Genomic DNA, 220,618 nt, shown 5'->3' with positions numbered 1-220,618 from the left:
CCAGAAATTAACATTTTTGTGTCTCATGAGGACTGAAGATACATTTCCATAATGTTCTGTAAATTCAGAAGCTCTGCATCCGTATAGAATGGTAAAATTATTCATTGCAAATGATTCATCTGAGCAATGTAGCTCTTCTTGTGCACAAATTATCTGTGAACAGGTTATGATTTTTATGAATTTGTTCCTTATTTGCAATTGTTTAACAAATAATGGGACAAACCAGTTTTAGCCTCGGAGTTATTCTTGAACTGGTCACTATAAACATTGCTATTCATATTGCCATATGACCAATCACTTAGACCACATGACATTGTTCCCATTCCCTAATTGGATCATGTGACTTTTATTAAAACAATGTGTCCAGCTCCCTGTTAGCAAGTTACTTATGAACATTTGCTTTCATGTTTGAGTAATCTGTTGTATAAATAATGAAAGGAAATTTGCAAAATGGCCACAGGAGCACTTCTAGCATGAATACTCTAGGCATGATGAGATGTAGAAGCACTATGCAGCTGGAGAGCAGGGAAATAGTTAATGCTGACCAAGAGAAGACAGGAAATAGATCAGCTGGGGACAGTTATTAAGATCAGCCCCACAAGTGGGAAGATGAAAACCCAAGGGATCATTGCTGCAGGAGGCAGAAAGAAAGGAGTGCTATATCTGTGGCATCATTCCTTCTTTCTCCCATTCCTATGGCAGACCCTCCATTGGAGCGCCACTATCTCCAACACTGGGGAGGGGGAGGATGCTATCTGATTACTGGACTCCTTCTCCCCTCCCACCACCAAGCTCATGTTAAATCATAGCAACCAACTCTCTCAATATGCTGGAATAGTCAAATTTTACAAACCTGGTTAGAGTCCTGGCCCGTGGGGTAGAGTTTGCTGCACTGCCGGCCTCTGACCACTAGATGCTACTGTGCACAGCAAGGAGCTCCAGCCTGTTGTTTGGCTTGTTGCTGATGCCAGGATTTAAACTAAATAAGTAAACCTGTGCTTCCTAAGCCTGGGGGGAGGCCTCCCAATGGTTAATGTCACTCAGTGGAAAGACAAATGAGTTGGCAGAGTCCTGAGACATTGATTTCTGTTCCCTCTCCGTATAGGCCCGTCCTGGCCAGCATGGGGATATTAGAGAAGGTGATGTGTGCTTTCTGTGCAGCAGCAGTATTATCTCTTTAGGGAAGCCAGAGGATGCCTGTAACACAGGGAAACAGTAGAGTTAGCGGAGGCTTGCAGGAACTAGGAGGGAGGGTTGGGCAGACAAAGTGAGAATACAGATTTTGTTTTGGAGGAATGGCAGTAATGGGGTTGATGTTTTGGAAAGTGAAGAGTTATTCTGGGGGAAGAATTGATTTTTCTTGGATGTGGAACACATGGGCGAAGGGCTGGGAAGCACAAAGGGGGTGCCATAAGGAATGGAGGAAACTTGAAAATCTCCCCAACTCCTACCAGAGAGACAAATAGGAGATACCTGGAAACCTCCCTTTAAGAGAGGAGAAGACACACCACACAATCGCAGTCAAGAATGAATGTAGGAAAATTCCCCTGAAGACCCCACAGGGTGGAATGGGCCTGCTACTTCTCCCTGAAGGTACTGGCAAAGGAGTGAGGCTCCAGAGCCTCTCATCAGGAAGACAACTGCACACTGGGGCCTGCTTGTTACGGATGGAGGGAGAGAAGTTGTTTTTTGATATATAATAGAGCCTCTGTGGCTTAGCTGAACCCCCTCAAGCGTCATAAGGCCCTAAGACCTCAGATTTTCAATTAGAAATCACCTAAACTCCCTAGGATGCTCACACAGGGGTCTAGCTTCTTTGCACACTTATTCCAAGTACTTTTATTTTTAATGTTGGCAACTACGGTATAAATTTCTGACTCTGTTCATACTGCATGAGGTAACATTCACTTAGAGATTTCCTTGCTCTTTAAGAGTTTCTGAGACATTATCTAGCAGGGGACAGGATTCCATGCTGTCCTGGGGCTAGAAGAAGGTCACAGTGAGGAGAGAAACAGTCAAATTACATTAATTACATCATATGAAGGCAGACATATAAATATTGACAAATTTTATAAATGCTTGTGTAACCCTTCTGCCCGTCAGAGTTGGCAGCAACAAGGGCCGGGTTCAATATCTAGGGGTTCCATTCCAATAACACAATGCAAACCGGCTCGAGCCCCCACCCAGTGACCTGGGACAAATATATACCACCCCCGCTGGGCGCCTCCAAGAGGCAATACTTCCCCTCTCGCAAGCACATAGTCTGAGTGTAGCAAAAGTCTTTTAATAACAGAGAGAAACAATGTGGCATTATGTTGGGGAAACACCACCAACCGGATTCATAACACAACCCATGAGCAAAAACAACCCCACCCCAGGCAAATTGGGGCATGCCCTTTTCCCTTTGGTTCTTGAGTCCAGCAACCCCAAAAGTCCAATGCCCCAAAAGTCTCTGTCCCTGGTCAGGGCAGCCCCAGAGTTAGAAAGTTTATCGGCGGAGCTTTACCTCCCAACCTGGGTGGAAATGGGACGGGGGTAAGAGGCACCTTACGTGATCTGAAGCTGACCGCCCCATAGCTCCATAGCGGCGCTCCGCTCCGCTCCGCCAGCCGCCCCACAAAACTCCTTCGCGCAGCTGCACTCCGCTCCACCAGCCGCCCCACGAACTCCTTCGTTCAGCTGCGCTCCGCTCCGCCAGCCGCCCCACGAACTCCTTCGCTCAGCTGCGCTCCGCTCCGCCAGCCGCCCCACGAACTCCTTCGCTCAGCTGCGCTCCGCTCCGCCAGCCGCCCCACAAACTCCTTCACTCAGCTCCACGGCCCACAAGCAGCTCCTGCCATCCACACACTGCTCCGTGTCGAACTGCTTCACCAGCCGTCCCGCAAACTGCTCCACAATATATCTTCAGGCTCCCCCACTACTTAACACAACACGCAGTGATTTCAGCTCTTAGGTGAATTCAGCTTATAGTAGGGGAGCCCCAGTGCTGGGGCACTGTCAGCCCAAAGTGAGCTCAGCAGCCTATAACTAGACTTCTAATGAAATCAAAATTAGCTCTGATATTCCACAGTGGAGAGAGGAGGAAGTGCAATCAGCATGTAAGGCCCTCACCAAGGGGCCCATGCCACCAAGTATTAATACTTGTCCCCAGCCTCTCTCCATTCACACAGTTTTGGAACCCATGACCCTTGCCTAGCGAGTGCTACTTAGATGATGGTGAATCCCTCCATCGTAACAAAAGGCCACGTACAGTTCCAAGTACAGTTCCCATAATCAGGGTAATAACAATTTATTCTTCCTGCCCCAATAACAGAGACACTGGGGATCCCACAGCAGCCAAAGTGACCATTTGGGCAGCTATGGTCTCATTCTAGGCGTGGTGGGTGTGTCTATGCAAATCAGATCTGCCCCTGAAGTTCTTTTCCACAACTTGCCACACCTCACCACCAGATGTCAGGGTGGAGCTCATCCTGACACTGCTTACACTTGCATACAAATGAAAGAAGTCTAAACACTAAAATGGGTGAACATGAGAGCCTGCTATTTAATGAGGATACTGACATACTAGCATCACAACAACTTGGAATGATGGTAATACGAGGGCACAAAATATATAGGAATGACAGTGCACTGCTGGAGAAGTGGCAGTATATGTGAAAGAAAGTCTTAAATGAATAAAACAGTACCGCAGAATGCTTGAATAGTAAAGAGTTCAGCAGTAGGAATATACTACCAAACATCTGACCAGGCTCAATGAGGCTAGAGAGGCTACAAAAACAGAAAATGCAGTAATGATGGGGGATTTTAACTATCCCCATATTGACTTGGTACATGTCACCTCCGGACAGGATGCAGAGATAATATTTCTAGACACCATTAATGACTGCTTCTTGCAACAGCTAGTCCTGGAACCCACAAGGGGAGAGGCAATTCTTGATTTAGTCCTCAGTGGCACACTTGATCTGGTCCTATAGGGGAATATAGTTAAAACACTTTTGGTAATAGCAACCGTAATGTAATTAAATATAATATAAATATAAATAATTAAATTTCTCCCCTTGTAGGGGAGAAAATACCAAAGAAACCCACCACAGTAGCATTTAACTTCCAAAAAGGGAACTACACAAAAATGAGGAGGCTACTTAGAAATTAAAAGGAGCAGTCACAAGAGTGAAATACCTGCAAGCTGCATGGAAACTTTTTAAAAACACTGTAATAAAGGCTTGAAATTTATGCATACTCCAAATTAAAAAAAAACAGCAAAATAGTAAAAAGACCTTTCACCCCCAAAATGATTAGTTGCATCACTCTTCACTGCAGAGTGTGTGAAGGAGATTCCCACACCTGTGCCATTCTTTTCAGGTGACAAATCTGAGGAACTGTCCAGACTGAGGTGTCACTAGAGGAGGTTTAGGAATAGACTGATACATTAAACTGTAATAAGTCACCAGGACCAAATGGTATTCACCCAAAGTTCTGAAGGAATTCAAATATGAAATTGCAGAACTACTAACTGTGTGGTATGTAACCAATCCTTTAAATTGGCCTCTGTACCAGATGACTGGTGGATAGCTAATGTAATGCCAATTTTTCAAAAAAGATCCTGGCAATTACAGTACCTGGCAAATTAGTTGAAACTATAGTAAAGAACAGAATTACCAGACACATAGATGAACACAATATGTTGGGGAAGAGTCAACATGGCTTTTGTAATAGGAAATCATGCCTTACCAATCTGTCAGAATTCTTTGAAGGTATTCACAAACATGTGGACAAGGCTAACCCAGGGGATATAGTGTGCTTGGACTTTCAGAAAGCCTCTGACAAGGTCCCCCATGAAAGGCTCTTGAGGATAGTAGGCAGTCATGGGACACCAGGGAAGGTCTTCTCATGGATCAGTAACTGGTTAAAAGATAGGAAATAAAGGGTAGGAATAAATGGACAATTTTCACAGTGTAGAGATGTAAATAGCGGGGTCCCCCAAGGATCTATCCTGGGACCTGTGCAGTTCAATGTATTCATAAATGATCTGGAAAAAGGGGTAAATAGTGAGGTGACAAAGTTTGCAGACAATACAAAATTACTCAAAATAGTTAGGTCCAAAGCTGACTGTGAAGATTTACAAAGGGATCACACAAAACTGGGTGACTGGGCAACCAAATGGCAGATGAAATTCAATTTTGCCCCAATCCCAACATAGATATATTAGCACTAGAAAAAGTACAGAGGAGGGCAACAAAAATAATTAGGGATTTGGAACAGCTTCCATATGAGGAGAGATTAAAAAGACGGGGACTGTTCAGCTTAGAAAAGAGGGGATGTGATGGAGGTCTATAAAATCATGAAAGGTGTAGAGGATAAGTGTTATTTACCCCTTCACACAACACAAGAACCAGGAGTCACCCAATGAAATTAATAGGCAGCAGGTTTAAAACAAACAGAAGGAAGTACTTTACACAATGCAGTCAACCTGTGGAACTCATTTCCAGAGGATATTGTGAAGGCCAAAATTATAACTGAGTTCAGAAAAGAATTTGATAAGTTCATGGAGAATAGGTCCATCAATGGCTGTTAGCCACCACAGACACAGCCCCATGGCCTGGATATCGCTAAGCTTCCAACTGCCAGAAGCTGGCCTTGACAGGGGTATATCACTTGATAACTGCCTTGGTCTGTTCATTGCTTCTGAAGCACCTGGAATTGGCCACTGTTGGAAGACAGGATACTGGGCTAGATGGGCCATTGGTCTGACTCACTATGGCCATTCTTATGTATGTTCTGAGAAAAAGACTGAGGGAACTGCTTCTTTTAGGGACCAAATCCCTCACTTATTTTTTGGGGAACCTCTTGTAGTGTCTTATATGAGGAACTCTATGACCCATAAAGATCAGGCTTCATTTACTTATAGATTTAGGTTTAGCCTGGGGGCGGGGGTGGGTGGGAATTAGAGGTGGATTTAAATGTGCTCTGTTTAGTACTTATACAGCTAAATGGCTTGCAATGAAATAGATTCTAAATAAAGGACCAAGGTAATCAGTTTAGTAACATGTGCCACATGCAGCTAATTCAGGCAATGAGAGCTCAGAGAGGTAGGGGGAAGGATCCTTAGCCACAAATACCAGCACCATCTGTGACAACATTTTAAAGGAAATCATTACATATTAAGTGGTCCATTTAGCTTGATAAACACAGCTCTGCTATGAGGGGGAGGCAAAGTACAACATTGCCTCTGAGGAAGCTGTAGGAGGGGTTTCACTTCACAGTGCTTTCCAGTATGTGTGTGAGCACCTCAGGCACCATCCTAAATGATGGAGGAGCTAATTCACCTTTCTGCAGACATCCAGCTCTGCAATATGGTAGAGAGAATGGGCTTTGCTTTCACCTCCTCCCCTCCACACTTTGGCCTGTGTTAAGGTAGGAAGGTGCAGTTTCTGTGCATACATGAAGAACTGTGTTTATCCCAGAAAAAGGCTTCTTGCTCTCTTCTCCCATTTGGTGCCCATATCGTGCTCAAGCAGCATCTGCCCTAGTCATATTTCTGAAGAGCGTATACTGGGCGTGTAGAGCAGTCACATTCTAAAACTGAATGGCAAGGGACCACAATTAATCCTCCTCCCACAGAAAATACAATGTAGGATTTTTAAGTGCACTTTTTATTTTAAATTAACAGGTCATTGGTAAACTAGTCCCATTTCAGATCCCCTTTTGTCCCCCACAGAAGCTTGACAGAAAGCCGCTTACATTTTTTTTTTAAATGTATAGAGCTAGCTCACAGTCAGTTCTATGCCCTGCCGGGCAGGGAAGGTGGGTTTGACCTGCTGTTGCACGAGGCCCATAAGGGAAGAACTTACTGCCTGTGGAGTAGTACTCTGTGAGGGTGGTAGGATGAAAGCATCACTCGGCCGGTGCACTTGGCCAGCCCCGGAAGCGATGGATTCATCGCTTCTGCCCCGGGTCCCGCACCTCCCTAGGGATGGCCCTGACTAACTGGAACCTCTAAAGCTGCATGCCAGAGGAAATGCCTCCAAGGCAAAAGACTATCACTTCTATTGCTGGGGGGTGTGGGATGGAGATAGAAGAAATGTGGGAATGGATGCAGAAAATGAAACCCTAATGCCTAAAATCTGAAAGGAATTTAGTTTTTCTGAACACTCAAAACCATGCCAATGCTGGTCATGAATGTCATTGCTTTTAAAAGGAATGTGTCATTGCTGCCATCATTTTAGTGTTCTGAAAACTTTTCTTTCTGCATTTTTCCTTCCACCTGAGCCTGCAGAAATGCAACGCTGCATAAAAGGTTAATAAGATGCTGAATAAATCAGGGGCTTGACATATACTTCAGATGTTAGCATGGAGAGATCCTGTTCCCCCTTGAAATCAAAGGCAGAACTCCCACTAATTTAAGTAGGCTCAGGAAGGGATTCCTATATACAGAAATATTTATCATTCTAAGTTTACATCATGATTTCCAAGAAAATAATTTAAAAAAAAACTGTAATCAGTTTGTATATTCAAAGAAGAGCTGGAAGGTTAGATGGCTCTGGGGGATTGGGAAATCAATGCCACATATTTCCGCCTTAGATCAATTGCCCCAATCCAGTCTAGATAGACTGGTGGCCAATGTAAAATGCATTTAGTGGTGTCTGTTCAGTTCCCAAGTGGAGAGTTCTCCTCATCACTAAAATCCCTGCCACAATTAGAACTAGCACGCTCTTAGCAGCCTAAGAGGCAGAGTCTTCACTGTGTGCTGAGACTGAGCTACGTGGGACATTGGAGGGGAAGTTTGTTTTGCTGCTGTTGTACCCTGATCTGTCAATCGATAGAGGACTTTAATCTCCAGCACTGCCAGTTTAGCAATGCTCATGAGAAATCAGTTCTTTGTCTGGCTATGCCGGAAGAAGGTCAGGAGATACAGGACGTGGTTTAATTAGTTGGCAACTTTATTTCTAAATGTGTGGGAGTACTTGGCAGATAAAATTGAACAGTGCAGGTAATTCCATAATCATTTATTTATACCCAGGGGGTTGCTGGCAGCCCTCCTTCTTACTCATCCTGGTCCACAACCAACCCACTGCTATGACCTCACCTTTCCCCCAGACCCTGCTGTTCAAATGGGGGGGGGAGCTAAAAAGGAGGGGGAGTTGACTCCCTACCATACCAGTAATAGGAGCCCCAAACCTTCCCTATTTCAGTTCTGTGACAGGGCTCTGCTCACCACACTGGCACCTCCTGCTGGCTGTTTTGGGGATTAGCTCCTCAGGTTGGTATGCCCTCTCCCGATGGTGCCTTACCCACCATCATGTCTGCTCTCTGACCTGCATCATTCCAGGGACCGCAGTGCCCTCTTCATGACACGGCCCTCCGGCTGTCCCCGCAAGTGTGCTTCCCCCTTCTAGGGTTTAGTACTTTCATCCAGCTGTCCAGCCACTTCCCCAGTGGCGAGTTGGGGGTCTGGGTCCCAACCCAGTGAACTTCTGAACCACAGTCACTTACTGTGTTCCTTTACCTCGACTACCGCTGCATTTCTTTAGGCCACTTCCCTGCAGCCACAGCACCCTACTCAGTTCCAGCAGCTCCTTCTCTATTCCTGGGCTCCCCACCTGCACTGATCTCTCCAAGGTGCTATAGGGTTGCAGCCTACTAGGAATACAGTGTTCTCTCCTCAACCTCCAGGCAGCTACTGACTCTGCTCTGCCCTGCGGCCCTTCTTAAATGTGTCTGCTGGGCCCCAACTGGCTGCTGCTTACAGCCTCTCTCCTATTGGCCACTTCCCCACACAGCCACCTCAGGGCTCTGTTAACCCCATACATGCCAGTGTGGGGTGAAGCCCCATCACAAGCTCCTTTAAAGAACACCTCGTTTAAATCCTTTCCCAATCCATTTTTTTCTGATCGCCTTCATTCCCTATGAAGCACCTGCACTGGACATCTGCCGCAAGGAGGCAACAGCAATTAGCTTGGCTGGCTCCCCCTCATACCCAGTCAGGTTCCCAGATGTCTTCTGATGCTTTTTTAAATATAGGCTAAAAACGTATCAGCTCCCAAGTCTGACAGGTGGACCCCATCCTCCCTAAATAATTCTGGTGCCCCATATGCTATGCCAAGATGAGAAATTACCACCCCCCATGCCTCCTCTGATTTGGCCACCTCAGTGTTCATGTACCTCCTAGCCTTGTCAATGCATGGGAGGTTAACAGCTCCCCGTCACACTCTGCATTGCAACATGTCCGATCAAATAATTTTTATTCCTGGGAAAAGTTCCAGGATCTGCCCCAAGTCCCTCTTAGTTTTGATCATTAAATCCACACTGTTACACAGTCCCAAGCCATTTTCCTCAAGGTGAACCACAATCATATCTGGTGCCTGATTACAGGCCACCACAGTGTACAGAAGGGGTATCAGCTAGTCCCATAACATGCCCCTCCTCCATGCCAGCTCAGGACTGCTTCACCACCAAGGCCCAGCTGTGAACCTCCAAACAACTTGGAAGCCTGCCTATACGCCCAGTGAACAACACTGAGCCAGCAGATCCACACCTCCCGTATGCAAGCATCCGGATGCAAGCACAAAGAAAAATTAACACCGATTCCCTTCCTGGGGTGTCACATATGTTTTGTATGCTTCAGAATGCCAGCGCCTGAATTTTCCTGGCCCTTAGACCCAGCTGGGCCAGTGCTGTTTCCTCCCTGATCCTGAATGAGTGGAAACTAAATTCACGTGCTGGAAGCTCCAAACTAATTAGTCCCCATCTTAAAATTGTAACAAACTGGTATGTTGTGAGGGGATTCCTGTCACTGTGAATAAAGAGGGGCTCATACCTCCGTGGTCTTATTGCCATGTTTGCCCTCACAGCCTCCACAGGGCAGATCTGGGCTTTCCACCCTCCTGTAAAATAATGGATTTACCTCAGACTGCTTGATCCATCTTTGACGTCCTCAAGGTTAGTATCATCGATCACCCCTCCCAACGTACATCCCTCAATTCCGAAGCCCTTCTGGAAGAATCCCGATAGGACCCAGGTACTAGCTCACTGATCCTAAAAGGTCCAAAAATCATGACCAGAAAAGCTACCCTGAATAAGGCCCCTTTGTTTTCCACAAGAACATATGGACTCTAGGCTTCACACCAGATCCCTAAGCATATTGACAGCAACGGGATGCCATGTATCCTGCCTAGGGTTGGTGCTTCAAGACCACTTTGCTAGAAACCTATGAACTGAAAACCTGCTACAAGGATCTGGGTCACCATTCAGCCTACTGACAAACATAAGGTCCAATAGGTGAGTGGAGACGATTGATGACACCCGTTGCCAGGTTGCTAATGATACCATGTACTGCAGCACCCAGTCCTCTGTAACCGCAATATCCGTGACAGGCCCTCCAGCTTCTAAAATTGAACAAAATCACTAAAACTTCTCTCATAGAGCCACCAATCTCTGTGCCAAACTGACAGCCATCTTACGCCAAGTTCCACACTGCTAGCGGCATCTATTCGGCTTCCTTGTTGGCTCTTGTCACCAGTGCCCAAAATCTGTCCATCTGAAAATAAGACAATGCATCTGCTATGCCATTATCAACCCCAGGCACATATTTGGAAGAGAAACAGATGTTAAAGCGTAAATGTTTTTGTACAAATACCCGTATCACCCTCCTAGCTCTGTGTGATCTGGAGGACTAGGACTGATAAGAGGTACCAACTGCCATGATGTCACACCAGAAACACACCCTTTCATTTGCACAAGGAGTGGCTGTCAGCCTAAGCATGCCTTAGTCCTAAAGCATATGGCCCCACTCTTCCAGGGGCCTTGCACAACCAAACACACCCTTCATTCATAAGCCAGAGTTTTGATTCCCCACTCAGTGGTCCCAACAACAGAAAGAATTCCCTAACTGTCCATTTCCCCAGACACCATTTGTGGCACCTTTCTTGGCTTCCTAGGTCACCAGAAGCTGCCAGACCTTGAAAGTCTGGCAAAGATGACATGGCTTGGCTAGGCCATGGAGAGAAGTGCCTAGTCCCAAGGGGAGATAGGCCCTCCCATTTGTTAGTTTGCATAGGGCCAGCTCAGAATCTCACCTCTACTAGGCTTATCAATGTAGACTTTTAAAGCCATATTCATGCTAGGACTGTTTTCCAATGAGAGATGATCAGTGGCCTTTTCTGAAAATGATTTTGTTTGTTTTTCATGGAAAAACGTACTGTTTTTATTTTTGGAAAGCTTTTTTCATCAAAAATATTGCTGCAATGGTTTTAGAAAATTTTAGGTGACCAAAACCTGGATTTCATTAACCATTCTGGTAAAAATTTAAGACATTTTACATTTTAAAATAGTTCCATTTCAAACACTTTAAAATGAATAACTTCAAAATTATTGCAAATATATTTATTTTTAAATTTTGTGACCAGCTTTATTTCTAATACAGTTTTACCAGACATAGTGAGCTAGGACAAGCATTATTAGAACAGTGTCCAATCTATGTTGTAGCCTTGAGTCTTCCTAGCTGGTGCTCTCCTGCTAAAACAGTTTTTGAACACTATCTTGACATGATTAGTGTCATGCTATATGGAGTGGCTCAGGTCCATGAGTGCCTACCTCAGAGCAGACTGTCCAAACTGGACACATACCCCAAATTGGTAGTGTGTTCTATGCTTACAGGTCACCAAGCCAGTAACAAATGTGAACTCCTGAATCACTATGACAGTTTTACCATAGAGTCACAGACAGTCACCGTTAGAGCCTCCAGACTATCTTGCCACCCAGACAAACTGGACTGAGTGATAAATGGTCACTTGTACCAAAAATTACACAATATTCAGGTTTCTTCAAGTCTCAAGAGACCAGTCACTTCCCCCAGATCAATTGGTACCCTAGATCAGTGGTTTTCAACCTGGGTTCACGAGCTCAGAACAAACATTTTCAAAGTTATAAAGCAAAACTTACATATTTCCTTATAGCACGGAATACAGACATTACAAGTGAAATTAATGCATGCTGCAACTTACAAACATTTAATAGATCTAAACACTAACTATATTCTTATAAGACTAATACCTATTTTGAACTATGAGTTTGTCAGCTCTTAGCTAATGCCTACAGCCTTGGCCAGAGCTGGCATTTGGTTTACCAGCATCACAGTTAGGTCCCATCTACATTAGGTAGCCACGCTCAGCACGAGATACGTTTGAGTGATGTTTGATTTTCAAATGCTTCTGTAGATGGTGTTAGAGAGCATGATTCTGGTTTGTTTCTCTGAATGAGGGCATGCAAGAACAAACTTTTTATTTTTAATTAAGATGGATCTGCAAGTTGATGAAGTGGATCAGCTGGCTTAGTTTAAAAAAAAGTCATTCAGCAAATTTCTTCCTTCAGGTTATGTTTTTGAGGTTTGTGGAGTGCATTGATTATAGCTTGAAAAACAAAATCAATGTTTTACACAGCTGAACGGCATACTGAGAAATCCTGTCTTGGGTTTTAATTCAGCCCTGTTACACAGTCAGTTCTGCAGGCTCAGGGCTGGTCTCACACCCCTGAGAACATAGCTATGCTGACCTACCTCCCAGAGTAGATGGTGCTAAGTCGACAGAAGAATTCTTCAGTCCACCTAGCTACCACCTCTCGGGGAGGTGGATTAACTACAGTGATAGGAAAACACCCTGTTGATATAGTGTCTATGCTGAAGCACAACACTGGTACAGCTGGAGCATTTTAAGTGTAAACATATCCTCAGAGACCCTTCCTCTTTCTGGCAAGTAGCAGTTATTGTAGAGGTTCCTTTAGTTCCTCAGAACCAGATTAGGCTTTCAATGCCACAAACTGGTACACGTATGCAAAGTTTAAGCATGACATTAATTCCCAGCTTTCTGGAAAGCAAGCAGAGCTTCTGTTCCCCGTCATGGGATATTTCTAGATAATCCAGTTAGTTTAAAAATTTACCGTGTATTCCTTAGCTCATGTTCCTTAAATTGCAAGCACTCAAAAATATAGATCGAAAAGAAGCAAATATTTACCTGACACCACCATCCCCTATCACTCTTGACCTTTGATAGCCTGGATAGAATAGAATTCAAATCTGAATCATCCCTGTGTGTGTTTGTTTTTTGTATAAGAGAAAGTCAATAGAGCATTTGTAAAAACAAGATCTGGCATGCTTGGTTCAACTCTTCTGAAATATACTTCAAAGCTGACAATTTATACTGTGCAAACTACTCACATCCTATAGTGCATAACAAGTTACTTTCTGGCTCTCTTTTTCTGATAATTCAATTGTCTTTTAAACCTTTCCACTTGGTCAGTCCAGGGCCAATTCTATGAGCTTCTGCTTCCTTAAGCGTATCAACAAATTTCCACTGGTTTTGTGTGGGTGCATGCAGTCACCCACACAAAAAGTTTTTAACATTTAGCTACTGGTTGACCTGTATGATAGAACCCATCATGCATCAGGTCAAAAATGAAATGGAGCAGTTACATCTCTTGCACATAACATCAAACTTCCTTCCTACCTCTTTGGGGATGTGTGGATTTACCATCAGGTGTAGGAATGCCACTTTAATGAACATGCAAATGCTTAACTCTAGAAAAAGGCAATTTCATTGTAGCCTTGCTTCCTAGACTCGCAGAGGCAAAATTAGCTGTTAGGTTCTCACTAAATTTAGTTATTGTGAGAAGAACATTTTAAAAGATAGTAATTGACAGGATTTATAAATTAGTTAAGAAAGGGGGATTGTAACACTGATTACTTTGGTTGTTCCCCAAATGGAATAAGAAGAGCATATACACATGAAAGCATTTTAACACTAAAAAAGCTCATTTGCAGAGAGCAAAGCTACCCAAAAAGCCACAGTTATACTGTCTGCTCAGTGAAGGCTTAGAAGCATAGGTGGAGTTTGCCAATCCCTAGAAAATATATTTAGGGCTTAGTCATGCAATTGCTTCATGCACATGGAACCCTCACCTCTGAGTTGGGCATACAAGCTGGTGACACATGGTTACACGGCTGGTTGTACCTCTGTTCCCTCTCAGGTCTCATATCTACCTATTTCAGAGAGAAACTGTGCAATTGTCCCACTCTAAGTGCTACACAGTTTTATCGACAAAAATCAGCTTTTGTTGACAAAACAGTGGAACTGCACACACTGAAATGCTCCTCCTGCTGATGTAACTCTCCTGCTATGCCGACATAATAAAACTACCTCAAGGAGAGGCGCAGCTCTTATGTCGATGTAGTTAGGGCAACGCAGTGTCTGTGTAGACACTGTGTTCCTTACATCCGCTGTTGACTGTCATGTTTGTCAATTTCATGGCTCTGGCGCTTGGCTGCCACCCAGGCTCCCAGTGTGGGCTGCTGTCTGGGCTCCCCACTCCCCGTCGGGAGCCCCGCTGCCCCATGCGATCCCGGTTTACCATTGGCAGCACAGTAGGTGACCAGACTCCAGGTATGGATCTCCATGCTGGCTGTGAGAAGCCCTAGGTGGCTGCCCCAGGCTGGAGCAGGAAGGTGAAAAGCCCCAGGGGGCAGCTGGGCTCCCGGCGTGGAGCTGCATGGAGCTTAGAGTCCTGGTTCTCAGCCCCCCACAATGCCTCTTTTCAGTCAGTGGAAGCACACCACCGACAGAAAGAGGGGAGCGTGGACATCAGCTACCACAGTAATTAATGCAGTGGCTGTAAGTTGACCTAACATAGGTAGTGTAGACATAGTCTCAGACAGCGTCCTGGGCTTCATCACCTTGTGTAGCAACTGTGTTTACCAACAGGTACGACTGGGTTTGGCACATGCAATTCTTCCCTGCAGGAGTATATGGCCAGTGATGAATAGTTACCAGACAGCTGTCTTAAACCAAAGTATTGTTTATTTTAACAATAGGAAAACTCAAAAAGAGCAAAAGGATTTAAAAACTACAAATAGTCTATACACACATCTATCTTACCCAAGTCCCTACCATACTCTGATGGTTACATAGATAGGCCTCATTTTTTCAGATGTCCCCTGCAGGTGTCAGTCTTTGCCTGGTTCCCCCTCAAAATTTCCCCCTCTCTTGAAGAGGGTATTCCTTTATAAACTGCTATAATCCTTTTGTGCTTCTGTGTAGTGAGGAGTTGGGACAAAATCAGTCTGGTAGGCTCAGCAGGAGATCGAGCCAAATGCCTCTGACATGGTCCTGTAACAACTCTCAAGCGTTTGCTGAGAGGTGGCTTACCTTGAGCTATACATTGGCTTCCTGCTAGTTTTTCCTTGCATTGCTCCTTTGATGAAACCATTATATCCATACTGTAAACATTCCAATAACCAGGTCAACATACGCGATTCATAGATTATTACAGTACAGCTCCACATCCATTACAGGTGGGTCCGAGGGTCTTGACCTGTTGTTGTAATTTGGCTCTGAGCAAACCTTTAGGCTGTCAAAATTGACACACTTTCCAGATGTCACCCAATTTCATTGCAAATGCTAGATGAGCAGGTGACTAATTCAAAGGGGTGGAATCAATGGTAAACCTGTAGCCATAATGCATTTGTTTCATAGTGCACCTGTACATCAAATTGTCTCCTCAGATAGCTAAAGGAAATATATCTTAAGCAACTAAGAAAAATTTATATATATGTATATACATAAAAACCCTTGTACATGACCAAACATATGAAGAACTAATGCAGAGACCAATGATGAGCAAAATTTTGAGATGGCAAATGTGCTGCAATATTGAGGCACAGCAGAAAGAGACTAATTGTTTCTTAATGACCTGGGTTTCTGCTAAACAGTCCTTTAGTATTTATACAGCACCTAATACAATGGGGTTCTGGCTCAGGCTCCGAGATGTTACAGTAATACAAATATAAAAATAGTAATAATCTTAATGTATGATATTTTGGCATTTCAGTTCCTCCTTTAAGTATTAGGCCTGGTTTAGACAGGGAAATTAGATTGGTATAACTACTTCACCCAAGCGTGTAAAAAATCCATACCCTTGAGCAATGCAATTAAACCCACCAACCTCCTAGTGTGGACAGTGTTATGGCAAGGGGAGGACTTTTCCTTTCAACACAGATACTGCCTCACGGGGAAGTAGAGTACTGACACCAACAGGAGAAGGCCTCCCATCAATGTAAGTAGCAACTCCACTGAAGTGCTACAGTGGCATAGCTGCAGCGTCTAAGGCCATGTCTACACTAGCACTTATGTCGGCAAAACTTTGTTCACTCAGGGGTGTGAAAAATCAGTACAGCTGTGCCACTGTAAGCTTGAAAGTGTAGACATGGCCTAAGAGTAGATCTGCCCATAGTTTAACAAAGAGTCAACAAAGATTTCTCATGTTCATTATTCCTTTCATAGACCATAACACTCCTTGTGACCTGGTCATTTCTATCATGTCATTACAGTTAGATACAATAGTTAGGCAATTAAAAAAAACATCTCTGCATAGTAAAAACCCCTTATGAAAAAAGTCATAATAGATGTGTAGTAATCAGTTTTAAAAAATAATTAGTTCACTTGTTTAATAGGCTAAAACCTAACAATTTCATTGTACTCAAATTGACTAAATAACACTATTAACACTGAACTTTGTGTGTTAAATCAAAGCCCATTTTGAATTATAAATGCCCACAAAAGAGTCTAAAACAGAAGTATTCCTTATCATTTTTTTCAAGCTCACTCTTAGTCCTTAAGTTGAAAAAAAATGATACTGATGTTGACATAGTAATGTGTCAATAATGAATAAATAGAAGATTTTAAAGTTCTAACCCACCAGCAGTCTCATTTATCATTCCATTTTTTGGAAGGGAAATAAAAGATTTAAATGTCAAAGCTATAATGTCAGGACTGTTTATAATGTCAAGTGTTGCTGGTTGTCTGCTTTATTGATCAAACCAGCAACTGGTATAATAATTACAGATGATGTGGCACATATCATGTGCAATTGGACACAGATTTGAAGTGAATTTGGGAGAAAAACACTTTCATTTTCAAGTCTTAATAATTTTTGTTCATCTATGTGGTGCAATAGCCCATGCAAGCATTAATGTGCATGAAGCTGGTGCTTTCAAAAGCATCTAGCACCAGTGTGATCATACCCTATGGTATGATCAGCCAATGAGAATTTATTCTTATAATATAATGCTTGTAATTTGATAACCTGTTGCAGATTTGAGAGAGACTCAATCCTCAATGGAGCCAGAGAGAACTATAATTCTCCCTCTGCAGTCTGCTCATGAAGTTTCTTTTCAGCTCAGGCAACTAATCTTATTATTTATAAAGTAAAATTGTGGGTTTTTTTAAACTGTCTTCTGAACTTTTTAATAATTACTCCATAAAGAGCCGTGTAACTCAACAGTTCCAAAGGCTAATGAATTGATTAATGGTTGCATTAAGATTAAGGTGAGAAGAAAACTAGGTTTAATAAGCCCCCCATTGAAAATCAAAGCATTAAGTCATTTTAATTTACAGATGTAATAAAACCGAGAACAGCTTTTCCAAATGGATGTTTATCTCTGGCACAGTAAGCTGATTGAGGTGTTTTGCGGATAATCCACTCCTATTTTAAGCACTGATTAGTGCAAATGTTAAGTTAGTACAAACCATGCTTCATTCTTGATTGATCCAGATAAAAGCCAATCCTATCTAATGGTTTATCACCACATTGTAAATTGCAGGTTAAACAACCTGTACTTAAAAGAAGCAATACATTAGCTCAAGGTCTTCTGCAAAGGTTAATTTTTGTACTGTTGTCAGTGCTGATCCATTATTCAGAATGGTGTTGATAGTGATCAGAGAGGCTGGTAGTACTGCAACAAATAGATTTACTATTGTGTGTGGATAAAGTTTCATGTTCAGTGGCTGCTACATCCATTGACAAGAAAGAAAGAAAGAAAGAAAGAAAGAAAGAAAGAAAAGGTATGGAGTCAAGGGTGAAATCTCTGAAGTGACAATTATTTCTGGAGTTTGACGTCGATGACTGTCTATGCAAAGCTTGGAAGATTTAAAGCTCTGTGAAAGTACTAAATATTATCTTCCCTGCAATATCCATGGTATCACATACCCCACTCAGGGTCAGAAAACCTCAGATGCTATGCCGCCTCCCACTTTGTATGACCTTAAGTACATTGGAAAGGTCAAAACTTTTTGAAATCAGTTCCAAGAGGCTCGCGTCGCTTTCCACACCATTGATAAACTCTTCTAACGTCAGTTCCCCTAAAATGAAATAAAATACAGTTTAGAAACTGGAGGCCAGAGGTTATTAGATCCCTCTTAGCCCTGTTGTAATAATTGGGCTTACAAATTTACCCCACTTGTGAGCATCACTGTGGAAAAATGGATTAAAGTTTATAAAATGTCACAATAACCTATAACAATAAATGTTGATGGGAAAAGGTGCAAAAGGGAAACAGAAAGATGGAATTAGTCCAAACAAAAAGGCCTACTGATATAACTCAAGGAATGTGTCAAGATCATGTCTGGTAAACAAGAGAAATGTGGGACTGGAAATCAGTGAATCAAAACCGATGCGTCAGAAATTAGGCCTAATTGGTGGACAAAATAACGAGAGGATGAGCTATTCTGTCCATCAATCCCTTTTGGGAGCCTTAAAAGAAAAGACTTTTGGAGGTAAATTAGGAGAGAAGCAGAAAAGAAGCTGTCTACTGACAACCTCTGCAGTGAGCTTACCCACCATGGCTAACACTCCCACCATCTCCAGGGACCCCGGGATCTACTGTAATACTATTGGGCATTTGTCAACCTGATCCAGAGAAATGTCTCGACCAGACCGGGCCTTCAGAGAAAATAAGATGACATCACCACCTCCACTGACTCTGGTCAAATCCCAAACACCTGGACTGTGAAAGACTGTCACTTTCCCTCCTCCCCAGCCCCCTTGTTTATCCTTTTCCTGCACACCTTATTTCTTCTCTTTCCTATCCTTCTCCTTTTTCCTTCTCTCTAATAAGAGTCTGGCTTAGCTGGCCATTTTGCAATACCGCTGTAAACCTGTGACCAGAAAGGCAGCTAAAAGCAATGCCCTAGCATCCTGATACAGGTACTGGTTTGCCAGGTCTTGGAGTGGCTCAACAGACCATGTGCCATGCCTGTGTTTTTCCAGAAGTGAGGTTGCAAGTGAAAGTCAACACCAGAGATAAAAGCTGCATTTTCTATCTTTGCTGTTCTTTTCTCTCCCCTCTAGCATGTTTGTCTATCAGGAAATGGGATCCAACTTCACAACGGCAACTCCAGTCGATTTCAACTAACTTCTCTTTTCCCCAAAAAGGGCAGTTGTTACCATCTTTAATACTATCTAAAAGACTGTCAAACAAAGGGTTTTCTTTTAAAAGCTTTCTATAGCTAAAGGGAAAGGGAACAAGGGATGTTGTTGAAATGAAAGCCTTACTTAATATCTCACACTTCAAAGGCTTGGACTGTTTTTCCTTTTTTTCCTGTATCTTTAATAAATGTTAAACGATTGTTAATGATGTGTTTACCATGGCACTAGGCAAGCTGAGGTGCCTGTATACCAAACCCCGAATCTTGTTTAACATGGTTTAATGTTGGGCAGTGACTGGGATATGTTAACTCCTTTGACTCTTTGGATCCATAGAGTCCATCTAAATTAACACCCAAGGGATGGCTATTTTCTGTGAGTTGGGTCCCTTGTTATTTTCCGGTTCTGTCTCACTCAAGATCTGAACAAAGATCACTGGGAGTATGGAACTGGCATTGCCTACCCTGCCTGTTTTATTTCAAACTCTGAAAATCAGATCATAGGTAGTTTTTGTCTGTTAACAGAGGAGCTAATCAACCACAACTCTCACTGAAGTCAACGGCAGCTGTGAATGCTCTGCATTTCCTGGGTGGAAAAAGGCCACTAGCGAAAGCTGCATAAAGGCGAAACTTAACCACATAGCCCTATAAAGGAAATAATAACACTTATGCAGGCAAGCTCCTCCAAACTATGGTGTTTACAGTTAGCCGGCTGCACAGCGACGTCTATTTTCAGCTGTAGTAATTAGTCCTGATGTATTTGAAGCCTGTGTTGTAACTGGATACTCAGAGCACAAATGCTGATTAGATAATGACAGACTCATGTGAAGTGCTCCAGATTTCCAGAGTCTGTGCTGAACACCAGAATTACTTAAAGACAGTGTTGAGATGCAACTATCAGAACTCAGAAGAAACAGTTTACTTTTAGTCTGATTGTCTATCAGCAGAAACACTGGAGCACCTCCTCCAAAATACTAGGCTCGAATCCTGGTATGGTTTCAATGTTATTTACAGATTCTTTTTGCTATGGGTTACTGATTACAGTCCAATTGGTACATAAATTAGTTTCATTAACAACAGAAATATAGGAATGAATTTTAAGAATTCAGTGTAGGATTTTCCCAGTGATTTGGGACCACAAGTTTCACTGACTTTCAATGGAACCCGTGCTCCTAACACTTAGGCTTTTTTGAAAATTCCGTGATTACACTTCATTTACTCTCCCTAGCCCTACTGTTGAAAATTGACCAGTTGGCATTAGATTTTAAAGCAACAGAATCCTGAATTATGCTGTCCATTGTGTTATAACTCTTACTGTGTATTCAGATAGCCACACTACAGTGAACCCACTGCATTATCATGTGCAGTAAAAGAACCCAGTGGTGCTTAGTGATCTCATCAGGAAAATCCTTATAAGCAACAGAAGTGGTCACTTGGAGCTCTGCTGTTTGGGGGACCCCATAATCCTATAAAGCCTTGGAAGTTAAAACACATCTTTGAAAACCAATGTACACCTTCTACCAGGAACAGGAGAAACATCAAATTTCCCCTCATAGCCTTCCGCAACAAAGTCAAAGGCCAGTCTCAGGTGTGTTGATGCAGTTTAGTTAGTCAGTGTCTGCTCTAGAACCATATATAAAGGTAAATATTCAGTATACTACAGTCTGCAAAGAGCATTTCCACCCTTGTCTTACATGAATAGTCTACATTGTATTATTGGGTAGCCTCATGAATAAGCTGATGATCAAGTGAAAAGGCCCCCATTGGCAGAACATGGTCTGGCAGGCTGCAGAAACTGCCATTCAGGGGGCCTCACACTAGAAGGGGGCCTTTCAGGGAGGCAGAGGGTTGGAGTCCTGTGCATGGTCTTCACTCCTCCTCCGTACATCACAACATCATTATATATTCAATGTGTGAAATGGGAGCTGAGCCAGTATCCTGGGCTTCTTTCATGCTGCCCCACTTCCTCTGGGTTGATCCCCTTTTCAGTCCCAGACACTTCTGCTACCTCTCATCCCCTTGCCTGTAGCCTGCCCTTGGCTTGGGTATTCTACAAGGTGGGACCCTTTGGCTGTTGCCTTTTCACACTACCTGCTACATCTTTTCCCCTCTTTCTGCACTTCCCATCCTTCATACTGGCCTGCTCAAATCAATCCTCTCTCTGCCCCCAACCAGTTTGCCCTGAACTACCTCCTCCCCACCGCCAGGCAACCTGTCCAAGTTTATAACAGTTGTATGAACACTCAACTATTTGAAGGTGAGAATATTTTAATTATAAGTAGGAGGGAGGGAGGGAATAGGGGGTTACATCAAGAGATCCCCACTGGTTGGGACTCCAGAGGGCCAGTCAGTCCAGGCAATCATACGCTTAACTCTCACTCAACTCAATAGGAGTTTTGCCTGCATAAGAACTGCTTTCATTATCAACCCACAACCATGGATTATTCCTATTTTAATATGAGGAAAGGCATCATTCAACATTTCTCTGTGTCCTACAGGGATTAAATGCAGGGAGAGCACAGCTTCCCTTCTTGGCTAAAATCGGGGGGTGGGAGGGGCGGGAAAGAGATGGCTCCTCTTCTCAAGCTGGGGGAACCCTGTTCCCTTACAGCTTATTCATTGTCACTGTCTGAGAAGGGACTAACCTTGGAGGGAACATGGGGGCATCATGAGGAGCGGTTGCCCGAGAGCACATTCGAATTCACATCATGCCACCTGACTGATAGAAACAGGCTAGTGATATTATATTTTTAGTTGCAGGTCTAGCTCAAATACATATTTTTTGTAATGAATAGACATTCAAAACAGAAACAAAATTAAGCATAACAATATGATTGATTGTAGAGTCCAGAACATTGACATTTGGAGCCTGGAATCTGAGTTCTAACAAAAGATGAGCCAAGTGACAGGAAAAGTGCATCCAAGGGGATACTATTTATGATCGTATATACTGCACACAGGTTATTTTAGAAAGTAAACGTTAGGTACCAATAGCTATACAATAAAAACCTGATAAGGCATGACTTTGCTATACAGTATTTTCCTAATATTGCTGATTTGTAAGCAATTGTGGTAATAGTCACACAGATGTTATGTGATTGCGAATGGGAGGGAGATGTGGTCTTCATGATCACCACTGGCAGGAGATGTGACTACAAGACACTATTAAGATGTGGCCCAGATAACGAAGAGGTTTGACAACTTCATATTATAAACATTTGCCCCAACTCCAAATGGTGGATCAAGATTTTAGTTTCCAAATGCATTTTTAATTCCATGTTGTCCTGTGATGCATAGCATTTTAGAAAAAAATAATATGGGGACCCTACAGCCATTACTTCCATGAAAGTCAATGGGCCTGATGATACTCTAGTTGATACAACAGTTTAAATCATGCATGTAAATGAGAGAAGAATCAGGCCTACTACTACTCATCACTTCAATATTTTTGTACATATTGTGACAAAGTTCCTCCTCTACCTTGGTGGGTCTTGCGCTTATTGGCGGATTTGCTCGCCTTGGAGCTTCACGGCAGCCCTCAGCTTGGCCGTTTTTCTGAACTCATAGTCCAGGTCGACGACTCCTGTGTCTGACCAGGAGTTGGGAGGTTTGGGGGGAACCCAGGCCTGCCCTCTACTCCAGGTTCCAGCCCAGGGCCCTGTGGAATGCAGCTGTCTAGAGTGCCGCCTGGAACAGCTGTGCGACAGCTACAACTCCCTGGGCTACTTCCCCATGGCTTCCTCCCAACACCGTCTTTATTCTCACCATAGGACCTACCTCCTGGTGTCTGATAATGCTTGTACTCCTCAGTCCTCCAACAGTCCGTGTTCTCACTCTCAGCTCCTAGTGCCTCTTACTCCCAGCTCCTCACACGCACCACAAACTGAAGTGAGCTCCTTTTTAAACCCAGGTGCCCTGATTAGCCTGCCTTAATTTATTCTAACAGCTTCTTGATTGGCTGCAGGTGTTCTAATCAGCCTGTCTTAATTGTCTCCAGAAGGTTCCTGATTGTTCTGGAACCTTCCCTGTTACCTTACCCAGGGAAAAGGGACCTACTTAACCTGGGGCTAATATATCTGCCTTCTATTACTCTCCTGTAGCTATCTGGCCCGACTCTGTCACAATATATATTCAATATTCCCCATATTTCTCCCAGAAAAAACAATGACAAAGTCAAGTGAAGAGGTACAGACTCTTACCATCATTGTTTACATCTATCTTCTGAAATACCATGTTTGTGAACTCTTCAGGAGTCATACTCTGGTTGCCATTAATAGCCTGGATAGCCTGAAAACACAAATAAAGGAAGCGTTTTCAGGGTTTGCTCCCTCAAACTAAGAAACTGCGTGGCAGCAACTAAGGCACTTGGCTGTGACATATCAGCACACCAATCCACTTGAGCCACTAAAAGAAACAGCTATGAATTCAAGTAAATCTTCAGTCATGAGGATTGGAAATTTAATGATCATAACAGAGCCTGAAGGATTATAGACTTAATTTACATACCATTAAAAAGGTCTTCTCAAACCATGTGACACCTCAGTTCTGAAACACACTTTAGATTCTACAGCAGCACATGTATCCTGCCCTAGAGAATTCTATGGGTTTGGACGATGCATACTGTTCCGTGCAATTTTAAAAACAACTATTTTTTACACAGTGGAATGAACATGGTGAGAAAATGTATGTAACTTTTCTGTTGAAAAAAATGTATTTTTTTCAGTAATCACAAATAAATGTCAGACTGGATATTGAAGGCCTTTACTTATCCTCTGGCTGAGTTAAACAGACGCGTCTCTACCACTTTCTTGTTGGTGGAGGGACTTACTTCTAGGAGTGAAAATGCAAATTGGTGTCCCATTCGGTCACAGTCTTCTCTGCTAAGATTGTCATTTAGTGCCAGTTGTGACGTGATGTAGAAGTATTGCTGACTAATAATGCCTAAGACTCCAGTTCCACAATGCACTTAGCAAATGCATAAGGGATCTGCTGAATCAGGCCTTAAAGTTACTACTGTTGCTGTTGATCCACTGGTAGAAGAGAACTGAGGCTATGATTTTAGCCGTTTTTTTCTGTTCCTAAATAGGGTAACCAGCTGGCACATATGAAAAATAGGGGTGGGGTGAGGTGAGAGGTAATAGGCGCTGATATAAGACAAAGCCCCAAATATTGGGGCTGTCCCTATACAACTGGGACTTCTGGTCATCCTAAATCATCTCCAAAGAGATTTTGTTGAACATTTTAACCCAACTGACTCCTGCAAATTTATAAATAATAATAAAATCTAAAAATCCCAAGCATTGTATCTGAACATATTTCAGTGTATGGGTTATTTGTAACAATTAGCTATTATCATTTGTTTGTGATTGGTCATGTACATCTCTTCACTGACTGGATGGCACTTATGAAGAGGCAAAGAGGACTCAGGCATTTCAAAATGCCCATAAATTTGCATGCAGTCACAGGAGTATGTGAGAGACTTGTTTTCTATGAATATTTTTGCAAACAAAAAAAAAGTAATTGCACAAATATTTGCTGATCATGAAGTAGAAAGATTAGTGTTCCTCTCTAATCACTGCCACCCAAGATTCAATCCAGCCACAGAGATGACAAGTCAACACCTCAGGCTAAGTAAAATGCTATCAATCAAAAAGGTGGGCCTCTGTATCAAGGGGCTAAAGCCACCAAGTATGGATCAGGAAGCCTATCTTTCATTGTAAAGGATGCCAACAGACTCATTAAATATATATGCTCAACAAATTAGCTGTGTGATATAACCAGCTATGGATATATATATTGCCACACTCCTAATGGTACAGAAAAATCAGGAGTTTATTATTACTTTTATCTTAATATGTAAAATTTAAAGTGTATCGTATCCAGCATCTGCTGTGGGAATCTGACCATGACTGTCCTTGCCCTGAGCTATTTTATGGGCAATACTTTAATTAATAGCCAGTCTTTAAGAATAGCTACATGAGTTAGTCTGCGTTCATCTGATCTTACTCCAAATTACATCCATTTTTAGCATTCTACATGAACCTACTGAAGCTTTGGGTAGAAAGTAGTACACCCTATCACAGTTAAGTGTGGTTTAGTGGTTACAGCAAGGGAGCAGGACTTTATCAGTTTACATTCACATCTTAGGTTTACACTGGTTCGGCTTTCCTGTGTAACGAAGACTTTGGTTATTGTTGCACAAAGTGAGTGGTATAGTTAAGCTGTCCACATACTGGTTTGCATCAATCTTATTTGGCATAAGTGATTTATTTTGGTTTATGTTACATCAATTGGCAACTGGATTGTTAAGCTAAAGTAAGACATTCAAACTGAAATAAGAATGTCCACACCTGGGGCTGCGCTGTCTTTAACTCTCAGTTTAAAAATGAGTTTAATTTAAACCATTGCAATTTCCCTGGTTAGATAAAGGCCAACTCACAGAGTCTGCACCTTAGTTTCCCCAGCACACAAAAGGTGTAACACCTCTATTAGAGAAGCGTAAGGTTCAACATGGAACCAGTGAGTAATCTGGGCCTGCCAGCCTCTCCTCTCCCTCTCTTCAGAGCAGCTCAGAAGTATGAGCTCCAGCAAGTTTCATCTTGCCAACATATGGCTAACCAAGCTACCACATCTCCCCTTTCTGGTAGTAGCCCTTAAAAGAGTCTCAGCTCTTCTGAAAGATACCAGCCACTAAGTGGCAGCACCAATGAATCAGGAGAAGACTCATGTTGAGTCTTCATTTATATTGTATGCTCTTTGGAGAAAGAAACTTGTCCTACCTGTTTGTAAAGAGTGCTCCTATACTTTTGATTTGTTTTTAAGACAGTTCCATAAGTTTTCAAAGCACCTTCAGGCATTTTAATTGAAAGGAACTATTTAAATGCAAATTATTGTGAATCAGAGTTGGTTGAATGGGGAAATGATTTTGCAAATAATTTTGAAATTGTTTGGTTCCATGAAATTTTCTGAATTTTTACAAAAATGATATCACAATAGTTTTGAGATTCTTCCACAAAATGTCATTAAATTTACCAAAACTGCATTTGCTTACCGATAATTGGGTTTTTAAACCAATGTAACGGTTTTGAATATTATTTCAATAAAAGTTGATATTGTGGAAAATTTAACAAAAATTGGGAAATTGCGATAGCATCATTTTTTGTGTGTAAAAAGTTTAGTTTGAGAAGAGGCCATTGTTCTATGAAAATGTTGATGAGCTCTATTCATTATGCTGGTACAGGTCTGTTCTTCTGTATAGTGTAGTTTACCAAAATAATCTCTCCACAGTAAGTAACTGATTTATAGTATTTCTCTTTGACTCAAGCGATACACCTGTACGATGAGGCTTGAAATATAATACTCAGATACATGTACCTCAACAAGTATAAACAATGGCGAGAACATTTCCAACCAGAAACATTTGGTAAACGGTAGTTGAATCATTTATGCTACAGGGCAAATCACTCCACCAAAGGCAATTTGCTATGTTAAATGAACTTGCTACTGTATATAACTTGCTTACCATGAATATGCTTAGGAGTTCTTTTTTGTCAATGGTTCCGTTGCCATCAGCATCATACAGCTTAAAATACCATTTCAGTTTTTGGTCGATTTTCCCTCGTATAACCAAATTTATTGCAGCTATAAACTCCAAAAAGTCTATAAATCCATCCTAAAGAAGATTTAAAAAAAATAGTGTTTAACAAGTAAAGTCTGCTTTCATTCTGGCAGCAATCTGGCATAAGCAGGTCATCTAATACAATATAATATAAGCTCATTTATAAAGCACCTTGCTGTGAAAATCTTCCATGGCATTTAAAAAGGATAATACATGAGCTCTGTCTAAAGCAATATGGAAAAGAGCCTTAGCACATATCATAACCTCTCATGTGAGCCATGGGGAAGCTCTGTGCTAAGCAGCTGATATTGACATTGTCTGGAATGGAATACAGAAAATGGCTTCTCAGTATACTTCCATGCCCCAAAGAGGGATTCCAGCAGCATGTCTGGTACTAATGATCCAAAATGGCACTCATTAAAATGTGTATCTGCTTTGAAAAAGTGACTGAAAAATGACATCTTCATACCCAGCAGACCTGCTCCCTGTGGTGTTCGTGTAGTAAAGTCCACCAGCAAAACAGCGTTGGGGCAGGTATCTTCCCTTCTCCCCCTCAATGAATTCTTAAAAAGAACATAAGTAAATAAAACTTTGTCCCACCATCCTGCTGTTTACCTGCTGTGGCACCACTCAAGTCCCCCAGAGATCCAGAACCCGTTCGTTTTCTGACTGCTGCCTACTTATAAAGGAACAGTAGTCATGACACAACACAGAAGGCTTTGAGCATTGCCCCAGCAGCGAATGACAGGACCAGAGCCTGCCAGAGTGCATAAACACCACCACTGCCAAGTAGGCTAGCAATTGCAAGATTTTGGAGCTCTGGGGACACAAGTGGGAGATTGAGAGGCAATTTCACTTTGGGGGTGGGGAAAAAGGGCAGGGACTTGATCTCTTGGTGGGAGGTCATTGTTACAGGACATTGGGGCCAAGACTTTAGCTTAACTATAATGCTGGATATTGTTTATCCATATAAAAATTTCCAATCTCTCTTTGACTCCAGCTAACAAATTTTGGAACGGCTATAAAAACCTCATGCTTCAGAATTTAAACCAGTCTCTTCTTATTAGGGATTAGGAGGAAACCTTCCTGGGAGACAATAGCCAACATCCGCCTTGTGACGCTGACAGACGATGCCAATGGCCCAGGCCTCACTGAACACTAACAAGTGCATAGCTGGAAACCAGTCTGGCTTACCTGTGGGTTAGTATAGTTCAAATAGATATTAGTGTAAAAAGAATGTGTGAAGTGTTTAGACTTTATGAAATGCTTGTAGGATGCTGCATGTATTAATCCTACTTACTATATCTGTAGCCCATGCTATACAAGGTAATACTTCAGTCTTTGCTCCGTAACTGTAAAATGTTTGTTCTGAAACTATGTTAACTAACCAAATAGAAAAAAAACTTCACCTAATGCAAAACGCTGGTTTTCCAGAGGAGGTACTATCTCCTGGCTATCAGGAAGGACCATTGTTCCACAATGGCCCACTGTGGAACAAAGACTTTGTTGATTCTCCCCCACCACCCACCCATGTGCTGAAGTGCTTGTCCTATCAGCTTGGGCTCTATGGAGGTGGAGATAATAAATCCCTGAGGTGACCAGAAGACATTAGGGTCTCTTTATGCTGTCTGGACTCTGAGGGACAAAGATTTGTAAACATTAGCAAGAGATCCCCAAGCTGCTTGGCTTGGGTTAGCCCCAAACGACATAAAAGCTTGTTTATTATAGAAGCTTCTGTTAACTTTTGAATTTAAGATTGTGTCTCATTTGCGTGCGTATGCTTACCTGCTTTAACCTTGTAAATAACTCTCACTTCTTTTTCCTAGTTAACAAACCTTTAGTTAGCTTGTTACAGGATTGGCTACAAGCCATGTCTTTGGTGTGAGATCTAGGGTGCAAATTGACCTGGGGTAAGTGACTGGTCCTTTGGGACTTGGAGTAACCTGAATATTTTGTGATCTTTTGTGTAAAAGAGACAATCTATCACAGAGTTAAGCTTGCCTGGGTGGCAAGATAGATCAGAATGCCCAAGGGGACTGTCTGTGGCTCTAAGTTAAGACTGTATAGTGCCTGAGGAGTTTACACTTGTTACTTGGTTGTGAAATCAAATGATAGAACTCACAATCGGTGTGGGATTTGTGCCCTGCTTTGTAATGATCTGCCCTGAGGTTGGTATTCTTGCTCACTCCAGACAGTATGGCACACCTACTGCACCAGTTTTTGCTCCTCCTCTGCAGCATGGAATGTTGGCCACTTTCAGAGATGGGACACAAGATTAGATGGTCAACAGATCTGAGCCAGTTTGGTAGTTTCTATAATATGGAGTAGTGCTGAAGATGGAGAAAGTGAAGCAGAATTTGAAGGAGAATTTACTCCAGTCATATCTCAATCACATATCAAAAATTCACAGTTGGGTAATTTTCTTGTGACCTTCCTCTAGGGTCTGAATTATATCCCTTTGAAGGGTCTGGCCGATATTCATGTTAATAATAAAAGAGAGACAGTATTGTAAGGACTGCCTGGGTATTTAAGAGGTTATCATCTGTACCTTATAGTTATTGCCAGAACATTAAGAGGCATTTGGACTGTTGAGGACTTTGCAATTAATAGATGCTAAAACCCTTATTTGGTGCTCACATGAAACAATAATGTTCATGAATAATAACTCTTTAAAAAGACTGTACAAAGGGAGAAAATAGAGGACAATGTTCAAGTGTTTAAAGAGAACAATCCTTGCTTGAAAGTTTTAAATGATAGAAATTGTTCTTGTAGGTGGTGGCTCTCAGTTCTTATGGTCTATTAAAATCCTTTCCTGTTCCTTCTCCAAAAAGAAACAAATATATAAAATGTGAGAGGCAAGCACACCAAGAGTTGTGAAAATGTACCTTCTGTCTCTGGTCTGTAATTCAGCTGCTTGAAGGCAGATAACACATGAGTCAATTAAGACATCTGGGAATCACAGCTAACTATTAATGAGATCAAGGTGCTCAGAAATTTTTTTTAACCTTGCCAAGCTGGCCACAGCCAAGGGTTGCAAGGTTAGATCTGTCCTGACTGGCTAAGCCAGACCCTTACTCCAATATGGTGTGAATTCTTTTCTGGTCCAGGAAGAGGCAAGCCCAAAAGGTGCGACTGAGCTACCTGGATCTGTGTCTTGTAGTGGTAGGGGCTTTTCTATTAACTCAGTGGAATTATTTTTACTGGTGTAATATAGATAAGAATATGGTGCTTAGCACTTACACCCTTCCAATAATCATATAAAGATAGATTCTTCATTCATTGTTAGGGGATAAACAGATTGTCAGTGAAATTTGCCAGCCATTGCATGAAGGTGTTAAGACCAAGCCTGATACCAAACCTAACAATATGACATTGGACACCTCTCCAGAATTTGATATGTCATATAGCAAAACCTCTTGTATAAGATTCTTTGGACAATGACCAGTCTCCATGGCAGTATCCTGTTCACACCAGTTTGAATTTTGATTTTTCAGGTGTGATTTCATGAAACAATTTATAAAATGCTTTACTGAAACCCAGATTTATTATACTGAGTGCATGACCTTTTTCCTCTAATTGTATAATTCTGTTAAGAAAGTGATCCGATGTGTCTGGCACTGTTGTTTTTTGAGAAGTTCATGCTGCTTATTTCTCATAGAACAACAGATAAACTTTAGGCTTACTCAGCAGTTATTACCAGGATCTACTTTCTTCCCTCTCTCCAAAAACCAAAATAAAATAGAGAGAGAGAGAGAGAATGGTATCACATCTGTGTCTTTCCTGTACTCTGGTTCCATGGGTGTTTCTCTGACTTTTTTTTGAAGTGTCATCAGTTGAGAAAGTTTATTAGCTAATCTGTTAGCATGCTGGGCTAGAGGATGCTGATATAGAATGTGCTGATTTGTCATGTGCACATCCACCCACTCCCTAAGTAATGATGGGCTGTCAGGCCAAGATGAAAAGGTTGGCTAACCGTGAGACTGAAACCAACGTAGCTAATCATGCCTCACCAGCAAAAACTAAAAGACCTGCAAAGACCTTCAGCCACATCTTAGCCTGAGCAGCAAGTGTACTAGAGGAAGGGAGGGATAGAGATGCTTTTGTCAGGGATAGCCTTAAGTAAATGAGCATTTCTTGAGTATCTATCCCTTAAGCATCATCCCATGGTAGTATTTATATCAGCGCCTATTACCTCTCACCTCACCCCACCCCTATTTTTAGTATTTAGTATTTATCCGTCTCCTTGGGGAGAGCCCTCAGAACAGTTGCTACGTGCTTTAGACAGTCCTCCCAGTGATGACTTTATACCACAACGTTGTCGAGATAAGCGGTGGCGTACTCAGCGTGGGGCTGGAGTAGGCGACCCATTAGTCGCTGGAAGGTTTCAGGGGTGCCATGAAGGCCAAAGGGCATCAAGATGAATTGATAGAGTCTGCTTGAGGTGACAAAGGCTCTTTTTTCCCTTGATCCTGGATCAAGCAGGATTTGCCAATAACTCTTGATGAGATCGAGGGTGTACTGGGCCTCTCCCAGTCAATTGAGCAGCTTGTCAATCTGGGGCATTGGGTAGGCATCGAATTTGAAGAAGGCATTGACCTTCTGAAAATTGATGCAGAAGCAAAGGGTCCTTTCCAGCTTTGGGATGAGCACTAGGGGGTTGTGCTACTTGCTCTGTGACCATTCAATAACCCTTAGGTCCACAATCACCTGGACCTCCCTCTCTAGCACCTCCCACATTCAACGCGGGAGGGGTCACATCACCTCATGGATTACCTCTCCTGGTTTTGTCAGGATGGTGTGCCCGACGAGGGTGGTTTGGCCTGGTAAAGCCGTGAAGGTCCTGGGAAATGCCTTCAACAGGCATAGGGCCTGCTTTTGCTGCTCCTATGTGAGGGTGTCTCTGAGTAGGGGCTTTTTGGAATCAGCGGTCCCAGGGACCTGGGGACCCAGGTCCAGTTTGGGAGGTATGGAGCAATCAGTAGCCTTTCCCATTCGCGCCACAGCTTCAGGAGATTGACATGTTATAGCTATCACTTCGTCCGTCGATCAGGTTGCCGGATTTCATAGGTGACGGATCCCATCTGGCGAATTACCTCATATGGCCCCTGCTATTGGGCTAGGAGTTTTGACACCTCCAAGGGAAGTAAAAGGAGAACCCAATCACTGGGTTCAAAGGCCTGTGTCCAGGCTCCCTTGTTGTATGTTCTCACCTGTGTCCCCCTGGGCAGCCTGGAAGCTCTCCCTTGCCAGGTCTCTGGCACGAGCCAGGCATCCTGTAACTGTAGCATATATTGTAGAAGGCCCTAGCCCTGCAACAGTGTCTGTTCCGAGGTTTCCCGCATTAGGTTGAGCAGATCCAGGGGCTAGCAACCATACAGCAGTTTGAAGGGTGAGAACTTTGTGGAGGATTATGGCACCTCCCTCATGGTGAGCTGCAAAGGTGGGATTAATTGGTCCCACTGGTGCAGGCCCCTGGGTAGAAACTTGCAGAGCATGTCCTTCAGCATTCTGTTGAACTGCTCGACCAGCCCATCAGTTTGGGGGTGATAGACCGAAGTCTGCAGCTTCTTGATCCCAGGAGCCTGCAGACCTGGTGGAGTTGCTGGGATGAAAAATTTGCTCCCTGGTCAGTAAGCATCTCTCGGGGCAAGCCCACCCAGATGAAGACCTTCAAAACTTCCACCACGATAGTTTGAGTGGTGGCGTTCCTTAGTGGGATGGGCTTGGGGAAGCGGGTGATGTAATCCATAATCACTAGAATATAGCAGAACCTGGACCAGGTCCACTGCAACCCTCTCAAAGGGGATCCTGACCACTGGTAGGGGGACCAGAGAAGCCTTCCACACATCCCAAAAGGTCTCTGTGGTAATGTCCAAGGTATCGAGTATGGCCACCTTTACTCACCCATAGTTTCAGGCCTTGTCATTTGGTAGCCCATGATAGGCTGCCTGGGCTGTCCCTCACTGGTAGGGAGCTAAGAGGGTGGCCCCCTGGTCTGGGTTCCACCTGGGTGCTGAGGCAACCTATTCTAAAGTCACCAAGAAGGCTTCTGGGTAATCCTCGGGCCTCATCTTCGTGAGCAGCACAGGCATCGCTGGGGCATCCGGGGTTGTTACTTCTCCAGGAGGGGAGCCGGTGGGATTGGGCAGCAGGGCTGCAAGGTTCTGGAAGCACTGTAGCTGCTGTTCTTGCTGTTGGGCCCCCCAGCCCCTCGGCCACCAGCTGCTGCTTGCTCCCAATTGCTGCACTAGCTGCTGCTTTGTTGGAATCATAGAAGATTAGGGTTGGAGGAGACCTCAGGAGGACATCTAGTCCAACCCTCTGCTCAAAGCAGGACAAACCCCAACTAAATCATCCCAGCCAGGGCTTTTGTCAAGCCGGGCCTTAAAAACCTCTAAGGATGGAGATTCCATCACCTCCCTAGGTAACCCATTCCAGTGTTTCACCACCCTCCTAGTGAAATAGTTTTTCCTAATATCTAACTTAGACCTCCCCAACTGCAACTTGGGACCATTGCTCCTTGTTCTATCATCTGCCACCACTGAGAACAGCCTAGCTCTTTCCTCTTTGGAATCCCCCTTCAGGTAGTTGAAGGTTGCAATCAAATCCCCCCTCACTCTTCTATTCTGCAGACTAAAGAAGTCCAGTTCCCTCAGCTTGTCCTCCTAAGTCATGTGCCTCCCCCCCCCCGATCATTTTATTTGCCCTCCACTGGACTCTCTCCAATTTTTCCACATCCTTTCTGTCGTGAGGGTCCCAAAACCAGACGCAGTACTCTAGCTGGGCTGCCTGCTGCTGCCTCTCTGTCCACCACTTAATCAGGTTGTCTACCTCCATTCTGTCATTTTGAGCTCATCGTGGGTTGGTAGCACAGCAAAACCCCTTACTTCAGGGGTCGGGGAGCTATTCATGTTCTCGCTCAAGTGTAGAGGTCCGTGGACATTCCTCCCCATCAGTTTCAGAGAGAGGACATGCCACCTCACTACGTTGTGCCTATAAGTGCAATGCTCAACAGGGGAATTAACAGTCTAAAGGCTCTGGCCCCTTGGGCAGGGCAAAGTAATAAGCAGTCTAAGGGCTCTGTGAGTAGGACTGTGGGCCTTGGGTGAGTAGGCTGCCAGCCCCCAAAAGAGGGGGCGTGGAAGAGAGGTAGGAGGATGCAGGCCTGCTTTACTCCATCAGGTGACCCAGACCAGGGCCCTGACAGCGGCGGTGGGTTCTGCCACTGGGTCAGCGAGAATCCCTCCAAAACACGCTGACCTAGACTCTGGCAACACAACTGGACCGTCTGGTGTCCCTGGACTACTTCCTACTATCCCTTCAAAGTGTACATGTGTGTTTTGGGGTTCCTCTGTCTCCCTGGGGTCCATGGCGAGCAGCAGTCCCAGTAGCTCCTCTAGGTACTGGTCAGCCAGTAGTCCCGGCACCTTCTCTGAGTCCTTGATGCTGTAGAGCTCGGCCTCCAGCAGAGAGCTCGACAGCAGGTGAGGGACATCTGCTCCCTCTTCTGGCTCGCTCACAACTGAGCTGTAGGCCCACCATTTAAACTTCCTGTCCTGCCCCTCTGATTCTGGTGCAGGGGCATGGTTTGCCTGGCTCCGCCCACCAGGGGGTGAAGAGTGGTTCCTCCCCGTTAGTCTCTGAGAGAGGGTACACCACCTCACTACAGTTCAGCAGCCACAATCTTCAGCGATCACTTTAAATATACACAGCTTCCCCCATTAAAGGGTACTTTCTATTTTATTCTACTCCTAATAGGTTCGTATACCATGCTCAACACCACAATATCCGACCGCCTGGCAGTTGTACATTAAGGAATGGTAACACCAGATATGCAGTGGTGACATATGCTGAATCAGACAGTTCTGTGGGTATTGCATGCACACTGCGTTATGTGTGTGTGTTTTTTAAATATAGCTGTGATAATCAACTCCTTTGCTGCCCTAGAGCTGTTCAAGTTACTGCCCAAATGCTTGCGTGATGTACCTCTTCAAAGTCTATGCAACTTTCACATGGTACAGTAGGCACTCTGTGAATATCTGTGGCCCAGCACACAGTAGGTGGTAAAGGGTTTATATATTAAGTGAATTAGAGCCAATTGTGATTCACTAATGCTCCTAGTAATGCACTTCTGGTGCATTTAAAAGAAAAAAAACCCTGAAGTTATTCCTAAATTCTGATTCTTAACAGTTTGCTAAGTGAACTCAGTGTTGGTGAAAGTTGCCTGCTTGATAGCCTGGGAGATGGATGGTATATTTAAATAGAGCGAAGGCCCCCTCCCTACTTCAGATACTATGTTACAGTGGACAGACACACACACACACACACACACAGAGGTCTCAGAGCAAGCATCTACTAATGCACAATAAAAGGTCATTTTAACAAAGCATATACAGAATTGCTTTTTTGTATATTGAAAACAGCTGGAGTATTGATCTCTGGAACAGATACAAGGAAGAAAGTAGCAATACAAAATTTCCCCCCAAGTCCTAAACCCTGTCTGTATTTAGTGGGTTCCTTGACAGGACTTTGGCAATGTGGGGATCTGCCCACTAGGACCTGGGCTGAGAATACATTTTACACAGATCACCGAACCTAACAGTCTCTCAAAAGATAGATTTTGTCTCTACCAGTCTGGTCTGGTGACTGAGAGGCAGTGTGAGCGTTTTCTGTATATTTACTATATTGCAGGCTTGGGGTATTTTGTTTTTGTTTGAGGTTTTTTAAAGTATCAGAGCTTGATTAACAAAAAATAGAACTGTTCTGACGAGACTCCAAACAGGAGTGGGGATTCAGTGCTTATATAAAATTAACTTGCTGTGCCAACTCTGAGGCTCCATGGGAGAGTTAAGCTGTTTTTTCTATTTAGGACATGGACAACAGGGAGCCCATTATCACTCACTAACCACTGGGACTTTTTTTTTTTTTTTTTGACTACTCTGGTCACAGCTGTAAGCATGGGTACAACTTTAGGAAAGAGCACTAGAAAATTAGGCAAAAATCCTACAATGACTATAATTTGTTTCCAGTTAACTTCTTGGGAGGCCATGGGCCCAGGCCTGTATAATTGCAGAGAAGTAGTGGAGAGAAGAAAAAAAATTCATAGGAGCTGTGCACCAGCCTCTCTGTAACCCAAGAACCTCTTAATGCCAACTGGCAAGGGAGTTCAGAGGAGTTACAAAGATCTCTTGGGTCTGCATCTACAGTCTAGTTCCCCAATGTGTGCCATGCGAGATCTCAAAAGCTAGTGTCACACTGGTCGTCAATACCATCGCAGAACGCATTTATGAATGTTGTGTAAGGAATTAAATAGATATCCTGAAAATATGATCTTTCTTATAGCTTGTTTCTCAGGACTGGTCACCAGCAAAGACGAAAAACAGGGTTTCTGTCAGACAAGAGGTGTTCAGCCGTCTGTTTACATGTACACTGAGTATTGTCTCTTTCAGAATGGGCAACTATTAGCATTTTCTGTTAAATGCTACTGAAGAGCTGATGGGAACTTCAGAAAGACACTAACATGAAGAGAGAAACAGCAGGAGAGGGGGATCCCTATCTGGGGGTGCAGATCAAAGGTTTACTCTACTATATTTTGGGGCAAAAAAGGTACCAAGGCTCCCTTCACTTAGGAAGTAAAAGGACAGTGAGTTTGCTTGATGGAAATAGGGATCTCAGCTAGGCTTGGTTGAAAAGATGGCAAGAACTTTGGGTGAGATAAGCTTCAAGTGGGAGGTTAACCTGTTAGTTAAGTTTAGTCTCTAGAAAGTGTGTTATGATTTTGTTTTACATGTAACCATTTGTTTCCAAAATTCTTACTCACTAGCACTTGGGTCTTTGTTCTTTGATTATGAACTTATTCTTGTTTTCAAGACAAATATGTCTAGGTGCTGTGGTGTTAAGCACAGTGATGGTCCTGAGTTGAATCTTACAAGCTGGTGCGTACTGTTCCCTTGGGAATTGCAGGTCACTTAATTCTGTAAGTGTTCTGTGGATAAGGGGCTGGACACTGCAGGGTTGGTGTGTGCCTATCATTACCAATACAGAGAGAACTGGCGGTTTCAGGGAGCTGATCCATGACAGGCACAGAGAAGACTTCATCATGCTAAAGGCAGGAGGTGGCAACCCACGGAGAGCATGACACTCCTTTAAGGTGACAAAGATACAGCTCTACTGTGCTAAACCGGAACGTCAGCATAGCTACTTTCATGAACGCTGAACTCTAGAGATAATGAAGACCAAACCCCTTTATTTAAGACAGTTGCACAAAATAAACATGGGAATTCAGATAAAATGGATCCCTGACCTAAAACACCCAGCTTCTCCCTTCCCCACCCACAAAAAAACTAACCAATAAAACAGACAAAACAAAACAAAAACAGCAACATCTAGTTCTAGTACAGATGAGCAACTTCACATACCAAAAACTTATTTCTTGGGTCCAGTTTTTACTGTTCAGTTCCTATGCAATTTTTCTCAATGCACTGTCACAACATAGACCCTACAATAACACCAGAAGCTTGCATTTGAATAAAACTTAAAAAAAATGTGGACTTGCTAGCACTGTAACTAGTCCAGTGAAACTGGTCTAAGCGGTTACCCTTATTAGGCAACTTCCTGATTTTTATTAAATATCCCTATACTGAGCAGAGTTCTGTTCCACTGCTCCACGTACATCACCTCCTTTAAGCAACCTTTGCCTCTTAGAGCAGGTTTCAACATGCGTTGTGCTGCCATGCTAGAGAAGGAGCTTTCATTCCCAGGCCTAGTCCTTTACTCACTATAATAACAGGGTTAAAAGCCCCACAGAGACGGTCAACAGATCATGTGTTGAGGGAGTTCCTCAAGTGAGTCAGTGGAGACTCCTCAATGTGTGTGGCATTAGTGGTGGACATTTTCCCCTGCTCCCCCGAGAACTGTTCAGCTCTAAACAGCATTGAAGAAAGCAGACATTAAAACTGGAGACAGGGGAGTTATGTTTTGAGTTGGCTTTCAAATATCTTTAAAAACTCCCAGCAAAATTAAATTGAAGTGACCAAATTCGGCATGTTTTGGGTTGGAAACCACAAAAAAAAAAATTGGGTGGAGAGAAGGAAATTAAATAATTAGTTACTAAACAAAGGTTAATACTGAAAGGCTAAATAGGAGCACTATTTACTTCCAGTTAATTATCTTAGTTGAATTATATGGTGGTTCTGCTGAAGGGAATGATACACAATCTTTCAGGATTTTGTGTGGCATCTGTATCAAAACCAGATTATGTGAGGCATTTCTATGCACATAATTTGACAGATTAATCACACTAAATGCAAAAGGGAAAGCTCTTGCTCTGGATGTAATGAGAAGACATTAGTGTGCAGCTGGCAAGGCTGATGAGGTATTTAAATGGGGTTTGTTCAGTAGTAGTTGCATCTCATAAGGAACGGGGCAATTTATTTTCATCCTTTTATGACAGGATATTGCTTTAGAATGTCAGCTGTGTGCAGTTGCTGGCGGCTGTTCTCGTTAGTCACTCACCAGAGCTCGGTGGCCTGGACAAAAAAAATGGGGCACTAAAGGAATTATGACATTATGAAACGATAATTAGGTAATATTCTAGCACCAGGAGTTTAACAAGAACATTATCCTTTTGTATCTAGAATAGTGTTGAGAATCCTCAGAATTAGTTTAAAAGCTCTAAACGTTGCCCTCCCAATGGCCATTCAAACAATTCTTCCTAATTTATTTATTTGCAAGTACTTTAAACAGTCATTCCGATGTTGCGAATGCACAACTGATTTTAACAGGGCTGAGACTCAGGTTTGCACTGAATCGGAATGAACATAAAGCAGGTTAGATGTGAGGGCTGATGTTTCTATGCGACCAGTACTATCAAAGCTGTGTACATTAGTAATAATTTGAGAATTAGAATAGTGCCTTCTATCCCAAAGCAGTTTATTAACCACGTAAAAGCAGTGCCACTGAAATGCAGACAACTGAGGGAGGGGGTGGGCCAACCAATTAGCACAAAGCACACTGCTTAATAGCAGTGGCAGAACTAACAGGGACGGCGACTGTCCCACTGCCTTCCAGGCCTGGTGTGGTTAGGTGTAGGTGTGGTGCACGGGTGAAAGTAACCGAGGCCACTTACCGGTACGGGGCGGGGCGGCTCTGGCCCCAGGAAGGGGCGGGGCCCTGGGTGGAAGGGGCGGGGCTGGGGGGGTGTCAGCATCCCCCAGCTACAGTCTGGCTGGCCCGCGCCATTCGGGGCTCTTGTGTTGATTTAAAGGGCCCGGGGCTCCGGATGCTTACAAGAAGCTTACAAGAAGTGGAAGGTTGGACATATGACCAGGGAAGAGTATAAAAATATTGCTCGGGCATGTAGGAATGTTATCAGGAGGGCCAAATCGCACCTGGAGCTGCAGCTAGCCAGAGATGTCAAGAGTAACAAGAAGGGTTTCTTCAGGTATGTTGGCAACAAGAAGAAAGCCAAGGAATGTGTGGGCCCCTTACTGAATGAGGGAGGCAACCTAGTGACAGAGGATGTGGAAAAAGCTAATGTACTCAATGCTTTTGCCTCTGTTTTCACTAACAAGGTCAGCTCCCAGACTGCTGCGCAGGGCATCACAAAATGGGGAAGAGATGGCCAGCCCTCTGTGGAGATAGAGGTGGTTAGGGACTATTTAGAAAAGCTGGACGTGCACAAGTCCATGGGGCCGGACGAGTTGCATCCGAGAGTGCTGAAGGAATTGGCGGCTGTGATTGCAGAGCCATTGGCCATTATCTTTGAAAACTCGTGGCGAACCGGGGAAGTCCCGGATGACTGGAAAAAGGCTAATGTAGTGCCAATCTTTAAAAAAGGGAAGAAGGAGGATCCTGGGAACTACAGGCCAGTCAGCCTCACTTCAGTCCCTGGAAAAATCATGGAGCAGGTCCTCAAAGAATCAATCCTGAAGCACTTGCATGAGAGGAAAGTGATCAGGAATAGCCAGCATGGATTCACCAAGAGAAGGTCATGCCTGACTAATCTAATCGCCTTTTATGATGAGATTACTGGTTCTGTGGATGAAGGGAAAGCAGTGGATGTATTGTTTCTTGACTTTAGCAAAGCTTTTGACACAGTCTCCCACAGTATTCTTGTCAGCAAGTTAAGGAAGTATGGGCTGGATGAATGCACTACAAGGTGGGTAGAAAGCTGGCTAGATTGTCGGGCTCAACGGGTAGTGATCAATGGCTCCATATCTAGTTGGCAGCCGGTATCAAGTGGAGTACCCCAAGGGTCGGTCCTGGGGCCAGTTTTGTTCAAAATCTTCATAAATGATCTGGAGGATGGTGTGGATTGCACTCTCAGCAAATTTGCGGATGATACTAAACTGGGAGGAGTGGTAGATACGCTGGAGGGGAGGGATAGGATACAGAAGGACCTAGACAAATTGGAGGATTGGGCCAAAAGAAATCTGATGAGGTTCAATAAGGATAAGTGCAGGGTCCTGCACTTAGGACGGAAGAACCCAATGCACAGCTACAGACTAGGGACCGAATGGCTAGGCAGCAGTTCTGCGGAAAAGGACCTAGGGGTGACAGTGGACGAGAAGCTGGATACGAGTCAGCAGTGTGCCCTTGTTGCCAAGAAGGCCAATGGCATTTTGGGATGTATAAGTAGGGGCATAGCGAGCAGATTGAGGGACGTGATCGTTCCCCTCTATTCGACATTGGTGAGGCCTCATCTGGAGTACTGTGTCCAGTTTTGGGCCCCACACTTCAAGAAGGATGTGGATAAATTGGAGAGAGTCCAGCGAAGGGCAACAAAAATGATTAGGGGACTGGAACACATGAGTTATGAGGAGAGGCTGAGGGAGCTGGGATTGTTTAGCCTGCAGAAGAGAAGAATGAGGGGGGATTTGATAGCTGCTTTCAACTACCTGAAAGGGGGTTCCAAAGAGGATGGCTCTAGCCTGTTCTCAATGGTAGCAGATGACAGAACGAGGAGTAATGGTCTCAAGTTGCAGTGGGGGAGGTTTAGATTGGATATTAGGAAAAACTTTTTCACTAAGAGGGTGGTGAAACACTGGAATGCGTTACCTAGGGAGGTGGTAGAATCTCCTTCCTTAGAGGTTTTTAAGGTCAGGCTTGACAAAGCCCTGGCTGGGATGATTTAACTGGGAATTGGTCCTGCTTTGAGCAGGGGGTTGGACTAGATGACCTTCTGGGGTCCCTTCCAACCCTGATATTCTATGATTCTATGATGCCATTGCTGCTGTAGCGGCAGCGGCGTCCAGAGCCCCAGGCCCTTTTAAATCGCCGGCCCCAGGGCAGCTGCTCTCTTTTTACCTCCCCTCCCTCCCGCCCGCCGGGGGGGCCTAAAGGGGCAGGAACGTTAAAGGGCTGCAGGGTCCTTTGCCGCGGCAGCGCTTTAACGTCGCTGCTCCCCCTCCCCCGGGCGGTGGCCCGGCCGGTACGGACCCCACCAGCACGGGCACCGACAGGGCAGGCCGCGGCAACGCTTCCATGTGGGCTGGTGCGGGTTCTTACCGGTAGGCAGTACCGGCCCCTACCGGCTCACTTTCACCCCGGTGTGGGGCCTCTTCAAACCTATTACACAATTGACAGGAGGGGCAGCCTAGGGTGACCAGGTGTCCTGTTTTTAAAGGGACAGTCCAGTTTTTGGGGACTTTTTCTTATACAAGCGCCTATTACCCTCCACCCCCTGTCCTGTTTTTTCAGTTTCGATTTGGTAACCCCATGCAGCCAGGATATGAATTTTCAAACAGACTGGTGAGCAAGCCTGCCCCACGGGGCTGGGCCCCACCTCCCACTCTGGGCAGGGCAATGGGGCCCACCGCAGGCACGGTGCTGTGACCTCATGCACAGTGCTGTGACCTCATGCACTATGTCACAACAGCACTCACTTTGGTCTGGCTGCCCCTGTGTCATGATACAGGGGCAGCCGGGCCAAACCTGAAGGGTGCTATAACCCTACGGGTTAGGTCACAACACACAGAATTGGGAGCTGGGGCCAGTGCCATGGGACAGGAGCCACCCCGTGGGGTGAACGTGGGGCACGTTTGCTTCTCCCTTACTCTCCCTTCTCTCCCCTCCCCCTGGGAGGTTATGGCAGTGGAGTACACCCATTGGATAGGCAAGCACTACCAATGACCCCTTACTTCCCCCTTGACCCCAGTTGCACTCTGCCACTGCTTAGCAATGCGGGGAGGGGAAATTTTGTCAAGGAACACTAACGGTGAACCCTCACTCTTAGCAAGAGTACGATGGGCTCGTTCAGGGGCAAATTCAGAACAAACAGGATCTTGGTTTTAAGTTTGAATCTGAAGGATTCCTATACAGTAAACTGCACAGAACTCTATTTAGCTACATCAGAAGGGTTGAGTTGACTCTACTAGGATGATAAACTTGTAAATCTAGAGGGTCTAGGGATTTCATATCCAAGGCTTAGACTACTAACACACCCCACCCCCGTGCCTTTTAACCACTTATTAAGAAACCTCATAAAATAGAAGGAAGAGGTTAAATATTTGCTCTGGCCAAGTATCAGATTCTGATAACTTAGACTAACTGTCTGAGGTTTACAGCTAATCTGGGGGTCAGGAAGCAAGTTGCCTGTAATAGAAAGAACATCTGAATGAATAGAGAAATGCCAAAGTTATTACAATTCATAAATATGGTAAGAGACACCCATCCAACTGGGCCGCCAGCAAGTTTGTAATACTGTTATATAATAAATGATCTATAATCAGTAATTGGAGAATTAAGGACTGTGTAGTAGCAAGCTATATTTAGTGGCATTCCAGCTCTTCTAAAAATCCAACAGAGATGGCAAAAGCTTTTCTGATGTGTTTCAAGCATTCACAGGGGCTACCAGTCTGCCTGTGATACCCTGCAGGGGTACCCAGGGTTGTGAGACACATCACTACTGCCTGCCCCTAGTGCAAGGAAACCTTGTCTGTGCCCACTGTGGGTCAGCTCCTCAACTCCACTGGCTACAGGCAACACAAGCAGTCCCTTCCTAGGCCTTGCAAGCCCTGCTGTTACTCTACAGGTAACAGGCTCCCTTGAGTCCTCCAAGCATCTCCTTGAAGTGTCCAGCCACTGGACACTCACAGTATTCACAGATTTGCTGTTCCCAAAGAAGCAATACACCCCAGCTTACCAGTTACACCTCCGATCACTGCTATGCTCAATACACAGCACTTAGATATATTTGATCTCACTATAAACACAAGTTTATTTAACAAAGCCTAGAGATTTAAGTAATAGCAAGTATTGGAAACTCATGATTATATATAAAATAAAAGCATAACACTCATTCTAGAGCTTCGACTTAATTAACAAGATACTCATCTGTCTTGTATCATAATGCTCACCCAAAATCCTTACACCACTTTATAGCCAGGGTTGCCTGTGATCCCCCTTTCATGAAAAAGCATGCTGTCAGCTTGCCTCCTAGGTGAAGATACTAGTGTGTTCCTTTGCACATCAAGATAAAATAGAACCACCCTTGGTCTTTATTCATAAACAGGGGACTCCGCTCCCTGCTTTTTTTTTTTCCCCATTCTGTAGATTTCCTCTTTTATCAATTTCACAATCTCTTATTTAGTCCTTGGCTAAGTAGGCAAATAGTGTGCGGAATAAAATACCCAATACACAAGAGGCCTGACAGGGAGATAGGTGTCTGTTATCTCTTGCCTGAAAGAAACATGTCTGAGGTATGTCACCTCTCAGTGACTTGCCTTAAATCCTGGACCTTAAAAATATATAGATTTCAGTATAGATACATAGCTTCTTAAATACTACCCATACATACATTTCACAATTATTGTGGCAACCAGGGAGCAACTGGCTCTCTGTAGTGACCCTCACATGCCACCCTTCCATGAACTATTATGCAGATATCCAACCCCAGGTCCCTATAAAACCCTGTGCACCCCATGTCCTCTGCCAGTTGCACCAAGGGAGTCCCTGAGTTACACTGAGCCACCATAGTCAAAAGAAAGCACTGAACCACTCTCACTTAGACTGGAAGGAGTGAAGCATGCTTGACAAAGGCAGGGTGGTTCTCTAGGGATGAGTGGGAATCATACTCTAGAGTTTTGAGTGGGAGTAGATTTAAAGCTTGACAATTCTAACAAATATGATTTTGTTCCCCAGATGGGAGAAAAAAGAGCAACTGTGTTGTGGTGCTCAGAATTTATTTTTAGAATGATGGTGCAGTCAGTCAGGCAAATTTTTAGTACTTACACATTGCCATGAAGTGAACCTTGGGCAAAAATGCCTGCCTTAGGGAGCTCCAACAGTGCCAGTGACAATACACAAAGACTATATTGGAAAAAATTACAAAAAAATGAAAGATTTTTCATTACATTTGACATTGTCCCATTTCATTTTGGTAGTGAAAAGCATGATAAAAAAGGGTTTTCCTGGAATAAGGTAAGGGGTAAAGTAAAAACACACACACTTTCCCCACTTATTTCCTTTCACTTTTTAAAAAACCTGTTTCCCAGTGAAAAAAATTGGGAAAAGTTAAAAAAACTGGGATGTTTGCACATTTTCAAAATGATAATTTTCAACCAACTTTGAATTGGTAAAACTTTTTGTTTTGAAATTAAAAATGGAAACATTAGAAATTTTTCCCCGCAAAATGCTTGTCGTCAAAACCACATCTCTCAATACCAAAAATCTCTCTCTCACACACACACATTATATATATAAATAAAATTGGACCAGCTTTCATTTTTACAGTGCCTAAATAAATGGGGTCCAATCTTGGTTGAGCCTTCTAGGAAATATTGTTATATAAATTTACAAATAATTAATAATAGATTAGAACAGCCCACAATCTGAATCTGATCACTCCCTTTATTGCTACGAAGATGGAAACAAACTTTGTGTTGAGTTTCAGGAGCTGAACACGAAAACAGGGATTAAAAAAGGAAGATTTCCACTTTTTCCACAAAAAACAAACAACTTATGGAGAAGACAGGAGCTGTTTTTTTCTTTCCTTCCAGAAACTGGATGTCTTGACAAAACAACTTTTTCTGGGACACAAAGCAGCAAGATTTGTTTTTTCAATGCATTTTGACAGTTACTGCCTTCTTGACATTGCCTTTTAGAATACATTGAGCACTGGATCTTGGGAGTGAAAGTGTATATTGATAACTGGATGTAGAAGAGCACTGCTCTTGAATATTAACTGCAGAAAGTACTGGAAATTGCAAGAAGCAGCAACCTTAACCTGAATAAATCCAAGAGTCGATTTCTAATAATTGAAAGAAATTGAGAGAAATTGGTCACACAGGGAATACATTTCACTATTTTACGAGTCAGATGTTTTTGAACATACAGACACCTGAAGATAAAGGAAATTTAGGCTCAGATTAACAAACAGAGTAATCCATTTGTAGGTGCCCAATTTGACATTTGAAAAGGGCCTGATTTTCAGTGCTGAACATGCACCCTGGTCCCAGCCAGGACATCACCCATTAACAACAGATGTGCTGTCAAGAGTGCATGCTTTGTTTGATGACACAACCAGGCATTGGCACCAGAAGGATTGCAAGAAGTATGTATGGGGAGGATAATATGGTGGGGGGGGGGGCAGAAGCAACCCCGACAGGCCAAATTTGAGTGGTGTTGCAACCCCGTGCACCAGGAAGGAGCAACCTGGCCAATTCTGAGAGAATGGTGCTACAACCTGGGCACAGGGTCGCAACGCCATTCATATTTGGCCTAGTCACCCCTCATCATGCAAACAGGGAAGGGGTTCCACCATTATGCCACCCCTTCATTGTGCCAAGTTAAGGTGCTCAAAAGTCGGGGGCAAAGTGGGCAATGGTATCTCCAGGGCACATGCTACCAGATTATCTGGCACACACTCTAATAATGTGAGACTATGGAAAAAACATCATGTGTTAGATCATCAGGAATACGGTATGAAATGGAAGGAGAAATAACCAAAGATGACATGTTTCAAGCAATAATACAAGCTACAATTAATGGATGGAGAAGTTAACCCTTCTCACCTGCATTTTAATAGTATAAAAGAGCTGCTTATGACTTTGGGAGCACTAGTATTGAAAAACCACAGGAACAAGAAGTCAGGTGTGGAAAGGATAAATGCAAAGTGCCTTCAAATGATTACAGCAGAAAGTCAGAGAAATCATTCTGGCCACAGATGAAAGAGGAAGCAAGTGAAGAGACTTCCTGAGATAGAGAGAAGCTCAGTGGAAAGAACCCATGCCCTTGGGAGTCCTCACTGATGTTGGGAACACAGCCACATGATCATTCATAATGGACTGTTCCCACAACTTCTCAGAAGTAGTGACGCTGGAAGATTCCACAGTTTCATATGTGACAATGTTAAATCTCAGTTCCTGGACTTTTATGATAATATTCATAACTTTCAGCAGACATGCAGCCCTAGATACACCTAGAAATGAACAGATTAGAAGTACATACACTGAGGGACTTGATCAAAAAGCAGTTTATTTAAGAGAACATCAATACTTCGCTCTTCTCAACAGAGCAACATTGCTGCAATGTGAAAAGTCACCAGCAAAATTTCTAGTAGACTTACAATAATCAAAAGTTTCAGAGTAGCAGCCGTGTTAGTCTGTATTGGCAAAAAGAAAAGGAGTACTTGTGGCACCTTAGAGACTAACCAATTTATTTGAGCATAAGCTTTCGTGAGCTACAGCATCTGATGAAGTGAGCTGCAGCTCATGAAAGCTTATGCTCAAATAAATTGATTAGTCTCTAAGGTGCCACAAGTCCTCCTTTTCTTTTTGCATAATCAAAGGGTAACACAACTTGTTTTTGAGACAGGTAACAGACATCTCCAAACACTGAACAAAGTCACAACAGATGCACAAGATGTTTACCACATTTTAAAAAAAAGATATCTAGAATATGCCAGGAAGGTTGTGTGTGTGTGTGTTATAAGATGAATTCTAGGTTATTTTTCTCACCTTAACAAGAAAATAGCTAAAGTTCACCAGAAAGCATATTTGCCTCTGGAGCCTGGGGACCTAGCTGACAGTACAATGATATAACCAGCCAGAGTGTGCTTAGCCAAACCATTATACAATACGATTACAAAGAAATCTTCTAAAGCTTAGGTCTGTACCTGCTGTTATGGGGAAGTCTGTTACAGATTGAGATAGTTTTTTTTAAACCATCCTGAAGAGTGTAATAGAAAAATCTGATTATACAATTCTTTAGGAAGTTGAAATCTATGGAAATCTTTAATAGAGTTTATAGGTTATTAGAGTAGTTACTATAGAATCCAATTAAATATTTGTAGAACATAGACTTGTTTAATTTCTATTGCATTCCACAGGATTTTCTATAAAGATGAACTAAATGTTAAGGATCCTTTGAATATGGGGCTGAAACAATGTAACCAGTCCCTTCAAAACTGACAATTCATAATTTACTAATAAGCTGCCTTGTAATAAGCAAGTGTTGCAGACCAAAGATGTGAGTTACTTTACATACAAGATAAGTTTATGTAGCATCACTTGGGCACAATAAACTGATTCGAGGGGGGGAGTGGAAGGTGGGGGAGGAATGATTTTTGTTGGTTTGTGTCTCAGCCTAGCAGAGATTGTGTGTATATAGATACACAGACATACACTTTGTCTCTCTCTATTTTAAATATGAGAGTGAATGGTGGTGTTATTGCCAGCTGCAGTAAGAAAGATGATGGTCAGTGTTGCTCCTATATATTTCTCTTCTCCCTCTAGATTTTTTGTATAAAATCTGCTTAATTTATTGATACAAAAGCTTTTATTACTGCTTTACCATGCAAACAACACGGCTATGGGAGAGCAAGATCTGTTTTTTTCATGAATCAAAAAAAAAAGTCAAATTTTTAATATCAGAAACTTCATACACATGTTTCTCAACTTCAGTGGCTTGCACCCAACTAGAATTCAAACACAAGCCTTGCCCCTAAAGAGCTAATGTAAACATCTTATGAAACAGAGATAATACAAGCCAGTTAAAAATATAACTTAAGTGAGATTACCTTCAATACAGAGTTTTAAACCAGAAAGGTTTTGTAACATGTTTAAGTCAAAGCTAATAGGGATACTTAAAAGATTGTTTCTTCAAACTCCCAAGGATGTGATTCTATCCAGTAGGTTTTTTCCACTGATAGCTAAGGCAACTACTCGCAAAAATATGTTAGCATATCCTCAAACTGGTTGTCTTTAAACTGTATGGTAACTATTAATGACACACAAAAGTCTAATCCCTAAATGGTTGTAACTAATGGTTACAGTGCATATTGTAACTAAGAAGGAAAACGTCAGGAATTAATGGGCACGTGTGATGCGAGGAAGAGCTCAGACATCAAAGCTGTGGGTGAGTGGAGCCTTTTCTAAACCAAAGTTCTGTTGGACTCCCTCCTGATGTGCTTCCTGAATAGTGCTCAGAACCCAATTTCTTTGACTTTTAGTCTTCTAACACTGATGGATTTAAATAAATCCAACGCTCTGCCCTGGTTTTATTCCAGGTCTCAGACATACAGCGGTGCTTATATGTTACCTCCATCACAACTTGCATATACAGCTTTGTATAGGACATACACAAAAAGTGCTACATCGTTTAAAGGGATCCCGAAACATATATTAAATTGTACTGGAATGGTATTTCATTTACTTAGCAATAGCTAAAAAGCCTGGAAACAGCAGCTAAAATATTTGGGGAAAATGGATTTTGTAGTTCAATAAAGGACTGTCCCACCCCTATGGAGAGACTGCAACAGTATACAATAGCTGATAGTATAACTGATGGGAAAAGGTCGTGGTTTTATGGAATGCAATGGGGGCTAAAATTTATAATTTTCTGTAGTTTAACAGCTTCTATTAAACCCATAAAGCATTCACTGAGACTGAAGCAATTCTACAAAAATCACTTATCCCCAACGCCACTGGTGATAGCACATTACTGCTTTTATACACAGGAAAAAAATACAAAATAATTAAAAAAATTAACTCCTGACTGTGTGGCTGGATTAAGGAAGTATAAGAGAACACTGCCAGTTTTGAGAAAGTTTAAATAATGATCAGGTTGAAATCAGGTTGTGTACAAGAAGGATGTGGATAAATTGGAAAGAGTCCAGTGAAGGGCAACAAAAATGATTAGGGGAATGGAACACATGAGTTATGAGGAGAGGCTGAGGGAGCTGGGATTGTTTAGTCTGCGGAAGAGAAGAATGAGGAGGGATTCGATAGCTGCTTTCAACTACCTGAGAGGGGGTTCCAAAGAGCATGCCTCTAGACTGTTCTCAATGGTAGCAGATGACAGAACGAGGAGTAATGGTCTCAAGTTGCAGTGGGGGAGGTTTAGGTTGGATATTAGGAAAAACTTTTTCACTAGGAGGGTGGTGAAACACTGGAATGCGTTACCTAGGGAGGTGGTGGAATCTCCTTTCTTAGAGGTTTTTAAGGTCAGGCTTGACAAAGCCCTGGCTGGGATGATTTAATTGGGGATGGGTCCTGCTTTTGAGCAGGGGGTTGGACTAGATGACCTCCTGAGGTCCCTTCCAACCCCAATATTCTATGATTCTATGATAAACAAAATGAAGCAATCCAAAAACTGCCATCACCAGAGGCTGATGTGGCCCTAAAACGAGCATTAGAAATTGCTGGATCAGTGGTGACAGCTAAAGATTAATAGATTCACAGATTCCAAGGCCACAATGGACCATTGTGCTCATCTAGTCTGACCTCCTGTGTAACACAGACCATTAAACTTCCCCAAATTCACAGAACAAAATCTTTAAAAAATAATCCAATCTTGATTTAAAAATGGGAATCGACCCTGACCCTCAGTAAATTGTTCCAATCGCTAATTACTCTCAGTTAAAAAATTACATCTTGTTTCCAGTCTGAATTTGTCTAGCTTCCACTTCCAGCTATTGGATCATGTTGCACCTTTCCCTGCTAGACTGAAGAGCTCATTATCAAATATTTGTTCCTCACAGAGATACTTATAAACTGTAATCAAGTCACCCCGTAACCATTGCTTTGTTAAACTAAACATATTGAGCACCTTAAGTCTATCGCTATGAGGCAGGTTTTCTAATCCTTTAACCATTCTCATGTCTCTTTTCTCTGAACCCTCTGCCATTTATCAACATCCTTCTTAAATTGTGGGCACCAGAACTGGACACATTGTTCCAACAGTGCTAAAACTTCTCTACTCCTACTCAAGATCTGTTAATCAAGTATTTGTATTGCAAAGTTCCTTCTGATTTTGATCATTCTTCTGGATGAGTGGGGGGAAAATTCCCATGCCAGGGTTCACAAGTTTAGAGCAAACATTTTCAAAGTTATAAAGCAAAACTGAGGCATTTTCTTATAGCATGAAATACTGGCATTGCAAGTGAGATTGATGCATGCGGCAACTTAGAAGCATTTCATAGAGTCTAAACACTAAATACATTTTTATAAGGCTAATGCCTATTTGGAGCAAAACTAACATACAGGTGAACTGATCTGGTCTCCAGCTATGATTTTGCCAGCTATACTTCTGATTGGAAGGGGTGGATCTGAGCTGAGGTTGCCTGCTTCTTTCAGTGACTGCTTGGACAAAAAAGTGTTTGGCGAGAAGTGTGAATAAAAATTCTGTTCCCTACACTGGCACAAACTATTTCTTTCCTGTCCTCTTTGGAGTGGGGGGTGCATGAGGCTGGGGTATGCCAGACCACCTTGGCAAGTTTTAAGATGACTTCATTAATGGGGAGTGGCACCTTGCTAGACTCAATGCTCTGCAAAATGTTGGGGAGTTTATAGTGCATAGCAACCCTTCTTACTAGGTCTTGGAATTGCAAAACATACAAAAAAATCCCCAATCCTCCACCCTACCCTCCACGGATTTGACACCTCAGAATGCAACAATTTGGTGACTCCAAATATTTGTGTCAGGGCAGCCATCCGGATCGCCCATCACTAGGGTCAGCCCTTGTGACGGGCCAATTAGCTCTACTCCAGTAGCCTGAAGCTCTTTCTTCAGATAATGTAGACTTATAACTGGACCTGTTCTCTAGATTCTCACCCTAAAATAGGAAACTCTCCAAATTCATAACACAAAGGTCAGATACTTTCCGCAGAGCTGTAATGTTAGTGTGCTTAACAAAACACACTGGGAGGGACAAGCTTGTGAACAATCACATAATTGTTCTCCCAAAGACCCTTTCCTTGGTTTACAAATGTAGCTTTTCCTAGAAAAGAAACCAATTAAAGAAAGACAGGTTTAACAATGGCAGGCTAATGTTCAATACTAGAACCAATGTAATACTTAGAAGGCTGTGGTACTTATCTTCCTGAAAAAATGCCGAAGGAATCTGCACCCCAAATGCAAACTGTACACAGATCACGTCATCCACTACGGAGATGTAGCCACCTCTATTGTAAAATATGGCAGCTTTGTAACAGGGCACAGTAACAGTGTATAACAACTCTTCAGGTAGAAAACTAGGGGAGTTGTTCAGGAGGCAGAATTCATCACCTGACCTTAAAATTGAGCCAGAATACCACTTATAAGTACAGGCCTGGGGATCTTTAATAATCTCAAGTCATTAGGGTATCAGTTTTAGGTCTCCTCTGAAAATACTCTATAGCCCAAGAGTAGAGTTTCTTTCCTGGCTGCAGTAATAGACCGAGAATGAGAGCACAAGAAGATGCACTTTCTGCCGATTGCTTTTTTTTCTTCTCATTCTGCTGAACAGTAAGCGATAAGATGGTAAACACCAATTTCCTGAGCTGCAGACTCTGGGCATCTCCATCACTGCAGGTTTCAGAGTAACAGCCGTGTTAGTCTGTATTCGCAAAAAGAAAAGGAGTACTTGTGGCACCTTAGAGACTAACCAATTTATTAGAGCATAAGCTTTCGTGAGCTACAGCTCACTTCCTCAGATGCATATCGTGGAAACTGCAGCAGGCTTTATATATACACAGGAGACAGGCCAGTCCTTGCCTACAGACAGCCCTGCAACCTGAAGCAAATACTCACCAACAACCACATACCACACAACAGAACCACTAACCCAGGAACTTATCCTTGCAACAAAGCCCGTTGCCAATTGTGCCCACATATCTATTCAGGGGACACCATCACAGGGCCTAATAACATCAGCCACACTATCAGAGGCTCGTTCACCTGCACATCCACCAATGTGATATATGCCATCATGTGCCAGCAATGCCCCTCTGCCATATACATTGGTCAAACTGGACAGTCTCTACGTAAAAGAATAAATGGACACAAATCAGATGTCAAGAATTATAACATTCATAAACCAGTCGGAGAACACTTCAATCTCTCTGGTCACGCAATCACAGACATGAAGGTCGCTATCTTAAAACAAAAAAACTTCAAATCCAGACTCCAGCGAGAAACTGCTGAATTGGAATTCATTTGCAAATTGGATACTATTAATTTAGGCTTAAATAGAGACTGGGAGTGGCTAAGTCATTATGCAAGGTAGCCTGTTTCCTCTTGTTTTTTCCTACCCCCCGCCCCCAGATGTTCTGGTTTAACTTGGATTTAAACTTGAAGAGTGGTCAGTTTGGATGAGCTATTACCAGCAGGAGAGTGAGTTTGTGTGTGTATGGGGGTGGGGGGGATGTGAGAAAACCTGGATTTGTGCAGGAAATAGCCCAACTTGATTGTCATGCACATTGTGTAAAGAGTTGTCACTTTGGATGGGCTATCACCAGCAGGAGAGTGAATTTGTGTGTGGGGGGGTGGAGGGTGAGAAAACCTGGATTTGTGCTGGAAATGGCCCACCTGATGATCACTTTAGATAAGCTATTACCAGCAGGACAGTGGGGTGGGAGGAGGTATTGTTTCATATTCTCTGTGTATATATAAAGCCTGCTGCAGTTTCCACGATATGCATCTGAGGAAGTGAGCTGTAGCTCACGAAAGCTTATGCTCTAATAAATTGGTTAGTCTCTAAGGTGCCACAAGTACTCCTTTTCTTTTTCCATCACTGCAGACCTTTAAGGGCACTGCAATCTTTTGTATATGCTTTAGATTAAGAAGGGGAAAAAAAAAGAAGAGCGTGAGCTGTACAATGCTGAGAGTTAAGGCTCCGATGTTGCAAGGGGCTGACCAACTTCCACGAGGCGCTGAGTGCCCTTAAATCTACAGGGCCGCAAGCTATTTCGTCAGTGAAAGTCAGTCACGCTGTCCAGAAGTGCATTAAATGCCAACATTTTAATAATGCAAGTTAATGAATTATGGGCATTGTCTAGAACTGTGGACCTGCAACTTTTAACCTGTGATTGAATTGGAAATTTAACTGCTGTGCAGCTTGTGAGAAAAGTAACCTGAACAGCAATGAATCTAGATACTCTTGAAGACCTATGAAACTATTCAGAGAGCTACGAAGCCTCAAGATGTTTCTTTAAGAGCGTTCACAAATGACCTATAGACGGCTGGCAGCTTTCTCCTTAGAATATCCCCCTGAGAGCAGGTGTTTATTCTGCTGAGAAAGAATTAAGAGGTTTCTGCCAACCAAGGCAGGTAGGAGGCTTGTTAATCCATCTCGACAGAAGGGAGATATAAAGAGGACCTGGAGCGTGCGCTGAACAGTGATGAAGTAGGATCCTTTGGATCAGCTAATCACCGGGAAAAGACTTGAGTTGAACTTGGTTCATTTTTTGTTAGTCAAACAAAACTCCAGAAAGCAAACACATTGTGATTGTATGGTGTGTGGACTTGGCTTTAGAAAGTATTTGGAAAGGTACATAACTCACATAACCCTTATACATTTAAGAATTTCTTCCCTGTTTGAAGTCACTAGATTCAGACTGTCCCTGGATTTCAGGACTTGGGATAAAAGGGGGCTAGTTGGTGAAAAACTAGGCTTAATTTCTCATCTCTGGATAGCAAGAAGATGCTCTACCATACAGTCAGATGTGAAAGTAAGCCGGTACGCCCCGGTATGGCATACCAGTAAGAGCCGGTGCGCCGTACTGGAGTGGATCGGCTTCCCCAGGCGCAATTTAAAGGGCCTGCGGCTCCCATCAGTGGCTGGAGCCCCCGGCCCTTTAATTTGCTGCCAGAGCCCCACTGCCAGAGCCCTGGGGTAGCGGTGGGGCCGGGACAGCGATTTAAAGGGCCTGGGGCGGTAGCGGCGGCTGAGCCCTGGGCCCTTTAAATCATCCCCGGAGCCCCACTGCCACTTCCCCAGGGCTCCGGCAGGCTCCGGGGACGATTTAAAGGGCCCGGGGCGGTAGTGGCAGCTGGAGCCCCGTCCCCGGAACCCTGCTGCCAGAGTCCTGGGGAAGTGGCTGCGGGGCTCCAGGGACGATTTAAAGGGCCCAGGGCTCCGGCCGCTGTTACCACTCAGGGCCCTTAAACCGCTGCCAGAGGCCCTGGCTGCCGCTGTTACCCTGGGGAGGGGGAAGGAGGCACTTGCCGGTACAGGGTGGGCAGGGTTTCAGAAATACCAAAAAACTTTCACACCAATGTTTTGGTGTTTCCAAAATGAAATATTGCAGATTTCCACTTCCATGAAGTTATTTGAGTTTTTGGATCACAATCACACTATTAAGATATGGACTACACCAATAAAATTGAAGAAACTCTGCTTTATTATACCCTCTCTGAAAAGAAATATATAAAAATCTCAAAATAAAGCCTTATAGATTTTTAAACTTCTTCAATAATCTGAAAAAAAATCGGTCATATACTGGTTTTAGTTAATGTCAAAAATGGCTAAAAAATCCTTACAATGGAATTATATGCATTACTGTAACTTGAGAATATAAATTCAAACAGTCTGCTTAATCATCTCATCATATATCTTCAAAACCTGTGTGACAGTGAAGTTGTGTCTTTAAAATATCCTTACCTTTAGATAAAGCAAACGTAGTTCTTTAATATTCTATATAAACTGCTCAAATATGACCCACAGAAGACTGAAAAGAGTTAGTGCAGTAGACAGATATTACCCTTAAACTATAAAAACTGTAAGTGGAACTTCTTTGACTTTTTCCTCTATGCTTTGAAGAAATTCCAAACACAAAACATTGTGTATGGCAGTATTTTTATACTATACCATTTTGCTACTTAGAACTTTAAGAAAGTTTACAACACATCGCTTCTTGATCAAAGACACTATTCTAGCGCTTATGTATCAGTGACAATAGATACAAGACAACCCCTGCTGTCTACAAACGGAGTTATAAATTCTCCTTTCAACATTTTGGGCCAAATCCTGAGCAGGTATAAATTGGCTTAGCTCTTTTGAAATAAATGGAGTTATATTTATTCACATCGCTGAGGATGTGGCCTTCACTTGCTAAGAGAGAGGCATATTTGTGCCACTGGAGATAAAAAATGGATATTCTCTTCAGCTATGAAGGTTAAATATCAAGGTTGAAGTCTTCTTGCCTTTGCACCACATGAAAAGGTTTTTAGTACAAGGTGAAGTTTAAGCACCTTCACCTGGTTGTAAATATTTCAGGGTAAAAGCACTCCTTTTCTTTGAGGGTGTATTTTCCCGAGACTTATCTGACTGAATTTGCCCTTAGTGAGAGAATTTTTGCTATGAGCTTATTTTCACTTCAAGTATTTTCACTTTCACAGGCTTTACTTTGATATACTCTTCACAGGCAGAAGGCACTTACTGTACTATCTCCCTCTCTCTCTCTTTGGCAGCTGCAGTTGTCTGCTTCTCTCATGAATTACTGCATTGCTAAGTTATTACTTTTGTCACAAGTTGCCAATACATTCTGGATGATCAAGTACACAGTGATTATAGAGCTACTGAGAAAATCTGAACCAGGCCATAAAAACCCAGCACATCTCACTGTAGAATGGCTCAACTGCTAACACATAATTTGTTTTGTCTAAATTAAGTTTATCTCCTGATACCAGACTGCAAGCCTGGCTCAGCAGATAACATATTTTACCACAAGAAAGTTATATAGTTCACATCAGAGCAAAACAGAAATGGGTTGAACCTCAAGTTGAGAACTTCCATGACCCCCAAGCATGGGGCCCTGAGTTGCCACAGACCCTCTCTCCATATTCGAAGCAGTCAACTCTCAATCCCTCCCCTGAACTAAAAGGGAGGGAAACTGAGCTGTAGTTAACTCCTTGTTCAGAGATCAGGTATTATACCTAGATTCTGTAACCCTAAATATATGTATTTATTTAAAGAGATAGACTACATTTTATCTTCTGTAGAATATCTCTATTCCATCCTGCTTTGAGTAAAACACACCAGTTCATTCACTCGATTGTAACAGATGTTCAGTTTTTTTCAGCCAAAAATTCTACAAAAAGAGCAAGCAAAGGGAAAGGATAAAAGTCTTTTATCTTAAGGTAGATGCCACCCTATTTATATGTATTGGCTGTAAAAGGTATAGAATGTAAGTCTTAAGCATACCCCTGATTTTAAGAGAAAAATATTACAGGTGCTAACCAGTTTCTTGCCCTTTCAATAACTTTTCCCACATCTGCTGCTGTGACAACCCTCCTAGGAGAAAGACTCTCGTCTTTTAGGGTATGTCTACACTACGAAATTAGGTCGAATTTATAGAAGTCGTTTTTTTTTAAATCGGTTTTATATATTCGAGTGTGTGTGTCCCCACAGAAAATGCTCTAAGTGCATTAAGTGCATTAACTCGGCGGAGCGCTTCCACAGTACCGAGGCAAGCGTCGACTTCTGGAGCGTTGCACTGTGGGTAGCTATCCCACAGTTCCCGCAGTCTCCGCTGCCCATTGGAATTCTGGGTTGATATCCCAATGCCTGATGGGGCTAAAACATTGTCGCGGGTGGTTCTGGGTACATATCGTCAGGACCCCGTTCCCACCCTCCTTCCCTCTGTGAAAGCAAGGGCAGACAATCATTTCGCGCCTTTTTTGTCTGCTGCCAGCCAAAGATGTAAAGGATAGATGGAGTGGGTCAGAACAAGAAATAGACCAGATTTGTTTTGTACTCATTTTCCTCCTCCCCTGTCTAGATCACACTGCAGTCAGTCACAGAGAAGGCGCAGCGAGGTTAATCTAGCCATGTATCAATCAGAGGCCAGGCTAACCTCCTTGTTCCAATAACAACGATAACTTTGGTGCACCATTTCTTATTGGAACCCTCCATGCAGTCCTGCCTGAAATACTCCTTGATGTACAGGCACACCCTTTGTTGATTTTAGCTCCCTGAAGCCAACCCTGTAAGCCGTGTCGTCAGTCGCCCCTCCCTCCGTCAGAGCAACGGCAGACAATCGTTCCGCGCCTTTTTTCTGTGCGGACGCCATACCAAGGCAAGCATGGAGGCCGCTGAGCTCATTTTGGCAATTAGGAGCACATCAACCACCACACGCATTATCCAGCAGTATATGCAGCACCAGAACATGGCAACGCGATACCGGGCGAGGAGGCGACGTCAGCGCGGTCCCGTGAGTGATCAGGACATGGACACAGATTTCTCTGAAAGCATGGGCCCTGCCAATGCATGCATCATGGTGCAAATGGGGCAGGTTCATGCTGTGGAACGCCGATTCTGGGCTCGGGAAACAAGCACAGACTGGTGGGACCGCATAGTGTTGCAGGTCTGGGACGATTCCCAGTGGCTGCGAAACTTTCGCATGCGTAAGGGCACTTTCATGGAACTTTGTGACTTGCTTTCCCCTGCCCTGAAGCGCATGAATACCAGGATGAGAGCAGCCCTCACAGTTGAGAAGCGAGTGGCGATAGCCCTGTGGAAGCTTGCAACGCCAGGCAGCTACCGGTCAGTTGGGAATCAATTTGGAGTGGGCAAATCTACTGTGGGGGCTGCTGTGATGCAAGTAGCTCACGCAATCAAAGATCTGCTGATATCAAGGGTAGTAACCCTGGGAAATGTGCAGGTCATAGTGGATGGCTTTGCTGCAATGGGATTCCCTAACTGTGGTGGGGCTATAGACGGAACCCATATCCCTATCTTGGCACCAGAGCACCAAGCCAGCGAGTACATAAACCGCAAGGGGTACTTTTCGATAGTGCTGCAAGCTCTGGTGGATCACAAGGGACGTTTCACCAACATCAACGTGGGATGGCCGGGAAAGGTGCATGACGCTCGCATCTTCAGGAACTCTGGTCTGTTTCAAAAGCTGCAGGAAGGGACTTTCTTCCCAGACCAGAAAATAACTGTTGGGGATGTTGAAATGCCTATATGTATCCTTGGGGACCCAGCCTACCCCTTAATGCCATGGCTCATGAAGCCGTACACAGGCAGCCTGGACAGTGGTCAGGAGCTGTTCAACTACAGGCTGAGCAAGTGCAGAATGGTGGTAGAATGTGCATTTGGACGTTTAAAGACGCGCTGGCGCAGTTTACTGACTCGCTTAGACCTCAGCGAAACCAATATTCCCACTGTTATTACTGCTTGCTGTGCGCTCCACAATATCTGTGAGAGTAAGGGGGAGACGTTTATGGCGGGGTGGGAGGTTGAGGCAAATCGCCTAGCTGCTGGTTACGCGCAGCCAGACACCAGGGCAGTTAGAAGAGCTCAGCAGGGCGCGGTACGCATCAGAGAAGCTTTGAAAACCAGTTTCATGACTGGCCAGGCTACGGTGTGAAAGTTCTGTTTGTTTCTCCTTGATGAAACCCCCCGCCCCTTGGTTCACTCTACTTCCCTGTAAGCTAACCACCCTCCCCTCCTCCCTTTAATCACCGCTTGCAGAGGCAATAAAGTCATTGCTGCTTCACAGTCATGCATTCGTTATTCATTCATCACACAAATAGGGAGATGACTACCAAGGTATCCCAGGAGGGGTGGTGGAGGAGGGAAGGAAAATGCCACACAGCACTTTAAGCACAGCACTTCAAAAGTTTACAACTTTAAAATTTATTGAATGACAGCCTTCTTTTTTTGGGGCAATCCTCTGTTGTGGAGTGGCTGGTTGGCCGGAGGCCCCCCCACCGCGTTCTTGGGCGTCTGGGTGTGGAGGCTATGGAACTTGGGGAGGAGGGCGGTTGGTTACAGAGGGGCAGCAGTGGCAGTCTGTGCTCCAGCTGCCTTTGCTGCAGCTCAACCATACACTGGAGCATTCTGGTTTGGTCCTGCAGCAGCCTCAGCATTGAATCCTGCCTCCTCTCATCACGCTGCCGCCACATTTGAGCTTCAGCCCTGTCTTCAGCCCGCCACTTACTCTCTTCAGCCCGCCACTTACTCTCTTCAGCCCGCCACCTCTCCTCCCGGTCATTTTGTGCTTTCCTGCACTCTGACATTATTTGCCTCCACGCATTCGTCTGTGCTCTGTCAGTGTGGGAGGACAGCATGAGCTCGGAGAACATTTCATCGCGAGTGCGTTTTTTTTTCTTTCTAAGCTTCACTAGCCTCTGGGAAGGAGAAGATCCTGTGATCATTGAAACACATGCAGCTGGTGGAGAAAAAAAAAGGGACAGCGGTATTTAAAAAGACACATTTTATAAAACAGTCGCTACACTCTTTCAGGGTAAACCTTGCTGTTAACATTACATACATAGCACATGTGCTTTCGTTACAAGGTCGCATTTTGCCTCCTCCCACCGCGTGACTACCCCCTCAACCTTCCCCCCTCCCTGTGGCTAACAGCGGGGAACATTTCTGTTCAGCCACAGGCAAACAGCCCAGCAGGAATGGGCTATACTGAGTGTCCCTGAAGAAAAGCACCCTATTTCAACCAGGTGACCATGAATTATATCTCACTCTCCTGAGGATAACACAGAGAGAGAAAGAACGGATTTTGGTTGAATGCCAGCAAACATACACTGCAATGCTTTGTTCTACAGTGATTCCCGAGTATGTGTTACTGGCCTGGAGTGATAAAGTGTCCTACCATGAAGGACGAAATAAGGCTGCCCTCCCCAGAAACCTTTTGCAAAGGCTTTAGGACTACATCTAGGAGAACCGCAAATGCCAGGGCAAAGTAATCCTTTCACATGCTTGCTTTTAAACCATGTATAGCATTTTAAAAGGTACACTCACCAGAGGTCCCTTCTCCGCCTGCTGGGTCCAGGAGGCAGCCTTGGGTGGGTTCGGGGGGTACTGGCTCCAGGTCTAGGGTGAGAAACAGTTCCTGGCTGTCGGGAAAACCGGTTTCTCCGCTTGCTTGCTGTGAGCTATCTACAACCTCCTCCTCCTCCTCATCTTCTTCGTCCCCAAAACCTGCTTCCGTATTGCCTCCATCTCCATTGAAGGAGTCAAACAACACGGCTGGGGTAGTGGTGGCTGAACCCCCTAAAATGGCATGCAGCTCATCATAGAAGCGGCATGTTTGGGGCTCTGACCCAGAGCGGCTGTTCGCCTCTCTGGTTTTCTGGTAGGCTTGCCTCAGCTCCTTCAGTTTCACGCAGCACTGCTTCGGGTCCCTGTTATGGCCTCTGTCCTTCATGCCCTGGGAGATTTTGACAAAGGTTTTGGCATTTCGAAAACTGGAACGGAGTTCTGATAGCACGGATTCCTCTCCCCAAACAGCGATCAGATCCCGTACCTCCCGTTCGGTCCATGCTGGAGCTCTTTTGCGATTCTGGGACTCCATCATGGTCACCTGTGCTGATGAGCTCTGCATGGTCACCTGCAGCTTGCCACGCTGGCCAAACAGGAAATGAGATTCAAAAGTTCGCGGTTCTTTTCCTGTCTACCTGGCCAGTGCATCTGAGTTGAGAGTGCTGTCCAGAGCGGTCAGAATGGAGCACTCTGGGATAGCTCCCGGAGGCCAATACCATCGAATTGTGTCCACAGTACCCCAAATTTGAGCTGGGAACGTCGATTTAAGCGCTAATCCACTTGTCAGGGGTGGAGTAAGGAAATCGATTTTAAGAGCCCTTTAAGTCGAAATAAAGGGCTTCACTGTGTGGACGGGTGCAGGTTTAAATCGATTTAACGTTGCTAAATTCGACCTAAAGTCCTAGTGTAGACCAGGGCTTAGATTACAAAAGCCTACAGATGAGCATTATACAACATCCCAATATCTTGCAGAATGGGAAAGCAGCATCAGTTCAAATCCATAATTTAACATTAAGTTAAAAGTCTGGGACAAGTAGCTTTATGGTGGATTTTATGAAATCTTAAAACAGACGAGTTGTCTAACTTCTCTGAAATGGGGAAGGTTCCCTAACCAGATGAAATGAGAAGCATGTTTTTTTTCTCTAATGTAGAATTTAACTCATAAAGATAAGGTTAGATACTATTTTGATAACAGTTTTCCTTTTCTAGATTATTTATTGATCTTAGTAAGTATACAGATCTTTGTAGAAATATTTTTAAAAAACTTCATTAATTTCTGGAGGATGCATATTTCCAAAACTTTGAGCCACCTTTTTTAGTTGGCTGCCAAAACTAGAAATTTCAGTAATGCAGGACCATAGTTTAATAGATAACATTTTAAATGTATGCATGAGGTGGAAGAATTTTATGCTATGTTCAACCTGATAAATATAAGGGATAAATCCCAATAGAAATCAGAGAAGTCAGTGCATTAGACATCAGAAAATAATCTTGCAGATATCATAATGTATAAGTCTGTATCAAAACAGCAGACATTTTCAAATATCTAGGCCAACGTTTTGGCAAGTGACGAGCAATTCTGGGTGCTTCCATTTGTGGGTGCTCAACTTGACACCTTAAAGACTCTGATTCCCAGGAAGTATTAGGTCCCATCCTTGGTTTCTGGAAATCTAACCTCAGATGTTTTATGAGGCCCTGATTTGCTGAGGCACCCATAAAATACTAGACCGTTATCAAAATATTGGTCTAAAATAAAATTTCTGAATTAAAATTAATAGCACTTAGATATCTGGCTCTGTGAACCATAGATTACATATAGGGGAGTTGAGAGAAGTTCTTGGAGAAAACTAACATATGGCCAAGAAATTCTGTAGCAGCTAAAAAGAGTTTCTAAAATGTTGTTAAAGCTATATTTGAAGTGTAACCATTAGCACATTATTTGTAAGTGATTAAGAGAGAAAAAAATTGGTATCTTTCCTTCAAATCAGATTTCATTTTAATGGATTCAGAGTTTGCTAGCTGGCCAACCGTACTGCTACACTCCTTGAATTAGTTGATTCTGATTAACCAATTACCAGTCAGTCCCTCCATGTAGTTGTCTAGCGACCTCCAATGACAAATGAACGTAATATAAATAGCAAATGTCCATACTACTTAGTTCATTTGTGACAAAGCAAAATATTCTATTATATACCCCAGAGTCTTGTGTTATAGCAACCAGCAGTACTCAGAATACATAAACATAGATTAAAGCACAGTAATTTCTCAATATTAAAAAAACCTAAACAACTGTTAAAGCAAATTAATATTAATGTTACCAGTATACGATTTTATCACATGACTAGCTAAAATTTAGCATTAGCTCTCTAGTAATCCCTGGGCCATTAGGCGCAATGTAACATCACACACATCACATGCACAAACACCCCAAATCTCTATTATTTTAAAAATGCTCTTACACTAAATTTAACTTATATTCATAATGAAGTATGTCAGAGAAAGGGATTTTCTAAAGTTTAAACCAAGATGGGATTAATGCTCCTTGTCTGGACCTTGGATCACCAAATGTAATCCCTGCTGGAATCCCTGATACGAAGCACTAATGCATTTTGCTTTACTAGTAAAGTAGTCATTACAACCTCACTGGGTTCACTGGGACAGAAAGAGAATGTCCGAATGCTTTTTCCAGGGGTGTGTGAGCATGGACGAGCCCACTGAATCTTTCTGGTGAAAAGTGCCTTTGAATTCATTATGTGAAGTTGCTAGTTGGAGCCCAAGCCTGCTCTCATTTCAGTCTACGGCCAAAACCCGAGTGACTTCAGTGGGAGTAGGGTTAGGCAATATTTCAAGGTGCTTCCTAGACCCAGGAGAAAATTAAGAAGGTGAGCTCTTTTGGATGTGGATCCTATGATAAGAGGGAACCTGTATGAAGCACAGAATTAACAAGAGCAGCAGGCAGTGATGCAGGTAACATCTGCTGTACAACCACACTGCAATATCAAACATTGAGGAGTTGGGGGAAAAAATAAAAGTCCTTAAGGGCAGCTGGAGCCATCTCTGGAGGCCCATTTGATTCATTTCAAACTAAAACTTACAACACACTCAGCATCATGAAGAAATGTTTCATTCAATGAACAGCATATTTAATAGTTCTTCATAAGCTCTGACATATGTGCACTGAGACAAACAATTACTCTTTTTCAAGTAGATTTATGGGGAAAAAATCTCCACTGTCTAACACACTCTAAAAACACACTTAGAAATTCAGTCTTCAGTGACTAGATTTGATTCAGAAAGTACTATAAGGATTGTACACAGACATTTTTCAAAAAGGCAAACTCTCATGAAAGTTCAGGGTTAGCTTCTGGCTACTTAAATATACCCACATGGAGTTTCTTGCTATCTCTGAACCACAGGTCTAAATAACCAGTGTGACCAGAACATTGAGCTATACCATTCGATGCAGCAAGTTACACGGCTTTAACCAAGCTAGGTAGTTAAGTGGAAAGCCTTACCTTATTCATGTCAAAAGTGTGAAATACTTGTTCAACGTACTTGTTTGCATCTTGAGTAAGACCTTGCAGACCTAGAACATGTTTAAATTCATGAAGACAAAGCTGTCCAGATGGGCACTCCTTCATAAATTTTGTGTACCAGTGATGGATTTCCATGGCGTTAATATCATCCGCTGATGCACTGGCTCCCATCGTGTCAAACATTCCAAGTACCCTTTTTCAGTACTTATTCATCCAAATGCTTATGCTGCTTAGCTCTTGTGGCTTGCCGACAATGATCATTTAGACACTAACTCGGCATCTAGGAGCTACTGTAAACCTCTTACAAGTCTCCACAGATATAAGTTAAGTAAATATAGCATCCTAGTGAGATTACCTTCAGTGCCCAGCTTAAATGCAGAAGGGTTTTATCAGTCGATGATACTCTTTCCTCCCACTCAGTGCTCATGGTGCTGGGACATACTGTACAATGAGGAGAGACTGGCCAGATTTTGATTTCACATCAAGGTTTATGGAGTTAAACCAATGTAAAAAGGGTGTGTATGAGGTGAGATTCAGGCATTTTGAAAAAGTTGTAGAACAGTTGTTTCAATATTTCACAGGAATAGGGGTGTGTCAGGCATAGTTTCTCACTAAACTCTGGGGCCCAGCTGTCCTGTTGCATACACAGGGGCTTTGCATTGAGGAAATGGCCTAAGTTGGTTCACTTACCATTTACTGTCAGCTTATACCATCTTGTTGACCATAAGAACATAAGACTGGCCATACTAGGTCAGACCAATAGTCTACCTAGCCCAGTATCCTGTCTTCTGACAGTGGCCAATGCCAGATGCCCCAGAGGGAATAAACAGAACAGGCAATCATCAAGTGATCCATCCCCTGTTGTTCTGGCAAACAGAGGCTAGGGATACCATCCCTGCCCATCCTGGCTAATAGTCATTGATGGACCTATCCTCCATGAACTTATCTGGTTCTCACCCTGTTATGGTCTTGGCCTTCATAACATCCTCTGGCAAAGAGTTCCACAGTTTGACTGTGGGTTGTGTGAAGAAATACTTCCTTTCATTTGTTTTAAATCTGCTTCCTATTAATTTCATTTGGTGACCCCCTAGTTCTTGGGTTATGAGGAGTAAATAACACTTCCTTATTTACTTTCTCCATACCAGTCTTGATTTTATAGACTTCTATCATATCCCACCCTTTGTTGTCTCTTTTCCAAGCTGAAAAGTCCCACTCTTATTAATCTCTCCTGTTCCATACCCCTAATAATTTTCCTTGCCCTTTTCTCTACCTTTTCCAATTCCAATATATCTTTTTTGAGATAGGGAGACCATATGTGCACACAGTATTCAAGATGTGGACGTACCATGGATTTATACAGAGGCAATATGATATTTTCTGTCATATTATTTATCCCTTTCCTAATGATTCCCAAGATTCTGTTAGATGTTTTGACTGCACATTGAGTGGATGTTTTCAGATAACTATCCAACACTGCAGCATACTATTGCCCCTTATGTTAGTGCTGAGCTGTATCCCCTTTCACTTCCCACTATGCGCTACACAGAGACAAGGCCACACAGGAAAAGACCTATCACTGAACATGTTGAAGCATCAAGAGCTGCTCCTCTGGATCTCCCTGCATGGGACTTGGACTGTAACAGCAAGTACCAGGCTTTTAAATATATATACACTACAAGAGTGAAATGAATAGTTTGCACTTAAATAGCAACTTCCATTGAAGCATCTGAACCCACTTATTGTACCCACTCTTGGATATCTGAAAACACTTTGGACAACTACCTCCAACGCATATAATTGTTCACTGCTTTCTTTCTTTTTAAATCTCTCTTACCCATGCGGCTCTTTACATAATTTTGGTGAGCAGTTATAGACTAAACCTGTTATACGAGATGACTTTTAAGACAAACTCTGACAAAGAACAAACAGCAATTGTACGCTACGCACAAAGACCTAAATGGTCATTTACGTTTGTAGTACTTGTTATGTGGTAGTAGTTAATGGTTTAACGTCACAGCAGCCAAAACTGATTAATATAGTTTAGCTATTTAGGCATGACCTATACAGTAACTCTCAAAGGTAATTCAAAAAGTGTGTCAAAATGGAGGGAACAGAGTAGTGCAAGAGAAAAATGTGGTGTATCCATCTCATTCTGCAGGGCTGAACACAAATGCAGATGTCCTTCAAAGTCCTGTACAACTGCACAAACTATACAGGCCTAATTTTCAAGAGGGCTCAGGCCCAGCCTCCTTTCGCAGATGGCTATATTTTCTAGCACATGATGTACCCATACGAAACAAGGTTGCTCTTTCAAAAATTTGGCCTCAAGCCTGCAAAGGAATTGCACTCTACTGTATAGGTGATGTGACCATATCTGACCTTAAGTTTATAAAACAGATTAAAAGGAGAACATACTTAATCTCTGCAGAAGTGAGGAGGGACAAGTGGGTAGGCGTACAATTTAAAGCAAACTGGACTAATTGTAGTTAATATTTTTTTGAAGAACAAGGACGTGCCAGTGTAGACTGGAAAATTCTTCCTCAGTAGTACGTTTGCCATAGTGTCCAAAATTAATGCTGAGTATTAAGATATGAGACATTGTTATTATTTAACTCTGTGGACTCTATGCTTGGTTTTGTAACACTCTGAGCTTTTCATTTAAGTTCCATAAGACAAATAAAGTGCTGGAGCATTATAACTAAGTAAAAACCAGAAGTCCAAGCGTATCTCAGTAGCCAAATGTTTCTTGAAAGTATGTGCTAGTCTGGTTTGTGTAAGATGTACAGACAGGACTTCAAAAACAAGTTCCATTACAAACTAGCTTTCATTAAAAACATTTTTCAAATAATCCCAATAGATCAAATGCTGAACTCTTTTCTTGGGCTCCATTCCTTCAATGGGACTCTATATGGGTTCAGCAGTCTACCAATATGCTATCAGATGCAGGGTTGAGGCTAGAGTTTGCAACTCAAGCAAGCTCCCATTGACTTCTGTACTAAGGAGTTTCTCTGTGTAATGCCTGAAAAAAGTAGACTAAATACTGAACAGCCAGAAACATTCCCTTCGTAAATATAAATAAATTAGCCAAAGGTTTGCAAGCTCTCTAGAACAACTGTATTTGTCACATCCAATAATCGGAAACATGTAACAAAGATACTGTAAAATAACATTTTTAAAGTCTTTTATCTTCATTGACTAAACGGAAATCTTCAATAATATCTATTACTATGAAGTACTAACATATGATACACAGGTCGGTCTGTATCTATGAAGTTACTACATCAAACAAATGAAAGTAGTGTTTATAGCTCAAAGGTAAAACAAAACATCTTCTCAAGAGCATAATGCACAAAAATTCAAAGGAGAAGCTGACCGGGTCAATTTCTCAAAAGCATAAGCCATGATAATTTTCTTTGTTAACAGTTTACATTCATATTATGTTAAGATTAATTTTCCAATGTATTTCTAAAAGTTGTGATAGTATAAATGTATGAGCAGTGGAGACCAAGCCACCTCAGTTCTTGAAAACATCCACAATTTCTTCACATGGCACGACAGGTTCTCCTAACTCTGCTGTGTTTGTATTTACAATGGGTAAACTTACAATGCCAGATTGGCACATGTCTTGTTTAAGGAGCTCTTCGAGATAGCCATCAATTTGTTTTAAGTCATCTACATGGTCACCCTAAAAAAACAAACATGCATGGATCTATAAGCACTTAGTATCCTTGTAAATATTATTTTAAAGTATTGCAAACAAATATAGCTATGTTTACCCAGCCCTAAGAGCACACAATCTAAAATAGATAACGCAAACTGAAAAAAACCAAACAAAAAAAACCACAGCTGAGGAGACGGAGTGTGCGTGGCAATTAGTGACTGGAAGGGAGGAGGGATTGCTTGTAGAAGCAGGTAAGCAAGGATCTGGGAGAAAAGACAGCCTTGTAAAGTAATTAGTCTGTTCTAGATTTATAGGCAATGTAATAAAAGGAACAAAACTGGTGGCAAAGCATGACAAAGCATGGAGCAGAGAGAAAAGAAAGCAGAGATACAGACAGAGGGGTAAGGGTGTGATTATATAGAACTCTGTAGAAGAGAACGAGAAGCTTGCATCTGATGCAATAAAAGACAAGACCACTGAAGGGAATCAAAGGGGATAGCATGGCCACTGAAGAAGATGGATGGGCGTTAGCAATGGTGTTTGGACGGACTGGAGAGGGAGAGATGAAAGGCAGTGAGGGGAAGATAGGAGTATTTTTACAGCGGTGTGTTATACCATAAGGGCATTTACATTAACAGTCTTAAAACCAGTGTTAAAGGAATCTAGGCAATTTTTCCACTGAAAACCTATTTAATAGCAAAACTTAAGCATTAGCTCAGAATTTAATTAATTACAGTCTCACTAAATTCCTAAAATAAAAAATACATAAACGATTTATGAGAACCAGTTGCTCATTTACAGTCTTATCTTGCAAAGTGCTGAGTGTCTGTCAGTTCCGGACACAGGATTTAGAGAGGGAGCCAGGACTGAAAAAAATAATGTCCATTAGCCTTTTTTTTTTTTCCTCTTTTTCATAAGATAAAGCAACTGACTGCTCCAACCTAAACATCTCCAGTCCTGATGTAAAAAAATTTACTATTGGGTCCAGATTTTTGCAGTCCTCAATATTTTGATGTTCTTTAATTTCAAGAGACACAGTGATTGTAAGAGTCAGGATGAAGCATTTTTGCTTGAAACAGATAAAGGAAAAAAAGGAAGAGTGCTCTGGTGCAACAATAGAGGCAAAATGTATTTCCAATGAGCTCCACACCACTAGCAAAAACCTTCCTACATAAAAGTTTGAGCTAAATATTGCAGTCTGGTTAGTGATTTCACAAGATGACTGAGCTGTAGCTGGTTTCCGTTGAACCTGGAAAAAAGTCACCTCTCATGGCGCCTGAGAGGTGCATACCAGATGGCAACTCGACTCAAGCACTGATGATGTCAGGCCCTTCCTTGGAAGTAACCCTAGGTGAACTCACGTGGCAGAGAAAATGGACACAATTCATAACAACATTAAGAGCCTTTATAAGGTTTCAAAACCTCCTTTCATGACATTGTGTAACACCCAGGTAAGCATAATGGAGAGCTTCAGAACTAGAAGACTGTAGGCATGGAAAGACTGGTTAAATATTTATCATGGAGTATCCAAGGGACCAAGGACCGTAATCCCAGCTTTTTCACACCAATCTTTCCGATGTTTTAAAAACATAAAGCAACATTAGCCTCTGCAATGGAAGGGAACGTGAGGCTGTGAATTTATGGGCATATATACCACCTAGAATGTTTAGCTGGCTCATTTACTCAGTGACCAAGAGACAATCTTAACTGTAGCCAGGAAAATGACAAGGTCACCTACCTCAAGAGAAAGGTCATGTTTTTTTTTTACTGACTGGCAATGCTTCCTGAGTTCTATCAACAACTCCTGTAAAGTAAAGTAAGATTGATCAGAAGAAAATTTGCTTTGCTTTTTCTTTATCCTATACTGTTTCTGGTTTCTCCAAGGTAGAAGTAGCAACACTTTGGACTAAAAAGACCTCAACTGTTCCTGAAGATGACCATGTTTCAGGCTGATGCCTGGAGAGAGCCCAGAGCAAATTCAGTTTATTTCCAATCACCATGAGTGCCTTGCAAACTTTACTTTTTAGATTTCTTATTTGTACCTTAGCTTTGTTTTCTCACATATCCTTTTAGCGCTTCCAGATCTGGCTACTTCCCATGTTAAATTCATCTGTTAGAATCTGCTATCATTCTTTGAAGCCTTATAATTTCTTTACACATGAAGACATGTAGGCCTTATTGGCAAGCTATAAGTCTGTAATTTAGTATACAGCACATGAGCAAGTTACTATTTCTTCTCTCCAAGAGCACAATTCACACCAGTGCACAAGAACCTACCCGCCAATTAATACATGATGCATTGAGGGCCAAATTCTGGTTCCATTTAAGTCAATTGTAGGACTACCACTGATTTCAACAGAGCTAAGCTGATTTACATCAGATGAGGATATGACCAACAGTATATACACAGAAGATGGAGTAGTGTTCTGAGTTAATTATAATCTTCATCACTGTAATATTAATTAGAAAGTGTCTAACCAGAAGGCCATTTAAATGATCTGTCGCACTTCAATATTTATATTTACATTTAGAAATATTCCAGCATCTTCAGCTGCTGTAACTGTCACAGCTCCAATGGTTTCGATGAAGCTATGACAATTCACACCAAGGACTTGAGTAAGTGGTATGCTATTTTCCAATTTGTCAGATGGATTATTTAGGTGCTATTTTAGTTCTAGTAAAACCCTATATATAAGCATTTGGGTGACACTGTTGCCTTCATTATGGGATTGGCTCAAACATTACAGACAAAACATCACTTCACCTAAAAAATAGGGGTAAAAGAAATGATACTTCACAAATGAGAATATTAAGAAATTACTAAATTACTTCCTTATAGCCTTTTGGTTAATGTTACAGAAAATTAAATACACTTGACATTACACAAATTAAAGTTAAATAACATGAACTGAGTGTTCAGCAGCACTACACTTCAAAGAAAATCTTATGTTTAACATACAATCATTTGTTTGGTATAATAGAAATAGGTATGTCAATAAACAGTCTGCCAACCCACCTCAGTTGTAGGAGTGTGTCTGTGCTCTGCTGTACGCCATATTAGAGTAGTTTTTCAGATTGTATGTTAATGATTCTAGAACAAAAACTGCTCAGTTTACAAGTAAAAGGGTATTATTTTAAACTGCCCTATTGCCAACTGAACTTGGGATCTGAATAATGCTAGATTGTTTCCAGTCTGTGCAACACCATTCATTTTAAAAATCTATGTGCACAGACACTTATTCTGACAGAGAGACACTGTAGTCTGAAACAGATAATCCAGGACAAGTTGTATTTTTTTCCTTATGAAAAATACCAAAAGCTCATTAATAATAAATATTTGAATTAAATACCACTCACTGGGTGAATTCGCTCTGATATCTTCTCCCGAAGGGTCTTTAGTTTTTCTTGAGTAGCTTTTATTTGCATCTCACAGCGTCTCTGTTGCAGTTCACTAACATATGCTACTTCACAGGAATGGTTAGTTAGGGACTGAATTTTTCTTAGTATTTTACTCTCATGCTGAACAAAATAGTCTTTCATGACCTGGTGATACAGGTGCACAGCAAAACCAATTCAGATATATTTGTATTAAGAAATACAATAAATATACATTTATAATTGCTTTTAGAAGGGAGAAATGATTCACTACTAATTCATCAAACTGACCAACATGGAGGATATGAAACAAGATGCCCATACAGGCAGGAATGGTGGAACTTTAAGAGACAGCTGATGGTGCAGGAAGGATTTAGATTCAATTTATTGTAATATTTAAAGTCACTAGTCAGGGAAAATTTAATGTTTATCTAGCTGCATCTCTTAAATTAGAGTCCATTTGCCAATAGTGATTTGAAGAGAAATAGGAGAAAATAATGATTTGGCTCTAGAAGGATTCTGGGAGGTTTAATCTCACAGAACATAGCTATCTAGCATAAGAAACAGATGTTGAGTGTGCAGTATGCGAAATCAGCCAGGTTCCACTCAGCTATTTTACTACTGTGTTGGGAGAAGGGAATCCTCAGTATATCCTCCAGACTCACTAAATGGCTTTTTAAGAACTAAAAAAACCCCTTCCCAACCAACCCTCTCTAGCCCCATTTTTATTCACTTAGAACTGATACTTGAATTGATAGCTTGGGAAAGAGAAAAGGGCCTGGGGACATAGGAGGATATTAAGAAATTAGTTTAATCCCTTGCAGATCTCACGGTTAGTGTCTATTTACAGCTGAAACCAGCATGAAGATTACATTTACAATCCTCAGCTCTCATTAATGACAACAGATAATGGACATATTAGGATTGTATAACGCACTAAGGATATGAAACTGCATTCCCTTACTTACATGACTAGCCCTTGTTCCTGTAAATAATCCCCACTGAAATTAATGAACTACCCTTGTCAATAAGAATGATCAGCATGAGCCTATACAATTTAACTTTAATGCACTAATTCTGCCTTTATTATAGTTCTTATATCATTTAACTGCTCTAGTTTGTAAAAAATGGATTGATCCTTACAGCTGTGCTTCTGCAAAACAATTCTTATTAGACACATTAAACATAATTCATGGAATAGTTCTCTGAGTAAATGTCTGGTTCCAAAAAGATTGGCATCCCTTATTTTACAGTTAGGGCACTGGCAGTCACAGTGCTTACTGTATTTTAAAAATTTACTTCTTTGAAAAGAGGCTATCTAGAATAAGTTTGCCAGGAGAAAAAAAAACGTTACCTACCTGTACTGTAACTGTTGTTCTCCGAGATGTGAGTGCAGATGTGTATTCCACTAAGGCATGCGCACACCCAGCACGCTGAAGCCAGAGGACTTTGCTTAGCAGTACCTATCGAGCTCACGCCCTCGGGCCCCTGGCAGTCCTTCCCAGGGCTCTTGAAGGCAGTGCTGCCCTGACACTCCCTTAGGTCCTTTGCATTGGAATCCAAGGCTGAAGAGACTGATGCAGAGAGGACGGAGGGTGGGGCATGGAATACACATCTGCACCCACATCTTGAACAACAACCGTTAGAGTACAGGCAGGTAACCGTTTTTTCTTCGAGTGGTTGCAGTCATGTATTCCGTTCAGGTGACCCATAAGCAGTACTCGTAGGAGAGGGGGCTCAGAATCTATTGAAACAATGACTGCAATCAGCTTTCCGAAGTTTGCCTCTGATCTAGATACAGCTGAAATAGCATAATGCTTGGTAAAAATCTGTACGAAAGATCAGGAAGCGCCCCTGCAAATTTACAATATAGAAATGTCACTGAGAAACAAAACTGAAGTCTTTTGGGCCCTCATTGAATGAGCCAATCACCTCTTTGGAAGTGTGACTTGAGCTACCCCATATCCTCTTGTAGTGCAGGAAGTAATCCATCCGGAAATCACCTGACCCTTCATCCGATTTACACATGAGATAAAAAGTTGAGGTGATGCATGGAACAGTCTAGTCCTTTCTACACAGAACGCCAAGGACTGTCTCACATCCAAGGACAGAAAGTGCTCCTCTTGTCCACATTTGAGTGAGTCTTAGGAAAAAATTCCAGCAAGTATATTGTTTGGTTAAGGTGAAAATATGAAAACTCTGTTAGACAAAAACATAGGGTGTGGCCTCAAGACCACCTTGCCTTTGAAAAACTGTAACTGGAGGCTTCGCCATTAGGGTCTGCAGCTCACTAACTAATGGAAGTTCTGGGAATAAAAAAAGCTGTCTTTTGGCAAAGGAAAGATGGGAAAGATTGCTAGGGGCTCAAACAGAGGACTTATTAGGGGAGCCAGTATTAGGGGAGCCAGACTGAAGTCCCCAAAGGGAATAATTTCTTTTATAGGCAAAAAGAGGTGGACAACATATTTTAGAAATCTAACTACCATGGAACTGGATAATACCAACTTCCCTTGGATTGGAAGACGAAATGCTAAAATTGCCACTAAGTGGACCCTCAATCAGCTGAGTAACAGACCTGGGGACTTAAGATATACCAGGTAATCCAAAATGTCCTGTATATCATAGAATCATAGAATACCAGGGTTGGAAGGGACCCCAGAAGGTCATCTAGTCCAACCCCCTGCTCGAAGCGGGACCAATTCCCAGTTAAATCATTCCAGCCAGGGCTTTGTCAAGCCTGACCTTAAAAACCTCTAAGGAAGGAGATTCTACCACCTCCCTAGGTAACGCATTCCAGTGTTTCACCACCCTCTTAGTGAAAAAGTTTTTCCTAATATCCAATCTAATCTAATATGTGCAAGCACTGGCCATATTCCCCGAGCCAATGACCAAACTGAAAAACTTTTCCACTCAGCCAAATAGGTAAACTTAGTAGAAGGTAGGACTCGCTGTACTGCTTCTGAACATCATTCTTCCTCTTCACCTAAGCATGGAGTATCCAGGCCGTTAGGTGCAGACTGCTCAACACCGGATGCCATATCTGACTGTGGTGTCGTGTCAGCAGGGAATGAGGAGAAGAGTTCTGGGAAGTCACACAGATAGACCATGAAGTTTGGAGAACTACTTTTTCTTGGCTAAGCTGACACAATGAGTATCAGTTTGGCATGATCTGCCTTCAGTTTTGTATAACCTGAGGGATAAGCGGGGCTGGGGAGAAAGCACACATCAGTGCTGATCTCCAATTCAACTGGAAGTCATCAATTAATGAGCCTGGATCAAGTCCAGCTCCAGAGCAAAACTGACTGAAGTTCTTGTCTTTTATTACAAAGAAGTCCATTGTCTGAAAGCCCCATTCTTTGAAAATAGACTGCAGCAGAGTGCTCTTCATGGACCATTTATGATTTGGGAGAAATTCCTTCTGAGGTGACCAGCTAACTGATTCTGAACACCCGACAAGTGTGCAGCTATGGGAATGAGTCTTCCTTGCTAGAAAAAAATGCCAAAACTGTTTTGCTCCCTGACAGAGCTGGTTAGAGTGGGCTCCTCCTTGATTGCCCACATAATATAATACAGTGGTATTGTTGGTAAGCACATGAACTGCTGTGCCTTTGATCTGAGCCCGAAAGGCCTGGTATGTATTGTAAACCTCTTGAAGTTCCAGGACATTGACATGAAGGGAAGCTTCTTGTCCTACCAACAAACCCTGAACTTTCAATGTCCCTAGACACATCCCCCTACCTATTGTGGAGGCTTCGGTAACTATAGTCCGGGTCGGTGGAGGATGGGCAAAGGGAACACCTTTGCACACATTGCTCCGATATGCCTAACATTCTAGGTACTCAGGATCACCAGTGGCACTTGGACAAGCCTGTCCAATGGCTGAAGATGGGTGATAGATCAACTTCAACCATGATTTAAGAGGACGAAGGCACAAACTTGCATGCTGGACTGTGTAGGTGCATGCAGCCACATAACTTAGTAACTTCAGGCATAAGCATGCCATATTTGAAGGGTGAAACTGGAAGGACAGACAAAGATGAAGCATTATTTGAAATTGTTCATCGGGCAGAAAGCCCTGGAACTTGTAGAGTCTAGTAGGGGCACAATGAACTTGATTCTTTGTATCAGAATTAATACTGATTTTTCTTAGCTCAAAATCAGCCCCAGTTGATCAACGAGACATAGTATGAACTGGATGTGATGGAGGACATGTGCATCAGACTTGTGCTTTGGACTTCCCCTTCAGTAACCAAATCATCCAGGCTAGGGAAGACTTGAATTCCGATTCTCCTGATAGGCGATCACTACTGCTGGAAGGAGCAGTGACTCACGAGACAAGTCCCCGAAAAGGGATGGGCCATGGGAGTGAGAAGGGGGAACTGTGTGGCATAACCTGATCTCACAGAACTCAGGGACCATTTGCCTGGGGTTGTTTCTTCATAAGCACTGTAGAAGCAGGGCAGTCTGTCCCCAAATGGCGGGGAATTGGTCTGGAAGTTGATAACTGGTAAGCTGCCCTTGGTAGTAGAGTTAAAATGACTGATAGAGGATGAGCTGGTTGGTTCTAGTTGGAACTGGAAAGCCTTCGCCTGTGCAAACTGTCTCTCTTTCTGGAGAAATCATGCTGTCTCGCAAGATAAGCCAACTCCTGAAATACATCTGGGAATACTGACAGTATCGCTGCTGCTGACCTCCATAATGAGGCCTCTCAATCACTGGGTTATAAACCCCCAATGAAAGTAGCTCAACAGTTCTTAAAAGAAGGTAGCATCTCATCAGTCTTTTCAGAAAACAGAAACTGACCATCAAAAGGTAGGTCCTCTATGCCCTGCTGGACCTCCGGAGCTGTGTCAGAGTTCTGTAACAAGGCTCTTCTCATTGTTACAGCAGAGGACATAATCTTGGAGGAGGTGTCTGCTACATGCAGTGCTCACTGCAGCAACGTCTTTGACACTAGACAACCTTCCACAATGAAAGCCTTAAAAAACTCTTCCCTGGAGGACTCTGGCAATTTGTCTAAATTTGGACATAGCTTTCTAATTTAGAAGTTTATATTTTGATAACAGTGCCTGCAGATTAGCAGCGCACATTTGTAAAGACAAGGTTGAATGCATTTTTCGTCCCATTACATCCAATCTTTTAGACTCTATCTTTAGGCTTTGACTTAAATCCCCTCATGTTTCACTCTCTCATTTGCAGCTGTTACAAGCAAGTAAGTTAGAGGCTGGGTATGAATAGAAGCACTCAAAACTCTGCATAGGGACATAATACCATTTTCCAAAAGTGCTTCATTTATAGGTAGAGCTACCCTCCCTGGAACTGATGACTGGAGAATGTGCACCAACTTATGGGTATTCTCCTGAATGAACTCGGCCTGAATGCCAAGGCTGTAGGCATTCCCCTAAGGAGATCTTGATAAGGCAAAGTCTTTAGGCACAGAAGATGAATCTGGTATAGTGCAATCGCCTGGTGAGGAAGATGAAGAAGGAAGTAGGCCCAAAGTGACCCCGTTTGCTCCTGCAATAAAGGCTTAGGCTGTACCAGCTCAGAAGGAGCAACCTCAGTATGAGTCTCCAGCCTAGTTGCGTCAGGAAGTGAGACAGCAGGAGGGTTTGGCAACATTCTCTGGAATCAGAAGAGGATCGAACCCTGAAGATTGAGGGACATCCCAAAAGTTCCATAAAGGCCACTGAGGGAAGTGATATAGACTCATAGACTTATAGATATCATTGGGCCTATTTACCATGAATAAAGATCAATTCATTGTCAAAATCATGTTATCCCATCATACCAACTCCTCCATAAACTTATCGAGTTTAATCTTAAAGCCAGATAGGTCTTTTGCCCCCACTGCTTCCCTTGGAAGGCTATTCCAGAACTTCACTCCTCTGATGGTTAGAAACCTTTGTCTAATTTCAAGTCTAAACTTCCCGATGACCAGTTTATATCCATTTGTTCTTGTGTCCACTAAGCTTAAATAATTCCTCTCCCTCTCTGGTATTTATCCCTCTGATATATTTATAGAGAGCAATCATATCTCCCCTCAACCGTCTTTTGGTTAGCTAAACAAGCCAAGCTCCTTGAGTCTCCTTTCAAAAGACAGGTTTTCCATTCCTCGGATCATCCTAGTAGCCCTTCTCTGTACCTGTTCCAGTTTGAATTCATCCTTCTTAAACATGGGAGACCAGAATTACACACAGTATTCCAGATGAGGTCTCACCAGTGCCTTGTATAAGTGTACTAAAACCTCCTTATCTCTATTCAAACTACCTTGCCTGATGCATCCCAAGACCGCATTTGCTTTTTTCACAGCCAGGTGGCTAGCAGGAACCAGGCCAAAAACTGCCGTCTCTACTGTGAGAACGGTACTGATCTCAGTGCTGATGGGGACTCCCTGGTGCTCTCAAAACTTTTGAGCTTGGTGCCTGGACAGAAAAACAGAAGCAGAAGATGACTCTGAACTCAAATGCGAGGAATCTTCCAAATAGTCTGAAGGGAACGGAGGAGCCACCCCTGGTGGAGCCATCACATGCCCGGACTTGTCTCAAGCCCTGGGCCACATTGGTTCCGATGAAGGCACAGAAGCCAGAGCCTGGAGAACTGGCGGTGTCACTGAGGCAACACGAACACTCAGTACTGGAAAGGATATCAGTATTGAAGTACAGGCCAGTACCGAATCTGTAGCTCCTGCCTGTACAAGCTGAAATGGTCTCCAGAGCCAATAATGGAACTGATACTGACAATGGATCTCTCAGTGTTGTTATGGACGCTGATCTTGTCTTTGCAGTCTGATTTTTAAACAGCATCGGAGATGATCATAGCAACAACCCGTATTCTGATGCAATCAAATCTGATAGTCCCAGGACTGCAGAAGACACCACACAGCTGAGGACTCCTGTATCACAGGTGAGTCTAGCATAGAGAGACAAAGTAAATATGAGGTTGCTTGATAAGCCTGTGGGGTTGATAGGGTCGGTGCTGAGACTGATGTTGTCAGTACCGGACTCAACAGCCACCCCATGGACTGTACTGGAGTCTATGGTACAGTGCTAGAATGATATCGTCTTGGTACTGGAGAGTGGGAAGACAGCCCAGCTCTATTCTGAGTACTAGAAGAATCCTGATGTTTGCCAACACTCCTCTTAGAAGAGGAGGAAGAATCTCCCTGAGCCTTGGAGTGACTACGGTCAGTTTTCTGAGCCTTCTTTCTCGGGTGTACAGGAAGGAGAACAATCTCTTCTTCCCTTTGGAGAAGAATCAGAGTCTTGCGGTGGCATCAAAGCCTGCTGAGGGGTCGGGCAATCTGAGGAGGATCCCAACACCAAAGTAGGCCTCATGGCTTGCTCCACAGGGTGCTAAGCCAGGCATAAGTCTCTAGACACCAGTATCCTCTTTTTGAAGGATCTGCAAATGGAGCACTTTCCTCTTAGGCACAATAACCACTGAGCATGGAAATTACTCTTGAGGATAGCTACTCTACATGAGGGACAGTGCTTGAAACCTAGCAAAGGCTTTGCACCAGGTAAAATCCAACTATTACACTAAGTAATCTAACAGTAGTAGTAAGGGTACTACTACTAACTATATACAAACTATTGAGAGTAAACTCTCTGAGTGAACAACTGAAGTGTGAGCTAAGATACCACACAGAACACTCCAACTCAAACTGTGGGCAGTGAGAAAGTACTGAGGAGAGTTGGAGCAGTGCAGGCCTCAAGTAGTCCTGGCAGGGTGTGAGCACTGCCCCAATGGGTACTGCTAAATGAATCTCTCTAGTTTTGGTGAGCTGGGCCTGCACACACCTGAGTGGAATACAGGTCTGCATCCACTCAAAGAAGAAGAAGTGGGCTAAATTCTAAGCCTATTCATGCCAATAAGCACCTCTGACTGCAATAACTTCAAAAGTACTGCAAGGGCATAATTGAAGGCAAAATGTAAACCCCATTTTACTAACCTAAATTTAACCTTTTCTATGCACTGTATACCAGCAGTACATAATACCCAAGAGAGACATTCTCCTCAAATGGTAATTAATTCAAGACCATATTTGAAAGAATGCTCTTTTCCTTGGAAACTGACACACAAAGAAGATTACTCTATCTGATGCAACATCAGTTTAGAATACAAATGAATTACATAAAATAGTTTTACCTGGCTGCAGCACAATGCTGGCTTCTTCAGTTGTTCTGAAGTCCCCTCTGGCTATTTTTATAAATAAAGCAGAATTAATATTTATAGTGAGGATATTAAGCTTATGCATGAGCTTAGCAGGAGTGAAGAAATATTTGTGTAATAATAAGCAGCTAAATACAAACAGATACAGAAACTAGGAAAAAGGAGGACAAGGATCAGAGTAAGACAGCCAGCCAGCTCAGGAGGACCTGGGAGAAGAGAAATGCAGGTTTCCGAGAGTTGTTGCAAGAGCTCCGAAGAGGCAAAGCAAATCTTTAGTGCCCACTGGAGGATAGTGAAACTTTTCTCACAATTGAGTTATTCACCTACATCTTTAAGGTAATGCTGAGGTGTAAAAACTCTATAAAGGTGCAAAAAACAGTGATGGGATGAGTCACACACACCTGATGAACGTTCCATCCTCTAGTACTAAGAAGATAGGTCTTTATCACTTGATCAAAGGAGAACTCCTCTAGCCTGCTATAATAATAGGTCTTCTTATCTTCTCTATAGTCTAATTGCCGGAGAGCAACATCACACGTTGTATTGCAGAGTTCCTTTGTGTCAAATGTTAGAAAATTCTACCTATACGTAAATGGACTTAACATAACCAACTGCTGACTTTTCTCCCAATATGCTGTCCCTAGTAGTAGGCACATCTAGCTGGCAATGCCAAAGAACTTTACCAATATGCAGAAGGCATTTTCTCAGAAACTTTTTGTATTTATTTTTAAAGCTCAATTAGTTGTCAGGGGCAAGCGATCCAAACACTGAAAGCAAGCGGTATTTGATCCTTGATTGCCATTTTAAAGCTGCAGGTAAGCAACCCAACTGTGGAAGAAGTCATTCCACTCCAAACCTAATTACCTATTTTTAGAAGTCAGGGGTAATCTTTAATTACATGGGACAGCATGAGGTTGAACTACCACTTCTCTGAATGGTACCTGTTCTCTCTGATAAATTTCCTATTGTCATGCAAAGTAACTTCAGAAACACATAGATGAGAAACTGACTATGGGAGGAGAGCAAGAAGTCATCTTATGGAAACCAGTCTGGACAGAAACATTGCAAGCTTAGGGTCTGATTCTACCTAACAGTTACTCCCCGTGCATGTATTTTACTCCACACCTTAATCTCCCTTTGTTTTCAAAGGAACTAAGGGTGGGAGTAAAGGTATATTTTCTCTTCCTAAAAATAGGAGAGACCAATGGTGTCTTTTACAGACCTAGTTTGTGGGATCAGGTCAATATGCACTATTAAGTCAATTTTATTTAGTCCTCAACAGGTCTGCCCCAGAGCCCACTGAAGTCAATGGGAGTTTTCTGCTGACTTCAGTGGATGCAGGACCTGGCTCCTAGCAGTATGTGGTGGCAACTGGCTTAGGCACTGATTCACAGAAAAAAACAAATCCTGACCTGAAGGAGAGCTCTGTGTAAGCTCGAAAGCTTGTCTCTGTCACCAACAGAAGTTGGTCCAATAAAGATATTACCTCATCCATCTTGTCTCTCTAACATCCTGCGAAGAACATGGCTAAAACAACATTGTATAAAACAAACCCTTCATATTTAAGAGATTGTGCAAACCATTATTACATATTACTTCAAACTGCAATATTTTTTCTCTGGAAACTAAAATTTATATTCAAAATTGCTGTATAGGAAAAAAAATACCTAAAATACATCACACTAAGCTTGTAAGACTTTGCTAACCCCTACAATTCTGTCCCAATTCTTAACCACACAGTTAAACAAAATACCTGGATGCATTAAAATCAGTGTATTTAAGAAGAGTCTTCTTCCCTGGTCCCCAGTTTTTAAATATTATATGAGCAACAACAGGAGGAGTGATTTTATGATGTGGACATCTGTTCACTGAAGAACACCTAATTTCACATGATTCCATACAACAGCTGTCAGGTTATTTGCAATTATTATCTATCTGGCAGATTCAAACTAGTGACCTTAGAAAAGAAAGGCTCCACACAGTGGTCACTATGAAAATTTACAAACATTTATCATGAAGTAAAAAGAAAAGGAGTACTTGTGGCACCTTAGAGACTAACCAATTTATTTGAGCATGAGCTTTCGTGAGCTACAGTTCACTTCATCGGATGCATACCGTGGAAACTGCAGAAGACATTATATACACACAGAGACCATGAAACAATACCTCCTCCCATCCCACTGTCCTGCTGGTAATAGTTTATCTAAAGTGATCAAGTTGGGCCATTTCCAGCACAAATCCAGGTTCTCTCACCCTCCGCCCCTCCCCCCACAAACTCACTCTCCTGCTGGTAATAGCCCATCCAAAGTGACCACTCTCTTCACAATATGTATGATAATCAAGGTGGGCCATTTCCAGCACAGATCCAGGTTCTCTCACCCCCTCACCCTCCTCCAAAAACCACACACACAAACTCACTCTCCTGCTGGTAATAGCTCATCCAAAGCGACCACTCTCCCTACAATGTGCATGGTAATCAAGGTGGGCCATTTCCAGCACAAATCCAGGCTCTCTCACCCCCCCCCCCCACTCCCATACACACACAAACTCACTCTCCTGCTAGTAATAGCTCATCCAAAGCGACCACTCTCCAAGTTTAAATCCAAGTTTAACCAGAACGTCTGGGGGGGGGGGTAGGAAAAAACAAGGGGAAATAGGCTACCTTGCATAATGACTTAGCCACTCCCAGTCTCTATTTAAGCCTAAATTAATAGTATCCAATTTGCAAATGAATTCCAATTCAGCAGTTTCTCGCTGGAGTCTGGATTTGAAGTTTTTTTGTTGTAAGATAGCGACCTTCATGTCTGTGATTGCGTGACCAGAGAGATTGAAGTGTTCTCCGACTGGTTTATGAATGTTATAATTCTTGACACCTGATTTGTATCCATTTATTCTTTTACGTAGAGACTGTCCAGTTTGAGCAATGTACATGGCAGAGGGGCATTGCTGGCACATGATGGCATATATCACATTGGTGGATGTGCAGGTGAACGAGCCTCTGATAGTGTGGCTGATGTTATTAGGCCCTGTGATGGTGTCCCCTGAATAGATATGTGGGCACAGTTGGCAACGGGCTTTGTTGCAAGGGTAGGTTCCTGGGTTAGTGGTTCTGTTGTGTGGTATGTGGTTGTTGGTGAGTATTTGCTTCAGGTTGCGGGGCTGTCTGTAGGCAAGGACTGGCCTGTCTCCCAAGATTTGTGAGAGTGTTGGGTCATCCTTCAGGATAGGTTGTTGATCCTTAATAATGCGTTGGAGGGGTTTTAGTTGGGGGCTGAAGGTGACGGCTAATGGCGTTCTGTTATTTTCTTTGTTAGGCCTGTCCTGTAGTAGGTGACTTCTGGGAACTCTTCTAGCTCTATCCATCTGTTTCTTCACTTCCGCAGGTGGGTATTGTAGTTGTAAGAAAGCTTGACAGAGATCTTGTAGGTGTTTGTCTCTGTCTGAGGTGTTGGAGCAAATGCGGTTGTATGGCAGGGCTTGGCTGTAGACGATGGATCGTGTGGTGTGGTCAGGGTGAAAGCTGGAGGCATGTAGGTAGGAATAGCGGTCAGTAGGTTTCCGGTATAGGGTGGTGTTTATGTGACCATTGTTTATTAGCACTGTAGTGTCCAGGAAGTGGATCTCTTGTGTGGACTGGACCAGGCTGAGGTTGATGGTGGGATGGAAATTGTTGAAATCATGGTGGAATTCCTCAAGGGCTTTTTTTCCATGGGTCCAGATGATGAAGATGTCATCAATATAGCGCAAATAGAGTAGGGGCTTTAGGGGACGAGAGCTGAGGAAGCGTTCTAAATCAACCATAAAAATGTTGGCATACTGTGGGACCATGCGGGTACCCATAGCAGTGCTGCTGATCTGAAGGTATACATTGTCCCCAAATGTAAAATAGTTATGGGTAAGGACAAAGTCACAAAGTTCAGCCACTAGGTTAGCCGTGACATTATCGGGGATAGTGTTCTTGACGGCTTGTAGTCCATCTTTGTGTGGAATGTTGGTGTAGCGGGCTTCTACATCCATAGTGGCCAGGATGGTGTTATCAGGAAGATCGCCGATGGATTGAAGTTTCCTCAGGAAGTCAGTTGTGTCTCGAAGGTAGCTGGGAGTGCTGGTAGCGGAGGGCCTGAGGAGGGAGTCTACATAGCCAGACAATCCTGCTGTCAGGGTGCCAATGCCTGAGATGATGGGGCGCCCAGGATTTCCAGGTTTATGGATCTTGGGTAGTAGATAGAATATCGCAGGTCGGGGTTCCGGGGTGTGTCTGTGCGGATTTGATCTTGTGCTTTTTCAGGAAGTTTCTTGAGCAAATGCTGTAGTTGCTTTTGGTAACTCTCAGTGGGATGAAAGGGTAATGGCTTGTAGAAAGTGGTGTTGGAGAGCTGCCGAGCAGCCTCTTGTTCATATTCCGACCTATTCATGATGACAACAGCACCTCCTTTGTCAGCCTTTTTGATTATGGATGTCAGTTTGGATGAACTATTGCCAGCAGGAGAGTGAGTGAGTGTGTGTGTGTGTGTGTTTCGGGGGGGGGGAGGGTGAGAAAGCCTGGATTTGTGCTGAAAATGGCCCACCTTGATCACCATGCACATTGTGCTGGAAATGGTCCACCTTGATCATCATGCACACTGTAGGGAGAGTGGTCACTTTGGATAAGCTATTACCAGCAGGAGAGTGAGTTTGTGTGTGTTGTTTTTGGAGGGGGGTGAGGGAGTGAGAGAACCTGGATTTATGCTGGAAATGGCCCACCTTGATTATCATACACATTGTGAAGAGAGTGGTCACTTTGGATGGGCTATTACCAGCAGGAGAGTGAGATTGGGGGGGTGGGGGCGGAGGGTGAGAAAACCTGGATTTGTGCTGGAAATGGCCCAACTTGATGATCACTTTAGATAAACTATTACCAGCAGGACAGTGGGGTGGGAGGAGGTATTGTTTCATGGTCTCTGTGTGTATATAATGTCTTCTGCAGTTTCCACGGTATGCATCCGATGAAGTGAACTGTAGCTCACGAAAGCTCATGCTCAAATAAATTTGTTAGTCTCTAAGGTGCCACAAGTACTCCTTTTCTTTTTGCGAAGACAGACTAGCACGGCTGTTACTCTGAAACCTGTTATCATGAAGTAGTATTTAAGAAATCAGGTATGTTCCCCATCCTGGGATTCAGAAAGGCTGTGTTCTTAGCTACTGTGGTGTGGAACACAAGTGTGAACTTTTTAAACTGTAACCACCCTATTACCCATTAGAACACACTCAGACTTAAACTACAAGTTCACATACCTTAAACATAGATACAAGATCCTCAGAAGACATGCAATTAAGCTGTTCTCTTGACAATTTGCAGTCTGGCAAAAAATACAGCAGGACTTCTCTAAAAAATTTCAACAAAATGTACTATGTGTCAGTATCCAAGATTTCTTTAACCTCAAGTCTTGTACTGTGGAGACTAGGGGACCCAGTTAGAATGCTTCTTATTAAGACACCTAACAGAAACTTGCCCCTCTTACTCAGATACCCTGGATTGGACAGTATGGAACAAACCAGACTGTGCTTTAGATATGCCAGCACAAAGCTTATAGCACTATAATGCTTCGCACTCAGTACAAAAGATATTATTTGTGGAGAAAGATTAAAACTATACATCCAAAGACTGCTTGAAAGTGTAACACAGTATATTAAGGCTAGTGGAAATTTTGCAAAGTTGGCAATTTTGATTTAAAATACAGTTTTTATGACCACCACCGAGCTGGGAAAAATAATATCCTGTTTTTCAACTAGCTATATACAATAATAAACAATATTAATTTCTCTGGCAGCCACAGAGAATCCATTGTGGAATCCACTGTTTCTAAAATTAAGGAACTGGACCTGAGGCCTGGATATAATTTTTGGAAATTCTGGTGCAGTTCTCAATTCAGGTCTTCCATACTATGTCGACAAAGGGCTGGAATAGTATTTTACACTAAGAGATACCCTTTTAACCAAGGATACCCAAAGATTTTAAAGAGGTGTCATCCCTATTTTTCAGAGAGGCAGACTGAGGTAGAGAGAGGTTAAGTGTCTTTAATAATCACAGTGAATAAGTGGGAGAGGACAAGAACAGCACTAAGGTTCTGACTCCAGGCCCTGATCTAGAAAGCCACAGAATAAAATCCCTCCCAGCCAATTCACTCATCCCAAGGAAGTGGCGAAGCTGTGTTCTATGCCCTTGGGATAGTGTGACTTGCCCAAACTAAGCAGTAACCTTTGTGGAACTTGTGACTTGGCTCCAAAGTCAATTCAGTCCACTGACTGAATGGATAGTGGTTGCCCTTTACAGACATGGGGGTAAAGGAGGTAGCTGAAACAGGGAGAATGGATGGGGGTGAAAGTGTTACTTGATAACTGTGTTATTTACATGGCTTAACCACAAGCCCAGTAATCTTTGTTTTGGAGCATTTGATTCTTGAATAGTTCAATATTTCCTATGCAGTATTTGTTTCCTACATTTTAAATTCTCTACTGTTAGCGCCAGCAACTGAATTATATGCATGATCAAAGACAGAAGTCCAGCATTCATGCCAGCTCCATTGTGAGCTCTTGTAAGATCCCATTTTACTCAGTCAATTACTATGCAACAAATGAGGAAGGGAAATGGGTTTCCTACAAGTTTCATTTTATCTGCAGAATACCTGGCCATAAAATCTGATGTTGACAGCATTTCAGAAGTCTACCCAGACAATTACTTTTGATACAAACACATTAAGTCAACCACTTTCCTACAGAACTATGCTGAAAGGATGGCTTTATTGCATTTTTTATGATTGGCAGAGCTGTCACCTGAAGAAATAATTAGTACTCTGGGTGATTTTAGTGGACTTCTGGTCAATTTCAGCCATATGATAATTATAAGGCTGTTTTATCCTTTTGATTTACTTCTGATCTACAAGTTTCAGAGTAGCAGCTGCGTTAGCCTGTATCCGCAAAAAGAACAGGAGTACTTGTGGCACCTTAGAGACTAACAAATTTATTAGAGCATAAGCTTTCGTGGGCTCAAGCCCACTTCATCGGATGCATAGAATGGAACATACGCTAAGAAGATATAGATATTACATACATACATACATACACACACACACACACAGAAGGTGGAAGTTGCCATACAAACTGTAAGAGGCTAATTAATTAAGATGAGCTATTATCAGCAGGAGCAAAAAAAAACTTTTGTTGTGATAATCAAGGTGGCCCATTTAGACAGTTGACAAGAAGGTGTGAGGATACTTAACTTAGGGAAATAGATTCAATGTGTGTAATGACCCAGCCACTCCCAGTCTCTATTCAAACCCAAGTTAATGGTATCTAGTTTGCATATTAATTCAAACTCAACAGTTTCTCGTTGGAGTCTGTTTTTGAAGCTTTTCTGTTGCAAAATTGCCACCTTAAGTCTTTTACTGAGTGGCCAGGGAGGTTGAAATGTTCTTCTACCGGTTTTTGAATGTTATGATTCCCGATGTCAGATTTGTGTCCATTTATTCTTTTGCATAGAGACTGTCCGGTTTGGCGAATGCACATGGCAGAGGGGCATTGCTGGCACATGATAGCATATATCATATTGGTAGACGTGCAGGTGAACAAGCCCCTGATGGCGTGGCTAATGTGATTAAGTCCTATGATGGTGTCACTTGAATAAATATGTGGACAGAGTTGGCATCAGGCTTTGTTGCAAGGATAGGTTCCTGGGTTAGTGTTTTTGTTGTGTGGTGTGTGGCTGCTGGAGAGTATTTGCTTCAGGTTGGGGGGCTGTCTGTAAGCGAGGACTGGTCTGTCTCCCAAGATCTGTGAGAGTGAGAGATCATTTTTCAGGATAGGTTGTAGATCCTTGATGATGCGCTGGACAGGTTTTAGTTGGGGGCTGAATGTGACAGCTAGTGGCGTTCTGTTATTTTCTTTGTTGGGCCTGTCCTGTAGTAGGTGACTTCCCGGATACTTTTCTGGCTCTGCCAATCTGTTTTTGAATCTATTTCCCCATGTTAAGTATCCTCACACCTTCTTGTCAACCGTCTAAATGGGCCATCTTGATTATCACTATAAAAGTTTTTTTCTCTTGCTGATAATAGCTCATCTTAATTAATTAGCCTCTTAATTAACTGTTTGGCAACTTCAACCTTCTCTGTATGTGTGTGTGTATATCTATCTTCCTACTATATGTTCGATTTTATGCATCCGATGAAGTGGGCTGTGGCCCACGAAAGCTTATGCTCTAATAAATTTGTTAGTCTCTAAGGTGCCACAAGTACTTCTGTTCTTTTTTCTGATCTACAACTTTACTAGATGGTTTAATGTACGAAGCTAAAATCTCACCTAGTTCTACTGCAGCAACTATTTGTCCACTAAATTCTAACTTTAATTTGTCATGTTTCTGTTTGCCTTGTGCCCTTGGTTGAGAACTACTGGCATTTGTATCTCTGGGGGTACGGAGAGGTCTTCCAGGGGGTACATCAACTCATCTTGATATTTACCTAGTTTTACAACAGGCTACATAAAAAGTACTAGCGAAGTTAGTACAAACTAACGTTTCACACAGAGAAACTGAGAAAGTAAGCAATTTCTCACTAATAGTGTGCTGAGACACTGGTGTATTTTTATGTCTGATTTTGTAAGCAAATAGTTTTGAAGTGAGGTGAAACCTGGGTTACACAAGACAAATCAGACTCCTGAAAGGGGCGCAGTAATCTGGAAAGGTTGAGAGCCACTGGCTTATGCATACTTAACATTGTTCTTGTTTAGGTGGAATACATTTTAAGGGATTTAGCTGTGTGCTTACACCCCCTCTCTTCTTTTACAAAATATTTCTTCCACAAATAACAAAAGTAGTAACAATTAGCAATCTTTCCTCTGAAGATGGTTAAAGCACATTCAACTGTTTTTGAATGTTTGTTCTGCTTAGCTGGGAAAGATTCCTCACTTTCTCAAAGTGGGTTATATAATACGTGTACTCACAACCTTAAAGATACAGCTGGCAACTGTTATTGAATAGATGCAAAAAGAAATAATTTCATAGTTTTGCTAATCCAAATCTCTGAAGTTTTTTCACATACACTACTTTATCATTTTGCTAAGTGTTATGTAGACAATTGGCATAATAACGTCCCCAGTCACTAAGATCCATTTCTTCAGCAGCAGGCATCTTATCTGGTCCCACTTGACACCTTCACATATGATCCAACCCACTATCCACAAGAAGGTACACAATCAGTCTTTCACTTCCTGGTGGCTTGTGAAATAGTCCATAGTCAGCCAACGGGACTATGGCCAACAATGATTATCTCTCACGCCTTGTTTCAAAGGCAGATAAGTGCAACCCTCATTTCACTCTGTTAAATCTGGCATTACACTGAGGCTGTGTGACAGGAAGAGCTAACATCCTGGAAACTAGGATTATAGTTACACAAGAACCAAAAGCCAGGAACTCAACTGGTTAAAAGAGGAATATATTTCATTCTGAGTAAATTCATGTTCTTGTTAAAAGCTTTGCTAGTGCATGGTACATAGCATTTACTGAACTTAATTTTTCTAAATTTTCTACCAACTGCATTGTGAAATAAAGTTAATGGACCAGATATTCAAAACTGAGCCTAACTTATCCAAAAGTCTTATTATGTACACCCAGATTTCCATACTGTACGTGCATCTGAGAACAAATATCTATGTAAGATGGGCACACTGAAGTGCATTGCATACACTTTTGAAGATCTGATCCAATTTTTGTAATATTTTGGGCAGTCTACATAGCATTCAGATTCTATTTGGATTTCCTTCTGAGCCTTTGAAATAGAGACTTAAATTATGGCACTGCTCAGAGAAGGCCAGATCAATAGCTGCAATTGCTCTGACGCAGTGAAAGTATTCAAACTGTTCAAGTTAAGGCATCAGCCAGCGAAACACTCACCTTAAAAGAGAGGTTAATGTTTCTATGGTTTTCTTTGCAGACATACACTGGGAAGACTCTTCTATGTGTGCCACAGCACCCATCTCCTGCATTGGAACTTGGACTTTTCCTTCAGCACATCCTTTTGGATCTTCAGCCAATGCACTAGATATAAAGTAGACAAAAGATCATTTTAAAGTATTACACCAAAAGAAGTCAGAAACATACTTTCTATCATCTTATTTATCAACCCCCACTGAGTTCCTAGAGGGAGCAAGGAAGTAAGCTACAAATAAAAGAGATAGCATGGAATCCTGATTTTCCAAAGGATTAAGGAAGAACATAAAATATGTTGAGGAAACTGCCCCAGCAGGCTTGAAAATGATGTGCATTCTACACTACTCTAATCCTAAAGTGCAGACTCTTACAAATCGCGACTGATTCCTCTGATTTTAGGGAATGATGGATGGCTTGCTCCAGGCCATTCATCCAGGGGGGAGGTGTCTGCTTAACAGAAAAAAGCTTGCACTACAGGTTGTAGGAGCAGGAGTAAAAGGATGACTGGCTAATTGGGCCTCCTTAATATACTTGCAGCAAAGCACTGAGGACCTGATATGCACAATTTAACACAGAAAACTTCAATGAACAGGAAATTTTGCAAGCCAGAATTCAGTAATATCAAGTTGTGCTGCATTGATGATCCTTTTATATCTATGTGGGCATCAATAAGGTAACTCATAATTTTACACTAAAGAGCAAGTATTAAGCACAGAGCTGGATTTAACTAGCCCCTAGTACTATTAAACTGGCATTGCAGATTCAAAAGTATCAACAAAATAGCTGAATAGCTTAATTTGTGTCGCAGCAGCAGCAGCAGAGTGGGCAACAGATTAAATAATTTGCTAAATAATTAACACACAACATATTTTGGCCTTTTTTCTTTATTTGTATGTATCAAGATATTTTATTGCTTTCAGTACAATATAGGCTGAGTAGATTATATCAACATCATATATTTTACTTGTATTTGAGAAAAGACATTAAAAACGGAGTCCGCTTTATATGCCACCCAGAGTGCTTCTTCTAGTTGAGATTTTTAGGACAAATATACCAGGAAATTCCCACAACTCTGCTACATGGCATCAAGCATAGAAATTAACCCAGCAGTAAAAGATACAATGTAGGCAATAAAGGGTTGAGTTTGTTATTGTAGAAAAATATTTATCTGTTTAAAATAATGCTATAGCAGGTTGAGATGGTAAAGTCGGTATTTAGGCTACTCAGATTTATTTCTGTCTACTTTGCAATGAGCTTACATAATTGTGTTAGGTTACTTACGTTTTGAACAGAAAAACTTTGTAGCTCTTTCATCCACTCACCCAGTGAAGTTAAGGATTGTGGCAAAAGCTCCTCTGCATTTGGTCATCCTGACTATGGGCCCCTTCTTGCCAAGTGGGGAAGTCAATGAGAGCAGAGACTGCTGATCACCTCATAGGAGGTGCTCAACTCCTTGCAGAGTCATGCCTTTATACGTATGCATATTTGAGTGAAAATCTAGTTACGTGTAGCATCACAGTTATGTATCTTACTATAGCTGCATAAGGTATTATTGGGTTTCATTTCACACAAAAGACACTGGTTGCTGAAGATAATGTAACTTGATTAGGGAATCTGAAGTCTTGGAAGAGAACTTGGCTTTTATATAGAGAGTGAACACCTCACAGCAGGTTATTTTATTAGCCCCTTCCACTTGGTTGTAGTGTGCTGTGTTTTTAAGCCGCTGCCTTTCTCTTGAAAGGAATGGGAGCTGTGTGTGCAACAAGAGTGCCGGATTTGGCCCAGAGTTTTTATTACTAGAATTATCATCAATCAAGTTATTAGGAAATGAAGGGAATTTTGAAGCAGCATAATGTGGATATGGTTTATTTCAGACTTAGAACAAAAATGTTAAGAGCAGGTAAAATACAATTATGCATTAGCAACTTTTCAAAATTAAACAGAATTACCACTTTACTTTAAATAAGAGCTAAAGAACAGTCAGTATTAAGGAGCAATCCTTATTTTCAGTCTAATTTTACATTTACATAACTGCACTGACTGCAATGAAGTTTGTGCCAATTTACACTGATGACTGGACTAGGTCTTAAGTCTGAAAGTTAGTCTTTTGAAATTAACACTTTTTAGCCACGATACAAGTAAGATCAGTAAAAATGTTTTTTATATATATATACACTGCAAAACCCACTACAAACGTAGTATAAATGGAAGACATAAAACGCTAAAACGTTCTTAACTGCACATTGAAGCTGATAGTTACCACTATAACCAGTAAGATCATTACTGTATTCCTAACTCACGGTTTCGAGCATATTCAGTGTTTGCAATACATTTGGTATCATTAGCTACAGCACCATTACAAAATATTTTGGAATAGACACTTGGCATTTTGGTAATATGACTTTTCTCACCTTTCCCATTTTGAAGAAGGCAAATTATTTCCCTTTATTTTTGTAGCATCCTTCCGATCAAAACAAATATACCTTTGTAAGTCGCACTGTTTCTGTCTTCCTCCAAATGAACCTAAACATTTAGCAAAACACATTAGATGAAGGGGAAAAAAAAAAGTGTTGACTTTAGAAACCACTTTGAAGTAATTTCTTTAAAGAATGCTTTAACACTAGCTTATGTTGAAAAAGAAAGCTATCATTTTAAAGATAGTCATTTACAATCGTCCCTTGAAACGGAAATCTGTCCTCCAAGTGAATATTCAATTCCCTGGCCTAAGCATACAAAGATTTTGCTTCCAATTAACTAATTTCCCAATAGTCATATGATAGTGAGACTAGTGTCAGTTGCAAGTCCGTCCTATGTACATTGTTGTTTTAAATACTCACAGCAACTCTCTAAACATAGTCTAGATTGAAAGTACAAGCACTTTTTGATTTTACCTTTGTTCAACCAAAGAACTTCTTTACTTTCCCCACACTTAGACAAATCTTCAGTCTCATCCTCATCCATTACCTAAAATGCATAAAGTTTAGTTTATTATCTTTCTATAGCTTAAGGAACGGTCTTCTCCTAAAAAGCCATGGATCTACATAGCAAAGTTAAATCACAATATAATACATGTTAATTGTAGGTTAACTCCAGGTTAAATTCAATTTGGGTTTGATTTCGATCTTGCTTCCACAGGCATAAGTCAGAAGTGACCCCACCAAGTCAATAGAATCATACTGGCAGAATTAGGCCTTACATGTTTCTTCGATATTTGTCTTTTCAGCTTAATGTTGTACTTGTTCAGTTTTACAGATCAACTCTCCATTGTTTTTAACCAGATGTAAATAAAAAGTGGGAAAATATGGACAAACAACATGTGTTTTGTAAACCTGGTGAAAAAGATTATGCTGCTTAGCAAGCAGTTTGATATTTTAAAAATGTTCTAAATATGGCCTTATTCTGGCCCTTATTCAGGAAAGTAAACTCATGAACAGTCCCACTAAATACAGGGGGGTCTATCTCTGTGCTTTGTTAGGCACGGGTTTAAGAAAGTTTCATAGCAGCAACTATGAAAGGAACTCGGTAGTGGCCTAAAGATAACTCATTTTCAGCATGCTATCATATGATCTGATTAGCTTTCTCATGTTATAAACAAGAGAGAAAAGTCTAAAGTATTCTGATTGCCAGTTTGAAGCCCACCATAAAGTGATAATTTTGTGGTTAGTGGCCTTTCATGTAATCTGTTGTTCAGATTTTTGTTCAGCATGACATTCCCAATCCAAATGTCTTGCAGGGATAGGAGGGATCTTTTCAGTACTACGCAGTTTCATCCAATGCCCCATTTGCTTTGAATGTGCAAACTAAGCCCTTGGGACTCTAACCTTGGTAGAAAATGAGTGGCCACTGTCTGAGAACAGATCTGGCACAGTTCCCCTTCAATGCTGTGAGAAATCTGTCTCACAAACAAAGCAGTATTTGTTTTCTGCCTGGTGTCCCCTAGGATGCTTTGCCATGAGAGGGCAGGGTGGGGACAACAGGGAGGCACTGCCATTTTAAAACAGAGGACAAAAGCCTTAGTGCACCAATGGCTCCTAGAGAAGAGGTAGTGGTAGAGATGCACAGGAAGAGCTCACTGCTGCCTGGAAAAGAGAAATAAAAGGCTAAAAATAAAGAGGGAGGGAAATTAGCTGCCAACTCATTTTGCCATTGTAGGCAGAACTTCTAGCAGGAGGAAGCAAAAGGAAGACTGCAGTTAATGTACTCAGCCGGGATTCAGGATGTCTGGCAGAGATGGGAATTGAACCCTGATCTAACGCATCTTTGCCTGGTCATTTAACTTGTGCCTCAGTTCCTCATATGGAAAAAAGGAATAACATTTCCTTCTTCTACCCTTCGTCTGCCTTGTCCAGTTAGACTGTAAACACTTCAGGGCAGGGGCTGCGTATGTACATGTGCAGTCCCTAACACAATGGGTCTCTAGGACAGTGCATTAATGTGATTAATACAATTAGTTAATAAGGGGCACAATCTCTTCCCATAGTCACCTAGCAACAGCACTAAGCTACCTCCAGTATCCTCTAAGACAAGGCACAGTACATCCCTCACAGATTACTGTAGGCCTTAGTGTCCAGAAACAGAAGCATTAGCAGCTAATTAAGGGTTTGTCTATATTGGGGGGTTTAACTGAAGTTACTCAAACTAGTTTGGAGGGAAAACGCCTGAGCACACAAGACAGAATTCATTAGAGTGCAGTAACCCCTCGTTTACCGTGAATTGTGTAATACTCTTTCAGAATATATTCCTGAGCTTTATAAGCCTGTGGAACCGTGCCTCATGCATGGCAGCACACATCTGCATTACAATGGCCCCAACAGTGGATCTCCTGACACGGAACTGGTTTACTATGGACAGGTAGCATTGCAGAGTGGCCCGCTTTCCCAGTGGGAATTGCGACCTGCTTGTCCATGCGTGTGGGACACTGCAGGTTGGTATGCTGCTGCTAGCTCAGCACAGATCTCAGAAAAAGCCACCTTCACCATCCTGAAATTCTCTCACCACTGCTGGTCATCCCAGGTCTGCCTAGTGATCCTTTCCCGCCAATCCACACTGGTTTTCTAAGTCCAGGAACAGCACTGGAATGTGTGAAGTTGCTCCAAGAGCAGCTCCTGTCGTAGCAGTTGCTTGGGATCAACCTCGTCTTGGTCTTCCTTCCTCCCCTGCTGCTGCCACATTATGTGCTTGGCGGTGAGGCAGGCACAGTCCAAAACGCAAAGATGCCTGAAATACAGCCTAGAAATTGCTGTGTGTGTTCGCGGTTGTCCACACAGCAGCATGGAAGACAGTTGGGTCCGTGCTGGCTGACAGCAATTTCAAAATGGTGCTAGCCCACCCAGAAGGAGAGGAAGCATTGGACAGAGAGAGTGGAATCATGGGATTTTTTTTAAAAAAAACTTTGACTCCAAGTTCCAGAATTCCATTGGCTTCCTCTACTCATCCCACAATGTACAGCGAGAGAAATCCCAGGACGCCCACTGCTCAGAAGCAAAGCTAAGGACCATGGAATACCCTTTGAGAATGCCACACACTTAACACGCAGCAAGCCCCTGCCCTGTGCATACAATGAGAACTGAAAGAAAGCACGTGCCCACTATTAACTGCAGCTTGTGTACAGCATGTTAACTAACACTCATCAACTAACTGGATTAACCCCCTGTTCATGGAGACAAGCCCTATGTTTAACTTGGATTTCAGCTTTCCTAGTGGGAAAGTGAGTGAGGAAGACCATCACTGTATAACTCACACTTTCCACATGAAAATTAGGCAATATTGCTTAGCACTTCAATAGCATTTAGAATCCAGAGATGTCACAGTACTTCATGAAGCTGGGTAAGCAGTAATCTTTCCGAGTCTCTGTTTCCCTATCTGTAAGACAGCTAAGTGACTTGCCTGAGGTAATGCGGTCAAATCAGCGGCAAAGAATCAAACATAAAATCTCCTCTGCTGACTCAGAGCCCAGTTAATAGGTGCCTTGGCTGCTGCCACATCTGTGATATAGTTTCTTTTGTTCAAGAGTTTGTTCACTGTTTGAAGGGAGAAAGAATACTAAAAAAAGATCCCATAAATAACGAGTTGGCATATTACTATGTTTTCAGAGCCGGCAATAATGAAAAAGATATTCAGCCAAGAAAGAACTAACCAGTTAAAGCTAATGACAATCCTAATAGATTGTCCCTCAGCAATTACTTCTGCTGATCCCCACATTTGGGAGCAAGCTTCCCAGAGCAGCAAGTCTGAGCCATCTAAAACCTAAGGACAATCCTAAGAAGAACTGCCCAGAGCACTGGGGAGAGATTCCCTACTTCATCACGTAGATACTCCGTTACTTAAAGTGGGATGCTCCAAATTTTAACATCTCTAACAAACAGTATATAAACTGCCTACATTCCTCATAGTGTGTGAAACCTTTCACACTCTTATCAGAAGCCACCCCTCCCAGGTATCTAACTGGTTTCATTTTGTTGATATTTGCACCTCCAAATCAGTCCTCTCCAAATCCATCACAATTTTCAATCACCTGTTTCAATTTCACCTAACCCTCCTGAATGGCCTACTCAGGAACTATTCCAGATACAAGATCTCCACCTCACTTCTGTTGGTTCCATTTGATCCACTTCTTGCTTAGGATAAACGTACGATGTTCTTTATTCTGTCCTGCCATTTTTTCAATAGAATATATGTCATATACAGCATACTACTGCTGGAGCTGCCAAGTTTTATTACCTATTAAAAAGCATCTGGATAATTTCATATCATTCCTAGACATTAAGTGTCATAAACCAAGTTTTAGCCTGGAGCGAGGTTTTACAGCCATTACAAATGCTAAAAAACAGAGATTTATAATGGAACAGATGGCAGGGCTTCATTTATAGTGAGAGTAGTGAGCACTGTTTTGACAACAGTAGAGTCTGAAATACAGAATAACAACTGCTTTTACACAGACACTGAGGGTATGTCTACACTACGGAATAAGGTCGAATTTATAGAAGTCGGTTTTATATATTCGAGTGTGTGTGTCCCCACAGAAAATGCTCTAAGTGCATTAACTCGGCGGAGTGCTTCCACAGTACCGAGGCAAGCGTCGACTTCCGGAACGTTGCACTGTGGGTAGCTATCCCACAGTTCCCGCAGTCTCCACTGCCCATTGGAATTCTGGGTTGAGATCCCAATGCCTGATGGGGCTAAAACATTGTCGTGGGTGGTTCTGGGTACATATCGTCAGGCCCCCGTTCCCTCCCTCCCTCCGTGAAAGCAAGGGCAGACAATCGTTTCGCGCCTTTTTTCCTGAGTTACCTGTGCAGACGCCATATCACGGCAAGCATGAAGCCCGCTCAGCTCACTGTCACCGTATGTCTCCTGGGTGCTGGCAGACGCGGTACTGCATTGCTACACAGCAGCAGCAACCCATTGCCTTGTGGCAGCAGACGGTGCAATAGGACTGGTAGCCGTCATTGTCATGTCCGAGGTGCTCCTGGTCGCCTGTGTGAGGTCGATCAGGAGCGCCTGGGCAGACATGGGCGCAGGGACTAAATTTGGAGCGACTTGATCAAGTTGGGTAAGCAGTAATCTTTCCGAGTCTCTGTTTCCCTATCTGTAAGACAGCTAAGTGACTTGCCTGAGGTAATGCGGTCAAATCAGCGGCAAAGAATCAAACATAAAATCTCCTCTGCTGACTCAGAGCCCAGTTAATAGGTGTCCTGCAGTCAGTCCTATTGAACCATCTTATGGTGAGCAGGCAGGCGATACAGATTGCTAGCAGTCCTATTGCATCATCTTCTGCTGGGCAGGCAAGAGATGAGGATGGCTAGCAGTCCTATTGTACCGTCTGCTGCCAGCAAAAGATGTAAAAGATAGATGGAGTGTATCAAAACAAGAAATAGACTACATTTGTTTTGTACTCATTTGCAAACCCCTCTCCCCCCGTCTAGGGGACTCATTCCTCTAGGTCACACTGCAGTCACTCACAGAGAAGGTGCAGCGAGGTAAATCTAGCCATGTATCAATCAGAGGCCAGACTAACCTCCTTGTTCCAATAAGAACAATAACTTAGGTGCACCATTTCTTATTGGAACCCTCCGTGAAGTCCTGCCTGAAATACTCCTTGATGTAAAGCCACCCCCTTCGTTAATTTTAGCTCCCTGTAAGCCAACCCTGTAAGCCGTGTCATCAGTCGGCCCTCCCTGCGTCAGAGCGACGGTAAACAATCGTGCATCTGAGTTGAGAGTGCTGTCCAGAGCAGTCACAATGGAGCACTCTGGGATAGCTCCCGGAGGCCAATACTGTCAAATTGTGTCCACAGTACCCCAAATTCGACCCAGCAAGGCCGATTTAAGCGCTAATCCACTTGTCGGGGTGGAGTAAGGAAATCGATTTTAAGAGCCCTTTAAGTCGAAATAAAGGGCTTCACTGTGTGGACAGGTGCAGGTTTACATCGATTTAACGCTGCTAAATTTGACCTAAAGTCCTAGTGTAGACCAGGGCTGATTCTTCTCCATCCAGGTGCACCATTAGGTTTATCTGCACAGAAGCTAGCAAGGCTGACTTTTTGAAGGGCCTGTGTACAGTACATTAATAGAGTCTGCAGTAAAGGCAAATTGATCATCAGCTACAAATAAATCAGGTTGTCAAAAAAATTAAACCAAGATTGAGACATTAGATGCAGATACAAGTGATGGGAAGCCAAGTAGTCTATTGGACAAGAATTAATATCTCACCAATCTAAAGCATTGAGGCATGCTTAAAGCAAGTCAATAATATATAGGAATGTTAAAAAGAAAGTAGCAAGAACAAAAAGTTGCCTCACCATAAATCAATACTGCTGTCCTGGCTCATGTATCTAGGATGTTATGTGCAATATGGCAAAATGCCAAGGAATTACATCTTATGAATATAATTAGAAGTTTAGAGAAGCATTTACTATACTGTAAATTCAGTATTAGAGAAGCATTTACTATACCGCCTCTGTTAGGTGAGTTATACATAATAATGACTAATTAGCCCAGGGCAAACAGATAAATGAAGACACAAGCAAAGGTGACAGCACCATTTTTGTCTACAAAACAAGTGATCTACAAAGATAGTTATTACAGGAGAATATACTCCATATCTTAGAAGTGGGATATTGCCTCAGGCATGAAAAAAAGTGGTGAAGATAACGGGCTACTGTGAAGGGATCTACCCTCCACAGGTGCCGCCTAGTGGTCAGCGAGGGTGTGACAGGTGCTCTTCTGTCTTGGCACCCCCTGTTGATAGCCTGTGGTGATCTGTCCTCTGCTATGGCTTAGGCCTCTGGCTGGGCCACAAGTTGTGTCCATCTGTTCCAAAGTATGTCAAGATTCCAACAAAGAGCTAGTTCTTCTGCCCAGCAAGGGGCTTCAGGCTTCACCTGGCCAAAGGTGAAGCCTGAAGTTGGGACTCTCTGAGATATGGAGTTGGGACACTCTGAGATATGGAGTCTTCCCAGTCCTGAGTCTCCAGCCCCATCAGGACGTGGGTAAGGGAAGCTGGGCCCACCCCTCTCCACTAGGTTCCAATCCAGGGCCCAAAGGCAGGCAGCTGAACCCAATAGCCTGAAGTGCCAGGCCTCCTAGATCACTTCCTACTGGCCTCCCCATTCAAGAGGGAAACGCAAAAGCTTGTAAACAAAATAAGTCAAAGAAGTCTCCAGCCTTGCAGAGGTCCAGAGTCCTTTTCCCTCAGCAGGTCGGACAGGCCATCAGTCAGGGGCCCCAGCAGGGCTCTTTTTGGAGAGTTTCAGAGTGTTGGTCTGCTCACCTCCACTGACTGCCTGCAAGCAAGCTATGCCACTCCCCTTTTCAGCTCCTCCTCCAGCCTGTGTATGCACTGCAGGTTTAGCAAGGCGGAGCTGCCTGGACCCAGAGTAGCTCCTTAACCCCTTCCACTTCAGTGTGGGGGCTGTACAGCCCATCACACCTACCCGTTCTATACCCATTTGGTATAGAAGATAGTATGAAGCATGATCATCAGATATTCCACGTCACCCAGGACACTGATACGAACATGTTTACCTGTACTTTGTAAGAGTCATCTACATTCATATATCAGAGCCATTTTGATGTACTTCATTTGACAAATCAAGGACCAGATCCGCAGTCAGTGTGAACTGGCATAGCTTCATTGACTTACAAGGAACTATCCCAGTTACACTAGCTAAGAGTCTGAGCCAAGATATTTAGTGAGAATATGCTTTGCCAGGGCAACCTGGGTCTATATGGCAAGACACAAGTATCTGTATACAGCCATTTTATGGCAAGCAGGGGAGGAGTTAAGATGAACTAAAGCAGGCCAATAACTGTCTGGTTTAATATAACAAAAGCTGCCAAGGCAGTAAAAGGCAATTAATTCCTAATTTAATTCTTGCAGCTACAGCATAACGGAAAAGCAATGATATATCTACAGATAGTAGGTATTTGTCTAACTTAATTAACCACCAACAGCCTGAGATTAGATTGCCAGGTGTGATCACACAAATATACTTGGAGCAAGTAATAAATGACAAACATGATGTTTCCTTAAAACAAATAAAAACTGGTATATGTGAGCTAAGGAAAACCTTCCAAGAACCGGCAGAATGACTGAGTAAAGGGGGTGCTCCATGCCAAGGGAGATGCAAACCTTAAGTGTGAAGCACTGTTTGAAGTGGAGAGTCACACTGCCACTTGGCAGGGAAAAAGCAGTATCATTTGTCAAGAATGTTATAGGCATTTTTATGGTAACTCATAATACAGTATTTAAGCACTGTTTGAAAACAGATGTAGGTTAGATTATACATGACACTTGTGCCACTGTGGAGTACAAGGCATACTGCCACTTTCTCTGTTTCCTGCACAAAGGTTGGACACAGTAATAGTTCTTCCAATTGAGGAAATACTGGAACTATTCTCTCTTAGCACTCACTGGTTCATCTCTCCTCAAAACTGAGAAGAGGAATGGCCATATACACACTCTCTGCTGTATGCCCAGAAGCTCAGACATAGACTAACTTCTGGATGGGATAGCATCTCAGAGCCCCCATAACTCCACACTGCCCCAGTTTGGGCTAGAAATGTAGTGATAAAATCTGTCTCAATCTGTGGATGGTAAAAGCAGCTGGTGCGGGGCCCTTGTTCCTAACCTGTGTACTATGTCATTTCAGCAGTCATGTCCCACTTTACTGTTTGATTCCAAGTGCAGTTCCATCCTTATCTTAAGGCAATCTATATTCTGTACTACTACTTACTCAATCATACGTTACACTTTCCCTGTTCTAGCTATCTCATTGACAGTATGAGTATGTGTAGGTGGGCTGGAGCAGGAAATGAAGTGATAGCTGGCCCAACCTAAGCCCTGGTTTGATGATGTTATAATAACTGCTTGGAAGGTAGAATGCAGATTAGTAAAACAGAAGCCAAATAGTTACACTTGATATAAGCAGCTACGTGGTCCAGGTGACATCTGATCTGCCAGTACTTCACTTGCAAGTGAAACTTGAGTTACTTTAGAAATAACAAGATCTGAAATGGTTTGAAAAGTATCTAGTAGAGCGAGCGATAAAGAACTATTCCATACTTGCACTCCAAACAATCCCAGTCCATTTGAGTAGTTTTTCCCCCAGGTTCATACTTTCAGTTTTTGGCGATACTGTAAGTAAAAGTGCCAGAATACCACAAGCAATGTGATTCACATATCATTTATGACCAACTCTGAAAGAGTAAGTACCGGACAATGAGAAAGCCTATTCTCCTGATGAGAGTGGCTTCAACAAGTTCTGCCCAAGTCACAACTTTTATTTTTATTGTTCGTATGGCAGTAGCATAGGTCCTGTTTTAGAGATGGGAAAACTGATGTCAGGTAAGTCACTTACAGTGTGTGCATCAGTGAGTCAGTGGCACATGTAGGAACACAAACCAGGTGTCCCAACTCCTACTTCTCATCTCTATTAGACCACTATTTGCATGTTGCTAGACATTTCTATAAAGGAAATATACACTGTACCTAGGACTTACAACTATTATAATTAATCTTGGTCATCACACTTGATCACAGAAATGTAGGGCTGGAAGGGACCTCACAAAGTCATCAAATCCAGCCCCCTGCACTGAGCCAGAACCAAGTTCGCAGGTGCACCTTTAATATGATCTCCTTGAGAAACTGCCAGCTCTCCTGAACTCCTTTTTGCCTTAGATTTTCTTCCCATGAGATCTTACCTACCAGTTATCTAAGTCTTCTGAAGTCCTTTGTCCTTATTCTGCTGCTCTCACTCCTTCCTTTCCCTAGAATCATAAAGTCTATCATTTCATGATCACTTTGACCCAAATTGCCTTCCACCTTCAGACTCACTACCAACTTTTCCCTGTTGGTCAGAATCAAGTTTGAAATGGCTGTCCCCTGGTTACTTCCTCCACATTCTGAAACAAAAGCTGTTCCAGATGCACTCTTATGGGAAATTTGGTGTTTTTTTTCAATATTACTTTTCCAGCAGATGCTTGATTGTTATCTATTGCCACACACAACAATGGATTGTTATCTATAACAATTTCCTGGGTTAACATCCCCATCTGGAAGGGAGTTATGAGCTATTGGTACTCAAACCTTCACTGATGTTTCTTTTGACTTCAAGGAAATTATTTTGCTTTCACTTCAGGAGTTCAGCCGGACATTTTTCTTATATCAACAGCTACGTTTTAATGTATGCCTGCAATTAGTCCATGCTGCATCACAACAACTTCTGCTTTATTTTCAGGTTTTCCCCTTTATTCATTTCATGTGTCGTTAAGTCCAGTGTCAATTTCTTGTGTCACACTCCTCATATATTAAAGGGGCTTCACTCGACCACAGCACGGCCACAGATTGATTTAGTAACTTGATACTACCCTCTATACCTTTCTATGGCCTAGCTCCCTCTTACGTTTCACTGCCTTGATTCTAAGATAGTTACTTGTGCTGCTTTCAGGAAGTGATTTTCCCTTACTTTATCTTTGCAGTTTTGCTCTATGTGCATCTTGCTATCACCAGACTCCCAGAGTTATTGTTAAAATTAATATCTAACAACTATGCTAGTTTTATCTAGCTTGTTGATGGTCTTTTTGTTATGGACAAAACACCTTGACTTGATGAAGGCTGCTATTTGCAGAGTTTCTGTGCTATTCTGAATAAATTATGCTCCTAAAATTAACTAAGTATGTGCTAATTGCATGGACATAGTAGGTTTACAGTTTCATGGACTGATTTTCACTGCATTAGAAACACTACCTTTTCAAGTTTCAGAGTAACAGCCGTGTTAGTCTGTATTCGCAAAAAGAAAAGGAGGACTTGTGGCACCTTAGAGACTAACCAATTTATTTGAGCAAGGAGGTATTGTTTCATATTCTCTGCGTGAATATAAAGTCTGCTGCAGTTTCCACGGTATGCATCCGATGAAGTGAGCTGTAGCTCACGAAAGCTCATGCTCAAATAAATTGGTTAGTCTCTAAGGTGCCACAAGTCCTCCTTTTCTTTTTACCTTTTCAAGCTTCATGACAAAGCAGCATTTTAGAGCAGATGATCCACAAGTAATTAAGGCAAGTAGCATTTCTACTCAGGGGTTTAGAAAGCTCAAAGCCAATCAACTGAGAGTATTACTGGCTTTAAGTCATTTAGGCTTCTATCATGCTACATCTTTCTGCCACGTAAAAATCCATTTTTTTTTTAATCAGGCAATGTGGACAGTAAAACGTTTTGTTAAGATAGTCTTTTAAAATCTGATTAGACAAAATTATTCCACATCCTCAGTGCTGGCACAATGGTGCTAGCAGCTATTTCTAAAAATGGTTTTCTAATAGGAAAAATAGAGGTATAAATGCACTCAGACTTCACTCTGGATTGACTACAGCTTATTTTACACAGTACTTATGGGTTAAAAACAAAGGTAAAAAAGGCTTCTTACACAGATGATTTCTAGGTCACTGTCTTCTTTTTTAATTTTGGCAATTTCAGATTTCTCCAGAAACATTTGTTGGCTCTCATGAGGCACCTGCAATAAGGTATTAGAATTGGAATCAACAAGTTTAGAATTAGTTTTAGCATGCCAATAGCAGAGATGTTGAAGCACACCACATCACTCAGGATTAAGAGTAAAATAATGCTCCAGGATGTTACATCTATTCTAACAGTATGGCAACCTGCACATTTCCGAAATCTTAGCATTATTTAATAACTGGGCATTACTGCTTTTGCCTTCTGCTTTTTAGGTAAAAATACCTAGAACATGCATTTTTTTTTATTTCTACATTTCCGTGAGATGCACCAAGGGGGCTGAACTATCCACAGTTCAAATCTGGTTCTGTTTCTAGGGGCAAATTTTCAAGAGGGCAGTGTCCATTTTGCAGGTGCCATTTCCACTTGTAAAATTTGTACTTGTGACTGAATTGTGTGTGCAAATCTGGATACTTGCACCCTTACCTACCCAGCTGCAAGTTGAAATACACATTTGCACCTGCCATTCATTGTGTGCTATTTGCACCTGTCAAAAAGTATGCCAGTCATCAGTCTTCTGAATATTTGCCCCTGAATTTAATCCTGGCATTAAAATTACAGTGTACAATATTCAAATCAGCATACACGAGCCAGCTGTCTTTTCACACTCCGTTTATGACCAGGAGACATTTAGCACCAAGAATGATCATACCACATTAAACCAATAATCCACCTAAAAGTGTATGCCAGCCTCAACAGTCATTTCTGCCAGAGGAAGGCAAACAATACTGGGCCCTAATGGTCAAATGAGCAATACTACCCTATTCGGTGTGATTGGAATAGAGGGAGGGGACGTGGGGAAAGTGACTTTTTCCTGACCTTTGCAAGTGTTCAGTTTATGCCCTGAAGTATGAGGGCTGATCGCACAAGTGCATTTTTGTTCTATCCAGTTTAACTGCTGATATTATTATTAGTCTTACTTACTGCTTTTAGATGTTTTATTTCTTCCAGTTGCTACAAAGAAATACCAGGCAAGTTGAACTGTAACAGGTGTTACCACTATACTATTTTCAAAGCTGCATAAACCTTTCCATTCTAATCCCTCATTTTCAGTCACTTAATTGTCCCAAATATTCACCTTTTGGAATGAGATTTTACAGGGTCAGTCTCTGTGCAAAGGGGGGTGGAGGGGGTTGTGTGTGTGTGTCTGTGGGGAGTTCTAGTCTGAGCAAAAATAATAGAAAAGACTGTCCCATTTTAAACAATTCTTGTGATTTTTGAAAAAATTCAAGTGTAAAAGTGCTAAGGGATAGCAAGCTGAAATTTGGTATAGAGGCAGCCCCAACTGAGAACGAGAAAAACAACAACAAATAGAACTTTATGGGAACAAGATAATTAGTAATCTCTCCTCAAAGGCAAGACTTATAATATCATCAAGGTAAGAGGCTATAACCAGACCCAAGAAACAAGATTCCTGAGTTCACTGCCAGGCTCAGATCACTTACATGTTAGTACAATGAATAAATACAAAATACTCGTACTTCATCATCATCTATGAACGGAGAGATGACAAGAAATGCTTACATGTTACAGCATACGATATCCTTCTGCTAAATCTAAGTATTTTATGTACGCTCTCCTTCAACATATTAGGCACAGTCCCTGCCCTCAAGAGTTTCTATTGTAACTCATATTTAAAGCAAGCACGGTTTAGTACTTTTTGGGGTTCCATTTCACATTCCCTAGTGCTAGATGTTATTATACCTGCTCTTTGACAGTCTCTCTACTTAATCCTTAATTGTTTACAAAGTAAGATCTTTGGGGCAGGAACTGTCTACTTTTGTGTTTGTACAATGTCCAATACAATGGGGCCCTATCCTGGGTTGGTTCCCTAGGCACTCAACACAATTGGCAATAATGCTTAATAACAGTACGTAGAACTTTTAAGGTAGTCTATAAACACATAGGCAAATGTACTTTCATGTGGTCATTCCACCATTCCTTTCCATGCGTTCTTGCAAACTAAACTTACGCCTCACTGATCACGGAAAGCCAGTTAACAAGGGCTGCAATCCTCAAAGCAACTGCAAAGATTTTAATGAAAGTTCATGAATTTTTTTTTAAATAGTATTCGCCCTTTCTTAAATTTTTTCTTATTGGAACTGCACCTTCCAAGTTGATAAATATGCAGTATAAATCAAACTAATAAGCAAACTACTTTAGGAAGGAGATCAGAAACAAAGAAATAAAGTGGTACTAAACCAGTGAAACTTGGTGATGCTTCTCCAATAGGGAAACAGGAGGTATGTGTCGTTCTTGAGGTCTTGCTTTCTTCTGGGAAGTAGCCCTGTGCTCTGAAATATCCCGTCTTTTAGGACCTCTTTTTTGCACGTGTTGTTTTCTGCTACAGTTATCCAAACATGAAGATGACGGAGCTGGCTCTCTATGGAAAGCATTTCTTTGACTCACTGTTTTCTGAACATTTTCATTTTTCTTAAAGAAAGGAAACTGTCAGTTATGTCAAAGTAACCACTTCTCTTTTGGTTGGGTCATTTAACAAGAACGCTCAAACTATTTTACCTCATAACTCTTGAATTTCCACAAAGTTTGACCTTACTAAAAGCCTGATCCAGAAACCACAGAAGCCAATGGAAAAATTCCCATTAACTTCAAATGGGCTTTGGATCAGACTCTTCATGTGTTAGCAGACTTCTTCTGCAAGATGAAACACCACTTCATTTGAAGGACAAAATTCTGACATGTACTGGTCTGAAGTAAATTAGTGTGCGTGGACTATCTTTAATTCCTTTCCTGCCTCTGCTAGCTCACAATGGAAAACAGTTATCCAAAGAGTTTAGTTACTCACATCTATTAAGAGTGTTCCACTGCTGTCTCCACACTGAGCAACTGTGTGTGGTTGGATTAAACGAGATTTCTATAAAAATAAATGTAAACACATGAAATTCAGACGTTTACAGTAACTTATGCCTGTCACAAAATCAGTAAAGACTCACTAATGGACTGTTCTTACCAGCTTACATGTTCACTGTGAACGCTTGAGTTTAATATCTTTAATACTCCCACTACTGTAGTAGCGGGAAGCATTCACCACAGAAATAAGTCATAAATAACCTCTTTAAATACTTCTTCCTCTCCCAACCTTATGAAAGTCAACTCACCTTCTGGCATCTGCTCTATGTAGAATGAAGATTTCTGGGGCATCTTTAGCTAAGGAGTTTTATAGAAATCTGCTATCTGTTATGTTTCAGGAAGGTAGCAGAGGCTTTTGAAGAGGTGTGTTTATTTAGAAAAAAAGGGAGGGGGATTAAGCATGGTTAACTCCCAATTCCATTCCCCAACACCAAGTCACCACAGCACACTGAAATAAAGCAAGTCTTTATAAAGGTCTGGTTTATTGGTTAGAAATTCCCACCACAGAACCTAGTGGTCAGAATTCTAATTCAAAGACCCCCAACACCTCTGTGCTAGCTAGCCAAATGGACCAAAAAAGAATATAACTTCTATTTTCAGGGGCTACCCAAGTAGACTCCTCAAGTTTCTTGAGCAAAATGGAGAGCCGTTCCCCAAGCAGCCCCTGTTCTTCACAGGCTGATCAGTTATGCAGTGAATTTCCTCTCTAATCAGATACAACAGAATACCAAGAAACAGGCTCAGAATGCTATGTACTCCACAGTAAGCCTGACTTGACTTCAGTGGCCAGGCGCTTCACTAACCGTACTCTGGCAGAAATTCTATAAGCATCACAGCAGATTCAGATAAATAAAAAAAATGAGGAGTGAGGCAGCAGGGAATTGTGCAATAAGTCTATTTGCCGGTGGTTGTTATTTTTATGGCAGTCAATTAATCGCAGTTAAATCACGTGATTAACTCAAAAAATTAATTGTGGTTACAAAAATTAATTGTGATTAACGACAGTTTTAATCGCACTGTTAGACAGAATACCAACTAAAACTTATTAAATATTTTTGATGTTTTTCTACATTTTCCTGTATATTGTATTCTGTGTTGTAATTGAAATCAAAGTGTATATTATTTTTATTACAAATATTTGCACTATAAAAATGATAAACAAAAGAAATGGTATTTTTCAATTCACCTCAAACAAGTACTGTAATGCAATCTCTTTGTTGTGAAAGCGCAACTTACAAATATAGATTTTTTTTTTGTTACATAACTTCACTCAAAAACAAAACAATATAAGGTATTGACATGCCAGATATGCTAAACATTCATATGCCCCTTCATGCTTCGGCCACCATTCCAGAGGACATGTTTCCATGCTGATGACGCTCATTAAAAAAATAATGCATTAATTTAATTTGTGGCTGAACTCCTTGGGGGAGAATTGTATGTCCCCTACTCTGTTTTACCCGCATTCTGCCATATATTTCATGTTATAGCAGCCTTGGATGATGACCCAGCACATTGTTCATTTTAAGAACACTTTCACTGCAGATTTGACAAAACGCAAAGAAGGTACCAATGTGAGATTTCTAAAGATAGCTACAGCACTCGACCCAAGGTTTAAGAATCTGAAGTACCTTCCAAAATCTGAGAGGGACAAGGTGTGGAGCATGCTTTCAGAAGTCTTAAAAGAGCAACACTCCAATGCAGAAACTACAGAATCTGAACCACCAAAAAAGAAAATCAACGTTCTTCTGGTGTCATCAGACTCAGATAATGAAAATGAACATGTGTCGGTCTGCACTTTGGATCATTATCGTTGCTTTGGATCGTTATTGAGCAGAACCTGTCATCAGCATGGACGCATGTCAGGAATGGTGGTTGAAGCATGAAGGGACAGATGAATCTTCAGCACATGTGGCATATAAATATCTTGTGACACCGGCTACAACAGTGCCATGAGAACACCTGTTCTCACTTTCAGGTGACACTGTAAACAAGAAGCGGGCAGCATTATCTCCTGCAAATGTAAACAAACTTGTTTGCCTGAGCGATTGGCTGAACAAGAAGTAGAACAGAACGGACTTGCAAGCTCTAAAATTTTACATTGTTTTATTTTTGAGTGCAGGTTTTTTTGTACATAATTCTACATTTGTAAGTTCAACTTTCATGATAAAGAGACTGCACTACAGTACTTGTACTAGGTGAATTGAAAAATACTATTTCTTTTGTTTTTTTACAGTGCAAATACTTGTAAACAAAAATAAATATAAAGTGAGAACTGTATACTTTGTATTCTGTGTTGTAATTGAAATCAATATATTTGAAAATGTAGAAAACACCCAAAATATTTAAATAAATGGTATTCTATTATTAACAGTGCGATTAATTGCGATTATTTTTTTTGAATCGCACGATTAAATTTTTTAATCATTTGACTGCCTTAGTTATTTTGTTTAAGTTACCAGCAGGTAGCTAGTTAAGAATGAGGAGGTTTATATTGCCATCCTCAAATTAGAGTTAGTGGATGAAAGGGGCATTTATATTGCCATTCTCAAATTAGACCTAGTACATACCACTTAGATCAGGGGTTCACAAACTTGGTTTGCGGATTGTTCTGGGTAAGCCCCTGGCGGGCCACGAGATACTTTGTTTGCCTGAGCATCTGCAGGTATGGCCACTCGCAGCTCCCAGTGGCCATGGTTAGCCGTTCCTGGCCAATGGGAGCTGCGGAAAGCGGCAAAGCATCTCGCGGCCTGCCAGTGGCTTACCCAGAACAAGCCACGAACTAAGTTTGGGAACCCCTGACTTAGATGAAAGAGGCATTTCACACCTCTCAGAGCAATTGTTTCAGATTGACTGCACACTCAGAGCACGACTGATTTCCACTCGGTTAATATTTAAGTCCTTTTGGGCCCCCACTGAACACAGAAATATATTTGAATGTAAGCTTAGATTATGTAGCACAGTTTGGCAGCTGGGGTGAATTCAGCAGCCACAGTTTGGTAGTAAGTTATCTTGTGCCTCTTTGAGAGCTAGTAGACAGTTAAGTACATATATTACTGTACAATATGCTATGCAACCTTGAGAAATTTAGTAAAGCACTGGTGACAAATATTTCAATCCCCTGCAATGTCTTTGGGGAATCACTGTTTGAAATTTATGAATGGTTTCATGTATGACAGTTCTACTCCCTAGGGGATGGTTACCACAGCTTCTCCAGGGAGAAGGAAGAGGAGCAGGAGGGAGAGAGTATGAGTGTGAGTATGTGTGTAGAGGGCAGGGGGTTACTCATCCTGGGACTGAAGACAACTCCCGAGAAGTTCCACTCCCTGGGGTGTGTTGCATGTACTCATTCAAACTGGATTTTCCAAAGACCAAAAGGCAAAGAAAGGGCTTTGGGTATAAAAGGCTGAGCCTAACCTGACTCAGGGCCTTCTTTTTGACTCAGTAGATGAACAGGACCTTTGGTTCTAAGGGTACTCCCACCCTTGCTGAAGGTTTGGAAGGGATGTTTCCTACCAGACACCCCATGTGAAGATGGGTGATTTTTGGTATGTTAACTAAATATGTAGGAACTTTCTTTAACCAATTTTGTGTGTGTGTGTGTGTGTGTGTGTGCGCGCGCGCGTATGGTGCTTTTTGCTCTCATAATAAATGAGTTTTATTAGAAGAGCTGTGGGGTCAAAGGTAAAAACATTGTGCTTGGAGAGAAAACAACACACAGATGCTGGCCTTGAGGCAGACTTCCTTGCTGGGGACATCACAATGCATGGCAGGGGGCTGTACAGCCTTAAAATCCCTTGTCAGCAGGAAGGGAGATGTGAGTCGCCACCCAAGAGAAGTGCTGGCTGGGAGCCATAAATCTTATGCCCGCAAGGGACCACAGAGGAAAAATACAGGTGCAGTTACTCTGAAACTGTGACAGCAATATTGCACAAAGAGTACATGTTGGCATACAAATGGTTCACCAGCACACGCTTCAATTACAGATGTAACATAACAGCAGTCTGAATAGACAAATCCTTCCTCTTCTTTCAATACGGGGCAATTTGGGGCAGCTATACATCTCATTTAATATTCTGCATTTAAGTATCTAGGGCCACATTTCTGTCCTCAGTACCACTGGCATAAAACTGGAGCAACTCCATTAAAATCAATGGACTGATCCTGGATTCTCATTGCTGTAGCTAAACAATAATATCCAACCCATGGAACTTAAGAATACTGAAAAATAATGACTGTAGCCGCGAGGCATTTTAATTGGTTATAAAGCAGTGATTTTCACAAAATGTACTTTGACCAAAATATTTTGTAACTTTCTTGATAGACTGTAGATATGCCTTCTTACATAAACTTGTCACCTGGAGGAGTATGGCCTGAAATTCATGTGTGTTTAGTTAAGCAACAACAGTTTTAAAAATGATTCAAAATTGATTTCCAATGCTAAACAAATTTAGTATCACATAAGACAACAACACTACAACATGCAAAGATTAGCTATTTTGTCGTTAAAACGTTCTGTTTCCTTCAGTACAAAAGTTACCATGACACTCTGGAAACATTAAAGGTTTGCCAAGTTCTCTTGTCCACCTTCCTGAAACCTAAGTGTAAGACTAAATGCTTTATTTTGTTTGGAAAGGTCCTTAAGTTCAGCACATGCACAATGAATGCTGGCTCCTGTCTGCCTGCTGAGAGTCCCCAAAGATGCTACTCCCCCGTAACAGCTCAGAGAAAGGAAAAAAAAACCACGGGACTCAATATTTATGCTGATCCTTACCAGCACTTACAATTTTTTCAAGAAAAATGATAGCATTAAGTTGTCACAATAAAATGTACGCACCTTTTTGTAAAACGTGCAGGATGTATGCACAGCTAGAGCGATAGCCAATATGCATTCAGGTAGGGAAGAGAATGTTTTACTGACCTGCTGGAGTTCTTTGAAGGTATTACCACCAAGATAAAGGCAAATTCAGTGGATGTACTTACACTTAGATTTTCAAAAGGCATTTGACAAGGGATAGCAATCAAAGATAAGGAAAGAAAAACAGGAGGTACAATACAGTGCTGGATCAAAAACGCTGTCTGAAGAAGAGGAGAAAAAACACATAGCTGGAAGCTTTTCAATTTGGCAAGACACAAGTCAAGCTCCCCCTTACTCACCAGCCTCTGCAGGGTCAGTTCTAAGAACTGATGAAAGTCTGTCCACATACAAGAGACCAGTAGTTCACCGTAAGAGCACTGACATTTAGCATTTTACTGTAATTAGCGTTACCATAGTATAGCGAATACTTGTATTACTGCAACAACACTAGTTACATTCCAATGCTAAACCTCAGCATTTCTATGGCAGCCTGTGCATACCATCAATTAACTGGATAATTGTCCTGGAAACAAGTTCTCTAGGTTTGCAGAAGATACTAAAAATAAGAGCAAATTGTAACCAATCAAAGCTAATTATTGTGGAAAAATTATTGAAATCTCTTAGCATACAGCAGTGGTTTCAGAGGCAAGCAAGGTGTTAAATGGTGTTCTGTCCCTTTGCTACTACAAAGCAAGCAACAACATTGCCTATATATGAGACAGTTTTACTTCATCTTTGATCATTACAGGTAATCTTACATAGGATCTTTCTTGAAGAAGGTGTGGAAAAATTCAGTTTTGGAGTAGAAGACAGCAGGGAAAAAGGAAACTGGGCTGACCTAACTACAGGTGTTCTAAGTTATCAAAAGTAATCGTGGAAGATTTCTGAAATCTAATTGTGGAGTATGTTCTCACTGCATGGAATCACTTCAGCAGAATTAGGCAAACTTATGAATGAGTAACTAGGGACAAAAACTACAGCGATGATAATAAATGAATTTCAGAGGCATTTAGGATTCATTTCTAGAGTATAGGACTAAGATATAAGACTCGGTGCTCAAAAATATGGTGAGCAAGCTGAGAAATGGCTGTTAGTTGTCTGAATAGGGTTATGTTTTGGAAAAGTTATTGCTAACATCAAGAGTTTGCTTTCTGCCTTCAGAAACACCCAACTCAAAATGAGTTGTTCCCTTGGAGCCAGGCATTGGTGTTTGGCTGTATTCCCAAATGAAGGATTTGTCTGCATGCTGATTGTGACCAGCTCTGTTCAACAACTGATGTAGGTAGTGTAAAACAAGCTAGTCACACTATGAAAATATTTTGACCATACTCCACTGATTTCGCCTCCTATAGGAAACAAACAAGTCCCCAATATTTACTAGCACCCTAAAAAGGACAACAATGTTTATATACACTCCAATTTGAGAGGCTTATTTTTTAATCTGGAAATCAAGCTATTTATCCTTTTAGTACCCAGTAAATATTAAGTCTACCAAAAGGTACCAGTATTTCTGGAGTTTACGGACTGTGGATATTTAAATTCCCAGACAGAACTTGGTAATGAAGATTGCAGCAGCATCCTAATGTCTATTAGAAAATAAATGATAAAGCAAAACAAATTATGCAATTCTCACCTCTGATTATATATCACTTTGCTTACCGACTAATAGAATTTAATTTCACTTCATGTGATGTATTTCAGAAAAAACAAAATTCAACTCACAATTTGATAGTTACTAAACCAAAGTTAATCAAAATGGTTTTCACTTAATTAATAATTCCAACTATCACTGAAAAATACTGCCATGGAACATGTTCTATCTGAATCAGAGTTTTTACACATTCTGCTTTTCTCCTCATTCTTTCAAAAAACAAAAAACATAACACACCAAGAATGTTTAATTTTTAGATTCATATTGAGTTAGATGGAACTTTCCCTAAGACAAACCCCAGACAGTTCAGAGGAAAACAGTATAAGCTTCAGGTAACAGCTCACCTGGGACTGCAAGTTTTCCAGCTTCCTTTGATGTCGCTGAATTGAATCTATGAGGAGTTTTTCTTTGTCATTTGGTGACAGTGATAGTCTGTTCAAAGTGCCCAAAGGTATGGAGGGTAAACGTTCTGGTCTATTACACCTACAATATGGTTTCAATCGATATAAGAGAAAAATGAGTGAAAAGGAATACGTGCTCTGTCATCTTGTATTGTCTTGAATTCTCTTCAGTGGTTCAAAATACAGTACTGCCCTCCAAAGTGACTAAAAGAGGCATCATCTTACAGAATAGAATTGTTCTCTGAATATATGCCACATCATTTCTGTCAATTTCAGTGAAAAGATTAGCTTTACTCCTTTTGACTCTCGTTAGTTCTGGGGTGCAAACACCGATTAAAGGAAGAAACTGGTTTCTATTCCTTCTTGTGCACCAGAATTACTTATGACTCAGTCAGATATGCCTGTGCAATGTGCTAATTGCACAGGGGCCACCAAGGCCTGCTCTACACCCGTGGTTCTCAAGTAGGAGTCCGGAGCCTCCTGGGGGCAGAATTCAGGGGGGCTGCCAAACAGGGCCAGTTTTAGACTTGCTGGGGCCCATGGCAGAAAGCTGAAGCCCCGCTGTGTGGGGCTGAAGCCCCAGGGTTCTAAGCCCTGCCACCTAGGGCTGAAGTCGAAGCCTGAGCAACTTAGTTTTTTGGGGACCCTATGGCGTGGGGCCCCGGGAAATTGATCTGCGTTTATGCTGGCCCTGGCTTTTATGTGCAGAAAAACAGTGTTGTGGCACTGGTGGGTCATGGAGTTTTTATAGCATGTTGGGCGGGTTCTCAAAGGAAAGGGTTGAGAACCCCTGCTCTGGACTACACAGTTAAGTCGACGTAAGCTGCCTTGCATCAAACCAGTTGTAGATGCGTCTTCACTTAAATCTGGCTCCCACCCATGTAAGTGCCGCATGTAATTAGACTGATGCAGCATCAGTGTAGACACTGCATTACTTACATTGACTGTCACTGGCTTTCAGGGGTCGTCGCACAGTGCCCCACACTGATGACAAAGTTTCACATGGTATTTGCTTTTGCAAATATTTCTATAGCATGTATGCTTTACTTTTTGCATTTGTTTTATTACTCTGGCTTCAAGGGAGATGCCTAATAAATGGTAATTCATTATTAATATGCTGATCAGTGATATAGTATTGCTAATCAAAAGCTTACTTGTTTTCCAGAGGGCCTGGGATCATTTCACAGGTCCAGATTCCACGGTGGTCTTTGTTTTCAATATCAGTGGATGATGACAGAACCCGCCATTTAAGGCAGATATCTAATTAAGTAGTTAGAAGAACATTACTACATCACAGCAAGTATAAAAAAACCCTCCCCCCCTCCCCCATTTATTGTGCTAATGTGATTAATGGGATTCAACATGCAGCTTTGACAGTCTCATTTTCCCTCTGTCTACTAAAGGCTCTCTGAAGCTGTCAGAATTTTGACAGATTAAGAGAAATTCCAGCAAATGGCAGCCACAAAAAAAAAAAAAAAAAAGGCAACATGTAACACAAATGTTGCCTTTCCCTATTCCTCCAAAGTTCAGCTGCCCCAAGTTTCAGGACAGGCAGTGTACAGTTCTGAACATCATGACCCATCAAAGATAGAAATGGGTGAATCTACCAACCCGAACCTCTATTAGAAAGTCGGGAACCAAGCTCACATTCTATGGCACAATGTTTCTAACCCCACTAAAACAGAAGATACAGGCCTTGAAATAACTTTCAAAGGCTTCTAAGATGCATTAGTTATAATTCCTCTCCCTCTGAGGGCAACCCAGTTAGTTGGACTCGTGTTAGCAAAGGAATCACCATGTATAATTTCACATTTTACATACAGTTTGGCAGATACTCTGCTTACTACTGTAACTTTAGATCATTAGTGAACACTGTCCAAAACTGTCATTTATTTTGGTGTTATTTCTACCCCGGGAACACTTGTTTTTGAACACTTTCCAAAAGGTAGCTCATCATACTGCAGTAGGCATTTGGAAAATATGAAGTGCTGCAATACCTGTTGGAGAAGACCTAATCTAATTTGGGTTTGAAAGCCTTATTATTAGGAGTAAGTACTAAGAAAAGGTGAGGAGTATATTTTCTGAATAGTGGTAGTTATTGTGCCAACTATATTAGAGCAACTAAAGTTTCACTGATTTCTAGACCAGGATCAGCATTTTGAAATATTTACGGATCAGTTAACCAGTACAAATGCTTTCAAGATGTCACACTATATCTAACAATGACAAGTCATGAAATATTATATGTTAAATAAGTTACTGCTCTCTTGCTCGCCCCATCCCCGCTTACCTTGCCTCTCTCTTCTATTCTGACATGAATTTAGCAAGCAGATCTGACAAATTTGCTAAATGCTTTGTGTGTCTAAGTAATAAACTCCAGACTGCTTTGAAATGCAGTGGGCTTCTCCCAAAACGGTGGATTACAACCGAATTGAAATGGGACAGGAAGACAAGATTGATATGATTTCCAACAAGCAGCATGCACTGACACGGCTGGAAATGAATACTGTACATAGTACTGGAAAGTTGAACTTTCCAGCTGTCCAGTGATCAATGGCAAGTGTTAGTGAGTCCTGATGATTCAAAGTATATCACAAGTTCTTCTGTGTGTGTGTGTGGGGGGGGGGGGGGGGGGAGGGGATTTTTTTGTCACTGAGCCAGGACTAAACAGCAAATCCTGGACTTCATACTGGTTCAAGTTTTTGTTACACTAGAATAGCTTCAGAATCTTAAATGTACAGAAGTACCCTAATGGGTAATTTAAAAACAATGTTTTCCATCCATGTTTTTTACTTGACATTAAAGTTTTAACTGGTGTTTCTGAAATAAATTTTAAATTTTTCTCATACGCTATAAATTCAAGAGCCAATTTAAATGTCATATTCTGTGCTCACAGTGTTATGACTAGCAGTTTCCTTTCTGGGAGCAGACAACTTAATGTAGGGAACACTTTATTTCTGTGACACTGATGTGGGAGAATTTACTTACTGGGCTTTTTCATGAAAAGGCCTTTTATTAAACTTCTGACTGCAGGAACAGGGGCTCAAAGCTACTTAGTAGGATAACAAAGCACTGTAATATTTAATTATACTGTGATCAATTGAAACGTGAGATCAATTTCATACTAGGATACTACAGGCATAGAAAGCCATCTGTAAACTCAAATTTTGCCATAGGAAGTGGGAAGCTCAGAATATAATTCAAAAGTTAAAAAAGCAAGGTCTCTCTACAAAGATAATGTTGGTAAAAAGCAAGGAACAAATTAACAAACTGAAAAAACATCAAATTAAAACTGCCAAGGTTGAGGTTTGATCTTGTCCTGATGCAGAGCAATAAAGAACCCAACCTTGCATTGGAGACAGGTGCATTGCTGGGAAACACTGAAACAGCTTCACACAAAAACATGTTATGTAAAGACAATTTGTAAAAGGAGTTTGGCAAATTAATTTTAAACAATGGTTAACTAAACAATTAAAAGCCAAAGCTGTGCTCCACTTCTGCAGTCCTTTACCAATAATCTTTTCACTCTGCAGCATATCAAACCATTCAGTAGTTTGCTGGCAGCCTTTAAATAGGATGCGATGAAACATACAGAAAGTGGAACATGCACAGTTATAAAAAAAAGATGTGAATGAATTTTGTTAAGGGAGAGATGGAAAATGAAAAACAGGGGCTATAAGGGGATCTTCTGAAGAAAGAAGCACATGAAAGCATAGCAGTATAGTGTCAAATGCCGGGGAAAGCTGGGATTAAGGTGTTTCAATTTAAAGGCCTTTTTATTATCCTATTAAATCCTCTCCTTATTTCTCCTTTTATGTATTCAATTATATAAAACTTACCACACTGAACCAGGGCAGGAATTTCCACTGCACGTCTTCTCTTATACTGAATTGCATCTGAGGGTTTCTCCAACCATTTGTCACTTAGATATCCAAACTCATTCCAGAATGAAGTTACTCCTTTCTGACCTAAAGAAGTTTTTATATAATTTTCAGTGGCAGAAGAATGAGTTTAAATGTAAACTACAAAATTAGTTAAAGAATGTGCTTTGCTAATACTGGGGGACCAGTAGCTTTTAAGAGAAGTTGCAAGCAGGTATGAAGGTAGTACAAGATGTGGCCTGGAAACAGGACTGAGAGATGGGATCCTAAGCGTTCATGTGGGTTTGGAAATGGACACTCCCATGGCCTTGGAATAAGCCACATCCCCTTCTGTGTCCCTATCAGTCAAATATTTACTTACATTATATGAGGGGTGGGGACGATTAGTCCATGTTTGTGAAGTACTTTGAAGATACATGCCACTATGTAAATATTACAGTTCCTATACAGAATGAGGTAGTAATACAGAGAGACCGCTGGGTCACCTTTAAATGCCATTCTATCAGCTCAAATCCAGTATCAGCTAAAGACTACTGTGAAATTCCAATTCACAAACATTTGAGAAAAAGGCTAGGTATGTTTGTAGTTATCCAATACATTGCAATGATAAGCAGTACTTTTCAATCTTCAACTTTTTAACAGTGATCTGCTCCACAAAGGAAGCTCTGTCCTCACACATTTGTAAGCTGAAAAAAAAAAAAAAAAAAGAAAGAAAAAAAAACCCTGAAGATAAAAAAGAATCAACATTAACATATATTTGTGAAGCACTCCCCTTTCACTAAAAGCTCCCAGTCACATGGGAAGTATTTTCTAATATATTTTAGTTAAACTATTGCAAGACCTCCGAGGCAGAACATATTCCGATCCTCAACTTAGATAGGACAATGAAGGCACAGAGGCCAAAGATTTTTTAAAACATGGGTGCCTAAACTATTAGACTCCTAAATCTGTATTTAAGCCTTCCATGTACAATTGAAGAGAGTGCTTAAATGAATTTCAGGCAGTGTCACCATTTAAAGTTAATGGTATTTATGCTTATAAGTCACTTAGGTACTTCTGTAAATTCTACTTTGAAGGCCTAAAGACAGATTTAGGAGCTTAATTTAAGGCAAATTAATTTAAGGAAAATTTTGTCCCAAGTTTCAGTGACTTACTTCAGATCACATGAAGTCAGTAGCAGACTAGAAACAGAATCCAGAAGTGTTCAATCACTGTTTTCTCATTCAAGACCTAGACCACAAGCCCAGAAAGGCAACAGTATATACTAGGGGCACACCATCATAATCATCAAAAGAGGGAACTAATGCAAGCATGATGTGATAGTAGGGGGCAGGGCAGGGTTCAGCAGCTGTGGGGCTCACTTCTGCTTTATGTCTTATATTCCTAAAAGCTTAAACTCCAGGGCTTCAGCCAGCCACTGGCAGCAGTCAGGAAGGGATGTACCCCCTGCAGTGTATTCTCTTTTGTTTTTTTCTCTCCTTCCTCTGAGGTGTCAGAGATAGGCATGGCTGGAGATGGGACATTGGATCGGGAGAGCCAACGCTCTGAGAGGGCTCTTTCAGGTACTTGGCTAATTGGTTCTTGCTCACATGCTCAGGGTCTAACTGATCGCCATATGAGGGGGAAGGAATTTCCCCCCAGGTCAGATTTGCAGTAACCATGGGAGGGTTTTGCCTTCCTCTGCAGCATGTGGGTGGGGGTCACTTGACAGGATTATCTAGGAATATCACACAGGAGATCAGACTAGATGATCTTGTAGTCCCGGCCTAAACTCTATGACTCTACGTACAGACTCACTGGAAAGAACAATTATTTTGCTCATAAACACCTGGCAGAAAAGCTGTGTGAATTGCTGTAATTTTTTTATTTTGATCAGTTATTTTGGTAAACTTATTCTGTCAGATACATTATTCTTTGTGGACCTTGCTTATTACATTGAGGTTCATACGTTGTGCCCCTTATTCCCACATTTATTTCAATAAAACTAAGAGTGTAATTGAAAATTAGGCTCTAAAGGATTAAACTTTAAGAATCTATCTTATAAACAGCAAAAAATATTGGATCAAAGCCACCTGCTCATTTAAGCACATAAATACAGTCAACAGAGTTAATCAGTTTCAGTCTCTCATGGTAAACACAGCATCCAAGAGCAGGGCAATAATTACTTGGTATTTCTTTCAAAACATTTCTAGCTCTAGGAAGTTGACAAAGCCAAAACTTCACTTGGGTTCCATAGGCAGAGTGCTTGGAGCGGGAAGAATGGTTAAAGTCAATAAAAACATGTGCAGCTGAGTGCTGGCGAAAGTTGTGGGAGAAAGTATGAAGGAAAGGTCATGGATTGCACCCCTCTGCCTTAAGTCAGTCTGCTATAAATAAGGCCCCACTTGGGCCTTCTGATCTTCCAATTCTGCTTCAATTCATGCCTCCCTTAGTTTCCTTTTCCCTCAAACATCTCCATGGGCAGCTTCAGAAATCTTGTACTGAGAGCTTTGCACTCTCTCTCCTCCTTCAAATACCTTCAGAGGCTGGGACTCTTTTGTCTTATATTTGACAGAGCCCAACTGATAGAAACAAACACTATTCCATCACTTCCATCCCCTCCATATGCATTCACCAAATGTGTCCCAATGCTAACTTTCTAATATCAGCTTACTAAAAAAACCCCAAAACACGTTAGTGGTTTGCAAAACAAGCCACCTCTATCTTGTTCTCTGTAAGATTTTTCTCCTTCTCTGCTCCATGTCATTTATCCTGCTGCCATAACATGTCTTTTTATATGCCTGTATTCTCCATCAAGTGCCATGCACCCCTGTGCTATCCACCAATATTAAATAATAGTGATCCTGACCAATTGGATGGCTGATTTTCAGACCTGCACTCAAAGAAAGGACTCTATGCACAGACATCCTGAGGTGGATTGGTTGAATACGTCAGAGAGACGTATTTGGAGCCAGGGTCTGAAAAGCCAAAGTTGCTCTAAAGTTAAAACGGGTAGTTTACTAACTTCTAAACAACTTCTCCTACATTAAAGCCAATTGGAAGCAGAGCATCAATATAGCTTATGGTGCATAAGGATATGCAGCACTACAGGAAACCCTGCTCCCATCCATGAAAGTGTATAATTGTTCACTTCAACTAACTTCTCCTTCTCACTAGCCATCTTCAAAAGTAAGTAAGGAACTACATAAATATCCCTTTTAAGGTTTCAGGAGCAGTTGCTCATACACCAGAGTTTAAAAGCACTCCATCACTTTTTTTCTAGGAAGAGAGAAAAGACCCTCTATTAACTGCCTGTGTAGATTTAAGTGTTTCTTGTGCTTTCTTTCATACAGAGCAATACTGGCAGATCGATCATGTATAAAAGAAGGACACTTGTCCAAGGCTGCACTGAGGCTACACTTGTCCCAAAGGAACCAGATATTTGGGGACCCAATGCTACTGGTACACATCTATTGGTTAACTGACATACTTGCAACAGGCAGGGGCTTTTACAGATACGTATACTGGCCAAAAAGTACTTGAATACTTCAGGAGGAAGTATTTTACAGAACATGTCCACATCAACTGTTCTGTTTTAAATTTTTATATTACAACAAAGAAACAAAAAAGCACAAACCCCACAGTGACAGCCTAAATTTTGCATATGGGGACAGTGTGGGGTGGGGAACTGGGCTTGGAAATAAGTGTAGCCAGGTGAAACTGGACATCTTGAGCTACCAAACTTCTCTGCATTAGACAGAAATGCACATTATTTGTGAAGGGACGAAATCACGCTTAGATTTTTTTAAAAGACCATAATTTCATTCAAACTAGAGCACGATTATTCCAAGTACTACTATGGATCTGAATTAAACAAATAGTGATATTGCATCTTTTATTTATAAGACAAGAAAGCTACCCAAAATTATCTGTTTATTTTCAAAACCAAGATGTGATGCAGGAGCTCTGTGCATTTTTCACACTATAGAAGTTTTCTAGTGCACACTGAAATTAATGAATAAATTATACAAAAAGCAGATTACAGCATTCGTTAAAACAACATTGCTTGAACTGGGACACAGCAAGGGTCACATCAAATTTGTAAATACATGTAGAATCAATTTATCTAAAAAATGAATAGATGTAACATTTGGTTGTACTTCCAATTCCTTACTAGATGAACCAAAATGCTTGCCTGATTTCACTACTAATAAAATTTGCACCTGGTTTCCTTTGTCTTCATCCTGTGGCTACTGGGAAAGAGCAAATTCAGGTTGCATTTTAGGATTCCTCCAGCTGTACTTTTGATTCTTACAGCTGGACACCCATTTGGGTCCACACTTTGTCATCCTGGCTCTACACAAACTGAACTCAACTGGTTGACCAACATAGGCTCACCACCAGATCCCAGGATTAGCATTTGAAAAGGCAGCATGCATGGTTATAGCACCTTCATCTCAACTCCATATCTAAGTACTTTACGTGCAACCTCTGCTCCTGTGTGTGCTCCCAGAGGCAGCAACAGTTGAATAGTGAGTAATCTCTTTGCCTCTATTTTCTGCGCACAGCATGCCTCTAGGAATTGCAACTGGTACAGTGTCTGGTACACACTGACTCCCTCAGGTGGCTGTTCTTAAAAGCTACAATCGGATCCAACTTCTGATTTATCTGATGCATTTGATGAATTAACAGTTTGACACAGATTTTTTTTAATAGCTATATAAAATAAGCCAGGCTAAACAATAAAGATTTACTTATTCCAATGTCCTTCCAGTACTGGATCAGATAATGCTCCATGGATGTCAGCAAGTGGTTATATTCTTTAACATTGACAAAGGCCTGTTTATTGTGTGTTGGCTCCAGGGCTTCTAAGGGCATATCCACCATTCCAACTGCACCACCGCTGAAACTGAAATAACATCACTTCAAAGCATTTTGGTCCAAGTTCAAAGAACAAGTTCATCTGTTTAGTTTGCGCTGCCCTTGACTCACTTTAGAAACAGGTATTTCAAATTAAGGAATATTTTTCTAATAGAAAACTGAGACTAGTATCCTGTCTGATCAAAGTCATGTGCAGAATTATATTTAAGTTACTTCATTTCAAATGAGTACAGGAAATAAACCTCAAAAATATTACTTTCTAAAATGTGAGAACATGTCAGAAGTGGCAGGACAGGGAAAGGAACAGACACCAGGATTTGAAGAATATAAAAAGAGAAATACTTACATGCAGGTAAAAGCTCAGAGAAACTGAGAACTCAAGAACTCCCAAGTTGCAATAAGAAATTCAACAATAGTGAGTTACTCTAAAAATTACTTTGAGAACTGCTCTATTCTTTACATTATTCTTCCCTTAACACATGTACATAACTCTCAAAAATATATAAATAATCTATGTTGTGCATATGCTTGAAAAGGAAATAACTTCTTTCACGTGGGATCATGGATTTTAGACTCCTGCTAGTATTCAAAATACCTGCATTTTAAAACAAAATTTTAAACCTGATCAACAAACAAACAAACAAACAAAGCTTACCGAGACCCCTGTTTAAGATGTGGTCCCACTTTCTCATACATTCTGACCAAGCGACCATTGTTATAGATGAACATTCCATCATGACTTCTGTTCTCGATGTTTATTCCAAACATTAAATAGAGCTTCTTTGGCCTCCTCAATTCTCTGAGCAGTGTAAAATCAACAAGCAGTTTTCTTTTATAAATTTCCTTTTAAAGTTTTTAATTTAATTTAATTTTACTTACTGTTACCAGTTTAATAGCCACTGTTAATCTGGTTTAGGAGATACAGAGATTGGATGTTCACTTTCACCAGAAATATAAATGATAAAAATGTAATATCAACCACAAAAACATCCAAACTTTGAAAGGCTAACATGCTTCTTGGTTTTTCAAACTGATGGGACAGACGTCTGTATACTGGAAATGGATGAGAGGCAGATCACATTCACCCATTTTTGAAAACAGAAAATTCCTGCTTAAAATCAAACACAAACCAAGTAGCACTTTGGCAGCTTGACATTAATGAAGACAGTGTTAGCTGTTAGCCTCCAAATTAAGACTGAAAGCCATTGCTATGAAGATGTTCATGTTTATCACCATGAGAACAGCTAAAGACATTCTTTCATTGCATTTGTAGAGGGAAAAATGCCTTACTAAATTGGCACTTGTTTTCATTTCAAAAAGTTTCTGGTTTATGGATTTTTTTTTTAAACTAGGCATACTGTAACCATCATCCATTAGTAAGCAACAGAAAATTAGCCAGTTTTGTTCTCAGAGTTGACTTGTATCATTCCATACACTTCATGTTTCCTTCCATTCAATTACTGGAGAATGGAGGGTTAAAGTGCCCTTTGGCTTTGTAGAACTTTCTGCAAGGAGCTACCACAGTCAAAGAAACTAATCATGAACAAGGAGCTTCAACTAACATAAACCACATTCTGTGGGGGTAGGCCTGAGGAATGGAAAGTATTAAAATTGGTATGAGAACTCCAAGGTAAGCACCACCATGTAATCACTACTTGTATGCTGCATCTGCCAGTAACATTAGAAAATGTAACATTATCCAGTTAAAGAACTACACAAAGGCCATGTACTACAGGTGACCTTCAGATTCCAGGAAGTGAGGATTTTACTTTCGGTAAATGACAGTTGTGGCCTTCCTTGAAGTGAGGCATCACAGAAGCAAGAATGTGTTCACTATTATCTAAAGAGGCAACTCTACACAGGACTCCCCAATAGCTAAAGATTGGATGTTTTTTCTGAAAGATATGCGCTAGTTCAAACGGAAATGATTTTGCAGAAGTTCTATGGCCTGTCATAGAAGAGGTCAGACTAGATGATCACAATGGTCCTTTGTGGTCTTGGAACCTACAAACCTATAAACGTTTTGTTTCAGAGCTGCTATCCATTCCAAAATTCTTGGGTCATTCCCAGGAAGTCTTAAAATAACCCTGCGCATCACATCATTGTGATGCAGTGTTCAGAGGCGGTATTACCAAACTGAGGTTTAAAGCCATGAAGCAAAGAGGCAAATGTGATAGAATTACTTGTCCTGCAGGAAAAAAGCAAAGTAACCAAAGACATTTTCTGCTGCATTGAATGAAGTAGTGTGTTCTTTGCAATAGCTGCTCTCCCCTGAAACTCCATTAAAAGTTTCTGTTGACAGAGTGCACAGAGTGAAACTGTCTAGTTATACTGTGAAAGGTTTTGTGGGGAGCAAAGATGAAAACCCAGTGAAATAGGAATCTATCCACTGTTTGTTATTGTCCCTACACACCAGACAATCCATCTGCCAGAGATTACTCTTCTGAGCAAGGTTTGAACCCAATTTCACCACTTTATAGATTATATATGGACATATCCATGGGTCATTAGATAGTTGGTATGGATTGCCACACCCAAGAAGATTTTACCATCTCATATTCATTAGTCTCAGCCCACAAGTTGCTCTTGCAAAATCCGGGCATCTGATTAGCACTTCATTTGTTCTGCCCGTGCTAGGTAATAAGCACAGAGTCTAATAAGGAAAAAACAAAAGACAGGTAGGTGTAATCACATCATACTCTTCAAGCAGGAGTAAAAAGGGGAAGATCTGCATCTTTGATAGTAGCTGGGTAAGAATAGAGAGGGCAAATAATTTCCCAAAAGCCAGGAGGGAAGACAATGAAGAAGGAAAACTTCCTCCTTTCTAGCAGTCAGGGTATGGGGAAATGGGTGAGATATCCACTTCACCTAATATCAATCCATTGTGTTAATTAGCGTTATAATGCAGCAACATGCTTATGTAAGTGACTCCAAGACCAGACAAAACCCCAGTTAAGTGCAAGTATGTGTTTCTCAGATCCGGTAAAGAGGGGAATGCCTTCAGTTGACTGTTTGAATGTCTGACCTTATGAATATCAGCCTGAAGATGGACATTACTTTATATCTTTCAACCTGGGTAATACAGGCCTATAATCTCCAGCTTCTTTGGACACTGAAGTAAATCTCTGTTTCCTTCTGTTGTACTCCTGGTCTGACAAATTTGCCTGTATGTGGAGGAAATGTCCTACATTCTGTTCAATTGCAATCTGCAAGTCATAAAAATAGAGACAAGAGCTACTGCATGCTCTAAAGAAGATTCTATGCTGTAGCCTTGTTGAGGAGGAGACTGAAAATGTCAACCTGTAGGATACAAAATAATAATTTCCTCATGGAAAAATTTTGGGCACCCTTTGGACCCATGGTGAAGATGATCTGGTAAACAAAATATAATCTAGCCTCTGGGCTTCCCTCTGGCTGCCCAAAAGGACCCACACCGAGGGACTACAAATCTCACTTTTTCCCTGAAGAGCGGATATTTGATCTGAACTGCTGTTTGTGGATATTAACTAGAAAAGGAAGCAGTTGACTCTAATCTAGGCAACAGATAGGTGTTATAGGCTCAAGCACACCCTAAAATACTGTCAGGGTTTGACAGAAGCAGACTCCTAAAAATACTTGTTTTTATGCAGGATCAATGGCCATAGGTCTCTAGCATGCTCCTATTCCTATTCTCCAACGTCTCAACGTGAGAGAGCCAACATTTGAGCTTCTTCCAAATTTTTGTAGCCATATTATAAATATTAAACAATATTTGTTTCATCTGATGTATGGGAGGAAACATAACCCAAGTGTCTAAAATAGATAAAAGGAATTTCATTCTAAAAGATTTTAGCCAAAAAATTACAAGGATTAAAAAAATTTCCAGAAAAGGGGAAAGGATTGGAGCATCCAAAATAATTGAAAAGCACCTTGAAATGATGAACAGTTGCAACTTGAGAAAGCACTATTTAAGTATCAGACTCTGGATCAAATCACCATTTACAACATACAGTACACAACCACTTTTTCTGAAATACTGATTAAATAGTCTCACATCTTGCCTTTGTTTCTCCCGCAGCTTCTCACGCTTTCTTTTTGCGTTTTCTAGAGCATCCTGTAATGCAAGCTGAGCAGACTTTTCCATTTAGGGGAAAGAGCAGTAAAACAAGTTATTTTAGCATCGATTAATACCCTATGGTTTTTTTTCAAGCTGCTTCCCATTTTGAGAAAGTGAATATTCTAGAGCCCACCCTACTTCAAAGCTTGTCACTACAGTCTGCTAACAACCCTGATGCTTCCAGACACAGTTAGTGTACTGGAGATTAAATCAGGATATATTAGAATCAGTGTTAAATATTCATTCTGCTGCTCACAGCACAATACCCGAAGGAGTGGAGTGGAAGGCAGTAGGTTTTAATTAACTCTATTCCTCCATTTATATACATCTGAGGCCACAGAATGAAACTTCAATGTTTCTGGTCTGTTTGACTTTGCACCCAAACACCAGTGGCATGGAGTGTAAGTTAGAGCAGTCAATTATCTACAACGGCAGGGTAACACACAAGAGAAAAACTATCGGTGATTCTGGCCAGTCAAAAAAGAACAAACACCAATTTCAGTGACACTCTATAAGAGAAAGAAACAATCATTACAATATTTTGGAATGGAAAGATGAAGTTACGCTATAGGTGATGGACCCTTAAAATAGATTTTGAGAATTAATCACCACACTTGCTCCTCCTTCCATCTCCCACAATTTCACGTTTTGCAAGTGACATATGCCCTTCTGCTGACACCAAGCCTTGTCTTCAGCATTTCACTGGCAAATCATGAAAAATTCAAGTCTACATGCATGCATGGGGACAGAAGGCTGGAGGACCAATGAAGGGGGGGTGGGGGGAGCAATATTATTACATAGAATTAGTTCTATGAATACAATATCTCCATACATAAGCATTATAATTATCACATTTAAAAGCAACCAATAGGCGGAAGTTTCTTAAAATATTTACTTGGAAATGTAACTGAATCCAAGACCAGTGCAACTAGGCACTTTATCATTGTAAAACTCCTCAATAATAGGACATACGTAATTGACAGAAAAGTAGTTCTGGGTATCCTCCCTGGTGTTTAATATTACTTGTAAGCTACATTTCAAAAGCCTTTCATTACAGTTGTTTCTAGCTTATCTTTTTGAAAAATTACATTCCGAAGAAATTAGGTACCTTTCCAAAAAAGCTACTACTGTTCATTTTCCACACTGACACCTGTGGCCAGTAAACATGGGCTACTGCAGAGCGATAACAAGCAATATTTCTGAATATGCATAAGAAATACTATCATTGCTATAGTACCTTACTGACTTCATGCAGAAGAGATCCTTCTAAATGCTTTAACTGGCACTTAGCTTCTTCTACAGCTTGTTCAGCTAGAAAACATAAGCAAAACAAAGCAATTACTTAAAGTATAGCTTAGAGACATAAAATACTGGCTCTACAGGAAAAGAAAACGTTTACTGGGTAAACACCATGACAACTTGGTACTGTTAAATGTTTTAAATCTCAGATTATGAATTTGTGAGGTGCTGAGCATCCTCTGCCTTACTGAAATCTCTGGGAATAAAGGGCACTTAGTGAATGACGGAGACTGCACCACGTGAGCACCTCCTGAGGTACTAACATACTTAGTCACTAAATTAGATTTACAGACAATTCATAGATTCCAAGGCCAGAAGGGACCAGTCTGATCATCTAGACTGACCTCCTGAAGAACACAGACCAGAGAACCTCACCAAAATAATTTCTAAAGCATATCTTCTAGAAAAATCATCCAGTCTTGATTTAAAAATTCTCAGCGATGGAGAATTCACCAGGACCTTTGGTAAACTGTTCTGATGGTTAATTACACTCACTGATCAAAATGTATGCCTTATTTCCAGTCTGAATTTGTCTAGTTTCAATTTCCAGCTGTCAGCTTGTGTTATATCTTTCCCTGCTAGACAGAAGAGCCCATTATTAAATATTTGCTCCCCTTTTAGGTACTTATAGACTGTAATCCATTCACTTTTTAACCTTCTCTTTGTTACGCTAAAATAGATTGAGCTCCTTGAGTTTATCACTATAACGTAGATTATTTAATCCTTTAATCATTCTCATGGCTGCACTCTGAACCCTCTCCAATTTATCAACATCCTTCTTGAATTGTGGGCATCAGAACTGGACACAGTATTCCAACAGCAGTGACACCAGTGCCAAACACAGAGGTAAAATAACCTCTGTACTCCCCCTTGAGATTCCCCTCTTTATGAGTTCAAGGCCTTCATTAACATTTCTGGCCATAGTGTTGCACTGGGAGCTCATATTCAGCTGATTATCCCTCATGACTCCCAAAATCATTTTCAAAGTCACTGCTTCCCAAGATAGAGTCCCCCCACCATGTCAGTATGACCTTGGATTTAGGAGGAGGATCACTACTTTTCTTTAGATTCCTTGCTTTCTTTCATTAAAACTCCCCATCCTACCTTGCAAAGAAATTTGTGACTATGCTTTTTTCTGTATTTTATATTTTAAACCACAACAGAGCAGTTGTGGGAGTTTAGCTAATATTTGTGAGCATATAAAAGTATGAAGTGCTACAAAAGTGTTATTGATTTCTATTCACAAGTTTTACTACTAGCATAATTAAGCCACAATTTTGAAATAAAAAGCAAAGTTATAGTACTAAAAATGGTTAGTTCAGGGTATTACAAACCAATCTTCACATCCACTTCTGCCTTCTTTATTTCTTCCACTGCAGTGCCTTTAAACGATGATGTGACGTACGGGTACATTCTGTTACGACAGAATGGTAAAATCATTATGACCTGCATTTTCAACACACACCAGAGCAGTCACAGGAGCAAACAAATGTTATGCAGTACATGTTATAATGCACATTACCTTCGGATTAATTTACCTTCTCAGAGGCCAATGCCAACAAGGTCTGCCACAAAACTGCCACTTTGTATATGCTAATAAGTGCTAAAGAAGTTGTAGATAGACTACCTCCCAGAAGCAATTTAGAACCTTTAACTTCATCTCACCTCTGTAATATTATTTTTGAAACAAAGATTGATTGATGCACTTTTGAAATTCATGGCACTAAAGGGAAATGTTTGCATCCAGAATACATGCATCACAATGTTTGTATCCAGAATGCCTATGATGTCTTTATGTGACTGTAGGGGATGTGTCTACACTGCAGTTAGACACCTGGGGCTGGCCTGTGCCAGCTGACTTGGGCTCGCAGGGCTTGGGCTGCGGGGCTGTTTAATTGCAGTGTAGATTTCTGGGCTCAGGCCTGAGCCTGGGGTCTGGGACCCTGTGAGGTGGAAGTTTCTCACAGGTCAGGCTGCAGACTGAGCCTGGAAGTCTGCACCACAAGTAAACAGCCCTGCAGTTCCAGCTCCTTGAGCCTGAGTCAGCTGGCACGAGCCAGCTGAGGGTTTTAATTGCAATGTAGACATACCCTAAGCAGGGGTGGCAAGTTATATGGGCCGCATGGTGCCCGGGCTCCAGCAATATTCAGGGCCCTGGGGCCAGGCTCCACCAATGTTTGGGGTCCAGTCTCTCCCCCGACCCCACCAGCTGCCCCCCACACCTCCCCAGAGGGTCTCCCGGCCCCCATTTGCTGCCCCTGCGCACCTTCCCCAGGCTCCCCCCAGCATCCCTGCCTCTCCCCTGCAGCTCCACGCTGGGTGCTTCCACTCTGCTGGCTCTGGGCATCAACTGCTGCTGCAGGGTCCTAGTGCCCCCCATCCCCGAGTGGCAGGGCAGGCTAACCCTGACCCTGCCCTTCTGTCTCAGACCCTTCCCTTTTCCGGTGGGACCCTCCACCAGCACAGGGCCCCCTCACCTGCAGTCACCTCTCCTGCCCCATGCTGGGCAAGGGGCAGCCCCATCCCTCACCCCCAGTGAGGCTACAGTGAGGAGTAGCAGCAGGGGAGGAAGCACACACGTGATGGCAGCCCTCCCCCGGCACCCACCACAGGGGAGGTGACGGGGCTTCCCGGGCCTGAGAGGGGCCCTAGGAGCACATGCAGTGACTGTGATGCGGGGTGAGCGTGCTGCTGGGGGACGGGGGGGGGGCCTTCCCCAAGAGCTCACTGCTGCTGGAAGGGAGAGGGCTGAGGGGAGTCCTCCTCTCTGGCCCCAGCCCTGGGGAAGCCTGATTGCACCCCAAACTCACCCCCAGCCCTGCCCCATCCCACCCCAGAGCCCGCACCCCCAGTCAGAGCCCTCACACCCCCGCACCGCAACCCTCTGCCCTAGCCCTGAGCCCCTCCCACACCCCAAACCCCTCATTCCCAGCCCCAGCCAGAGCCCTCATCCCCCGCAGCCTAACCCTCTGCCCCAGCCCTGAGCCCCCTCCTGCATCATTAACCTCTCATCCCCAGTCCCACCCCACACCCCTCATCCCCAGGCCCCACCCCCTCCCTCCGCACCCCTTCCCACCCCCAAACTCTGTCCCAGAGCCTGCCCCCCACCCCTTCCCACACACTCTCTCCTGCCCACAAACTCCCTCCCAGAGCCTGCACCCCCCACCCCTTGCCCCAGCCCACAGCCTGCACTCAAACTCCATCCCAGAGCCTGCACCTGCTCTCCCACCTGCTGCCCCAGCACGGAGCCCCCTCCTGCACCCCAACTCCATCCCAGAGCCCAACCTCTCAGCCCTTCTGCACCCAAACTCCCTCCCAGAGCCTGCCCCCTGCCCCCTTCCTGCCCCCCCAATCCCCTGCCCCAGCCCAGGGCCGGCACCCCAGACCTCCTCCCACCCCCCAAACTCCACCCCCCACCTGCCTAAGGCTCTGGGAGGGAGTTTGGGGGGCGGGTTCTGGGCACCACCAAAATGTCTACAAACCTGCCACCTCTGACCCTAAGAGCCCTTAAAGCACAGTGGCTTTGGATACATTGTCTCTCATCAGACCCAAATAACTCACCACACCCAACACTCTGTTGACATGGTATTTATCCAAAAGGTAATGTGTAAGGTATTATATGAAAACTAATAACACACTAGTTATTAATAACACACACATGCATTTTACAATGATAACATTATATGTAAAGTTATGAATTGCCACTGTATGATGTTACTAGAACATATTTAAGACCAAACAGCTAAGCCTCTGTAAAGGTGATAAACCTTTAAAGGTTTGTTCTAGACAAAGGAATGTGGGTTTACTTCAATTTACATATTAGCAGTAAACAAAGATTTAAAGCTGCATCAGCAGGGGTTGTTCTGATCCTGAACTCTAAACACAGAGAATTAATGTGGCTCCTGCATCCCAGTGAAACAGTGGAGACTGAATCCAGAGGAGTCCTTCCCAACTTATAAGACAAAGAAAATCCCTTTGGGGATTGCAGCGGGGCAGTCACCCTGCTCTGGCCCTGAAAGGGTTAAAAGCCAGCCCTTGGAGAGGACTGGGGCTGAAACACAATAAGAAAAGGCTGGGAGGCAGCCAATCAGGGCCAGGCTGGGCCCTATAAAAGAGCTGCCGGGCCAGAAGGCAAACAGTCTCTCTCTCGCTTTGGAGAGAGAAGGACCTAGCTGCCTGGGAGCACAGGGTACCTTGGGCAGAGCAGTGCTAGGGAAGGGCAAGAGGAGCTGGGGAGCTCCAGCCTGACAACTCCCCAGACTGAGGCCTTGTTAAAGGCCAGGGGAGGTACTGGGGCTGCTGGGAAAGGCTGCAGGTCCATCCCCCTTGCCAATGATGAGTGGCCATTACAGACTGCAATTTGCCCCATGAGAGGGGGCTAGATGATGACTGGCAGTAGCCACTGAGGCAAGGTAGGCATAGGGTGAGGGGGGTCTCCTGGGAGGGGAGACACAGAGTGTGGGGGTACTGCTGCAGGGCAGAACCCCAGGTAAATGGAATTGGGGTCCAGGAGGGACACGGGGCCTGAGGCAGGAGAGATGGAGGCCGGCAGAGAGTGCTCCGAGAGCTGGAATTGAGCTAATTCCCGAGGCAACACACCAGTGAGTCTGCGGTCTGCTACACAGATAAAAGGAACAGAAAGAGACTAAGGAAGCAAGCAATTTGATCTCTGTGATGGCTCCTGGCCAGCAAAATCTGGAATGGAGACTGTGGATGAGAGGAATCATCTGGAACAGAGACTGTATCTTTCTAGATTGTTTAGTTTTTAAGATGTGTGCTTTCACTTTTATTTGCTACCTTTATCCCTTTTACTTGGTATCACTTAATCCATGTTCTTTTGTTAATAAACTCATTTTGCTTTCACTAAAAACAATCAGAGCTGTATAAGGTCAGTAAAGTGTGTGCTTCTAGAAAACTGACAGGCTGGAGTGTTTCATGGTCTCTCAGAGGCAGCAAACTTAACACTTTCTCTATGGGAGTCCAGGGAAAGGCACTGGTCCCAGCAGTAGGGCGAGGCTTGTGGGCTGCTACCAGCCTGTTGGTGTGAGAGCTCTGGACCAACCCTGCGTAACCACAAGATAACTAGGGTTACAAAACAGATGGTGACCCAACCCCGTACTGGCCTGGGTGAATTCCAAAATGTCATAGTTTAACACATACCAACACAACTATTTCAAGCCACTGGAGCAATTAACTGCTCACCTTACTCATGCACATAGCATCACTCAAGTTAACTGTACTAACCAACCAGCAGGATTTGACATTATCTGCTTATCATCATCCATAAAAGGAATTTGTACTTCAAGTGAAAAGTATTCCACATGCAACTGTGTATATATAAAGTATCAGATTTTAAAGAGTCAGGGGACAACTTTTATAACAGCATATTTAAAGTCAATTACTTTTTATACTGTCACCTATTTACATGTGTGTTTTTACTATCCTCAGGAAAATCACTCTAATGACTCTAATTTCAATTAAAGAATGGCCTTTAACCAAAAGCGTACAAACAAGTTTGTAAATGTTTACGATGCAGATTAATATTTTAGTGCCTTGCAGTCCTTTTTATTGCAGCCAAACTGCTCAATGGAGGAAACTAAGGTGAAAAGAGATGTCATTATGACAACTTTGCATATAAGAGATGGAACTAGAGTTGTTTTGTATTTTTTTAAAAAAATGCAGCAATACAGTATTGTGATCTCAAGCATTAGTTTGAAATTTGAATAGACTACTAATTGCTAATACAGGAAGCATTTTTTTCTAGATAAAACTGAAATGGAAAAGGGTTCTTAGACATTAAAAACGATTTAACATGCTGGGATACACTCAAACAACGCTGCCAACATCTGAAAAGTGAATTAGTCTCATTACTAAGGTCTGGTGTACACTTAAAATTTAGGTTGAATAGCTAGGGGGGTTTGAGGTGTGACAATCCACGTTGTAGCTATGCTGACCTACCGCTCTCCCTCAGTGTAGGCACAGCTAGGTCAATGGAAGAATGCTTCTGTCAACCTAACTATCGTTGTTCGGGGAGGTGGACAAATTACAGCAATGGAAAAATCCTTTGTGTTACTGTAGAAAATGTCTACATTATGGTGCCACTCCACTGTAGCCATGCCACTGGAGTGCCCATAGTGTAGACAAGCCCGTGGTTGTCTTTAACTAATGATTCTGTGAAAATAACCAGAAGAGTATATTTATGTAACAGCACTCTCTAGTCTGTCAATTTATGCTATTTAAAAAACAAAGTAAAGCTACCTATGAATATGGAAACCAGTAACTGCCAATGGATTTGTTGTTATATTGAAGTACAAAAAATAACTGGAGGGTGGATTTCATGAATTCCTAATTACCTTGAAGAATCTGATCTAAATTGTAAGCATTTAAATGAAAATCTAGCTACACAATGAAAATTAGTAAACTGAATGTTGTTTCATTTGAACACTTCTTCCTAATACCAAGTTTGAAGTTAAGTATTCATGTGATTTGGAACGGATCTGAGATCTGTGGATGAAAAGTACTATTTAAGAATAATAATATAAAACAGTCTTGCAAACATTTATCTTGTATTTAGTGTGGTATCAGAGAGATACACCAAGAGGGTACCTAGTCTAGTGTGTTCGGGAGAGAAGTCATCTAATAACACAGTATCTAGGTTTTCGAAGTTAGAAACAGAAAGAAACCAATTGGTTTTTCCAATTAATAGACTGACCAAAGGACTTGAGATTTCTATGGAAATGCCTTGGAAAAACAATGAGAAGTTTCCAGACTGGAAAAAAACAAATTATGTTGTAAGTTACTTGGTACTTAATGTTGCACTAGTAAGCTTAACATAATATATTGTTCAATGTTTCTCATCATTTGTACACAATCTGTGGTGAAGCGTCCTCAAAATAATACACGTAGCCCTTTTACTATTGTTTGAAGAGGTCCATGGCCAGCCCAGCCAGAAAGTCTGTTAACTATCCTCTCACAGGTATGATAATGAGAAACCATAATGATATATTACATACTGAAGACATTTAAAACTAATAGAGGCACAGTCAGCTTCCAGTAGCTTGCAGTATAAATATATGCATTAACATTAATATTAACTTTAAGATGTTAGTAAGCTAAAATATAGGATGGACCATAAACCTCCAATTCCAAGGGAGAAAATTATTAAGTATTGTATTTAAAGAGCCAAGGTGGGCGAGGTAATATCTTTTATTGGACCAACTTCTGTTGGTGAGAGAGACAAGCTTTTGAGCTACACAGAGCTCTTCTTTATGTCTGTTATACTTCTTCCTCTTAGCTCTTGTACAAGGGAAAATTAGATGGTATAGCTCCATCTACTGAAACAAGGAGGAAGCAAAAAATCACAAGGGACATAACTAGTCCCCATAACTTATTTCCTAATGAAAAAAAATTAGCAGAAAATCTGAGTGGACTGAGGAACGAGCAACAGAAAATATTGTTACATAATTGGTTTTGTCAGTTCTCACTCTCCTACACAGGAACATCCTGAACTACTATCAAATGTACCAACCAGTATTAATAGGGGTGGTGAACTTACCATATTAATGTAAAAAGAAAAGGAGTACTTGTGGCACCTTGGAGACTAACCAATTTATTAGAGCATAAGTTTTCGTGAGCTACAGCTCACTTCCTCAGATGCATATCGTGGAAACTGCAGCAGGCTTTATATATACACAGAGAATATGAAACAATACCTATTCCCACCCCACTGTCCTGCTGGTAATAGCTTATCTAAAGTGATCATCAGGTCATATTAATGTAGTAACCTGTGGGTGCCCACATGGCAAAGTTATAAATGAATACAGATATGTTTCTGGCAGTATGACCTCTAACAGAGACTGTTAGTTGCTCTGAAAGCCAAGTTTTGAATGCACAGTGTTCAATTCAGCATGATATTTTAGCTGTTGTGGTTTTGATGGAGCAGTTTCAAAGGTCTTGATGCAAACTGACAATTTGCACCCCCTTATTGTCATCATCTGTGATTTCATGACACAGGCTGAAGAAGAAAGGTTAGTTAATATGAAGTTCACTGAAAACTGTAGGAATATCTGAGAGGTAAATGGAAACAATCTTGTACAGAAAAAATAAATGCATAGCCAGGAGTATCAGCAAACCAAGAGGTTACATGGCTGGGGGTGTGGAGGGAATATGGTTACTGAAGTGGAAGTTTTCATAAGCTCATGGAAGTCAAGGAGACAAAATATGAGCCAATGATTAACTGTCAGACGAACCTGTGCCCTTGTCTGACCTGGCTTTCCTTCAAGAGTTCTGTGGATCAAATGAAAGCAAGGGATCAGATGTGTAAACTGTCAGCCCATGACATAAAAATGCATGTGTCCCACCAGCTACAGGATTCATTACTGTACTGTAGAACACCAGCAATTCTCTCCATGAAAGCCCTAAGAATCAGGGAATTTAAAACACAGGAAGTGTGGGTGGGTTTTAATAATGACTGGCAGGAAGCAGAAGTTACCAGGCAGAAATGCATGAGGGGAAAATGAACTATATAGGGTGTGATCCCATACAACGCACCCAAAAGCGAGAAAATTACAGAAGCCACTTCTCATTGGCAGAAAACAAAAACCCTTATACAGAAAACACAAAGATGAAAAGTGGCCACAGCTATTCCCCACACAAGTTTGTGAGGTCACAGAGCTGGCCTTACCAAAAGCCTGTCCTCCCAGATTGTTGGTTGATAGATGAAATGCCGTAGAAAGAAATGAGTCATGCTGGAGAGCACAAGAAGGTGTCAGAACATAGTTCTGAGCTACAGTGGAGCAACAGCTCCTTCCAAGGAACCTCATCAGAATGGAAAGTCACACATTGGGTGTCCACATTTGGGGAAAGCCGACTGGCAATGAGGCAGCCTGAAAAGAAGTGATGTCTACCTCAGGAGAGGGGTGAGCCCAAACTTCTGGACCACTTACATTCTGGTCTCTCCCACCCATAGCACTTCTGTAGCACTTTATTTTTGTTCTCTCTAAGTTGAGCACTCAGTATAAAGCAACAAGGAATTAGCAGCAGAGGACTAAGGCAAGGCCTCCATAGCTTCCAGACTGGACTAAGGCTCCATTTGTACCACTCCAAGCTGGCCAATGTGAGTGATATGCTTGCTCCCTCTCCATCTCCACTATTGAGAAAGGATATAGGACCAATATATGGATTACAGAGCCAGCATTTTCTGGAATTACCCAAGCAGCTTTCCTTGACTTCTACTTAAAACCAGTCATAAACTGAGGAAGCAAAAATGATTTTGGGAAGGGAGAGGGGAAGCTGGTGGCAGAGACTAATTTTGTAGTTTTGGGGAGGGGCTCCTTGTTGAAAGATGGCTTTATAATAAGGAATCCCGAAGAACTCATTACATTCTAGCATCAAGTTCTCAGTTTGGAACAAATTGTTAAAATATGATAGGATTCTCATTTCACTGGAAAAGTGAGCAAAACCAGATACAAGATGTTAAAGGAAACTGACACTTTGTACTTAATATAGAACAAAGTCTCAAAACACTCCATTAAAAATAACTGAGAACCAGGATAACCGGCTCAATATTCAAAAGTGATCAGACAAAGAGGGTCACGCAAATTGAACGAGCAAAATACATAGGACATTAAAATAGAACAGACACTGAAAGTGATTGAAAGAGTGAATATTTCACCTAGAGAGCACACTTCTACAATTATTGGGATATTCACAGCAGTTATTTTCAGAAGGAATGATATTTTTGGTGCTGCAAAATTGATTTTAACACTTAGCTTGAAATGAGGGCTATTACACTACTGCAAGAACATGAACATTGAAGTTATGCTAAGCTTCAGCCAGAAAGTGGCATACACTGAGATATGCCAGCAGGATTCTGACAAGCAGTCTCTCCCCCTTGAGCACTAATGTTGGGGGGGGAGAGGGGGCAAGTTATAGAACAATAGTTTGCTTATCTACACTGGGGTGGGGGGGGAGGGATAGCTCAGTGGTTTGAGCTTTGGCCTGCTAAACCCAGGGTTGTGAGTTCAATCCTTGAGGGGGCCATTTAGGGATCTGGGGTAAAAATTGGGGATTGGTCCTGCTTTGAGCAGGGGGTTGGACTAGATGACCTCCTGAGGTCCCTTCCAACCCTGATATTCTATGATTCTATGATTCTGTATCTGCTGCTACAAGTTACATCCAGGCCCATGGATTAGTGACTTTACAATGCTATATTCACTTTTAACCCAGAGTATTTTCCAATTTAACCTGATAAACTACACAAAAGGATTATTTGACACGCCACTTAACAGGCAGCCACCTCTCAGACGTAATGTGGCAATTATGAAAGACCACACAGCAACACTACATAACTGTTTAGGATAGAAAGTGAATGATTCCACTGCGTTATATGCCAGCTTGTTTCTTACTATTCCCTATTAATACTTTGGTCTACATTCATCCCAAGCGACTCATCTTCGCACCCCTTTGGTATCCTTCTCTAACTTACCAAATACTTTTACAAGATGCCCATTGCACTCTCCCCTTTCAATTGTGCCTCATTCAAATCCTTCCATTTGCTGCTTTTCCATGAAACTGTGTGATCCACCAACATATACAGTATCTAACCCAGTTTAATTTTTTTTTTTTTTACAAACACATTCCCAGCTATTTGGAGATGTAATTCATTTGATTGTATTGTGTGACTGAACTGTTTCTACCCTAGACTTGCACTCTCTGCAGTGCAGGCTCCATCTCTCCTCTATTGTTAAGCTATTAAGCAAAAAATAAAGTTCACAATTAGAAGGAGCTGTTCTCAGTATTTGGATAAGAGCTAGTGGCTTTGGAACCGAGAACAATTGCCATAAATCCAAGTCCCTCAACAAGGTTAAGAAAGGTCAGCTGCTCCAGAAAAGCCCTATGGCAGGCCCAACATGGTGATAAAACAGAGATGGGTAAAGCTAGAGTGATCTTCGACTGAGGAAGAGCTAGGGCATTAAGGAATCTTTAAGTCAGCTATAGTCAATGGAGAAAGGCCAAGAGTTTATGATCTGTAATTTGAGAAGTATAAATTGTAGAAGCTAGTGTCACTGATTTGGCATTTTCCTTTTGATCAGTGGTCAGAAGTCCATTTAACTTATCCAGGAGATACGTGGTGCTCTCGAGTTTGGATTGCTATATGTAAGTTACATGTATGTATTTACATAGCATGATATACAATATGTTCCAAAAGTGATATGCAAGTTGGAAAACAGATGCAACTTTCATAAAATCCAGTTGTGTGATGCAAAATAGAATACATGATGACTCCCACTAAAGTGATCAATTTATTAGTAAATAAATTGATTATCCTAGGGTAGTTGACAACAATATGTAGAGTGGGATTTAAAAACAAAAAATCACTCCATGTTGGCCAAACTCTGTTCTCTTTTAAGAAAATTTCATACTTCAATAGGAACAAAGTTAGATCAACACTGAGCTCTTTTGTAAAAATTCTATTGGGCACCAAGTATTAACCTACATATTTTAGTTCCAAGTTCTAAAATATGCCTCTAATCTGTCTTCCTGTTCACAACATTTGCCTCTTAGTTTAAATTCGGTGAAACTATCGGGCTGTGCTTTCAGCTATAGGTTTTCCTCGTCTCAGCCCACCATGGTAGTTGCAGGATGAAGTCGAAGTGCTTCGGTAGAGGAATACACTCTAGGGGGTAGGATTTCTAAAGCACACTAACATGTTGCACATTAATTGGTCCACGTAGACCCTGCGGGTACACACCAAAGGCTCCCTCATGAGCCTTTAATACAGTACTGTTTCAAACAGTACTACTTTAGAGATCACCAACAGAGTCCCCAGGGACCAATTAATGTGCAACACATTAGGGCACTTTAGAAATCACACCGCGGGATACTAGAGAACCCCAAGATTTGTGTATCCTAATCTTTAAAGTGCTTGGAAACCCTATGCACCTGGTACAAAAAAAAATCTCATGTTAGATATTAAAATACAAGCTTGTTTTAAACAGGACTCCAATATCTAAGCCCCCAACTACACTGTTATGCTTCTGCTAGTTTTTTATATTAGTATCTCTGTTGCACACTACACACCAGCTAACCAACCACACAGCTATACCCACAATGAAAGCCATTTTTCCCCTTCCAGGAGGAGTTGGGTCCCTAACTACAATGGGAATATGATCAGTGCACTACCTGGGCTCAGTAAGATTTACTTTAGGAGCAACCCCATACAAACGATAAACTAACAGGATTAGGGGGTCATTAAAAATAAACCACATAAGTGACCTATACTCTTATACTGCATCTTTCGTACAAGAACAGAAGCACCTTAGATGCATCCAAGTGAAAACAAAAATCCCTCTTTAGTTGATTATCTTATGTAGCAGGTTCTTTGCCCTGGGTCATGGTAACTGCCAAGCATTTGTCACAGATGGTTACACTTTAGCAGACCTGCCTGCCAATGCAATTTGAACTTTGCTTAAATTATAAGTCACATTGCCATCAAAATCAATTTCCCACCATGACAAAAAGGCTACTTAGGCTTTCAAGTGCACTGGTTTGAAAATTAAAATATTTAAGAGTGTAACAGCAATGAAAGCTTACTCACCTGGGTCTGTAAAAGCAGTAAGGCAGGCACTTAGTTTCTACTTTCTCAGCTTGAATGAATATCCTCATATGCGGGTCAAAATACAATACAGCTGTATAGGCTCTGAGTGACCATCGCTCTGGAAGGCTGAAACATCCAATATGTAAGCAAGACCACAAAGCGTGAACTCTACTACACGGAAAAATTAGATGCGTAATAACCTAAGACAACATGCCCACCCCCAGACTCATTAAACTAAAATGCGCTGGATTTCTGCAGTGCTCTCTGTAGGTATTAAAAGATTTTGGAAGGTTTTCTCCAGAGTAAGTTTGTAAGAACCTTGCAAATGAACTGCAATTTGTGCACTGGGCTTCAGCTGATGGCACTAAAAACTACAGTACAGTTCTTGATTTGGCTAGAAATTAGTTTTATAATGGGATGCTGTTGACCTATAGTATGAAAATCTCACTAACAGTGGGATTTAATGCCGCACAGCTTCAGGCTGCAGACATTACCATGCAAGAAGTTAACTTACTCAACCCTGGGAATCTAGTTTTCCCACAGTATTATGCCACAAACATCTATGGTGCTTTACAGATGAGGAAGAGATATGAAAGTGAGAGACTGGAGTTCAATCTGATGAGCTGGGCTGGATAGCAGAGAGCCTTGCTGGATAGCCCTGTCGTTCCAACCCTGATTGCCTCTTTAGCTCTCCTTCCTTTCCTGGCTGAAGACTCTGGAGCACTCTCACCCTAGTGGGCTCTCTAGGCCCCCAGCCACCCTAAACTATAGAATGAACAAGAGACTTTCCAGCCAATATCTTTGAGCTCTATATCCAGGAGGCTCTGGGAAGAGGCCAGTCAGAAGACAAGCTCCCTGTCTTACCAAAGAGGAGGGGAAGTTGCAAGGCCCAAGTGGGTGTGGGGTGGGGAAGACATCATTAGTGAAGCAACCCAGGGACTAGGGAAGGATGACTTGTTCTGGTGATTTCTCTAGTAGAGCAAAACATATTATTTGTTTAAAGTACTAATGTGATTGAGGCAATGCCATATTTCAGCCAAAAGAAGATAAGACCATAAGCATGCCCTGCACAGACCAGACAGCCTCCACCTCTCAACAGTGACAAGTACCACTGATATTTTTGGTTATCCTTCCCCACTTACAGAAAGTTCTACTCTAGGCCATAGATCCTGTTGGTTCATCAGCCCTGCACTTTGTGCTCTCTTAGGCTGACCAGATAGCAAGTGTCAAAAATCGGGACAGGAGGTGGGGGGTAATAGGTGCCTATGTGAGAAAAAGACCCAAAAATCGGGACTGTCCCTACAAAATCAGGACATCTGGTCACCCTATGCTCTCTACTGCTTGCAACCAAGTTCTGTCTGCTTCCTTCACACAGCATAGGGTGCTTGAGCAAACATGCTTAGGCAGCCATCATTCATCTATTTTGTTACTGGTACAGAACTCAGGGTTATCCACAGTAGCATTATGAAAGTGCTCAGATAATGGCCCCAACTCAAACATTTTCCTTGAGACTCTTTTTTCACAACCTCTGTTCCTAACCCGTTTAGTTTTCCACATATTTCCTTTCCCTCCAGATCCCCTCTCTTCCTCAGCCTACTATTTCTCCCTCTCTTATCTAATTTTCTTGCTATTGTCCCTTCTCTTTACTGTCCCTTCTAAAAAATACATATTACATTAAATTGGTCATTTTAATTAAAATGTGCACTCAATTATCTTTACTACTACTTCCCCATGTATACAATACATAGGATGTCTCCCAGAACAATTTCCATTGTACTTGAGACACAAGTACAGAAAAGGTCTAATTTCAATTGTGAATAACTACCTTATAGTCAAGATTTAGTTCTGTGAACTCTTCTTAGATCTCTAAATTAAAAAATAAACCTCAAGTCTTGGAATTATTGCATTAATAATTTTAAATTAATTTAAAATGTGCTGCAGCAAGCAGCCTCAGAGAAGATGAAAATTGTGTCATAAGTAGACAGAATTTAACTAGCTGCATTTTAAGATCAAATATCTAAGTTACAGTTATCTGAATTATCAATTTTGTCTCTAGTGTATTAGAAATTATTACAGTGGTTTGCATAATCTTCGCTTTGAGATCTGTGGACAGCTGTTATTCAGAAACCCAAGTCTTATAGCCTTGGATTTTCAAAGAAGCAAGAGGGAATTAGGCACACAGGACCCAATGAAAATTCAATGAGAGGTGGGCTTTTAACTTGCTTAGGCTTCTTTACAACAGAATCCCATTCCTATGAAGTTTTTACACTGGTATTTTCTAAGAATCTCTTTGGAGGGATTGCCATAGGCCAGGTGGAAAGTGAAGGGGGTGGGGGAGCATGGGGAAGGGAAGAAAGAGAGGAACCAGAAAGATTTATCATCCCTTTCTTAAAATGACAAGGGATGTGAGGAGTAACAGAGTCCTGTTGTGTTAGTGAGTCCCCTTCAGAAATAAACTGTGGCCACCTATCTGAGGGCCCACTACCCAGGATGCTTTGGAAAGATGATGTACTAAATCAAGTGTCATCTAAGTCCAATGGGTACATTATAGCTCTCATTTAAAGAATTGCACCCATTTTCTTATTTGCCCCTAATATTGGCTGGCAATCCCTCAATACTGATCACAATGGGACATCTGAGGTAGCAGAACATACAGTTCATTTGTTACAGACAGCACAGGGAGCAGAGAAATTGTACAACATATAAACATTCACATCTGCATTGTTTACTCAGTTTTATTAGAGAGTGAAAAAGCTTATTTGCACAACTGGGCAACTATGCCATATTTGCCTTTTGATCCTATGTTACCTCCCCCCAACCCCTGCATCCGCCAGTCAAAGAAAGGCATTTCTGCATTACTTTTCCTTGACACCCTGCTCTCATTTCTGAATGACAACATATCCATGCTGTTTTTCAGTTCCTAATCAATTGACAGTTCCCCAATAAAATACTTTTACTGGTGTATGTAACCATGTACTATTGATTACAGATATTCATCCAAACCTTTGCTCCAGTAATGTAATTATGCCACTCACTTATCAAGAAGACCAGCAATCAGAATATCCACACTGTCAGTTCTAATATCTAGCTCTGGCTCTCCACTGAGCATAAGCTTTAAGTTGTAAACAACAATGAAAGTGCCTGGGGACAGAAAAATATACATTTTTAAAGGCAACTATTTGAATATTTTAAAAGATCCTTTTCAGGTGCCTCTGTACTTTTTAATCTTGTCAGTCCAGCCTGTCTAAATAATATATACCGTATCCAAACTAGGGCTGCAATTTTTGTGGCCTGTTCAAAACAAATATGGAAATATGTATGTACAACTTATTGTATAGTGCCTGATACAAACTGAGTTTATGGACACTGAGGGCTTGTCTAGATACAGTTAGCGCACAGCAAGCTGGGATATAAAAGTTTCAAACTGCAGAAGGTCAAAGCGCACTAGGGAATTTTAAGGCATACTGGCAGGCTCCACATGACCCTTCAGTGCACCATAGACTTTCACCCCAGCTACACACTAACTCTCCATCTAGACAAGGCCTGAAGAGTCATACAGCCAGAGTGATATAAGAGAGAGGGAGAATTCAGAGATAAGACTGAAGGAGAAAACAGACGTTCTTAGGAACTATGAAAGGAAATGGAGAGAGAGGCTCTTCCAGATGGAAGGTGATACAGAGGACAAGGCTCTTGCTTTAAGCATTACACTGTGTGAAAAGACAGAGAAGAGGCCAGTAAAATAAGAAGAACTAGCGGAGAGGAAATCTAAGTAGTCTGGACCAAAGTGCATGGAGAATTTCAGAATTCTTACTAGATGTTTTTTTCCCCCCATATAAACATTTCAATTTTGATATTCACGTAGAACAGACATTTTATTCTCTTTATAATAGCAGCCAGGGTGTAAGGTAAATACTCCAATCCTTTTATTTTCTTCTTATTAAAAAGGTCTGACCAAATAAGAATTTCAGTAATTGACCTTCTCCATAAGAGTTAAAAACACATTGCTTCTCTAATGATACTTCAGTACCACTGTATTTTAAATAATTGGTTACATTAAAATTGCATTGTTTGGTAAAGCTCACCACTTCTTCCATAGATCGCATCAAACTGCTGCAGCAATTCAGTTTCACTCTTAAAAGGGGAGTATTTAAAGATGATAGACGTCTGTATAGTGAATTTCTCAAGATCACCCATGACAGGTTTTCTAGTACTTCTTGACCATGAAGTTATTGGGACTATCATCTGTTAAAAAAAACAAAACAAACAAACAAAAAATCACATTATGAAAAAAATAGTTCAGGAACAATTACATATTAAATATTCAAAGACCAAGGTGAAATTTTTAATTGTTGCTGTCCTTTTATTTTTAATTATTTTGTGGAGAAATTATAATCCTAAAGTTATTTTTAAGATAAACAGGTTTACACAGCTAAGCTACAGAAAGCTACTAATTTAAATCAATCTTTGCTACAAAGAAACAAAACCACAGAGGAAATCTGATGAAAATTTAGGCTTGATTCTTCATTTCCCAGACCTGGGATTTACAATCCCACAATGTATCATATGCCAACAATTTCTGCAGAGTAAATATTTGCAGGCCCTGGCAATAGGGATTATTTTAGAGGCAAACATCAATGCCTAGGCAAACGATTTATAGAAATCAGTCATAGAACCTGGAGATGAAGGACAGCATAGATTCTGGAAAACTGGGTTCAATTCTCTTCTCTTCCACAGACTTCATGTGTGACCTTGGGCAGTAAACCAAGTCTCTGTGCATCAGATGCAGCTATTATAGTACCCTACCTTGCAGGGTGTGGAATGGACAAGAACGTTAATGACTGTGGAGTACTCAGACTCAGTACCCCATTACCGTACTCAGGCCCCATTACCAAATATCTAAAGATAGATCTAGAACACATGCAACAATGAAGTTGCCTTATAAGGCCAAAAAAAAAGTTGACTAAATAAACAGTCAGTGGAAAATCCAATTATTTCCCTCTAGTCAAGAATAGCCCATTTAGAAACTATACCATACTTGAAGTACAAAGATTAGCATACACCACAATCTCAAACATTCACATATCTTTTACCTCAAGTTTTGTTTAGTGTTCATCACCTTAGCAGCTAGTTGCTATTACAATAATAATAATAAGGCAAAATTACACATATAGAGCCACCTCACTAGGGATCCCTGTCACTGCTATCCACGGTCATATTTACAGTAGCTCTTCATCTTCCTATACAGTACAGAGTGTGTGTCAATATAGAGTGGGACCGTTGAGGGTTTACATGATAGTTGTGCCAGACCCATGGGGATATTAAAAATCTCCTTTTGCAGATTTTTGAACTTCAAACATTTTCAGTTGAACGTTTCATTTTAAACACAAAGGGAACCATTCTCAGCTAGCTAGGGAAACAAAAATTCCCTGGGGCGCAAGAGAGCAGAGTTCTAATAAGTATAAACCTGTTTTTTCCATTTTGTTTTTTTTGGGGGGGGGGTGAGGACAGGAAAAGAGTGGCCCATTTATTATTTCCCCATTCTCATAAGCTCTGTGGTGAAGTCCAACTTAAGGGCAAGAAGGGTAATTTGTCAGTCATGACGAAAGTCAAGAGAAGATGGGTTACATTTTTAAAACAGAGCAGAAACTATTAGGATGACTGCCTTGCCAATAAATTCTGTCATCTGTGTCTCACTTTTTTCTGGTGTCACATCCATCTCTATTCAATTCTAAAACTGAGTGTTCAAGTGAAAGTGCCCAGTTCTGTATTTGGTCATTCAGATGAGTTCTTGGGCCATGTGTACACTACACTCCTCTGCCAGCATAGCTTTGTTATTGAGGGTGCAAAGAGATGTGCTTCCCGAGGGTCATGATTATGCCAAAAGAAGCCCATAGTATAGATGCACTTATACTGGCAAAGCTGCGCTTTTACCAACAAAGGCTGTTTCTCTCATGAGATGGTGATGGTTTCACTATACCAGTAGAAAACACAGCTTTGTCCCCATGAGTGGTGTTTTGCTGGTATAGTATACACCACCAGTAAGTGCCCCAAGTGTATACATGGCATTAGGCTTTGTCTACACTACAAGCCAGGGGTCTGATTCCCCTGTTCGCGTACACACACTCGTGCTAGGTTGAGGAGAGTTAGCGTGAGTATAAATAGCAGTGTAGCTGCGGCAGCACGGGTGGCAGCACCAGAGCTAGGCCGTGATGAGTACATACTCCCCTGTTTCGGGCAGGTTTGTACTCAGCCATGCCCCGGCTGCCACTACCCATGCTATTATGGCTTCACTGCCATGAATACTCACAAAGCTAGCACGCGTGCACACACGCACAAGCTATCAGGGAAATCACACCCATAGCTTGTAGCATAGCTGTAGCCTTTATGGTCTCCAGGTGCTGTTTTACAAGCAGATGTCCTACTATGATACCATGTAGATAGTTCTTGCTGCATTTTCCATTTCTCGTTCTTTTCTTTGACTGATCCCTCCTTTTTCTTATTCTCATTTCAGTCCTACCCCTGGCTCTTCATGTTCCTGAGCTTCACCTTGTTCCTTGCCCCACAAACCAACCAAGACTGAACCATTGGGCTGCAACATCATACCTCCTTCTTAGTCACTCTAATTAGTAGTTTTTCCTTTAAAGTCGCTTTGCTGTACAAGCAGTTGGTCACTCACACTCCAGGAAGGAAGGCTACACATGGATCCTTCCAAATCCCACCTAGTCCATTTTGAGAGACAGAAAGGAGTTGCTAAAGAGAGAAGATTCTCCTAGGCCCTACCAGGTCACCATCTGACACAAGATCTCACAGAAGGGTCCAAAGAATATAATTTGTTGACTGTGATTAAGGTGAAACCAACAGATTGAAGTACTGTACCAGTTTTGATCTATACTTATCCTTCAGACGTCAGCAGAGCATAAAGCTCTGCTTCACCTTTTCTATAAAAAAAAAAACAAAAAAACAAAAAAAACCCCACACTAAAACAAAAACCCAAAACGAAGCAGACTTGGACAACTTTTTCCCTACATTAACAGCCATCTCTGTATTTCATAAACAATATTTCTTATGAAAAATGAGAAGTTAAATTTATTTTTAATAAGCAATGCTTTACAGCACAATATATAACATTTGCAGCAACTGCAGAAGATGCTTTAGAAAGTACCACCCACTTTAGGAGGCTCAATTCCATTGAATTTCAATGGGACCTAAGCACTTCAAAGTCTTGCCTAGGGTCTATTTGAAACTATTTACAAACAAAGCAAAAAAAAATAAAATATATATATACACACACATACACACCTCATTAAGGCCTTCTGCCTCACAGAATGTTTGAGAGAAGATAACACATGTCATTGTATCTTCTTTCTTTGTGAATAGTATGAAGTCTTTCCCTATTCGCATAGATCCACTATAGTAAAGATACAGAAGATGTCAATTACTCTCAGATAGCTTGTTGTCAGGATGTTAATTTACTTTAAGTAATACAGACAGAACATTTCATTAATTGGCCTGATGGCCCTGTTCTAGCATGTTCAAATTAAATTTCTACTCCTGGCAAAGGGAGTTTGGAACAAAGGAAAAAGCAGCTCTTGGGAAGAGGGAGAGCCTAAACCTTAAGGGACTCCTTTCCTCATCAAACCCTCCTCAGCCAAAATGAGGTAACCACATGTCATGTTGAAAGTGTGCACAAAACTAACAGAAAACTGTGGTTTTAGGCTGTTGGTTGCAAAACACATACATAGAGTCACACAGCTATGAAGAGCCATGGACCAGCGAACAACATATTTTAAAGGATCCACAGCACTGCTTAATGTTCCATCAAAGCAGCTGTACCGAGAGAGAAAAATTCATACCAAGGGTTAAGCAATCCTAGATGTGGTGACAGGTCTCCACCAGCTGCTTTCTGCTAACGTCTTTCTGTCAGCCAGCTACACCAAAACTGGGCTTCAGTGCCAGAGTAGCAGGTGGAAGTGCTTATCCAGAATATCCCCCAGGTAGTTTATTTTGGTGGGGATCCTTCAGCAACAACTACTGCTGCCTTTGCCCAATGGAACGAAGAGGTGGCAGTCTATCATCTGCCCTCCGTCAGAAGATGGATTCCTCCCTAGGACACGCAAGACCAGGCTAGCACCAGGAGGTACCACTTTTGCCTCCTTGCACTAGCAAGAATCTGGCCTAAAAATGGCTGGAATTCCTCCTAAAACTCTCCCTCCCTTCATAGAAAAAGAGAAAGCAGAGGGAAATATGGTGAATATATTCACATTTGAAATATACATTAGAAATAACTGGACAACTAGAACAATCAGGAGCTTCAGTATGCACTACTAGGAACAATACTGAATTAAATATTGAGATGTGTTAGATGACCAAATAGAACGTTGATTTGTTTAGGATTATAGTCCATTGTTCCATTTAGTTTTTGAGTTAAGGATCATACTTAAAAAAAAATACTGAGGCAGACAATCAAGACACTAGGATTTAGAAAATACCCTTACGATTTAAGTCCATTGCCATAGTGTCCAATCATTCTTGAGAGAGATGTCCGCTTAGAAGACCTTCCAAAATAAATCAGATCAGTAGCTTCCTCTACAATAGAATTTTATTGTTATTGTTAAAATATGCAAATAGGACACTCATTAGAAAACATCAGAACTTGAAAACTTAAAAAACCTGCATAGATTTTAAAATGAGAATTCACTTGTTTTGTGCTAAAGCACAAGATTTGTTGAGACCTTATGATGTGGGTTATTAGCTGTGGAGCAAGATATAAATCAGACACAAGTTGTTTCCATGCTTGTCTGACTCAGTACAGAGGTAGCCAAACAAATGCTGTAATTGGATATCACTGCTGACAAAAAAGTAGCATACCAGATTCAGTGGACCAATGGTCTGATCATGTATAGCAAATCTTAATACTCCTTCCCTTCTTAACTCAAGAATGACAGTAGGTCTTGGAATTGTACATGCCACAATTAAATAATAAATATTGTGACAAAGCTCTGTCATTGCCTCCATGGGTCCCATGTTTCCTGGCAGATTTCGCTAGCCTCAGAGGCTCACCGTGACCCTCCACGTAACCCTTCTCTCTCTAGAGACAAGGATCACAGTCTACTGAGCCATTTCCATCATAAGCCAGGGAGGGAGGTGAGGAGAAGTTATCCTTCCTTGCACAGTCTCTGTTGTCTCCCAGTCTCAGTGATTAATCAGGGGGTAAAAGTGGTGGTGGTGGGGGGGAACCCAGGTCCACCCTCTACTCCAGGCTCCAGCCCAGGGACCCTAATAGTATCAGCTATGGTAGCTGACCTTTTAGAAACATGACATGTGCAATTCCCTGGGCTACTTCCCCCACAGCAGCCCTCACTTCCTCAAGCTCCACTTCACTCTTACCTCAGGGCCTCCTTCCTTGTGCCTGATATGGTGTGTACTACTCAGCCTCTCCAACAGCTCAACTTCCTCCCACAGCTCCTGACAGGCACACCCACCTGACTAACTGGGAGGCTTTTAACTAGTTTCAGCCAGCCCCTGATTGGCTTCAGGTGTCCCAATCAACCTAGCATTCTCCCTGCCTTCTGGAAAGTTCTTAATTGGCACCAGGTGTCTTAATTGACGTGGAGCAGCTGCCATTTCACTTATCCTGGTACCGGGGATTTGTTTAGCCTGGAGCTAATATATCTATCTCCCACTACTTTTCTATAGCCATCTGGCCTTGCCCCATCACAATCTTAAATATTATTTTGTATTTGTAGCTCATTTGATTGGATGAGCTAAGCATTTTAAAAACCAAGCATGAGTTGATCCTCAGCATGTGAGGTAAGCACTGTGCTCATTTTAATAAGGAAACTGAAGCACCAGAAGTTATGTGACTTGCCCAAAATGATAAGATCTCTGGCCAAGTTACTGAAAGAGTAGCTAGGTTGTGATCCACATTCCTGTGCCACAAAATATTACCTCCCCATTTGCAGATGCTTTCTGCATAGTTTTTTTCTGCATAAGAAGGAAATCCACCAGTTGATAGCTGCAGTAGATATTGAATAGCTCTCTCCATTTGCAGTGAAAGTTGGCATGCCAAATGCCTTTCAAAGAATTAACTAACAAGGATGACTTCCAAGAACATCGGACATAGTCATTCTGGGAACACTTTCTTTACAGCATGTATCAACCTAAGCTGCAAGATCAAGACTTTCCATTATTTACTTGGGAGCAGCATGAAACTGCCATAATATCAATGATCTAAAATAGCTTGGTCAATAGAAGGCTGTTTGGATACTTAAAGGAAAATAAATTCACTCTTAAAAGAAGCAGGAGCAACACACTAGAAACCAGGTTTTAAACTACTAAGGACTCCACCAATGGCAATGTTGGAACAATGTTATTTTACAATGGTACCGTGTTATTTTATCTGAAAAGTCTTGAGCTGGTAGCAGCACAGTGTTGCATAGTACTATCGCATTACAATGCCCCCATGACTTTTGCAAAAATATGATGGCAAAACATACAGAATTACACCCAGCGCTCCTTAAACCCAGGTAAGGCCTATCATAAAGATCCTTTGTTAGAGTTCTAGGGAAATTGTCTATTTGGGACCACACACAAAAAATCCATTGTACACTGAGGTGAACATCTACTGATCCTCTTCTTATAAGCAAAATGGCACCACTCAGATAAAGATTTATAATTAGGTAAAATAAATCATGTACACACTCATCTCTGCTGCTTCCTTTATTATTTCTGTTCTTCCAGCTGTGATATTCGCACTTGACAACTGACTGCACCAAGGGAACAACGTTATTTACAAGTTCAGAGCAACAAGTCCTATTTTTATTTTGATTGCTGCCTGTGATGTACACTGAAGTGTGCCTTAAGTCAGGGATTCTCAACCTTTTCCCTTCTGAGACCAACTTGCTATAAAAAACTGCAGGGCCCAACCAGGCTGTGCACTGGGCTTCAGCCCAGCCGGAGTGGAGGAGGAACCGGGCGGGGGCTCGCGAACCCCTTGAAACTGGCTTCATTAAGTGACCATCCTAGGGAACAGCAAAATACACTACTTGTTGGCTGGAAATATGGTGATATGTGGGAATGATTCTGATGTTACATTTTCATTGTACCCTTTATTCTGAACAATCCCAGAGGGTTGTTTTATTATTTTTATTAAAAAAAAAAAAGATGTAGGAACTCCTGTAATAAGCAAGGAATGCATCATCGAACATGTAAATACAGCAGTCTGACAAAAAATAGCAACACTTAACAGTTTAGGGCACAATGGGAAAAATATTACGTCCAATGCAAGCTGGAGAGGAAGTTCAGGGAGGCAACAAGTAATTATAACATGGTTTTAAATTTGGCTAGGACATCAGTGTTAAACTCCATACTTTTATGGGAGAGATCCTAACAACAAATGAATGTTTCACTTTGGTTGTTTGTTTGCAATCAGTGAATTAACTGGTAATACTGTGCCTGGATCTCTGACCATTTTCTGATATGTGGTTGGTGCTATGCTTTAAAAGCAGGGCAATTATATTTCTGTAATAATCCATATATTTTACTTAAATATATGGATACTTTTAAAATATATTTTATTTTCTTCTCCAAGAAAACTTACAGTCACTTTATGCACAGCTTAAAAAAAAAACAACAACTCCAGGACTAATTTACTCTGCTAGCAAAAATACTAAAAAAAGTAAGTAAACTTGTAAACTAAGTTTGTGTATATATATATATATGTATACTCATACACACACACACACACACGTATAAAATTTTAAATAATGTCTCTATATACTTAGTAATTTATTTATTTGCAGAATATTCCCTTGAACAACCAGTTAAGCATCTTTACAATTAACTTACTAGGGGTCATGCCGCATCCGTCATCCAAAAAGCACAACATAAATCCCCCTGGCAGCTTGTCATTATCCACTGAAAAAAAAAGAAAAACCTGTTAGTAATAAATGTAGAAACTAATTTGCTGGTTAGGGGGATTGTGACCTAACAACCCCTCTAGTCACATCCTTCACACGACTGTAATAATCTTTGTACAATATACGTCTTGTGAGGTATCATATGAAAACTAATAACTGACTGATCATTAATATTCTTGTGTGCTGTATGCATGCGGTGTGTATTAAGAGTTATGGATATATGCTGGAATTATGACTAATGTGCATTTATGGCATGTCAGGGGGAATTGGTAATCAGATCTGCCCCAGGCAAAGGAATATATATTTTATTCTCTGACTAGCCTGATTGTCAAGCAAAGATGACAAAGGTCCATTTTTATGTTTAGGTAAACAAAAATCTATTAAGATAACAAGTGGGGGAAGAAAGAGCATGGCGTTTCCTTCACCACCAGACTCCATGTTGCCTTCGTCACAACTTGAATAAACTTTTGAGGGGTAACCCTCAGAAAAAATAATTTCAAATGTTCACTGGTGTATAAAGACATAGGGGTCTGAATCTAAACTGATAAGCGATTGAATCAACTGACTGTATACAATATTATTGTATTATAAAAATGTATAAAGGGAGGTCTTTTCTGAAAGCTAATGACACCCTAGTAAGTAATATCATGGTGAAATGTATTATTATATGGGGAAATATGGATTCTTCATAATATTATGCTTTAAAGTCTGTGGCCAAACAGGGAGAAGCAGGTTCCCTCCCAGACAGGAAAGAAGGCAGCTATTACCTGTATCCTATGTAAATTAAGTATTGTGGGATCAAAATAATGGATGCTCCACTTCCATACAGGGAATGAAGCCCACAGGAAGGAAAAAACAGTGTGAGGTGCTCCTGCCTCTTGAAACACTAACTCAACTTAAGCAAGGACAGAAGCCATCTTTGGCATTCATCACTGCACAGACAAGGGAATAGAGTGCTTACAAGCTGAGAAAGATGGGTCCTTCCACCAAAGAGGGGGGCGGGGAGCTTGAAGTCTCTGGAAACTGAATATAGGTGAGAAGCCATCTTGGAAGAAAGGTTGTACCTTGCTAGATTAAGATTTAAATGCATGTTTTCACTTTTATTTGCTCGTACCCTCTAACTTTATTCCTTTTACTTGGCATCACTTAACTCATGCCCTACTGTTAAGAAATTTGTTTTATTTTTACTATAAACTAACTCAGTGCTGTGTTTAAATGGAAGGGTGTGTTTATCGCAGTTAAGTTTATAAACTGTGATGTGCTTTTGTGTTTTAGAGGAACAAAAAAACCTTATTTCTTTGAACTATCCAGAAAAGGGCTGGACATTATAGAGTACATGGTTTCAGGAAAAATCAGGACTGGGAGTATGCTGGGGTCACCTTGCTGGCTGAGACCTAGGCTGGTGGAAGCCAGCATGAGGTACTGCTGACGTCAAAACTGCTGAATTAGGGCTGCCTATGACACGGACACTCAGGGTGTGACCTGCAGACTTGGAGGCTGGTTGTGAGTATCTCAGCTAGGAGCTATAGTAGCAAAGCATTGTAAGGCACAGGGTTGCAGGACAAGTGGTAACACAACCCCTCACTGGTCTGGATTGCCCGTCGATCCCCGTAACTGATACCCAAAGCTCGCAAGTCATTTTTCAGTAAAGAAGAGAAATGATAAAATGACAAACTGTTGTTTTACTATACTTCTAATTTTCTGTAATTTAAACCCAGTGGTTGGTAAGTATTAATATATTTTATTCTTTGTGTTCTAAGTTCTGCAAAAAAGCAACTTGTCAAGACACCACTTTCCAACCTGACTTAACTAAAGAAAGAGACCTGTGCAAGTCTTGATGTCTGTTCAATATCTCAGCTGGAGGTCTCAGAGGCATGTAAAGTGAATGATGCAACTTGAAAAACAGGTAGAAACCAGCATGAGACATCTCAGCATCCCATACGGGAAGCTATATGGTGGGAATCTGGCTAGCGTGAAGCTCTTTGGGGCAAAGGGATTAGGCCAGCTCTACTCCAGCTTTCAGTGGGATTAGCTGGCCAAACACTATAAATGTCAGTGAGAGTTCAGCTTTGCAAAATAGACGTTTCACCAGAATAAAATGAGAAAAAAAAAGAGGAGAAACAGTGAATTTTTTTTAGCTACTTCTATATCTCCATTGAACAGCCCTGCTGAAAATACTAAAACCTGATTTTACAAGAAAGATGAAATACTTTTGCATTCCTTTGTTCATTGATGCCGGCAACAATACTCTTATGCATGCAGAAGCATTATACATTCTGTACCCCAGCCATTGAAAGCAATAGTTAAAGACAGTTAAACAAGCCTCCTAAAAGGCAACATCCATTTATTTGTGGGATGATTGCCCAAGGAAAATGGAAACCCCCATCACCTGATATTTCCAAAGCCAAATTTTCAACTACCATGATAGCGTGCAGACAGACACCTGCAACTAAGGAATCAGATGCAGACCAATGCCCTCTTGATATGCCTCTTGCTGACAACTGGCATCACCCCCTTTAACAATTTGTTTATGGCACTTACCAGTAAATATGTCCAGTCTGGTGGCTCCTGCATCTCTGAAAACAAGAGTACAAAATTACCTTCCTCTGACCACAGAGGGGAAAAAAAGGAGAATACGTTTGACTAATAAAGCTGGACCAATTCTTCACCAGGCTCATATGCTTGTATGTTTCCCCATCCCCTAGTCTTCTTCTATTTTGTCTTTAGATTGTAAGTTCTTACAGGGAAAGATGGTCTCTTTTCTACATGTGTATAGCAGCACCCTTTGGCTGTACCAACACCATACGTCGAGTCATTGGAAAGACAGTAACAAGCCCTCTGCTAACAGTTACTGCTGAAGTATCTGAGACGTTACAGTAATCCATTACACTTAAAGCAATATTTATCTCATACTATACAGTGTGGTAACTTAGTAGAGTTATTGTTACTGCCAGTGTTTGTAGACTTAAAATTATTAACTGGTAGTCAAGAAAATTATATCCATTTGAAACTGCAAATAAAAGTTAGATTCAAAGTGGAGAAAAGTCACTCCCCCCTTTAGAGCCCAATACTGCATTCTTTGCCTACCCGAATCATAGAATATCAGGGTTGGAAGGGACCCCAGAAGGTCATCTAGTCCAACCCCCTGCTCAAAGCAGGACCAATTCCCAGTTAAATCATCCCAGCCAGGGCTTTGTCAAGCCTGACCTTAAAAACCTCTAAGGAAGGAGATTCTACCACCTCCCTAGGTAACACATTCCAGTGTTTCACCACCCTCATAGTGAAAAAGTTTTTCCTAATATCCAAACTAAACCTCCCCCACTGCAACTTGAGACCATTACTCCTCGTTCTGTCATCTGCTACCATTGAGAACAGGCTAGAGCCATCCTCTTTGGAACCCCCTTTCAGGTAGTTGAAAGCAGCTATCAAATCCCCCCTCATTCTTCTCTTCTGCAGACTAAACAATCCCAGCTCCCTCAGCCTCTCCTCATAAGTCATGTGTTCTAGACCCCTAATCATTTTTGTTGCCCTTCGCTGGACTCTCTCCAATTTATCCACATCCTTCTTGAAGTGTGGGGCCCAAAACTGGACACAGTACTCCAGATGAGGCCTCACCAATGTCGAATAGAGGGGAACGATCACATCCCTCGATCTGCTCGCTATGCCCCTACTTATACATCCCAAAATGCCATTGGCCTTCTTGGCAACAAGGGCACACTGCTGACTCATATCCAGCTTCTCGTCCACTGTCACCCCTAGGTCCTTTTCCGCAGAACTGCTGCCTAGCCATTCGGCCCCTAGTCTGTAGCGGTGCATTAGATTCTTCCGTCCTAAGTGCAGGACTGCACTTATCCTTATTGAACCTCATCAGATTTCTTTTGGCCCAATCCTCCAATTTGTCTAGGTCCTTCTGTATCCTATCCCTCCCCTCCAGCGTATCTACCACTCCTCCCAGTTTAGTATCATCCGCAAATTTGCTGAGAGTGCAATCTACACCATCCTCCAGATCATTTATGAAGATATTGAACAAAACCGGCCCCAGGACCGACTCCTGGGGCACTCCACTTGACACCGGCTGCCAACTAGACATGGAGCCATTGATCACTACCCGTTGAGCCCGACAATCTAGCCAGCTTTCTACCCACCTTATAGTGCATTCATCCAGCCCATACTTCCTTAACTTGCTGACAAGAATACTGTGGGAGACCGTGTCAAAAGCTTTGCTAAAGTCAAGAAACAATACATCTTTTGCCCCCAATGAGAGCTGAAGTAGTATAAGGAATCCAGAATTATGCCCTTACTTGCCTGCAAAGTTCCAGGAGCAGGTTGTTAGATTTCTCCTATAAAGAGAGATAGCTGTCTCCCCTGTCCCAGGTTACCATGCAAGACTGCAATGCTACTGACTCTTCCAAGGAAAACAAAGATCCCTGAACTCAAGCCTAAGCAAAAAGTTTTGGATTTCACTGTGAATAAGTCATCAACAGGACTGGGACAAAATCATTCCACAAAGAGATGTAATTTTAATTTCAAAGCCATTTGTATCCATTTGTAGCAAGTGACACGGATACTGAAGGGCCCACAGCAGATGAAAATGGCCAAGAGCAACGACGCTCACGTGTCCTTCTCAAGCTTTATAGAATTCAGTTGTCTTTCAAAGTAAAAAAAAGCCTGAAGCAAGGCCTTAATGCAATATTTGTATTGTTTACTACAACCCTCCAGGAGACACGATGTTCCTTGGCCTTTACCCAAGCCATTTAGTTCACATACATATTGGAGAAAGCTGTCACGTCAGCAGCTGAGGTTGATACCAAAAGAGACAATAAGAGGATTAAGTAGCAGCAAGTTATAGACTGGAAGCTCTTCAAGAAGAAAGGAAGCCAAGAGTGCTAGTGAGGCATGGGGAAGGTCAGGAAGCTTAAACAAGTCAGGGACAGTTAAGGAAAAGCAATTAAATGTTCCTGATATTTATATACAACAATCATGATTCTCATATTACTATCCGTGATTTGTTTCAAACCCAAACACTCCAATGAAGGTAGGTCAGAGACTCAGAGCACCAGCTAATGGGATTCTTGGTGACATAACATCTAGCATAGAAAAGAAGGCATGATCTGAAGATTAAGTGCCTTAAATGTTGATAGTTTGTCAGTTACTCACCTATTTCTATTAACACCTCAGAAGTACTGATCTGGAAGAAATTCCACATTTCAGACCAAAATGGCTAATAATGGATTTTTAGAGAGAGTTAGTTTGGCATCAGAGTAACAGCCATGTTAGTCTGTATTCGCAAAAAGAAAAGGGAGTACTTGTGGCAGGAGAATGGGGTGAGAGGAGGTATTGTTTCATTGTCTCTGTGTATATAATGTCTTCTGCAGTTTCCACAGTATGCATCCGATGAAGTGAGCTGTAGCTCACGAAAGCTTATGCTCAAATAAATTGGTTAGTCTCTAAGGTGCCACAAGTACTCCTTTTCAGTTTGGCATCAAACACCCATTTCCTGTCAAAGTTACCTCCTCTTATCTGATCCTCTAATGAAGTGATACAGTTGAATTTGTCACAAATCTTTCGATAGCATCTCACTGATGGCAGAGATAAGATTCAAATTTCACTGCTGGGTCACGTAGGAGAATTATGCCAGTAAGAAACCAACTTTACAGGGATCAGAAGTCTGCAGCAGCAAAGGGAACAGACAAATATTGGCCAATAACTTTTCTGTACTCTTCCCAATATTCAGGTGCAATCCCGCTTTAATTACTTCACTGTTCTTAGCAATTGTCCCACATATAATCTTCAAGAGACTAGATGCAATGCAAAATATCCATGGAAAGTTAGTTTTTCTACAAGTACAGGAGAACTTGATTAATCCTTCAACTCACATGCAAAATAAAATGGTCAACTCTATTTACTAGGAAGGATTTAATAGAGTTCCTAAGGCTTCATATTACTAAAAATACTAGAAACATTTATTAAATGCTATGGAGAATCATAAAGAACTAAAACTTACCTGCACTAGTCATGTCAATCAACCAAGCATATTTTGTGATGCGTCATTCCTTGCTTGTCATGTGCCTTTACCTAATGACTAGCTGGCAAAATTCATTCATCAGAAATATATCTCCTAAACTTTCATTTTAACTAGCAAAATTCTATTGCACAGTTTGAAAGGACATGTCAAGATTTTTCTGCCAGCCAAGATTTTTCTTTGTACTTCAAGAGTTATTCTTACTTGATTTAGCCTAATGAGTATAACCAAGCAGCTATCTTTTCTATTTTAAAAATGATTCATAACAGAAACAGGGTCTGACATTCTAGTTCTTGCCACGTGGAGATAATAGGAAAACTGTGCATTGAAAACTGGTAGTAGTTAAACAGAACTGAACCAGTAGCACACTGAAGACCTAGCATTATCCTGGGAGCTATTTTATTTTTAGCTAAAATCAAAGTTACTAAATTAAAGAAAAGTTTAAAAATTCAATTTCCCCATGTTTGAGTATTTTGGCACAAACTACAAAAACCAGCTTTGCATTATGAAATACTTTCCCAGTTAGTGAGTCATGCACAGTGTGAATAATCATTTTGCGTATTTTGAAAGAGTTAGACATATTTAAAACAACTAAACTCTTAAAATGAAGCTGCATGTGTGCACAATAAAAATGTTTTAGTCAGCTGACACTTTGGGGTCCCTACAGCGAGCAAAACTACAGCCAATCACAAGTATCTCCTCAGAGTGTGTTGGACAGCCACTCCCAAGACCTGAGGTCAGTCAACATTAACTGGCAGATGTGCCCCAGGAGATAGGGCATATTGGAAACACTCTATATTATGAGAAGGGGGAGCACGAAGTAAAGAAAAAGGGGAAGCGGTACAAAGAAAGCAGATGAATGAGTACAGAAATGCCTGAAATGCCGCATCTGTGCCGCTGTCCACACTAGAGATGCTCCAGTTGTGGTGCTGTCATGCTTCGGTGTAGACATTAACTGCAGTGACGGAAGGGACTCGCCCATCGGTCTAGTTAATCCACCACCCCAAAGGGGCGGTAGCTAGGTCAACAGGAGACTTCTTCCATCAAGCCTAGCACGGTCAACTCAAGGGGGTAAGCCGCTTAACTACATCATTCAGGGGTGTGGGTTTGTCACACCCCTGAGCGATACAGCTGTCAATTTAACTTTTGAGTATAGACCTGGCCTCAGCATATGTAACACCACCCCAGCATTAACCCACTTGAGAGAGAACATGTATGCAGTGAGGCCTACACAACAGGCCTGCGGTCAAATCCTCTTTAACACACCTAAGTCTGAACTTACTTGTTTTTGTCACCTTATATGCAGTCTTTGCACCCAAGCTGTCAAACATTGAGCATAGCGTTTGCTACTCTGAAGAGTAAGCATCACACTTAGTTTTCAGAATCAGGCCTTTTATGATTACATGCAATTATTAAAGTTACCACGATTTGCTAGTGAGACATACTGTAGGCCTGATATTTGAGGGACCAGCCTTACAAAATGCTCAGTGACCTCAAATTCCAGTGAGGGCACCCGGCCTCTGAGGATCAGTGCTTTAAAATGCTTCACAACTTCAATTAATGAAGAACAATTAAAACTGAAGTAGGACAAGTACTGTTTCACTGGGATCATGTTCCATGGTACACTTGTATGTAATTTAGGCCATGTCTACGATACAGCACTGACACTAGGAGGCTATTCTGAGATAGACATACTGGAAAAATATTTGTAGCATAGACAAGGTGTCAGGCAATCCTGAAAATGACTTTATCACTTCCACATGTGGAAACATTTTCCCACCTCTCACTGGCAGAGTCAGCCTTGCTAAACATTTAAACCCATAAATAATAGAACTTGGGTCCTACAAGCATAATATTTACCGGGCGTTGTCAATCAGTTCAGCAATCGCTCCAAAGAGAAAGTCATGAGTGGTGCTAAAATAAAGGTAAAAGTTGGTTAAAACCTACAAGCAACTGGTAATACCAAATCAAGCATCTGTGTATTATGGAATCTACATAAGGAATACGTTCAGTTCCTGAAACACATGAAATTGTATGAAAGCAGATTTTAAGTTGAGATTCAAATACACACATACTATTGTGAAGGTTAGTGGTAAAGATTTCTAAAAACTGAATATGCAGGCAGAATGTGTTGGTCACTCTGCACTTTAACCTGTTATGTATATTGCATTCTCTAATTATGTGTGTTACATCATAACATTTTCACTACCCTAGTGGTGAAGCAGTTAAAAGAGCTTGTTTTCTGTTAGGATATAAGCAGAAAAAAAAAAAAAAGTACACTATTGATTTTTTTTAAAGTTGGTAGAAAAAGCTAATTTAATTTTGTGGCACTGGCAAGTAGCGATACAAGCTCCCTGGGATGCTATGACCTATTAAAACTATATAGACATCAATATTCTTGAGCCTAGTTCTGGTCTCACAACAGTGTCTCTCCATTTTCTATTCTATCTCCTCCAGGACTTAGGATTCAATTTCATATTTTCAGAGAGTTCAAGGTCAGCACAGACCACTAGATCATCTAGGCCAATGGATTTCAACCTATGGTCTGCAGACCCCTGGGGGTGGGGTGTAGACTATATCTAAGATTCCCAAAGGAGTCCGCACCTCCATTCAAAATTTTTTAGGGACCCACCAATGAAAAAAAGGATGAAAACACTGATTTAGGCTGACTTCCTGTATATCACAGACCATTAAATTACACCATATATCCCACACTGAGCCCAATAACTTTAGTTAAACTAAGCACTTTAGTCCTCAAGCATCTGAACTGTTCTGTGCCATAAGTAGAGAACAGGAGAGACTGGGGTGCTACCTACGCCAGAGACCCCTGCAATGACAAGGAACTGATTAGATAAGATATGTCTAGATGATCCCAACAGCAATCTATTCCCCTTGCTGCAGAGGAAGGTGAAAACCTCCAAGGTCCTTACCAATGTGACCCATAGATAGCAATCAGTCAGACCCTGATCATGTGATCAAGATCCACCACCCAGACATCGAATACACAGGATTCCTTGTACCAGCTCAGGAGCACTAGACCCATTCATGGTCCTATCTCCAGCTGTGGCCAATCTGTGTGTCTGCCACCCCTCCTGCCCCAACAATACATCTGGCCAATTGTGCATCCGGGGATAAAAACGTGCACATAAGGATCAATTCATCCCATATTCAGCAACAGCAGGTGATTTAAGCTACAGAAGCTGGAGGATGGGAGCCAGATTAACAGAATGCCACCGCCTTTGATTAACTGACTCAAAGGCAGGTGGCATTCTCCACAGAATTAGGGATTTAGCTCAACTGTGTCAATTACAACTGTGCTGTAAATCACACCAACAGCTGATAATGCCCACTGCTGCCTACAAGAATACTAATGGTGCTGTTCATGGTGCTCTAGTAACGGAACTTGTCAGACTTTTCATTTTAACACTGTATTTTCAAGTTTTATTATAGGGAAATATACGTATAAGAGAGACATTTTAGGTTAAAGCTTGTCCTCAAAATTCTATACTCCCAATGAAGAACTTTTGGCAGAGCATTATTCTAACTTTAAAAGAGCATCTGAAATTCAAGTATTGTTTATTTGTACATCTCAAACTTCTGAGCTAAAAAAATGAAACATGACAGCAACACCAGAAACTCTTGACAGAGGGTTTAAACTCTGCTCTTTCATGTAAGGAACAACACCCTTCAATTCCCACCCAAAAGGTTATTTAAGTGGTAATAAAAATAATTACTTCTTGTTCTAACTAAACTACTTTTACTTTGCACACATATTCCAGCAACTGTGCAGCCACACCAGTGCAAGCAGTAACGTAAGTGCTCAACTAGACAGAGCCCAAGCCCTTTTAGAAAGAGAGTTTTTTAAGCCACCTGAGCACTATGTACAACAGTGCTTATGTCATTGTTGGCACAAAGGCGGGAAAAATGTGTGTAGCATTTTCTAGTGAAGATGCAGCCTGGGACACCAATAGGCCACTCTTACGTAACCCATTCAAGAGTGTACTAGAAAAGACTAGCTGCCAGTGTGTAACACTGTTGCCTATGTCTCAGCAAGATTAGAAGACAATAGTTAAGACAACAGCAGCCAGTCTACACTAGTTCGTGACCTGTGCTGATTCCGTCTCCTGCAGGCAGCGGTGATGGCTGCAACTGCCACTAGAGCTGCAGTGGTGGTGCAGTCGTGGGAGACAAAATACGCAGGAAAAGAAAGCACCTCAGACAGGAACACATCACAGGCTTCTTAACATTTTCCAGATTTCTTCAGCTTTTTGTGCAGAAAGACCAGCTAACTTTTCCTCCTCACAACCAACTTTTATTGAACTCTGAAAGCTACAGCCAAATGGACTGAGCATAGCCCTGGGAGTCAGAGGGGTATAGTTCTGTTACTAATTTAACTATGAAATTGATGTATGCCCCTTGGACAAGTCATTCAATCCAAATTACCTTAAATGCTTGCTATTTGCGGGTGCTTAGATGCTGGCAACTCCCCTTGCCTTCAGCTACTGATGCTGGAAGCTTCAGGAAAAGAACAAACCTGCACCCCGGGGCAGAGAATTAAGTACCCAGAAGTAGCAAATGCTTTTGAAAATATACGCTTTAACCCTCGGTTTCCCTACCTGAGAAATGACATACCTACCCTTTTAAAGCTCTTTGAGATCAACAGATGCAAGCGCTTTAAAAGCAGTCCTTAACAGACCTTGGTGGAGCCAGTAGAGGTCTATTTTAAAAGACCTTCCCTATGTTGTTGAAAGGGAATTGCCAGCGCTTGGGTAGGAACTGTTTTTTTCAACAACAGATGGAAAGGTCCCCTTGGAAAGCGAGGTGGACCGGGTAAGGGGCTTGGGCCGGAGGGGGAGTGGGGCGGGTTGAGTATTATCCTGCTAAGGAGAATAGACCCTTTATTTGGGAAGGAAGCGTGTGTATGGCTCAGCAGCCCAAGCACACACCGAGGGGTGGCGGGGATACGGCCCCTTTCCGCTGCCTGAGCCTGGAAGCCCAGGGCACATGCACCCACCCCGCTACCCAGCTGCTCGCGCCGTCTGCCACTGCTGCTGCCCCCAGCGCCGCGGTCTTCCCACCCGCCGTGCCCCACGCTGCGGTGACCAGGGCGGGGGCGGGCAGCAGGCACAGCGGGAGCCGCACACTCGCCGCGAAGAGCCACTCACGAGTTAGCGTGGAGATAGTCCAGCCTCAGCTCCGCCCTGCGCAGAGCCCCGTAGCGCCCGCCCGCGGCCATCGCCGACCGAGCCCGCGCGGGTGGGACAGGCCGCCCCCCAGCGGCCGCAAGGGGCTGGGAGCGGGCGCTCGGGGCGGTGCCTTTGGTGCGCGGGAGGCGGCCCCTGGCGGCGGCAGCGCCTGCGCGGGGGCGAAGGGAGCGGAGCGCTCTGCTCCCCTGGGGCAGGAGCCCGGGCCGAGCCGCGTTCTGCAAGCCAGAGACCGGCCAATTGCAATAGGAAAGGGGAAATCCCCTGCTAAAGAGAGAGGGCGGAGCTGAACTCCACTCACACGCTCAGGGAGAGCGGGGGAGCTAATAAGGGGCAGGGGGTGACCCAGGCAAACTCCCTCCCATGGGCACCTACAGAACCCCCACAGGACCCACTGCCTCAGCCCCTTGCATCCCCCTAACCACCCAGAACCCTGCACGTCCCACCTCTCTCAGGCACCCACCAGCCTGCCTCCTGCAGCCCCAAACATCCTACAAAAGACTTTTTTTCCCGCTCTCCTGGGGGTAAAAGCTCACCTTACATGATCACTCTGGTTACAGTGTGTATGGTAACACCCATTGTTTCATGTTCTCTGTGTATATGAATCTCCCCACTGTATTTTCCACTGAATGCATCCGATGAAGTGAGCTGTAGCTCACGAAAGCTTATGCTCAAATAAATTTGTTAGTCTCTAAGGTGTCACAAGTCCTTCTCTTCTTCTCCCCTTAGTCCCTTGCATCCTTCCAGAACCCATCAGCCCTCCTCAGGCATTGATCACTCCCCGTCCTTTTACAGAGCCCCTGGCACCACCCATAACATACTCTCCTACACAAAGCCTCTGGACCATCCTTCAGTCATACAGCACTCATAATGCTGCCACAGAACCTCTTTTTTCAGCCCCACTCGCAGTTAATCTAGAATGTTTCAGCCTTAAATCTTGTCACAGTATATTTAAAAGGAGGAATTGTTTGCAGTAGAACAGTCAGAATTGTTCTTGTAAATAAAAGGACCTATCTTTTCATCCATGCAGAAGGAAGAAAAACCCTGTATTTATTTTATTTAACATTCAATTTAATGTTTTTAAAATGCCAAGGAACGGCTTCAGTAGCTTTCCTAAGGTTTATCGCATCTGTCAAAGTATTTTTTCTTTTTAGCTTTATGTTTTTGGATTTTTATTTCAAATGGCATAACAACATTCAAAAGTAGGGCATTTAAAACAGATTTCACTACAATTTGAATAAAACCAATATTGAAGAATTCCAGGTCATAGTGGTGTAGTTCATATGTTACCCATGTGTTCCAAAAAATAAGAAAAAGAAACAAGGAGAGAGGAAGTCTTTCATTAAAACGTGTTCTTGCCAACAATTCTGTGAAGCTTTACCAAACAGTCTGTGAGGCTTTACCAAACATCAAAACAATGCAATCCAATGCACTTAAGATTTGTTGTTGATTATACTTCTGCTGTTTATGCAAATATGAAGGGACTACTCCTGTTGAAGTCAGTGACTTCAATAGCAGCGGAGTCATGCATAAAACCTAGAAAGTAGCATGGAGGTGGGGTGTCTTTGTACCAAGTGATGATGGTGACCAACTGAAAACAAATCACCGAATTGACCACATGGGCTAAGTGATTTGTTTGTGCCATGGGGACTTATTTTGGCCACTGTTCTCTCTAAGCTGTGCGAGTGTGCATGCATACACAGATCCTAAACCCCACACACACGGCAAAACACCCTGCACACAAAAATTTGCACAGAAGCACAATTTGCACAGAAGAAATTTTTTGCACACACGGCCTGTCAAAAATTAGAGGGAACATTGATCATGGCAATTGGCAATGCTGTTCAAGTATATTATGGCATTGACAAAAGGAGACATATTGCACAAATTTTCACATAGGGCTGAAGAGCGAGCCTGTCCTTCACTTACTCCACAGGGGAAGCTCCTGTCCTGTGGGGCTGGGCCCAGCTCCCCACTTTGCACATTTTGTCATGGCACAAGGGGTCATATGGCACTGTGACCCCATATGCCATGTTGCAATGCCACTCACTCAAATCTGGCCCAGGGAAGGGCAGCCACACCACACCTGAAAAGTGCTGTGACCCCATGCACCAGGTTGCAACGCCCAGAGTGGGGAGATGGGCCCAGCTTCATGGGATAGGAGCCACGGCTGTGGGATAAGTGCAGGCTGGCCTCGCTCTCCAGCCCACCACCAGTCTCTCCCACTGCTTAGCTATACACAGAGCACAGGATATAACAGGGATCGGCAATCTTCGGCACACGGCCCACCAGGGTAAGCCCCCTGGCATGCCAGGCTGGTTTGTTTACCTGCTGCATCCGCAGGTTCAGCGGACTGTGGCTCCCATTGGCCGCGGTTCACCACTCCAGGCCAATGGGGGCTGCGGGAAGGGCGGCCAGCATATCCCTCAGCCCATGCCGCTTCCCGCAGCCCCCATTGCCCTGGAGTAGCAAACCGCGGCCAGTGGGAGCTAAGATTAGCTGAACCTGCGGATGCAGCAGGTAAACAAACCGGCCCAGCCTGCCAGGGGGCTTACCCTGGCAGGCTGCATGCCAAAGGTTGCCGATCCCTGGGATCTAAGGTTGCTGCCCCAAGGATCTTACAATCTTGTGATCAGAAGTAAACAGAGACACATAAAGGGCAGCTGACTGTTACACCCCCACCCCTTCACCTCATTTGAAGAGGATTCATAAAAATGGAAAGCGCTGTGGGCACAGAAGAGGAAGCTCAAAGCATGGAGGTGATATAAGCATCTCAGGATAGCAAGAACTTTGAGCTGCGGTTTAGTGGGTGGAGCACTGTTGGCAAAAAACACAAAGCTCCTGCTGCCAACGACTTCAGTGTTTTTTAAATTGCTTTGAAGATGAAAATTGCTACTATAATATATATAAAACCCCAAGGATTATTAATGTACTTAATGTCAAGAACCTGTCTCACTTGAAATTCTATTTCTAGTCCAGCCTGAAGCAAGTCTACTTGACAAGATGTGAAAAAAATTCTGCCAGCACCCAACAACACATCCAGTGCTAAGGCTCTCAAAGTTAACACCATTTCAATCAATCCATTGTTAGTAATGTTGGAAATTTTTTTCACAGGTTTCCCTGGTGTAGACAAGGGATTCAAAGTGGAATTTGAAGATTCCAAGTGGAATCTACAGGTATCTCCAAGTTCAGGGCAAGATTCTGCAATGTGCTGGGTGCTCTGTTGGCACTGAATCCCCAATTGGTGTCAACATGCCCCTTTTAAGTCAGTGGCAAAGCAGCACCCCACTTCAATTGTGCAGGAGGGCACACAACACGTCACAAGATCAAGCTCTCAAAACTAATTTTAAAAAAGGGTGGGTAACTCTAACATTGCTGTAGTATGCTGCGAGCCCCACAATGTGGATTTTTATTTTATTCTCTTCTTGTACAATTTGATATTGGATCCTATTTATTTGAATGCTTAAACAGTGATTGGAAATGTGGGTTTGTTGAAAAAGGGGAAAATAAAAAAAACAGGTCATAAGTGTGGGGCATTTATTGGAATTGCATATACCTGGCTGTTTACAATACAAACTGGACAGTCTGACTGAGCCAAATGATTATTGATTTTCCTGTTGAGGCGCTCCAACTCTTCAATTCACAGCAGCAGAATCTGAACATGAAAACAAAAGATAAAATCAATTTTCATTTGGAAGATGGATTAGCATCAAACATTCATTTTCATTCTTATGGGTCATGTTTTCCAAACATGCTCAGCGACTTGGGGTGTTTCAAATATTCAGTGCCCAAATGGGAACATCTTAAAAGTGCTAAAATTTAGGGTGTGGAGTGCCCACCCCAAGCAGGCCCTTTAAAGATTCAAGCTTTAACAACCCTTCCAATGCACTCACATAAAATAGTTATTTGATTTATTCCTTTTATGCACCATCCATATATTGCTTATTTTCCTGATGGTAAGCACCGATGGGTAGGGAGTGACTTATTTGTATTTGCACAGTGCTGCCCCCCACATCCAGACTGGGGCCTCTGGTTGCTACTCTAACAAATCAACACAACATTACATGGTGCATTTTTACCCCCGCTATTTTCTTGGTGTTTCCTGGTTCCACAAATGAGTGAGTAGTGCCCTTTAATTAGTAGTTCATCCTCATGAGCACTGTTTGTTCTTTTTACATTTTAGTTTAATTTATAATAATTATAGTTGGTTTTAAATGCTAATAAGAACTGAACTTGATGTGCCTCTCTGGTTTCCACACTGCAGCAGTCTTTGTGCTGCGTCCCCTCCTTTCAACAATGAATGTGGGCTGCTGTAGTGTAGAAGATGGACAGAGTGTAAAATTAAGCTGATCTTAAAAGAACAGCTGTCTCCTCAGTGCATGTCTCTAGAGCCCTTAACTGCCGAAGGAAGACTAAGCTCCTCAGTTATAAGAAAAGGAGTACTTGTGGCACCTTAGAGACTAACCAATTTATTTGAGCATAAGCTTTCGTGAGCTACAGCTCATTTTATCGGATGCATACTGTGGAAAGTGTAGATCTTATTATATACACACAAAAAGCATGAAAAAATACCTCCTCCCACCCCACTCTCCTGCTGGTAATAGCTTATCTAAAGTGATCGCTCTCCTTACAATGTGTATGATAATCAAGGTGGGCCATTTCCAGCACAAATCCAGGTTTTCTCACCCCCCCCCAAACATTCATAAACCAGTCAGAGAACACTTCAATCTCTCTAGTCACGTGATTACAGACATGAAAGTCGCTATTTTACAACAAAAAAACTTCAAATCCAGACTCCAAACTGCTGAATTGGAATTAATTTGCAAACTGGATACAATTAACTTAGGCTTAAATAGAGACTGGAAGTGGCTTAGTCATTATGCAAGGTAGCCTATTTCCCCTTGTTTTTTCCTACCCCCCCCCCCCAGATGTTCTTGTTAAACCCTGGATTTGTGCTGGAAATGGCCCACCTTGATTATCATACACAATGATAATCATGATGTTAATGAGAGTGGTCACTTTGGATAAACTATTACCAGCAGGAGAGTGAGTTTGTGTGTGTGTGGGGAAGAGGGGGCGGTGGTGAGAAAACCTGGATTTGTGCTGGAAATGGCCCACCTTGATTATCATACACATTGTAAGGAGAGTGATCACTTTAGATAAGCTATTACCAGCAGGAGAGTGGGGTGGGAGGAGGTATTTTTTCATGCTTTTTGTGTGTATATAATAAGATCTTCTACACTTTCCACGATATGCATCTGAAGGAAGTGAGCTGTAGCTCACGAAAGCTTATGCTCAAATAAATTGGTTAGTCTCTAAGGTGCCACAAGTACTCCTTTTCTTTTTGCCAATACAGACTAACACGGCTGTTACTCTGAAACTCCTCAGTTATGAACATAGTGTGCCTATATGCCCATCTCTTCCCCAACACAGAGGGTTGCACTCATGGATCCTGACCAGAGCAACTTAGAACATGGTGGGAGAAGTGAAGATCTGCCTATGCCACATTTCCCTTTCCTGCGTGGCAGAAAACCTGCTACAGGGACATTATATCCAAGTTGAAAGGACATAGGGTTGGTCAGATTTTGGTAGCTGTCTCCCACCTCCCCACCCACCCACAGGCACAGAGAGTATACTCAAGCATTGAAAGCAGGAGCTGGGCTATCTAGCAAGCCCTGTGAGGGCAGCAGAGCTGATCTGTAATTTCAGGTTTAGAGGGGGAATGAAACAGTTTATTTTGATATTGTTTTAAACGTTAGAGTTGGGTTAAACATGCAGATGACTTAAAAACAGACAGATTCAACCGGTCCTTTTCTTGTCCCTCAGCTGAAGGCTGGGAAAGTTATGGATTCAGTGGCAGCCTATAACATATGTCTCTGCTCCAGTCTTCCAGCAAAAGATAATGAAGCCAAGACGCGAGTGGTCTGATTCTCTATTGCAAGCCACCGTGTGTCATTATGTATACCGGAGAAAAATGAGGGCAGAGTGACTATAAAAAGCTACTAAACCAGCAAAGCAGTATTTATATTCACTTGGCATTGGTGAAAGTGACTGCAAAGTAATGCAGAAATAGGTCTGATATTTCCAATGGGAAAAAACAAGCAGATTTTTTTTTTGGAAGAGATCAACAATTTTGAGCCATAGTTATATATCATAAGAATTCAGTACAGGGCAAAAATAGTTTCTTTTGCAGGTCACCTTTAAGACTGCCATTTCTCCCAGGAAGATAGCAGAAAAAGGATGAGACAACTCTACAGTTAGTGTTGTTTATAGAACCTTAGCAAGACAATTACTTGATTTGGGTTCCACCCTCTCATTACACTCATTACAACTATGAGTGGTTTTTGCTTATGATACAGTATACATTTTCTAATCTTAATTCTTTAAGTTTTCTATTTAGGCCCAGAAGTTGGGGTGAAAATGCTGTTCTGACTGGGCAAATCAAAAACTATGACTACTCAAAGTAAGTGGGCGAACCTAAAATGTGACACTATTCTCAGTTCTAGAAGCTATAAAATGAAACCATGCACGTAAATGGTTCAACCTCACCATGATAAACACTTAATGGTATGAAAATAGCTTCTTTCTGTGATGCACTTTAAAAGTGTCATGCTTTTCAAGCAGGAGCCAATGCTAGTCCTGTTAGCTATCATTCACAATAAACGATCATCGTAGCTCTTAATTTGATCCTAGGCATAGCATACATGCTCATCCATTTATACTGTCGCCTGAGAAAAATAAGGAATAATGAGCTCCCATGTTACGTGCTATAGGAGATCTTTGAAAGCAGATAAGCCATCAGTATGCATTTAAACATTCTAGACACACTGAGGGTTGCTTCTAAGGGCTTGTCTTCATTGCAGTGTTAGATCAAGATAGAACTTGAGTATTGGCCCCAGCCTGACTCCTGCCCACACATAAGAATCTCTAGCTTGGGTTAAGTGGTGCTTTAAGCTCATACTAGATGGCCCATCAGGGGGCTGTTGAAGCTCAAGTGCTGCTGAGTTAGTAAGCTACAGTCAACTTGAGTTCTGGAAGACTCCCAACACCTTCCCAAAATTCCCAATTTGAGGGTATTTGTTCTATTTTTCCCCTGCCTTAAAACTGGAAGTTCTCCACACAGTATCAATACCTGACTTCGATGGTTGGAGCCCATCTTGCACATGGTTCTCTGTCTCGTAGCATTTGTTCTAGCTCTGCTATTGCATTTGTTCAGTAAGATGGCAACTAGAAGGGGGGGGCACTTCTAGCCAGTGTGTGCTAGCTTGGGTCAGGCTGACGCTCAGCTGCTTGTTCAGTTTTGCCATGGCTGTTATGGTTAGGGGTGGGGGATATGACAAAAGAAGCTGGTCATTCCTCGTGTTGAACCAATCTGTACAAGGAAATGTGTGGGGGAGGTGGGCAAACTAAGACTACGATAGGCTTCATATTTGTGAATCACAGATGGAAATCAAGTACGTTGTCATGCAGATCATTTGCAGATGATATTGGATAGGGTCACAAATTACTGCTGGAGTCAATGAGGATGAAACTGAGAACAGCCGAAAAAAGTGCCAGGAACTAAGATCTATGACATGGACAAATTGAAAGAGCCAAGTAGTAGGAAAGAATAGAAAGAGGCCACAAAGAAAAACATCACTTCTTTGATGAAAGAAGACATGGACATAGAAGAGATATGAAATCATGTAAAAAATGGGATTATGAGAGTGGCTGAATAAGCAATGGAATGAATGTTTCGAAGAGCTGTACAACATGCAGAACACAAGTAGATGAAAAGAACCTGGAGAAGTTTTTCAGAACAAACAAGGGAGAGCCAGAATTCTTAGAAGTAGTAAGAATCTCTATAGACAGTTTGAAAAAGAAAAAAGGCGCTGGGAAGTGAGAACATAACCACAAAGCTGCTGCAAGCAAGTGAGGAACACATGGTAAAGGTGATGCATGAGCTATTCAACAACATTTACAAACAAGAGCAAGGGCTTAGCAAATGGGGGAAAGCAATAATAGCACTAATCTTAGGGGAGAGGGGGAAATGAAGACAAGAGCAAGTGTAAGAACTACACTGGAATCACCTTATGGCATGTGCTGCGAAGAGCATTCATCAAGACATTGCAGAGGAGAAGGAAGAGGGATTTGGAAGCAGTGGCTGCAGAAGAACAGGCCAGATTTAGACTAGGACGAAATACAATAGATCAGCTATTTGTGATAAGACCGATCTTGGAGAAGTACACAGACTACAATCAAGCTTGCTAAAACAACTTTATAGACTTCAAACAACTTTTTGGTTGCATTGGGCAGAAAGGTTGTGGCAACTTTTGAGATTGTATGGCATCCTCAAGAAACTGATTAAACTAATAGAAAACATATACAGTATGCCAATGAGTGTGGTTAGAGTATACAGGAAGTTGACGAAAGGATGATGACTGTAGGAGTGAGACAAGGATGCATGCTAGCACCAGATTTGCTCAACTTTGTACTGGAAGTAGTAATGGCTAAAGCACTGAGAGATGAAATGAACATAAGAATATAAGAATGGCCCTACTGGGTCAGACCAGGGATCCATCTAGCTCAGTATTTATCTAGTTCTTTTTTGAACCCTATTATGGTCTTAGCCTTCACAACATCCTTTGGCAAGGAGTTCCACAGGTTGACTGTGCATTGTGTGAAGAAATACTTCCTTTTATTTGTTTTAAACCTGCTACCTATTAATTCCATTTGGTGACTCCTAGTTCTTGTGTTATGAGAAGTAGTAAACAACACTTCCTTATCTACTTTCTCTATACCAGTCATGATTTTATAGATCTCAATCATATCTCCCCTTAGCCGTCTCTTTTCCAAGCTGAAAAGTCCCAGTCTTATTAATCTCTCCTCATATAGAAGCCGTTCCATACCTCTAATAATTTTGTTGCCCTTTTGTGAATCTTTTCCAATTCTAATATATCTTTTTTGAGATGGGGTGACCACATCTGCACACAGTATTCAAGATGTGGGCATACCATGGATTTATATAGAGGCAACATGATATTTTCTGTCCTATTATCTATCCCTTTCTTAATTATTCCCAGTATTCTGTTCGCTTTTTTGACTGCTGCTGCACATTGAGTGGATGTTTTCAGAAAACTATCAATAATGACTCCAAGATCTCTTTCTTGAGTGGTAACAGCTAATTTAGACCCCATCATTTTATATGTATAGTTGGGATTATGCTTTCTAATGTGCATTACTTTGCATTTGTCAACACTGAATTTCATCTGCCATTTTGTTGCCCAGTCACCCAGTTTTGAGAGATCCTTTTGTAACTCTTCACAGTCTGCCTGGGTCTTAACTATCTTTAGTTATTTTGTATCATTTGCAAATTTTGCCACCTCACTGTTTATCCCTTTTTCCAAATCATTTATGAATATGTTGAATAGGACTGGTCCTAGAACAGACCCCTGGGGGACACCACTATTTACCTCTCTCCACTCTGAAAACTGACCATTTATATCTACACTTTGTTTTGTATCTTTTAACCAGTTACCAATCCAAATGGAAGGAGTCATGCTATGTGGGAGGGCAGTGACTAACCATAGTTTCACAGATGATATTGACCTCTTAGCACTGACCAAAGAGGCTCCACAGAGAGTAACTAACAAGGAAAACCAGGAAGGCCACCCCAGTGGCTGGTCAGGGAACCAAGGCCTGTTCACTTCTTTGGGCTCCAGCCCACAGACCCTTAAACCAATGGCTAAGGTTTGCACTGTCATAGAATCATAGAATCATGGAATATCAGGGTTGGAAGGGACCCCTGAAGATCATCTAGTCCAACCCCCTGCTCGAAGCAGGACCAATTCCCAGTTAAATCATCCCAGCCAGGGCTTTGTCAAGCCTGACCTTAAAAACCTCTAAGGAAGGAGATTCCACCACCTCCCTAGGTAACGCATTCCAGTGTTTCACCACCCTCTTAGTGAAAAAGTTTTTCCTAATATCCAATCTAAACCTCCCCCACTGCAACTTGAGACCATTACTCCTCGTTCTGTCATCTGCTACCATTGAGAACAGTCTAGAGCCATCCTCTTTGGAACCCCCTTTCAGGTAGTTGAAAGCAGCTATCAAATCCCCCCTCATTCTTCTCTTCTGCAGACTAAACAATCCCAGCTCCCTCAGCCTCTCCTCATAAGTCATGTGTTCTAGACCCCTAATCATTTTTGTTGCCCTTCGCTGGACTCTCTCCAATTTATCCACATCCTTCTTGTAGTGTGGGGCCCAAAACTGGACACAGTACTCCAGATGAGGCCTCACCAATGTCGAATAGAGGGGAACGATCACATCCCTCGATCTGCTCGCTATGCCCCTACTTATACATCCCAAAATGCCATTGGCCTTCTTGGCAACAAGGGCACACTGCTGACTCATATCCAGCTTCTCGTCCACTGTCACCCCTAGGTCCTTTTCTGCAGAACTGCTGCCTAGCCATTCGGTCCCTAGTCTGTAGCGGTGCATTGGATTCTTCCATCCTAAGTGCAGGACCCTGCACTTATCCTTATTGAACCTCATCAGACTTCTTTTGGCCCAATCCTCCAATTTGTCTAGGTCCTTCTGTATCCTATCCCTCCCCTCCAGCGTATCTACCACTCCTGTCCCACACCTTGCTGCTCTTTTGCTGGTCTGGTTCCTACATTGCCTCTGTCAGACTCCTTTGCCATACTCTTTTGGGCATGCCCTTCCTTCTGGGCCAAGCTCCCTTCTCTTTCCCTAGCCTCAGAGAGAGGGACTGCAGACTGCCTCACTGCAGCCCTCTCTGCCCTCAGCTACCTGGTTTTATACAAGCCCCACCTGTTCCTATCCAAGTGAGCCAATGCTAATTAACATTTTTATCAATGACCTAGAAAAGAGAAGTTTCAGAGTAGCAGCTGTGTTAGTCTGTGTCCACAAAAAGAACAGGAGTACTTGTGGCACCTAAGAGACTAACCAATTTATTTGAGCATAAACTTTCGTGGGCTCCAGCCCACTTCATCGGATGCATAGAATGGAACGTATAGTAAGAATATATATATACGCATACAGAGAACATGAAAAGGTGGAAGTTGCCATACCAACTGAAAGAGGCTAATTAACAGTGAGTATTTTATCACTGCAAAAGTTTTATTTTCCTGCTGATAACAGCTCACCTTAATTAAAGTTTGCAGATGACACAAAAACTGCAGGAGTAGTAACTAATGAAAAGGACAGCTCACTGACACCTATATAGATCTGGACTGCTTGCTAAGTTGCGTGTAAGCGAACAATATGCATTTTAATATGGCAAAATGTTTACATCTAGGAACAAAGAATGGAGGCTATACTTACAGGATGGAGGACTGTATCCTGGACTGCAGTGACTCTGAAAAAGATTTGGGGGTTGTGGTGGATAATCAGCTGAACATGAGCGCTCAGTGTGCCACTGTGGCTAAAAGGGTTAATGCTATCCTTGGACTCATAAAGAGGGGAACAGAGTTATTTCACCTGTTTTTGGCACTGGTTCAGCTACTGCTGGAATACTGTGTCCAGTTCCGATGTCCACAGTTCATAAAGGTTGTTGATAATTGGGAAGAGGGTTCAGAGAAGAGCAATGAGAGTGATTAAAGGATTAGAAAACCTACCTTGTGATGGACTCAAGGAACTTAATCTCTTTAGCTTAACAAGGAGAATGTTAAGGGGTGACTTGATTACTGTCTGTAAGTACCTACCTGGGGACCAAATATTTAATCGTGGGCTCTTCAGTCTAGCAGAGAAAGGTATAACTCCATCCCATGGTTGGAAGCTGAAGCTAAACAAATTCAGACTGGAAATAAAGCATACATTTTAAACTATGATGGTAATTAATCAAGACTGGATGTTTTTCTAAAAGATCTTTACTTCTTTTGGGGAAGTTCTATGGTCTCTGTTATATAGGAAGTCAGACAGGATGGTCACAATGGTTCCTTCTGGCCTTGAAATCTATGAAAATATGAGACTGAAGCACAGCCCCCTGCCATGTTCTACATTTACAGAAAGCCTGATGTGCTATTTCATGTTACCAAATTACATTTATGCGTACATGTAAAAAATAACTATTGGGACATATTAGAAGCCCAGCTCACAAAGTCCAAAGGGTACGAAGAGACGCACGTAAGACAAATCTAAGCACTGTACCCTGCCCTCTGTCTGCACCGACTGCTTACACGTAGCTGGTGAATGATTTATAAACCTAAAGATAGCAAAGTACAAAGCTGCATGAATATCATACATAATCAAGAAGAATGCTTTCCAGACTGCACTTGATGTGTCTTAAAATGGTGCAAGTTGCTGTGTCCATTCTGCTGCTTACAGGTAAGCACTTGGTACTGTTATCCTGTCATGGTCTTATTTCAGACGAAGTAGTTAGCAAGGAGAAGTTGCACTGCAGGCATTATGTTCTAAAAGACCGGAGGGTACAGCAGAAAGAGCATGGGCTGGTGTTGAGCACAAGAGTAGGTAACAGGAACTCTGAGACAGAATCCTGACTGTGCTCTCTGTCTATGGCTTTAGGCAAATCATTTAGCCTCTCTCCGCTTTTCCATCTTTAAAACAGGGATAATACTGCTTACATAGCTGGAGGAGGTTTTCTGAGGATGAATGGGTGGTTTGTGAAATGCTAAATGCTTATTATTTTTTAAAATAATTCTGTAAACTTTATTCTTACCTTATTTTTTTTTACTAGTTATTGAGAAAACAAATAGCTCATATGCATACCTGGTCCAAATTGACATAAGTAGCTTGCGATTTTTGAAACAACTTAGGGCACCTAGTTTTCAGAGGGCTGATATTCACCACTTTCTGAATGTTAGACCCTTGAAAGGTATCTGAAACTGGGCACCTAAAGTCGCTAATCATTTTTTAAAATGTCAGAAGTTGAACTGTAGTTGCAGTCAAGTGTCACTATGGCTAAGATGATGCACTTTTCAGCTAAACCCAGGCTAGTACCATAAATATCATACATGCTTTAAGACTGGTGTGTTCCACAGTCAGTAACCAGATATAACAGTAGAGATTTATGATAATCCCTTACATAAAGAGATGTTCCCCTGCATGTGAATGTATTAACTGCCAACCCAAGTATTTTCGAAAGTTGTTGATCCAGGAGCCCAATGTAACCAACTGTATCTAATGACAATAAAGAAACTGTGCCACTGGGACTTGTCTCAGCTTAACCAAAATGTAACACTTAGGAAACATGAACTAATTAACCATCTCATGACTCATGAACTAAATAACCTTACACAGATGGTGAAAACAGAAGCAGATGTGACATCCCCCCAAGGTCACACAGGAATCTGTGTCAGAGCTGAGATTAGAACTCAGATTCTAATCAGAACTCAGGTCTGGGTTCAAGACCTGTGCTGAGACCAAATTTTCTTCTTGAAAGGCCTAGAGAGACATGCTGAACACCTGACAGAGGGGGAGCAATAATTTAAAACAATATTTGATTCTGTGGTGAAGGGGAAACCTGTCACAGAGTGAGACTATTTCTTAAGTCCTCCCACTGCTGTTTTGGCCAAGCTCCTTGTCCCTCCTACAAAGTCCCTTGGATGCATGGACTTACTGCAGCAGTGCTCCATAGGGAGGGGAATAGGAGGAATATCCTGCATGTGCCCCATCCCTACTGGATATGTTGGCAATGTTGCGCCTCTCTCTGCATGTGAGGTGTGGGGAGAGGCACCTAGAGTTCTTGCTTTCCAAGATTTGATAGGACCTCACCCATTCCACTGATCTGGTCTGCTCTGCACTTAGTACTCCTCTTAATCAAACTTTACAACAGATGTTGGTTAAGTAGGGGGCTTTAGACCTTTCATGGGTGCTATTCCTTCTACCTGCACTACACTTACCTACACATTAAAGCCCACCACAAAACCTACTTTCAGTTTAGCTCAAGATTATTGAGCAATAAAGCATTGTGATATTAATTTTTGAGAAATGCTGTTTCTCCCTTTCTCATTTTCCTTTCCATCTTTCACAACCCCCTTATTTGTGCTCTTTTCAGGCTTTCCTTACAACTAATTTTAGTAGGCTCTTACAGCCTCTTTTGATCACTGGTTATGTTCAGTTCAGCCATTCATTAGCTATGAAGGGTCTTTCAGTAAAAATCAAGGCAGTGGGGATTAAAACATGACCCACAGGGTTTGCTGATTAGAACCTTACACTTCACCATCCTTTCAAACGATTTCCAGCAGCACCCCCCCGCCCCCCATTTTTGGGAAGTGTGTTATATAGTGATTGAAGCCTTGGGTCTAGGCTTGGTTCGACCACAGAGTTATTGTGTGACCTGATGCTGGAAAAATCAAGAATAGGACAAAAGTAAATGAGGCTGTCATAGTTAGAACTATGGCAAACAAGTAGGGCCAAACATCTAAAATTTGAGTGCCTCTACCCATGTTTAGGCACCTAAGAAGAAAGGCCAGTATTTCAGAGCTGTCGAGTATCCACAGCTCCAAGTGAATTATTTTGGTTATTTTGGATTCTTCAATATTGATATAAGTGACTAACATTTTGGCCTATGTTTATATTTTGTGAGGTATATATTGCAAATGTTTACAAGTTACCAATTTTACAATAAGTCAGATCAAAACTTAGTTGTATATCTTGACACTTGATCAATGATCTCAAATCACAACGTATAACATAGGGTGCGTAATATGCAACTCACAGGCAGTCTGTGGAATCCTAAAATGCATCCTCTAGCAACCGCCTTCCTGTACCTGAAAAGGGTCATGTCCAATCAGCAAGTTTTGATCTCCATGAAGTTTCACATGATCGCTCATAGTTAATGTATGTAGCTGAGACAAACTCTTACCAAAGCAGCAATTTCTATATTTCTCCAAAGGGCTCAGGATACTGCTCCAAGCCCTCAGAAACTCTCAGAGGAATTGACAATGACTACAGATAAGAATCAAATCCAGATTTCTCTTGACTCTGGGGAGCATTATCAAACCCCATCTCATGTTTGTCATGAATGTATCTAGCACATAGTATGAAATTAATTATTCTGATTAGGACAACTGAAACTATTTCAAATCACAATGGGTTTGAAGTTGCAAAATTCTGGTCCACGTTCTTGAATCTTCAGTACATTTTGTGTGTGTGGCAATATTTGAAGCTGAGATTCTGATATGGTTTTGTCTCAATTCTAACTTTAGGGAACATCCCTAAACATTCAGTTTACCTTTTCAAAGTACTCAACACGTCAGCATCAGCAACGTTAACAGGACCAAAGGGTCAGAGGTTGAGAGTTCAGCTGTTGTAATCCAGGCAGTGCTAGCTGGAATATCTGATATCACAGACAAGTCTGCTTTTTGAATCTGACATTCTGACCAGGCACATTCAGAGCTGAGGGTTAAAAGAAATACTACACAAAAAGAGAAGGATTGGCTCCACAGCAACTGCTGGACATGACTACTGATGGGTTTTGAAATAATGGCAGACATGCAAAAACAAGAGCAAAATCAGAAAATAAGGGAAGAAAAAGTAGCTTTATTTGCTAATGTGCATGGAAACCAATTACTGAAACATTGGTACTCATCGCCACATTGTTTTAAAGATTAAAACATATGGGGTAAATATCAATGGTCAAAATAAATCCTTCACTTCAATGGAGTTCCACAAGGGATAGATGTAGTCCCAATTGTCAAAGCTTTCCCATTAGTAGTGAAATACTAGTGCTGACTTAAGATCTGGGGAGCTGCATCCTGTATAGTCAAGATTTTCAAGAGTGGGTAATGTTTGGATCCCAGGTCTATAATTAGACATAGATGGTGATTTTTCCATGAGTGTTAAGCACACAGCAGCTCCTATTGCTCAGCACTTCAGAAAAACCACACCATCTATATAGGTGTTAACAAGGCTCAGGAGTTGAACTTTAAGCACCTATTCTTAAGTCTTTCCTTATATTACTATAGTTGTACTGGGATCCTGGTAGCCTGGAGATCCACCAGCTGAACAAAAGGAACTCTCCTGTGTGCACTCCTGGGATTTGTGCTTAACTGGCAGTCATTATCTGAAATCTATTCTTGTGCAGCAGATTTAAAGTCCCACTCATGACTTGTGTTAAGGGTTTAAACACAAGTTAAACTAAGAGCTACACTCAAGTTAATTTTACCCTCTTTGCATATTTGACCTGCCTCACTGTACCAGTTGATTGCATCCTAGTAGTTGAATCCAATTAATTTTCCTTTCCACAGCCAAGATTTTGACTTTCCAGGCTGGATTGAGTACACATTCACTGATTGAACAGAGATGACAAGAGTCAATCAGATTCTCTTGTGACAGACTGTACTATTGTGTTTACCACTTTTACAATGCTATGATACATTTTGTACAAAGTATGCCTTGTGAGGTATCGTTTGAAAACTCATCATTCATGATCGATATTGTCCTGGTAAAATATGTGTGACAACATTGTATGTAACAGTATACGATTCTACTTTATGATGTTACTAAGGCATATTCCAAATCTGGGGAAGCAGCCCAAACCAATTCCTCAGAGACAAAAGGAAAAGTGATGCCTTAGCAAGGTGTCAACAGAATCAAATGGATTATCACGTAGGTAAGCAGCCATTGTTTGGCAGGAAGAATGGTATTAACCAGACATTTATATCTTGGCAAAGGAATAGCTGGGGGTTCCTGTGTGAACAGATTGGCTATCCCTGAACCCCAGCTGGAGATGATTCTCAAAGTGGAGGAAAAGAAATAAAAATGAGGAACAGAGGACACAAATCCTCTCTCTCCCCTCATCTCTACTCATGGCATCAACAACATTTGAGAGACAAAAGGAGCATCACTGAACTGGGGGTGGGATCCTGGCTGACAGATCCAGCGAGACTGCTGTAAATATGTGGTGAAAGAAACCTTTTAGCTTTAAATTCACTTAGCTTGTTAAGTTAGATATTAGTTTGTGTTCTACCTTTTATTTCTTTGTAACCAATTCTGATTTTTATGGCTCATTATTTGTAATCACTTAAAATCCATCTTTCTATTGTTAGATAAACTTGGTTTATCTAAACCTGTGTGTGTTTGGAGTGAAGTGTTTGGGAACCTCCTCTTGAGATAACAGGATTTGTGCATATCATTTTTTATTAATGGACTTTCTATGAGCTTGTGTTGTCCAGAAGGAAAGAGCTGTACAAGGATTTATATTTCTGGAGACAAGTCTGAGACTGGAAATTTGTTGGTATCACTTTGGAATACAATTCAGGAGTGGCTGGCTAGAAGCACTCAAGTAACTCAGCTGGGAGTAATTTCCATGCTAGAGGCTGTGTGTGACAAAGGCCAGGAGTGGCAGCTCTCACAGCGAAGCAATGTAAAAGGCACCCCATGTTGGAGAACTGAGGGGACACAGCTCTTCGGCAGCCCAGATTGTATCCTGGGGAATGTCACATTTCTTCACGGTCAAATTTAATCTTGTGCCAGCTTTCACTAATCCACAATGAGATGCTCTGAAGACACTGGGACAATAGTGATAACTATTGTTTATATCTCCAGGGAAGACGAAACTCTCTGCCTCAGACCGTGATTATAAAAACTAAGCCACCAAGCATGACTTGGTGACTTTAAAAAGATTCATTTTAGGTGTAAGAATATTTACTGAAGTCTTCCAAAAATGTGAGCGATATATTCAGGGAATCAAACACTCCACCTGGTAACTAACAGCTGCTGTAATCCTCACAGCAGCTCACTCCTCAAAGATGTTCCTTTTATCTTCCCCTTCTGGCCATGACTCTATATTATTCTTACATAATATTTTCATCCAGAGGGAAAAAAGAAACAGTAACAGAGTAAAAACGTACATATCTAACATTGTTTGACCTTCTTACCACTGACTTATCTTTGTTTCACTGGAACTTTCAATATTCAGTGTCCCTAAGGATACTATTATGCTTTGTGAACAATTTCATTGACTCGTATCCATCACACTTGCTCTGGCTAACTATGTCCAGTCTTGCAGCTGGATGCTCCGACATTCTGCTCTTCTAATTTTGGTGCAAGGGTGCTGCTAGATGCGGAATTGCATACAGCAGAAAGTTCTTAGGTAAGCCGTGCATCTATAAAAAATTATTTGAAGATCTTAAATTCTTTTATAAACATTAAATCAAGCTGTTCAACAAGAAGAGAGGAATTACACCCATTTTACAGAAGCACAAATTGAGGCATAGGTTAGGGAACATGTCTTAAGATCATACAGGGTGTTAGGAGGCAGAATGTGTACGGAAACCAGATCTTCTGACTCCCAGTTCTGTGTCTGAGCCAAAAGATCATCTTTTCTCTTTGCTCTAACAGCACTGTGTGCAGTTGCCTGTTTACAGACAGTCAAAAAATTCCTTTTGTGTATATAATTTCTCAGTGAAGTGCCCCATTCATTCTTGCACAGGTTAATTCTGCATGAGGAAATAAGAATACATTTCTCATGGAATGGCATTTCCCATTGGCCAAGGGTGCAGTCTAGGAAGAATATGTATCCATTAAAAAATTAAGCTTATACCTTTAAAACATAGCACTTGCCACCAGCGGAGCCAAGCTAGAACCTCGCTGCCCCACAAAGTAGCTACTAGTGCTCATTCTTTGAAGAAAAAAATTACAGCTACTCTGTTTATGCTTTTTAGGGTAACTCACCAAGCAGTCACAAGGCCAAAGTACTCTTCGGCAACAAAACTTAAGCAACATCGGTGATCCCAACTAACTATATTTTTTCAATGAAAAAGGTTAAGTCTTATGCTAGCGGCAATGGACATTATGGCATTTATTTTTGACCAAAGTTCAAGCGTCTCACCACAGAATAGTAATGACGTTTGCAAAATATGTTCAATATAAAAAAAAAATAAAAATGAAAATATATGCCTCGGTAGAAGCTCATAGTAAGCTGACTAAGAAATATTACACTCTTGGTAAAATAGCCTTGTTTGAATTTCTTGAACTCTGGAACAGCCAAGTGTTACTTGCATGCACAGAGGCAGAACATATTTCTCTGTGGAATTTTTCTTGCTTTCAGAAACCCAGGAATAATTAGCTATTTCGTAGTCACCTAAGAAACAGCATTTTATGCTTAAAACGAAGACAATTATGCATTAGTTCATCTGCACAGTTGGGTCAACTGAAGAGTAATTTTATTTGAAGATGACTGAATTTCTGCTTCCTGTTTCTAGTGTTTGAGCAAGCAAAGCATAAGAAGCATATCAAACGTTGGCGAGAAGACCTGTTAGGATATCTAGTCCATCTTTCTGGCAAAGCAAAATTGTTTGCTCTGGTATTATTACTATTTTACATGTATATTCCAATAGCTGAAGATCACAGCCAGATTGGGCCCCATTTTGCTAGCCTCTGTATGAACAATGACATTTTCTCTTCAATTTTCCGATCTAGTTTTCAAGTACTTTTTGGCTCTGAAAAGCAGCAGCATTGTAAATATAAGCAGCCGTTTTACTCCACAAATCTGTTCCCTGTACAAGGTCTTGATAGTGACAAATGAAGGTTTTCACTCTGGTTAACCCAGCAGAACTGACACTTCTGAGAAGGAGTGAGCTGGATTCTATCCATTATTGTGCATAATCAACATATGGGTTTACTAAGTTCAAATCAGTCTCCCTGTACAAACTCAGTGGAAGCCATGGGGGTGGATAGATGTTAGTGATTCCATAGTTTGGCCTGCGGAACTCCTATTACTGGATGCAATGTGCAAAGAGTACAGAACTCTGTTTGAATCTACAGTCTTGTGTACATGCAGAAGTTGCACTGTTGTACCAATAAAATAAAAACCAGCAGGATCTTATTAAAGGGAAAAAGGCAAAATACCACATTTATTGTGAATACAGAAAGAATCATAGTAAGCAGTTAGTTATAGCTACAACATTCCATTCAATCTCATATTTATTCACACATTCATTCATACAAACACACACACACACACATACACACCCACACACACACGTTCTGCAAGGTTGTTATCATAGTTACCAGCCTTAGAGTTGCTCATGCCAAGCCACTGGCCAGGTGGCCTGGACATGAGGAGGGAGCAGGGCCTTGTCAGATGCTCATCTGATGCTCCTGGAAGTTGGTTTGCAGAATCAGACCCCAAAGTTCTCACTTTTTAGAGTCTATTTTTATAGGAATTTCTTCCTATGCCAGTCTATGGGAATTGCTTCATCATGCTTCATCAAGTTGGTTTGCAGAATCAGACCCCAAAGTTCTCACTTTTTAGAGTCTATTTTTATAGGAATTTCTTCCTATGCCAGTCTATGGGAATTGCTTCATCATCAGCAGATAGCACATTCCTGACGGCTCCAAGATGTTATCTTGTTCTTTGGTTCTCCCATTCTTGAGGCTGTTGGGTGGATTCCAGTCTGCCCTCCGGGGCGGGGGGTCCTCTGGTTATTTCCACTTGACGCCTTCTTCAGCCGATGGACACTGGATTCTTAGGCTGGCACCTCCCTGATCATTCAGTTATTATCCACACCAAGCATCCATCCACATACATCCTCTATCTCTATTTTAATCACAATGGTTAATACAACAAAAGGGTGGGGAGTCTCTGGGTGCTGTTTCTGTTGTTAGAGTATTGCTTTGAGTCTCTCTCTCTGTGAACTGCTTTGAGAACAGACTCTGTCTTAGAATGTACTAACGCAATTAGCAGCTTGCAAGTTTCACACATAGAGGGAGAGAAACAGTACCAAAAACCAAGAGACCTCTTAATTAGTGATACCCTGGAATTTAAACTCTGGGGAATCAAACTCATTTGTGATTTTAATACAGAACTTCTTTAATATGATCCAACAGCACCAGTTTAATATAAGGTGTTATTTTAAACCCCTTTAGCTAAATGGGGGCAATCCTGTGTATGGACACACTTATTTCAGTTTGAGTGATTTTTTTTTATTTCAGTTTTTAAACCAAGAGTGTTCAGACAAGTTTGCAGCAGTTTAAGTACAGTGGTTTAAAATAACACATTCAGTTAAACTCAACTTTTTTGTATACACAGGCCATAAGATCTGAAGTTAAGCTGGCAGAGGGAAAGAGAAAACCTAAGGGTATGTCTACACGACAGCAGCACAGCTACAACCCTGCAGCTATACCACTGTAGTATAGACACGTCCCACATCGACGGAAAGGGTTTTCCCGTCTATGTAGTTAATACATCTCTTCAATAGGTGGGAGCTAGTTCAGTGGAAGAATTCTTTCATTGACCTCTCTGCATCTACAGTGGGGGTTAGTGTCAGAAACTGATGGGGATGGTCAGAGCCATGGCAGCTGGGTCTATGGTTGGAACCAGGGTTTAGAGCCAGAATCAGAAGTACAGAGTGGGGCTGGAACAAGACCAGAGTAAGAACAAGGGTGGAACAGGCTAAAGCATGTGGAGTCTGTTACTACTATCAGGCAGGGGAGAGTTTGAAGCCTGGAAGTGACACTGACCAGACTGAGCTGCTCTTTCTCCTGTGAGGCTTATATACCCGCCCTGAGAGACACTAGACTGGCACCTGGCTTGTGGATTGGTTGGAGCCTACCACAAGAATGATTCATCAACACATGGGGTTTAAGCAGGTTCTAGTTCACAGATGACTCCATCACCTTACAGTTAGGATGACCTAACTCCATTGCACAGGGTAAAAATTTTTTCACAGCCCAGAGCAAAAGGTAGCTTGAGCTAATTTTTAGGTGTAGACCAGACCTAAGGTGGAAATAGTGAGACAAATTGAGAACCCCTCTTGTTGAGAGGCATTCTCATTTCACAGAGAAGATGGCCTGCATCAAGGAGGGACTGAAAAGTCGCCCCAGAACAAGCTGAGAGCAAGACCAGAAACACACCACCTCTCTGTCTATGAACTAGGCCCATTCACCAAGTAGCTTCCATGGAACCATCGATGGAGATCAGGGCCATCCCCTGTGACTGACCCCTGCCCATCCTAGATGGCAAGAGTAGAGAACACATGTATTTGCTATAGTACTAATAATTAGAGTAATAAGAGAAAGGATAGTAGAAGACACATGAAAAGGCAGAAGAGGGAAGGAAGGAGGGGCATGGAGGGAGAAGAAGAGTATTTTGTATTATCTGGTCTTGCAACTTGGACATGTTGTGACACTGTGTAATTTATTAGCTAGCCTGTGAAATGTGTGGTATTTGGAAACAAACAAACTTTAAATCATTTCTGGTTTTGTACTATTATTGTCTATTTTTTTTATGAAAATCAACACAAAAATCACACACACACACACACCCCGAAAAGAAAAGGGATAGTAAAGTCTAGATTACTTTTTGCTAGCTATGTTTTATGTTTTGTATTTCTCTCAGAATTGATAATGATCAGTTTAAGCAATTCCCCTTTCTCATTTTCCCTGGTGGACTGTTTGTGTTACACGCACAATAAAGTGGAGTGATTCATTTTTAAATAACTTCTCCTATTTGGATTTCAATGAAAACTTGCAGAAACCCTTCTACAGGATGTAGGTTTGTAAAATCTTGTTTTTACAAAATCCTAAACTTGTGGCTTAATTTGGATTCAAATATTCCTTTTGAACGAGCTCTAATACTTTGGTTTAGGTTTAACATTGTTCTGTGAAGGAATGACACATGATTACAAACCTCTGTGAAGTGTAAGTTCTAAAATAACTGACAAACATTATGACATTGCAACACTTCCATTTCAGGTGTATTGGGAGCGCCGTTTGTATCTGAAGAAGCAGCAAATGAGTTTATACAACTTAAAAGACAAACACGATATTCTCAGAATTATTGGGATCCAAGCAGCAGCCAGAATGCATGGGGTTACACTCTGGCTGAACAGGTATTTGTTTGATAACTTTGCACTATGTAAGAGACTGGAAGTATATATGTTGCCATCTGATTGCCTGTTTGCAGATATGGTACTGGCTTTTAAAGGGACACCAAAATTCCATTGTTACTGAACTCATTCCTGGAAAAGTACTAGGCTGAATAGTTCATGGTTACAATCTCTTATACTATAGTCAATAGCTTCCTTATTCATGCCTCTAAGAATTGTAAAGTTGCTAGATAATGATCTGGCCAGTATAATCTTGCACAATTGGTCTTGCAATAAAGGGTTTGTAAAGTGAAACTTCCCACCACCACTGCCACCTCACTACACACTAATCTTGTTCTGGTAAACTTTGCTGGATTCAAAGCCTTGAAAACAGATGGCTTCTAGCCACAGCTATGGCTCAGACAATGCTACTGCAAGCTTACATTCACCATCCACACCTTCCTTTCGATCTGGCTTCCAATCTCTGTTGACAATTCTCCTGTACTCCATCACCCAGGCTTGTAATACAGTTGATCTTCAAACTTTCTTTCCTTCTGCTCCGGGAGCCAAGCTGTTATCAAATCTCATCAGCACTGAGCCAACATTGCTAAAATCTATGACTTTCCTCTCCATCCTGACTTCTAGGTGATCACCCAGGCCTTACTCGTCTCATGCCTTGAGTACTGACCGCAATCTTCCCTTTCCCCCCGCCCTCCCAGGGGACTGTATATACAGGGGTCCTACAGGGGACTCTTATTTATGGTAGGGTGGAGGCAAAACTTAATTTAGTATGAAACTAGGAAGTTTGCTTCAGGATTGCATGTGATTTATTGTGTGTGAACTTGAAACAGCAAGCTATGCTACAGTTATATAATCGGATCCACTTCTGGTTACACAGCTTTCCCGTGGCTGTGGCTCATTACACTTTTAATGCATGATTTAAAATTTCAGAACTAGGATCCATCTGAGTCCTCCTATATAATTATCTGAGCAACTTATGCCATGCTACAAAAGCTATTTGAACATGACTCGCATCTCAGGTTAGGTATGGTTCTACCAAAAGACCTGTAGTCTATTGAGGTTGTATCAAATTCAGTAACACCAGCCATTTTGTTCTACTTCAGGTTAGTGAATTATGGACGGCTTTGAGAACCACAAATCAATACTACATGGACTTGGGATCTTTTGCTTTTGGTCCTGCCACTGCCCGGTGAGTTTTGTCTAAAGATAGTACCTACCTTAACAAAAGGATGTGTATAAATAATTGATGGAGGAGATAATAGCACTCACAAAAGGATCCTAATGGTATAATATTATCCTGTGCTGAGTTTCCCTGTGTTTTAATTGCAAGAGATGTGATTAGAAAATAACTCTTTTTTTGAAAATTGGAGTGAAAGGGGCTTTACTAATTTTACTGGCTGTTTTGAATTTAACTATGATGAATCAATGCTGCTGGGTAGTTATAATGATATTGTTAGTCTAATAGAGTTTTAAAAGGCATAGAGCTTTTTCTATGGGCTTTGTTTACGTTTTGAGAAATAAAATAAACAAAGCACGCAGAAGTGACCTTTGACTTTGGATCCGACACACACCATTCAGACAATACTGATAGAAAGCAGCCCATTGTAGAAAATGAAAGGAGGGAGGAAGGAACAGTTTCTTCCTGTATAAATTTCAGTAGTGCGATTTCATATTCACAGCCATGTTAGTCTGTATCCGCAAAAAGAAAAGGAGTATTTGTGGTACCTTAGAGACTAACAAATTTATTTGAGCATGAGCTTTCGTGAGCTACAGCTCACTTCATCGGGTGCAAGTAGTGCAGTTGTATTCAGTGTAGAATAAAAACATGATTGATTGAAATGGAGAAAAAGATAGACATGGAAGTATTTACAGATTGATAATTTCATGCAATAAGTCCATGTCTCAAATTGTCATGTGAAAATTTTGAGGAGAATGTTAAGGTGAACACTTCAGTTTTTTAGTGATTACAGTAAATGTAAGGAACAGTCTCTAAATAACAATGACATTTGACATGTATAGTACTACAAGAATAATAAATGCTTTACCTGTACAGATTGCTTTTCAAGGGTAGATGTCACAGACCTTTACAAAGGAGGTAATATTAATCCCATTTAGGAAAGTGGAGGCTGAGAAGTGAAGTGATTTGCTCAAGGTCACTGATACAGGAGGGAATAGAATCCATGTCTCCAATTTAGTCGTATGGCCTAACTTCTAGACTTTTTAATATAAAAGACTACATGGGCAGGTGTGTTATAGTGGTGGGAAATCAAAAATGGAGGGTGGGTGGGAATTCAATTGCTCTATTTCCAGTTCTGCCACTATTTTGATGTGTCTTCATGTGTGTTTGTAACATGCCTAGCACAACTGGACCCCAAGCCCTGAATAGGGACAAGCGCTACAAGAAACAAAAACACTTTGATTTTTAATAAAAAGCTTAAACCCTCCAATATCAGGGCTCAAATCACTAGGAAGAAATCTACTCTGGGGCCAGGCTAATCATAACTAGAGCTGGCTGAAAAATGGAAATTCCTTCCTTTTTTACAATTTATTTATTTTGGAACAAATTGGAACAAAAAGTCAAAAAACATTTCACAAGAAGGGATTTCCAGAAAGTTCTGTTTAGGGAGAAACAAAACAGAATTTTTGAAGCTTCCCAGCTGCTTGGCAGAAAGGCTGTTGTCAATTTCACTTCCTTCCTGCAGGCAGAAAGAAAAATTGACCAGAGTCTTCCAGAGGAACAAGTGGGGCAGAGTCATTTCAATTTTCCTGATGTGGAAGAAAAATCTGTTTTCCCCTGGAAAACTGAATGTGTGAAAAGGACCTTTTCTGCTGGCAAACCATTCAGATGGAAAGTTCCCGACTAGTTCCAATCATAAGTGGGGCCCTACCAAATTCAGGGTCCATTTTGGTCAATTTCACTGTCACAGGATTTTAAAATTCATAAATTTCATGATTTCAGCTACTTAAATCTGAAATTTCAGGGTGTTATAATTGTAGGGGTCCTGACCCCAAAAAGAAGCGTGTGTGGGGGCGGGGAGGAGGGTTGCAACATTATTGTAGGTAGGGTTTGCGGTACTACTACCCTTACTTCTGCACTGCTGCTGGCGGTGACGCTGCCTTCACAGCTGGCCAGCTGGAGAACGGTGGCTCCTGACCGGGAGCCGAGCTCTGAAGGCAGAGCTGTCACCAGCAGCAGCACAGAGGAAAGGATGGCACGGTATGGTCTTGCTACCCTTAGTTCTGCGCTGCTGCCTGCAGAGCTGGGCCCTTAGTCAGCAGCCACCACTCTCTGGCTGCCCAGCTCTGAAGGCAGCAGCGCAGAAGTAAGGGTGGCATGGAATGGTATTGCCCCCCCTTAAACTGCGCAGCTGGTGACGGGGCTCTGCCTTCAGAACTGGGAGCTCAGCGAACAGACACCGCCCTGTGGCCACCCAGCTCTGAAGGCAGCGCAGAAGTAAGGGTGGCAATACCATGATGCCTCATAAAATAACTCTGTGATGCCCCTGCAACTCCCTATTGGGTCAGGACCCCCAATTTGAGAAACGTTGGTCTGCCCTGTGAAATCTGTATAGTATAGAGTAAAAGCACACAAAAAAAACCCCACGGATTTAATTGGGGAAAGACCAAATTTCAGGGTCCGTGACGAGTTTTTCGTGGCCATGAATTTGGTAGGGCCCTAATCATAAGTGTCTACTACTTGCACATGCCTTTGAAGCTTATGATACTGGCTGATGTTCAGCAAGTTACAGGACTAGGTATGCCACATGAGTCCAGTGGCATGGCAATTCCTATGAACCTCAAAAGACCCACTCTATACGCACAGACCAATACATTGATGGTTCTACGTTATGCGCAGGCAGAACCCATATTTTCGATTGTAAACTCTTTTAAGCATGTTCTCACTGAACTCTTTCTAATGACTTCAATGGATGTTACTTTTAAATTGTGATCTCTGTAGGGCAGGAATTTACCTTCATCTCTGTTTAATTGCCCAGTACACTGCAAATGCTACACAAATTAACCTCCGATGCTTTTAGGCATGCACATGAGAGAACAGATATTGAAATTTTGAAACTCGAGAATATCAATGTGTTCCCCACAGTTCCATATTAAAGAAAAGACAGCTTTGAATTAATTCAGCAGAGCCTTCCTAATATCACTTATTTCTTCTTTTTTAGGGACCACATTAGGAATCTGGGGCTCACCTCCAGCAGCAGATAAGAAAACACAACTAAACCTAAGCAGTTTCACGTATCTGCCAATGTACTGTATGGGAGGATCTTTATCCAGGAGTTGCACTTTTAGCTATTTGCCACAGCCACATTTACTTTGTTCTGTACCTTATTAGGACATCTAAAGCTGAAACACACACAGTAGCCCCACAAAGTCAATAGTTTGTATTCATCAAGTAAAAAATATGTTAAATCATGCTAAATTGAACGTAAATGGTGAAGATGACAAGCCATCCATAGTGTTTTAGTAGGACAGGTTAAAAATTGTTTTTTCTTTTCTTTTTTGACTAAATGGATTCCCCCTCTTCCCACTCCTACAAAATAGTCCATTTAAATAAATGTTGTCATTCTGGCAACTGAAAACTGGATGTTTTTCACTTCTTTAACTAAAGACTTTGACATTTTAGTTACTGAAAACTGAAATTTTGGTGTTCCATTTTTTTTGCTAAACCCAAATTTCAAAGGAAATTTTAAAAAAGAAATACTCCCCCCCTCCCCCTTTGGGTGTGTGTTTGAGGATAGTGAAAATCATGTCAGCTCTAGTTTTCACCATAGGAAGCAAGAACGTTTAATATTGTGACCAATACATTAGGTGATTTAGAATACAGCTTCCACTTCACTACCTCCAAAACTCTGCTTTCAGCATTGAAAGTATTGGTCTTGAGCTCTAAAGTGCAAAATGGTTGAAGTCCGGATAACCTGAGCGAGCTGCTCTCTACTTACAGGACACCAATTGTCATCAGTGAAGACACTTATTTGCAGCACCCTGTTTAACATGGATGTGACTAGTGACAAGGCATTTTCCGTCACAGGTCTCAAATTCTCTCTTCAGTCCATCAGCCAAAACTACTTGACCATCAGGACATGTATTGTCTCAGGCTTTTTGGCCAAAAGAAGAATAGCATACGTGAAGGAGGGTGGTTTTACTGTGATGATTTAGTTTTCCTCCTTGGATTAATAAAGCAGATTATATGTATTGGGGATTTTCTTATAGGTACAAGGACCCAGAGCTACAGTGAAGTGACTGCAAACTCTAAAGGAAATAGTAAATCTTTTAAAGCTGAAAGACCGTTTTAACATTTCTGTGTTTTCTATTGCATTACTGTCTGAGTAATTTTTTTTTAATGTAAAATAATTATAAACTGCAACTGGTTTCCCACTGGAAGTTCTTGATCTTCTCAGTTAGACAGATTTTTATTAGACTGGGACTGAAAACACACATCTGATTCTTTTATCACTTACAATACCATGACTTCATTCACTATTAATCATCAGTACAACATTTCATTCATTCTAAAGAAAAGGCCAAGAAATAAACACCAGTAGAGAAAAACCAAAGAACGATTACATTCATTAGTCTCTCATAGGTGATCTGGTTATTGTATGCTTTCTCTCTTGCCTCCTCCTCTTGGCCACCGATCTAGGCAGTAGCCCCTAGAACTGTTGACTTGATGGGCCAGTAGAGGTAACTATTTCAGCCCACTACCATCCATTCTTTCTTCAGTAACAAAGGTAGCCATTAAAACAACAACTGAAGTTCGCATTTAAGGCTCCGATAGTCACCTAGGGTTGGAAGGTGTTATGTGGCCACAACTATGAGTATATGTTGAAAAAAAAGTCTCTCCCATGCCATGCTAAGGCAGACATGCATAAATTCAATTTAATCACAAATGGAATTGATAGCTGAACGTGACTTTTTGCTTCTACCTGGTCATGAACTACATATAGCAGGGTTCATTTTGATGCATTTATTTTACATATACCATTTAGTGTCCCTATCTTGATCCAAAATGTCTGTGACAAGATACTCATCTAAAGAATATATCTCATGCTATTAACTGCAATGACAGTGACAGCAAGAGTGAACTGTATTCAAAGCAATTTAGTAGTGGCTGGTTAAATATACCAGTCAGGGTATTGCCAGAACCATTCAAATTAGAGACAAAAATAAGTTTAGCAATCTCATCACAAATTGGAAGTGTCTAGGCTGGTAGCTCAAATAAAAAGATGTAATCTACATTTGAAATATGGTCATCCATCATGAAGAGAAACTGGCATTTTTCATGTACAATTAGAATCTTGAAAAACAAATTACAGCAATTACTTCCCTCAGATTATTGAAGACATCTCTATTTCAACATACAGTGAAATAGAGAGTAGCTTGGATAGGGAGATCTCTCATGAAGAACTGGCTGGTGCAAAATGGGGTGTGGTGTGGGGATGCAATAGATGTCACTCTCCCTTTGGGTCAAGGCTAAATCCATGTCCCACCATGGTGTTAGAAGGACCCTGTGCTGCTAGACGAGCCATTTTTCAGATAATAGCAAAATATTTACTTAACTCGAACTTTCGCTTTGAATCTATTTCCTTTACAGATCCACACAAAGATTAGGTTTTATGTCAAGCAATTAGCTGGAGGAGGAGTCTGAATGTGCTCCTTATTCCAGCATTATAGAACCAAGGACATCAATGATTCCTTCCCTAACATGAACTACAAGAAACCCATCCTGGAGTCACACTTCCTATTCAGCCACTTACTTCCGGCTTGCAGACAAGATTTCATTGACGACCTCACTCCAGTTGCCAATAGTCCCTACTCCGACAGTCTCAGCAAGGGTTGAGTGAGCATGTGAGCTTTCCTCTCAAACCAGAGATCTGATCTCTCCAAGTCATGACTGACTTTGTGGACAGCCAATTAGTGGGATCTAGCACAAGGAAGGCTACAATTGTGCTTGCTATTGCTGTCAATATTACAGTAACAACCAAAGCCTGATCTGTTGCAATGCTTTGTACAGTGCAAGAGTCACACAGCTTAGAATATAATTTATAAAACATTACCCAAACATGTGTGTGATACACAATCCGAGAGAACAGGATGAGATTGAACAGTGATCGGAAAAAGGAGATGGTGCACAGTGGTAGTCTATTCGCTGGTTTCTATGGGTAACCATTGTCATATAAATTAATGAAATTGCCACTTGCTGGTCTAGAACAAAAATGTATAATGAATTAGTCCCATCTCTACAATTTAGAAATTGGGTGGATTAGGATTTGAATGAGCCTTCCATAGAAATACGGTTGTGCCATAGTTGAGGCATGCATTGTGTTTCAGGCATGCATTGTGCTGCTTTTAAATACTAATGCCATGAATGTCTTTGATCTGGTCTTTGAAGTGTGTTACATTTCCTAGTTAGTGCAGCCCAGAAGAGAGTTGACTTAAAGAGTCAGTGAGTGTATGTGCCAGAATACTACTCCTGTGTTTTGTCATGGATATTATCTGATCCACTTTTTGCTTTGCTGCACATCAGAAGGCAGATAACTGCATAATACCAATGAACCCTTTGTTTTGTTTTTAGATAGGACCACCAATAAACATCTAGTTTTCTTTCACAAACATTTAATGCAGGGGAACTGACACACAAAAGGAAATTTTACCCTTACATTTTATTTTGCACAATGTTCTGAAATGTTACAGTTTTGCAACATTTATAGTGCTTTAAGCAGAGGAATACCTGTCAAGATTGTAAAAAGGGGAAAAAAAGGACTTGCAGTTTCGGGGAGTGTAGTGGTGGAGTATGATGTTGGGACTAAGGTTATTTTGCTTGGTTACTAGACTGAGGAAATATACAGAGGTTGAAATAAGGGGGAAACTTTTTAAAGGGGTAAAGGTCAGTTTCCTACCTTTACCAAGGTGGCAGCTCCCTTCCCTCCTTCACAGTGGCCATTAGATTAAATGTACAAAGCAAATGTTTTAAAATCCACATGGATTTTGAAACATTCAGAGGCCCAGGGCGAAGTGTGTAGTGTTCTGGCTTCCTCAGGCCTATGAGCCCACCAACTGCAAGTCCTGCAGCATCAGGACTTTATTGGCTTTTAAAGAGCTGGTTCTATCATTCCTGAGAATTGGACACCCTGGCTGCAGCAGGCCAAACCATGCACAGGCATGCTTATGTCTAAATACAGAAAGCCTTGCAGTGCCAGAGTAGCACAGACATGAATTAATCATCTTGCCAGTGTGAGATCATTCAGTGTCTAGCAGCACTACAAGTCATTATGTGTCCAATGAAAATAATGGATTCTGCATGTTACTGTCACATTATCTTGTGACAGTATTGCTATTAGCTTGTGTCAGCACAACTATTTATATAAAAAAAACCTTGAAGGCAGCTATTGTATGTATGCTTTGATCTGTTTCCATTTCCTTCCATTAGTACATCACACAACAAGCCAGCCTCCTGGAGAGAGGGTCCCTCAGTGGTTGTTAGACTGTAGGTTTAACCTAATCCAGTAATTAATATATTCCAGAAAGTCCTCAATGATGACTGGATTGGCTGTTAACATAACTGAGATTTCTATGATAAAAACACAATTTCCCAAGGAAAGTCTTGAGAAAATATTGTTACAATTCAGTTGTTACAATTTCTTCCTATGTATAAATATGGCAGCTACCATGATGGGGCCTCAATTTCAATTGGGGCCTCTACAGACTAGTATAATACAAATAATTAACAACAACTAGTTACATAGGCGAACCACTGGAAACATCCAGGCAAAGACTACCTTTGGACTGCACCAAAATGGTACCCCTAGATTGTTATAAATCATCTAGAGGATGAATAGGCCTGCCATTGCTTTCCAGACAGAATAATCCGATAGTGCATGTGCCACATCAGATGACAAAAGCTGGAACGACTGAGTGTCAGGTATAACAGGAAAAGTTATTCATGACTTACACGCCTTTCAGTCTTAGCATTTAGGACAGGTTCACATTTACACACCTGCTTGCTGCCATATGTGTCGGTGTTCACCTGCATGAGAACTGATTTGTATTAATCATCAAGACACAACAAAACAAAAACCATACTGTGCAATGGTAAGATACAGATATTAAAATGTAAGCCATTCAGTGCATAGACTGACTTCCTATGTTTGTAGAATATCTGACACATCTGGGATAGCACTGCGATAGACACTACCAACAACCAACACCACTCAAGGAAAGTATCGGGGAATTCTCAAGGCTAAGAGTTCCCCCCTCACTGTATTAACTTGCCCGATTGCATATCCTCTTATTATAGGGCACATATTAGAGATGAGCTAAAACAAGAACTCCCCCCACCCCATTCCTTGACAACCCAAACATTTGTGGTTTGGGTGAAATGGAAACCAGATCCAAGCCAATCCCATTTTTGATTTTGGAACACCAATGGCCTATGTGGCTTGCAAAGCAAAAATCCAGCCTCCATGACTGATCTTCATTATGCTATGTAGTTCATTAATGACATTGATTAATGTCAATATTTAGCTACAAAAATAGGGAGAGAAAATACTACGTATGGAAAAAATGACCAAGTTACAACTTCAGGAAAAGTCTCTGTTCAACAAGGTTTGCCTTTTTGACTAATTTAATTATTAATAATAATAATAATAATAATTTAATAATTTCCCTCCTCTTATTATACATTAATAGAATGTACAAGCTTGGCCTATGGTGCTTACATACACACCAGCTTTCTAGGCTAAAGCAAAGCTCAGAGTTTGCTTCAAGTCCAGCCAGGCTGCAGTCTTGCACAGTTGAACTCCTCCAAAGCAGGGCTGTTATCACTCTCCCTTCATACAACAGTATAAAGCTCTCATACACAGAGCACTGTTTTCCAGTAAATTGGTTTGGATAGTAATGCTGTAAAGGTCTGCCTTTCTTCTGTCTGTTGTGATAGCATTAATCTATGCTCTTTGACTCAAGGCTTGTAATGGGAAAGCTGAGCAATTTAATCACACAGCAGTGTACTTACCTATTACACTAGTAATGATAACAGAATTAGTCAGTGTGCTGTGTACCATAAGTAGGATTAATGAAAGGAGATAACCCAGCTCTCTCTTCAGCATATCAGAGAAGATTATGATTTATCACAGAAGGGCTTGGGACTCTCTTGGAATTATCCACTAGACCAAAATCTTTAACAAAAATTGTTGACTTCCTGGATAATACAAGTGCATGAAAATGGAAGTCATTGTTGTCCCTATGCTGGGTGGTAGCAGTTAAGGCCTTGCAGGTTGACTTCATGTTGGAGGAGAAGTTAGGGACATGGAATCTGCATATTTTATTTACATTTATACACCAGTCCTGAAACAGAGGTGGTCACAAATATCATGCAGGTTGTGATGGAGTGGGATATGACTATCAAATTGTGTTGTCTGTTTTGTACCAGTGTTGAAAATATTGGCACAGGGGCTGCACTAGTTAGGACTTGCCCAGTGGCAGCCTATTACAGTGCATTCCAGACAGCTGCTCTGCTTGGGATAGACATCTGACACCTCGCTGAAGTCATCAAGACTGCAATCTGGGGCCATCAACTTTCAATGACTAATCTGCTGGCCTGTGTACTTGTAACAATGATCTCTCTACACAGCGGCCTACAAGGGCAAATAGCAAACATGACTGGTGGGTCTCGAACATCTCAGTTTGAGCACATGGCACAGAGATTACCCTTAAATAGGGACTCAGAGTTCTGCTCTGTGCAGGGGGCTGACCATTACGATGCACAAGATAGATATGTAGTAGAGAGTGGGCAGGAGGAACTCTCCACGCCTGAAATGCTGATGAACCACAAACTCACAAGACAGGGTGAGCTCAGACTACGGGAGAGTGCCTCCCTAGTCTGTTATTTTTCAAAGACGTGCAACTCTCCAGTGTTTAAAAAATAAAGTCAATACGGTTAAGAAATTCCACTTCTAAGTCTGCGTACTTAGCTTTCCTGCTACATCATCCTTGAAGAGGTTACACAAGTAACCACGCAGTATCCACAATCTAGGTGGAACTCTGAGGAAATGTATGTAAGGGATGCTGGGGCTCAGGAGGTCTGAGGCATTGGTCTTCTGGGCTAGGGCAGTTGGAGAGAAGCATTTCAGACAAGAGGCCTATGCCCAGGAGTCTAGCCCAGAGTTAGATACAGTGACAAGGTTCTTCCCAGACTCAGTTGGCTTGGAAGAATATAGGAACAAGTGATTGGGTCTACTTGCAATTTACTGGTGTTCATACCTGGTCAGTTTGTAACACAGCAATCCCCTCTCTTGAAGATGTCAAGTAACTTAAATGTCTGGTTTCCAGGGAGAAACTCCACTTCAAGAATCAACTCCAGTTCGACAGATTAAGGCAGAGAGCCTGATTATTTGCCATCCATCCATCATCAAAGAGCTGCATCAGAAAAACCACCACCATAGCATTTCTTTCATGTGTAAAAACTTGCTAACACACTAAGAAAAAGAACTTGTAAAACTATGTAAAACTCATCTTCTGGTAACTCCCTGCCATAAGAAAGGTTTTAAAAAAAGACAAGTAATTTTTAATACATTAATTTCAAAAGTTCAGTTTGAGTTTGGAGTGAAGGTTTGGATTTGTTCTAATTTTATTAGAACTAGTTCACCCAGCTCTATTTTCCATGTCAAACATGTCTGAGGTTCAGCGCAAACAGCACAATGGGAGCTGAAGTGTAATTACTGAAGACTTTCCCACTGCTCTAGAAATACATTTTGAATTCCTCTCTGCCCTTTTCAGCAGACTATTGCTTCCCTGATTGATGATGGGAACATACGCAGCAGCCACTTTAGTTTGCCAAAACTCGAGGGGCGTGTGTGTGTGTGTGAGTCTGACATCAATACCCTAGTCAGACTAATCAGCCTGGCAGTTTTTAAAACTATTACACCCCCCTTCCCTCCCCCCAAAACACACTGCCTCCTGCAGCTGCAATAAAAACTAGATTCTTCTTTGAATAGCGTCTCAGTGGATGCTCCATGTGAGGATGTGTGGGCACCTGTGCAATCTTGACCAGAGATTTGTGTCAGCCATGTTTGTGTGTCTGTGCTTGCACCATAGACACTCTGGTGCTCTGGATTATTATATTGTGTGTGTGTGTGTGTCCGTACACACACACACTATAGGAAGGGACAGACCCATTGCCATTCCAGTTTCTTCTCACAGATCCTGTGACTTGAAGTTTGGGAGTGGAGTGCTTACCCCTTCCCTTCCTTATTTTTTTTGGTCTGATCTGAGCTTTGATTTTTTTTTTCTTTGGGCTTCAATCCATGGCCTCGAGTCTGGGTTGTGTCCAAGACCCCTGGCTTCAAACCCTGCCAGATACACCGTAAGTCTTTTCCTCACAGTGACAGATTCAAGCTGCCTCCACTGTCTTGGGGAGTCTTGCATCCCCTCTAAATATAAGGTCTGCTCAGGTTTCAAGAGCAGATTTAAGAATTTGAGGGAAGACAGGCTAACATGCCTATCAACGGAATGCTCTCTGAGACCAGTGGGGTCCGAATCATCCCCCTGTACATCAAATCTGCCAACTACCTCTGCTCTGGCAGTAAGCAAAGACCCTGGGGACTCTGTGGCACCACCCAAACCCTCTAAGAAGAAAAGACCTCATAGTCCAGAATGGGATAAGAAAAAAGGGTAACGTGACCCTCTTGGGCTGGTAATGTGACCCTCAGGAGACCTCACGTCCAGTTACAGGTACCGTTGGGGTTCTCATCTCAGAGAAGCTGCAGACCAACAAGCTGCAGACCCAGGGTGTCACTGACATTAGCTCTGGGCTCAGTGCCTTCGAAGCATGGGGACTCCAACGTCAAGACAAAATCATCATCTTGCACTGTTTGTTCTTCAATCCCGTCTCCATTACCACCTGCCACAAGTACTCCTGAGGAGCCCTGTTTGGAGTCCCTGGTACAATCCAGGCTCCTGTTCTCAAGGACCTTTGCATTCTGGAAGAGCCTGAATCACCACTACTGAGCAGTACCAAGACACTCTCCATTGGTACAGACTCATTTTCATAAATTGCTTAACCTCTGTCCCTATCATCTTGGATGATGACTTGTCCTCTGGTACAGACATGGTCCCGACGCAGACTCTGAGGGTATTGAGAGAGATTTCAAGATGGTACTGACTCGGCATTTCCTGGTACCTCCTCACAGCCAAGCAGCTATCAAACCTCAGTACCGATACAAATTCAGGTCCTCTCTGGGATCCAGTTCCTACTTGACCTCTGGTACTAGCACTTTCCACCTTTCCGATGGACATGGGGGATGACAGCTCATATGACTGAGGTGTCCATACAGGGTCATCCACCTTCATGCCTGTCTCCCTTGATAGTCAACATAAGGAGCAAACTCCCAGTACAAGATGTATTCAGAGAACATGGCAAGGACAACTTTGGGGCCCTCCCACTTTCTCTTATGCTCCACCTCAGTGGGCATACTGCCATGGGCCCCCTATGGCAACTGGTGGTACAGGGTCCCATCTATTAAGAGGGCACATCAGTTGAAGAACCAGTACCCTTGAGCCTTGAACCTCAGGCATATCCCATGGAGGAGCAGGAACCAGCTGAGAAGAAACACCTCCTTTCCACAAGTCCTCCTTTACCAGATGAGGCTGTCATGGCTCCTCCACCTCTTACCCCAATTATTTCAAGGCCTTTCAAGACCTGACAAAATGTGTAGTGGACAATTTACAAATTCCATTAGAGGAGATACAGGAACCCCAGTATTCCTTGTTGGACATCCTCCATACATCTCCCCAGGGCAAGGTTGCTCTGCCTATTAATGATGCCTCTTGGTCCCAGCACACACAGTGTGGCAAACTCCAGCCCCCATCCCACCTATGTGCAAATGGGCTGACAAGAAATATTCCACCCAGCGGCTCAGAGTATTTTTTTCTCTCACCCTTCATCCAGCTCTCTGGTGGTTGAGGCCACTAACAAAAGAAACAGACATTGGTTCTGTTCAACACTATCAGGTAAAGAGCTAAAGAGATTGGACTTTTGGTTTGCAAGACCTACTCCTCTGAATCTTTGCAATCCAGAGTAGCTAATTATTAGTCCTGATGGTGAAGTAGAATTTTACAAAACTATAAATTCTCAGCCTGAACACCTGCCTCAGGCTCAGAGAGAACAATTTCAGACCCTCATTTTACAGAAGTCCAAACAGTTGCCAAGGCATCTCTCCAGGACTTGCTTGATGCCACTAACACAGCTACATTTCCATGGCTGCAACAGTTGTCCTGCACCAAGCTTTCTTGCTGCAGTCTTCCAGCCTTCCCCAAAGAACTTCCTTTTCAGGGGCGGAGGTCCGCCCCTCCCTTGTGCTGAAGTGCTGGGGCATCTAGGGCACAGGCATGGACCTACAGACACTGCTGACAAAAATCTGCAGTCAGGAGTGCACAGATGTGCACACATCCTCATGTGGAGCACCCCTAGGGATACATGTCTCAAAGAACTCCAGTTACTGTACAAGGTAAGTAAACCGCTCCTTCTCTGTTGTTTCCACCACCTCCCTTTCCTGCTGTTGGCAAGTGGATTCCATCTATGAAGTGGAAAGAGCTTGTGAGCTAAGTATCCCTTCTAGAAACATTTAAATTTGAAAGCTGGATTTTGTTTCCTTCTTTCATGTGCTGAGCTGAGTACAGCCTAAGTGAGGTAAATGAGAGGGGTGATATAGAAATGGTATACAGATTCTTTCACATCATCAAGGCCACATTCTTCAAATCCAGTTTGATAATGACTCCAGGTTATAAACGTCTGCTTAATGACCCCTCATATGACATAAACGTGTGTTAACCATTAAGTTTCTATGGGGACAGATGTTTACAACACAGAAGTCATCCTAAAACTGACACCCTTTTTGGCAGTCTCAGGCCTGGTCCATACAGCTGTGATGGTGAAGGGTGTCAAAAATCCACTCGTGTGCTGTAACTATGCCGACCTAACTTCTGGTGTAGATGCGAATAGGACGACAGAGGAATGCTTCTGTCCACCTCGCTACCATTGCTCAGGGAGATGGAGTTCCTACAGTGGTGTTCGTCCATTGTGGTAGGCTTATCTACAGTACAGGGTTACGCCATCATAGGCGATGGTGCTGTAACTTTGCTCCTATTAGTTCTGTTCTGTGGGAACGGTCTCAGCAGAAGAGGTGAAGGACTGACTGTTCTGTGGATAAATAGGAGATCATGGATATCAGTTCAGAACCACGAAGCAGTATGTGCCCCATTTTCGTGGGACAATGAAGAATATGTTTGATGAGGTTTTTTGTTGTTGACTTGCATGACAGAAAGACCTGCTCCATGTGGGACTATTCTACTACTGCATGTCCCCAAATGGCATAAATTATAATGTGTAAGTCTCTGTGTGTATTATAGATGTGTATATATACACATAGAGAAAGAGGGATGCAATTGATTACAATTTTCTGAAAGGGGCTCAACTTTGAAAAGTTTGAGGGGAAACATGGATTGTTCTCAACACTTGAAAACCAACTGCTAGTAGGTTAAACTAATTATCGAGAGCCAAAACACAAAAAGTGGGGAAGTCCTTCAAGGTAAAGAACACCCACTTTCGTTACTCTTGCCAACTATTCATAGAATCATAGAAGATTAGGGTTGGAAGAGACCTCAGGAGGTCATCTAATCCAATCCCCTGCTCAAAGCAGGGCCAACACCAACTAAATCATCCCAGCTAGGGATGTACATCATGGCAAAACAACATTTAGTGATACTAACATGTGCAACTTCCCTTTGGTTCCTCATTTTTTCTCTCAACTGCAGTTTCCTTTATTAATCTGCACATAGTTTCTGCACTCTGGACTAACATAAAACCTGTGAGGAGCAGCATGAGACTACAGAAAAGACATTCTAAAACAAATATCAAGTCACTTATCCTATTATTCTGGAGAAGTGGGAAATTATCTTAACTACTATTGTTCTGCTAATTATTCCACTAGGATTAGCAGACAATAGCTATTAATTGGCTTTTTTTGTTACACAAATCTCATTTTCCAGTGTTTTACTGTTTGATGCATTACTCTTAGCTTCTTCTCAGCCAGATACAACTCTTTCCCCTTCTCCAGCCCAATAAAAGCAAATGTCACAAGTGCCAGTAAAAAAAGGACAGTCTATTCAATCCTCAAAATATTCAATCCATTTTCTCTCCCCCTTTTAACTTCCCAATCGGATACAAGATTGATAATCTCAGAACCCAACAGAACATTAAATAAGTATAAACAAGAGATCAAATGAAGAATCTTTCACCTTCCTATCCAAGCTCGAAAGACCCTCCATTCCCCCACAACACACACTTATAACCCCTTAATCTTTCAAGCTTGATGCCCCACACAGCAGTTATGTTTCTCCCGTGAAGACACAGGTAGACATCCTTGTCGATGATTCTTTTTTTGCCTATAGAAGTCACTCTTACATAATTTAAGAAAGTCTCTGTCTGGTCCTCATAACATGCCTGTCATCTTTTGCCACGAGCATAAAAATTAAACCCAACCACTTCCATCAACTTGCACGGCCCTTTCACCTTCATATTGTGCAGTTCATTTTCTGTACCTATTCTTTTTCCTACATTAGTCTAATACGTCTGTAGTCATACAGTGAACAAAACAATGGGGAATATGATTTAAGGAACTGTCCTGCTTTGGGAATGGACTAGATGTCAACTACCTATTTTCCATCTCTAATTTCTAATGCTGTGAAAATTATAATGCAAACATCTGACAGTCCTGAATTGAATAAATTCAAGATAATTCAAGGCCAAGAAGTTATTTGCAGCCATTATTGATATCAGAAATTTTCTGGAACAGTTCTGAAAATCCTTCATTACAGGGAAGCTGGAAAAACTTTAGCCACTTCTTGTGATGCTGCTACTGATCATTGAATTTCGCAAATGTTTAATTGTGTGTGTCCTGATGCAAGAGAGACATGATCCAAGATATAACTGCAGAACCCAATAGGATATTAAATACCTATAAAATAATCTTGCCAGGTTACACATTTTAGAAAATCACTCTAATCTATGACATTAATGTCCTCTTGTCTTAAAAGTCCCTTTGGTTCCCCCTACTCTCCGCCTGTGGTGCATAATACAGTAGTCTAGTCTCCTGAGAGCAATAATATTTTGGTCTAATTTCAGTTGTTGGGTTCAGTGTGTGGGTGCTTGACGGTGTTAGTGGAGGACAGACTAAATGATCTGGTGGCCCCTTCTGGCCTTGAACTCCACGATTCATTCTCAGAAATCTAGACCTTTTATGTAAGTTATTTTAATGCTATAAACACCCCCAGTGTCACTAGAACGTTGTCTTGCTAAATCTAATCCAAACGCTAGTGTTGCAGTATGACAGCTTTGGGTAGAGTGAAAACTACAGTTAAAGTTGCATGATATGTAGAATAACAACTGCTTTCTTTTTTCTAAAATCATATTAAAGTTAATAATATTCCATTAAATAATGAGTTCTTCAATAATCACTAATTTAAAACACATGGTTGTGTTTTATACCATACCTTTGTGGTACAAAAAATATTCACATACAACTTAACTGAAAGTACAATTCTGGATGGCAATATGGCCATATTTGTGGCTTGTAAAGAGAAACAAGACTGCATTATTTTTAGAAAAATCTAATTTGCTAATTACCAAGCACTGCATAATATGTTGTTATTCATCCATTCTGGAAATGATCTGAGATTTTTTCCATTGTGCCCCACATTGCAAAGGAAAAGGACTTGATTCAATTTTGTAATATATTTAGGTTCTGACATGGAAGCCAAACAGAGTAGACCTATCAGGGGTCCATGTGAGATCTTCTGCACTGTAAAAGCTAAACTTTTTCAAATTAAAATTATTAACATCTTAATAAGGATGGAATATTCTACATCAGTCAGAAATTATGTGACATTATTAATGGAAATGTTTTGCCAAGATAATGGCCAGTGATGCTTATCTGCCATAGCAATTAAAAAGCACTAATAAAATAATATAGAGATAAATTAGTGTTTGACATTATGGAGCTCATCATGAAAAAAACTAATTTTTACAGCATTAACTGCAACTTGTTAGGGAAGTCATTTTTGAAAGCTAATGCCATGATAAATGTTAATAGCATGGGTAGTACACACTTCAACTTCACATTGATTATACATTTAAAACTCCAAGGAAAATACCCACAAACAGGGTAAATAGAAGATGCATAAAATGTAACCTGAGCCAAATTAAAATGGTGCTGATTTCATCAACAGCATTTGTGTGTGATATAGTTATTATTGACCAGCATCTGTACATATTTAATTACTATCACGCTTCCTTACCTCTTCTACTTCCCTAGAGAGGTCCATGAATCTAGCTAATCTTCTTGCAGGGTTTACTGGCTCTGCTGAATACTAAATAGAGATCTAACTGATTTTCCCCCCACAATCTTAATTAGTGGTGGCAGGGGTCTCTGTATTTCTCAAGCCATAGTGTCTTAAGTGAAGAGATCTGTGAAGCTTGAAAGCTTGTCTCTTCCACCAACAGAAGTTAGTCCAATCAGAGATATTACCTTACCCACCTTGTCTCCACTGAAGAAATAAGCATGCAGTTTTCTCCCTCCATACAGGCTGTTACCTCTCCTTTTGCTTTCAGAGTGATCATCTCACTGCTTTGGAATTAGCATATAATCTTACTCTTTCCAAATTAGTTTACACATGGAGCTTTCCATAAGCAAACATGAAGACACTTTGCTCCTAACAGAAGAAAGTTTTTATAGAAGGACTTCTTTGCCTACTGATGATCTGACTACTGGAATGGCTGTGGCTCTGATTTTGCTTACCTGGCTCGCAGTGGCAGGGAGAAGAATAGTTTATTATGATCCCAAAGGGGAGGGGAAAAAAAGGGACCTACAGTCTCAATACCATAAAGAATAAGAAGCTGGTACTCAAGAAGACAGAGCTTTCATTCATTCTCTTCTTAGATAGGAAAGCTATGATTGGAAACGCCTTACGTTTTCATTTAGGGTATGTCTACACTACGAAATTAGGTCGAATTTATAGAAGTCGGTTTTTTTGAAATCGGTTTTATATATTCGAGTGTGTGTGTCCCCACAGAAAATGCTCTAAGTGCATTAAGTGCATTAACTCGGCGGAGCGCTTCCACAGTACCGAGGCAAGCGTCGACTTCTGGAGCGTTGCACTGTGGGTAGCTATCCCACAGTTCCCGCAGTCTCCGCTGCCCATTGGAATTCTGGGTTGATATCCCAATGCCTGATGGGGCTAAAACATTGTCGCGGGTGGTTCGGGGTACATATCGTCAGGACCCCGTTCCCACCCTCCCTCCCCCCGTGAAAGCAAGGGCAGACAATCATTTCGCGCCTTTTTTGTCTGCTGTCAGCCAAAGATGTAAAGGATAGATGGAGTGGGTCAGAACAAGAAATAGACCAGATTTGTTTTGTACTCATTTTCCTCCTCCCCTGTCTAGATCACACTGCAGTCAGTCACAGAGAAGGCGCAGCGAGGTTAATCTAGCCATGTATCAATCAGAGGCCAGGCTAACCTCCTTGTTCCAATAACAACGATAACTTTGGTGCACCATTTCTTATTGCAACCCTCCGTGCAGTCCTGCCTGAAATACTCCTTGATGTACAGGCACACCCTTTGTTGATTTTAGCTCCCTGAAGCCAACCCTGTAAGCCGTGTCGTCAGTCGCCCCTCCCTCCGTCAGAGCAACGGCAGGCAATCGTTCCGCGCCTTCTTTCTGTGCGGACGCCATACCAAGGCAAGCATGGAGGCCGCTGAGCTCATTTTGGCAATTAGGAGCACATCAACCACCACACACATTATCCAGCACCAGAACATGGCAACGCGATACCGGGCGAGGAGGCGACGTCAGCGCGGTCCCGTGAGTGATCAGGACATGGACAGAGATTTCTCTGAAAGCATGGGCCCTGCCAATGCATGCATCATGGTGCTAATGGGGCAGGTTCATGCTGTGGAACGCCGATTCTGGGCTCGGGAAACAAGCACAGACTGGTGGGACCGCATAGTGTTGCAGGTCTGGGACGATTCCCAGTGGCTGCGAAACTTTCGCATGCGTAAGGGCACTTTCATGGAACTTTGTGACTTGCTTTCCCCTGCCCTGAAGCGCATGAATACCAGGATGAGAGCAGCCCTCACAGCTGAGAAGCGAGTGGCAATAGCCCTGTGGAAGCTTGCAACGCCAGACAGCTACCGGTCAGTTGGGAATCAATTTGGAGTGGGCAAATCTACTGTGGGGGCTGCTGTGATGCAAGTAGCTCACGCAATCAAAGATCTGCTGATATCAAGGGTAGTGACCCTGGGAAATGTGCAGGTCATAGTGGATGGCTTTGCTGCAATGGGATTCCCTAACTGTGGTGGGGCCATAGACGGAACCCATATCCCTATCTTGGCACCGGAGCACCAAGCCGCCGAGTACATAAACCGCAAGGGGTACTTTTCGATAGTGCTGCAAGCTCTGGTGGATCACAAGGGACGTTTCACCAACATCAACGTGGGATGGCCGGGAAAGGTGCATGACGCTCGCATCTTCAGGAACTCTGGTCTGTTTCAAAAGCTGCAGGAAGGGACTTTCTTCCCAGACCAGAAAATAACTGTTGGGGATGTTGAAATGCCTATATGTATCCTTGGGGACCCAGCCTACCCCTTAATGCCATGGCTCATGAAGCCGTACACAGGCAGCCTGGACAGTAGTCAGGAGCTGTTCAACTACAGGCTGAGCAAGTGCAGAATGGTGGTAGAATGTGCATTTGGATGTTTAAAGGCGCGCTGGCGCAGTTTATTGACTCGCTTAGACCTCAGCGAAACCAATATTCCCACTGTTATTACTGCTTGCTGTGTGCTCCACAATATCTGTGAGAGTAAGGGGGAGACGTTTATGGCGGGGTGGGAGATTGAGGCAAATCGTCTGGCTGCTGGTTACGCGCAGCCAGACACCAGGGCGGTTAGAAGAGCTCAGGAGGGCGCGGTACGCATCAGAGAAGCTTTGAAAACCAGTTTCATGACTGGCCAGGCTACAGTGTGAAAGTTCTGTTTGTTTCTCCTTGATGAAACCCCCCGCCCCTTGGTTCACTCTACTTCCCTGTAAGCTAACCACCCTCCCCTCCTCCCTTTAATCACCGCTTGCAGAGGCAATAAAGTCATTGCTGCTTCACAGTCATGCATTCGTTATTCATTCATCACACAAATAGGGAGATGACTACCAAGGTATCCCAGGAGGGGTGGTGGAGGAGGGAAGGAAAATGCCACACAGCACTTTAAGCACAGCACTTTAAAAGTTTACAACTTTAAAATTTATTGAATGACAGCCTTCTTTTTTTTGGGCAATCCTCTGTTGTGGAGTGGCTGGTTGGCCGGAGGCCCCCCCACCGCGTTCTTGGGCGTCTGGGTGTGGAGGCTATGGAACTTGGGGAGGAGGGCGGTTGGTTACAGAGGGGCAGCAGTGGCAGTCTGTGCTCCAGCTGCCTTTGCTGCAGCTCAACCATACACTGGAGCATTCTGGTTTGGTCCTCCAGCAGCCTCAGCATTGAATCCTGCCTCCTCTCATCACGCTGCCACCACATTTGAGCTTCAGCCCTGTCTTCAGCCCGCCACTTACTCTCTTCAGCCCGCCACCTCTCCTCCCGGTCATTTTGTGCTTTCCTGCACTCTGACATTATTTGCCTCCACGCATTCGTCTGTGCTCTGTCAGTGTGGGAGGACAGCATTAGCTCGGAGAACATTTCATCTCGAGTGCGTTTTTTTTTCTTTCTAAGCTTCACTAGCCTCTGGGAAGGAGAAGATCCTGTGATCATTGAAACACATGCAGCTGGTGGAGAAAAAAAAAGGGACAGCGGTATTTAAAAAGACACATTTTATAAAACAGTCGCTACACTCTTTCAGGGTAAACCTTGCTGTTAACATTACATACATAGCACATGTGCTTTCGTTACAAGGTCGCATTTTGCCTCCTCCCACCGCGTGACTACCCCCTCAACCTTCCCCCCTCCCTGTGGCTAACAGCGGGGAACATTTCTTTTCAGCCACAGGCAAACAGCCCAGCAGGAATGGGCTATACTGAGTGTCCCTGAAGAAAAGCACCCTATTTCAACCAGGTGACCATGAATTATATTTCACTCTCCTGAGGATAACACAGAGAGAGAAAGAACGGATTTTGGTTGAATGCCAGCAAACATACACTGCAATGCTTTGTTCTACAGTGATTCCCGAGTATGTGTTACTGGCCTGGAGTGATAAAGTGTCCTACCATGAAGGACGAAATAAGGCTGCCCTCCCCAGAAACCTTTTGCAAAGGCTTTAGGACTACATCTAGGAGAACCGCAAATGCCAGGGCAAAGTAATCCTTTCACATGCTTGCTTTTAAACCATGTATAGCATTTTAAAAGGTACACTCACCAGAGGTCCCTTCTCCGCCTGCTGGGTCCAGGAGGCAGCCTTGGGTGGGTTCGGGGGGTACTGGCTCCAGGTCTAGGGTGAGAAACAGTTCCTGGCTGTCAGGAAAACCGGTTTCTCCCCTTGCTTGCTGTGAGCTATCTACAACCTCCACCTCCTCCTCATCTTCTTCGTCCCCAAAACCTGCTTCCGTATTGCCTCCATCTCCATTGAAGGAGTCAAACAACACGGCTGGGGTAGTGGTGGCTGAACCCCCTAAAATGGCATGCAGCTCATCATAGAAGCGGCATGTTTGGGGCTCTGACCCAGAGCGGCTGTTCGCCTCTCTGGTTTTCTGGTAGGCTTGCCTCAGCTCCTTCAGTTTCACGCGGCACTGCTTCGGGTCCCTGTTATGGCCTCTGTCCTTCATGCCCTGGGAGATTTTGACAAAGGTTTTGGCATTTCAAAAACTGGAACGGAGTTCTGATAGCACGGATTCCTCTCCCCAAACAGCGATCAGATCCCGTACCTCCCGTTCGGTCCATGCTGGAGCTCTTTTGCGATTCTGGGACTCCATCATGGTCACCTGTGCTGATGAGCTCTGCATGGTCACCTGCAGCTTGCCACGCTGGCCAAACAGGAAATGAGATTCAAAAGTTCGCGGTTCTTTTCCTGTCTACCTGGCCAGTGCATCTGAGTTGAGAGTGCTGTCCAGAGCGGTCAGAATGGAGCACTCTGGGATAGCTCCCGGAGGCCAATACCATCGAATTGTGTCCACAGTACCCCAAATTCGAGCTGGGAACGTTGATTTAAGCGCTAATCCACTTGTCAGGGGTGGAGTAAGGAAATCGATTTTAAGAGCCCTTTAAGTCGAAATAAAGGGCTTCACTGTGTGGACGGGTGCAGGTTTAAATCGATTTAACGTTGCTAAATTCGACCTAAAGTCCCAGTGTAGACCAGGGCTTAGAAAAATTATGGGAAACATGAAAGGTGTCAGAAAACACAGAACTAGAATAGGAGATAACTGATGATAGCACTTTATCCAAGAATCCACTGTTGAAATGGGAATAGCTTAGTTTCTCTAAGAATGCTTGCAAAGTGTATTAAATACTTACAGAAGTGTCACATTTACAGTTGAGCAAATAATGGATTTTTCAGTTCATGGTCCAAACAGAAATATTTAGAAAAAAAATCTGGATAGATTCCAACTGAAACAAAAAACAAATTTATTTAGAATCAGCCAAAATGTTTTTGGTTGATTCACAATGATTAATTTTTTTTAAAAAGTTTTTCAATTTGTTTTGAGTTGATCAGAACATTTTGGTTGATTCTGAACAACTGTTTTTTCATGCTTTCAAGTCAGTTTGGTTGTTTTCTGGTGTTTTTCTCCTTTTTTTTAGTTTTAAAAATGGACCAAATTTGAAAACAAAATGCCACTTGTGATTTTTTTTGAGTTCCTTTTAACCCCAGCCATTTGTCAAATTTGACCCATATTTGGAAGTGGTTTCACAGCCTCCCCAAAATGCAATTTTTGTCAAAATTTCTATTTGCCAAAAAATGTTCAGTTGTAGTCTTAGTTAGAGCTGGTTGGAACATTTTCAGCTAAATGAAAATTTGTCAAAATATCATGTTCCACTGAAGTGTTTGGAATGGTCACCCTCTGGTCAGCTGTACTTACGATGTGTATCATAAGCACACAGGCTACCTCCATGCTGCACTCCTCTTGTGGCGGCATGTACTGTATGTTCACTTACACTCTGCAGTGAAAAGCAGGCTGTATCCATACTGCAGTGCGTAACTACACGTCTCAATGAAAGACTCTGGCAAGGGTGAGGCAGAGGAGAATGGCAGCTCCCCACTGCTGAGCCTGAGTCTTTCCGCACTGCCTCCTCCTTGCTGCTGGAGCCTTGCCCTCTCAAAGGGAGCTGCTGAAGCCTTTCCTTGTCCCAGAGAAAGGCTCCTGCATCAGGCCAGCAAAGGGGAGCTGCCAGAGCTTTTCCCTGCTGCAAGAAAAGGTGCCTGAAATGGGGAGCAGCTGTAGCCTTGGGCTCCCTGTTTTGCAGGACTTTTTTCCTGCAATGGGGAAAAGCTCCAGCAGCTCCGTATGGTGAGGAAAAGCTCAGGCAGAGGGACACTATGCTTCTAAAAACAGCAGTATAGGCAGGGAGGCAAGTGGAGAATCATGTGACTATATACATGGATACATACCCACAAGCTTCAGGAGTGTCTTTACTCTAGTCTGTTAAGTAGTCCCTCACCATCTACACTGCTATTCATACCTGTGCTAGGGGTAGGCGTAGTGTACGTACTCTACACGCTGCTGAAAGGGTCTTCAATGTAGAGCGAAACCACCACAGGATCATAAAAATAAACTTTTGAAGTTAAAATACTGTTATGCCAAAACTGAAGCCATTGTTAGTGAAGATCTCCACTTCCAGAAATACAGAGTATTTCCATTAGCAATGCTTTGGACAATCTCTTGTATAAGAAAATCCAAGTCCCTAGCAACTCATTGTCATGTTATAAACAGGATTATGACTGCAGATCAGAACACTTGCAGCAACTACATTCTTTCAGGCAGCAAGAGTACTAACTTATACCGTTTATAATGGCAACTTGTGACGTTTCCACCTGTTTTATGGGACACAGAGACCATGAGGTCATCTCACAAAGCAACACTGGATGAAATTTTTTATTTGCTACCAGTTAGGAGCAAATTCATACCAGTGACTTAAAAGGCTCCATATTCAATTACCAGTCTCCTGAATCACCTAATTTAGAGAATTTACAACATACATAAAATGCACCTAAAAACCTGAGTTCAGCAAAGAATCGCAGATACATCTTCACTGTTATTACTCCATAGTTAATTTTTCACTGCTGCATATGTGGTAGGCAAGTCAGATCCACAAGTGCATCATAAGATGAATGAATGAGACTAAATCACCACTAGACAACCCTCAAAATACTTACTGCCACCTGGAGCACATCTCTGCAAAACTGACTGACTTTACTCAAAGTTCCTTATGTTCCTTTCCTCAGCTCCATGAAGTCTCTTTGCTATTCTTCCCAAAGGCAATCAAGCATTACCTACACATAAACACACAGTCTGCATCTAAAGAAATGGCAATCTTTGCATGTTTTCATGCTTCAAACCAGCCTCCCTCTTTTTTATGTGTTTACACTGGGGCTGTATTTCACATGCTAACTAGGGTATTCTGCCATAGCCCAACATCAGAGGACTAATCACATTAGGTACAATACCTACTATTGACTCCCCTCTGTCATTATTCCATTGAGCAATAGCTCAGAGAGTCACTAAGGCTTCCATCAAATGCTGAGCAGAATTTTAGCCTCAGTTCTCATGTGTCAGAACATGTTTGTGATAAATAAGTAATAGCAGTAACAAAATTAATACAATATTTAATATGGAGAAGCTGGCAATGCTCTTTGATAGGATCAAACCCAGCTATATTTAAATATTGCAGCCTTCATAAGTTTTGATTTCAAGTTGTGTCGTAACATAGGAGCAATTTTTATTTTCCTAACTCAGTAAGATCATTAACCATACTGAGAGGCTGTGCATACACTAATCCCTGAGCTCAGTCTTGAAAACCAGGGGTGGATAACGAGCAGTTTGAAGTATGTACACTAGATGCTCCATTGCTACCCTGCTCACAGTATTGTTGTATTCTGCAGGTAATCAAGGCATCCTATAGAATGTAAACACTGACAGAACAGGGGCTGCTTTATGGCTAACTTTGGTGCTCAGATTTAAGTGTGGGACATCCCTTGAAGCTGTGCATGTTCTTTCAGTTTAGTTCAGTAGATTGCCCAACTCGGATTGTGAACCCATAGGTGCAGGAATTGTCTTGTACTATGTGTTTGTACAGCGTTGAGCACAATGGAGTCCAAATCCCAACTGGGGCCTCTGGGCCTGAATACAATAACGTTAAGTAGTGTGCTGTAAGAAGAACTTATGTCTCACTCACTCAGAAACACAAACAACCCCCCCCCCCGCCCGCCCCGACTACCCAAGATGCGATAAGGAATATTACATCTCCAGAAAATCTATTTTTTTCTTCTTTTTTGGGGGATACTGCATACCTTCATGAGAACACAACATAAGAACAATAGAACGGCCATATGGGTCAAGACCAATGGTCCATCTAACCCAGTATCCTGTCTTCCGACAGTGGCCAATGCCAGATGTCCCAGAAGGAATGAACAGAAGAGGTAATCATCAAGTGATCTATGCCCTGTCGCCCAATCTTGGCCTTTACAACATCTTTGATTCCCCTACTTGATAATTCCACTTCCTCAAATTAGTCTTAATGCCTATGCCCAAAAGTCAGTTAAGTTGTTGTTTAAAGGCTCAAGATTTTCCTCCAGAACTAGCTAGGCATTTAAGTCATCCGATAAGAAACACTTCTTGATTTAATAAACTCTAGAGAATGTGGATTCCACTAGTGGTGTCACTTTTAGCCCTTCTCAGTAAGGAAGAGGGGAAGGTAGTAAATAGGAAGAGGGGTATGGTAGTAAATTAAAGGAAGAAAAATGAGAGAGATAAGGAGAGGAGAAGAATCATGTGGAACACCTCTTGGAAAAACTAGTTCCAACTAAAAGATGCTTTCTAGAGACGAATGCATTTGTTGTATACGCTCATAATTGTTTCCATTCACATGGAACAGGTCCAGCGGCTTTTAGCATCCACAAATGAGAAGCAGAAGGAAGTAGGAAAGAAAAACAACAGTATTTTGTTATGTCCACCAGTTACAAATACTGGATAGCACATAAATTATGTTAAGCACAATTAAACACAGCATTAACAGCAAGTTTGTAATGCAATAAAACAAGACAGTTGTGATGAATGAGAAAGGGCCTGAAATGCATCGTATTGACAAACTAAAGCGATACATTGCCAGATTACATGTTTATAGAAACATGAACCAGAGGTCAAACAACTTGTTTCCTGCTAGCAGGGCATATGCTCATTTAAAGTTTATTTATGAAGGATTTAATTCCCTTCTTCCAACCGTATATACACTAAACTCTTTCTCCCATCATTAGGTGTAATGACAATTTCAGCTCCAGTGGAAGGACAATGGAAGAAGCGCCACTAATGTATTCAGCACTCACATGGCCACTGGGTTTATTTTATTTATTAATTACTTAAACTATCATGTTGTTTAGAAGACCTGCTCTGAGCAAGGGAGATGAGATGGTGTCAAAAAAGCAAATATAATCTACTCCAGCACTCATGATTGGAGTTTCACCAGTAATAGTGTAACAGAAGGGAGCATCCCCCAAAAGTTAAGTTCATTCCAAAATGTCTTCACTACATTTCTAAGAGCTGGGTGCTTGTTCTTATTTTCAGAGGATTCTGGTCTGCTGCTGCACAGTTCTGTAGCCTCAAAGTCTTGAGAAACCCCACTTAGCAATTTTCTTCAGCCCAAAGAAACTGTTCTCACACACTTCTCACATGGAGGCAGCGGGGTAGGGGTGCTTTTGTACCTTTATATGAACAGGTGTCAGTGATGCGGCCCTCGGGCTAATGTACTAGTCCTCATGGTGATTTGAGTTTGAGATCCCTGCCCTAAGTGATTAGAAGAAACAGTACAGTATCTCAGACTGGCTATAATTATTCATCCTAGTGGAAAGTTATGCATGTGCATGAGTTTGTTTATGATTGTTCCTATGAATGCTTCTTAGAAGGTCTTCTACTTCCATTACTTCACTAGGCCTCCGTTGTGCTGGATCATCTTCTTGACAAATAGAGGCACTACCCTGGCTTTCTTTGCAGTAATGTTTCATACCCCATCAGCTAAAATACTAATTGTCATATTAGTGGCCCATAACAACCTGTCTCCTAACTCCCCAAAAATGTACCTTTGCTACAAACTGCCATTTTATATTGACCTTGGAAGCAAGTTTAGAATTTGGTTTCCAGCTCCTGATGCTGAGGAGCCATTTGAATAAGCCTTTACAATAAGTAGTTCATGGTTAGGAAACAGTTTGACATTCTCACGAGGAGCTATAGTTTTGATCCTAGTGGAATGATGAGTATCACAATTACTTCATTAAAAATGCAATTTGGGAGCATGCCCCTGGTTTCCCAGCAGAATCCTAGTTTATTTTAAAAAAGTTGGTATTTATTCTGTCTCTTCCCATCATCTCTCCTAAAAATAAACCAGATTAGCTGAGGAGAGTCTAAATCACATGAACACAATCCCTTCTTTAATGTTAACGGAGACAAATGCCAGGCTCAGATGCCAATAGCAATTTTGTATTCTATCTTGGCTCTAATAACTTCCGTGAGCTGATAACAAAATGTAGAAGATAAGAGTGCACTCATGACTCTCCTACGCCCATTGTGGCTAAAACCCCTTTTTTCTGCAATTTCTGCCACTCTAAGTAGCTTTGTCATTGCTGATGTTTGTTAAAGCTGGAGACACTCTTGGAGAAGTTGCAATTTATAGTAGAGGTAATTCTTTTGTAGTCACAAGTATCAGTTTGCAAAGCAATCTCACACTCACATGCTTAGTAACCCTGGCAGAGAAAGCAGTGCATTTCCCAGTTTGTTTTGATTTAGAGGTACGCTGGAACCCTCTGAAAGCTAAAGGCATTTTTTCCACAGAACAGTTATACACACAGATTCAGCTATAACTAGAAATTTTATTTGCACAGTGGAGTGCATTGAAATCATTCAGGGTTTGGAGTGAAGAATGTAAATGGTGCTTCACTGGGCCGAGTTCACTGTAAGCATGTCCCTCTGGATCTAATCCTTGTAGTTATGAGACAGTATCCTTTTTTTTTTTGTGGAAGGGTGGGGGCGGGGAGGAGGAATTCTGGAGTCCCACCTGTTTTCCACATCACTCTTGAACCCAGCATTTCATTATCTCACTCCCTTCAGCTGGCTATGTCTCAGGATATAGCCAGAGGTTATTAAGAGAGAGAGATTTTGTACACTGGGCCGTGAGGTGATGCAGGGGCACTCATGACCTATGCAAGCACTCTCTTCTGTAAAGGCTGCCTCCCACAGCGTTCCAACTCCTCACTTCTTATTGCCCAAGCCCATGTACCATGTTTGGATGGGGAGCTCGCCTGAACTGGGGTTGCATGGCAGTGACACAGGACATTGAGATCCAGCAATACCATTCTCTTCCTTAGTAAAAATTAATATTTACCAAAGTAATAAAGTGATGAGATGGCTTACTATATGTTCCATTCTATGTATCCGATGAAGTGAGCTGTAGCTCATGAAAGCTTATGCTCAAATAAATTTGTTAGTCTCCAAGGTGCCACAAGTCCTGCTGCTGTTTTTGTGGATACAGACTAACCAGACTGCTACTCTGAAACCTGGGGCTTATGATAGATACTTGACTTCGACTGGCTCAGTTTCAATTTATCCTATTCAAACTATAGCTGCCTCTGTTCAGCAAAGATTAATATAGTCCTAGAGCTGATAGTTTAATTTAGTCAATTAAATCTACAGTAACAGCTGAAGCGCTTTAAGAGTGTATATACATTTTTATGATAGTAGAAACATCCTGTTCCCTCTGTTTGTGGTGAGTCACAGCAGCCTAGTAACCAGTAGGAATAACAACTGTTTTGCCTGCAGACGTTCCGTTTCTCCTGAACATTGCAGTCTTGAACCTTTCCTTTTGTTCATCAGAATTCAGAACGGTTACCAAGTACCTGCATAAGAATTACAGATATGGTCCTAGAATGACAAATCAATTAAGCAGACTGTGTGAATTCTTGCAAATGCAAGAGAGTGGAGGCAGAACAGAATACATTAGATAAGGTTATAAAAGTGACTTATTTTAGGAAGAGACAAGCAGAACACAAAGTAAAGGGATGGGAAATTACAGAAGAGTGACATTGCCCACCATTAAACATTTACCTTTTATTACACAGAAAACCTGTTAAGTACTGCGGAATAAGCAATTTGAAACAGTGCATCAGAGTTTTAAAGTGGATAATAGCCATTATGGAGAGTATGGCTGTTTTGATGCAGGGAAAGAGACCTCACCATTGTTATTGTGATGGGGCTGCAGGAAAAGGGCTGAATCAGAGTGGGGGCTGTGAGGAATTCCTACCCTCCATCTTTCCCTAGATAGATGGAAGGAAATTTTTGGGGGACCCAAATTGTAAATCGTATTTAAGAACAGGTTCACTTATTGCTTGCATCGATGTACCTTCTCAAAGGATTACAAAGGCTTCATGCGTCATTAAAGAAAAAACGATGTGAGGGTTTCTGTGCAGCCACTTTATGCTTGCTTGAGTAGTTTGAGGGAACATGCTGATGCAACTACCCCGATAAACACTGCCACTGATGTTTCTATTCCAACCTTTGTACATCTATGCAATAAAGATTTAGTTTGCCACAAATTGCCTCTTATAATATAATGTGTTTTTATTTTATGGGGTGGTTTACTGTGAACACAGCAGAATAGTTAGCCAGTCTAACTAAATAATCATTTCAACACAAATTCAACTTATTTAAATATAAAATCAGAGATAAAGGAAAACAGAATTTAAATCTGCTAGCCAGCACAACTTGTCTAATTCCCAGTTTCAAGACAAAACCTGAAAAAACAGATCTTATTCTTTACCTGTCATACATTTTAAAGTAATTCAGCTCTTTTTTCACTTATTGCTTCTAGTCACATTCCTGCATGCCTAATGAGGTCTGATAAAATGCATGAAGGAAACAGACTAGAGTGAATCATGTAGTCACCTTGACTGTAATTTAGTATGCTTGCCATCAGTTTCAGAGGAGGCTCTTTATCCTTACATTAGTAATGTAGGTGCAATGGATGTAATTGGTCTGATTTTCCTCTTGTGCGCTAAAATAAAAGTAACTCAGCTCATGTCAGCAGTGTTATGCCAATGTAACGCTCATGTAAATGAGAGTTGAATCAGACCCAATAACTGCACCAGCTCTTGGGAAATCTAGGTTGAGTTCACTTTGTAAGCAGTACTTAGAGACAGCATAGAAACAGTAGTAAGGAAATAAAAGTGATGCACATCAGAGATAAGTCATGACTGCAAGAGAAACTGCCTGGGGTCTGCGTTTTATCCCATTAAATTTCATAAAGCACAAACACAAGATAAAAATTGGCAAGAATATCACAGCTAGGAGGTTGCCTCCCATATCTTGCAGCCTCACCAGGGTCAGAGGTATGTCAGCTTTAAGTTCTATGATTTCATAAGAAAAAACTTAGGAAACCTTTCTTGTGTTTGGTCTTCTGTACTGAAGAAACCCTTAGACTTGAAGGCTATACTGTAAGCTTATCAAAACTCATTGGTGTAATTGTTGTTTCTGCTCTTCCCAACTTGGCTTCAACTGAATCATAAAGTAAAAGAAGGAAAGTAAAATAGATGAAAGGTTTGCTGAAGCCCATGCAAAATGAGACAGACAAGATTTGCATAGCTCCATCCAAAAACACTGCATAATAGTTAAGTCTGCCCAGAGTCTGCATGGAAGAGATCTGGTTCTGGATAGAAATTTCATGACAAATAGGGTGAACAGTTCAGGTGGAAATTGTTATAGTTTTCCATCATCATCATATCATACCATGGTCTCATTAATGAAGCATCATGCTCTACAGGAGAAGGAAACATTTTTTGCCATGTGGGAAGACCAAGAGGAGACAGTTCACTAGGACACTACTCTTAGAACATAGGGAGGAGCATAGATGACTATTCAAGGAAAGTCCTGCATTGCACCCTGGGAGTCCTCCTCCAGACTAGGGGGAAGAGTTCAGATGAAGCTACCATTGGGGACCACAGCTGACCCCCAAATTTTTGGGTTTCAGGTACCTCTGACAAAACAGCTATACACTTTAGGAAACAGGATATAAAATAAAAGTTGATCTTTGAAAAACAGGTTCCAGGAGCTGAGGGTGCAATCATAGGAATTCTGGTTCTTGCCTGTAAGAGCACCTAAACATTAGTACTTATTAAGACTGTCTCAGTACCTCTTTATTGCCTGTAGTCTTGAAAAGTGCTGCTAAATTGCCTGGTGGTGATACTACTAGCAACAAGGTATTGAGTTACTGAAACCTTCTTTACAGTTAAGTCTAAGACAGCTATATTTTCAGCTCTAAGTACTGCTCCATTAGCTGAGCGCTCAGCTACTCAGAACCTTCTTCCCACTGTGACAAGCAACTCTTCACTTCAGTACAAGAGGCTAAGCCCTGATCTTCATTGGGAGAAAGCGAGGCATCAGAAATAAGGCTGAAGCTTCAAGCTGCACACACACACACACACTCTGAGGTCAAGAGAGCTACAAGCTTTGATCTACAGCAACACAGGAGAAGGGAACTAACGTGTTCAGTGAAGTGAGAAAAGCAGAACAAAACAGATGATAAACAACAAATGATAGGGGTTAGTTTTTGCTGGGTCAGTGACCTAAGCTCTTTTTAAATAAATAAGATTTCTACACTTACTCAGATTCCTCCGTTGAATTCTGCATGTATTGCATCCAGAAAAAACTGGGAGCTGACAACTACTCCATTTATCTTGTGCTATGGCTGTGCAGAATTAAATTACTAAAATCTACGGGTTCAGAATGTCGAAGATCTGCATATGATCAATAAAAGAAACTCCGAACTCACTCTCTCTTTTGGCATGATGCTTTTGCAGTGCACATTCAACTTGTATCCGACAACTGTGGTGCTCTGGCTTAATTAGGGCATGAAGGATGAACAAACATCCTCAGCTCACTTCAGTGGCCTGAGGTATATTGCTGCACATATGGGTCAAACGACACAGTCTTTACTCAGACAAGCTCTTATTGCAGTCAGGGGGAGGGTCAGAGCAAAAGAACTGCAGATTTGACCCATGCTGATTAAAATTAATGTTTGAAGACTCCTGCTGTAGCTTTCAGAATGAGTGGAAAAATTTGAAAGTTAATTAAAAACATAGTTCCACAGCTGAGACCTTGAATGCGGCAGTTCAGCTGGAGCTAATGTTTATAACAGGTTATATTCCCCCCCCAAAGGCTCTAAAATTGAAATTAAGAACTGTGCCTTTATTATTAATCTTAGAATGATGTAGTGCATATCCATTAAGCGGAGAATGCCAGTTAAAGGTAGCTGCTGGTGGATTAGTACAGAATCCCATCAGAGGATCACACAGCACTATAGGAAAAAAGGACTCTCTTAAATGACTGGTTTTTAAGATGACGTATGCTATTGCTAGTCTGGTAATAAACTTAGTAGATAAACCATTTACCTAGAACTGCTTCTGGCCCAACCACAAAGGAGGGCAGGGCAGGGTGAGGTGAAGGGCCAGCAGGGATTATTCAACTCTCACACCCAATCAGCCACATCTATCTGGGCTCAGCAGGTCCCAGTACTGTCCTTGCCATGTATCCTTCCAATGCCTGCCACCTTCACAAACAATGGGCCTTTTGCACTCTGCATCCCCAGCGTCCCTGGAAGGCATAGCACCAAACACTGGCCACAACAGCAGCAGCAGGGCAGCAATGACAGAGTAAGGCCCCGAAAGAGGCTCCCTTTCCCTCAGCTCCAATGCAGAGCTTCCAGTCAGAACCTTTCCTGGGACCCTGCCTCTGCAGCATCACAGGAACCCATACTCAGATTTCCCCTCCTTCCCCCACCCACCTCCATAATGGTGTGTGTCTGGTTCCTTTGAAGCTGTAAAGGCAGGGGGCCAGGGAAGCCATTCTGCGTCAAAGCCAAAGAGAAATAGTATTTTCAGGGATGTAACTACTTTCCTTATTCAAAAAAAAAAAAAAGCCTTGTTCACTGGTAGAAGGAAGTGAATCATTTTTTACTATTGGCACATGTGGGGCAGATGTAAACTCATTTAGAACCTAGGCAAGCGAGAAGAGAATAGCCAAATTCAAGCATCCCAAAGACTCTCAGTTTGACAAGTCTATGGAATGACCTGAATGTCACAAGCGCATCATTGGATTCTGAATGGCAAGAATGCTTAACACGGTGAAATGAAGTACAAGTCAGCTCATTATTTTATGCAGTGGGGAGTGAAGCTGGAAATAGAGATCAGTCATTAGTCTGAAGAAAGCAGAACAATTGACATCTTTCTTCATAAAGAAGATGGACATAACCTTTCAAAAAGCAATTTAACACTCTGGACTGTGTGTGCTTTCACCCAAGGATTAGAGTAGACTGGGAGAAAGTGTGGAAGCCTTTATAAGGGCTCTTAACTAACAAGTAAAGCATTTTGACAATGATATATTTCACTATCAAAGCTAGTCTCAAAGTTAATATTCTCCAGGTAGCAGATTCTGTCAAGTTCCACCCTACCCTGATACTGCCAAGCTTGTGACATTTCAGATGATGTTCTTTATGTCATCTCTTGTTCAGCATCACAAGTACCCTAGAATCTCCCATAGAAAAAAAATGAGCAATATCCTTCGAAGGCCTGGAAGTTGTGGAAGTTTATATGGGTGACATTTCAGTTTATGGAAGAAATAAAGATTAGAAAGAAGTTCTGAAGGCAGCTCAATTAAAATTAAAGAAATATATATGCAATGTCCACCTACATGGTGCCAATTGCAGGAGTGGTAGGAGGAAGCCCACCTCAACTGGACTCCGATCATGGTTCTGCTGTGAGGTTAACGTTTGCATCAGAAGAGGAAAAGGGAAGATTTTCTCCACTAGCAAATCGTTATTCAACCCTGTACATGGTGAGTAGGGATTAATTTAGATGCCCATCCTACAGAAGAGAAGTCTATGGCTGAATTCATCCTGTCAAAGGCTTATACCAGCCTTCCTTACTAGCTTTACAATGTACTTAATGGTTGATTTTCACCTGAAATTCTCTCAGCTGCAGCAAATGCTTTGTGTTCTGTTCTTCTAAACTAAGAATCAACATTCTCTTTTATTAACATATATCTGAAGGCAGTTAAAAGCTATTACTCTGTCCTGTGCCAATTACAGCTTTGAAGAAGATTCAATGTGCATAATGCTAGTAGCCAGTAAGACTACTGTATCTTATTGCAGTTGTTAAAATACAATGGAAGATTGCTATCAAGATTGATGTGGGCTATCCCCATTTTAACTGTTATAGCCAATTAATCACTAGTGTCATAAATATAGAGGGAAGGGTAAACACCTTTAAATCCCTCCTGGCCAGAGGAAAAACCCTTTCACCTGTAAAGGGTT

The 220,618-nt window shown here is 41.8% G+C and overlaps 3 protein-coding genes across 3 annotated transcripts; 1 reads left to right on the top strand and 2 right to left on the bottom strand.

Annotated features, from left to right (window-relative positions):
• Nucleotides 1-18,054: 18,054 nt before the first annotated feature.
• On the bottom strand, nucleotides 18,055-63,570 carry GUCA1C (guanylate cyclase activator 1C; the record flags this gene model as incomplete). Its single annotated transcript, XM_084647457.1, has 4 exons — nucleotides 18,055-18,185; nucleotides 23,447-23,534; nucleotides 26,770-26,919; nucleotides 63,367-63,570. The coding sequence occupies 4 exons, from the start codon at nucleotides 63,568-63,570 to the stop codon at nucleotides 18,055-18,057; spliced, it is 573 nt and encodes a 190-aa protein (XP_084503583.1).
• Nucleotides 63,571-66,618: 3,048 nt separating this feature from the next.
• Nucleotides 66,619-162,257, bottom strand: MORC1 (MORC family CW-type zinc finger 1; the record flags this gene model as incomplete). The annotated part of the gene is made up of 28 exons (XM_084647446.1): nucleotides 66,619-67,072; nucleotides 68,787-68,852; nucleotides 70,406-70,591; nucleotides 78,575-78,625; nucleotides 83,873-83,963; nucleotides 88,521-88,664; nucleotides 90,968-91,079; nucleotides 91,448-91,520; nucleotides 102,478-102,564; nucleotides 104,769-104,999; nucleotides 105,373-105,441; nucleotides 112,291-112,429; nucleotides 113,502-113,607; nucleotides 116,187-116,315; nucleotides 120,962-121,116; nucleotides 121,744-121,887; nucleotides 125,129-125,202; nucleotides 126,422-126,495; nucleotides 127,818-127,897; nucleotides 139,082-139,207; nucleotides 142,117-142,222; nucleotides 143,164-143,323; nucleotides 146,381-146,489; nucleotides 147,577-147,667; nucleotides 150,929-150,997; nucleotides 153,541-153,575; nucleotides 158,882-158,935; nucleotides 162,187-162,257. 28 exons carry the CDS (start codon nucleotides 162,255-162,257, stop codon nucleotides 66,902-66,904), a joined length of 3,003 nt encoding a protein of 1,000 aa, XP_084503572.1. The 3' UTR covers nucleotides 66,619-66,901.
• A 12,164-nt stretch (nucleotides 162,258-174,421) lies between these two features.
• Nucleotides 174,422-190,418, top strand: LOC311514876 (uncharacterized protein C3orf85). Its single transcript, XM_084617610.1, has 4 exons — nucleotides 174,422-174,552; nucleotides 184,888-185,024; nucleotides 186,125-186,210; nucleotides 189,200-190,418. The coding sequence occupies exons 1-4, from the start codon at nucleotides 174,483-174,485 to the stop codon at nucleotides 189,240-189,242; spliced, it is 336 nt and encodes a 111-aa protein (XP_084473736.1). The 5' UTR covers nucleotides 174,422-174,482; the 3' UTR covers nucleotides 189,243-190,418.
• The last annotated feature ends 30,200 nt before the right edge of the window (nucleotides 190,419-220,618 follow it).

The sequence above is a fragment of the Lepidochelys olivacea genome (assembly GCF_965140295.1).
Source record: "Lepidochelys olivacea isolate rLepOli2 genome assembly, chromosome: 1".
Taxonomy (NCBI): domain Eukaryota; kingdom Metazoa; phylum Chordata; order Testudines; family Cheloniidae; genus Lepidochelys; species Lepidochelys olivacea.
Note: the sequence above shows the minus strand (reverse complement) of the source record. Positions and strands in the feature narration are given on the sequence as shown.

Coding starts and splice junctions, on each gene's coding strand:
- LOC311514876 (XM_084617610.1), top strand. CDS start 174,483: ATGCTTTCCAGACTGCACTTGATGTGTCTTAAAATGGTGCAAGTTGCT. Junction 185,025..186,124: donor GTTACACTCTGGCTGAACAG/GTATTTGTTTGA, acceptor GTTCTACTTCAG/GTTAGTGAATTATGGACGGC. Junction 186,211..189,199: donor TTTGGTCCTGCCACTGCCCG/GTGAGTTTTGTC, acceptor CTTCTTTTTTAG/GGACCACATTAGGAATCTGG.